Genomic DNA, 243,793 nt, shown 5'->3' with positions numbered 1-243,793 from the left:
TGAATCATCGATGTAAACAGAAGGCTTCAAATCGCGGAGATTAGCCCCGCCCACCGCGACCCGAGAGTAATTGAATTAAACGGGAGAAAATTTAAAATGATCATGAAAAAATACAAAGTACAAACGGACAAATAGTGGCTCGGGTGTATTTTAATGCTCTTCAGTCTGAGAAGCTGCAGTGTTTTCTCCTTCTCAAGCCCGCGGTGCAGCTGTGTGTGTTTGTTCGGGAGAAGAACATAATGATTGACAGTTGGTGTTGCTCTTTTTCTACGGGTTTTAGAGAAACTTGAAATTGCAAGATGATTTGCATGTACGTAATTTGGAAAGCTGATTTACATACTTGTACATATTAAATTGCAACATTATTGACGCACAGGTAGAGAAGAAGCGGAGTGACTTTTTTAGCCAATCAGAATGCAGAACACAATGCACGATGCAAATCCGTGAAGTAGCGAAACCGTGAAAAGTAAACCGCGTTATAGCAAGGGATCACTGTACTGAGTACCTGGTTCAGGTATGTCCAGCCATTTAGAGCATGCCCGAGCAGGGAATGTTGGAAAACATGCAGGAATGTGGCCCTTGAGGCCAGGAGTTGCCCTGGACTCTAGTCCCTGGACTACAGTATGGACTATAGACATCGTACAACAGCAACACCTGTACCTCAAAAGTGCGTGTAACTTACATTATCCTTACAAATACTTCACGATACCTTTACCACACGCAGGACAAGCGTATGTTTCTGTTTCATGACATCCATGAGAGAGTAAAGGAAACTGCAAAACACACCTGCACTCTCCTTAAGATGTGGTCGCACCTGTCAACAGGGCTGAACAACTCCAAAATCTGGAATCACCTGTACTGGTCAACACCCCTGCATGGTTCATGCGACTAAGGCATTGACTTCATTCAAGAGGATTTAACACATGTTTGACTAGAAGGACACTGATGTATACACAGAACAGCCTTCAGCTGAGGAAAGCTTAGCCCCTTCAAGCCGTATGGGTGTTGCTGATGCTCAACATTCTTCACATCCTTCAACAGATTCTTGTTTGCTTGAATTATGGCTGTTCCAGGACATTCAACCTGTACTCGCTGTAAAAACTGAAATGTTGTCTTTCTGGTTCAGAGGTTACCATCCCCACCTCACTCACCACCCTCTGGAGGACGGAATCAGTGCGGTCTACATGGAGCCTTTATTTTGCTTCATTGTTTGTTGACTTGAATGTTGTCTTGCAGCTTTCAAGAAATGAGCTGCATCCAGTGATGCACATCAGTGTAACGCTAACTATATTTTAATCTTGCAAACAGTTTATTGGGAAAAGGTTCGATCCTCGAGTAGAACTATCATGACTAAGAAAGACAAAAAGTGAAGCAGACGGCCGACAACCGGAAGAGATCACTCTTCAGGTTGTCACGGGAACAGACACAACTTTTCCTCTATATTTACACTATATTTGTGTTTTGTTATGAGTGGGGTGTTATCTTTCTGACAAATAAAGATAGATAGAGAAGCAATCTCGCGCAAAGCCAGAAGATGGCGCCCATGAACAGTACAGGTTGGCATGTAAAATATAAAAGAAAACGGGGATTGTTAAGTTTTTCTGTACCCGTGGTCCTTTTTAGATCTACAACCAGTAACTAAAAAATATGTAATAGTACCCGAAAACAGGTAAATCTGTCAGATGACATCGGGTGTCATGGTTTAAATATCTGTTTTTGGAAGTAAGAGTCAGGTTGTCGTGGCCGAGTGGTTAAGGCGATGGACTAGAAATCCATTGGGGTCTCCCCGCGCAGGTTCGAATCCTGCCGACAACGAAATATTTTTATGATCAATTATTTTCTTTTTCTCTTAACGTTGATAAATCATAATAAAGCTGTTATTGTGAAAACTACGAAGATTATGAGCTTTCTTTCTGCGACAAATAAATTGATGCTAAGGGACTTTTCTAGTAGATTTTTATTTCAGTTGCTGGAGCTATTGTTTTATATGTAAATTAACCTGCCAAATAAAGCAGATGTAAATTTGTCTTACAATCTTAAATTCTGCTTTTGTTACTCATAAAGTGTGAATTTTATGACTAATTTCAGTACAGAAAAATAGACTGTGTGTCTGCACAGGCGTGTGTGTCTGCACAGGCGTGTGTGTCTGCACAGGCGTGTGTGTCTGCACAGGCGTGTGTGTCTGCACAGGCGTGTGTGTCTGCACAGGCGTGTGTGTCTGGACAGAACCCCACCGATCTCGTCAGTATAATCCTCTCAGAATCTCGTCCCCTCCTGCTGGTTTTGGCTCCACTCCAGTGCACTGGAGGCCAGGGAGGAGCAAGAAGGAAACTTGTGTGAACGTCTGAGTAATCTGAGTATAAACTCTCATCTGAAACCCAAGAATGCAGTGATTTCTGGTCATGATAAAGACAAGGTCACAGGCACAAGACGAATTTTTTATTTTCTTTACCAGGGATTACTTCATGATCTCTTGAAACCAAAAACATAAGAGTGTGGAAGTTGTGAAAAATAAAATGAAACCTGAACGTTTAGAAGAAATCCATCCTGTATCACATAATAGTAAAAAACTGAGATGAGATGGGGAAATATTCACATTAGAATTGTCTGAAGCAATTTCTGTGGGTGGATATTAGTTACAAATTGCAAACTTTGTTTGGTTTGATTTACTGTCATGCTTAATAAATGGCTTTTTACTTGCTGTTACAGACATTACTCATTCATCCTTTAGGTTACAAGCCATTAAGTTACAATTGACGGTCAGTTTGTGTTTTCCAGAACAAGTAGGATAATGGTAAAAACTAACATGCCGCTTTACCACTTACCTTGAAAGTCCAAAGTGCTTTACAGTCACATTATTTTGGGTTATTTACTGCAGGCTCAGTTCTTTTTCTTCAAAGTTCAGCTGAAAGGTGTTGAGATGTTTCGATTTTTCCTTCTAATGTGTGGTGCGGTCCAAGAGAGGTCTTTAGGGTTTCCCCGAGCCTCTTAGATCTACCTCCAAAGTACAGACTGATGTCTTTGCGAGGATTGAGTTGGGACTGTGCATGGTTTCCCCTCTGTCAGTCACACCAGGTCCAGGTGGACAATTATCCACAGCTGTCTTGATTTGTGTTCATGGTCCTCTGTGTATTTAAGTCTCTGGTTGTCAGGTCTGCTGCTTTGTCACCTTTTGGTTTCTCTGTTTCTATCTGGTGTATTTTTGGTCCTACACCTCTGAGTCCTGGCAGAGTTAACGAGACCCGAATGATTGAGAATCTTCAGGCTTTTCTCTATGAATGCTCAATACATGGGGGAGGGGGGGCTTTTTCTGTTGTCGTTTGTTGTATCAGAAAAGCTCAAATTTCACTATTATTAGCAATATCAGATCTATCCAGTCGTACAATTTAGATCCAGATTCCAGCTCAGACGAGGAAAACAAAGACCATCATGGATCCGTTTGTCTGCAGGTGGATGTTCAGAATGGAGCAGGGAGGTTGTGGCCCCGCCCATCGCATTTTCCATGTGAACAAATGGGCTTTTATAAACTGCGTTGTTTTTTTTTTTTGTTTTTTTTAATCTGCTTAGAAGATTTGAATAAAGAAACACTCAGAAATGCAATTTTAAGTTTCATTTTCTTTATATATGTCCTCCATCAGAAAAAATGCCTCGAGAGAGAGGATGTTATAAAACAGCATTTTCATCAGAGTAGGTTTTTAATGATGGTATTTTAAGATTGTAAATATAATCTACACCAGTCTCTATAGTTGACAAATGTTTTTTGCCCACTCTAAGCCAGTTTACATCCCAAAAAAGATTTCTCTCTGAAAGGCTGATATTTTCCAACATGTGTCCGTGTTATTTGGGTTTATTTTGTGGTTTTACATTAGTGCTTGAATGAACAGATTGCAGAAGATGGAAGACCAGAGGAAGCATTGATTAGCCATGGCTAATGACCGAGTCTCCAAATATCTAGTTAATCCCCAATGTCTGATTTTTGGGGACACATATATGGACTCACTGTTTCTGACCGCATTAGTGAAACAAGATTTTTGTTATTTGGGTAAATCACTTGAATGGTTCAGTCCACAGTTCATGGCAGCTTTTTCCTGGACAAGAAATCAAAGCGGCGTGGATGAAACCGTCAGCTCACCAGTTTGAAAGACATTTTTACAGTGAACAGTTGTGGAAATGTGTGAAATGTACCAAAGACAAAGATGTTTTTGGTGTGTCTTCATAGTACTTGCTGCTTCTGTGGGAAATGACGTGTTGCTGAGCAGAGCTCACCCCCCCCCCCCCACCACCCACCCAGAGGACTCCTGTCAGGCTATTTTCCCCATAGCTCGTCTGCATTCTTTATGATGTGAAACTTCACACAAGTCCCCGCCTTTGTCTGTATCCTGCAGTCCCTGCATTGCCAGTTCAGTTCAGTCCCCACATTTGCATGTCATTCGATGAAAACACAGACTGATAGAGTGTCAAAACACGAAAACAGCTGCAGGGGGGGCTTTGCAAACAGGGATGATGCAATTAAAACCTGTTTTGTTTCGCAGAGATCCTGCTGCTCTGGTGATTTGTAGTCAGCTTGTCATGGACGTGTAAACGACTTCAGTCAGGACTCCATCGATCAGCCCCACCCAGATTCATGCTGTGCCGTCCTGACGCTCTGTGCTCAGATGCTTTCCAAAGAAAACATCATGGAAAACTGCATTAACTTCCATTAAAACATAATTAAACTTTCTACAGATTCATGATCCACCATTCAGTTGATTTAGAGTATGTGTTTATTTTGACATAAATTAGGCTTCCAGCTCATAAAACCCAAAAAATGTATTTCAGAAAATTAGAATACTGTGGAGAACTCCACATTTAGAATTTAGGATCATAATAAAGTATTTTCAAAATATTCAATACTTCAACAGTATGAGCGGCCAGGGGCGTGCACGGATTTTAGAGGGGCGGGTGCTCAAAGTCAGAAAAAGGCAGCAAAAACACTTTTTGTCTTTTAAACAATACAGACATTTAGTAAAATGTTGAAACAAACGATAAATACTCAACTGCTGCAGATGAAAGTGACACAATTGTCATTTTTTATGTGAACAAATTATTCTGACCATTGAGTTTCTTCACTTTATCACAGACTTGGAAGACATCAAAGCAATAAAACACTGGAGGCTGTTTCTGTTGATATAATGTGCTGCAGGCAGAATCAACATGAATCAAGTTTAACCCAGATAGTAATATTTTAAACATCTTTCATCCCCAAAATGCTGAATAATAATAATGATGCTATAATTGTGTTGCTGTGAGGATTCTGCAGTTTTTCCGTGTTTTTGGTCGTTCATCAGTCACTCCTGGTTCATGTCAATCATCCACAACTGTCTATATTTCTGTTAATTCTCTTCAGTGAGTAGAAGTCTCTGGTTTCCAGTTCTACACTGTCAGGTCATCTGCTTTTTCTGTTTTTTTTTTTTTGTTTCTTCACGGTTTTTGTCCTGTTTAAGTTTATTTATCAAATGTTTGTGTTTCTACCATCAAGCCCAGTTTCCTGCATTTTGGCTCCTGAGCCTTCAGTTCCTGACAGCTGGATCCAATGTGACTCTTTGGGATTCACAGATAAATTCTCTTCTTCATCATATCCTCCAAACACACAGGTTCCTGCTGTGATTGGAAAGATTTTAATACCCATGGTTGTGAAACTGAATGATACAGAACTGTAAGAAGGTGATTCTGATCAGAAAATATTAGATGAAACAGATACATTTAGTGTTAGATCCATAGTGAAGGTTGATTTATTTTGAAATTCCCCCTGCGTTTTATTTTGGACTCAGTGCCTAGCTTCCTGTCCCTGAACAAATAGCGCGTTTTTCTAAAATACGAACCACATTGAAGCTCGTTAAACCAGCCGCCAGCGGCTATAGATAGACCAGAACTCCCTGGTTCAAGTAGCTTCACTGTCACGTCCCTTCAGGTCTCCGTGGAGCAGCAGCTTCTCTCCCCGGCTTTCCTGGGCCTCTGAGTCCGGGCGGAGCCGCAAAGACAGAAGCAGCAGATCAGAATCCCCGGCTTACAAGAAAATGGATTTGAAAGAATACCTGAGGATTTTGTAGACACTTTTTTTTTTGCATATCTAACAGAAATGTATTTATGTTGATACAAAAAAAGGCAGGTGCTCCAGTCCCCCCGAGGGCCCTTCCGTCCTGCTGGAAGATGGAATCTGCATCTCCACCCAGATCCTCAGCTGAAGGAATCATGACGTTTCTAGAACATTCTGCTGGACTGTTGCAGTGATTTTTGGATTTAAGACAGCAGAGTTTACCAACAGCAGCTCTAAACATTTGACCCCACATCATGACGGACTGTAGAGATTTTATGCAGAAAATCAAGCAGCTTGGGTTCTGTTCCTCACCATTTTCCCCTTTGGACCTTGATTCCCAGAAAACAGGAGCCTGGATCACTGGTCACCAGTCCTGTCTGTTTTCTCTTTTGAGACGTTTCCTCCGTTGGTCCAGGCTCAGAAGTGTCTTGACCCGAGCAGCCCGACAGTTGTGGCCCGTCTCCTGAATGTGTCTGAATGCGATGGCTTTGGAAGCTGGTCCTCCGCCTCTTTCTGGACGTCTGCAGGTCCTTGAGTCTTCTGAGAATCCTCTCCGGTCGTCTGTTTTGCTGCTGCGTCTTCTCCGGACACATTCTGTGAACAGCCAGCCTCCCCGGCGGGGAACGTTTGTGGCTTACCCGGACTATGGAGGAGGTCCATGAGGGTCTTTTGGCTAATTATCTAAAGTCTTTCTCCTAAGAAATAACAGCAAAGAAAGGACATCAAAAATGACATTGACATTAAATAAATACATACAGGTGTGAAAGTGACATGTGATTCACTGCAAACATATCTTCAACTGTAAACATGTGTTCAAATGTTTTATTTATTTTTTTTAGGTAAAGAAATCATTTTGTAGATGATTTGTTGGCGAAACTCAGTTTAAAACATTCATGTCCCAAAGAATTTGGGAAGATTTCTCTATTGTTTAAATCCTGTTTTGTAGGTTTTATGAGCTGGAATCCCAATTTACGTAAAAAAAACAAAATAAAATACGGAAATACTTGAAATCGATCTATATTCCATGAAAATATAAAGAAAAGAAAATGTTTTGAGTGGAATTATGAAAATAAGTCCACTTTTTATGTTTTATGCAAATAGAAACTCCAGGTTTACTTTGAGTATAATTGGACTGCCAAAAGGACAACACCCCTATAGGGGGGGTAAAAATGTAAACTTCCTGCACGCAGGTCCAACACGTGACCCACTGAGGCAACAGATAGGCGCCCAGGACAGGAATCTGACACTTTGCTGTAGAGATGCACAACCGCTCATCCTACTCTTTACCATTCCAGCCGGCATACATGAACGTGCACGCTGCCTCCCCGAGGCCTTCAGTGGATCATTTACATGCCGATTGGTAATAAAAGTGTCTTCAGACAACCTGTGAGAAAGTGGCCATGAGATGAGGAGGAATAAAAAAAACATCCCTGCAACAACAAGCCACCCCTCTGGCAGGCATGCGGCCATTTCTCAGAGGACCCTCACGTCAGGACGCCTGATCCATGTAAAAGCCCTCGCATTGATTTCACAATCAACAAGCCGCACCTCGACCCGTTCTGCTGGGCAGAATCGCCCCGGTGGTTGGAAAATTGATGGTGTTGTTCACCCGGAAAAACAAATGCACTCAGGCCAGCAAACACATCCACATTTTCCAGGCGTGTTGGGGAGGGCTCAGCACCTTGAAAATTGCTCCATTAGCTCCAAGACTGATAGTGTCACGGAAAGTGCACGTACATGCAATCGTCTGGAGACGTGCAAGGCCGCCCATAAAGGAAGCGTGTGTCTATGGGAGAACAAAAAACAAAAACAAAAGTAGGGTCATTTAAAGATTCATCACCATCTGTTTGGGTGCCGGCATGCCGTTTTCCCCTCAGTGGGAGCCTTTGATTTAGCAACAAAAGTCTACACAATTGCACACTCCTTCCCCGCTGAGCACTGAGGCGTCGAGTCTGAGCTGTTTACACCAATCAAACCAGCCGGGCATTGCTCCTTATCGTCACAGCTAACAACAGCAACAAAAATTTACAAGAAAACTACAACATAGTTCCTGTGACGATAGCTGTGGATGCCTGAGCATCGTGCTGGACATCAACAGTGCTGGGGGCACCGAGACGGATCAGGGACCTGTTTGTGGCTGATATCACACAACCGGCAGAAAGGAAAAGTGAAGTGTGCGTGGACGCGGCCGTTGATTCTGCCTTCAGGTGCTTTCAAACACTAAGCAATGGGCTTTCAGTGCTTTTCGGCCGTGGAGAAACCCCACGAGCAGACAGGCGTCTCGTGTCTACTTAAGTTTGAAGGCATGTTAGACTCAGCAACAGTTAGACTTTGATTTATGGACACTTTTGCCCGTTCAGATCTAATATCTGGAGTTTTATTCCTTTAGAACAGTGTTTTTCAACCAGTGTGCCGTGGGAGATGGTCAGGTGTGCTGTGGGAAATTGCCCTCATTCACTGATCTAAAAACATTTCTCCTCTCCAGGATATCAGCTCTTTGTTCATCCAAACAGCCCTGATAAAACACTGAGTAGTTAGAATATGAAAGATCATAAAATACTTTTTTCTTTGTGTTTATGTGATTCTATTAAAGACATGTTGATAAGAATGACGGTAACGCGATTTAGCCGCAGCTACAGCTGTCTTAAAGTCCCGCCCCTTTAACTGTCTCCTCCAATCATTCTTGGAGGCTTAATCACACGTCATCAGTCTGACCAATCAGAAGTGGTTAAAGTCTTCACTTCCTTGTTCAGATTCTGCTCATAAAGTCTCTCAGTTCCAACATAAATACCAGCTAAAGCTCGTCTTTAGCGGTGTAGCTTTCCACGGAATCCGGTGTCAGACCGTGGAACAAGAGAAAAAAACAATGAAGCTCAGAGATGCCTGCTTGTTTGGGTTTGGCGGCTGTTCGCACTACATCTCCCATGATGCATTGTGTTAAAGTGACAGCGCACAATGAGTCTTCCTTGTTAAACGTCTTGAAACCACAACGAACACACATCAAACAGTTTTTCAATCTTTTGACTTAACTTTTATTACATATTTTAGAAAAAACAGCTGCAACTTCCAGCTTTTTCTGCCACAATTATCACAAAAATGCACGTGAGATTGTGGAGGGGCTGTAGATCAATACAGACTTTTTTTTTTGGATGCTGGTGTGCTGCGGGATTTTTGTCAAGGTTAAAGTGTGCCGTGGCTCAAAAAAGGTTGAAACCCTGCTTTAAAAGTTGTTAAATGCTGTTCACGCAGGAAAACAAGTTTAGCATCTGCAAACAAAATGAGCGCATCTGTAAAAGACGAATAAAAAATACAGATGGAGGAAAATATCGCACTTAAAAATAATAAAGTTAAATAATTTGGTGCTAGTAGAAGTATTGAGAGCTACAGAAAAGGCTCCTGTCGGTCCTTAACCCTTCAACTGCCTCCATCGTTGTGTTGTTATAGGGTTAAAATAGCAAAACACATGAGCAGGGGCGGAGCTACAGGGGACACAAGGGGGGAAACCCCCTTCAGCAAAAGCTTTGTCCCCCAATTTCTGAGCTAATATTAACATATTGACAAAGGTTAAGAAATGATAAATACTTTTTTAGGTACAATCTTGATCCCTCCAATTATCTGTTTCTAAAACTAAAACCATTTGAAATGCGTGTTTTGAATATTTAAAATCAAACTATTTTGAGTTTAGTATTTAAAAAAATGCCGGCCAAGAGAACAAAAAAAAAACAGTTTCTACATTATACTGAACTTTTACAAAAAACTTTTTTTATTGTGTACAATTCTAAATATTACTTTTTTATAAAGTGTTTTTACTTCAGACCACTTCATGATCTCTAAGATTGAAAAAAGCAACAACAAGTGGATAAATATTGCAAACCCCACAAACCAAAGTCAACTCCCCAAATCTGACATAGAACTGAAGTTAAAAACGGCAGGAAGAGCCTGAATAGTTGAACGAATGAATGAAGAATAGTTGCATGAAGTGTTGGAAAACGTTGCCGTCCACATTCGTGTTTCTCTGCATGGAATAAAGAATGAAAGGGTAAAGAAAGGGGAGTGAATCACTTGGCTCCACTGCATGTGGTTGCATGCAATATCATCAGAAACATGCTTATCAACTTCCTTGGAAGTCAGTTCTCCTCTGACGCGCCCTAGCAGGTTTCCCTTGAGGTCAACAAAGGGAGCTTGCTGCAGCACGTCTGAGCTGCATTCATCTACCATTCAGCCTCTAGAGACGCGCTTTCTTCATGCTTTGGGATTTATCAATACCAAATTACATGAATAACAACCAAACTTGTAAATGTACTTTTCAAATAAATGAGACATTTGATAAATAAAAAAGGTCAAATTTGGACCTTTAGTTTATAATCTTGCATTTGCCAGCCTCTCGGGGAAATGTGTCGATTCCCTGAAGCTGATTAGAGATCAGTCACCTATCATTTACTCCTTTTGAGGTTCTTTCTACCACAGCTGTGCCTGGTGTTCTGATTTAATGCTCACGTTATTAAGGTTATATAGAATGTAGAGTGTTCAAAGCAGTAAAAAAAATCCCTTCAAAGACCATTGGGAAGCTGTGAAGTTTGTACCAATCCATCAGGAATGAGGGGCATCGCAAGAATTCAGGAAACTGTAAGATAAGTCATTGAGGGAGGTGGAAGGGGAGAGGAAAATAAGCAAAGAAAAAGACGGGTCAGATGGAAGAATGACAGGAAAGGGATTGCCGTTGCCTTTGGTCCACAGCTTGCAATGGGTGAAAGTGGAAAAAGTTGAAGTTCAAGAGCAGGAGTGGACACTGAGCTTCAGAGTCAACAAGTAGAGCCTGGCGGGAACCAAAGGGGTTCTGGTTCTGAGGAGGAAGGAAACGTGTATCTAGGACTTCCCTGCTTTAAAGTTCACATGTCTGTTTGGGACATCTATTCTGCTGCAGGAGTTAAAAATGCAGAGAAACAGGCAGCACAGGATGTATTATCTGTCCGTTTAAAAAAAAAGGACGGATAATAAATTCTGTGTTGTTGCATTTATTATAAATTTGCTTTTAAAGAACCGATGAAGATCGTCTTTTGGTTGTTTTTAACATGGAGGACAAATACAGAGACTTAAAATTTGAGAATCAAATTGTTGTGAATCAGGAGCAGATTCAAAAATCCCGTTGGATTAAGGTTGTAAGTGTGACATAGTAGCTACAACAGCAAGCCACCAGCTCCCTGCTCTGCTCCATTCTGATGCATCCACTTGGAGACGACTAGATCTACACGACTACATCTTTGTTTTCCAGCTCCCAACTGCACAGCTGGATAGCTCCACTATTGCTCACCATTTCTGGTAGTGTTGGGTTGGGGGAGTGGGGGGCTGTAAGCTAGTGGGAGAGCGTATAAACGGATGGACGATGGAAAGGGGGCAGGTGCCTCCCGTGCCAACAGTCCTGCCCATAACTGACAGGTGAATTTCTGATGAACTTCTGCAGAAACTATGTCCTGGAAAATGAAACAGGTTTTTGGGTTTTGTCTAAAAAGGGCACTTTTATCATTTTGAAATGATCTCTGGGAATGCTTTAAAAAAAGATCAAAATGTGATTAGAGTGGGTCTTTAAGGCCAATTTCTGAATCTAAATTGTTCTTCTGTAAAGTATTGTCCTCTGCCCTTCCACCTATAAAGCGTTCAGCCTTCGTTCTGTTAGGTTTCACACTCGTTCACAGTGAACAGCCACGCCTGCTTTTTGTTTTTAATCCTGTTTTTTCAGAATATTTTCTTCAAAGTGTCTTTTGTCGAGTTGGACATCCTCATCTTTGTTTTCGTGTCGTCTCTACCCAAACTTTAATCATTCTAGATTTCCTGCCACTGCAGGGCTTTTGGCTCACTTTTGGTTCGTTCTAAAAATAATGTTGTCTTTAAATGAATCTTCCGGTCTGTGCTCGCGAGCCTGCGGCAGGGCTCCACAACTCAGGATCAGGAAGAAAAAATACCCACGGTCTGTCACAAAAAGACAAAACAAGGCCACATGCAAACATGTAGAGACATGTAGAAGCGGTGCTTAGGAGCGCAGCGTAGGGCTAAAAAGGAGCAACTATAAATACAGTCAATAAATACAAGTCTATGGAACAATAAAAAAACAAAGATTCTGTGGTGCGTACTTATCACCTGATTAACCATGCCCCAATGGGTTTAATGTAATGTAACCTGGTTTCTTTGTCTCCTGTTACAGTTGGATCGTCCTGTAAACTTAGACAGGAATGTCTCATCACATAACATAAGTCTAATTATTGTCCCTAACACTGTCAGAAAAGAACCAAAAACTAAAGTAAATCAAAAAGTTGGCCATTTTCAATAGTTGCCCACTTTGGGGGTAATGTAACCGGAAATAAGCTTTGACCTGTGAGGGGACGAAAACCCCCCAAAGAAGAAATCCAACTGAGCTAGTCATGTGTTTTTAACCCAACAACTATTCGTATCATATTGGATACACGCATTATGTCAATAAAATGATTTAAATTTTCCTTAACCTAAGATGCTGGAAACAGAGGCTTCAGATAAACATGAACTATAAGTTTCTAAGACATTTAGGTTGTGAGATTTTGGTTAAGAACCAACTGGGGACGTTTTTATTTAAAAAAAAAACCTCATCATATAGGGGGCCTCTAAATACCCATATGACTTGTTTGTGCTCTGTAGTTCATCATCATTCCACTAGGGGCAGTAGAAGGGCTTTTCCTGCTCATTTCAAAATGGCTGCTTCTTTGAAATCAAATCAAATCAAACTTTATTTATTTAAAAAAAGCGCTTCTCATACATTGCGCAACTCGAAGCACTTTAACGTTTGGAACAAAAAAAACACACAAAAACACTTTGGCGGGAAAAGTTTACTTTATGGAGGAAATAACTCATCTATTGTTATTGCATTTATTTTAATGAGTTGCTGCTGTATTGAAAGCATGCAACATTTTTGATAGTTAATTATTAATAACACAGTTGCACCATGTTAGAAATGTGTGGATCACATTTGAGACAGTAGGTAAATAATTTCTTTAACATAAATTTGAAAGTCTGCCTGCTGTTCGGGTGGAGATTTCTGCCTGAAAACCTGCTTTTTTCCAGCATGTAGAAACCAAGATTCCTATGAACTTTCTCTGAGAGTGCATTAGTGTGACAAAGGCAGAAGATACTCGATTGTCAACCGGGAGGAGCAGCATGATGAAAGACACCATGATTTGTGTTTGAGGCGTGGGAGAGGCTCCAGCAACCACCAACATTTTAGTACCTCGACTGTTTGCCAAGTTTTTTATGCTACAGTTTGGCAGTCAGGTGGCCTTAATTTGCATGTAAGCCATTGTGACCGAATACAACGTTTCTAATAACTGACCATAAAAGCATGGAGCAATGTGTCCATGCTTATGATAGGTTGCCGTGGACAACCTTAAGCTCGCTCAGGTTTGGAGCGCCCGCTTAAGTCAAACCGGTCTGCACTGTCAACAATAACTAAAGTCCCATATCAGTGTCAGCAGATAGTGACAGTAGAGGAAAAGCAGGCTGGTACCGGATCAATGGAAGGTGTGTCTTGAATAAATAAATAAAAACAGCCAAGTTGCAGCTCTGATGGATCCATTTTCTGCAGACAAGCCTACGCTTCCTATCATGCAAAACACACTCACCCATGGTAAACCGCGACACACCCACGCATTCCTTGCAAACCCCACATGTGCCTTTAATTTGAAAATGTGCAAAGTTTAAAACTAAAAAGAAGAGCTTGCTGGTGAAAGATTTGTAGGTTTGTGACAAAACAGCAAAGGTCGGAGAGCGACCGGGGAGGAACAACAGGGGCACACGCTTTTCACATTTCCATTACCATTTCCACGGCCGGGCCGCCCCCCCCCCCCCCCCCCCCCCCCCCCGCCCTATGCCATGACCCAGAGCTCCAACAACAGGAGTGAGCTGGGGCAGGGGCACTCATGGGGCAACTAGGGGGCAGAAACGTTCAAACTTAGAGTGACACGTTATAGTTCTGTGGAGGGTTTGGGGGTGAAACATGCTTTTGTTTTGGGAAAGAGGGATTGATGGCAGTCACATGGAAACGCAAGGAAGGAACGCGCGCGCGCACCCACCCAGCAATACTGTACTGTCAATAAGGCTGGGGCTGTGCGGTTTCCATAGCAACGTGGCCCCTCCCTCCCGCCTGCAGGGGAGGTGTTTTGAAAAGTTCACAGCGTGTTTTTTTTCACCGTGTGTGTGGAGCCAAAAGAGGACGACGTTCCACGCCCGCCGTCAGTCAGTCCTGCCGCGGGAACAGCCGCTCCACCAGGCGAGAGACATGGAGGAAGACGCGTCCCACGCCGAGTCCGGCAGCTCCACGGGCAGCACCCACGCCCTCCCGCAGCAGCAGCAGCAGCAGCGGCAGCAGCAGCCCGAAAACCTGGAGATCATCTCCGCGAGCCTCAGCCCGTCCTCCGCCCCATCCTCCCCGTCCGCCACCAGCACCCTGACCCGCCTGGGCTTGAAGAGCCCCACGGGCGCGCCGCCGGCCTCACCTGGCGGCCAGGTGAGCGCCATCACCGTGGTGGCGCTGCTCGACAAGCTGAAGACCATGCTGGAGTCGGTGCAGGACAACCAGCAGCGGATGGAGCAGCGGCAGGCCGAGCTGGAGAGCGCCGTGCGCGGCGTGCAGGGTGACGTGACGCGCCTGTCCAAGGCGCACCTAGCCACCTCCAACAGCGTCAGCAAGCTGCTGGAGCGCTCCCGCAAGATGAGCGGGGGGCTGAAGGAGGTCAAGGAGCGCCTGGACAGACAGGCCGTCCAGGTGAAGAAGCTGGAGGCCAACCACAGCCACCTGCTGAAGAGGAACCACTTCAAAGTCATCATCTCCCAGGTGAGGAAGGAAGGACACCTGTCCTGTGCGGCTCACTTCTGCCATGTCTATAGACTCCAAAAAGTTTAAATAGTATTAAAAAAACTGAGTTTTTGCATGAGTGCATGACTCATTTCCATTCGTATTTGCCTGCAGAAGTGGATCTTTAAGGGAGAACACAGACTTTTTACCCCTGATTCTACTGTTTCTACTTTTTACCCCTGAAGTGGAATTTCAGATGTTCAGCTCCTTCAGAATAAAAGGGGGAGGGAGGCAGAGAGATAGAGTTGAAGGGTGTGTCAGGGAATTGCTACAGAGGATAATAGGGTGTGTGTGTGTGTGTGTGTGTGTGTGCGCGGAGGGGGGGGGGGGGGGGGGGGTACTGACTCTTACCAGATCCGTTTACACCCCACAGTTATAATTCAGTCAGACAGAAGAAGGCTTTCGGGTGGATTTCCTCACTACTGTCTCACTCCTGGGAGAGTAAATAATAAAAATAGGGGGAAGAGGCCCCTCCTCCCATGAACCCTCATCTTTTCTGATAAAATTATGTCCAAACTTGCAGTATTCCTCAATTTTGTGTCTAATAAAAGACACGTTTATGTATTGAAGTCTTTCTAAGTGACGTAGATTTTTCTTTTTTATAGTTGTCCTCTTGTTCATGTGTGCTGCAAGCCGTCTGTGGGTGTGTCTTGTGTGCCCAGGTATGGGAAGGGGGTGGGACTGTTGACATAAGCCAAGTGACTTCTTACCTTATCTGGTTTTCCAGGTCTTGAAGGTGTTGTTGTTTGAATTCGGCCGGTGCCAACACTTTTAGCCTGAACGAGCTGGTTCAGTGTGTGGGCGGGGGGACGCCACATTTGTTAAATTATTTTAATCACCTTAGTGCTCCCAGAAAGAAGCTACATGATAATTCTAATAAACTAAAGCATTAACTCCAAGGCAGGATTTCAGAATAAAAGACTAAAGTTCATCTGGTTTGATCCTGAAGCATTGGCAAACAGGTGGAGTAAGGGTAGGTATGGGTGTGGATTGGTGCATGAAGGGAGGTGGATGGAGTTACAGACTTAGTAAATGAGAGCTGCTGTGCCTGAGGGAGGGGGGTAATAAAAGAACCAAGTGTAGCCCTCTCTTCTGCGCCTCTATTGACTCTTTCCTGTGTCCATTATTTTCTGCCTGAGTGGAGCCCTCTTTGCCGTTTTTGCTACTTTTGCTGCAGTTTTAGCTCCTCTTGCTGTTTTCGTCTGGCAAACAAACTCCAGCAACAGGTGGCCCATCTCCGGCTGAGCCACCTGTTGCGGTTCCCTGTAAACTCTCATGAAAGCACGCGCTCATGCTGACCTGGGATAACTCCCATTAGGTGTGCAGCCATAAAGCAAAACCCTTTAGCCATCAGCCAGAGGGGCCCTTTTTTTCCCCTGTCCCCGCACAACCAAATTGATCTAAAACAGCCATTTTCCTGTATTTGACAACTGAGGTGGAAAACCCAAAAGGGCCCTGCGAGTGTCCGCGCTGCTCCAGGCTCTGGCCATGTTCGGTCAGACTTGACGGCCACGTCTGCCGCTTGGCTGCACTTCTGTGCATAACAAGGACTAATGAGGGCTTAATTACTGCTGCTTTGGGCCTTGTTTGTTTGTTTTTTTGCGCTTTTCCTGTCTCCATTTGGCCCCTCTTTTCTTTTTGGGCCAGCGCACACTCCGAAACACACAGCCACGTAAAGATTCAACTGCAAAACAAACGATCGGGAGGTTTGCAGCAAAACCCCGAAAAAGCTTCTCATTTTTCCATCCACTATTAGTTATGCAGATGTATTCAAAAGCTCATAATCTGAGTTTAAGGAGCCGTGAGGATCTTATCGTTTATCTTATCTGCATCACGGCAGCGTTCCACCTGATGCACGGCCGTAATTTCATTTCCTGCCACTGAAGCAATTAGCTTTAGCATTCATCACAGGCTGCCATCCCCATTGCTTCGCAGCGGAATTTCACAACGAGCAAGTGAAAAGCGGAAAATTACCTTTCGAGAATGGAGAACTGTCAGATGTTTGACTCCTGATAGGAGTTGAGTTCTGTGTAATGTTGGTAGGGCAAAAAGGAGCACAAGTCTCACCCTATCAGGCTCTCACACTATCAAGGTACATACATATCACTTTGAGAAAACAGAAACACTCTGCAGTCTCTGCAGCCAAAGTAAACACTGACTGCAAACTTGTTTTTGTGCTTTGGTAGGAGCTTAGCTTCGGCTCAACCATTCGTTTCTACAGTCTATTTTGGAACTGCCACTCCATCTGTCAACGGACGTCCGCCTCATACTCACTGCAGAAGACTGCCGGCCTCACCACTTTCCAGTTTTCGTTGCTATCAGAGCTTTGGTGCAACTTCAGCTGACAATAGTTCCGACTTAACGTCAGCTTCAAAAAGTTGAGTCTCAAGCTCTGAATGTGAAGCAAACTTCCTCAATCTATTGATTGGTTAATGATGTTGGGGTTGAAAATCCAGCTCGAACTTGACCCTCTCTTCCTTATCCAACAACTGAGGGAGGCACAGGAAACATCAGTCATAGATGCTACAGTCTATGTTCTTTTTTTTAGATGCAGCGATTGTTGGATAGGAAGTTGTAAATTGCTCGCATACATTTAAACTTTAGCCTTGGTGGAGAAATAAGTTTTAAGACTCACTCTGATGTTGGCATCTGGCTCAGAACTGTACGGCTGGATAGCTGCAACATTGCTCACCGTTTTTGTTGCATTGCTAATGTTAGGTTGGGGATGTTAGGGGCTGCAAGCTACCTGGAGAGTGTTTAAAATGTTTTTTAAAAAGTTTTAGATACCATAACAAGTTCCAGCTCTTGGAGTGCTCTACATAATACTCATTCACGTCCCACCCTGATAATCTTTTGATCTGTTTCCATAGCGTTCCCAGTGGTCTTTTGAGTAAGATTGTTTCACTTTTAGCCCAAAGTTTCTGCAGAACAGCAGGAGTTCTTCAAATTTCACCTCTGAGTTGTGGGCGGGACTTTTGTCGCAGAGAAACCCCGCCCCCTTCCTCTCACTTTTGCTTAGGAACTTGCAGCCCGCCTAGCGTGTTTTCTACGTCACAAATAATCAGTTTTTCAATGGCCTTTTTCTATCTGCTCCTGATTCACAATGATTTAAACAAAGAATTATGCAAAAATGCTATTTTTAATCTTAATTTTCTTAATATATGTCCTCGATCATTTGAAAAATGCCACAATAACACAATTGTTACTGTCTTTAACTAATACAACTACTATGTTTGATCAAAAAGATCCCCTGACCCAAAACATCTGATCATAGCTAACTAGAAAACTGGAGGGAAATGGAAGGTAACTGATCTTCACTGTAGGATCAGATCCATGCAGGTTAAGGCAAGCTTAGGTTTGAGCAGAGGTTTGCTGCTTTTCTTCTTCAGATGATCTATTACACCAGCATGTAGCCAAAAGCAATGCTAGCTATCTCAGAGAGTTCAAACATGCAGGTGTACGTGTCAAGAGCTTATAACCCCGGGCAGGAAGCTGGTAATGCGGACGATGAAGGAGGCTTTTGCAGTTCTCTTCATGCTCTGTAAACATGCATATATGTCGAAATACTTCAGAAAAGCCATTTTTTTTCCTGTTTGTTGCGGTTTTTTGGTTTTAATATGGGATTTTTAGATTTACAATGAGTGTTGACGAATGTCCATAGTGACTGCTTGGCCTGAAATCTGAGTTTTCCAAATCAAGTCTGGTGTTTGTTTGTGCTTTGAGTTTCTTCCTGTGTTCACATTCTCTTTTTCCTTTGGGGTTTGCCTGTCATGGGCTTCCCTGGCCTTCCGGGGCTGCATGTTTAAAGAAATTAAAATAAAGATAGAAAACTACAAGATGAGGATGGGGATTATTTCTAAAAAGTAATGCCACACATTTGTTGGGCTGATAATAAAAACAACCCAAGAGTGACTTAGGCTATGAGATTACCCTGGATTATTACCAAGACTGCAGCATTACCTGGTGCTTTTCCCTTTTGTGTTCAGGTTGAACATGTCTGCTCAGTGGTTTCGGCCCAAGAGGCAAAGGCAAGTTTGTAGCTGCACATTCCTCCGTCTAATTGCTAGTTTAGGAAAAAGCATCAGTAATGTTGGAGAGTGAGGAACCAAGACTCCACTCATTTAGGACTAAATATTTCACCACAACCTGACAAGTGTGTTCATATTAACATTATAATTATACTTTTTCTTTATACTTTTCAGCTTTCGGTGGGGTTTGGGAATGGAGAGTTTTCTTTCACTGTACCATTCTGTATCATTTTTTTGGGGGGGGGGTTCAAGGTAATCGGAATGATCCATCAAAGCTGTGTTTGTACCTGCAGGATATCCCCAGATAAAGTGCATTTCTTTGTCTGGGAACTGCTAGTAACAGATATTAAAGTTTCGTGAGACCATTAGGGTGTGCCCTATATTTGAATAACTAGACAGCACTGCCTGTTGTGTCAGAGCTCATGGGTCTGTCAGTATGTCTGTAGACCTTTCAAAATTATGAAATCCTTTCCCTAACAGTCTCTCACATTCGTTTTAGTTAGTGGAGAAACAGTTTTCATTGTTTTTCCTCAATAGCTCTTAAGGAAACGGGACTCTGAGTCATGTTGTAAGATAAGATGATGATTTCCTTGCTCTGCCGTGGAGGCGTATGCCCTCCAGCCTGAATGTGGGGTAAACATTGTCCCTACTGTAAACAGACTTATCAGAAATGCTCGTGGTATCTCTGCACAAGCCTTATCAAACAATAGCTCCCTGAATGGGATTGTGCTGCAGCTGTAGAGAGGGGATCTGGGGACATTTGGACAGAGGGTAATGAGCTCAAGCATCATCTAAACCAAGGTTGTACCAGAGACGTTTCTTAGCCATTGTGGCGTGCATCAAAAGTAGAATGTTATACTAAATTCGAATTGGGCTCAAAAAAGCACGGTCTAGCCACTGCTTCTAATGAAAAGTCCATGTAAACGCGCGCAGAGGCACGTTTTGAGCAACTGAGTCCAAAACTCTTGTGTTCACGCATCGCTACGCAAGTTTTTAGTTCATTTTCAGACTCTACGTACAAAACACGTGTCAATTGAACACGTGGTGAAAGTTAACTTTGACCAATTATAGATTCGGATTGGGTAGTGACAAATAGAGGATGTCCTTTTCAAAGCACGGTAGTGGGAACCGTTTGAAAATTGATTATGGGAGTGCAATTTAATGATTGACACCATGCTTTTACATATCGTAATAGAGCTGTAAAAGAAAAAGCCTGGAGCAAGAGTTGTGAAATTTGCACCGCTTTGGCATTTCGGCACCAAGCCTCTTCCAACTGTGAGTACATGCTCTAGTATCGGGTTGTGACAGACCTGTGTGAACACCAAATGCTAAAGGTGCATTCAGAGACCCGTTTAGTGCCTTCTTGAACGTGTCACATACGCCAGGCGTGTACGTAGCTTTGTCTGTCATTTAGAGAAAATGACAGGCAATATTTCAGCAGGGCCAGGTGTTTGGTTGGGTATCATGTCACTAGGCAATTAATTAGAGCATATGACTCACAAGGTGTAGCCTATCATCATCTGAAGTGTCTGACCTGCTGCCCTGCAAGGAGCTTCCTTAAGCTGTCCAAACCGATCATTAATGTCAGCAGGAACGGTGGTGGCCTCTCTAGATTACAGCTGTTGCCACTCAACCAGCTTGTCAGTATGACATCGCTCCTCAATTGGTCATTGTACTGTGTGACTGCGTAAGCCCACAGAGCCAGTAAACAGCCAGTGCTTTCCTTTTGGTGTGGCAAAAATGGAAGGGGTGGGAGACCAAAAGAAGTTTGCAGTGCAACGTTCTGCAGGCACCAGACCACGAGGCATGATGTCACACAGGAATGTTGACGCGTTAGTCGAAGCCCAAATCCAACATGTAGAGCTTTTCCAATGCTGTATCATAGTTTTTGCTATCACTGCACTATTTCCTTTCCATCCTTTCCTCTTTCCTTCCTGTGCACACAGATGGCTCATGTACTGTAGTTGGGGTGGAGAGGGGTGTGGTGCCATACAGCAAGTTTGGTGCAAGTAAACTATGGAACCAAATAAAGCCAAAACATGCAAACAGGAAAAAAAAAAAGGACGCAATCTATTGTTTTTGAAGTGGACGTGGTGCCACTTCAAACACTGTTTTGTAAAGAAATAATCATCAACAAATTTAGCATTTTTTCAATACTGCAAGTAGTCAGTTTAAAGAAATTTTAACAATAGATGAATAATTCTTACCATAAACTTCAGAAAATTAGCTAAACTTTTTCCCGCCAAAAGTGTTTTTGAAGTTTCACGGAATCAGTCATTTCAAAATAAGCAGGAAAAGTTCTTCTACTACCCCTAGTGGAATGATGATGAACTACAGGGCAGAAAACATGGACCAAGTCATAAACAATGGCTTTTTAAGAAATGTTTTACTTATGCCAATTAGTTAGGGGTCTCAGAAATCCATGTATCAAATATGGTACAAATGGTTATTTAGGGTTAGGACAGCAAATCTGCCAAATGTGTGCCCATAGTGGCGTTTGCATTACTCCCTTATATAGTTGGGATTTTATTGAACCAATTCTGCTTATGAAAACCCATATTTACTGTCTTTATTAAAGCAAAACACAGATGGAATCAATGGTTATTACAGATTTGTGACCATGAAAATGTGGAAAAAATTGTACTTATTTTGTAAGTTGCTCCTAAAACCTTTTCAATCATCTATAGAACCCTGTTTTCCGTTTATGGCCTCCTTCACTACCTTTAATGATGTGCAGGTTTTTTTACAGCACTAAGATAAACACTCCTTGCTCCATTTCATCCTCATCGCCTTACAAGCATGGTTTGGCGTCATGGAAACTTTATCATAAAAAGCTAAAAATGATCACATTTATTGATTTGATGATTCCCTTAAAAGCTGCAACATGGTACAACTGGAACAGGCTGCAAACAAGACAAACAGGTTCAAAGGGCCACTGTATCTGTCCGCTTCCACCAGCCAAACAGGTAGGATTAAGGAAACCTCAATTCATTTTCTGAAGAACCAACTGAAACGATTGTTAGCGGAAACACAAACACGGCTTCTGGGCTTTGCAGAAAACTCCCGTGTTGGCGTGAAAGAAGACACGATCTTTGTTTGTAGTATTTTATAGCTAAAAGCACCATTAGGGGACTAGCCAATAGTGGCTGCTAAACAGTGACACAATCATGCTAATGTCATCTAAAGTACAGTTGCAGTAATTTAATCTTGAGTACACTATATCTTACTGTAAATTCCTCTTAGGGTGGAACATGATGCTAAAGGTTATTTCTTTGCTCTAAATGCACACTGCAGATGAGGTCAACTGGGACACCAACATCAGGCAAAAGTCTGCACACACCCACCCATTCAAAGTGGAACAAAGCTAAGCTAACAAAAGCATTGGAAGCGGTTTAGCCTTGCACGTAGAGTCATTATCCGAGTAACACGAGCTGATCTTAGCTCTTTTACACTTTAGCCGTTTGTGTGCCGTGCTGTGATCCGTTTGAACCCAACAAAAGGCTTAAGAGAACCGGCTTACATAAGCTCTAGCTTACTAACACCTTGCAGGGTTTGCAATTAGAGGAGACTTTTTCCAGGCTTCTGCTCAATGAGATTTTGACCGGCGTTACATAAGTAAGTTAGTTTTGACGTACGTGCCCTTTGTCGTACAGTAAATTCGCTGTCAGAGTAAATTATTTTAGCCTTCCCGGCCTTCCCACAGTGTATTTGCTTTTGTCTCGTTCTTTGAAACGGTTTCTCTCTTTAAACAACAGTGAGTGTTCGGCGTGGCGGTCTACAGTGTTGCCTCGCAGAAACGCACACGTACTGTATCACATTCTTAGTGGGTAATGAGTCTTTGCTTGAGGGGTTTGTTAATTAACAAGGTTCCCAAGAGAACAGTGCCACATAGAGAGGCACATGCAAACACACTCACACACACAGACACACATTTGCTTTGATCTTGCATGCTAAGTCTGAACAGGGCTAAACAGGGGACATCAGAAACTATTGTGTTCATAAACTCACACAAGGCGCATTGAAAATTTGATTACATAAAAAAGTTTCCAGTAAAAAAAACTGCATTAAAGACCCTCTCTGATCATATTTTGATAATTATTGTCGCTTTTTGGAGAAAATATAAAAAAACTGTCGTTTTTTTTCTTTTAGTTTCTGCAGAGCGGCAGAAGTTCATTAGAAATTCACCTAAGGGGCAGGACCATTGGGGCAGCGCTACCCCACCACCACTTCCCATTATCCATTTGTGTACTCTCTCTCCCGCTACAGCCTGTCACACCCCCAGCCTAACCTTAGTGGTGTATCAAAAAATTGCAAGCAATATTGGAGTAATCCAACTTTACAGTTTTGAGGCAAAAGCCAGCTCTGATTGTTTTTATTTAACCTTTATTTCACCAGGAAGTCCCATTCAGAGAAGATCTTTTTATAAAAAGGGAGACCTGGGCCGAAAAGCATGATCACAGTAAAAATATACGGTCAAAACAATAAATTACAACTAAAATACAGTTCAAATGAACACTGTAACAATAATAAGTTAAATCACGTTCACTCAGACTCAGGTCAAGAGTGTGCATATTTCTTCCAAAAGTTAAAAAAGCTTTGCTTTAAAGCAGGGGTGTCAAACTTGGTTGCTCAGGGGGCCAAAATCCAGAACATGCTGGATAACAGGTCAAACATGATAAACTTTTGTTGAACATGATAAAATCTAACTTTTTTCAAAAACACAAATATTAATAAAAATAGACAGATAAAAATATTTAAGAATAAGTCAACTTCCATGCATCTGGTCTAGTGGACGTGTCAAATGGAGCAGGCGGAGCAAGGGGTTTGTAATGCACCCATGGTATTGTCTATGTCACAAATGGAATCTCTTTCAAACTGCATATGTTTCGTCTGCTATTGATTCACAATGATTTAAAGAAAGAAATACTCAGAAATGTTAAATTTCCTAATATTTAAAAAACACCAAAAACACATTTTTTTTAATCAAAATGGGTATTAAAGTTCCATCATGCAAATAAGTACTCATACTGCTCTCATTTAAAGCAGGTTTCGCTCCAAATTTCACGCACTGTTACAACTTTTTGACCTGCATTAACTAATAAAAGAGCATTATCATAACAAGCATTCTGCAGTCAGTCTGGATGACTCTCCTGCGTTCTCCTGAGTTTGTGTTCGCCTTGCCGCCTCCCACACATACTTCACACTCGGCACACGGTGTGCAAAACCGGTTTGAACAAACTCAGTGGGTGTGCAACGTGCCCAGACTGGAGCAGGCGGGTCCGGCTAAAATCTAAACCAACTGAGCATGCTCTGTCTGTAACATCTGAGACAACTCAAACTGGGATTAAAAAAGGAGTTTTTAGAGATCTCTGTTAATCCTACATTAGGGAATTGTACTAATTACAAGAAAGCAGAAAGGTTTAAGGTACAGAAGGTTGTCAAATTTTGAATTTTATGTTTTCAAGATTATGTTTATCTGACCAGGACTGATCAAGTTTCAGTTTTTGTCCTCTCAGTTGTTTAAAAACTATCCGATTGTCCATATTACTTTCGGCTCCATATGAAATATCAAAGTAAATTTGACGTTCCTGTCAGAAGATAGCACTAATTTTTGCAGATAGGTAAGGTTTTAGGTAATGGTTATTTAAAAATGGTGTAATTAGATATTGTTTATATCATGGTTTACACCCAAAAATGTATCAACGTTGGATAGAATATGCTCTATCTTAGTTGTAAAACTTATTTCTATGCTTGAAGTGCTTTTAAATAAAAGTTTAAGTGAAACAAAAGAGGAAACGGCAGAAAAACAACAGTTACCGGCGAGTTCTTCCTTATCGTAAGATGCCTTTGTGTGTTTTGACAATGTAATAAAGAAAATGTAGCAAAGAACCTCAATAAAGAAACTTGCATTTACCTTTCTAACTCAAATAAGCTGCATTTATTATTTATTTTCTATCTCCTTGTTCTCACCGTTGATGTTGTGCCCATAGCAAAACACAGACAGATTTATTCCTTTTACCTGGCAGATACCAGACATGCTTTGAACGTTTAACCACAGCTGCATGTTTGGGTTTAGGAGAGAAGATATCAGGTGTCTGAAAGCTGTTTTGCAAACCTTTTACCTCATATGACCAACAACCAGCCATAAACAATCTGGATTATCTTGTTTGTGTGATCACTCATCGTTTATTTCCAATATTTAATTATTTCCTTAGAATGAGAGACTCCTTTTATAGTCCCTCAGCAACTCAAGTCATCTTTTTGCTTTATGGCATCTCAATAGCTGCCATGCATTCCTGAAATTGTCATATTTTGATGCATGTCAACTTTGTGTGCAAATGCAAATAAGTACTGAAGTTTGGCAAGAACAAAGTTGTTTTGTAGGAGTCTAAAGCTTCCGATGTTTTCACCATAAAGCCCTACTTCGATCATCTTTTGAGCTATTTTCAAAGTGTTCCCAGTGGTCTTTTAACTATGATTATGCTGCTTTTAGCCAAAATTTAAAAAAAAGTGTCTTTTTGGTAGGACATGGTTTTTCGAGAGCGGCGGAAGTTCATTAGAAATTTGCTTCGTACACACCGTCCATGTGTCCCGCGTTATGTACCTACAGTTGACAGAAGCTTGGTGTAGATTTGGTGAAGCGGTGCAAATCTATTGAATCTTTCTCCAGGCTTTTTCTTTCACAGCTTTGTTCCGATATATGAGAGACTGTGTATAATAATTCCAGCTGTGCTCAAGCCGCAATTATTTATTTGACCAGTCGGTACTAGTGATGTATGAGTGAAGACCCCTTAATTTGCAGAAGCGCCAACCATTTGTAATTAAAAGAAATCTTCACAAATCAAATCAAAATGTATTTATAAAAAGCGCTCCAATGCCTTGCGCAACTTGAAGCGCTTTACATTTAAAATCATACAATATTACAATTAAAACCCAACCCACCCTTCCCACTCCCCTCCATTAACACATATGTCCCATGACAACCACACACAACGAATACCTATACAAGTAACTTCTAAAAGGAACTTACGGCTTTGCTCTGCTCTGAGGAAACACTATTTGGGAATCTATTCATACCAGGAGCAGCTGGGCCGTAGGAACATCGCCACAGTGCCCACCCAGGCCGGGACAGCAACGGAGTTTAACTTCACTGCCGTGAGGCTACAATGTTAAACTCCAGCCGCCCCAGCAAGGGCAACAACCTCCGACTGAGCCAGCAAGTCCTGGTACAAAGATCCCCACTCAAAAGAATATATCTCACACTTGCTACCATAAATCAACTCAAAAGCTCAGATTTCAGACATGTAGCTGTGCATATCCACCACTAGATCTGCATCTAGTTGTAAAAATCTGTTAGTTGGAAAAATAATTGGAACATTGGAGTTGGGAGCTCTAAGCCCTGAATCACCAATTAAGAAACCTTTTAGGTCATTCCTGCATGTATGTAGTTGCATTTTATGGACAGAGTTGAATGGCCATGGGTGTGGATAAACAAGGTTCTGGAACTTAATGAAACCCTTCCTGTTGGAGTCATTGCTCTCCACCGGACTCTATTAATGCTGCCCAATACTTAATTACATATAGATTCAACAGGTGGGTGGGAGAAACAAACCCACCGGAACGATTGACTCCTGCAACGAAACAGCAAAATTCCTCAAATGGCCTAAGAAGAAACTCTGACAGGCATGCAGGGACTGGTTTCTTTGGTCCTCCCAACAGGCAGATCAAGCCTGAATGCCAGAGTCTGTTAACCCTTTCAGCCCTGAGACTACATACTGGTGGTTTTAAAACGTCTTTGACCATGTTGATGAGGACAACTGTGTTTTTTATTGCAGTTTATACAAATACATTTGGGAGAAATGTAAAAATCAAGGTACTTTGGAGACATTTTCTTTTTCCAAACCAGAATAATAAATGATGTGGTCCCAAATTTTAGTTATGCAACAGTTTATATTGTTTCTTATTTCACTAAAACACCTCCAGTCTTATTACTACCTCATTGTGATACACTTTCCTATTTTTCTGTTTTTAATAGGATGACAATGAGATCCCAACCAGTGTGGTGGTCAAGGATTCCCCCAGGACCCCGCTGCCAAGCCTGTACGATACAGAGTCCATTCAACCCGCCCCATCTGTAGCAGGCTCTGTGGATCCCCTCCGCACCCAAGATGAGGCTCTGCAGACCATTAGCCTGTCCTCAGATGAAGACCTTTCAGTAATCCATCGGGAAGATGATGAGATGCTGGAGGGCGACGCTATGGGGGTTGCTCCCATCCAGTTTGAAAGAAGGGCTGACAGGTTCAAGCGCAACAGTCTGAAGAAGGTCGATAGTCTCAAGAAGGCCTTCACCCGTGAAAGCCTTGAGAAGAAGATGGCCAAGATCTCTACCAAGATTGTACCACCAGAGAAGCGGGAGAAAATCAAGAAGAGCTTAACCCCTAACCATCCGAAGAGCCCAACCTCGAAGAGCTCGTCCTTTAAGGTGGCTCCCATGACGTTCACAGTGAAGAAAGTCCGAGCTGGGGAGGCCACCACGCCAGAAAATGTCTCGCCTGAGAAGGATGCTCACGTCGAAATTCCTGTTCTCGGAGGCCTAGATGGTGAGAACTCCCTGGCAAAGGTTCAGACCCTGGAGGATGCTGCAGGGCAGATTCAGGAGGCACTCAGCCCCACCGCAAAAGAGAGTGTGAAAGTAGAGGTGTCAATCAATGGAAAAGCACCGAGCGTGGAGTGTGAGCTGAACGGCGAGCGTGTGGCCGGCCTGGCGGTTCCAGAACAGATGGAAGATGATGAAGATGAAGAGGAGGAAGAGAAGGATGTGGAGAAACAAGAAAGTGGAGATGAAACTACCCCGAACAAGACAACAGAGAATGAGACAACCGCAAACGAGACAACCGCCAATGAGATAGGCGTCAATGACACAACCGTCGCTCCGGTTGCCACTGGGGCAGTTGCTGTGGAGCAAGTGTCTTAACTGTAATTTCCTTAAAACATCTATTCTGCTTTGGTTCTGTAATTACAGAAGGCCCAGTAGGTCTTAATTGCCTACACCGACACTCTTGAGAGCTTTTCCTTTGCTTCAGATGGAAACATACTCCAGACTTTCACTGATATTCCCTCCCTGAACATTTGCCGCCACGTTTTCTTTGATTACCAGCAAAAACCTTGCCAGGAATTATACCAGCAACTAGAAATGACTCCGCGTCTCTTCAAGAAAACAAAAAAAGCAGATCTAGCGTATTTCCCTAAATGTTTTCGTTAGGCCCTCAAAGAAGAATACCCACAGTTCAGCTGGTAGGTCCACATCTCCAAGGCACTGGTCCAACCATCCTGCTCCTGCTGTGTGTGTCTGCATCTGCTCGCCTCTCTGTGCTACATTGACATGCAACCTTTTTGTTCTTTTTCTTTTAGTGGAAAACGGTAAATCTCTGTCAACAGGAGTGCAACCGATAACCTGTCTTAGCACTGGGTTGCCAGGTTGTTCAAGACTTGGAATGAGTTTGTTTTGTTTTATTTCAGTGAGCAGGCGTGGGGTGCTTTTTTAAATAGTGGATTGAGAAAGTTGACTGCCTTTTCTTCAATTTCTTGTTTTTATGCTAAATATATTAAGTATTGTGAAGTTTGGGTACAGGCTTGCTTTTCTGTCTTTCCCAGTGACACCATTTATTCTGCTTGGCACATTATCATATAATTGCTTTCCAATCGTAAAATGACTGTGTAGAATGTCTGAATAGAAAAGAAATGTGTTGTTGTTGACAATCTTCAATCAGTAACGTAAATGAAGTAAATCAAATCACAAATATAGAACAAAGTTTGATCATGATTTAAGATCATGGCACCTTTTCAGCCATATTTGTCTTTTGTCAAATTTCCTTTCATGCTTGGGTGCAAGAATTATTGTTACTCTGCTACTCCCTAAGGATGTAAATATAGTAACTTTGCTCTGATATTTTAAATGGATGCAAATGCCTTCTTTAAAGATTAGATCTGTGAATTGTTTCACTACAGTTTCTTCATAGCAAACATTTGATTTGTAGAAGAAAAATCTATGAATTTCAAGTTTAAATGTTCACTCTGTTTCATATTCTTGGACTTAAAAGGAATAAAAGTACAATTTTACTAAGTAGAAATATTACTGAGCCCCCCCCCCCTTGCTGTAGTGCATGCTTAAATGCAGACTTGCTCGTACACTGCCATTATCTGGTTTGCGTGATTGCACACCTATGTCTTTGGTGATGAATAAAAGTCAAACACATCTGATTTTTGTTTTTCTTTGATGAATTCCTTCCATCCAATACAGTTTACACAAAATATACAGGATGTTTGAAATGATTAGCAAACAGTCACCTGAAGTTACACCATTAAAAGCACTATTCCCCCCCCCACTTTTGCTCCATCACAAAACTGTATTTTTTTTTAAATGTTGGCAACAACAGATACAAATTGTCTCAAGTACAAATTTTATACTATATTTAAAAAAAAAATATCTTTGAATTTGCATTGCTGTGAATGAAAACAAGTAAAATGATTTGGTTTGCAGATCAGAAGCAGTGAACCCAGTTCAGACACACACATGCTCTGTTCATGTTTGTCCCGCAGTTGGACTGGATCCGATCCACCACGGGTGTTCTGCTCTACTGCAAAAGGAAAGAATTGTAATGAGAATTGAAGGAAAAGATGTTAATGTTAGCTAATGATAAGGCGTGTACCTTTTACACGTGAGATGATGAAGTTGGGAGAGTCTCATGCATCTGTCAGTGGAAAATGAGACATTTTTAAGAAACACGGAAGCCAATAGCTGAAAAACGTTGTTGGGAAATTGTACTCAGCTTAGAAATCCTCCATCTGTGTTCAATTTAGTGCAGTTTTAAAGTTGCGATTTGTTTTCCAGATTGTTATGAGATAGAAAATAGAAATATTTATACACATATTTGAACATTTAAAATATAGACCCCCCCATCTCATTTACCATAAATAAAACACAGAGCAGCTCTTGTACTTTGTGCTCGAACACACATTTGTTCAACTTTTCCTTGACAATAGCATTTAGTGGGGTTTACAGCTATTGCATTGGGTGTTTTTGTACAAGAATTACAATGTTTAAAATGTATTTTTATTTCTGTCAATACATTCTGGTTAAAACTGTTATGGGGAGAACTGGTGTAAAAATGGACAAGAATATAGCAAATAGGGAATAAATCATTTTGCTAAATTTTTTTTTTTTACATTAACTGTTTACAACATTAACAAAGTAAGTAAAAATGCAATAATTACTTAAATAGGTTAATCAACTCAAATTATTTTTTTTAATGAAAAAGTATTTGAACTTTAACTTTAAAACTTTATAGATGTTTTTTCTTTTTTGTCTGAATATTTTCAAATAAATACATGCATAAAGATACTTTTAATACTTTTCTGTGACCTGTAATTCTTCTATCAGCAGCGTCTCATAATTGGGATTGAGCACTGGGCTTCATTGTTCAATAATTTAGTCTGTTCTTTTCTATATAATGTTTAAATTGGCTTTAGTTCTGTCTATAAATGTATATTTAACATCCTGTAAAAATTAGATTTTCATATTTCCAATTTCTTCATAAAATTGTGATTATATGATAATCTCCCTATCAACATGTAACTTGTGCCTTGTCCAGAAGGATTATTGTTATAAACCCCATCCTTATTTTTACCTTTTGCCGTTCATTTAGCCCCCCCCCCCCTACCCGTGAACCAAAGACATTTTCCCATCAGCAGATTTCCTGCCACTTGAGTGTTTGAAAATGTTCTAGTTCTGGACACATAATTCCACCCTGTGAGCATTTCTTTATCAGACTTGTAGTTTTACTTCTATAAATAAAACTTTTATGAGACTAAACATTGTCTTCTGTCATCAGTCTGTTGCTGCTGGTACATAGATCTCGTGTTTCAAAGAGATACTTTTTCCTTTTTTTGATTTTGAAAACCGTTTGTGATGCCACTCCCTCCTATACTACCAAAGAAAAGCTAAAATTAAACTGGTTCCTCCGTACGCCATTCCAGTTTACACCTAACAGGGAATTATCCCTTTGAAAGGAGTGGCCAGGATGTTCAACTATCAATAGCTTCTTGTCACTTTTGTCTTTTATATTTCTACTTTCTGAGATTTTCCTCTGTGTTTTAAACAGTAATTTTTTTTTAATGAATGTGGTATTTGTTGTTAAATTTGTCAATAAAGCCAGTTTTACCAAACTAAAACATTCTGTAAATGTAAATTTACCAAAAACATCCACTCTGGTTTGGTTCTGTAATTACAGAAGTCCCAGTCCGATCATCTTTTGATCTATTCTGTAACCCTTGTGCTATCCTATGGGGTCCAGATGACCCCACCCTTACATTGACGTGTTCTCCCCACCATAACAAAGGTGGATAAAGGTGGAAAGATTTCATGTAATCCATGGACACCAGTGAAGATCACAAATCATTGAAGAAAAAAGGTTCAGCGCATGTCTAGTGGGTCTAGATGACCCAACTCCCAACGTTAAAGTGCCTAGGATAGTACAAGGGTTAAGGATATGACTTTGTTGTTTTAGTCTAAATTAAAACAAAACAAAAAAACTGTAGTTTTCTGTGACATAGTTGCTGCAGAGCGACAGAAGTTCATTAGAAATTTGCGTCTGCCTTGTCATGGCGCAAGCCTGTCCTCATTTCCCATCATCCATTGGTTCTCACTCTCTCCTGCTACCTTACAGCCCCTCATAACCCCAACCTAACATTATTGGTGCAACAAAAATTGTGAGCAACATTGGATCTATCAAGCCACACAGTTTTAAGCCACATGCCATATGGGAGGAATAAAACAAAGACGTTAATGGATCTGTTTGCCATCGGAATGGTGCTGTTCAGGAGGTTTGCTGCCTGCTGACTGTAGACATCACTGCAACAGGCTTTTACCAACAGCATTTTTTGGTCTGCTCCTGATTCACAGTTTCACCTGTTTTCAATGAATAATGCGAGAAAAAAATTAATAAAAATAAAATAAATAAAAGCTTAATTTCCTTTATATATGTCCTTCACATTGTGAGAAAAATGCCACTGGAACATGATTAAGACACCAGAAACACAATTTTTAATGGAGAGGGTCTTTAGTGTCAAATTTTAAATTAAATATAGTTAAATTGGAATAGGAAATAAAACTGGATTTGGTTAATGAGAATTTTACTGGTACTTGTTCGGCAATATTTACCAGGACAGCGTCTGTTTTAAAATGAATCTATATTGAAATCATACCCAAATTTTAACACGGAACACAAAAAATCAGTTTTTCCATGCCAATCTTTTGGTAGTTTATCTCTTTTTTTAAACATTATTTTAAAAATAGACTTTATCCTACAGAATACTTTGCATTTTACACACACTATATCACCCAGCCATTCAGTAAACTCAACCACGGCGCTGAAGTTGGCTTTCTATTCAGAACCTTTATCTGATTTGTGAACATTACAAATAGGATGATTTTCTGTAGTTGATAGATTTAAAATGATATACAGTATATATATTTTTTGGGCTCCATTGTTGTGGGGTTAGTGGTATTAGGCAGACGACACGGATTCACAAGACAGGAGGCAACAGAAGTTTCAAACAACAAATATTTATTTTCTCCTGGTTTGACAAGTCCAGGGGCCTGTTGCACAAAAGTAGGATAATACCATTAAATTGGATGCATTAGTAATCGCAAGGAATTGTGGGATTCCATTTTCTTTGTCTATCTGGGCAGATTGGGGTCTAAGTGTGAGTTTTTGTCCATGGGTTTTATTGTCTAGCTGTTTTATTCTGTTTTAACTAGTGATTTAAACTGATATGTTTTATTTCTTTTCTGCACCATGAGTTAGAGTGTGGGAGAGGATGATGACCAAACCCCTTGTGCGGTAAACTGTTCATGTAACTTAAAACAGAATTCGCGTTACTTGAGCGCCTGTCTTGTCATGTGGGACATTACTGCGTACTTAATGTCTTTGATGTGAAAATTAAAAGACCCATTGGTTGAAACTTTGGAAAACCTTATCATTGTCAGATGTATAATTAAAATTAAAGCAAAAAATTAAGTAATATCAACATAAATTGTGTTAGGTAGTCATACAAAATTTAAGTTGAATAAACTTAATTTAATGAGGTGTGACCAATTGAAGTGATTCAATTAAGTTGGATCAACTTTTATCCTTTGAGAGTGAGCAACAATATTAATTTAAAGTTGGGTCCAACTGCAGTATTTAGATTGAATCAACTTAAATTTATTAGTTTGAGCCTAAGTACATTAAGTAGGACCAATATGATTCATTTTTGTTCAAGTAACGCTGTCTAATCATGTGGAAATCATTTCCATAAGTTTTTTATGTTCATTCAAAGTGAACGTTTTTAAGTGTGGTTTACCTGCTTTGTTTTATCCTTATTCAATAAAGGAACATAATGTTACACATTGTGTTTTCATATTTTAATGGAATGTGTATTATTTTGTATGACAGAGTATTAGGGCCCCACTGAGGAAAAAGGAAAAAGTCATAAATTTATGAGGCTGGTTCTTTCTGCAGAAAAGCAACATATTCTTTTTACAGTTTTGATAGTTATGAAAATGTGATACTTCATATTCTGGCACATCAGCATGTCTTCGTTTATGAAACCATACTGAGGTAAAATTTCACGAAATGCCCCACATCTGTCATTTTAACAACTTTCCTCCTTTAAAACAACTGGTTACAATATTATGACTTGTCTTTTTTTCCCCTCTGTGGCCCTAATATTCTATCATTTTACATATAGCCTTATAGTCTATGGGAAACTGTAAATTATCTAATGATAGCAACATCATGTAAAACTCATTATTTATCCAAAATGATTGAAATTAATGATCACAAACGTTTAAATAATGACAGTGGGTCTAGTTATATGTGATAACAATGTATAGTGAGCAGTGAAATAACTATTGGTTTCCATTTGTGGCGACTGCTGACTGACGTTAGAGATGGAATTTAGCCTGGTCTGGAGCAGGCTAGCTCCACAGAATAAATCTCCATGGTAACTTATACCATAACATATCCTCCTGCCCCCTATCCAGCTTTAGTGCAACCGGATTGGGGATCAATTGAGCCAGTATCACCAAGATATCCTGGCTTAATCCCTTATCCTACTTTTGTGCAACAGGCCCTTGGTCTTAGTGTAAAAAATGCAGTGGAATGTTCCTTTAAGGTGTGAATAAGAAGCCAACTTCAGCGTCGTAACAAAACCTTGGGGTTTGAACCATTATCAACATGATCACAGTTGAGCATGCGCATTGAAACCCGTCACAAGAGATTCTTAACTTCAGAAAATTTAGGGATGTTCGTGTTTAGTGGAAGGGTGATGAAGTATCGACTCCCACAAGCGACGTAAACATAAACAAAGCATAAGCTTCTTATTCATCCTACATTTTAAGTTATGACCAATGAACAAATTCAAAGATGACGACGGCAATTGGTTAAGCAAGGTAGCGGCGCCCCGTTAAGATGGCGGGACGGTGCCATAATATTACCTTTGTAAATTCAGTTTCATCATTTGACTTTATTGTTGTTATCTAAAAATGTATTTAAATATAATTTAATGGGCAATAAATATGAAAGAAACGTTAGAAAAGCTCCAATAATATATATGTTTGCTTAAACGGTAAAAAATCAAACTTGAAATGACGTTAAACAGACCGTCACGTCGTCTTGGTTGCGGTCTTTGTCTCCCCCTGTAGGATTCACCAACTACCTAAAAAAAATAGAAAATGTGCAACAACGTTTATTATTATTATATTTATTTACATCTAACATTGAAATGTTTCGAAAACCGCCTCACAGTTTGCCAACACAAGTAAGATTTATCTGTATGGGTTAAATTGTTCATCCGCGAAGGTTTAGATGTAACTCGTCACGGTGGCCGAGAGGTTAAGGCGTTGGACTCGAAATCCAATGGGGTTTCCCCGCACAGGTTCGAATCCTGTTCGTGACGTTCTTTTCTTTAACATTTTCATAAGTATCAACAGCACTAGATAAAAAGATTTGGTTTCTTTGGAATTTTGATAACCCGTGCGTTCGTCTTCCTGGGACACAAAAGCACACAGACTTGATTGATCGGTAACTCTAAATTGCCCTTTTGAACAAAATTTCTCTGTCTACGCGTGCCTCTGCTCTCGATTGGTGAAATGTCCAAGTGGGAAGGGTAGGCTTATTCCTCCAGTGTTACCCTGCTCAAGTCACAAAGCAGGGAGAGAAGATTGGTGCACGGATATTCCAGCGTTTTTATTGGTATGAATTAGTATATTCTTGCTGTTCTGATGAGTATTTGATAAGTGAAAAGTCAGCCATTTAATTATTATTATCAAAGCTGAAAGCCTTGCGAACTAAACCAATATACACAAAAATTCATACAAATATTAAGTTTGTTCAGTATTCGCAATGCATCCGTACCAACCCTTGCTAAGGTTCTATAATCTCGCGGTCCTTGGGAACAACAGCACTGTGGAGCAAACCAACCTATTTATGCCGTAAAATAATCGTAATCACACACCTTTCTCGCTGCTATAAATGCCGAACACTTAAATAACGGTTTGAAGTGACTTTACTAGTTTTAATTTGTCTTTCTTGCGCAAGAGCACGAAGTAAACACTTTTAACCCACCCCCCTACAGAGTAATGGTAGCGGCCACACTCAATAAAAGCGACCGGCAGTTCACTATCAGTTAGCAAACGCTATAGCTAAGTACTACGTCAAAGAAGGAACTAGCATGATTTTTCTCCTTTCCCCTTACTGTCGGGAATCATAACATCTAAGCCAAAATTCACATTGCCGTCAAAGTGTTACACTGTATGTGTAGAAACAACGGTGATTGCGGAGAACGCTTATATTTACATACGGTTTGTTGAATAGGGCTCAGTTAGCATTTGGCTAACAGGCTAATTGGTCTAGGGGGGCATGCGCTAGCCTAGTAGCGTCCCACATTGGAGTAGGAGACAGACAGCGCTAAAGTGACAAGAAGGCGAAGCGAATCCGCCCTTATTCGTTTGGTTTATTGATTTATTTTTCTTTAGAATAATGGCGGCCCCTACTAACGAGGCCTTGTTTTTGCTAAAGGATGTGAAACCCGGGTCGAAAAATTTGAATATCGTGTTCATCGTTTTGGAGATAGGTAAGTCGACGCAGATTATTGTGAGGCTAAATCAGCCTCCCCCCCGCCCCCCGGGTGTAACGTCAGTGTTTGTCCATATGTGGACGCTGTTGGCTGCTTCTCACGCCAACAACTCTTAACCAATCCCACTAACGGTTCGGTGTGTTTTCATTAGGGCGCGTGACGAAAACGAAAGACGGCCACGAAGTCCGCTCGTGCAAAGTGGCGGACAAGAGTGGCAGCATAGCAATCTCAGTTTGGGACGAACTCGGTAGTCTAATTCAACCAGGAGACATCATCAAGCTCACCAGAGGGTAGGACATCCTTGTCTTTGTTGTCACGTAACACAACTGTTGTGGTGTCGACGTAGCAGTGCTGATATACAATATCTCTGTTAGTTATGCATCTATATGGAAAGGCTGCTTGACTCTGTACACTGGAAGAGGAGGAGACCTCCAGAAGATTGGAGAGTGAGTAGCAATTCATGTTTTTACATGTTCATGCACAACATGATCCTGTTTCTAAGTGTTTACCTTCATATAACGTATAATCTGTGTCCTCAGATTTTGTATGGTGTATTCAGAAGTGCCCAACTTTAGCGAACCAAATCCAGAGGTCCTAGCCCAAGCAAACCAGCAGAACAAGTCTGTAAGTAGTCTGATGGGAATCCATGTTTAGATTTGGTTTATTCCAGCTAAAATACATATATACATATATAGATATACATACACATTTATTGGTAAATTAGCCAATCAGGACGCAGCAGGACACACTGTGCTGTAACAACACAACAAAAACGGTTAATTGTGATGTAGCATGGGAACACTAATTCAATCTTTGAAGTCGAATACTTCTCCATGGAATCCACATCTACGTGGTCAAACGGTATGACGGGTAACCAAAGGAGGAATTAGAATTCCACTGCTGTCTTAGAAATAGGAGATCAACTGATGGTTGTTCAAATATTATTTGTTTGTTCTTTCCTAAGTAATTGATAATTATTTGTCCTCGTAGGGTAAGCCGGACCAGAACCAGCGAGGAAACTCTCCCCCGAATCAGAACTCAGGTACACCTGCTCCACCAGGTCAGTATTTTTATATTTAGAATATAGGATTAATGTGATGTAAACATTTAAGCGATGTAACAATGTTTTGAATAAAGAAATTGAAAAGCATTTTGAGCTAAATTCACTTTTTTTATGTCATCAGAAAAATGTCACAAGAGCATTTAGTTTAAAAACTCAAAAAACACCGTTTTCATCAGGGTGGGTCTTTAAGATTAGCATTCGGGTCAAACAGAACATTAGAAATGCTTCGTAAACATCGACACACTACTGTCTGAACCATTCATTCTTGCAGACGTTTCTGCCTGCATCACGTTCTTATTTTGGATCTGATGATGGTTTGTCCTCACCTGTCAACTTTCAGGTAACGGTGCCTTGCCACCATTTGCCAACAACCCCCCACCCGGCACACCACGCGACTCCACGTTTGGGGTCATCGGACGACCCAACGGCCGGTCACCTGGCAACGGCGCGCCTCCCGTTAACGCCGCCGGACCGCCGCCGGCCACAAAGTCCTCAGTTACCATTAGCAACGGCAGGGACCCACGCCGCGCCAAAAGATGAAAGCGGGAGGGTGTGACAGGGTGGGGCTCCAGGATCTCTGCTCCAGTTTGGCTGGCTCTTGACCACAGCCTGGATCAACATGGATGATCAACTTTTACATTGTTATTGTTGTTTTTTTACTCAAAACTGTGGTCAGACGTGTCATTAGTCCTTTGGAGTGCAAGTACACTTCTCGAGAAGCCAAACCCGACACCCCCACCCCCTTTCTGTTAAACTTCACGCCCTACTTGAACACTCGATGCACTTTCTTCTCTTAATTTATGCTGAAACGTGGCGACCCGTTAGTTTCTCCTTTTTAGTTTTCATTTTGAAGTGGTAAATGCCTTAAGTGGAGTTTTTGAGATCCAACGCCCCAGGAGGAGATGTGAGGCGTCTTCCTGCTCTTAACCAAACTGTTCAAAGATGTTGGTTGTTTTTAATCATTTCATTTTAACCAATTTGGTCGTCTCAGATCAGCTCTTAATGTCAGAGATTGTCATGTTTGTTCCACTGCCTTGTACAGAAAGTTGTCGATAAGTTTTCTGTTAAAACCTGATCTAAAGACTTTTCTGAGCTAGAATCATCACATTTACTGTTAAACTCAACCAAATTAAAGTTCAACTACAGAAGGTCAGAAGCAGCTGGAAGTTGCTGTTACTTTTTTTTTTTAAACTCTTCGGCTCCATCTAGTGTCCGGAAAATGAAATTCTTTTGCTTTTCTGGAAAGTGTACAGAGAAACCATTGCATATCGAACGTCTCACCGTGTCAGTAAAAGAATGAAAGCATTTTTTTTCCTATTGTTTAGGCCTGAAACAGTATCAAGAAGTGCTTAAAGTGGAAGCAACACATTGCATACAACGTCAAAACCCATGTTTCTTCACATCCTTTGTTGCACCAAGCACCATCCTAGACGTACAGACAGCTTAGAGTTGCCCCATTTTTACTGTTGATTCACAGAATGTTTTCCTGCAGAGCATAAAGGAACAGAAAGAAGGATTTTCATTAAAAACATCAAGAGCCAAAGTGTTTATAACTTTCTAAAAAAAAGGTAGTTTTCAAAGAAAATCTCAAGCTACTATAAGAACACTTTAACATTCTCACTGGTTTTACAACAGTCCCCTTACCTAAAAAAAAAAAAAACACAAATGAATTTATCTCAATTTAATTCATTTTATTTCAGTTCTTTTGTTACATCATACAAAACGAGGATCACCAGTGAACATTACACTTTTTTCAATCCAGCCCAGCTTTCATAACAGTTTTCCTTTCCACAGTACAGGTTTATTGTTACTATTACATTTTAAATAAGTACTTATGATTTTAATTGTATTGATGTGAAGAAAAAAACCAATTTCTTTGACAAGAGTTTGAGGAAGTGAATTGGAGGCGTATTTTACTCGTAACAACTAATTGCTGCTTTGACTTTCTGAAAAATGTTCAATATCCAGCAGACGTATGTGTTTGCAGATGTATGTACAGCATATAGAGAGCTGCCTTTGTCTTTTCACCAACTTCGTGTGTGTGTGTGTCCGCCAACGACCGTATAAGAGACCTGGACAGAGCCAGTGTGATGTCATCCATAGAAAACGCCTTACTTCCTGTTCCAGCGGCATGAAGCAACATCTGTTGCCACTTTTTGCCATGCAGATGCTTCCATGTTGGAACCAGAAATCGTCCATAAGCAGCGATTGGTCCGAGTCTGTCTGAATCAACGTTTCTATGACAACCACTCTGATTGGCCAGTTTATACCACGAAAGACTTGAACTACAGAAAAAAAATATTAAAAATAAGATGATTAACAAGCATATAAAGGCATCAGAGTAAGAATAGTTATTCTGACACAGAATCACTTGAGTAACAGCTGTTTATTTCTCTATAGAAATTTGTGGGGTTTCGGCTTTTCGGGACCAGCAGGTACTTCTCATGGGAACGTGGAGGGTTGACTCAGTCCAGCTCTCATATACAGTCAATGGTCTCTGTGGCCTTTGAACTATTTTTCTGTTCTTTTACAATGTACAGGTCGAACATGGCAGTAGGTCACTTTTTATCAACAATAACTGACAAATGCATCCACCCTCTGGTGTTTCCATTTTAAGCAACATCAATCCATCTAGAATTCTGGATGAATTGGGGCGTCCTGACAGCAGTCAGTCTTGTCAGAAGGTGGATTGGCACGACCCCAGAGCTCAGCTCCGACCTTGGATTGTGAATTTAAGGTCTTTCCCTGGTTGTTTTGGACTTTCATGATTTTAAGTCCGCTTGTACACCAATACCACGGATCAGGTGCAGTTTGAACGTAGAAGAGGAGACATGTCATCTCCCTTCACGGACCAATAATGTCTCATAGTTTAGAAAACTTTGACCTAATTAAAGCAACAAAAATGAAAACAGGATTTTAATATCACTGCTGATTTTAGACAGAAACTTGTTTTCTGGTAGACGGTTTCTCCTTCCAATATTTCCCTGAGGCCTATTTCCAAAACATGTTTACATACTTTAGTTTATTGCTGAGAAATGAAGCCCAAGCCTTGTGACATTGTGAGTTGAAACACATGAGAAGTGTGGCGGGAAGTGTGATGCACTCATGTGCCAACAGACATGTCATGAGCTGGGGACTTCCTTCTGACAGCAGCGGTGGATCAGATGGGCTGATGATCAGATGCCGGTAATGCGTTTGTGGCCAGCGCAGATTTAGTCTGCCCCCCCTCCCAACATAGTTGATTTTAACAACTCTCTGGAGTGATTTATCCTCCACATTTTCCAAAAAATAAAAAAAAATAACCCTATACTTTAATGTAAAGAGTATGAAACGAAAGCCGAAGGGTTACAAAGTCAAAAAGAAACAACAAAAATATTATTTTTCTCCATTTTTTTTCAAGTTTCTCGTTTTTTATTATTTGAATAATTAATAGAACTACTTATTGCTTTCTCTTTTGGTTTTGTGGAATAACCCAGTCAGAACAGTTTTCTAATACCCAAACACAAGTTTTACCAAAATACTGTTCAATGAACATAGAAATGTATAATATATTCAGTAAAAATGCTGTTATATTCTTTTTTTCTGGTCAACATTGTTAGAAAAAAGTGTCAGTGTAATGTATTCAAATTGGAAATAGACCCCTCCCTTTTGAAAGTCTTGGTCACTGAGGAAAGCCAGAAGAAGGGAAGTCTGTTTGCGTCTCGTCACCTTCTGAGACACAAGGTTTTTGCGGTGGAGGAGACACAACGATGACTGGTAAGAGCTTAAGCACTTCTATTACAGAAGACGGGAGCTTTTATTGTAAAATATTGATTTACATGTTTGTTTTTTCCCACCCTCACAGATTTTAACGTGTCTTCTCTCTCAAAGTTTGAGATGGACGACTTCAGCTCCATTTACGAAGAACTCAACTTCACCTACAACTACACAGAGTTCATCTTGGACCCGGACACTCAGCCCTGCGACACTTTCACCTTTCCCGACGCCGTGATGATCACTGTGTGCGTTTTCTACGTTCTCATCTTTCTGCTGGCGATTCCCGGAAACATGGTGGTGGGGGTGGTCATCAGCATGAACAGGCGGACGATGACTCCCTCTGATTTCTACCTCTTAAACCTGGCAGTCGCCGACATCCTGTTGGCCCTCACGCTGCCATTCTGGGCCGCCTCCGTCACCGTGGGCTGGGTGTTTGGTGACGCCCTGTGCAAAATCGTCACCGTCCTGCAGGAGCTGAGCTTTTACTCCAGCATCCTCTTCCTGACGTGCATCTGCGTGGACCGGTACATGGTCATCGTGCGAGCACTTGAGGCCCGCAGGGCCAACCGTCTGATGGCCAGCTGGGGTGTTTGCGCCGCCGTCTGGGCCCTCGGGGCTCTTCTGTCTCTGCCGGGGCTGTTCAGCTCGTCGTTCTCCTCTAAGAACTTCACTCTGTACGTCTGTGCCGAGCAGTACGATCCCAGGAGTGCAGACGAATGGCGGCTGAGCACCAGAATCCTCCGCCACACTTTGGGTTTCCTCCTCCCGCTGGCCATCATGGTGCCCTGTTACGGAATAACCATCCAGCGCCTCCTCCACATCCGCGGGGGGTTCCAGCGTCAGCGGGCAATGAGAGTGATCGTGTTCGTGGTCGGCGCCTTCCTGCTCTGCTGGATGCCGTACCACGTCACGGTGATGACAGACACATTTTTCAGGGCAAAGATCGTTCCCTACAAGTGCCCGGAGAGGATGGCGGTGGACCAGGCCATGTTTGGCACGCAGAGCCTGGGGCTGCTTCACAGCTGCATAAACCCGGTGTTGTATGCGTTTGTGGGCAAGAAATTCAGACGGCGGCTGGGGCAGGTGGTGAGGAAGATGGGCCTGAAGGAGAGAGGATCAGCCAGCAGAAGCAGCAGGTCTTCTCTGTCATCAGAAATCACATCCACAGTCATGTAAACGTTCACTCCGTTGCCTTAAAGAAACTTTTCTGAGCTTCAGAGGAACTTTATTTGTTGTCCAATAATTCTGCGATTTTTCTAATTGCGCTCTAGTGTTTTTGGATTCCTTTGGCTCTGGTTTCCATCCAGAAATGTTGCAGTGACCTGAGCAAACATCTCATAGGTCTGTTTAAAAAAGGCCCACTCTGATCATCATATTTTAAATGACGCTGGTTTTAGACAAAACCCCTCCCACCCTGCATGGCTCTAGTGGACGCAGCAGAATGGAGCAGAGCAGGGCTCCAGTTGTGTTTCCTATGTAACAAAATGCGATCTTGTCAAACAGCTGCTCCTGATTCACAACGATTTGAATAAAGAAATCCTCGGAAAGGCAATTTTAAGCTCAACTTTCTATAAATATGTCATCTATTGTGAGAAGAAATGCTGCAAAGACATGTTAAAAACCCCAAAACACTATTTTCCTCGGAGTGAGTCTTTACATTCTGTAATATTGTTGCTCTTTTCCTGGTTCTTGTAAAATATTTTAAGCAATGTCTCAACATTTTTGTAAATATTTTTTTCTTTTATTTTTTGCCTGATAGCAGATTGTTGTGTATTTGTCTTCTAAACTATTTTTACAGTTTCAGTAATTCAATGTTTAATAAAATGTAAAAAATGTTTCTCATTTTGTGATTACCAAACTTCTCACAGTCACTTGATTTAAAAGAAATATTTTTGTTTTGTGTTTGTCCTTCAGATTAATAGAGGAAACAAAATAGAGAAGTTGTACTGACTTAAAGACTCAAATTTCATAAATTTCAGGTCAAAAGGCGATGTTTCCCTTTTTTTTTGGTTTTTTTTAGAGGAAGACAGATCTGTTTAGAAATCCTAAACAAGTTCAGGCTGTCTCATTATTTTGCAATTTTTTTAATTTTTTAATCTATCTCACAAAGAGAAATAACACAAACACTGTTGTAGTAATTTTCTGTAACACAATACATTTTTTTCTGGCAAAAAAAGATTATTTTTAAAATAATTTTTCAATTAGGCTGACTAAAGATGAATTTTGATCTAAGAATGTGAGTTTAAAAAAACAATGATTTTTGTACCACAAGCAAAGTCCAGAAATGCAATACTTTATTCTAAAGCTCATTACTATCTTCTTCCACTTTTGGCTTCTCCCATCAGGGGTCGCCACAGCGAACAAGTCGCATGGTAAACTTGGCAATGTTTTACGCCGGATGCCCTTCCTGACGCAACCTTCTCAAACCGGGCTCGGAAGCGGCACAGAGGTAGAGAAGGGAACAGGGAGCAGCCCGGAGTCGAACCCTGGTTTCACTGACAGAAGGCGCCGCAAACCAGCACGAGCTAAACCGGCTCCCTCCAAAGCTCATTACTATCATTTGACTAATTTGCAGTTCTTCTCCCCTATTTCAGATATGGCACCAGTGATTACCATCAATGAATTTAATTTACTTACAATCTGATTTAGAGGCGTCTACCAACAAAGGGATCCTTTAAATAAGTATTTATTAACACGTATCTAATTTTATCAAATAATCATCAATTAACTGTGAAATCATACCTGCTTAAGGTTTACATCCAAACCAAAAATCTCTGTTTATTTCATGTTTAGCGTGCTCAGTAAACACTCAGGTAACTCTGTTCCCATCAGTGTCACATCAGTATGTGAGCAGGTGGGACAAAGACTAACTGCATGATTGTTTTTGCATGTTTGCTGTGTTTTTCAAACCCTTTGCATGCTGCATGTGGACACGCCCCTTAATTGGATGCACCTGCTCATAATTGAGAGACCATATAGGAGCGGAGCGGAGAAGACGCCTGCTCAAGGAAGTTGCAGACTCTGGGAAAAGGTTCCCATCCGGCCAGGAGGGCGCACGCCCCAGGGGCGCACTCCGGGAACCACTGGGCCTGTACGCACAGGGGCCGCATTTGGACCGCCAGTCCACTCATCAGAGGCACCGATGAAGTGAGGAGGAGCAATTGGACCGCTGGGACTGCCAGTTCTGCCATGCAGTCAAGGGCAGGGACCCTGCCTGTGTTGTAAATAGCCTGAGGCGACTTAGCAGACTGGTTGAAGCACACAAGAAGGCTGGGTGCAGCCTGGATGTTGGAGTGCCTTTGGTGCTGCCGCAGGAGTCCCAGCGTGTCGAAAGGCCAGCCAGAAGTTTTTTTTAACCATATCTCAGTGGCCAGCCAGGTTTAATGATCAATAAATTGTTGTTGTGGCCAAAATTCCCGGTTCCTCTTTGGTGGCGTTTGTGTTGTCACCCAGATCATCCCTCTAACCTGCAATAATTCAATTGAATATTTTCCAGTCCATCTCCTAACGTCTTACAGCCTTTAGCCATTTACTACCACCCCCATCACAAGTACAACAGTCTGAGCAGGACTTATTTTCTCAAAGCTAAATGAACTACGGTCTCATCTCTACTTCCTCTTTTTTGTCTTTCTTTACTAAACAGAGAACCTTCCATCTTGACTGTTCTAACATGTTTGTTTGCAACAACAACAACAAAAAGTGGTGGTCGAGGCAGAGGCCCATTCAAGGAGTTTGGCACTGCCGCTGCTATTTAACCCTCATGTTCTGGTTTTTAACGTTGGTCAACACTTGTTGGGGCCCCTCTTCTGGTCTGGGGCCCCAGCCATTAGCCTACATTACCTGAGTGGTGATTAGCAACACATTTCATAGCTGGAACAACATTTGGTTCAAGATCCACTTCAATGAAAATCATATTGTTGGTGTTTTTAATGATGGGGGACAAATATTAAGATAATTAACTCAAAATTGTGTGTCTTTATGTAAGTTGTTGTGAATCAGAAGCAGATGAAGGTTTGAAAGCAGTTGTATTTGCGATATAGAAAATGAGCTGGGCTCCCTGCTCTGCTCCATTCTGATCATCTTTGTTTTCCTGGAATCTGATCAAAACTGTACGGCTGGATAGCTATAATATTGCTCCCCACACTCAAAAAAAGGAAATTACCAGCCAATTAAGTTAACGAAAAAGTAACTTGTCATTTCAACCAGAAAATTTTATGTTTGTAAATCTTACGTGAATGAATCATGTCGATTGTACATAAAAATAATCCATTTAAAAGTTACTAATTTCAATCATGTTGATCCAACATGATACCATTAAATTGGATGCATTAGTAATCGCAAGGAATTGTGGGATACCATTTTCTTTGTCTATCTGGGCAGATTGGGGTCTAAGTGTGAGTTTTTGTCCATGGGTTTTATTGTCTAGCTGTTTTACTCTGTTTTAACTAGTGATTTAAACTGTTATGTTTATTTTTTTTTGCACCATGAGTTAAAGTTTGGTAGAGGATGAAGACCAACCCCCTTGTGTGGCAAACTGTTAATGTTCCAATACTTAACACAGAGTTCGCGGTAATTGAGCTCCTGTCTTGTGATGTGGGACTTTGCTGGGTAATTCATGTCTTTGATGTGAAAATTAAAAGACCCATTGGTTGTAACTTTGGAACAACATATCAATTACAGATGAATAAATAAAATTATAGAAATAAATAGAAATTCAAGTTAAATAAACTTAATTTACTTAGGTGTGACCAATTGAAGTGATTCAATTAAATTGGATCAACTTTTTTCTTTTTAGAGTGAGCAACAATATCAATTTAAAGTTGGGTGCAACTGCTCTATTTAAATTGAATCAACTTAAATTTATTAATTTGAACCTAAATACATTAAGTTGACCCAACCTAAATTCATTAAGTTGAGCCAACCTAAATAAATTAAGTAGGACCAACATGATTCATTTTTGTTCAAGTAACGCAATCTAATCATGTGGATATCCTTTCCATAATTTTTTTATGTTCATTCAAAGTGAACGTTTTTTGAGTGCATTTTTGATAATGTTCGGTCAGTTGTGTGAGCGGCTGCCTCTGCAGAAACTATGTCCTAGTAAACGATACAGTTTTTTTTTATTTAGACCAGAAATGGCAGAATCATGAGTGAAAGACCACTGGGAACTCTTTGAAAACAGATCAAAAGACGAACAGAGTTAGTTCTTCAATAAGTGCCGTCTCATACTAGCATGAAAGTGGAATTCTTCCCACACAAGAATTTTGCATTTCAGGTAGGTAAAAAGCAGGCTAATGTTTTGGGGCATGCACAAGACAACTTTCTTAGAAAGTATGAAGGATTCTCTTAATTTTGTTCTGGAAGATGTACAACTCCTGCACATGAATTAGGATCACCAACTGTTAAAACCTGTACCATGTTGGTTCATGCAAAAAAAATAAAAAATCAGAAACTTTATGACTTCTGAATAAACCAAACATAAAAGTCATTCCAAATATCAACCACTTATTTTTCTTTTGGGGGATATTTTGCTGCTTACTCAGAAAACGGCTAAACTGGCGCTGGCCTCTACATGACTTGCAAACTGAATATCTGTCTTGTACCCGCAGCCCCTTCCTCTGTGCCAAGTGTTGCACCATGATCTACTGACCTCAGTTTGGCTAAAAATGACACGAGGGGCGGGAGTCGTGTCGTGAGCGGGCAGACAGACCGCACAGCTGTCATTGTGAGGCTAGCAAGGCTGCAACTGTCACTTCTCCCAGCAGACTCACCAGCAGACGTAAGGCGGGTGCTGATCATGATTGGAGCACTTTAACGCATGGGACAAGGAATCGGGAGTGGGGGGTTAACGTTCAATTTTACCAGATTGGATTTGACGCTAACTGGAAGTCAAGGAAGGCGCAGATCAAGAGACAGGAGCCTTGCATCGAAATAACAAACCGATTGTAGGTGTGAAGAGTTTGTCCTGTGGAGTTGTTGCCCTCGTACAAAGGAATACAGGTGGACATCAGGAAAAAGGAGCCGAAGAAGCAGGGCCGTCACTTCCAAGAGACAAGTCAAGTGAGCTACTGTTCATGCAAAATGAGCTGGTGGGTCTTACCCTAAAAATACTGGTGTGCAGGAGAGTGGTAGCTACTTCATTAGAAAACTGAAGTCGCAAACAAAGGTTTTAGAGGTTTGATTATTTCCAGAAATACTTTATAATTTTCCACAAAAACATTTGACTTTTTTTTTACTGATGGTAAAGAATTCTACCCAACTTGTCTGGGGATTGTATGTGAGAGTGTTGCCTCAAAAGGACACGTTTGGCCAATAGAAGATCCACCTGGGAAGCTAGTTTAACCATGAGAAAAGCTGACTTCCAAATGTCCCTAAAAAAGGGAGCAGAGGAAGCAGCTGCCCCCTCAAGTCCCATCATACCCCCTAAAAGGTCCAAAGCGAACCCTGACCAGGTTGTACCAGAGCCTCCTGGTCCTGGACGTCCTTCGCCCACTCCCCCTGTTTTCGTCCGTAAAATGAGGAACTCTGCGGTGGGGACAGGGTGTGACATCCGTCTGAAGGTGACTGTGGCTGGAGACCCTCAGCCGTCCCTGTACTGGTACCACAACGATGCTCTTCTCAACATGGAGAACCAGGAGTATGGAGGGCTCTGGATTAGGGATTGCAAACCCAGTGATGCGGGTCTCTACACCTGCATCGCCAACAATCACCTGGGAGAGGCTCGGACTAGTGCTGTGTTGGCTGTTCTGGACCTTGGTGAAGGTAATATCTGCACATCCAACAGCTCGCCAGGGTTTACCACCAACAATTTAATACACGCCAAAAAACAAAGGTAAATAGCTATACAGTTCAAGACAGCGGACACGTTGCTGCATACTTTCAGGTTAGATAGAAATTTGGTCTTTATATGGATATCCAAAATTCCAAATCTTTCAATCTTTAGGATAAGTTTGTTACTGGTCGTCACTCACAGACACAGAAGGACACTTAGGAGCTGGGACTGATGATGTCACTTCAATGAAAAGCACTTGTAGGATCACCTTTAATTCCTTTTCATTATTAATTCTATTTAAGGATTATAGTTCAGCAACAGGATTTATCTATAAAGATTTTTATTATTCCATCACAGTGTTTGCACGCCTTTGTGCCACACTGTATATATGTGCAAAGAAGTTGCTTAATTAGCAAACTAAGCGTTAATAAACCTGTTTGTAAAATTTTTGAGAAGAATCACCTTTCAAAATTACTTCAGCCTGTACTTCAACCCTACTTTGAGTACCTTATAACTTGTATGACTTCAAGCAACAATTTCAAGAAACTTCAAAATCTTGTGACTTTACCTACAAATACTCCAGCTGTGATAAAATCTAGTCATTAAAAGATTTCTATAAAACTCCCAAAATAACAAAGATTGTCTAGATTCAGCTTGAAGGCAAGAACCAAACATTTGGTTGGTCCGAACCTTTTCATTTTCTGCAGTATAAGCCTAAACTGTGAATACACTGATTGTTATTTAACACTATTCAGAGCACTTTCTGCTCTACTTTGTACTTTGCATCTTATAAGTGGATAATTTTGTGGTTTGTTGTGTGTGCGTGTCAAACTAGTAGAGAAAGTGCCAAACAAATGAAGTTTTATTTGATTCGATTAATAGAAGAGGAGTAAACATAGTTCAAGTTTTTAATCATAGTGAGCATCTACAAACAAGTTTCTAAGAGTAAGTGTCAGACCTGTTTAAACTCTCCCTTATGCAGGCAAAATTACTAGAAAGGTTGTTTTTTTTTCAGATGAGCAGAGCTTTTAATTAAGGTCTGATTTTCACAAGGCCACGCAGGATTAAAACATGTTTTGAATTCCTGATCTAGCCGAGGTTTTTCAGCTTGGCTGTGTCTATCCATCAATGCTCAAAAGCCAATCCCCTAAAGAATGAGAAATAAATCCTACATTTTTTTATATGTTGGCCAAATGCTGTTAGCTACTTTGAATAACATCCAGTGACTGTTTAGTCGACGTGCATTTTGTATTGTGGCTCATCATTGTGCGTTTATACTGTATGTCCACATAACTGGTCATTTTTAAACTTCCTGTTTTGTTTTTTTCTTAATGCACACTCATTAGTTTTGAAACATGGAGGTCATACCATTAGATTTGCTCATGTGGGAGCTAAAATCTCTAAATCTCCTGTGCATAATTTACACATTTTGGCAATGTCAAACTATTAAATATATTTGTTGAAGGTGCATAAATGCAGGAACTTTCAACTTCTATCATTATTCTGATATCTCCTTATAACTACATGTTAGCTACATGTTTTTAGAGAAATCCCATATTAAGAAACTCGATATGATCTGTCAATTATCTGATTAATTTTACAGATCTGCTAATGTAGGGAACCTCCCAACTTCCTGTTACTTTCAAAACCTCGACATGTGTATTCTTTGTGAACATGGTGTTGGGAATGGTTCTAGCATTACCCGGTATATTAAAGGAAGAAACATTTCTGAAAAATATACAACACTTAGGTGCTTTTATCTGTTTGAACTCCATCTAGTCTTTCATTTATTACATTTAATTTGCACAAATGTAGATTTAAAACCAGGACTAATTTTGGACAAATGTCAATATAAACTTAGTGGTATTAGTTTTTAGTGAAATATCTATAGTTCACGTGTTATTCGGATTTATCATTATCAGATACCTGTGTTATTGGATGACCTGCACCTGATATTTCTGTCAAAAATACTTGAAAAGTCCTGAAATGCAAGAAACCATGAAAATCAATTCTTTGATTGTAAATAGACAGTACTTGTACTTCAGCTTAACCAAAACAGAAAGGTTTTGGTATGGTTCCAAGGAGATGTGTGTGTTTTAGATGTACTTTCCTCTTGGAAAAAGTCCCCAAATGTAGTCTGTGAATCCTGCTGTACCCTCTTTCCTAGTTTGCTCAAACCTAAAGCACCAGAAAAGCCGGCCGACACATTATGGTGGACTGCAGAATGAAGACTGTTTTACATGAAGCCCCATGATCAAATTCTACAACATCTGAAATAGCGACTCGTCGCATTTCGGGCAGGCACACTCGACAAAGTTACAGGTTACTCCCCTAGGGCGAGTCAGTCAATTAACTCACCTGCTCAGCCTCCTATTTAAGTCAGGTGCACAATTGTTCATTCTCTCTTACCTTCAGCGCTCATTTTTCGCTCCTCCCTCCCCCCCGGCTTCCACCTGTGGGCTCCGTTACGGGGTTTGTTACCCGAAAGTTTAAGGAAAAAGAATTATCTCAAGGAATTGAACGGAGCCTTATGCCAAAACAAAGTTGTGAAATCCAACCTAAAGATGTTGTGAAATAAATATTATTCTGCAAGGGTTGTCTGACTGAAATGAATATTGTTGTAGTGTTTCTAGCTTTCTGTATGGATCCAATTTGGACAACTTTCCTTGTTACTTGGTGCTTTAGAAAACTAAAACAGATGGAAGGATAAAGAATTTCAAGTAATGCAGAACATTTTTCGAATTTAAAAAAGCCAAGTTTATTCCAAATTCAAATACTTTCATGTGATTGGATAATTTCTTTAACATGTAAAAACACACACGAATGAATCAACATTGATTCCAAATTGGAGTAAACTGCTGAGTTTTGTTTTAAGTTCGTATTTTTCGTACAACTAGAACTAGAACAAAAAAAAACAAATTAATTCCACCTTAATTAATCCCAGTCCAAGCAAGGTTGGGTGTGATTTAAAATGCGATAAGGTGTAAGACTGTGTTTGTAAACTTGCTATTAACAAAGTTGGGAGTTAGCGTAGTTACAGCAGGCCTGATGTTTGTATCAGCTATTTTTTTAGAAGTTTGAGTATTGCGTCAGCTAACTTGGCTGACATGTAGTCCATGTTGACCTTTTTTTACATGTTACTAACATAGACTAAAACAACCGGACGATTCAAGATGTGACGGCACACATGGAAAACGCATTACTCCCAGCTCTCGCGAAATGAGGCAAAGTCCCTCAACATTGCTTCAAGAGACGGGCGTTTCCATGTTGAAACCATTCGACAGTGATTGGTCCGACATGCTAACACGGCTAACGTGCAGCGTTGCCGGACTGCGTTTTTGTACGTGTTACTAACAAGATTAGGAGTTAGCATAGCCACAGCAATGTTTGTTTTAGGAATATCTGTCTGTTTTTTTTTTTTTTTTTTGAGTGCTGTAAACAAGGTTGGGAATTGCAGGGATCATGAATACGCTAACACAGCTAACGCTTCGGCTTCTAACGTGTAGCGTGTCACATCAGAGTCTGACTGACTGACAGACTTAACTGTGACTCTTTTGCTTAATGTGGTTTATAGTTCAATGCACCTTAAATATGACATCAGTTCTAAAATAGACCGTTCATTGACAGTGCAGCTTATAGTGGTCATAGATTAGGTCCAAATTTTATTTTCGTAGAAATCTGTTCTAAGAATGCATAAGGTGATAGGGGACAGAAATGACCTCTAAGAGGTGACTGACGTAGTGAGTCGTTCTGCTTTGACTTTTTGCTGTTGGAGAGGAAAGGGAAAAGACAAGATATCACTTTCCACAAATACATACAGGTGTGATATTGTGAATTCTGCTTTAAGAAGCAACCTATAGGCTTTAATACATCAACAGAAAACACGTTACTGGTGCTGGAAGGGACATTTTTTTCTTTTGATGCCTCATTTCCCCTTTGATTTGGTGCAGTTCTCTGCTGGGTTGCCATGCGTCTACTTCAGCTGTCCCATCACTCAATGAACTTCTTCTCCCTCTCTCCGTTCATCTCTCTTTCTCGGCCGCCCCTCGTCCTCGATCTCTCCGTAGTTATTTATACAGTGGAATGTGCCTGGCGTTAGATTTTTGTGATGTTAGCAGACCAGCATTTCTCTTGTTACACAGCAAGACATCACTGCTAATTTTAGCCAAGCCCTCCATGACTTACCAGTCTCGTTCTGTTTGTCAGAGAATCAAACAGGTTTGAATCATCCGGGTACACGGGTAGGAAATGTGGGATACGTCTGCCTTCCCTGTGATACGTTTTAATCTTTTAGGGTTGACCAATTGTTCATGGTTTTCAGTTATTGCATGTACAGATACGCAAAAACAATCAATTTATTAACAGAAATCCATCGTATGTCTGAGTTAAATTATGATTTGATTTATTAATTTCTTTTTTTTTTTACTTGTTCTGATGGCCTTTTGTGTTGGACAGTTTTTGCTGTCAAAATAGGGGGTTATGGGCACACAAGGTCCATATTTGTATAAACCCCTAGTGGATTTTAGGCTAAAAGTTATTTATAGTAATCAGATTTGCATAAATTTATTTTTTGGACGGGATGGAAAAGAGAAGAGAGAGGTAAAGAGTGGAGTATTAAAGACCCAGTGCGATGACAACTGTGTTTTTTGTGTTTTTAACTTGTTCTAGTGGCATTTTTCTGATAATGGTGGACATAGATAAAGAATATTAAGCTTAAAACTGCATTTCTGAGTATTTTTCAATTCAAAACATTGTGAATCAGGAGTAGACGCAAAAAATGCAGCTTGAAAACAAGCATTACTTGTGGCACAGAAAATACGGTGGGTGAACCACAAGCTCCCTGCTCCGAGCTCTCAGCAATGGGGAGGGAAAATTGGGGCGGGGTTGCCAATGGTCCCTTCCACTACTCAGAGGTGAATTTTTGATGAACTCCTGCCGCTCCCCAGAAACTGTGTCTTAGAAAGCGACTAGGACAGGCATGATTTTGGCTAATAACGACAAAGTTATAATTAAATAATTGAAAATAGATCAAAAGACGATCGTAGTGGGACTTTAGGGACGGTGACGAGGTTCCAAAAAAAGTAAAAGAAAAAAAAGGAAGAAAAGGCGGAGGGGTCAAGAAGTAGGAGGAGGGAAATTGAAGATTAACCCTTGTGCTATCCTAGGCACTTTAACATTGGGAGTTGGGTCATCTAGACCCCAATAGACAGTGCTCTGAACCTTTTTTCTTCAATGATTTGTGATCTTCACTTGTGTCCATGGATTACAGGAAATCTTTCCACCTTTATCCACCTTTGTCATGGTAGGGAGAACACGTCAATGTAAGGGGGGGGTCATCTAAGATAGCACAAGGGTTACAAAAGGAAAGGGGTAGAGTCAATCATTATTATTTTCAGATGTAGATGTTTATCTGAAGGGTTTGGCCCGTCCACAGACACATTCTTGAGCAGATTAAAAACGTACCTTTTGGCTTCAAAAACCTTCAGATTTGACATTTTCTTGCAGGTGAGAATAGTTCCAATATCTCTCTTGTTAAGAGGAACCCCAAAAATAAGAATCAAGTGACGATAAAACACAGTTATGGCACTATAGACCGACATGGGTGTTTTTACAGTTATCATATGGAATGAGCTTGCAAAACACAAAACAGTGTTCCCTCATTCAATACTTTAAAATAACTCTCAATAGGTTATATCCTCAAAGTAGTAATCCTTAATTCCTATAATTATTATATATTTTAAGGCAGTAAAACCTCTCACATTTTATACACTTTTCTCAGACAGACATGAACATTTTTCACATTTTTCTCTGTTGTTTAAACTCTCATCGTTGATAGAAAATAAGTCCAGTATTGTAGAACAGTGGTCCCCAACCCTTTTAACCCTTGTGCTATCCTAGGCACTTTGAAATTGGGAGTTGGGTCATCTAGACCCACTAGACAGTGCGCTGAACTTTTTTCTACAATGATTTGTGATCTTCACTGGTGTCCATGGATTACATGAAATCTTTCCATCTTTATCCACCTTTGTCATGGTAGGGAGAACACGTCGATGGTCATTTTGACCCAATAGGATAGCACAAGGGTTAACGCCGCGGACCAGTATGACGTCATTTTACAACATTTTACGGACCAGTCTTTAAGATGTGGCGGACGATTATTGTAGCAACGCTGCGATGAAGGAGGAAGAGATATGTGTCAAGACGAACTCTGGGCTTTTATTTTGACAAGCATGTCATCGTACATTGCACAGGTGTCATCATCCTCTCTCCATCCCACACTCAAGGTGTAAAAAAGAAGTCTTCCACTTTCGGCTTCTCCCATCAGGGGTCGCCACAGCGAACAAGTCGCATGGTAAATTTGGCAATGTTTTACGCCGGATGCCCTTCCTGACGCAACCTTCTCTAACCGGGCTTGGAACCGGCAGAGGTAGAGAAGGGAACAGGGAGCAGCCTGGAGTCGAACCCGGGTTTCACGGACGGAAGGCGCCGCAAACCAGCACGAGCTAAACTGGCTCCCAAGGTGTAAAAAAAGAAGTACTGTCTATTAAATGTAGATTTCATTGTCTTTGGAAGTGGAAGGCTCCTCTTCTGTCTCCTGGCTGGGCCTTTTCCCCTTGGCAAAAAAAAACTTTCCAAAGACGTTTGTTTTTTTATTCATTTTAGCGGTAATCTATCAGGTGACCGAGAAGAGCACCTTGGCCTGCGTCAAGAGTCACATAGACTGATGTAACAGAGAATCAGGCAATTTTTTAAAATAAAACATCTTTACTTCCACTTTCGGCTTCTCCCATCAGGGGTCGCCACAGCGAACGAGTCGCATGGAAAATTTGGCAATGTTTTACGCCGGATGCCCTTCCTGACGCAACCTTCTCAAACATCTTTAAGTTTCCAAAATATATAAAATGGAAGGAATGTGAGTTATTTATTATTTCTGTGCGGCCCGGTACCAAATAACCTACGGACCGGTACCGGTCCGCGGCCTGGGGGTTGGGGACCGCTGTTGTAGCATGAAAAAGAAAAGATCTGATTGTATCGAAGATTTATTAAATTTGACAAGCTGAACACATTCTGTACTGGAGAACGGATTGGTAGACAGTCAATCAGGATGCAATACACAATGCGCTGTGAAAAAGGAAAGCATGCAAACTGTGCAAAATTAATCCACAAATCGGCGAGACTGCTAAAGGTAAAGTACAATATAGCAAGGGAACACTTCACACTAATATCTTATATCAATTACTGTTGACGATCGAAGTCCTTGTCAACCCAAATTGAATGTATACATGTCAGAATCAAATGGAAGTTTGATTTTTAATACATGTCTAAAGCTTGTTTAGTAATGATTTAAAGAGTCTTTGGAACTTTAGACAGAACCAGAGTGTGACAGTGGCTCCTGTCCAGCGTACTTGGAGAGCTTCCCCGACATGTTGCTTTTCTCCTGGAACATGCCTGTGAGTGAACAGGTGCAACTAGAGCTACACCACGGAAACCCCCTACATGACTATGATGCTTCCAATGAATGAATCAACACGCAGAATCTGATATTTTATTTTCCACTGGACAATATATTCTAGTAGCTTTTTACACCACTTCAGAGAGCAGGAAGACCTCAACTAAAAATGGCAGAAAAAAAAAGATTAAGCTAATGGTAATTGTTTGAATAATCTATCTACACTGTGACAGTGACATCACTGAAGGATAGCCACAGATTCATGGTGTGTAAAACTATGCCTACAACAAATGTGATTTGTGGGACAGGGGCGCCCAGTACCAAGGTTAAGTCAATGTACAGAGATGCGATCAGAGAGTGTCAGGGGCAGTGGTCTCTGGCAGCCGTGTGTTTGAGGCGTTGTGTTGCAGCGCTCAACCAGAGACCCTGATTGGTCAACGTTTGACCTGTTTAACTCCTAACGTGTGTCCAATGGCCACACATCTTGTACATAGAATCCAAAAATGGTCGTAGAAACCTGCGTAGCAATGCATAAATTTGAGAGTTTTGAACACAGACGCCTGCAACGCATGTTTACATGAGCTTATACCATGGTCCAGGTGAATACTCGATTCTGCTGGGTGTGCGTTAAAAAGAGATATACCACAGGATAACCGCACGGTGAAAAAAGAAGTTCCGGTCACTTAGCTAAAATGTTTTGTATCACTGCGCTGGCTTCTTTAAAACAACCTTTTGCTTCATCGTTTGGACAAAAACAAGCAGTAAGACGTGAACTTTCTCTCTGAACTGATGCTTTATTCAACCCATCGGAAAGATCAGCATATATATATATCGCTTTATATCGCCGAATCTTGACTGCAGCGGTGGTGCGGCGCGACGCTGACTTTTTACGTGGTGTGGTATGCTAGTCCGCTTTTTGTGAGAAAAGCGATCCAAATCGGAAAAAAATCCCCAAGAATTAAGGACTAAAAACTTGTTACTATTTAGTGACCATGGTATAAGCAGGTTAATGGCCTTCGAACTGTGCATTATCACATTTTAACGCACTTCGCCACGGACAGTTCAGGCTTCCACGTGGTGCGTTAAAAAGTGATAATGCACACTTCGTCAGCCATTAACCCTGACTTATATGTAGACATTTCATTGGAAGTGCTCACTTGAGTACATGTTGCCGAGGGCGGGAAGAATGTTGCTTTTGACTGCCAAATAACTTTTGATATTCACAAATATTAATACTGAATAGTTGCAGGACAACCAATGGCAATTCTTCTAAAACACTGAGGCATTTAAAAAAACAAATACAACCAAAGTTGTGACAAAAATCCAGTGCTTTAGCCTCACATCTCCATTTAACTTGTATGTTCAACTTCAAAATCTCTCTGAATGTAATTAGCACCCGCTAAAAACTCAAACAACAAAAAATAATTAAAATGATGCCACAGTGCAGCAGCAGAGAGGAAAGCTGTTCCAGCTAAATGCATTTTTCATTTGACCATTTTAAAAAATTCCTTCCATTTATCCTCTTTTGGTTATTTTTTTTTTTTTTTGCGGATAGTCAACATTAATTATGTCTATGATGTGAAAAATACAAAGCTTCTTGCCAATGCCTCACACATAAATGTAGAAAGCCCATCGATCTGAGAAAAGCAGCTGAATATTAGTTGCCAAGGCAACCAAAAGGCATTCTTCATGACCTGAGATGGGAAATCAACAAATCATCCTCATGATTGCAACATTTGGCTTACATTTAATGCTTGCAATTACAAAAAAAAGCATTTTTTTATAGTGATAAGCTGAAAATGCAAGCTAAATGTGAAAAAGGTTTTTAATTCTCAGCACCAGTTTTCTGATGTCAGTCGGACATTATTGTTATTTGTAGCACAATGATGTATTTAAATGTTTGGAAAGTACAAAATATGATACAAAAAACAACAAAAAAAGAGGCAACAGCTATGGACAACAATGAATTAGCTTCATATTTTTTCCTGAACCCAGCAGTGCTTGTGGTCAACACTCGAAGACACATTTGCTGCTAACAGTCTTCTGCCAGCGCAGAGGAGTGAGGAGCACCTTTATTTTTTTCATTTTTGCGGCATCCCCCCCCCCCCCCCCCCCACCCCCGTCTCTCGCTTTCCTGGCAACGCCACATCTGCTCATTACACCAGTTGAGGAACAAGACGCAGACACATGAGGAGGAAGGGAAAAATGAAAAATGTAAACCGGCACAGTAGAAGGCTGATCTCAGGAGGGCTGGATCACTCCCACCGGGTTCTCTGCCTCTCTGCATGCACTGCCTGTGGGCTGGAGCTCCGCGGGGGAAGATGCTTGCACTGTCGCTGGCCGTTGTGTGGACAGGGGGGTCTCCTTTATAGTGGGTAACATGCGTTCCATCTGCAGAAGGTCTTCTCTCTGGATTCCTTTTTTCTCTTTATTCCCACAGACGAGTAGCTGAGGCTCTAACTTGCTATGCCATGGACACAAGTGCCTTTTTTTCTGTTTTTCTTCTCTTTTGAGAGACCTTTGTTTTAGGTGAGTTAAAGCAGATGAGAATTGCTTTGGATTCAAATTGCTGATGACTTCACAGAGCCTTTCTCTTGTTCCGGTGCATAGTAGTGGCGCGGATCCCCTGATGGATCTCAGGGAATACCCTGCTGCTGAACGTAAAACAAGACAGAAAAAAAACAAAAAACAACTCAGCGAGCATATCAGAAAAGGCGTCAAATTATGTGCAGAAAAGATATTCACTTATATTAAATATTATCTCTAATTCTTGTTTTTTTCCATAAACGTCATTTAACATCTGCAGCCATCTATTGACAGAAACATCACATGACTGCCCAACAAGTGGCCATGTTTTCTCAGCTGGTGGAAGCTATAGATGCTGGAGCCTTCATTAAAACCCCTCAACCTCATATGCAGATGTTACTTTCAACTTTTTCTGTTTGCAGTTCAGTTTGAAATCTTTGGCGCTGGGAAAGACCCAAAGCAAAGGCAGTCATGATCTGGTGTTTTCTCAGAAACTCCTTATGACAAAGAGATGTTACTATCTGATAGTTATCTGGAGATAAACAGCTTGTTCAGAGCATTAGCAGTTCAATGGATGGTACAAATGTAACAGCTGAAATGTAAAGGATTAAAAAACATGGTTTAGATTACTCTAAGCTAAAAAATAATAAAAACCTTTATTAAATTCATAAAAAGTGGCTGGATGGCTCAGTTGGCTGCCTGGTGGATTGGAAACCAGGCCTCATTCAGTGTGGCAGAGCCTTCATGCTTTCTAACTGTGTAGAAATCAAATCTGGGTTTCCCTGTGCCGGTCCCCAGCCCGGAAAAAATACAGGAAAACTCTGCCAAACCACCTGTGTGAGTCAGGGAAAGCTGATTCACTGTGGGGTATGCTGAAAGGAGAACAACATTAAATTCTTACAAAAATAAAGTGTTATGGTGCAACATTAAACACATTTCTGCTTGTGTGATCAAACAAAGAGCAGAAGTTCTTAGATTATGGAACTTTTCCTGAAGAGAGACACAGAGCTCAAAATTGATCTCTTGTGTAAAGACGTGTTTAATATGTTGTCGTCTGTTAACTTACAATCATTATTTTTTGAGAATTTAAAATGAAAGATAGTTAATGTTAAAGAAACATTAATTGATCATTATAAAAAAGGCTGGAACATGAAACTGCTGCAAAAAACAAAAATTACAAACTTATTTGCAAATGTTTTTTTATTTTATTTTTTATTTATTATTACTTTTTTGTGCAAATTAAGGACAATTTCTCTACTGAGCCATATGTTAGGTACAATCAAAAAAGAGGACAAATATCCTCAACTCAGAGCAGGAGTGCTCCCCCTGCAGGTGGAAGTGAGGCGCTTTAAAGGCGTTCCAGAGGAGGAATGACTGAGAGGCCAGTGAGCAGCAAGTGGTTAACTTAATTTGAATTTTTGATCCTGGAGAACCCAGGGGATAAACTTTGGCCACTGTTTTTTTTATAAGACTTTTATTATTTATTTTATTGTTTTTATTTTTAGACATTATTTTATGCTGCTGTTAATTGCTGATACCAAAAATGAATAAAAAAATTAAAATGAAAAAAGACAAGTTAACTTTAAACCCCCCAAAATGCTGCTGTTTCTGGGCTCTTAAAAATTCTGGAGTATTTTTAGTAAATTGATTAGAGCACAGCGCCTGCTCGATGGTGATATAGTTAGCGCTTTCACCTCACAGCAAGAAGGCACCGGTTCAAATCCCAGCTGGGTGCTTTTCTTTGTGGAGTTGTCTCCTTATGCATGAATGGATGTACTCCGGGCAGTCTAGCGTCCTCCTACAGTCCAAAACCATGCATCACAGGTTAAATGGTGACTTTAAATGGCCTCTAGGTGTGAATGTGAGTGTATGGCGTGACTTGGCCAGGGCGGACCCCGCCTTTGCCCAACAGTAGCTGGGTTGACTCCCGCCCCTTGACCCTGAAATGGGTTCGGAAGATGGGTGATCAGAGTACATCTTGCTTTAAAAATCGCTTTACAAATTGTTTCATAGCTGTTAAATTATTCTGTTCTGTCGTTTTTGTGTTTTTTTTTTCTTTTTAAAGTAAAATGAGAAGTTCAAGTTTATACTTTTTGAATAAATCCCTAAAACATGAGCTTTTCTCACATTTTGAGAGATATTGTATACATTGTGGAAGTCACAGATTAGTGGAACCAAATTTTTTATCTTGTTTTAGCATCATCTTTAAAATATTTATCTACTTATAACTTTAAATTGTTTCAATTCCAGCTGCAGCCTCTGTGGGCAAACAATTATGTGCACTAGTGGAGGTTTTGAGGTGCTGTGGTGAGAAAAAGGACAGTGAGAGCAACAAATAACCTGAGCTTTTATAACATTTTACACAGTCCAGGTGAGCGCAGTACATCTCTGCTGTGACTCCAGTTACCAAGTGGCAGAATTCAAAGTATGAGTGAAAGAGAAACTTTATTGTCTTGTCAGCCGTTTTTAAAGTAAGCCGCTTTTGTTGTTGTTGTCGTGTTACTGTGGGAGAACAATAATTGGTCTTTTTTAGGATTCCACCCACACGGAGGCAAACGCCTCATAAGAGCCGCTTGGATGGCGGTGACTCAGTAGCTGTAGCTTTCTATTTTGAGTCCTGCTGATGATCGAGTTTTCCCTCTGTCTTTGAAGCCAGAGCTATTTCAGAATGGCACAAAGGAGAAAACTGAGATTATTCCTCCAAACAGCCTCAAATTCATGTTCTTTTTTTTTTTTTTGAGTCGGTAACCCTTTTCTCTATGACCAGTTAAATGTGAAACCTTTTTAGGTTTGAACTCCTCTCACATAAAAACAAACATTTTAAAACACATCATTCTCTTTTTTTCACTCATCTGGGATCTGTCTTTTTAATGTTTTTCTAAATGTTCAACACTTATTAAATTCATAGTCCTACAATCAAATGATTTATTCATGTCTTCCTTCTCTTTCACATTGTTTTCAGATTCTGAATCCACAGATGATGAAGGCGGAGACCAGCTGGACACCAAAGGAGACAGTGGGGATGTTGAAGGCCAGACTGCCCCTACAAGTAACAGCTGTGCTTCCAACTTCTGCTTTTCCCTTGGTTGAAAATCTGATCTGGATTTCAAAGAGAAAACATTAAACACAATCGGAGTTGCTCATGCTTTAGTCCCAAGGGCCTTTACAGCTGAAAACAGGCTGTCTACAGGTGAAAAATGGGCAAATCTGTAAGGATGGCCCCCATGAAATTTTAAAATCATATTTTGGGCATCCTATGGGCACTGACCTGTCACTTGCATTACCTGTGCTTGCAGCATTTGTGCACAGTCAGGAAGGAGCGAGTGCATGCACCTCACTAATGACTAGAGTGTGCCCCGAGTGCACCGTACGGCAGCATCACTTGTACATCACAAGTACTACATCCATTTATTACATGGACAAAAATTGTACGTTCCATCTTCATGACATCCCTTGAGGTGGCCATATGAGGCTCAAGGGGACTGTAAGACACACCTGCGCTCCTCCTGTCTATGACCTCCATGGGCCCAGACAACCCAAAAACTATGGGTCAACCCCCATATGGGTGCAATGCCACCAAGGCATTACCTTCACCCCGATGTGATTTCACCGCAGTTTGCACTAATTTGGAACACTTGAAAAATCTATTGTGATGATTTTAAATGCTAAAAAATATTTACCATCCAGCAATTATTGTTATGATCTGGCACCTTATAAAATGGTGCCAGAAGAAACATGGTATATTGAAGTGTCCACAAAAAACAGACTTTTTTGTTTGTTACTCAGGTTTTGTCTACGAACTTGTTAAGTATAGGTAATATTTTAGCTTAACTGCTAAATAAAAGTTTTTGTTGGCGTCAAACTTTACAAAAATGAAAATATTTATCTGATACCTTTCAGGGTTTACACATAACGTATATAAAGATTTGTGTTTAATGCAAATATAATTGCAAACAGGGTCAGTTTGAACTCGCTTTAGTCCATTCTTTTAATGCAAAAGAATAGAGACATCCTAAAATATATCTTTGATGTGTGATTTTTTGATGTATGATTTAAAATAATAAATATTTTCTTTTATGTGAGAAACAGTGATGGAAAGATGTGCAGAGGACACTGACAAACCACATGGAAATGAGTATTACTCCACCAGGCAAGGAGAAAAATTCATATTTAAATAAGTTTTTTTTTTTAAAATCATAAAAAATGGTTTTGTGTCTAAATACCCATTGATTCAGTCTTCTGGCTGTGTTTCAGGAACCAATCTGAGGTTTCAGGAATATCTACCCCCCAAGTCCTTCCCCCACCGTCCCCAAGACTGGGCAAGCGCATTACAACCTCTCCGATGCCAAGTCGCTCCGGTTCAACAACTCCTGTCAGTTCGCGCAAGAAAATCATCCTGTCAACTGAATACCAAGATACAGTGCCAGGGGAGTTTGAAGAAAAAGTTAAGCAGCCTAAAGCTGTTCCTCAATCCAACGCCCCCGACACCCGACCACAAACTCCGCAAAGTGAATACTCCCGGAAAGACTTTCCTCTCAGACCTTCTCCAAAGCTCTCAAGAGCAAGCTCCAAGGTTTTTGAGAAGGTCCGTGGCTTAGAGGAGAGAAGGCGAAGTCTTGATCTTCCAGAAGGTTCTGTTTCTGGAAGGTCCTGGGCAGGGTTCAATCTTGCTGGGTCAGTTGATTCAGATGATGGTGGAAGCCGATTGGGCATTTCCCGGGAGAGTTCCAGGGAAGATCTTAGGGAGGCTCTGAAAGAAGATGCTGCTGAGCGGAGATCAATGTTTCGGCAGAGAGCAGCCTCACTGGAGGACAAACCTCGCTACACCCAAAAAGTACAGGACATTGAAAACAAGTTCACAGAAGAGCTCCAGCGAATCAAAAAGCTTGTTGGAAAACCCCATCTGAAAAAATCTTTCTCTACTGAACAACTCACCCTAAAGAGCAAGCAGCGACAACCTTTAAGGAAAATTGAGCCCATTCCTCCACAAGTGCTGCATAAGCTTCAAGAGAGGGAACGTATGCAGTGGGCAAAGGAGAAGAAAGAAAAGGTGATAGCCGAGCAACCGATGCAACAAACACCACAACAAACGTATCAATCCCAGTTCCAAAATACCACAAATAATGGTTCGATATTGAGTAGGCATCCAGATTCAGCAAGACTCCCAGAGTCAATGCAGTTGTCTGATTTACCGGGACAACGGTTAGTGAGAGAATTACACCGAGTCAGCCCAGTCACAGAAATCAGTCAGCGATCGCCTTCGCCAGCACTTCACCAGCAACAAAGGGAGGGGTCACCCATTAGAAATATTACGGAGATGACACTGCGCAAGGTCGAACGAAGGCCACCAAGTCCGCTTGTTCAAAGGGTAACACGAATGCAAGATCCACATCTTATTCAAGAACCGGTGGTCCAATCCGCACAAAAGACTGACACTTCAGGGAGAAAGACACCAGTAGAGGTGGCATTAAGAAAAATTGAAAACAGACCAGAGAGTCCTCTGGTCCAAAAAAGGACTTTCACTTTGCAGGATCCTCTTCCTCAGCAACCTCCAAAAGCCCAGAGGGCATCATTGGTTACCCCAACAGATGACAAAATGGAACTTGAGCGAATCAAACCTGATTCTAAAGTAAAGGTCCCAACGATTGTTGTTGAAGAGGAAAAAATGGAAGTGGATGTCCCCGTGAAGACAACTGAGCCCGAGCAGAAAACCACAGTCAAAGAGGGACAACATCTAAAGACAAAAGGAAAGACCCGACGGACCCGACCCATGTCCCCAGAGCTAGGTTTGTTTTAACTCTTGACAAAGGAGCTTTAGCTACAGGCTACTGTAACTTTCAACTTTTTACTGAAATAACATAATTGCAGCGGATTCTGAGGTGGAGAAAAGCAGCTTTGCTCTGATGCGTAACACTTTACAACAGAGTTGTGGCATTGAGTCACATGACTTGAGTCAGGCTCAAATCATGAATTTTTCGACTTTAGACTTGACTTGGAGTTTAACAGCAGTAATTCATGACTTAACTCAGACTTTAACCTTAATAATTTATGAGTTGACTTGGATTTTAGCCTTCTGACATCAGCCACAAACGTAACCGCACATCACTGGTCTGTAGTGAGGGTATTTAGTATCTGGACTTTCCCTTGGTTCTCTTGTCATGTAAACTGGGTTTTTTTCATAAAAAATCATTTTGAGTATTTGAAGTGGGGATGAATGAGCTCAGAGGCAATACGCCTAATATTCTTGCAAAAGTTCGTAAAATAAATACGACACATGGTCTGTGTAAATAATACTACTCTGACTTGAAACATTCGACTGTAGACTGGTTGGTCTTGACTTGGGACTTGCTTGTTTTGAATTAGGACTTGACTCAGGACTTGAGACCTACTTGGGACGTGCAAAACAAGGATTTGGTCCCACTTCTGCTTTACAGTACTGAAGTGTTTCTGCTGATTCTGTTGCAGAGAAAAGTAGTTTTGCACCACTTTGCCACACTTTACGTTAGTAATGTGTTGCATATTGGTGCAAAACTGAAAACACTTTTCTCCGCATCAGAATCAACAGATTCATGTTGATGGCGTGAACTGTCAAAGACTTATCATATGTCAAACAGGATATGTTGTTTATGTGTCAAAGGATTAAATTGGTTGTAAACATTAACAATCAAAGGGACAATAGCTTTCTAATTATGTTCTGTTAAAAATGTGTAGATTCCTCAGATGACTCCTATGTGTCGGCCGAAGAAGACCCAATGGAGGCGCCTGTGTTTGAGTTTCCTCTGCAGGACACTATAGCAGCTGCTGGTGTAGATGTCTTACTAAAAACTATCATCGCTGGAACCCCCATACCAACTGGTACCGTATTTTTGTTTTTTATTTAACTGCATGATACTAAGTCACTCATTTCATGTGGGCAGATACGAAATGTATATTTATTTTCTTTGTATTTTTACTCTTGAAGTTACATGGACTAAGGACAACGTTGATGTCTCAGGCTTCGCAAATTTTTTAGTAAAGGTGGAGGGCGAACGACACAGCCTACTCATCAAATCTGCAAAAACAAGTGACGGTGGAAAATACTGTGTAACTGCAGTCAATCAGGTGGGCAAAGCATCCTGCTTTGGGACAGTGGTAATTGAAGCAGGTAAGCTACTGTTTGGACACACTTGATAAAAGATTTTATTCATTTTCATGGTTACCAAATGTTTGTTTTGCCATTGGTAAAAACGGAATGAGGAATAATTCCTGCTAAAACATGGAGCAGCTTGGGCTAAACCACCTGAGTAGCCAAATGTTAGCAGGTGTGCTCGGAGACTGGGTTCAAAGTTGGGTCATACCCATTGACTGTATTAGAGACCTGGATTGAGTGAGTGTGACATCACCCAAAGAAAATGGTTTGCTTCTGGTTTCAACAAAATGAAGTAAATTCAGTCGCCATTTCTTCGCAATGTGGATGGCGCCATGTTGGAGCCAGATGACGTCAGTAAACACTGATTGGTTCAAGGCGGTCTGAAAATTAGGATTAGCCAGGCCATGCTAAAACAGGTGAGTCTGGCAAAGACATTGACTGAGTAATAGCTGTCTATTTCTCAATAAAAAACCTATGAGATTTTAGAATTTTGGTAATTCCTATTTGAAAAACAAAAGTGGGAGGGGTCACTCAGCTCAGTACTTTATTACAGTCAATGGTGATCCCAAAAAAAAAAAAAAGAAATTCAATGCTTTTGTGCGTAGAATTGAGTTTGTGAATGTGTGTGCGCGGGAGAATGCGACTTGTCATTGTAAAGCCCTTTGAGCCTTAATCAAGTTAGAAAAGTTCTGTATATCGCTAAATATACGCTATTTTACCATTTGGTATTAGGAATTACATTGAAACCATTATACGGTTCCATGACTGTTGGTGGTGCTTCCTCAGAGTTGATGACATTGTCAAAAAAGGCTTCTACTATAACCCAAGAATCACCTTTTTGAAATTCGGGGCCTAAACTGAATTACAGCATGTTTGAGTCTTGTGCCTGTTACGAGAAAATAAGTTAACTGCAAAATGTAATGATGTGAGAACTGAGTCAATTAATATGAGAATGAAAATACCAAAATGTTTTGACACGGTAGCAAATGCACTGTTCAAACTTCACTTGTCTAATCACTAAATTAATGTCAGTAAGTGCTGCTGCCAGTCTGACTAACACAATTTCCCAGGAGGTGATTAAAATGGGCTAAAAATGGCAAAATATACCATTGTAGTCTACATTAGACAAATACCAACATGCTTTACTTTACACACTCCTTCACTTGTTAAAGAACAGTCACTTGCAGGCTTCGGTGCTGACAACTGTCCTATTCATTCATTCATTCATTCATTCATTCATTCATTCATTCATTCATTCATTCATTCATTCATTCATTCATTCATTCATGCAGCTGACACTACCTTACCACAGTGGGTTACCAGAAATACTTGATTTGGAAATGGTTTATTTAAAGCAATGAAAACAAAGATAAAACTAAACAAGACAAATAACAGAATTGATTGGTAAATGCATACACATATGCATACATTCACATACAAATGTAAATAATTCAATTATAATTACTCTTAATCCTAAATAGACCTATTAGGTCTTCTGCCTACAGATCATGATACATTTAAGCCGTTAAATATTAGGTGTGGAAATAGCTGAAGACTTTCATCAATTCAAAGATGGCCTGTTTTTTCAAGGCATCTTTTTGCTGACTTGCATTCCTGTCCTGATGGTCATTTTTGAAACTCCTACTGATTCATTTTACCTCTATGGGGACAAATAATAAAAACATTAACCCCCTTAAAAAAAAGTGATGTAGCATTGCATAACGGGTGACTGACACACACCTTCGAACACAGTTGCTGGGGTTTTGCTTTGACACTGTTTCTCTCCAGCTCTGTTATCGTTGTTTTCCTACGCATGAAGTGTGTGCCACATATACTAGTTGAATAACCTCACTGATAGTTGCCATAGCAACTAAGAGGTGAAGCTGAACCTATAAATTGCCCACTGAGTCTTGCTGGCTCCACTCACTACAAATGCACTATTGTTTGGATTTCACATTTTGCGAGTCAGATTGTAATTATAGAGAGGGAGATGAGTGTATCTAAACTCTTTGAACTCCTGTGTTTAGTGTAGGGAGGTGGATTGAAAAGCAGCAATTAGAAGTCTTCCTGCAAGTAAACAGAAAAATAAGACAGAAAACATAACAGAATCTGTTGTCTACAGGGTCTGTGCCGGAGCCAAAGGGAACCCTGGGCGTACCAAGAGATATTAGCAGCCCTATTACATCAGATGAAGAGTATCTCAGTCCCTTAGAGGAGGCTATGGATTTTGGAGTCCAAGAGCCAAGGCGAACCATTGACTCACGGTTCAGACAACCCCCTGCATTCATGGTGAGGCTACAGAGAAGAACTGAGTGGATCGTATGCACGGTCTGGTTTGATTAAGATAAGTTTTGATCAAAGTTAACATTCATCATAGACTGGAGTGTATCATGATTCGGCATTAAAGCAGTTCTAGTGTTTAGGATCAAATAATTATTCAAACAGCCTATTGCATCTCCTCACTGGGCACGTGTGGCGCGTTCAAGAATGCGCTGAGCGTGGGTTTTTGAACACGCCTGTGGTAAATAGTGTTCACAATGGTCTGTGGCCACCCAAAAGTAGCGCATGTACCCACCGTTGGAAGAGGCTTGTTGCAGTGAGCCAAAGCTCGCTCCAGCCTTTTCTTTAATGCAGCTCTGTTCCGACATACTGTATGAAAGATTTGATGTCATGCAATTGTAGCCAGGCAAAAACTGCAATTTTTAAATTTCTCTTCTATAATCAATTTTCAAACGGTTGGCACTTCCATGAATTACAAGGGACACCTTTCATATGTCCCAGCCAAATTCGAGTCCCTGATTGGTCAAAGTTTAAGTCATTTAAGTTTTTACTACTCAGTTGTTTGTACATAAAGCCCAAAACTGGACTTCAAAACTTTGAACATGTAAGCCCAAAACATGCACGGTAGTGCGTTTACCTTGACTTTTCATTGAAAGATGAAGATGAAGATGTGCATTTTTGAGCCCGCTGTGGACATAGAATAAGATGTCGAAACTGCTTTTCACTCTTCTTGAATTTGCAACAGGTGACAATGGCTGATCAATCCGTCACTGAGGGGCAGGAAGTGACCATGTCGGTTCGCATATGTGGACAGCCAAAACCCATGCTTTATTGGTACGTTACTTCAGCTTTAATATTTGGTTGCATAAGAAATGGGCTACTTTGTTTTGAAGACCCACTCTTATCATCTTTTAAACTATTCTAAAAGTGCTCTAAGGGGCCTTTTAATTATGATTATGCTGTTTTTAGCCAAAATAAATAAACTCATGATTTTCTAGGACATTTTCTGTAGATCAGCAGTTGTTCATTGGAAATTCCCCTTTGAGTTGTGGGCGGGACCAATGGTGAGGAGCATACCCCCCCCCCCAGAGCAGGGAGCTTCTGGCCCTCCTGGCATATTTTTATACATCACAAATAAGTTCTTTTTCAACCAGAAGTGTATTGTCTGCTCCTGATTCACAACAATTCTAAAAAAAAAAAAAAATCTGTACTCGAAATGCAATTTTAAGCTTAATTAATTCCTTAATTTATCCTATAATTATGTCCTCCATCATCAAGAACATATTAAAAACACCAAAAAACACAATTTTTTCAGAGAGGGTCTTTAAGATCTTGTGGTGACTGGAATACCAAAATGCCTTCATTAAGACTGTGGAGTGACTGAAAAACAGAGAAAAAGTCGGTTTAAAATTAAGCCAAAAAATGTTCCTACCCCTGAAAAATTTGGACTCAAAGTTAATTATTTTCATAATGAAAGTTATTTTTGATTGGGAATGAAACAGGCGTTGTCCGTAATCAGATGACATAAATCGGTGTACATCGTCAAAAAGGTGGCATGTCCAAAATTAGCCAAAGGTTGGAATATTGTTGAGTTTGCTGTACATACCAAATTCAGTGCAAAAACCATCAATTTCTTGAAATTCTACTTTAATGAAGACAGCTTGTAATTCAATAAATTGCAGCTATTTAATTTAGAAAAAGGCTCCATGTTTGTCGTTTGTTAAGTACAAATTTCCTTTCAGGCTGAGAGACAGAGTGACTGTGAAAACTGGCCCACGCCACACAGTGCGTGAAACAACAGATGGCACCTTTGAAATGGCAATAAAGTCGGCAGCCAGGTCAGACGCCGGAATTTACACCTGCAGGATTATTAACGAGTATGGGACAAAGCAGTGCGAAGCCAGACTGGAGGTCAAAGGTAAGGCTCGTTTTTGAAATCAAATTCGTAGTAAACATCCAGCCTTGCCCAACGGAAAGGGGCAAAAAAATGTCATTAAACCCTTGTGCTATCCTAGGCACTTTAACATTGGGAGTGGGGTCATCTAGACCCACTAGACAGTGCTCTGAACCTTTTTTCTTCAATGATTTGTGATCTTCACTGGTGTCTATGGATTACATGAAATCCACCTTTGTCATGATAGGGAGAACACGTCAATGGAAGGGGGGGTCATCTAAGTTAGCACAAGAGTTAAATGTATTACTGTTGTCGGGAACTTTTGGTTCAGTTCCATTAAGCATTTACCCATGCTATACTCTGACATGTTTTACAATGACCAATGTTTAAATAGTTTAAAAAGCTAAGGGTGTTTGGGTGTACAAAACAGTCACTGGTTCTTGTGGTACGGTATAATGTTTTATTTTCCACCTTTTTTTTTAACCGGAACAAAAATGATCTAAAATAACTACCTACCCACAAGCACAATGTGTCAGTTATTTGTTTGCATGAAAATTCTGAATTTCTGCTTTTTTTTAATCTGATTTAAAAAACAAAAAAACAAACAAGGTGTGTTGAGAATGTCTGTCTCCAAAAGAACAAAAACAAATTTGAGGATTTTCTGTATCAGATGAATTTCAAAAATGACACCGACAGAGATAGTGTTATCGCGCTTATCTCAGGAGTTACGTTCTAAAAAATAACCTGTGATTGGGGAAATGATTAGTTGGATTACAGATGTTTTATGGCTGTAAAACTCCTCAATAAAAACTTTATACTCTTTTTTTCAGACAGACAAGAACATTTTCACACTTTAAACTCTCAAAGTTCAAACCTTTATAAAAAAACCTTCATTAAAAAAAGAAAATAGCAAAATTGCACTGAAACAAATCCACGAAGGTGAACTGCAACATGACAAGGAACCACTGTACACTTTCACTTATGTTTACAAGATGACTGTTTTCCGTTTGCTACTGTGTATTGTAACTGTATCGTGCATTGTTACAAAACATTTATATTTATTATTTTTTTACTTCAAGCTTATGTTTATCTTTTCTAACAATGTAATCATGTCATTTTTTGTTTAGCCCCACCCATTGAGCCAAGTCTAGCCATCATCCGGCCAGTGAGGGACATCACTGCCAAAGCTGGAGAGACCGTTTTGTTTGAGTGTCATGTTGTTGGACCAAAAGACACTGATGTGGATTGGCTGGCAGATGGAAAACTGATCCAGCCAGCACTGCTGAACTGCAAGATGCACTTTGATGGACGGAAGTGCAGGCTGTTGCTCAATTCTGTCCACGAGGATGACAGCGGCACATACATGTGCAAACTCAGCACAGCCAAGGGTGAAAAGAATCAAGAAAAATTTCTGTCAAACATAAGAATTTGTTAAATTCTATATTGGTGTTTTAGTCTTCAACAGAATTCTCAAATTTCCCTTTCAGAGGAACTGACATCATGTGGGAAACTCAAAGTCGTCCCCTCCTTAGAGCCTCTGTTTACTCGTAGGTTAGATATTTTGGAGGTGATGGAAGGGCGGAATGCTCGATTCGACTGCAAGATCAGTGGGACGCCACCTCCAAAAGTCACATGGAGCCATTTTGGTAGAAATATACTTTATAAAGCCTTTCTGATTCACATTACAGCCATTAGATATTTTGAATGATATTTAAATACATTCTTCTTTTTAAATTCAGACCAGTCACTCGTAGAAAGTGAAGATATTCATATTCTTCAAGAGGGTGGACGCCATTCTCTGGTCATTTCCCATGTGACCAGCCAGGATGAAGGGTTATACACTATCATAGCTCAAAACTGCCATGGCGAGGCAGAAAGTTCCTCTGAGTTGTACATACAGGAACCACGGCCTGCCATCTCTTCTCAGCTGTAAGTGTGTTCTTCAGTCACATACATTAAACAATACATACAGCCTAAATTGTCAATATCATTCAATGTTTCTTGGCAATGTCTCCCCATTCAATTCAGGGCTAAACTTGAAAAGATGCCGTCTATCCCAGAGGAGCCAGAGGTCCCTGAGAATGAGGTGGAGCGTTTCACCATGCCTGACTTCATCAAACCTCTCTATGATCTGGATGTGATTGAAGGAAAAGAGGCTGTGCTAAAATGCAAAGTGGCTGGTTTGCCATATCCAACTATCTCCTGGTTCCACAATGGGAGGAGGATTGAAAGCACAGACGACAGAAAGATGACACAGTGTAAGTCAGTTCAATAAATAAAAAAAAGCATTATGTCTGCGATTTCCGCTAAATCCTTACTGTCCCTGTTTCTCCTCTTGGTTCCAAAGTTCATGACGTCCACAGTCTGGTCATCCGTTCCGTTTGTCACGCTCACGGCGGTGTCTATAAGAGTGTGATCTCTAATAAAATAGGAAAAGCCACCTGCTACGCTCATCTCTATGTTACAGGTGACTTAAGAAATGATGTTTATTATAGTATGATTTTGTGCAATTATTAAGAATAAACAATGTCTAACTGAACAGAATGTATTGGATTGATCTGTTTGATTTTTTTGGATGAAAAAATACAAATTTTTCCCTCTACAGACATCCTTCCTGATCCTCCTGATGGCACTCCGGTGATAGAGTCCATCACTGGTAAAACCATCACGCTAAGTTGGAAGAAACCAAGAAGATTAGATCCTTCCATTGGTATGCAAGTGCATGGTGCATTTGTTGCATCCTTTAGAAGACAAACAGCATTTGTTGACATCATCAATCTATCTGATGGAACTTTCAGACAGAAATAAGACAAATAGACTTCCAACAGTTGTCAAAACACATCCCATCTTTGGTTCAGTCAGCTGGTACAAATCCTGTGTTACATTTTTAACCTTTCTAGCCTTCTTTGTCTTTCTGCTATTCTTCTGGTCTCTGATCTGTTGGATAATCCGTCGGCTTTCACACTGTAGTGAACGATACTAGGATTCACCTGCAAGTGAACCAAGACCCTCATTTCTAGAAGGACCATGGTTGATTTGCTTGTGAGCTTTCACACAACTCCAGTAACTTTGGTCTAGAACAAACATCCTTAGTATTATGCACTCCAAGTTAAGTAAAATAAACACAATTAGTTATGCCATCTATAATGCCAGAAACTATTATTTTCAGGAGGGTTGTTGTACAAGATGGTCATAAACATCTTGGACTTGAGACTTGGACTTTAGTCACACTTAGGCCGAAACGGAATTCTGCCTCTACGGCTACGACTTCTCCCTACCCCTACAATCGTATGGACAGTTATAGAAAATAGTGTCTTCAAATTCGGACATGACTCCCACTCGATGATGTCATCAATCGTCACCAGTCATCCACGTCAGCGCTTAGCTGCCAGCGCTCGGAGAATGCATAAAAACTGTTTTATAATTTAAAAAAGTCATGCTAAACTGAAAGTTATTACATACTGTCACATGAAAACTTCTGTCTTTCAGAGCACACTCACGTGAATAAATGTGTTTCTCCACCGTCGCACAGCGCGACGCAGATTACCCTTGCGATGGAGGGATACTAGGCCCTTCAAAAAAACTATTTCAGACACCCCCATCCGTCTTAACGCCCCTACATTTGGAAGAATAAGGGAGAAGCTGGAGGGGTAGGGGAAGAATTCGGATTTGGCCTTAGTCCCACATGCAGAGACTTAACTTGACCTGACTTGACATCTCAAAGACGATAAACTGACTAACCTTGATGTGGACCTGTGAACAATGTTCATATGGCTAATGTTAATTTTAACTCAATTATATTGCTTTCGGTCTGAAAATAAAAAGTCTCTTCACATTGCTTTCCCAGTGGGAATGCAGAAACACCAACTTCCTGTTACTGTGTTTCCAAAAAAATGTTAAAAAGTATTTTAATAACCACAACATTTTCAATTTGTCATTCTACAGTTTTTAAGAAATGCAACTTGACCTGAAATGACAGCTAAACACTTTAGACTTCACTTGAACTTAAAAGCAAAAACTTCAAACTTGACTTGCAGAAAAGGATTTGTGATCATCTTTGTCCTCAAGAGTTTTGACATGTTTGACGTGTTATTTTCTGTCAGATCCTAGTTCCCTGATGTACGCCATCCAACAACAAGCCCTAGGCTCCATCCAGTGGACAATCATAGCCTCTGGCTTGAAGGAAACCACCTTCACCATCACAACTCTCTCCAAGGGTGTGCGCTACACGTTCAGGGTCCTGACTATCACCTCAAAGGCATTCAGCAAACCCTCACCGGCCACTGACCCAGTCCAGCTCTTAGATCGAGGTGGTTCTCAGGCTTCATCGTACTCCTTTATCATTTAATGTGGGGGCCTTCGATAGATAACTTCCATTTTGCTGTTTTCTTTTTCCCATCTCAAGGTCCATACCTTCAGGAGGCTCCGGCGATTATTGACAAACCAGATGTAGTGTATGTGATCGAACACCAGTCGGTTACCATCTCCATAAATATCAATCATGTCAACGCCGCTGTTACTTGGAAGAGGTAAATATTAACTGCGGTCACTTTAAGCCTTAGTCACAAGTTGCAGATTTTTGGGTTGTCCAGACCCGTGAAGGATCGTAGAGAGGAGCGGCTGCATCTTAGGGGGTTTGCAGGTGTTTATTGCAGTTCCCCTTAAGGCTCCTGCTGCCACCGCAAGGGATATTGCAAGTTGCTTGCCCTTATGACCTAGGGGTGATGCTGTCCTATGGCGCCCTCATGCTATGTTCACACCAGACATGTGACATGCGTTTGCCACCAACAGTTGGAAGACAAATGGTGCGAAATGTTGAAGTGGTGCAAATCTGGTGAATCTTGCTCCAGACATTTTCTTTCACAGCTCTATTACGGTACATGAAAGACTTGGTGTCATTATTACAGCTGGGCACAAACTGCAATTATTCATGTCTCCTCCATGATAAATTTTGAAATGCCTCGCTCTTCTGTGAATTGAAAGGGATGCTGTCCATGTGTCCCTACCAAATCTGAGTCCCTGGACGCATGTGCGTTCAGTGGCCGTGCATTTTGTTGGTGATTTGTGGATTTAAAATAGAGAAAAACCCATATGACCCGCCTGCGCGTCACCCTTACGTGTTTCTTAAGTGTTCACTGCAACCTGTTGCTTGCAGCATGCCTGTGAAAAATGTGCAGGAACATTTTTGCTTAACGGGTGGTCGACGGCTTTGATAATTCGTTCGGGCCACCTGCATGCCCAAAACATATTTAACCATTTTTTGCCCATATCCATCCATAAGGACAGTTGTGACTACGGCTTTAAGTCTTTATAGAAACCTATATCTACTTTAACAATTTTGAATTTAACATTAAACATCTAGCTTTTTATAAAACACAAAACTAGCTTCTGCTATAAATACAGTGCATAGCAAAGCCTACAAACAGCTGTTTTAATCCAAGTGGTTATCTAAAACTCCAGAGCATCAAAGAAGTCTATTTTTACACCCTGACTTCAACATCCTGATGCTGCTTTAACATACGCCTGTCCTCAGGAAAGGAGTGACCCTGGCCAACAAGCCCAGCCTCTATGAGATGACAATGCCGGATGATGACCAGCACATGCTTAAGCTGCTGAAAGTGAAGAGTACTGACGTGGGCGAGATGACATTTGTGGCCTCCAACGAGTATGGAAGTGACAGCTGCACTTTCATTGTGGAGATGGCAGGTGATGTCCCAAAGAAAAAAGCAAAAGAAGCAATTAGTTATGTCCTGTCATCTGTAGATCATGTCACTCTCTATCTTTGCAACTTTCTTTATAGCTCCACCGACATTTGAAACCATCATGGAGGACTTGGATGTTTGCGCAGGGGAGACTCCTCGCTTTGCTGTGGTTGTGGAGGGAAAACCCATTCCTGACATCCTCTGGTTCAAGGTTTATATCAAAATCCAGACTGATTAAACTGTTATACTAATCACCAAAAACCCTTAAAAAAACTTATTTAGCAAATTGTGCTCTTTAATGTCTGCACAAGTAAACCTTTGTGTGAAGCATAACTACTAGTGTTTACTTTCAGGGTGATAACTTGCTCTCAGAGAGCAGTCACTACACATTTGTGTACGATGATAACGAATGTTCCCTGGTGGTTCTAAACGCACATCCCGAGGACTCTGGAGTCTACACGTGCACTGCTCGAAACTTGGCAGGATCAGTGTCATGTAAAGCAGAACTCACTGTTCATGAAGGTAAGAGCAAAGCACTGGTCCCACTGAAGTCTAGATCAGATGCAAGGCAACCCGGATTAAAAAAAGAAGCAACTTTCAAACAAAAACCTTTGTATAGATAAAAAATTGTCTCATTGGGCACAACTTTAGACATGGTTTACCAGTCAAAACGTCAGGGACACTTGTCCAAGCATCTCCACACTTGTGGCTGGTGATGTATATTTAATCCTTAATGGATCATCTCTGATGTCACACATGGATTTTAAACGGCCAAAATGCAACCTTTTGTGAAACAACATTTGTTGTACCAGCTTCAAAATGACAAACCACACTCTACCAGTACAGTTAGAGTGTGGTTAAGCCCACTCATGGGTCCACACACCTGCCAATCAAAGAAGAAAAGCACCCCTGTTGATGCACAAGTTTTGAACTCTTCAGAAATCAAAACAACTGAAAAATATATAAAACTCCACCCCCTTTCATCATTTTTGTCTATAGAATATTTGGCAATATACATTAGAGAGATCCTTTACAGTGTTCCCTTGTTTATCGTGGGGACGTGTTCCATAAATAAGCCATGGTTTAATCTGCAGATAAAAATTATAGATGTTTTAAGGCTCTAAAACGCTTCGGTGCACAATTTGTACTCAGACTCGGACAGACATGATCATGTTCACACTTTTCTCTCTCTTCTTTAAACTCTCAAAACTCAGACCTTTATAGAAAAACAAGTCCAGTATTATAGAATGAAAAAAAAAAAAAAACGACTGCAAAGAAGATTTATGTATGGAGTTAGTTCAGTCTCAATAATCATAAAAGCACACAAACGGTTTCACAAATACAAACGCTTTGGTACACAAATATATATTTATGAAAACATGTCATATAAATTCACAAATCCATATGATGTGTTTCACAAATACACACAAAATGTTTGACAAACATAATTTTGAGGTACATTCGTTACATAAACTCACAGATAATGTGAATTTACGAATCGCCTTTCATGTGTGAATCTCTCTGTAATTGTGAGAGAAATGCGTGTGGTGAATATTGAGACTCTTCTAACGTGCCAGGTCAACAAATGTCATCATTGGCCAATGAATCTGTCAATCAAATTCATCAGCCAACCAGGCGTCTTCGCTTTCAGCCAATTGTACGGAAAAGACAGGGTCAACAGCCAATCAGGATGTAGCAGCCAGTGCACCCACTTCTGTTCTATTTTGATGCTGTACACAATATCTTATCTGATCATACTAAACATTTTCAGATTACATTTTGTTTACGTGTAAAAGTAATATTTATTAATATTTTTTTTTTTCCCAAATATGCACAGAACTAAAAAAAAGGCTAATTTCTGTCATAATTTGTTCCTTTTTTTATAAACATACTTTCCTGTCAGGCCTTCAGAAAAAAAAGGTAGGTCAAGCTGTGTTAGTCAGACTTTCACTTTGACAAGACATGCTGCAGACTACTTCTTCTTTCTCAGTAGGGTTTAACAGTAATAGAAATCTATTGAAATCTCACTTTACTCTAAATTTACTCTAAGCTATTTTTCTTACTTGCATTTATTTTTAGGATTAAGTTATTCAGTCTTCTCTTTTGCCTTCCACTACAGCTAAACACAAAGAGGACTCAATGGAGGATGAAGAAAGTATTCTAAGAAAGATGCGAAGACTGACCGACTACTATGACATCCACAAGGAAATCGGAAGGTATTACGGTGACACGAGCCAACAAATAAAATAGAAGCTGTGTCTGTCTCACTTCACCAGATTCTCTCTGAACTCGCTCTCTTTTACCCCAGGGGAGCATTTTCTTACGTGAAGCGTGTGACCCATAAGGGGAGCAAGATGGAGTATGTTGCAAAGTTTATCTCCACCCGGGCCAAGAAGAAGACATCTTCTTTGAGAGAGATGAACCTACTCTCCAGACTGGATCATGAGAGAATCATTTACTTTCATGATGCCTTTGAGAAGAAGAACGCGGTCATCATCATTACAGAAAAGTATCCTCAGAATAAAAAGAAAATAAAGCCAGATTACAAAGCGAATCCAGAAAATAAACTCACCAGTTTTAGTCGAGCTCCCACAATTTGCTCTCAATTAGGAAGATACTAGAAAATAAAAAGTGTTGCAGTTCCCCAAATGACCACTGTGGGCTGGTTTCAAAAGAAAATAACTTTTCCATTAACTCACATGGAAAATTTTAATTCTACATAAAAAAAAATTACATTAAATTATTTGCTATAATAAATGAATGGATTAGGTTGTTCTTAAATAAGCTTTTTGGTTTCATTAATTTAAATTGAAATTAAGGATGTTTCTTAAGGGCAGGTGGGTGGTCCAGTCAGAACTGTTGCATGACCTCGTCCTACCCAGTTGCCCGTTTTCAGAATTTTGTTGAACTTTGATGTCACCCATAGGATTCTAAACAATGAAATGTAAGCGTAAGGTGGGATATTAAACTTTTTTTAATTTTTTTTTGCCAAACCCAGGATTTTCCTCCAAAACAGTGGGTTGGGTGGAAGTAATTAAAGCCACCTGCCAATCAAAAAAAGAAGAAGAGAAAAATAATTCCCCTGCTATGCGGAAATTAAAGCTCAAACTGATTTGAAATTTGAAAATACTTGTCACGAGTAAAACATAAATGAAAATAAAAAACATTAAAAAATGGAAGTTGCTCCACTTTGAAACCTGCCTCTAGTGTTCATTTGATGAACTGCAGCCTTTTGTACTGCTGGGTTGGCTTCAAACTCTAATACTAAATGTGAGGGCTTCTCTCCAGCCACACCACTGTGTTCTTTGGTGGCACCACTGATCCATGATCTGGAATTCGGATTTTTGCTAGAAGTTTCAAGGAAAAGAAAAGAAGAGAAAAAGATGTTAAATCTGATGAACAAGGGCTTTGTGGCACCAAAATATATCCAAACCTAATAACTAAAATTTTTTATACCAGTATTTGTTCAAATGTAAATAAATAGCTGAAAAAACATTTTTTCACAATGACACCTCTTTGACTTTTAATAAAGAAAACACTTGCTGGTTGAATGAAAGTAACTCAGTCAAATTTTCCGGGTAACTAAACAATTCTGGGCTTGACTGTACCTATGTGATGTTTTAATGGGTATGTGTTCATTTATAATTACCAGGAAATAACAGCTTACAAAAAGTTACATTTTTTTAGGACAAAAGCCTTAATTCATGTTTACAGATGTCATGAGGAGCTGCTTGATAGATTTACCAGGAAATCTGCCATTTTGGAGTCTGATGTAAGTTATCTGCTTCAGGGCAGCAACCTTGTAATTCTGGATAATTCTATTCAGGTTATTTCGTTTTAAGTTATCTGTGGACGATGGAACAATTTCTTTTTTATGTCACAGGTACGATCATGCATCAGACAGCTGCTTGAAGGCTTGGGTTACCTTCATCATCAGAACATCATACACCTGGACATAAAGGTAAACTGTCTGACATGATTTCATCGTCATCATTTTGCTAAAACGACCCTTTGCTTTCAAACTTAAAAATCCTTTTTTTCGCTTCCAGCCTGAAAACGTCCTGATGGCGGACCCTCATAGTGACCAGATTAGAATTTGTGATTTTGGCAATGCAGTGGAGATTAAACCTGACGAGGTCCAGTATTGCAAATACGGCACACCAGAATTTGTCGCACCAGAAATCGTCAATCAGTCCCCCATTTCAAAGGCAACAGACATATGGTAAAGAGTTTGGTAAATGTGACGCATTTGCCATAAACGTGTTTATTGGGCAGCTCATAAACAGTTTTTCTTTTCCCTTAGGCCTGTAGGAGTTATAGCCTACCTGTGGTGAGTCCTTCACAATATTTTCTATTATTTCATTCTTAGAGGTTTTTGTATATATGCGGTTGTTTTATGTTGTGTTCAGTCTGACAGGAATATCCCCCTTTGCTGGAGAGAACGATCGTAGTTCAGTACTGAATATTAGGAACTACAACGTGGCGTTTGAGGAGTCCATGTTTGCTGATCTTTGCCGAGAATCTAAAGGATTCATCATAAAGCTGCTGGTAGCAGACAGACTGTGAGTGGCACAAATAATGCCCTGCCTGGCTGGGATCATGTTTCATAACAAAAAGTCAGCGTCTTGTGCATCTGATAATAAGTGTTAGTGGGTTACTGACTCAGAATTCTTTCTGCCATATTGTGATTAATATAATTAAATACATTTGTTTTAAAAACATAAATCCCATTAATAGTCATGCATGTTGGCTCTTCTAACCAGATAGTTTAAAGTGAAAAAGTACATTAACAGTTCTAGTATTATTGTGTTGGTCTTCCTTACGAAGTGTTAATATGTCATTTTCTTTAAGGAGACCTGATTCTCAAGCATGTCTCAGACACCCCTGGTTTAAGGTAATAACTTTGAAAACAATAAAAATAAAGTGTTCTCTCGTTCATCGCAGGATAAAGGTTCCTGTAGGTGGAATTTGCAAAGTAAAACGTATGTTTTAGGGCAGTATGACCCCTTGCCACACATTTTATATACTTTTCTCAGACAGATATGAACATTTTCACATCTTTTTTAAAACTCTCAAATTTCAAACCTTATGTATAAAAATAACTCCAGCATTATAGCAAACAAACATCTGATTACAATTAAAGATTTATGAAGATTTGCCAAACTAAAGACATTCAGGAGCCACAGCATGGAGGAGATTGATTGACAAGGTCAACATCCAATCAGGTTGCAGAACAAAGTGTGCAGTTAAACCGCATTACAGCGAGGGAACACTGTATATAAAAATCTATTGGCATTTATCTTTACAGTGTGAATCATTTAGCTCATTACCGTTCTGAGAGAAATAATGGTCTCAAACCTTATTTTGAAATGTTCTGTTTGTTCTTAATACAGATGCTCAGCAAAGGGAAGGCCATTAGTACAGAGGCTTTAAAAAAGTTTGTGTCTCGGAGAAAATGGCAGGTGAGAAACTCTGTTTTTATCAAAATATGAAAACTTTAGTCATCTTTGAAGGGAAATGATTGATCCATGGTTTTTATACTGTGGTGTTTATGTATTTTTCAGCGATCAATAATCAGCTATAAATCCAAAATGGTCATGAGATCCATCCCAGAACTGTTGAATGACTCCTCCAGCCATGTCTCCATTGCAGTTCCAAGACACCTTAGAGAGAGTTCAGCTTTGCCGTCATCCTCATCCGACTCAGATGAAGACATTGATGAACTGCCTTTCATCCCTATGCCAGTTAACATGGAGTTCTCCAGATCGTGGATGTCTTTGAATGACATTCAAAGCAATGAGGGAGAAGCAGGGAAGCCAGATGGAACAAGTAAACGGTCAGAATCGTCCGTTCAAGCCCATGAGGTAATGGAGTGTGACTCTGAAGTACCGGGTACAAAAAGTGTTGACGTTTCCTGTAAAGATACGCTTTGGAAAAGACAATCGCAAGAGAACGATGATCGTTCTTCGAATCATGAAAGGCTTGCGGATTTGCCAGAAAAGCAATCTAGAAAACCTCTGAAAAGGGGTTCAAGTGTGGAGTCTGACAAGGCAGAAGGAGGACGGAGAAAGGGAGAGCTGAGACGCGGCGGTTCGGCTGACAGTGCGCTGCTGCTCCGGATTCCAGCTGAGGAGGGAATCGAGGAAGAAAACCGAGAGGACGGGCGGCGAGTACTGAAGAAAGCTGTTTCTATGGAATTACCCAGGAGGAGCACCAGTCCAGGAACTGCCAAGATGAGTCAGGAAGATTATGCTCTGAAACTCGAGCTGATGAGACAAAGACTGCTTCGTGGTGGCTCTGTTGATAACAAAATGAGTGGACTTAGAGGACCTCTGTTGGAAACACTAGGATTGGGAGATGAAAAACGGTCATCTCGCACCGCTCGTCTCGGTCCACCTCCACTAACTAGAGCTGCTTCCAGTGATTTTCCAAGAGATGACGTGCCCAAACCGAAGATTTTACGCAAAAGTACTTCTTTCAGTCAAGGAGACTCAGAGCCCATTCCTTCACATCGGCGGTCTGGAGCTCCTTTGGAGATTCCAGTGACTCAAGCAGAGGAGAGAAAGCTCAAAGAAGCCATTTCTATGTCAGCTTTAACAGAGCAAATCAAGCTTGACTCTCGTCCTGTAACGCCCAGAGAGCCTTCACCCAGACCGCCAACTCCAGAGTCTGTAGTGCGCGAAAGTCCAACAAAAACAGAGAGTGATGAATATCTAATGGAGAAAGAGATAAAGACGGATGAAACCATAAATGAGAAGATGGATGGACTGACCACAGAAAGTAATTTTGATGAGAGGTCTAGCACAAGTGGGTTTTCAGAGAGGGACATGAGTATTTCTGAGGAACCAATCAATGAATCAGAGTACGTGGGTCCAAGAATGCCTACGCCACCCTCTGTAGGTCAAAGCGTCGAACCCGTGGAGAAAATGGACGAAATGGAGGAAGGAGAAAAGAAGCAAGAAATTGAAGAAGGGATTGGAAAAGATGGAGCAGAAAGGAATAAAAGTGTTGATTCAAGTCATGAAGGAACTACAAAAGCTGCTGTAGAGGATTTAGAAAACAGAATGGACATGCCTGTAAAAACGGCTGAGATAAGTATAACCACAAGTTCAGTCTTTGTGAGGCCAACCCAAGAGTATGTTCACGGTCCGGGACATATTGCCTCAACCCATGTAACGCCTTCAATTCCTGCACGAGTTGTTCTTCCAGATGGAAGGATGTCAGCCTATGCTAGCATAATGCAGACCATCATGGTCCCAGCTCTTCCATCTGCTAATGAACAAACCTCAGGACCACCTGTTGCTCCATCCACCACATTATCCTCAGTGTCACCTGAGGCATCTGCACAGGTGAGCGTGTCCTCTCATCACCCAGTCGTCTTATCAACCACTGAGCACCCTGCAGTATACTCCAGAGTGGCGTCACCCGAAGTGCTGCTGAAAGAACCCACTCCACCAAAGACTTCAACGCAGTCGTCAAGCCAACAGGAGATCTCAGCGGGAGCTGGATTTCAGGACATTACATCTGAGGAAGTTTTTGAGGCCCGCTTCAAGAAACGTGAATCCTCCCTCTCTAGAAGCCTTAAATTTCTGTCACGTTCTAAAAACGATGATAAGAGTCAACCTGTTCCCCCCGACTCTGTAGAGACTCACGAAGAGATATACAGACCTGGCCCAGTTGGTGCACCGTTGGAATTTGCCCCAAGAAGACTCGAGGAGAAGTCCAAATCAGTCCAGGATCTTCGTGAGGCTCAAAAAGACCAAGGTTTCATGAGAAGGCTCTCAATGCGCTTAAAAAGAACCCCATCAACAGAGCGGAAGGACGACCTTTCAAAGGCAGATGATTCAGCTGCTTCCAGCCGCAGACTTTCTTGGACTCTTGGCAGAAGAGGGTCTCAGGAAAAGAAGGAAGGTGACATGATGCAAACAGATGACCAGGATCAAAAGGAACTCAAGAAACCAAGCGAGTCTCCTGTGTTGGCAATGCGCAGAAAGATTGAATCCACAGTGGCTGGGCTCTCTACAAGAATTCGCAGCTTCTCAGAAGAAAGGAGAACATCAGAGGAGAAGGAATCGAAGAGAACGCCCATTCTATCTATGCTTCGACGTTCTACGTCAGAGAGCAGAGCCATGAAGGTTCCGCTTGTTCCCCAGAACCAGCTGGCATCTCAGGCCCAAAACGGGGCTTCATCAGAATCTCTTGACTCCATGTCAAGCCTGAAATCGGAAACTTCAAAGGGTAAGAGGCTAAAGCTCTTCTTAAAGACGTTACATCAGAGCACAGGCCGGTTGGACATGTATCTGACGGTTGAGCTGGCTTTTATAGCTGGTTGAATTCTCCTTGTGTGTTCGTTTGTTGCAAAGGTCTGGAAGGTGAGCGCAGATCCCGCTGGGATCGATGGGGCCTGACAAGATCGAGGCGAGACAAGACAGTTTCCCAGCCTGACATCCCGACAGCCATCTACACCGACAGTAGCGCCGCACGCTCACATCAGTACTCCAGACTTGCTTCAGGTGGGTAGAAAAATGGATTCCTAAAGAAAACAGTTTGAAGCATCAGCATCAATTCATGCATTGTACTTAAGCATGTGCTTGTATATCTTACAAAGATGTTTTAGAGGTAAAATATATAGATGACACAAAAACAGAGCTAAGTCGCTGCTACACAAAATACCTACAAAAAACAAAATATCCAGATATCTCCAAAAAAGTCACTTTAAATATTAGTCAGTGCTCAAAGATCCACTCTGATAGTTTTTTGAGTTATTTCCACACTTCCAGTGGTCTTTTATACTGTGTATGCCTTTTTTTAAGCAAAAAAGGGCAGTTTGAACCAAATATTTAGTGACAGAAGAAAAGTTCATGTGTTTTAGGATGCAACCCTTGTGCTGTCCTATGGGGTCAAAACGACCATTGACGTGTTCTCCCTACCATGACAAAGGTGGATAAAGGTGGAAAGATTTCATGTAACCCATGGACACCAGTGAAGATCACAAATCATTGAAGAAAAAAGGTTCAGAGCACTGTCTAGTGGGTCTAGATGACCCAACTCCCAATGTTAAAGTGCCTAGGATAGCACAAGGGTTACAGAAAAAAATTCAGAGAACTACATGGGAATACTTCAAATGTCTGAAATTGCTCCAGTTTGAAAAATACAATTTATCAGTTTTTATATTTTCATGACAGTAAACATGTTCTATATCCACTACACTTATTACACTGTGGTTTCATAAACTTTACAGCACTGATTTTACCAAACAGATTTTTTTTTTGTAAACCTTTGTGCCGCATACTCATGTGGGATTTCCTGTCTTTGACCATCAGACTTTCCTCCAGTTTTCCATATCAAGCTGAGAGACCATGTCCTGCTGGAGGGCGATCCAGTGACACTCAGCTGCCTTCCAGCGGGAAGCCCCCACCCACACATCAGCTGGCAGAAAGGTGTGAACGGATCATTTAGAAGTACTATTTAGCTGCTAACTCTCTAAAGTAATGAAAGCATTTAGCAAGAAAAATTGACATAAATAGGTGAGACTTTATAATAGAGAACGCTTTATTATTGTTAATTAGTGCACTTTAATCATTATTTAAAATAAAATTAATAGCTTTTAAGCATTACTTTGTGTTTGTAAGTTTAAAATTGCAAAGGTTATTGGTGATGTTTATTACTTAATCTTACATAATATGTTCTAAGCAAAAAAAGTTCAACAATTTGATTTAAATCATAAAGGGCATGTATTACTAAGCATCATACAGGCATGTGAGTTAATGTTAGTATTCCCCTAATAATGTTTCATTACTGCTTAAACATGATTAGTGTAGTATTACTGCCTAATACTTCACAACAATGTGTTTAACATTTACTTTTTTAGTAGGGAAATACTTTTGCAACCATTTCTAGATGTGTTTTTAAAGATTACTTCCACATAACAGATTACCATTTGTATCCGCAAATAATCTCTCAGACAAAAAGCCGCTGGAAATTGATGCCAGGATGAACATGATCTCCTGCCCTGACGGCCGGCAGCTCCTCATGATCATGCAGACAACCAAAAAAGATGCAGGGGTTTATGAATGTGTTGCTACCAACCCTCTGGCGTCAGTGTCCAGCTCATGTACAATCTCTCTTGCTCGTAAGTACAGCAAGCGTGTATTCAAACAGCTGAAATACTTGTCCCCTTAACAGATTTATTTTTTTAGTGTTATCATTTATATTTTTTAACAGGTCTCCCCAATCGGCCCGGGACTCCCGAGATTCCGCAAAAGTATAACAACACAGCGTTGGTGTTGTGGAGGCCCTCTGACACAATGGCACCATGCACATATTCTCTGGAGAGGAAATCTGAGGGTCAGGGTCTTCTGTGATACACTTTTCATGCTTTTAATCAACAACTACAGATTGTTTAAACACATCTAACCAAACTTTGACTTTGAAAAGATGTCTGGACACGCAGACTGATCTGCATCTTAGTTACATCATAGTTTAAACTATTTTAGTCCTGCACCAAGAAACATTTTTAGGCAAAGCAAATTCCCAAAGGACACATTCTGGTAGAATTCCAGCAGTTGTTTTAGACATTCATCTACACATCAACTATATATAAATACCTGCTCCATCTCAAGTAGTGTCATGAGGGTTGCTGTATTCTATCCCAGCTATATAGAGGTCAAGGTAGGGTATACTCTGAACAGGTCACCTGAGAAACACATTTGTACACTGTAACTCCATCCATCCATCCATCCATCCATCCATCCATCCATCCATCCATCCATCCATCCATCCATCCATCCATCCATCCATCCATACATACATACCTGCTTTATCCCTTTTGTTGTAGAGTTTCTGGATCTTATCCCAACCACTGTGATAAATTAAGGTAGAGCACACCCTAGATTGGTCGTCAGTCCATCGCAGGGCAATCATTAATAGTGAAGGGGAGTATTAATACCCTGGTATCGAAATATAAATATCCGTACATCACTAATTTTGGTATCGACGACTCTATTAAAGTACTGATTATTAATTAATAAATAAGAAAATGAAAGTGCATGTGTCATTTCTTGATATTTTTTATTCTTAGGCGAGTTACTCCAGTGTTTTATGCCCCTAGCATTTTGAACTGCTCGTCACATGACCAGAGGAGCCGCAAGTCGTGTATGTTAGCCTTAGCAACAATAGAGCACGACATGAGTAGAACGTTTTCTTATTTTTTATTTTGCCCACTTACGTTGTTAGCTGCCAAGCTTTAGATGGTGTTTATTTTTAGGATAACAAAAATGTGCCTGAGAAACAAAATTCACCAAAAAGAAATTACCAGTAAATTGGTATCAAATATTTTTTGCTAAAGGTTATTGGTGTCATGCTGAATTTTAAAAGTGCAGTATCGCCCATCCTAAGAGGCAATTTAGCATCACCAAATGAACAAACAAATATGTTTTTGGACTGTATGTTATTATTTGTGTGTAATTTAGTTTAGTGATACGCTTCTACTAATCCTGGATCTACTGATGTCACCAGGTGATAACAACTGGCTGATTGTTGCCACTGGAGTTGCAGATTGTTATTACAATGTGGCTGACCTGCCAGCAGGGGGCTCCTTCAGGTTTAGGGTAGCTTGTGTCAACAAAGCTGGCCAAGGCCCTTACAGTAACCTGTCAGAGGTGGTGCATTTGGATTCTTTCGGTATGTACAAGCATAAAGAAAGATTGATATGTGTGATGTATTTTTGAAAAGTTGATTTGATGTGTCTTCTCAGAACCAGCTAGAACTAGCTCAGCTGTGGTGGTGAAGACTGTTCATGCTGGGACATCAGCTCCCCCAGTGGTGATGATGTCATCCATGACCGTCCCCCCCATGAAGCCCGCTCCACCTAAGTCCACTACAGTAACAAACATTCAGCCAGTCCCTCCATCAATGCCAGCTCCAGCAATATCTGTGTCTCAACCCACCTCGCCACTGACCATCAAACCTGCTGTGCAGGTAGCCGTCAGCCGACCGACCGTGACTCTGTCTGTTAGCACAATCTCTACCCAGCAAGCTCCTGTCCAGACACCCCCCAAAGCCAAGACCACGATTAGCATCAGCGTAAGCAAGCCTCATCTGAAACCTCCCCCTCTGGTGCCACCCAAACCCCAAAGTCCAATCCATGCATTCCCATCAGTTACCCACAGCCCCCCTTCCCCTGAACCCTCACCAGTTCCTGCCATTGGAAAACCCATTTCGTCTCTCCCAATGTACGTTCCCACCGGATCAGCTCATCTTACTGCGCCGCTTCCAGCTGTCTCCCCAACAACTCCAGCAACAACAGCCCCTGCAGTCACCCCAGTCACCACGCCCCCGCCTGTGGTGGTGGTGCAGAGCCTGACGCCCGTTATGCTGGGAGGAGACAGCCGCAGCCCCTCTTCGGGACGTGTCACTCCAACAGGACGGGTGACGCCCTCAGGACGTAGAACACCGCTGGGGAAGCCTGGGGAGGGGGCCCTGCGCCAGGGAGTTCCTCAGAAACCGTACACATTTATGGATGAGAAAGCAAGGTAAAGCTAAAGCTAACGAGGGAACATGGGAGTCTTTGCAAAAAAAATGTGCAACTTTTTTCCATAAACAGATGCAATTGGCTTTGTACACCGTCATAAAAAATCAATTATTTCTTCTTTCAGGGAAAAAAATCCCAAAAAATAAGAATCAAAGGTGCCACAGAAGATGTTATCAGAACTTAAAACTAATGTTACTCAAGAGGCTTGAAAGCAGGGGTGTCCAAATCCAGGCCCCCAGGGCCGGTGTCCTGCATGTGTTTAAACCAGCCTTCCTTTGAAGCTCCATACTGGCTAAACACACCTGATCCAGGTAATCAGCAGCAGGGAAGGCAGGGTTTCTGGGTAACCAGCGGCAGGCCGGCCCTCGAATCCTCGGTTTGGGCACCCCTGCTGTACAGTAGAGCATCCATCCATTTTCTAAACCTGCTAAATCCTTTCTGGGTTCACAAGGTTGCTGGAGCCTATCCCATCCATCAATGATGGGGTACACCAGTCCATCGCAGAACCACCCAGAGACATACAAGCACACACACTCACATTCACGTCAACCTTAAAGCAATGTTGTCCGAAAAAAAAGGAAGTTGTTATTTTAGGTTTAGAGGTCAGAGCTGTGGTTGTTGGGCCAATTTAAGTCCTTAGGCTTGGCAATTATTTCCTTGGACTGAAAAGCCAGTGGAATGACGTGTTACGTCATAGGAACAAATTCTACATTGTTATTGCAGAATATAATTTTATCTGTTACAACAATTTTTATGGCAAAATGCAAGTCATTATGTTTGTGTTTGTTTACAGCACGGAGGTTTCTTTTGCACCCAAATCACTTGGGTGGTGCTGACATTTTTGTTTTTGGGCACTCCCTCTCCTCATCAATGACGATGCTTTCCTTCTCACTCAGGGGGCGCTTTGGTGTGATTCGGGAATGTCGGGAAAACGCCACGGGCAACCTCTTTTTGGCAAAGATTGTTCCATATGAGGCAGACAGCAAGCAGGCGGTGCTTCAGGAATACGACATCCTAAAGTCACTTCATCACGACAGGATCATGGCTCTACATGAGGCGTATGTTACACCGCGCTACCTGGTGCTCATCTCTGAATACTGCAGTGGGAAGGAGCTTCTCTACAGTCTCACAGAAAGGTGACTCACTTTGGGGCTACATCATCTTTAAAATAATGAATGCAGTAAAAAAAGCGATTTTAACAAGCTGTTTTTTTTTGGGGGTCTCTCAGGTTCCGTTACTCGGAGGATGACGTGGTGACCTATATTGTGCAGGTTCTGCAGGGTCTGGACTATCTTCATACGCGCCGCATCCTGCACCTGGATATCAAACCAGAAAACATCATAGTCACCCACATGAACATCATCAAGATTATTGACTTTGGAAGCTCTCAGACATATAACCCTCTCTTCCTCAAGCAGTTTAACCCTCCCATTGGAACACTGGAGTACATGTGTAAGACCTACAGTGCACCACTCATTAGGATGCTCTGTGCAATCCTATTCTGCTGCAATGCACACATCTATTTTCAGCTGTTATCTTTATAAATGAAGGGTCACAGTTGTACCCACTTGTGACCGTTCTAATGTGTGTCCCCACACACACCTTTGTGACACAGGCTTGGAACCATCTACCGATGTAACATACCCTACTATATGCCTTAGGCACATGCACCCAACTGGGTGATTGACTTGACCAGGTGCTGTAGGTTTTTGGGTTGGTCCTTGGACGGTCGTAGACAAGCAATGGATACATCAAGTATTTATAAGGTTACTGGAAGTTGCACGCACTTGTGATGATGCTATCCTATGGATACCTTACACCAAGATGCAGATGCCCGTCGGACCCCTGTAGGATGCCCACACAAGCAAGGAGTGCACACTAATAACCTGAACAGCAGGCTCCTTACACAGTGTGCAGAATTTGTGGAGGTTTTGAAAAAAGGAAAAATGACCCTTACTTACCTTTGCAGGTCAGGTGTTCAAGGCCAGTTGGGACTAAGGCTTCTAATGTTTGCATATGAGTCTCAATTCAAAACCTTCAGAACAGAATTGTGATGCTTTGGACTAGGGTATTGAAGTAGACAGGAAGTGAGCATATGACTATTTTGCACGGGCGAATCTAAGCACACAAATAGAAGTTGTAAGATTACAAACTTGTCTGATTAATGTCCTTTGAAATAATTATAAAAAAATCAAATTCATATTTCTTTTGTTTGGTGTGCAGGAGTTATTTGCTGATCATTAAGGCCTCACATTTCACTTTATTCTTTTTTTTTTTTTTTTTAGCTCCGGAGATGTTAAAAGGAGATGTTGTGGGACCTCCAGCTGACATATGGAGTTTAGGGGTGGTGACTTTTATCATGTGAGTGGTTTCATACCTCCTTAAATGGAATTGTGGCATTAAAGTCAGGTTAAATGTTTTGTTATCATTTGTTGAATATGATGTGGGAATTTTGCTGCTCTCGTCAAACCATGAAATGCTTTGTGCGTGTTTTTGAAGGATCTCGACTTCCATCCTCCCTGTGTTCCAGGTTGAGCGGCAGGTTGCCTTTCATGGAAATCAATCCTCAGGAGACTGAAGCTAAAATCCTGGCAGCAAAGCTTGACCTCTCCAAACTCTACCAGAATGTGTCCCAAAGTGCCTCTCTGTTTTTGAAGAAAATTCTCTGTAGCTATCCTTGGTAAGCAACACTTTGAATTGCTTAGCTATTTGCCAGACATCCTTACATTTAAGTCTTTGGTCAAATATTACACTAAATGTCCTTCAGTCCCTTGTAAACTCCTCATTACACTCTATAAACACAGACAGACAAATATTTTCACACTTTTCTCTCTTGTTTAAACTCTCAAAGTTCAAACCTTCATAGAAAAGTTACCCCAGTTTTATAAAATTAAAATAAAGCTCAATGTATTCTGCACAGCAAACAGAGTTGAGAGGAGTTAATTGGTAGTGGTCTACTGCCAATCAGGATACAGAACACAATGCACTCTAAAAAAGAAAAAAAAATGGATCAGGACTGGCGCATGTGAAACCAGGATTGGTTTACTAGAGCGCAGTCCAGTGTGGGTCCCTATAGACCCTTACGCTACTGACTACCAGTAGTTATGTAGCCACAAGGGAGCCCAAGTCTGGGTCTCCCTGTGGCGGTCCCCAGCCCGCTTAAAATACAGGGTTGTGTCAGGAAGGGCATCCGTCGTAAACATTTTTCTGCCAAACCACCTGTGCGAATCGCTGAAGGGAAATGTCGGCAGATGAACAACATATGTATATATCTATCAATATTCATATTCTCTATTCTTAAACTCCTTATGTTTGGACATTGTTTTAATTGTATACTGGTCTGTTCCATACCTTTCCTCCATATATGGAAATACAAAATTGTCAAAAGTAAAAGTTATGATGAAACAACAATGATCTAATTCATGTCAGTCATTGCATAAGAGACTGAGGTGAAACTCAAAGTTCCTGTCCATGCGACCTGCAATAAAGTTACTTATTTTTCTTGCTAAGCTTTTCTTTGTGTTTTTGATTTGTTTGTTTTGTTCAAAAGGGCTCGACCGTCTATCAAAGACTGCTTCAATAACTCCTGGCTGCAGGATGCATACCTGATGCGCCTCCGTAGGCAGACCCTTACTTTTACGACAACTCTTCTCAAGGAATTCCTGGCCGAGCAGCAGCACAAGCGAGAGAAGGAGGCCACTAAGCATAAGGTCTTACTGCGATCCTACCAGAGCTCACCGCAAACCCTCACCAGCACCATCACGCCAACCGTGCCAACAGCGCCCTCCGCTCTAGTCACCCAGTAAAAATGGGCTTCCAATTCCCAACAGGCAGGACTTCCTGGGGGCAGCTCTCCTCAATTGGGCAAGACTGGTGGTCAGAGGGTGTTGTTGGTCTCATCAGATCAGAGACGTTGAAAATGTTCAGGGGAGCTTTACTCATGAAACGCTGGGAGTCATCAACCAAGACGACATGAATCGTCTTAGTGCGTCAAACAAGAGTCCAAAAAGGCTTTTGGACGTAAGGGAATGTAAGGGAATGTCGATGATAAGGCTGACCTTATTTTCTACCGTTGGGACTTCTTTCTGCACTGGATGATGCCGTCTTTGGCTTCATACCTCAAAATGCGTAACTTTTACAGAAGTTTTTACACAAGTTAGTTTTTTTCTCTGCAAATAAAAATACCTCTACAGTGACTGCAGGCAATTTTATGAGTACAGTGTAAAAACCTACCATGCAAAGACTAGAGTGGCTGTTAGAGATGATCCAGGTAAAGGGGTGTGATTATTTAATAGGAAGTACAATCAGTAGATAAATAATTTCAAAATAAACAGCACAACTTCATAACAGCACAGTCAAAGGAAAGTTGTTGAACGCCTGTTTAAAACTCAATCTGTAACCCGGTGATAAGACGGATGACCAGAATTTAACTGCCATTTTTAATGAAGATTCCCAAATTCATAGCAACCTAAAGAAGGAAACATTATGTTCATTGATTATTTATGATTGTGTGTAGCAACTTTATAGATCATTGGTTAAGATTGTAGCAGCTCCAGAAAGGAATTTTCAACCAGTATACTTTATGGGTCAAGGATACATCCCTTGCTTCTCTTCAAGGGCTACTTGATCAGAGGAGTTGTCCACAGCCGGTTCAGACTTTTGGTCAGATGCTCGTTCTTAAAACGTACATGAGAATGTTTCTTCCAACAGTAATGTGCACAAGGGCTCCCAGATTCTTCTGCAGCAAAATTTCTTTTTTTTTAAAAAAGGTCAAACGGCCAACAAGTTTCCCCTAAAACCAGCCATTGTCCTGATCATTTCTAAGTTTTTTAGCACTATTTGGGAGACAATGTCAGGGTTGCAGTCTGCAGGTGGCCCAGTGGTTAGCACTCATGCCTCACAACGAGAAGAAGGGACCTCTCTGTGCGGAGTTTGTATGTTCTCCCTGAGCAAGCATGGCACTCCGGCTTGCTACCACAGTCCAAAGAAAACATGCTATGAAATTTTTAATGAATTGACAAGTTTTTATGTAAATTCAAGAAGAACAAAGAAAGTTACAAACGTATTTAAATTAATGACAAACAAAACTGGTCATACCATCACTGTACTGGTTAAGAAAAAATAACTATAAAAAGCATACTTTCTTATTTTTTGTGCAAAAAAATTTCAAAATAAATGACCTCAAATCACCCATTTTTTTTAGACATAAGATAAAACATAAACTCCCAAATTAAATCAACGAGTTGATTTTTTTTCAATCAATTCTGATCACCTACAAAGGGCTTCAGTGCGTTTGGCGTTTTCCTTTAGATGACAAGTTCAGTTTTTTGAGAAGCAAGGAATTTTTCTTTTGTAAATATTGCAGTCATTTTGTTCACATAAAGCAAATTTTTGCATATTTTAAAGTAATTCATCAGATTGATCAAAAAAAGTCATTGGTAAGTCACTGATGCTTCTTTTTAAGAATGCAAATTATGAACAGTGTTTATGAAAGATCTAGTGCCGTTCAGAGATTGACAGTAATTCTTTGAAAATGTTGGACTTGTTGCATTTGATTGCTTTTGCTGGACAACACTGCCCTTTTTTGCAGCTCCTCGTCTTCTCGGCTTAGTCTATTTTCCTATGCAGAACAAACATCCTGATAACTCGCATAAGAATATAAGCATGGCAGTGCAGAGTTGCATTAAGTTCCCAACGTCTGTGCAATATATCCACTTCTTATTTTATCACCAATTAAATCAAAATAAATCAATCATTGCAGGATAAAGGGTTTCCTAACGTTTTGTATTAAACTCCAAAGTTGTTTAGAATATGCGCTGATGTGTGTGTGGCGCTGAAGGTTCTTTGAGATAACAGTAACGTGACTGCGTTGTGTGTGTATGCGTTTTTGAAAACTGTTTTATTTATGGGGCGACTGTAAATGTCACAGCTTCTGCTTTTTCGTTTCTGAGACTGGCATGGAAATGGCATGACAGCTGTTAAAGCTAGAAAAAATTAAAAAAGTGAAAACATGATGGTGTTTTTGTCGTTTTTGTTGGTTTTTATTAAAAGAGGAGTAGGTTCACACCGTGACAAAGCATCCTGCCCTGCCCACAGAGTCCGGCTGCTCTGCTCAGAGACATTTCACACGGGTGGAGCAGGCGACCGGTCCTGTTCGCGCTCCAAACCCTCCTCTGGAGAGCCACACCGTCTATGCATGACCCAAAGCCAGCGGAGTAGTGAACAGAATAAACTGTTTCTATGCACCATGATCGGATCAACAATCGGCATAACCCACCTATCTCCATCTAAAAGAAGTCTTGATCCGAATGAGTCTGATCGGGGCAGAGTACATGACGCATTTTTATTCCGATCAGGCATTTATTCCGATTACTTTTGTCTTCATGTAACCTCAGCTACTGTTATCCCTTTTCTTTTGCAGGGAAGATTTCTGTGAATAGATGGGTGGGGTTTTGTTTGGTGTTGTTTCTTCACCCTAAAGCCCTTTTGCTGCGCCTCAAGTTATTGTTTATCTCTCATTTTTCTTGTAAATATATTAGTTCCGTTTTATAGAGCCAGTCTTTAGGTGTTATTGTTGTGGAATTGTGGTTGTTTTTTTATGTCACGTTCCTCCTGATCTCCACCTAGACATAAAAAAGGGCATAAAATCCTGATTATACGGATAAACACAAACCCGCTCACGCCAAAAGCCATTTAGAAACATGGTGACGGATGTGAACAATGATTTACTGCAGATACATTCAAATTTCTGCCACGGCACTGTAGGCACATCATCATCGCCCCAGTCGCTGCACAGTGTGACACCGGCCGGAGACGTCAACCGAGACGTGAATTTTAGCCCCATACTGCAATCCTGTCCTTTATCCTGAATCTCTTTCAAGCGACTATAGGATACAATAATGTAGCAACTCTGTCCATAACAATGTCTTTTTAACACTGAAGATAATGAAAACTTGACCGAACTTCACTACATTTATTCTACGCTAATCCAAACATGCCATTCATTTTTTAAATTAAAAGCTGGCATTTTTCAAGGCCAACTGGGTTAGAAAGTAAAAAAAAAAAAAAAACGCTTTAGTAATATTGCCATCGCTGTCCCTTTTTTAAGCGGCTGAGAAAATGCATCTTAAGGACAACACTAATCCAAAAAAATGTTCAAAACCCAAGCACTGAATTGTCATCAGAAGCCTGGTCTTCTGTCTGGCCAGCAGAGTTTGGAAGTTTGAACACAGAATTTTAGCATTATTGCCATTGTCAGAAGACAGAACTCTGTCTGTCTCCCCCTCTGGTTACCAGCAGGAGCGATATCCAGAGTTCTAACAGCATTTCCTGGTTGCTGCACACCTGACTCTCATGCATTCATCAACCACAGCATACTTAAGCTCTGCACTGAGCCTCACTCAGTGAGAAGTGTTATTTGTGCCACTCTGCCTGCATTAAGGAGTGCTATCTGGTCCTCTGACCCTGTTTACCTGCCCTGACTCTCGTCTGGATTTTGACCATCCTGTCTCTTCTCTGATGAACTTATGCCTGTTATCGACTCCTGGCTGCCTCACTCTGATTCAGCTTTGTGGACTTTAGCTGAGCTAATGAACCTGCTGCAGTTGGATCCAGCCATCTGCCTGTTCTTGTGACAGCCATCATGTTGGCTTTTTAGGGGGAGAGATGACTTTTAAAGGACAGTGTGCATTCTGCAATGACTGCCAGTCTTTTCAAACAAAAAAAGACTCATTTTTAATCAAAGAACCTGTGTTCTTAAAGGCTAAATAAGAGTGAAAGCTCAAGCCTTGTCTGCAGTATTGTCATTTCTGCTTCTTTTGTGTTATAGTTCCAGCTCTACCTGTTCTTCCTCAACTTCATTTACTGAGATTTATATTATATTTGGAATTAGCTGCAACAAGGTTGTAAGATCTTTTTTAACCCTATCTTACACCGTGCAGACTCAATAGATTGTTTTAAAAGTCAATTTAGTAGAGGAGTATAAGATACAATCACAAACAAATCTTTGCAGGAACATAATGGTAATTTACATATCTGTTGCCTGGAATGAAAAATAATGCAACACATTTTACAGAAAAAGATTACTTTACGTGTTGTGACCAAAAAAAAAGATGCAAAAGCAAAATGGGATATTTAACAACTGATGAATTCGTGTAAGTCTAGTTACTCTAAACTCATCGTGTTAGTTCTTCTAGATAATGAAGAGGTTTCGGTTCTCGATGAGGACGAACTCCACGATGTGGTTCTGGTACACCATATTTACTGCCACGTTTCCTGCATCCAGGCTCGGCCACATTAGAGTTGGGCCGAAAACAATAGAGATGCCCTGAGTGGACATCAAGTTTTTCTTGGAATGAACAAGAACCCTGCAAAAACCGGGAGATAAAAATTAGGTCCATGTTAATGAAATAAAACAGCAACATTAACTGTAAAGTATCTTTTTAACGTTAGGGTTTCTGGTTGCAATAATTATACCTCTGCAGATGAGCGAAGAGCAGTTTCATGATTGCATAGTTTGGTGGAGGCAACTGCTGGACCAACTTTCTCACAGCATCAACTTTTTCTTGGTGATCTTTGATTTCTGATCATGAAAACATTTGGTTATTTGAATGTTTTTTCAATGCTGACTAGCTAAAACATTAATTAGACCTGAAAATATCTGCACTTTACCACCAAAAAACAAAGCAAATCAAGACCTTGTCAAGAATACTCACTGATGGCCTCCACAAATGGGTGGAAGAAACTAAAGGGGAACAACGGTTCTGGCAGCTCTCGAAAAAACAACTTCAGAGCTCCAGTGACCACATGGATGTCCTCCCACTGCTGGTGGTCCAGATCAAAATCTTCCTCTTGTTACAAAAAAAGAAAGAAAAGTCGCCAGGTTACTAGAAATGAAAAAGTCACTCATGCATATGAACGGAGACTGACGGCAGTTTTTCTTTTGTTTGTACAGTAATAGTCAGAATGAAACTGTAGACCAGAGGTCACCAACGCAGTCCAAGCCCCAGCAAGGCACGCTGTAAAAATATCAAAGGTCTCAATGGAATTCAATATAACTTTCAAAAGTTTCATTTGTGTTTGGAACAAATAAGGGAAAAACGGATCACTAGCAACGGTTCTGCGCACACGCATGTTCCAAGGATTACCCCTCCCCGTTCTACCTGTGCACTTCGCGTGTGCGTCATTTAAATAAACTGTCCAATTCGGGCGTCAAATTCACGCTTGTAACAAGCATCAATTTTTCTGCTTATACAAAAGTGTGTAAACGTGCCCCCGCCGCGTGTGGGAGGAGCTACTGTTAAACGCTTTACTCGACCCAATCATGGATGACGAGGATAATGAAAGATCAGATTTATTTAGCCGCTGCTCCTCAGTAACCAGTGGGAGGGGCTTATAGCAGCAGGGGACACTGTGACAGAATGTACAGTAGCAAATTATGACATGCCCTGATTCCATGACTTTTTTAAAATATTATTTTGTGTAAATTTGCAATGTCTCATTACATTGCAAACCTTTTTCTTGAGGCCTGTGAAAAAAATCCCAGAAAGCAACCAAAGCTTAATCCTAATCATATGATGGGGTTCACTTAAGTGAGCTAATTTGCAGCAACTAGAGCTGGAATCACTAGAAAATAAGTAGACGCTTCACGTTGTTTAATGACCGTTGTGGCACAGGAAAGCAACTGTATGGAACAAGATGAACTTTAAAATAAGAACATTTTAAGAGTGAAACAACTGTGAGTCAAAATATGTTGTTCAGTAGTAAAGTAAACCTAGTAACTTCTATCATTTGTGGGAACAAATGTAATGTCAAAATAGAACACATTTTGCACTCAACCGACCTTGATCAACGACAAAGCGAAGTTTCTGAATTGTAGCCAGATTTCCACTGACCCTGTAGATCCCGTCAGTCTCCAGACCTAAAAGATCAAAAACACACTTGGTGTTTAGTATTAACCAAGCATGATATTCAAACAGCAGAAACGATTCGCGCGTAGGGGCGTCGACTATAAATGTTAAGTCGATGTACTGACGTAATCTAAGGTCCTGTTGCAGGCTCGCCGCAGCGAGGTGCATCGACCAATCAGGGATTCAGCTTTGGGCATCTGGCGTTTTCAGTAACTCGATCGAAGGATAGAAAACTAAATCCAATGAGGCTGCTCGATGCGAGGATTTTAGTTCTGACATTCCATCCATTTGCCGGAGGCTGTCAGGGTTACTGCTGGGCAAAGGCGGGATACACCCTGGTCAGGTCACCAGCGATCAAGCACCCAGGGTCCGGCCGGACCGTTTGCCACCTCCCTGACATTTTTACAGACTAGCGACCTGTCCTGACTGTACCCCACCTTCGCCCAACAGTAACTGGGACAGCCTCCAGCAACTCAACTTGGCGAGCAAGCCCCGCTCGCTCGTTAGATTGCACAGTGGTGCAGTGGTCAGCACCTCACCTCGCAGTGAGAAGGCCCTGATTCGAATTCCAGGTGGGACCTTTGCATGTTCTCATGTATGCTTGGGTTTTCTCTGAGCACTCCGGCTTCCTCCCACAGTCAGAAAACATGTTTGGTGACTCTAAAGTGCCCCAAGGAGTGCATATGTGTGTCTCGTGACAGACTGCCAGCCTGTGTGGGGTGTACCGTGCCTTAACCTACAGTAGACACGGACAGGCTCCTGTGACCCAGACGGATATACTGGGTTAAAAAAAATGGATTGATGAATGATTGGTATTTATGGGCTTAAGAAATGGTTGAGCCTCACAAATATTTACTTCACCAAACCTGGCCCTCTTTGTAAAAAGTTTGGACAGAGGAAGTTTGATGAAGTGCCCTAAATGGAGAATTTACTCAATGATCATTGAGTAGATGGCCACTAGCAGTGATAGGTTAGAAAATGGAGAAGTGGCTACCAATGAAGGGCAACAAGATTTAATGCAAACCAAGATATTTATGGGCACCAATTCATAATCAATGGGACAGCAGGTAGACTGAACTCAACCTTGATGATTGAAACTGTAGAGGACGATTTGTAATATGTCATATGTCCCATATGAGTCACGTAGAAACCTATTACCTCGTTTTTCAATGGCATCCAAACAGGTCTGGATGAACTTTGGCACCGTGGTTCCTTCACGCTCACAGAGGGTCAACAAATGGCATCCGAACACTTGATCTGGAAAATATTGGAACGGGAATGTCATTTAGCTCTGTTCATCCGTCCGGTTTTTCACGCCTTTCCAGAGTTGGGTTGCATTTTAAGAAAAGATTTCCAGTTTTAGTATCTCTACAGAAATGTCCTCCAGTTCTACAACATGGTCTGAGGTGCTGCTTGGGTCCACTGCATGGTGGGACTTGTCCAGAACACCAGGTGACAGAGCCTCTCACCCTGAAGCATCTCTGAGGGAGATGCTTCAGGGTGAGTCAGCCACTGTTACCTGACATGTTATCCTTCTATTCATGATTCAAAGCTCATGACCATAGATGAGGGTTAAAAAATAGATGAACTAGCTTCTTCTTCACCTCTGTGAATTGTTACAGTGACCTTGATCTAGGCAGCCTTTTGGGACAAAGAACGTCGGATTAATGAGATAGAAAATTCACTTGGTTTTTTAATTGAAATTACTTTAGATGTCACCTTTTTAAAAAGTTATCAGCAGTAAAAAAATGAATCCAATTTTAAAATTGCCCATTCACTGTTGAAAAAAGCAATTAAAATGTTTTTGTTTAAATGTTTTTTGTTAGAAAAGTAGAATAAGTGAGATCTAATAATTAACATCTGAAGGTTAAGTCTAAAAAAAGAGTTTATCAACCTTGGGGGAAAACAACACATACAGTAAATGTGGTTATTGAAGAGTTCAAAAGCAACAACCTTTGATTAAGCCTTTCTCTTGTAATGTCTTCATTGATGGACGTCTGGTCATAAATTTTTTCAGCCTGTTCTTCACTCCATTCTTGTCAGTGCTGTCTGAGGCACTGTGCTTCAGCTTTGTGCTGCCGAACATGTCTATGAAAAGGTTAAAAGGATGGTTATTAAGATGCTTTTAAATTTGCAAAATTATTCACTGACTTGTAAATAATTGTAATGAGTTTGTGTTTATATTGTAGTTGTGAACTATAATGGCTAAATAGCTTTCAAATCCCAAGAGCCAACATTTTATTCACAAAATAAAATACTAAAATGGTAAATACTAAACAAAGTTTACGCTCTTTTTTACTGAATGAGTTCATTGTACATTTACTAGAGTGTACCAAATGACTGAGATACATTACACAGTTGTAGTACTCCAAAACAGCCTCATGTTTCATGAAAATGAAACTATGTGTGACATCAGCTGTACTTACTAATGGAGCGCCTGTGGGATGGGTTTCTTTGCTTGGTGTTGGGGGAGGCAGAACCATAACTAGATGAGGACCTAAATCTGGGGAGGTGTTCTGTGCTGTTTGATCGCTGCTGCAAACCCTTCTCTTCTTTAGTCTGAACAGAATCAGGTTTTAACAACAGCAGACTAATTATGACGTGAGATGTTCATGTTACATTTTCAGTGTTGCGTGAGAATTCTTACAGAAGAGTTGATATTCTTCCTGATGGCGTTGAACCATTTCAATGCAGTTAAGTAGCAGTCATTCTGGACAAGGTATTCACTTCCTGTGCATGTTGTAACCTAGGATAAACAAAGTTCCTGAGAAAATCTTTTTTTGAGCTAAGTCTAGTCAGAAACTAGAATAATCAACAAAAACAAACAATAACACAAACTGAATGAAGAAAACCAGCTTTTACTCAAGACAAATAAATCTTTTGAAAACGGCAAAAGATTTAAAAAGTAAAAAAATAAATGATCTACGTTTATCAAGGTTTACTCCAGGGTTTCCCAACCTTGGTCCTTGGGGAACACTATCCTGATTTTTTTCAATCCTACTCTACTCAAACACAATGCCTGATGATGCTTTTGCATGATAAATCGGCTGATAAATGAACTAAATCAAGTCTGGTTAAGAAGAGCAACGTGGGAAACCTGACATTGCATTGCTCAAACGTGATCCTCGGAATAAGGAGTCATGTATTTTTTACCTGGAAGACATTTTTCCTCCTTGATTTCTGGCTGGTCCACTCAATAACTGCCCCACATAGTTGAATCGTCTCTGATTTACCACTTGGTGTCTGAACAGAGAAAAAGGTTTTTGTTAGATTAAGACTAGTTTTCTCATCCATGGATATTTTTCTATGTGATCAGTTCTGTCATTGTCATTAAAAACTGAACAGGATTTCCATACCAAACCAGTCTCTTGCTTATTTTTATAAAACAGTAGTTGATCTGGTGTCAGCACGGTCCACATCAAACTCCAGCTCTTCTTTTGTTTCTTACCCTCAACTGAGAGTTTAGCCACATTCAGATCTTCACTTTTCAGTTGCATCTGGAATCAAAGAACAAAAAGATGTAGTCTGACTTATAGGCAGCAAAAGCTGAAATTGAATAGAGCAGGGATGGCCGATACATCGGTGGTACTATCGGTATCGGCTGATAGCTGATATTTGCATTATTTGAGTTTATTGGTATCATTCATTAAAAAAACTAAATAAATACATTATAAATGCAGATGTTGTTCTGACTGTTTCAGATACTTTTTTTTAATTGTGTACTTGTTCCTAATAGATCCCTGGACCTGGGTGACTTATGTTTACAGTTATGTCTAATAGTCATAGGTAATAGTCAGTAAATAGTGTGACTGTTTTCAGAGATATTTTCAAAGTTTTAAAGTGATACTTGTTCTTATGAGATCGCTTGCTGTACATTAAAAGGGTCAAGTATATGATGATTTTTCATCATAGGAAAAGTTTAGCATTTCTAGTAAAGAAACAAAGGAAATCTAAACTGTTATCCTAGATACTTAAATATTGGTGTCGGCAAATATCTCATATCGGCCACAGTTGCGAGGGAAATATTGTATATCGGTATAGGTCCCAGAATAAACTCTTCACTTTGTCTATTAAATGCTAAAAGAGTAACCACCATTTACCCAGTTTGTGATCACAACAGATACAGCAAATATCTCTAAGTGAAATAGAACTTGTCATAAGCTGCAGGAGGGTTAGCCTAAAGTAGCCGTTTTAGCGTTTAGTGTTGTCTGAACATGCTTCTGTTTGTTGGTTAAAGAGATTCTGTGGCTGGCACTAAAAAAAAACCACAACACAGTTTTCCAGACTAGTTCCTGCAATGCTAAAGAAATCTGTTAGTGGTTCACATACTGTTTTTAGGGTAGGGTCGAACTCCTGCAGAACCATGGACTTAGACTGACTCAGTCGGACTTCAGAGCTCTGGGCAGTCTTCATTCGCATCTGTACAGCTTTCTCTGGCTCTGTGCTGGTGTTGGAAGGCTGAATGAGTAAAGCTTTTTTGCCAACACTCTCAAGGTTTAATGCTCTATAAAGAAAAATAGAAAGAGTGTTGGGATGACAGATTCCCAACAAGTTTACTGCAGACACTCAAATGAAAGCAAATAGGAGCTAAATCAACCTTCATCGTTTAACTTGTCTAAAGCAGGCCTGGGGTGCAAATATTTGCACCTTAGACATGTAGGGTCCTTGGTAGGGGGGGTGCTTGGACATCACTGCAAGCAAGCAGCAGATGTCCTCCTGGCGCCCTACCCGCCAATTTTAACCGCACCTTAGACATTTAGGGCCCCTTGGTGTGGAGGGTGAGGGGACATCACTGTGAGTAATCAGGAGATGTCCCCTTAGTGCCCTACTCGCCAATTTTAACTGCACCCCCATTAGTACACACACCCCTCCCCCTTCAATATATACATTCAAACATAAACACACACACATGCACACAAACACCCTCTCAAACACCCATACACGCACACACATTTTACAAGGAAGGTGGGACCTGGGTCCATCTGTCCCCTACCCCTTCCCTGGTGGGGGGTGCGGGCCCCTTGGCGATGGCGGCCGTGTCCCTTGGGTGCCGGCTCCCTGGGCCCGGCGGTGCTCTCTCCGCACGGTGGGGGGGTTCATATTACACCTGAGCCGGGGGTGTTCGTGTCCCTGGGGGGTGGGTCCTGGTCCTTGCCCCTGGGCGCTGGGCCCCGCCAAACTTTCAACATGGCCGAGCCTGGTCGGGCCATATTTATAACATCCCTTGTGGGCCGCCCTTTTTTCCCCGGGGTTCCCCCCTCCTGGGCGGGGGCGGCGGGCCCCTGCCTTGCTCCTACCTGGACCAACCGTGGGCCGGGTGGGTGGCTGCCTGGAGTGCGGAGCGGGTCTCCCTTGGGGGGTCCTGGCTCGTACCTGGGGTCGGGGCGGGGGGATGCCCGGAACTCCTGGGTGGTGGTGGGGTGCTCGTCTGGGGCTGTGGGCGTCCCTCTCCGGTGGGGCCCTGCGTTGGGCTCTTCCGGCGCGGCGGGGGGCTGCTTTCCTGGCTGGGCTGGGGCGGCGCTCTCTTTCCCTCTGCGCCTCCCTGCTCTCTGGCTCTGGGGGCCTCGCGGCGGTCCGGCTGGCCCTGGCCTGGGTGGCGGTCTTGGTCGCCCGGGGGGCGGTTGTTCCCTGCCTGTTCCCGTGTGGCGTTGGGGGAATTCCGGCTGCCGCTGCTGCTGCGGCGGGGGTATGGGTGTGGGGGTGGCTGGGCGCTCCTCCTCCTTCTTTTCACATTCCACCATCCATTTTAGAAGAACATAAACACTCACCTGAGCACAGGTGTTAGCTCACCTTTGCACTAATAGTTTGCATGATTGAATGAATGAAAGATTTCACACTAGTTGGTTTAAAGGCATAGGTATGCGTTCGTGAACACTATCTGTTTTGTGTGCATGTTGACATGTGGACATTTTTGCGGCTAGCAGGTGTGTTGATAATATTTGAGTGTGTGTGAACAGGCCCCGCCCTTTTTGTACTACATTTGAACCGTACCGTAACGATAAACAACCAGTAAACCTGTCTGCTCTATGCTGCTTCATGGTCTTACCCCCCTTCCCCTCCTATTATCACCCTCCTACCCCCCCCTCTCTCTAACGTCCCTCTCTCTTCTTCCCCTCTTTCCTTTTCCGTCCGGTCCAACACCAAAGATTTTCAAACATGATTGAAATTAATAAATTTTGGCCTCAATTACAAAAGGGGTTTATTCAGACATACCTTTGGTTTGTCTGAAGATGAATAACCCCTCTTGTTAAAATAAAATATGTCCAACACAAGAGGCCCTCAGCTCTCATCTGTTTGCCTAGCTGTTGGACAGGACAAGTTAAAAAAAAAAAATAAAATAAAATAAAGCAGGCCTGGGGTCAGAAGACTACAGGTACAAAAGACATGTTTTAGGGTTAGGGTCAAGTTTGCTGGATGCATAACATCAAACAGATGTTACCACATTTCAGTTTTTAAATTATAATGATCACAGTTTTTTCAAAGAAATCTCACTTGTTGCAATCTTTTAATGTTTCTTTTTTCTGCTTTAATATTCAGCAGAAGGAAAAACAAATTAAAAAAAATGATAAGCATGGACAAATAAAAGACATCAATACTACTTGGCATTTTTTTCATGACAAGCATCAATAGTTCATTAGTAAGGCAGGTTTTGTCTTAAAACTGTGATGCTGGTTTTTGTACTGTTTCACAAAGACCCTAGTCTACTGTACTTTTCCCAAACACTCCTGTTGACGAAGACTCTGGGGTTTCTACGCCTTCTTCTAAACTCAAATAAGGCTTTATTAGCTGTCACTCTAGGTGTCTATGATAACCACCAACTTTTGTGGATTCTGTAGAATGCTTCATGTAATAACTGTGTTGAAGAGGGTGCTATGATGTTCAAGCTTCAACTTTCTCACAAAGTCGTTTTTTTTCTTGTAAGGATTTTCTGAGAAGGAATGCCTTCTCCTATTCCACCTTCTTACTCTTCTGTCGTCTTGTCCTCTTAGTGTCCCGCTTTTCCTTATCTAAACGTTTCCTCTTAACACACTTCTGAACCACCAGTAGACCACTAAGTCTATTGATCTGTTTTTCCTTAATCCAGATGACACACCAAGTACCTTCCTACAAAAGAGGCCCTACGTCAATGCATACATTGTCACACAAACTTCATTATACACTTGTATAGAAAAACTATTGAAGTGGTGGAATTGACCTATGAGCCTTTCAACTTCACTCCCACTTGACCCAGAACTCTCACTTCATACAGAACCAAAAATGCCCTTTCTTAAAATCCCTGACGATGTCCTTGTAGCAGCTGGATCCCTCTCCACCCTCGTCATCCTGAGCGCAGGCTTCGACATCCTCTTCCACACAATCGTACTGCACAGTGTTGACATTGTAAATGCTTTTGAGGCCCAAGGCCTCAGATCAGGAAGAACCTGTCTATAGCTTGCAGCTACACAGTTTTGTCCAATCTCTGTTTTTGTGGTTTGTCTTTGATTCAGACCCTTGTATCCCTGAATATCAAATGGTGCCGTGCAGACTTTTAGGAATGGGGCTGGTTTGGGTGTATTTAACCAAGCCACTGATTGTGTCTCTCTGAAGAGATAAACAAAAATCCACCAGTCAATCCGCATGAAGACACTCGCCCAGCTCAACAAACTTACACACTACCCTTCCATGCCTGGCCATAAAAACCAGAGGGGGGGACTTGTGTCGTGATTTATTAACTCCTTGAAATATAAGAATTGATAGAAACGATCCCCACATTGGGTGCCAAGTTTGTGGGGGTTTACCATGTATTACATTTTGAGAGGGTTTTTTTTTAAGCAGACAGTGACGATGCCTGCCGAATGATCAGCAGTAACATGTTCCACAGCTTCAGTGCACAGGTTGAAAAGAACCGTTCCCCTCTGAGCTTTCTCTTGGACTGTGGTACCTCCAGGAGAACCTGATCAGCTCACCTCAGGCACTGCAGTTGGGGTGCAGGGAGAGAGAAGCTCAGAGAGGAAAGATTATTAATAAACAAACAAACAAACAAACAGAAAGGATCTAAAAAGGAACCATAAAATTCACTGGCAGCCAGCAGAAGGTAGCCAGGTTGGGAGTAATCTGGTCTCTCTTTTGCGCTCCAATCAGAACAAGAGCTCCTGTATTCTTGACCAGACACCAGAATTAGAGGGAAAATAAAACAATATTTAGGATTATCAATACAATATATTCTAGTGTGGAAGGCCAGATTCAAAGGTTTAACATATGCTCCCTGGGCCGAGTTTGCCCAACAACATGGCTGCTCTCACCACAGTCTTCTACACCTTTCATTTCGTTCTTGTTGACATTCTTTGGTCACACATTAAACCCAAGACTCTTTGTACCGGGGCAAGATGGATGTCACTGTATAAAAGACCTTCTAAATAAATGAGCATGATTATACAGGACAAAAACCAGCCTGGTTGTAAAATGTTTGGGATGCTGTAAAGCTTGTGCTAAAGGACGATGGTCAGGTATAAGCATAGGCTGCAGTATTATACCAAAAGAAAACAAAACAAAATTCATTTCCTTTGTCGTTTTTGTTTTCCTGGACCCTGCTAGACATCACTGGTCGAAAGAGAAGAAATAGGAGGGATTTAAAAACAGACGGAAATAAAAAAAATGTATTTACTTAATTTGCCTTAGCACAGCCATTTTACTGTGGTTGTGGGTATCATGGACTCTGGTCCATGGTACCACTGGTGCTTTAGATAGCATTTATAATCAGTCTACTAAAAGCACAGAAGGGCCAATTTACCAAAATGTACTCTGAAAAACAGGAAGCAGCACTTTTGTGTATCTTAAAAATATTGCACTTTGTTGAAAAACAAACACCATTTTGTATTTTACATAAAAAAACACCAAAAAACATACAATGAGGGCACAAATGACAAGCCTTTATTTTAGATGACACTGTGTTTTCACCTGTGTTGTAAGTGGAAAAATAAACAAGCGAAATAAAACATTTTTATTTACTCATCTGCTTTACAAGAGTTCATCAATGCTGTACAACGTTTGTCAAATAATGCCACAGGCACTGAATTGTTTGGTCTCAAAACCTTCCGTTGCAACTGAAAGACCCCAGTTTGCATCCAGATCTGAACATGAAATGGGCAGATCTGTCTATGGCTCTTAAAATAGTGTTTCGCTGAATTCTGGTGCTTTTACACAAATGTTTTTTGTCACTCGCAGTTGCACATGCTTGCTTCAAAGCTTGTGCTCTCTGGTCTTTCTATTTGTACTTATATTGAGTTCTAAACAACCCAGCTAAAATTTGCAGGCAATAGGACGTCACAGCTTCCTGTGAAACTGGACGGTGACAAGAACTATGACATAGAAGCTGAAATCTTTGGTACGTTTATAGAGGTTACATGTCATAAGATAAAATATAGTTTAAAATATGTCTTTATATCTTTGTAATGCTGACGTTATGCTTCACCTGTGTATATTTATACATAAAACGACTATGCAAAATAAGGAAATTCTAATGCTTCCCATTTTATTAATTTCTGCTTTTATGTTCCAAACAGACTTATAAAGTCTGCACATGAGGCAAAAACCATTGTGTTCTTACCTTATTCCTGCCATCTCTGCATGTGCCCTGCGTTAGATTAAACCCAGCAGATCTGAACAACTAAGGTCTGACTGTTAGAGGAAGTTATGAGATGTCACGTGTTTTCTGCAAACCAGCCATCTGTCACACCACTGAAACCTGCTCGTTTCCTGAGTAGGAAAAAGAAGAAGTCCTCTCAATGCACTCACTACACGTTTTGTCCTAACTGATTTTGTCAACACCAACTAACTTGTTGCGTATTTCAATCATTTTAAAACTCTGAGTCAGTAGAATTACACTTCTGAGACAGACTTTTCTGTGAAACAAGTATAGACAAGAATGCTGAAGACGTTTTGAACATGCTGGAATTGACAACCAGACATGTTTAGTGTGCTGACACACACCCACATAAACTTATCTAAATGCAAAAAAACGTCTGCTGCTGAACTTTAGTCAAAAGTCCCAAAAACTAATGAAGTACAGACACCAGCAGTATATGTCAGCATGAGTGCACCTTTAAATCATTTAGATACATTTTAATCTTTGGGATATTGTTCAAAATATACAGGAAGGATCAATACAATGAGGTATATTTGATCACCCTATAATTTTTGTAAGTTCTCCCTTATCCCTTGTGCTAGATGACCCCCCCCCCCCCCCCCCTTACATTGACGTGTTCTCCCTACCATGACAAAGGTGGATAAAGGTGGAAAGATTTCATGTAATCCATGGACACCAATGAAGATCACAAATCATTGAAGAAAAAAGGTTCAGAGCACTGTCTAGTGGGTCTAGATGACCCAACTCCCAATGTTAAAGTGCCTAGGATAGCACAAGGGTTAAAGAAATCATGGAGGTCAGACATTTTCATCTCATGTGCATGTCCACTGTGAGAGACACCATCTAAAACAAATCTAGAAATCACATTGCATGATTTTTTGAATTATTTATTTGTATGCTACAGCTGCAAATACGTATTTGAACATCTATCAGCAAGAATTCCGACCCTCAAAGACCTGTTAGTCCGCCTTAAATAGTCCACCTCCACTCATTATCCTAAACACCTGTTTGAGGTGGTTAGCTGCATAAAGACACCTGTCCACCCAAAACAAACAGTAAGTCTCCAACCACTATCATGGCCAAGACCAAAGAGCTGTCCATAGACACCAGAGACCAAATGCCATACCTCCACAAGACTGGAAAGGGCTACGGAGTAAAAGCCAAGCAGCTTGATGAAAAAAGATCCATTGTTGGAGAAATTGATAGAAAATGGAAGAAGCTAAATGTGACTGCAGACTGGGACTCCATGCAAGATCTCAGCATGAGGGGTCTCAATGATCCTAAGAAAAGTCCGGACTCACCCCAGAACTACATGGGTGGAGCTGGTCAATGACCTGAAAAGAGCTGGTGCCGCCGTTTCCATGGTTACTATTGGTAATCCACTAAGACGTCCTGCTTTGAAATCATGCATGGCACGGAAGGTCCCCCTGCTTAAACCAGCACATTTCCAGGCGCGTCTTAAGTTTGTCAATGACCATTTGGATGATCCAGAGGATCATGGGAAAAAGTCATGCAGTCAGATGACACCAAAATAGAACTTTTTGGTCTTAATTCCAACCGCTGTGTTTGGAGGAGGAAAAATTATAAGTACCATCCCAAGAACACCATCCCTACTATGAAGCATGGGGGTGGTAGCATCATGCTATGGGGGTGCTTTTCTGCACATGGGACAGGACGGCGGCACTGTAAGAAGGGAGGGATGAGTGGGGTCATGTATTGCCAGATTTTGGGGAAAAACCTTCTTCCCTCAGTTAAAGCATTGAAGACGGGTCATAGTAGTAGATTTAGGGGGTGTCATCTGGAATAGTTTTTAAAGTTAGAAGACGTTTCACCTCTTATCCAAAAGGCTTTGTCAATTCTGAATTAGCTGGTAAAAGAGCTGGTATATTTTGTTCTATTTGGTGTCTACTACTATGATGGAATCAACCTGGATGAATGAGTCTTCATCGACATATTGAAGACGGGTCGTGGTTGGGTCTTCCAACATGACAATGACCCCGAAGCACATAGCCAGGAGAACCAAGGAGTGGCTCTATAAGAAGCAAATCAAGGTTCTGGAGTTACCTAGCCAGTCTCCAGACCTCAACCCAATAGAAGATCTTTGGAGGGAACTCAAACTCGCTGTTTCTCAGCGACAGCCCAGAAACCTGAGTGATCTAGAGGAGATCTGTGTGGAGGAGTGGGCCAAAATCCCTCCTGCAGTGTGTGCACATTTGACCTGTGGAATCAAAAACAAAGGCTGCGGCACCAAATGTTAACAATGTGTTTCTCGTGTGTTCAAATACTTATTTGCAGCAGTGGAATATGAATAAGTTATTGAAAATATCTGTGCACATAACATGAAAATGTCAGACCCCTTCTTGATTTCTTGCAAAACTTGAAATACATTTGCCTTACTGTTTTTAGAGAGCATTGTAAAAACACATCCTATTCCTGAAGGAATAAAAAACTCTGTAAATGTGTAATTCTTTACATAGCTGCATGTGCTGACAACACAAGCACACTAAAATGATCATTTCAAATTAATTTAAAAAGTATATGACGAAGCTCCTGTTTGAGACAAACATGTGGTTGTCTTCCACTCAGGGAGACGTGTCCATCTCATTTACTGTCTCCTGACAGCAGTGAGGACACAACGCTAAAACCTTCCCATATATGTTGACTGAACTCCTATAGGATGTGTTGCTAAAAGCTGCTCAACATGAGATCCAAAAACTCAGGAAAAATCCTTGATATTCCTGGAAAAGACCACAGTGAGCGTATAGACAATGTATATGAAGAGCCCAGGTGTTCAGGATGAAATATTTGGTTTTCAGGTTTAAAGAGATAACCAGTAACGCAACACAACCCCAAGGGAATAGAACCAGTCTGCATCTGTCTTTTTGGTGTAAAAATAAAACAAATATTTAATTCTGCAAAGCTGTGACCTTCTGCTGTCTTCCTTTTTACGCCGAGTTGGCACAATACCTTTTCTAGCATGAAAAACATTTTTGTTGTTTTTTATCCATGCACTATTATACAGCAACATCAGCATTCCTTTTACAGAACTGTCTGGGCTCAAAGCAAAAACAGAAATCTCTTTCTAAGAGATTGTGTCTCTCATAAAGGCTCCTGAAAGGCTAAAGCTGACCCTGGAGGTTTGCTGAAGGGCACTAAGGTGTTACAGTTAATCTAATGCACACATGTATCTATTGGCACTCTATTTTTAACTCGTTCTACTGTTGGTGTTCATATTTTGAGTATATTTTACAGCGTTGCCTGTGAGGTGATGCAGGGCCGCAGACATCGCCCGTAGACGATGCCCTACATCCAGCTCACTTGTATGTAATTCATATTTATAACCTTTGTGCTATCTTAGATGACCCCCCCCCTTACATTGACGTGTTATTCCTACCATGACAAAGGTGCATAAAGGTGGAAAGATTTAATGTAATCCATGGACACCAGTGAAGATCACAAATCATTGAAGAAAAAAGGTTCAGAGCTCTGTCTAGTGGGTCCAGATGACCCAACTCCCAACGTTAATGTGCCTAGGATAGCAAAAGGGTTAAAGAAAGAAAATGTTCACAGAAAATAAAGAGCGCTCTGTCTCCCGTGAACTTATTTTGCTAACTCTGATCCCATTTCAGTACATCACTGCACAAGATGGAGCTATGCCTATAGATGGCCGCCAGGTGTTGCTGTTCATTGTCACACTGGAACTTTCAAGCTTTGCACGATTTTCATCAGGTTTTTTTTTTTTTTACCTACGCCAGGATTTAGTTTCAATAATCCAGAGCTCCATCAGGTTCAGTTGATTGTTTCTTAGCCTGTTTTCAGCAGCTTACAAGAAAAATATTTCTCTCTACCTCTGTGTTGAGTCTTTTTTTTTTAAGTTTGTGATTTGTTGTGATCGATGTCATCTTTTACTTTTTGTACGGCTAAGTGCCTGTTCACAAGTCCATTTCTTGACTTTGGGCCCCTCTACAATCACAGTTCCTGTCAAAAAAAATTTTCTTCAGAAACTCTTCTTGCTCATCTTTGCTCATGGTACAGTTTTCTTTTGTGCTGCAGTGCAATGCTTGTGGTGTCTGTGAGGGATGTTAATGGGATTCAGAATGAGATGTTCATTTAGAGCAGGGGTCAGCAACGTTTATGCTAATTCCAAATTTTCTCCCTGTAAGAACTGTCATTACCAACTATAATGCAAACTCTAATACAAAGAAGTACAAAACATTTCCAATATATCTAAAATTTTATGTTAAGTTGTAATTTAAATCGCCCATTCATTAAAGGCTGACAGCATATATATTAGTGGGCGGAGTCCCAGTAACAGCGCTGCGGGATTGGAGCCTTTCCTTATGGGGCCTTGGAGGAAAAAAAGCTCATTGTGAGAAGAGATTGTCACTCAAACCGGATTTTTTTTTTTTTCAAATCCGAAAAAAACAGAAGATCGATGATGTGTGTATTGTTGTCTTTTCCAACTGTGACACGTGTGCCCCAGGTTGCCGACCCCTGATTTAAAGGCTTTTACAACAGCACCAAATGTGTTGACACAGACCTGTAGCAAACACAAAGTGGTACACATTTAAAACTGGTTGTATATTTTTTATTGACACTTCCTGTGAAAATTAAGCTTCAGAATTAAGGTAAATTCCAGACGTTTATTCAGAATAAATAAGGAATTGAATCTGAATTCTCTTTTGTCCAACTACAACTAATAGTCAACTAAAAGCCAGTTCCCACTGGTCCAGCTGCGGTGTGTCTCCGTTGCGTTGCGTAGATATGTTTATAGTTTTCTTTGGAAGAAAGAGCAAATAATGCCTAGATTAAAAATATACTTTTTAGTTTGGTGATGAAATATGCAGTTGGATATGCAAACTAGTCTCTGTTCATCAATGTAGTTGCTTAATAAATGCATGGCTTCTCTCCACATCTGCACTGCATAGGTCTAGGTTTTATAGCAGTCCAGCATCAGGGATGAGTAGGACACTTTTTTCCAAGTCTTTCCTGATTTCTGGGAAGCTCCCGAGTACATCCTGAAGATTGTTCCAGGACAGCGAGAAACACTGGCAGTCAGTCAGTGCCCTGACGGTGGCCAGATGTTTGCCTTTGGTGAGCACACATGTCTCTGCAGAAGGAAGCAGAAGGCTGTTGGTTAATGAGTGAGCAGACTCTAATGACAGAGATGAGCTTTGACAAGTAATCCCAAATTAATACCCAGACATCAGTCAGTTATTAGGCGAAGCCTGCTTAACTCCGGTTGTTTTGTGCCAAAAAGACGGACTAAAGACTAAGAAATAAACACATGGCGTTTATTTAAAAAGAACAGTTTTAATTAATCATTTTTGGTCACTAAAGGTATAATAACAGTGTTATCATTTAAATGTAAATGAAGGATTATTTTGCTGGACACGAGAATATCATCTTTTGAGTCTTAAAATGTATTTTTTTCCTTCTCTTTTCTGTTATCACAAAAATAAATCTGTTGTTGATCTGCTGAACATACATTCTCTTTTGCATACTTGTTTCTACAAATATCTTTCTGTTTTTAGCACTTCTTCTGCATTCAGCCATGAAAGCCCAAGAAGAAATAGCGATGCCAAACTACAGTGAGAAGTTGATCTAAAATATCTGGTGGTTCTTTTTCTAAGGCTGAATCTAATCCCCTTCATACAAGTCTATTCTTTTCTTTAAAAAAAACACAATAAGCAACTGTCAACTATTCATTTAGCCAATCTACTGTTACGATGAATAAAAAGAAAGATAAACAGAGAAATATTCATGCAACAAGAAGTACCTACTGCTTTGTTTGACCCTCCTGCCCCACATTAATAGTGTGAACAGCTCAGATTGACCCAAACCACTCTGATGTGTGGGGCTTAATCACATCTAAATATAACACACCAGAGGTTTTGCAATGCAGGTTCAGTTTGAACGTCAAACCTCATTTAATATGTTTTACGTGTTTCTGAGCTGACTAAAAGCACAATTTCACAAATGTTATAACAGACATGAGCTCTATCTCCATTTACTCCTGAAGAGCAGTGCGTTCCTTCCATATGGCATTTAGTGGAGTCAACCATGAACTCCTGCTGCTCTAGAAGGGAGTCCAAGGCGTCTGTCCACTTTGACATGGTCAAAATGAGGTTTAGTAATGAATCTAAAGTCTTAATCAGAATGACATCAAGTCAAAGACTGAAGGTTTTTGGAACTTAAAAGTTGTAACAGTTGGGCTGTGGATCGACAAACTCCAAGAAACCTGAATGACGCGTTGCAAAGTGAAGTAAAGAAAGAGCCAAAAGTCTAAATTCCTCCATGTGAGAGACTAATGGTTACACTGTAAACCCGAACAGTCCAATGAGCTCAAAAGTTTTATAATCATAGAACTCAAAAGTAGCAACCAAGTCAAGTCAGCTTAAATCCCATAAGCCGATTTACCTTTGACTTGTTATATCTTTGTTTGGACTAAAACATTTTGAGTAAATGAAACCTTGGTATCAAAACTTAAGCACAGAGACTTGATTATGTCATAAAGAAATGCCCTACATATTGAGGTACTTCTTCACGTCTCATGACACAGTGGGTGGTGCTCCTGACTCAGAACAGGAAAACGCTGGATCAAACCCCGGCTCGGGAACCTGTGACAGCACCCTATTCTGTGTGGAGTTTACATGCATTAGAGCTCTGGCTCACTCTCACCATATGTCTGGCAGGCCTGTGACCCAGAGAGGTATGAGGAAGAGGTAATAGTTTAAGTGTTAAATGACAACTCAATTTTTCCGATTAACTTGTAATTTTTAAGTAATATAACTCAAAAATGATTATGTAATCAGTTTCCTCATAAATTTTGAGTTGACTGATCTTGTTCGGGTTTACAGCGTATGAGATGCAGGTAAAAGCTGCTCAAAGTACAGTAGACTGATTGAACAGTACTGCATTATACTGAGGCTTACTTAGTACTGTTTGTCTTTGCATTATCTGTCATTTATGAAAACAGCGCCTTGGTCCAAATGGATATTTTGAGTCTTAAGGGAGTCTTTCAGCAGAGTTTAGGGAAGTAGAACTGTCAGACTTTGAAGCGCTGAGGTAGTGAGCCTATTTCAGCCGACGCTGTGGTGCAATTAAATTAAAACATTGCTTTGCAAAAGCATTGCCCTTTGGGACACCTGCTAAAAGCTACTTGGGCTGCTTCTAAACGCTGGTCATCCCACCAGACTATAAGTGAAAAGCTTAATGTTAGTTCTAGGCACTGTGCAGGGACATGGACTTAAGAAAAAAACGTTTTCAAAGAAAATCTGAAAATGTTGAACATGACATGAGGATTTCTCTGAATCCCTTTACTGATAAAGACCAAAATAAAAACACTGTTCTATAGTGGCACTGTTATTTGTTTATTCATTGCTACTTTGAGAGTTAAATTAAAGTAAATTAGAGAGCTGCAGTACTGGCAGACATTGGACAGAATAAAGTATCTGAATCCAACCCACCTCCAAAATAATCTCCATCACACAGCTCCCGCTCATAGGAATCAGTCTCCAGGAGAACTTGACCGTGATCGATGAAAAACATGCGATCACCTGGGACGTGCTGTCGAACGATGACATCTCCTTCCTGGAAAACCTCATACTCCAGTTTCAGAAGCATGGAGTTAATAAAGTTTTCCTCTCTATTCTGAAACATAGGCACTTTCCTTAACAGTCGGCTGCACATTACCATCAGGATTTGCTGAAAAACAAAGAGGAATAAAAGTCACTTTCGAAAAGTTTTGAATAAATATAAATACATTTCTGTTGGGTTTCCATAAACCCCCCAAAAATATTGAGATTGTTCAAATATCTCTATTTCTAAATATCTCTTAACGATCTGTATCTACACACTTTTGATATTGATGTGTAGACAGAAGCGGTTTTAGGCACAGGCAAGTCGGGCGGTGGTCCGGGCGGAAAATGAACAGGGGCGGCGCCGGCAGCTCAGCCCTTGTAAAAAAAGTATATTCACCACTATTGCTTTACTTCTGTCACAGAGTTTGTACCAGCCTGAAACCTGGCGGCGCCCCGCCCCGCAGCTGCGCTCCCTCCTGTCTTTGAGAAGTGGACGCAAATGTGTGTGAGAAGGAGAAGGGAGGGGGCGCGGGGTGAAGGGCGCCGGCTGAGAGGTGAGCATAGAGCGCGAAACGCATGCGCAAAACCTGGCCGGATCATCTTCAAGGGGGTGATGGTCGCGGGCCGCGCTTCAGCGCTCAATGAAAAAATAAAAACTGCACCGCCATGTAGCGAATTGGCGCCCCTGGGTGCAGCTGCAGGCGCTCCTGCTGGAAATGTGTGACGAAAAAGGGGCTACGGGGAATCAGTTCAACTGTGGGTCGCCTCCAAATGAACTGGCCAGGTGAGGGACAAGGGTGGGGGGGTGGAATCCACTTTATAAAACTTTTTTACAAGTCAGTCATACGGTGACATTCTATAACCTAAATTTTAATAAAGGGATAAATGCCAAAAACATCTGAAATATGGAGAAAAAAAGGTCAAAGCTGGTGCCCAATTTAGAAAGAAAAGAAAAGAAGAAGAGGAGAAAAGAGACGAAGAAAAGGGTTTGTCCTCTCAGTTGCATGTTTTCTAAATTCTAATGCCACCTGCCCTGCAGCAACAACGTTGTTGATGAAAACTTTATTTTGGTTGATGAGTAAACTGAAGTAGGCCCAAATGTTGCAAATAACATCATTTTTAAGATTTCCTTCTTTAACTTTTGCTCTGCCTTAACTTGTAACATTAGTTATGATTCGTGTCTCTGTCTGCTCTGCTGTAAAGTTTTTGTTGTATTTTGCTGTTGTTGTAAACTTAGTTCATAAATTTTAAATGAGCTGTGATGCTGGCATGCTGCTGCTGCTGCTGCTGAAGCTGCTGCTGCTGCCATAACATGCTAATGGAGCAAATAACTGCAGAATGGCCGTTACTTATTTGATTAATAATCATTTGTGGAAGCCTAAACGTTTTCACAATGTTTTTTTTTACCAGTTAACTGATGATTTAGGGGTCAAACTTGAGCCTGCATGAATGAAGTTTATTTTTTTATTTATTTACAAATGTTGGGGTATATTATTAGTCAATAGAATTTGCATAAATCTGTTGTTAGTTTTAAAGATGAATATTTACCATTTACTACAACTCTATGGTGACAATACAGTAATTTAATAGGTCACAACAAAAAATGTGCCAATCAAAGGATTGAGGACAGCAAACATGAGCTATTTTTTCTTTTCTGAAGTAGAGATGAAAATTTAAATTTCCAATTCATAAATGTTTTTTATAAGGCCTATATTGCAGATGAGGAACTGACGGAGCAATGCGCGGCACTAGACCACATCCTGCATTTTGAAGGGAACTGTGATTTGGACAGTAGAGAGCTTGTTCAGGAAATAAAGAACTTGCCTAACTTACCATCAACGACTCTAAGTCTCTTTGAGTTTATCACTTTCATATCTGATAACTATCTATCAGAAATCTATCCCAACTTTTGGACTGCTCTCAGGATTGCACTCACCTTGCCAGTCACTGTGGCTCAAGCAGAGAGGAGCTTTTCAAAACTCAAGTTGATCAAGTCATACCTGAGGTCACCAATGTCTCAGGAGCGACTCACTAACCTGCTGTTGTTAGGATCAATCGTTCATAGGGGAGCAGATTTCATATGATGACGTTATTGACGAGTTTGCATCAAGGAAGGTTAGATTTTAGTTAGTGTTTTCTGTTCTTAGTGCAATGGTGCTGCTGTTATATTTATTTGTGTGATAAAAGATTTGTGCTTTATAATATGTATTTTATATTATGTATTCAATATTGTGTTTGATTACATATGTTTCTTAATTTCAATGACAATAAAATATGTCAGTTGACATGGACAAAGTGACTCAATGGGGGGAGGGGGGGGGGGCGCCAGGGGAGGGTCTCGCCCGGGGAGTAATTCAGGGTAGAACCGCCACTGTGTGTAGAAATAGCGACTCGTCGCATTTTCGGGCAGACACTCTGCAGAATTACAGGTTACTCCACTAGGGCGGGTCAGTCAATTAACTCACCTGCTCAGCGTCCTATTTAAGTCAGGTGTACAATTGTTCGTTGTCTTTTACCTTCAGCGCTCATTCTTTGCCCCTCCCTCCTCCCCGGCTTTCACCTGTGGGCTCCGTTACGGGGGTTTTGTTACCCGAAAGTGTAAGGAAAAAAGAATTATCTCAAGGAATTGAACGGAGCCTTATGCCAAAACGAAGTCGTGCATCAAGTCGTGAATGCCAACCTAAAGATGTTGTGAAAACCTAAAGATGTTGTGAAATAAATATTCTTCTGCAAGAGTTGTCTGACTGAAACATTAAACCGCCTCATCTTATGTGCTCCAGTAAAACAACTCCATTAACCGCTGCTGTTTTCTAATATTTCTGAACAAATCTTTAAAGCCATACTACTGTAAAATGTAGTGTCTTGGCACAGCTTTGGAACTGAAAGCAATAATGTCCCAGATAAAGTACTTGTTAACTTCTTAGTTAAGGGGAATCATTTAAGCCCGGTATTTCAAAACTTCGGACCAGGATTAAAGTGATCCAGATTACCAAATTCCCTGTTTCGACTCCACGGATCAAAGATTTTGGCATTTCAAAACTTTTCTGGATCTGATCAAATTTGATCAAATTTGATAAAATTTGATCAGATGAGGATTTCCAGATCTGCTCCACCAACAGGAATAGAGTTGAGAACACGGGAAAAGGTGAAGCTTTCCTCAGACACAAGAAAGAGTCTTCAAACCTTTCGCAACCAGATAAGATATCTTAAGAGATAAGAGCTATCTTGCTCTAGGATAACAATTTTTGACCTCAGACATCAGAAGTTGGGGACACTGTTGTCATAAAGGGATGGACATGGTCAGCAACAATACTCAGGTAGGCGTGGTGTTGGAACCATGCTCAATTGGTACTAAGGGGGCCAAAGTGTGCCAAGAAAATATCCCCCACACCATGACACCACCAGCAGCATCCTGAACTGTAGATACAAGGCAGGATGGATCCATGCTTTCATGTTGTTGACACCAAATTCTGACCCTACCGTCCGAATGCGGCAGCAGAAATGGAGACTCGTCAAACCAGAGACGTTTTTTCAATCTTCTATTGTCCAGTGTTGCTCATATATTGATCCATTTGCTTAATTATTTTGGTTGAAACTCAACCAAAAGTGTACGCTCATGGGCAGGGTCAAACAGCAGAGCAGACCCACCAAGAATGGAAACTGAACAGTACTGGAAAAGTATATGGGAGAAAGAGACATCACATAACAGTAATGCCCAGTGGCTGGTCTCTCTGAGAAAAGAACATAGCAACCTCCCTGAATCCAGTAACTCTTACAGAGACATCCAAGAAAGAGTCTCAGGTATGAAGAACTGGACAGCACCAGATCCTGACGTGATACATGCCTACTGCACTACATGAGCGCCTGGCAGCACAAATGAACCAGCTGCTAACAGAGGGGCCACACACCGAATGACTAATGGAAGATCCCTCAGAGGGTGCAGTACCATCAAACTACCGGTCAATAACCTGCCTCCATACAACATATAAGCTCATGTCAGGCATCATTGCAAATTTCCAATATACAGTGATAGAATTCCAGAGGCAAATGGCAACCTGAGACAGGCAACAAGGAAATCTGCAACAGCCAAATACCTTCAACAAGTAAAGCAAGTCCTGATAATCCAGCTCAATGGCAAGAACAAGATAGCTACTAGGACACTATATCTACTCCAGAGTATTTTTTCAGATGCCAAGAAATTCAAAAAAAGAAGAACAAAATCACATACAGGTCGCACTGGAGTATAAGTCACACGTCTGGGAGAAATTTATAGGTAAAATTAGGGACCAATAACTGACATTTCATCTTGAAAGACAAATCACATTAACGGGTAACAGACTGAATATCTGCAAGCTTCACTACCGTAACCATATTTAGCTTCATGAAACATAGGAGGAATTGGATAACTGTATAGAAAATTTGTGAAATATAGGAAAAATTACTCAGCCATAGCATAAAGAGCATGCTCACACATCAACTAAACTCTTGTCATTTTAAATCTCTAAATCCACTCAATTCTTCATCAACTGTGTCTAAATACTCTTGGGGTTGCTAGTGGAAAATTCATACTTATTTAATATAAAAATTACATAAAAAGTCCCACCTAAGTAAAGGTCACACCATCAATGAAACTATGCAAACAAATGTTCGTTCATTCATCTTCTTAACCGTTTATTCCCTTTCGGGGTCACGGGGTTGCCGGAGCCTATCCCGGCCACTTGGGCGTAGGCAAGGGATGCCCTGGACTGGTCGCCAGTCTGTGGCAGGGTAGAATATCCTCAATCACACATCCATTCACTCTCACACTCACACCTATGGACAATTTAGAGTTGCCAATCAACCTATGTAGCATGTTTTTGGACGGTGGGAGGAAGCCGGAGATCCCGGAGAAAACCCACGCATGCACAGGGAGAACATGCAAACTCCACACAGAAAGGTCCCCCATTGATGTTCTGTTTTTCATGTCCCCCAGCCGGGACTTGAACTGGGGGCCTTCTTGCTGTGAGGCAAGAGCGCTAACCACTGCGCCACCGTGCAGCCTAAAACACATGTGATTTATATAAATACCAGGACTAAATGATCCGTCAATCTTTCAGTCAATTAAATACTTTGATAAATGAAGACAAAGGCCTGTCATTAGCAGTTGCACCTTTAAATGGATTTAATTCAGTGTAGTTTTATTTGCAGTAATCAAAGAGAAACTGGCAGAGTATGAGTGCTTTGAGGTAAAACCCGTTGATCTTTATCAGATGCTGATCCCTGCTACCTGATCCAACCTCTGCCTCTCCAACACAAACCATTTTCAAAGATCAAATTTTACCAGCCAGAGTCACAATGTTGCGGTTGAATTTTGGTTGCGGCAATTATCATGGAAAAGTTTTAGCATTCTGTGCAACAGAAAAAGGTTTACCTCTTTGAGTGATGAGGACACTGTGTCCATCACATCCTTCTCATCAAACCACTTCCCTCCGTAACGAGCCTGGTAATAGTTGCTGATGCGAAGCTGCAGCTCTGGTGGCAGCTTCATGAAGGTCATGTAGTGCTCCAAGCGGCTCATCTGCGGAAAGTAACACATCTTTCAAACCCTCCACAAATGCACGACGGCTGAAGTACACACTGGAATGTACAGCTAAGGAGTAATCTAAATGTGACGTTCACAACAGACCTTGCTTTTGTATTCCTTAGCTGCTGGGTCAAGGTTGGCAATCATTGCTGTGGCGTTGGCCACCAGAACCGTGTACATCATGCAGCCGGACACCATGCTGACCATGACAATCCACATCTCTACATAATCTGGAGAGCAAAACAAATCAGCAGCTTTGTGATTAAAAAAAAAGGCACAGGTTGTGCAACAGAGACGTTCAAGCTCACTTGTTGGAGCATCCATTGAGCCGTAAGAGAGAGCAATCATTTGGGAGAGGGCTCGGAAAACTCCCCAGGAGTATTTTACAATGACTGTTGAATTCTGGAAGAAAAATGATTCTCGGTAAACTGCAATTCCAAAAAACTGCAAGTCCTGAACCAAACAAATTACCAATTTTCCAAAGAAGCACAAAAAAACATATTTATTTATCGTAAGGAAACAACTGTGGTTTGGCGAAATCTTACTTTGAAAGGCAGATATTTGGTCTTATTCCTGCCAAAACTGAGAAATGATATGCGCAACAAGATACTTTATCTAAAACCCCATCAGTCGTACTCTCATCATTTACAGTTTGAGTTTTACCATCAGGTTCTCTTTGCGGACCCAGCAGTCAGCAGGAAACTCCTCCAGCATGGGCACAAAGTACTGGATGCAGCCGTTCCAGTGACACAGCAGGAAAATCATCATGAAGAGGGACAAGATGCGGAAGAACAGGCGGACCACCTCCAGGTTTGCATTGGACACCTGTTAGAGGACATTCAACACTTTTTGTAAACCTACAAACAATCTAAATGGCAGCATATTCTGTTTGTGTTCTGTGTTCCTTTGTGTTTTTTTCTTATTTCCCAGATTTTGTGGATTCTAATTGTTTTGGGAACTCGATGACTGCACTTTCCTAAAGCTAACCAGGTCTTCTGGAGCTTTTGAGGCCTGAAGCTGGTACATCCACCTGCATGAGCGGATGGCCTTCTCTCCACTAGCAGGCAGAACCAATACCTTACAGTACATCCCCATTTGATTAAACAGAGAAGCGTTAATACCCACTCCCTATGATCACACAATCAGTGGCTGCTTACTGTCCCATCACAGAATTTGGGGGAAAAAGCTTTTAAACATGGAGCCTGAAATAACTCAGAAATTAAATTGGGGACATACTGAACCACCATCAGTAAATGTTTTTAAGGTACGGCAACAAAGAATTCCACCAAATACTGTAATTGTTTCTTTTGATCACCGATATCACTAGTTTTATGATTCACTGTTTTATATTTCAGTATTTTAGCTTTTTGCAAATGTTATGTTTTAATGTTTATATTATCCTTATGTTTCAGTGTCTGTGATTTGTAAGCGGACTGTGGGTGCCTCTTTGCCAGGACTCTCTTGCAAAAGAGGTTTATAATGTCAATGGTTACTGTCAGGGTAAATAAGGGTTAAAAAAAAATTGCTGTGTCATAGTTGAATTGAGTGAAAAATGGAGGCAGTAATGCTGCTTCAGATGAACCAGACAGCAAAACAATTCTGTTTCTGCAAAATGCAAACACATGCAAGGCTCGGTTTGCTGAGCTGATGAGCTGAGAGAGTTGGAACGTTTACAGTTTTAATTTTGTTTATTACAAACCTGCCATTTTATTTCTGATTAAAGTTATTGATAAATTTACACAATTGCACGTGAGTCAGAAACAGGAGCATCCAGATGATTTGGTAGGCTGCAGTCAAGCCAACTGTTAAGTCAGATTATCTAAAGTTCTTTGTTTACAGTCTTAAATAATTCATGGATTCGCTCACACAGGAGACGGGCAAACATCTCAGACCACAGTTCCCAACGCAAATATTCAGACAAGTATTTGTTCTTTGTTATTAGAGTGGCAGGACTACTAGCAATGAACCGACAGACGGACACTATATGTCGGAGCCGATACCTGTTCAAAACAAACACTGTTAAATGTAGAGAATTCTGGAGCCACAAGACCAGCTTAAGTGTGAATGTGATCATAACAAACATGAGAGGCAAGCAGGAGAAACGCGGCAGAAATAAACACACCTCTTTTCTGTGGTTTTTCCTTGGAACCACGCATCTGTTCAGTGTAATATACTGGTTAGCATCTTGTTAGCTAACGCTAACAGCAACCAATACAACTACCGTACAAATCAGCAAAATGCAAAGATAGAAGCTTTGCATCGCACATAAAACTATGTATTTAAAGGTGGGCGACCTAAATAAAAAAAAGCACAATTGATGATAGAGGAAAGAAAAGAAGTAAGCCTTGCATTCATCCAAAAGACTGTGTTGTTGACAACAATTAAAATGCTGGTGCTTATTAAGCTAAATATCAGCTTAAAGTGTTTTATTTTTTTATTTAAGTGTCGTCTCAAGACCAAGATCTAAGTTTAGCATCATAACAAAAGCGATTGTGCAAAAGTTGCCCGACCCCTACACTGGCAGAAGTATTTCTGGAGGCCAATTTGAATATTAGGCTAAGCAGAACACACACGGCAGAACGGCCGTTAATTGAGCAACTGTGTGAGCAGATGTGGTGCTCAGATAAAAAAGAAGTTACAGTTTGTCAAGATCCTAAAGAAACAAGTATAGCAGAGTTGTTTCTTGTGTACGAAATGTGTGTATGTATATATATATATATATATATATATATATATATATATATATATATAGGTGAAATTTCCTATCAAACGTAAATTTGTCACACAAGCCCAGCAAGATTTTTTTATTTGAGATATTCCCCTTGTGAAATGTTTAAACTCACTTTCTCCACTTCATTGAAGAACCGGACCAGTCGAGACACTCGAGCCAGCCGGATCAAGCTGAGGATCCGCACAAACATCAGGATTCTCATCATCTTGTTGGTCTTGGACGGGCTGTCCTCATTTTGATAATGCAAGTCCTGAGAACGAAACCACATATGATTTTTACGTATCCGTCACATTTTTACGCCTGAAAAACATATCAAAGGAAGTAATTGCTCTGTTCATAAAATTAAAGTGTTTTTTTTGTTTGCTTGCTTCCATTTTTACCGCAAACAACAGAATGTATCCGATGGGAAAAGCTGCTATGACGTCTGGGATGAACCACGTCCTTAGGTAATTGACTCGTATTTGCTTGATGTCCAGAATAGCTTCCTGACGAAGAAAAAAAGTTGGTAGATACATATGCAAGAAAAAGCCCCACAGATGCACGATATTACACTTGATCTGAGCCAGTGACTCAGGCCATCAGCATTCAAGGCGATGACCTTCAGCCTTCATATAAGCACATCGCCTTAGCAATCTGTTAGAGGAAAAAGAAGCATGCGGTTTTTTCCAATGATGCGCACGCGATCTACATTACAGAAGGTTGTGAACTGATAACAGATTAGTCTGGATAATACTTAATTGGAAATGTCATATACAAATTTGACAGAAACATTTAAATCTCAGTTATAAAATGAAACAGCAGGTGCTGATGTTGTCCGTGTCCCAGACGGAGCTCAGTGGGTGGTTAATCTAACCTTTCGTGTATTGAGTAGATTACAGACGCAGCATAGACAGATTTTACGAGCTGGTCCAAGCAGGGATTATCATCTCCTAAATTGTGCCTAAAAATAGGCATTGCCGCTCTCACCTCTGCGTCCTCTGTTATGATACCCATTCGAAAGTTCAGGACCACATCGATGAGAAACAGAGTGTCTGAGAACACGTTAAAACTTTCCCACGCAAGTCCACTGCTGCCGTCAAGAAATGCGATCTCCATCGGAATACCGATCAGGTTCAGAAAGGTGATGGCCATCATGCCCATGATGTAGTAACTCCTGCAAGAGGAAGATCAGGAGGTCAGCGGGAAAGAGCTCTGACGACTCCCCCCCAAGTGTTGTTCAACCATGCATGATCTCAGTGGATGGTCTGCATTCATCTGCCACACAGGAAGCTCACTGACCATCTACATCAGCATGTGGGACAGCGGATTGATGCCACCCAAACGCTGATAATGTAACTGCGCATCGTCTCAGCCAGGCTTCAATTGCCCGGCTCAAGCGACTCTGCTCTCTGATCCCAGCTGTTTCATCACCGCTCTGTTTTCAACCCATATGCTCACCTTACAGACCCATCGGTTGTTACCCAAACACCTGAGGAAACTCATATTGGCTCCCTCCCCTGCTGCCTCTGAAATTAATCCTCAGTTATATCGTTAATATCCATTCAAAAAAATGAAAGTGTCACAACTGAGACGGATTTCTAACCATCAACTTTTCTGTCCCACTTTATACGTAACAGCGATATTCTCCTATTTGTGTTCCCTTGGGGATTTCTGGGGTTTGCAGTCGCTTAAGTGTTGCATAATGCCTCGAAGCATTATGTCAACTCAGTTTATTCAACTCGTATCAGACAAACTCAACAAAATACACTTAAATGTCTAAACAAGGGAGTACAAGAAAGACCAGCAGGGTAGACCTCTTCTTTGGCTCTTCATTTGCATTAGTAAAGGAGAAATAAACTATCACTCCATCATTCCAAGCAGAGTTCCTAACAGATGTGGAAGAACATTAGAGAGAGGCAATGTTTTTTTTTAAAGATACTTCTAAGAAAACTGGTGTTACCAACTATAAATAACTTAATTTCAATGACAATCTTCCAAGAACTGACAGAAATGATGGAAAGTTGCTGAACTCCATGAGAATCCACGCATGAAAAAACAATTGGAAACACGGTGAGTGTGATGAACGAGGCTGGCCTGAATCTATCAGAGGAAGCAAATACCTCATGGGGCTGAAAGGGTGAATGACAAAGACTCCGCTCTCCAGCTGACGGACACACTCCTTTTCCACGGCCACCTCGCTGCCGTACACGTACAGCGACTGCCTGTTCAGCTGGGGCAGAAGCAGGACTCTCCATCCACATGTGCCTCTGTTGCATCCTTCTCTGGGACCTTTCAGCTTTTCCATGGTGAAACTCCTCTCATCAGCTGAACGAAGAGGCCATCCTCCCCTGTGATGCTTCTGCTGATCCTCCTTCTCTTCGGGACGAGTGACGTCTAACTCAGCCTACATGCACTCCCGCTGCTGATTTCATTTTGCCTCAATCCTCCCAGCCATGGGACTGAAATGGAGCTGCGTGGAGCGAGCCTGCCTTCCTGCTTGATCGCACCCTCCCTCACTCTATTCCTGCCCCCACCCCACCCCATCCCGTCCCTGCACTCATTGCTTTTTCCAGCTCATCAACTATTCAGTATCTGGGTCTCATCGCTGCATGAATCAAGTCGTGTCAAGAGGCCAAAGTCCAGTTCTCATCATACTTTGGACATGGGTGGGGGTATGTGCACACGAGGGGGGGCACATTTATACTGTTGTGCGAGTCAGTCATCTGGCCAAGGGTACAGGGACCTCTCCAGTCTGTAGCAGGGATGTAATTAAAGCCGAGCTGTTTGTTACCTCAGGTATTGTTCCAGGCTTGAGCCAAAGACCTGGATGTTTGTTCGCACATTTCAAAGAACAGAAAGAAAAACACAACAGAGAGAAGAGATGAAATGAAATGTCAGAAAAGCACATGACTCGTTCTTGGTAGGTTTATTGCATGTAGGTAAGATTTATTGCATTTATGATCAATGAAATGATAAATAAACATCATATTATGATGAATTTATAGGTATTTTACTGCATAAAGACATGGTTAATCTTGTTATTAATCTCTGGCACAATAGATGCATCATAAACACCTTTTTTTTGCACATTTAAAAGAAAAGTCTTAAAAGAAAATCATGCTGAGATTAAAAAACAAATCCTGACATTTTTTGGAAGGACTGAAAAACTGTTCCAGGTGCACACTGGCTGCACAACAGAGTGCATCCGAAAATAGAATGAACCCCTCAGAGCTACGGATAGGGTGTTTTAAAAAAGACTTATTGGACGTCAGACTGCTTGTAGATTTTTCCCTCTGTGTCCTGTAAATCCTAAGCTTTAAATCCATCCGTCTACATTTTTCAAATATTGTATAATCTTGTTTTGGTAAGCAGAGTTACCCAAGTTTTGAGCTGCGCGGACTGATCAAAGCACGGCTGATACGTTTAAAACAGGACGAAAAAATTAGAAAAGTAGATACGCTTTAAGCTGTGAGGCTATAACGATTTGAAAGTTAACAATTTACACACTAACTTTAAAGTTATTAGATAAATAAAATGACTGCTAAATCTACAAGGGGGGGGGGGGGGTATTTGTCAGTGTTTCTGCAAGTTGTCCCACTTAGAAAAATCCTAGAAACACTTCAACTGTGAGAGACAGAATGGTAAACAAAATAACCAATGTAACTTTTTGAATTTTAAAGAATTTATTTGTATAATGGAGCAGAATTTATTTACTGATACTTGTAATGTAACCCTGGTTGTCAAAGACAAAGGTCAAAGGTTTCCTGTTTTTCTTCCAAAAGGTTTACAATCACTGCTGTTTTGGTCTATTCTTCCATGCAGATCTTCTCAAGAGCTGTGATGCTTTTAGGGGCTGTTGCTGGACAATACAGACTTTAAAATTCCTCAACAGATTTTCAATTGAGGTCCAGAAATTGGCTAAAAGAGTCCAGAGCCTTGAAATGCTTTCATCCACTCCTTGGTTGCCCAGGCGATGTATTTGGGATCTTTGTCATGTCAATACTTTTTTTTTTCGTACTGTCCAGCAAATGAACACTCAGATTGATTATGATGAAAATGTTTTACTTTTACAATCATGGTTGCTTGTCATTCTGGGTTAATATTGGTAATAGATGTGAACTTAATTGAGTTTTAGCCGCTCAGACAGGATGCGGGGGGGGATAATAAATCAAGGTCATGGGTTGAGTGTCATACGTAACTCACATTACGTGCATCGATGCTCATGCTCACTTGTACACGCACCATCACGCGGCACCCAAACAACTCTTTATGAGTCTTAAGTGTATCTACTAATTCACAGTATCTATAGAAGACTTCCTGCCACACATCAGTCCGACCAGCCCCTCCTCATGCACACAGACATGATTACGGACGCATGGGATTACACGTCCAACTAAAAATAAAATACAGCATCCACCAGAAGGAATGAACATCTAAATTGAATGACTGTGTGTTTCCTGATATGTAGGTAGCCCCCCAACGCAAAGGGAGCAGAGAGCGCACAGAGCAGGGCCCCAACCATGCAGGGACCTGCCCCTCCCCCTAGATGTTCGAGGCCCAGACGAGAGAGCCGTGACGCAGGGGGCTGACACCAAGTTTCGGCAGGGGACCCCGACAGGGCACAGAGGGAAAGGACAGGGCTTCAGTTGCTGTAAGCAACGATGGAAAATGTTACGGGTAGCCTGGTGCCCCGGGCCACACCCCAAGAACGCATCCTGGTGGGAGACAGGGTCCAATGTGACTACAATCCTCCCGGTGTATACATGTGTGTTCATATGCTAAGGGGGTGCAGTTAAAATTGGTGGGGTGGGGCAAAACGGGCGGCATCTGATCACCCAAACACTCCTTCCAAAGGGCCCTGCATATGAGAAATGTGCGTCATGGTGACCGTTCTGTGGTAAATGTGCTAAATAGAGGTCCATTTAAAATTGGTGTTAGATTTTTGTTTCATTGTAAAATACCTGTATTGCATGTAACTTGGCAGTTACATATTTATTGGTCAGCAAATATATCCACCTAAAACACCCATTTTCAGCCTCCTAACCTTTTGTGTTGTGATAAAAGTAGACATGTATTTTTTTTACTTTGTTTTTCTTCTGTAAAGGCCTAACAGAAAATAGTAGTGTACTAAAAGAAGAAACCCATAATTTCTTTCTTTTTTCTTTTTTTAACAAAAAATGCTGGAAGCCTTTTTCAGAAAGGAAAATAAAGTAGCAGGTGGTGAGGATAGACTCGACACCACTTCTGCTCCGGGTCAGATACGTGAATAACAGAGTGAACTCAAAGCAGACTTTATGAAAAGAAAGTTTCATTTCATTTCACCTAAATACAGCTTAGGAGTTTCCATAAACACAGAGGAGTGTAGAACCCCTATTTGGAGATGCAAATCCATCATAAACCGATGAGGAAATGTTATAAAAAGCTTACTTGCTGATTTATCTGGTGCACAGCTGGCCTTCAAAGTAGACTACATGAGTCAGTGCCTCTGCTTACGTTCTGCCTTGTTTTGCTGACGCAATGTAAAAGGTGGAAATGCTCATACAGTTGCAGAGAGACCTCATATATTTCATGGTGAAACGTCCCAGGTCACTCTTGTAACCGGGTGGTCCGTGCACAAACAGCAATATGTCTTACATAACTGTACTGAACAAAGCAGTGGTGGAGAAACAAAAATCGGTCAGGGTTTGTGGCTGAGATCTTTATCTCATAGGCATTTGTACTTTAAAAAAACTCATTAAATAAAAATAATGTGTGCATGTTCTCTTGCCTCATAGCAAGAAAGTCCAGGTTCAAATCCCAGCTGGGTTCTGTCTGTGTGGAGTTTGCATGTTTTCCTCTTTCTCTGAGGATTCTGGTTTCCTCACACAGTCCAAAAAACATGCTTCATGGTGACTCTAAATGTGTGATTGTGTTTCCCTGTGACTGACAGTCGCTGGGATGAGCCTGAAAGGGATTTAGAGTACCTAGCTGCAGACAAGATGGTGGATGGAGCCCCACTCCATGCTGGAAGCGGAAGTTGATGTTCGCCAAAGCAGAAGTTGTACGTCTTCAAGTGTATTTTGTCTGGAGATGAGCAAATGGAGCTTCAAGAATAAAGCAACAATTTAAAGGGATTTCTATTTTTGTAACTAGAATAAGAATGACTTCTTTTAGTTTATAGTTTGTACTCATGTTCCTCTGAACTGTATGATGTGTCGTAGCGAAGCAAATAAATAGAAAGTTTTTTTTCCTCTTTCAGGAAATATATGTACTTTTTTTTTTATTGAACTTTTCAAAGACAAAATACAAACTCCAGCAGAGGATGAACACATTACGAAATACACACTCACTAGGGGGGGTAAATAATACTCTCAGATGTCATCAACATATAGTGTTAGAACACTTAGAAACAATAAAATAAAAAATATCAGGAGACAAATGACAGCACAGGACAGAAACTAAAATAACAGCCACAAGGAAATTGGTTTAGATATTTTTTTTAACACCTACGGAGGATTGTAATCTTTTCATTGAGGAATAATACAATTTTGTTAATAAAACCTGGGAAGGAGGGCTTGGAACCTCTCCACTTGCAACAGTGGATATGGTATTTTCCTGTTGATATTAATGATGTTTGAAAAAGAATAATCTATATTTTCCATAAACAGAAGGACATCAGAAATACCAAAAGGGGGAATGTTCAGTTTTAAATTAATCCAATTCCTTATGTGAGACCAGTTGAAAAATTGCATTAAAAAAAACACAAATGTTCCACAGCGTTTCTTCATTTGAGTTACAAAAAGTGCAAGATTCATCATCAAATTTAAATCTGCTTTGAAGAAAATCAGAGACAGGATAATATTTATTAATTATTTTGAAATGAGTTTCTTTAATTTTTCAGGAAACATTTGTTCTGTCCTCATTTCCGGCTTCCGGCATTTTTTTCAAACTACATTTCCCAGTGTTCATGGTTGCAACTTGCAGTCCTGTGAGCCAATGGAAGGCGGGATAACCGAACATGTGGTTTAAAGTCGCCGCATGGTCGTTTCGTTTTGAAGGTGAAGTGCTTACCGCTCCGTATTTTCGCCTCTTCTCCACGTAAGTCGCCTTTCTAAGGTCCGGCACTCTGCTCTTTTCATTGAATTGATTTAACGGAAAGAGTTGCAGCTTCAGCAAAACTCAAACACTACCGGGTTGGTTCATTCTGGGAAGTGTTCGTACCGATGGCTAATGTTTGCTAACTTAGACAGTCGTTGCGCAACAGTTCTGGAGGAAGTTATCCAACGTGCGGGCGGCGCACTTCATCGGCTTTCTGTCTTTTCTTTCCGTCTTTTTTCTCCGGTGAGACCTAAATGGCTCAATAATACCGGACTTATCCGGTAAATCGGTTGCTGCTGATTGTCGCACATGAACATAAGAGAGGAAGCGGCAGAGCTCCACTGATGTCTCACGTAACATATGGATGTAACTGAGGTTAGATGCTCTCATCATCAGTCAAATCGATCAAATGGTTATTGGTTATTTATGATGATGATTATTTATTTGTTAAAATCATCCTTTAGTTGGATGATTGACATGCGGTAAATAAGTAATGCAATGGCTTTAAAGGTGACCTTGAGTGCATCTATTTTAAAGGAAGTGGCACTGACTTCTTTTTTTTTTCCTTGATGCGCGTTTCTCTTTTTTCAGACTTTAAACAACATGAACTGAAATGTTTACAAATTGCAGAAAAAATATATAAATATATCTACATACATGACATACAATATGTGAGAAAGGGACATATGAATAATGTTGCAGTACTGATTGATGTCATTCAAATAATACTGGAATCAAGTTTTGGAGTTGGACCCTTTTGGCTTCATGAACATGGAATTTTGCTAATAATAAAAACACTCGTGTAATAAAGACGCCATCGTTCTCTTCTTTGTTATTAAGGTAACACACTTGACGCACGTTTCTGTCCATTCATGCATTTGTCAAGTTGTCGGTTTGCTTCCAGGAAATTTCTTTCAAATTCAGTTAACGTGAACTTCTGGAACTTCCTTAAATAAAGGACCCCCAAGTTCTCCCACATGGTTTGAAGAATCTGAGTGCTGTGTAAAGTCATGTTTGGGTGAGGAACTTCCCAACGACTCAAAGTCTTCAGGCAGTGCTCCGGCTTCGTGCTGCATTTGGGCAGAAGTAAAGTCTTCAGGGTGAATGGAGGTCACTCTAGTCTAACTAGATGTTTTGTCAGTAAAAGGAGGCCCTTCTTCAACCAGAAGATACTTTTAGCCTGTAGCTTTATCGTCACACATTTAAATGCACTTTGACATCAACAGCACGTATTGATGGACCCTTCGGCTTTAAGGAAATCAAAAGCGGCGTCGAGGAACTGACTAGAACAGCGTGTTCTCCCCCCAGGCTGATCCCTAACAAGCTGCTTGTCTACAAAACCACCTTCAACTTCAATTGTTGTTGTGATGGTGCTTCAGGTGTTTTACATTGACTGTATATGAGAACTGGACTGAGTGACTCCTCCCCCCGATGTTCCAAACAGGAAGTACCTGCTGGCTCCAGGAAGCCAAAATCCCATAGACGTCTATAGAGAAATAAAAAGCTGTTATTCCATTGGTCAGAATAACCATTCTTGATCGGATACTTTATTTAAAAACATGTTATTGATAATCCTTATTTTTTCCATGGTATTTTTTCTTTATCACATGTTATTCAAGTTATAAACTGGCCAATCAGATTCCTCAATTAAAAATGGGGTGTGCGTACTGTTTGGACTGCTTATTTGAAGCAGCTTTATTTAATGCGTTAACATGTTCTTGTATCAGTTTTTCTCTAGATGGGGGACATAAAGAAAATTAAGTTAAAGACTGTATTTCTGAGGTTTTCTTTTTTTGAAATCGTTGAGGATCAGGAGCAGACGAAAAAATGTTGTCGGAAAAAGCTGGTAGTTGTTTCGTAGAAACTACAGTTGGCGAGCTCCCTGCTCTGCTCTATTCTGATCTTCCACATGCAGACAAATAGCTCCATGAACGTCTTTGTTTTCCTCGTCTGAGCTGGAATCTGGGTCAGAACTGGACGGCTATGATATTGCTCACCATATTTCTTGAACCGGTAATGTTAGCGGGAGAGATTTTAAACAAAGGGATGATAGGGAAATAAGGGGAATGCTTTTTTCCGTGCCAATTTAAAGGGGATTCTCTAATGAACTCTTGCCGCTCTGCAGAAACTATGTCCTAGAAAACAACCCAGGTTTTTTTGATTTGGCTAAAAACTGCATCAATTTATTTCAACAAAGTTCATAGTGTCTCCAAGTTTAAACTGTGTTCTTAAATTATTTTTTTTATCAGACGCAGTTTGTTTTTGTCAAACGTACCTTACAAGTTTTGGCGGAATACCTTCCGCCTTCGTCAAAGTCTGACAGGTGACTCCGCCTCAAACATCTGTTTTTAAAAGACGTCACATCACCACCTGATGGTCGACTCTGGCGAAGGCGGAAGGTATCCCGCCAAAACATGTAAGGTACGTTTGACAAAAACAAACCGTGTCTGATAAAAAATTAAAAACTGCATCATGAAAATGGAAAGATCACAGGGAACCCTTTACAATAGATCGAAAAATGGTCGTAGTGTGACTTGAAGACATTTGGCAAAAAAAAAAAATAAGGCCACTGAATTGACTTCCTTTATGTAAGACGTTTAGGTAGAAGCAGCATTTGTCTGCACGGGAAAACTGGTGGGGTGCATTACTAAAACCCAAGGCATTTCACAAAAACATCCGCATGAAGACGGACCTCCAGGTCCGGTTGGTCTTGACCTGAAACTTTCCCTTCCTTCAGTGTTTCAGCCTGAAGATGTCGTCCCTGTCTGCTGCCAGTGTGGAGCCTCCTGCCCTTGAGAGCACAGAGAAGAAGCCCCTGAAACCATGCTGTGCCTGTCCTGAGACCAAGAAGGTCAGAGATGCTTGGTAAGGACGGAACACGAGACCCTTGTCATCTGCAGGCTGGAAACGGACAGTTTTGACACTTTTTCTACTTGCAGCATCATTGAAAAGGGAGAGGAAAACTGTGGCCACCTCATCGAGGCACATAAGGAATGCATGAGGTCTCTGGGGTTTAAGGTGTAACTGCTGGTGTTTTTGTGTGGTAAGTGTTTGTTCTGTAGGCCACGAAGCTGTACAGAAACAGATAGTTGGGTTCACTTCACTGCTGAACATCAACTCTTTGGCCTGTCTTGCAGAGTGCGGCGTTGAGTGGAAGAAGACCTGGATATTCCTTTTTCACCCTCTTATTTATACCTCCACTGCAAGGGAAATGTGATTCCAAGCACTTGGCCTGATTTGAGAACTCTTTTTAAGTCTGTGTTTTTTTCTGTGTGAATATTTAAAAGGTGGTCTGAAAATAAAGAGAACTCCTATGCAATAAGAGCTCCGTGTATTTGTTGTCATTGGTTAAAAATGAATAAACGAAACCTTCAGATTTGGATTGTTGTTCCTGGTGGAAATGGTTGCTGGTTGCAGTTGCTGTCCCTGGTATGTACTGGTGCCTAAAAATAACTCCTGACCCTACAAAGTGGATACTTGGCATATCTTCATTCTTTCACCTCAGTGTGTCCTGCCGTGTGCACACGCCGTTTCACGCCGCTGAGGGAACGCACAAGTGCACCCATACGGCAGTAAGTCAGTAGAAGCCTGCACGATATGAGGACAACTTGGGATTTGAGGTGTTAATGATCAATATTGCGATGACCATATAACTTGCGATACACAGACAAATGGCGAAACAACAACAAAACATCATTTCCATTTCAATGTAACAGTTTGAAGAGTCAACATTACACTCCAAATGACCCTCGTCTACAAAGAAGGCGAGCATCCAACATGAAAGGGCTCCATCTGCATAAAGAGATTCAAATTATACCAGAACGGTTTAATTTGCATACAATTCTCCTGATTCCACTGTAACTACCCACTCGTTTCAGCTGCAAATCTCAGGGGAATGCCTTTGTGAAAAATAACTTTGGCATACATGAAGAACTGTGTCTTTTTTGGGGGGGGGGGGGGGGGGGGGTTTCACATACTCTCGCTGCTTCTTAAAATCCAGTATTTTCATATTTTCCAAATGTGTCTAATTCCAAGATTTAAAGCTGCCTATTTGTAAAAAAGTCAACGTTTAGGTCATTGAAATTTCAAATTGTTTGATGCTGTCAGGGAGCCACTGCTTTTAAAAGCAGCCCCAACATGTAAACCTTTGTGTAATAATTATGTACAAATCAGTATTGTCTTAGTTCTATAATAAAGGCTGTTCAGCATTAGAAATGCACATAAAACCCACTGCAGGTTCATGTTTCCACATCACAAAATGGGAAACCGGCCTTTTGGTTATTCCAAAAGTTAGAACAAAAACATACGGCGAGGCCTCATTCAGTTTTTACGGACCCCGCCTGTGGAACAGCCTCCCAGAGAGCCTCAGAGACTGTTCATGTTTTTAAAGGAAGGCTTTAGACCTACCTTTTTAATTTAGCTTTTAGTTGAATTTTAGGAATTTATATATGATATTTGAATTATTTTCTCTTTTTACTAGTTTTATATACGAATGCATATACATTTATTTATATTTATTTATTTTTAATTTTTTTGTCACCATTTCATATGTCTATTAAGGTTTATGTAATTATTTGTTTCTTGTTCATGTTTTAAATATATTTTAATTTGATTCCTTTTACATTTTAATTTGTAACTCCGATGTTTTCCTCAGAGGGATCCTCCACATCGGCGACTGACCCTTCTCAGTGAACGGGGTCGCTGCAATGGGATCTCCCGGGTCTGACTCTTTTGATCGGATCTGGGGGGGTTCTGTGGTAGTTTTCTCCGTGAACTTGGGTGGGGGGTCACTGATGTGGACATGTCCCCAAAATACGGTTTCCCCACTTCAGGACGAAGCCAGGTCTCTACATTCCATCATTTATCACTTTTCTATCATGGTGTTTGTTTGTTTGTCTGTGTATATGTTGGGGGGGTGGGGGGGGGGTGTCGGCACTGTTTGTCTTGTCATCTTGTTTTTAAATTGTATCGTCTTTTATGCACAGCACTTTGAGTGACGTGTTGTTGTAAAAGTGCTATATAAATAAAGGTTGATTTGATTTGATTTGACAACGCGCCCCACCAGGTAACAGATAGTCCGCTTTTTGTGAATAAAGCGTTCCAAACCGTAAAAATAACAAGAATGAAGGACTAAAAACTGGTTGAATAATTATTTATTTTATTAGTGACCATGGTATAAGCGGGTTAATGTCTGACGAAGTGTGCATTATCAGCATTAATGCTGATAATGCACACTTCTTCAGACATTAATCCTTACTTAAAACGCTCCTGTCTCTCATCACCCTGAGCATCTTAAAAATGAAGACAAAAAATGTGAGCGTCAGGTTCATCCTCAACGCTGATGAGACATTTGTGCTCAACAATCATTACATGTTTTGCATGACGGTGATAGAAGAGGCAGAGATGTGTCCAGTGTTTGGTCACATGTCTCTCTCTCTCCTCCTGAGACATTTCAACGCTTAACCTTTGCAGCTCGCTCGGGATTCTCCTCATTTCTTGTCTGTATTTTATCTGGTCTCTTCTAAAAACAGGCTGAAAGCAGCTGGAGGATTCTGCTGGACGTGTCCCAGCAATGGTAAGGTGTGTGTGTGTTGGGGGGGGGGCGTGTTTCCAGTCAGATATGAGCGCCTGTCCCGTGCTGCTGTCCTGTTTATTTCAGTGGAGCTGCTCTGCTGGGAGCGGATCAGAGAACGTTTGGACCGAACTCTGAACTTGGACTTTTGTAAGCCTTTGGTCTTGACACCCCCCCACCCCACCATCACCCCACCCCCTCCTTCCCATTTCCTGTCCCGCTCTCACTGTTATGTTAAGTAGCAGGCCTGCTTTCTGTCCGTCGCTCTCTCCTCCTTGAGTTTCAATTCCAAACATGGTTATGCTTCTGTGCCTCTATCAGTGCCCCCCCCCACCCCCCCTTATCCCCTGTCCTCCAGCTGCTGGCTCGTCAGTGCCTGCCAGAGGGTGAGAGGAACAGGAAAGCAGGGAGCCCGACAAGGAGAGGAGACGCAGGATGAGAGGAGGAGCTGACAGAAACCCATTCCAGCTGCGTTTCTGCCCCGACCCAAGCCAGAACTTTTTGGACGTTGCAGACATTTTTATTGTATTGGAAGGGAACAAACGTCTGCTGCTTCGGTTCAGCAGACAGCAAACAGGAATCGGTTCATTCAACTTTTAAACATGAACACAGGCAACTTAACGCTCTTGGACTCCTTGATCTTTTCTCCGTTCTGTGATGGCTGGAGCAACAACACAGAGGGGGCCTTGTACCAGCTGGGCAACACCGTCCTCTTCCTGGGGTACATGGGAGGCAGCGGGGCCTTCGGGTGCCTCTTCATCTTCGGCCTCATGTGCCCGGCCTTCCTCTGCCTCACCATGTGGGGCTGGATGACGATGTGCGGCATAGACGTCTTCACCTGGCACCTGCTCCACCTGACCGCCTGCCTGCTGCAGGTCTGCCACCTCCTCTACCGGATGCACCAGGAGGGCATTCACAGCGAGGAGCTGTCTTCCCTCTACCAGGCGGTCTACCTGCCGCTGGGCGTACCTGTTCAGGTGTTCAAGGAGATTGCAAAGGCTTTTGAGTACAAAGTGGTGGAGCTGAAGGCAGGAGAGACCTATGCCCTGGAGGGCAAAACGCCAGTTGATCAGCTCTCCTTTCTGCTGTCAGGGAGGTGAGTAACGTGTGTGTGTGTGCGTGTGTGTGCGTGCGTGTGTGCGTGCGTGCTTGCACTTGTAACATAGTGGAAACTCGATTGTCGTCATGTAGAAAAAATAGATGTGAAACATTTTGACTTCTATTAAAGGTAGCTTTTTGACTCCTTTTCGCAGTGTAACACCACTCTTCTCTGCAGCCTCAATCTCCACGGTGTTCAGTTCCATGGCATAAATCAGCTTTAGGGTCACATTTAGGAGCTGAATGGAGAAGTTTAGCTGCTCATCTAGCTCACCTTTGGCTCTGGTGTTAGTGTGAAGCCATTCCAGAGTTTTCAGGTCCCAAGTTTTGAACTTTGGTTTTCACTCTGTTGTTTCCTGCTGAGTTGTTGATAGAAAAATGTGTTTTTTCAGCGTTATAGTGGTGGATGTGGATATCTACTGCCATCGTGCACTTCTACATGATCATACATCCCTTCAATATTAAGAAACCTTCAATTCTGATGGGTCAATTCAGTTCATCTTCAGTTCAAGGGCTGTTAGATAACCCAAACATGAAAAACAACCAACCAAGGCAGTGTATTTTGGACAGATCCTTCTAATGTGAACAAATTCAAACTCCAGTTTAATGAGGTGTTCTCACCAGTGGTACAGGAGGACCCAAAGGAGCAGAGGAAGGGAGACTTGAAAAGACTTCAACTAGAATTTCAGAATGGTGGGTAAAGATTGCTTCAAATCAAAGAACTAAACTCTGAGAAATTGTCCTCTTATAAATGAAAGAAATGAAACAGAATTAAAATGTCTCATAAAAAAGACGAGCAGGAGGCAGAAATTAAAACGGACCGACCAGGAAAAGCTCTGAAAAGGACGATCTAAAAAAAAAGCCTTCTTACAGTAACAACCAATCAGCTCCGTCATCCCATCAAACCAGCAACCACGCTTCAACACAAGTCATTCATTGTGTCTACATCGGTGAAACCCCAAAAGCCTGAACTCAGGAAGATGCAAAGTCCATTTGAAGAAATGACAGAAGCTGGCTGCAAATGTCTGCAACAATATTCTGTGTTTTGTCAACCGTCCCCCCAGCTAACAACCGGAAACATGACTTAGCAGTAAAACAAAGATGCTAAATCTGTCCCCATGGGCCTGACCTGAGGACCTCTGTGTCCTCTCATGAGCAGATCACAGAGCTTTGTTTAGTCTTTGCGTATTTTTCCTCCTCACTATGTCTACGTTTGTTTGTATTCATAAGCTGTTGTACAGTTTTTGCACTGCTTATCTCTGTGCTTGACCCTTTTAAGGTCAGCTGCTACATATTTGAGGCTGCTTCTGCTTGACATCGTCGGCTTGATAAAAGCGCGAAGCCTGAAACGCCACGTTAAACCCTGTCTCGCTGGTTTGAACGGTGTGCGGGAAAACGGTTTCGTTTGGTGGAACGTCATTCCTACATATTTACGTTCAGTCAAGACGTACATTGTAGCATACACCGAATGGATTTAAACTGCATCCATAGCTAAATGTTGTTGTTGGCACGTATTAGCCTAACCCTAACCCTTCTTTCGGCTCTGTTCCGCCCCCCCCAAAAAAAGCACAGATTTTTAAAAAATTGTGAGCGAACAAGCGCTTCATAATAATCATCCATCCATCCATCCATCCATCTTCCTCCGCTTATCCGGGACCGGGTCGCGGGGGCAGCAGACTGAGCAGAGATGCCCAGACTTCCCTCACCCCAGCCACTTCCTCCAGCTCCTCTGGGGGGACCCCGAGACGTTCCCTGGCCAGCCGAGAGACGTAGTCTCTCCAGCGTGTCCTGGGTCTTCCCCGGGGCCTCCGCCCAGTGGGACATGCCCGGAACACCTCTCCAGGGAGGCGTCCAGGAGGCATCCGGACTAGATGCCCGAGCCACCTCAACTGGCTCCTTTCGATGTGGAGGAGAAGCGGTTCTACTCCGAGCTCTCCGCGGGTGACCGAGCTTCTCACCCTATCTCTAAGGGAGCGCCCAGCCACCCTGCGGAGGAAGCTCATTTCAGCCGCTTGTATTCGGGACCTCGTTCTTTCGGTCATGACCCATAGCTCATGACCATAGGTGAGTACTGGAACGTAGATCGACCGGTAAATTGAGAGCTTTGCTTTTCGGCTCAGCTCTCTCTTCACCACGACGGACCGATAGAGCGACCGCATAACTACGGACGCCGCTCCGATCCGCCTGTCAATCTCACGCTCCGATCTTCCCTCACTCATGAACAAGACCCCAAGGTATTTAAACTCCTCCACCTGGGGCAAGGACACTCCACCCACCGAGAGATGGCAAACTACCTTTCTCCGGTCAAGGACCATGGCCTCAGATTTAGCGGTGATGACCCTAAATCTGAGGCCGACTATATCTAGACGGTATCTCTCAACCTCTCGCACCAGCTCAGGCTCCTTCCCTCCCAGAGAGGTGACATTCCATGTCCCAAAAGCCAGGTTCCATGATCGGGGTTTGGGCCGCCGAGGCACCCGCCCTCGACTGCCACCCAAACCACATTGCACCGGCCCCTTTTGAGGTCTCCTACGGGTGGTGGGCCCATGGGAGAGTGGTCCCACGTCGCTCCTTCGGGCTGTGCCCGACCGGGGCCCGTGGGAAGAGCCCCGGCCACCAGGCGCTCGCCTGCGAGCCCCGACCCTGGGCCTGGCTCCAGAGTGGGGCCCCGGTGACGCCAATCCGGGCGACGTAATCGGGTCCTTGTTGTTTCTTTTCATCAGGGGTTTCTGAACCGCTCTTTGTCTGGCTCGTCACCCAGGACCTGTCTGCCATGGGAGACCCTACCAGGGGCTTAAGCCCCAGACAGCTTAGCTCCTGGGATCACCCGAGCTCTCAAACTCCCCCACCACGTTAAGGTGGCGGTTCATGGGGGAGTCATAATAATCATAACAATAATAAAATCACGTTTAGAAGATCACCTCGCTCTATGCTGCAGCTGTGTTTGTTTACAACGAAACTCAATATTTCTTCTTCTGTCCTAATTTCCAAATGATTTATTCCGACCGAAAGTGTGTGGCGTATGTAAACATTTGTTACGTAAGGGTTAATGGCCGACGAAGTGTGCGTTATTACTTTTTAACGCACGCCGTGGAAGCCTGAACCGGTTGCTTCCGCGAAGTGCGTTAAAAAGTGATAATGCACATGTAATGTTTTTGGAGCTTTCTCCCTGTCCCCTCCAAACTTTGGTTTGGGACAAAGTTGCAACTCAAACACAACTTAGAAAATTGTTTTCGACAAAATGCTGTTGAGCACTGCTACAGTGGGAAAAAACAGTTACACAGGCAACGTGGCACAAAGACACTGCCTCTAATCCAATTCTGACTCCGCTGCTCAAAGTCCAGGAAAAATGCGTGACTAGAGATGAACTTCATTCAGCACATGTCACACAAAAACGACAAAGTTTGGCTCTGTAAGAGAGAAGATTTGAGCCAAATTAAAGACGATATTAAGGATTAAAGGAGGGCTTAAAAAAGAAGAAGATCCAGATTAAAACACAGAGTTAAAGGACAAAAACACAAAGAAGATGAAGACAAATAAAACAAAGAGAAAGACAGCAAAAGCAGAATGTTTCTGTTTGGAATAGAACAGACCTTGAAATCAAACAGTTTCCTCACACTGAGAAAAATGCAACTATTTGCTTTTTTACTGACAAAGACTGTACCTGACTGGATCATCAATATGCACTCTCAGTGCTCACCTCAGTTTTATTTCAGGCCCCCTCCAAATATTAGAATTTCATTTATTTTTTTGTATTTTAACATCATCTAGATTTAAAGATTTAATTCAATTTTCTTCAGCAGACAGTTAGCATTTCTTTGTTTCCAATAAATTCACCGTATTAACAAATTTAGCAGTCATACACATTCCCTCACCATGATACCACCACCTCCATGCTACACTGTGGAGATGGATTGAAAAACAACAAAATGAAAGACATGAAAAAAACTGTATCACATGTTCTTTCTACAAACAATTAAAATACAACATTAGAAATAGATAAAGATTAAGTTTTAGCAATAAACGCTTAATCAAAAAAGAAATCCAGAATCCAAACTACATTGCAAACTCAGAGGGAATTAAGGAAAAAAGAGCAATCTTCCTCTCAATGGAAGAACATTGATTTCAGCTGGAACTGCTCCTCCTTCCTGCTGGAATAAAACAATTCAGCGCAGAAGAGGCATGATGGGCAAAACACCTTTAAACTCTGTTTTGTTGCTGCTGCAATTTGAATAACCAAGCTCAGCAATATGTAACGTAGAAATAAAGCCTGTGTTCTAGAATGGTAAAGGCTGTAGAGCTCTCTCTCACCTTTGGTCTCTGTCAGCTTTCTGGTTGGTTTGAACTCTTCTACTCAGTTTCTATGGTGAAATGAGGAGAAGCTGGGACTGAACACACCTCAGTCCAACAGAGCGTTAGTGAGTCCCTGACATGTGATCTTCTAGATGAGGTTTTTCTAGTTTTCGTGAGATATTTGAACGTCAGATGATTGAGACAAACCAGACTGTGAAAGGAGTCATCCCAACTTTGATCTTTGTACTTTCTATAAAAGTCGTCTTTGAAGCAGGGATCTCATGGTAATGTTTTTTAACAGAAGAAAGTGTGGTCATTTGTCATGCTTTCGTGGTTGTCATTGTTTTTGTTTCTCTTTTCCACATTTGCAGGATCAGCGTGTCCCTGGAGGGACAGTTCCTACACTACATCCACCGTCACCAGTTTCTGGACTCTCCTGAGTGGGAGTCTCTCAGACCAAACGAGGAAGGAAAGTTCCAGGTAAAGGGCCAGGATGTGTGCACTAAAAAAAGGACATGTTCCTACAGTTATGTTTTTTAACAAATCAAAAAGCAACCAGAAAGCCAAAGCTTTCTGGGAAGTTTTTTCAGGAGTTTGGGTAAAATATTTGGTTTCATCTTCTTTTCATTTAGTCCTGCTTGATGAGTGACATGGTAGGTCCTGCTGCATTTTTTCAGGAATAAATGACAGAATAAAACGAAAAAGTTGGGATTTGATCCTTATAATTTATGCTTTACATGTTAATAAAATAAGATTCCTATGATATTGGAACTAAAGTGAAAACGTTTTTTCTAAAAAAAAATGGTATAAAATAAAAATGATTAGCAGGTTTTTAAATGTATACATTATTCTTCATCTTGATTCAGGTTGTTTGAAAAACAATATAAAATGGAAAATGGCAAATAGATATTAAACGATAATTCATAGTTACTAAACTGTAAAACCCTTTAGTGTTGATGGGATCTGGTGTGAAAGTTGCTCAGACTTTTTCGTAGCCATTTTTGGTAAAACGTTTGCCAAAATCTTTGAAGGATAGGTTATTCTGTAAATGCATCTTTCTGTCATTTTATTTTCAAATTGCTGATCTAGTTTAGTTTTTGTTGCTGAAGTCAATTCAACAAAAATACATTTTATTAGGCTCAAAACATGTTACACCAACCACCACCAGGGGCGGAGCTTCTTTAGCCATTCAAAATAGCACCGCAGCTGTAAGGATTGCTGTTTTTTTTTAAAAAGAGTAATACTAATAAAAGAGTGTGTAATATCATTTTAATGGCTGTCCACTCCGCTGCTCCAATTTGCCATCCTTCTGAATGTTCCAGCTCCACCACTGACCACCATTATTGCATACATGTAAATGTTTTTCAGTTGAAATTTAATCCCATTTATTTTAAAAGCAAAGCTTCTCTTTTCTCTTGATTTCGGTTAAGGTAACAATTTCTCTTTCATTACTCAAGAACATCAGCTCTTCTCAAGTACCTTGTGTTTCATCCATTAGATCTTTAGAAATTGTAAATGTTCTTTGTGTAATGCCTCAAGAATGCGTTGGGAGTGGGGTCATCTGGACCCCACAAGATAGTACAAGGGTTAATTTGACATCATATGTGTTGTGATGCGTCCAAAAAAAGAGTGAAAAGACCCCTTTTTTGTTTCTGGCGTTGGACTGGTAAGGCCAGAATGTACCCTTATTCTTACTCTGTGTGTGTATGTATGTGTGTGTGTGTTCTACCTGCTCTGGAATAGTGTGTACAGCTCAGACATCGACACATCCCTGTTTTAAGGATACCTGGAGGTAACTGCAAATAAAACTTCACCTATAAATCAGTTGCTTTTCTTTGTGTTTGCTTCAAGCTACAAGGTTAAACTGTTTGGCGGCAAAGTTTCTGACCTTCTGATTTAACCTAAATTCACAAACATAAAAAAAAACAAATCTCTAAATGTATTCTATTTTTGCCAGGTGACCTTGTTGGCAGAGGAAGACTCCCGTTATGTTTCTTGGCGGCGCCGTCGGCTTTACGCGCTGATATCAAAGGAGCGTTACATTGCCCGCCTCTTCTCTGTCATGCTGGGAAGTGACATTGCAGAAAAGCTGTACAACTTGAACAACAAGCTGTACATCAAGAGCGGCGTGCTGCTGGACATCCGCCTGCCGAGCCTCTACCATGTGCTGGCTCCTGCCTCTCAGGGCAGCGAGGGCGGCAGCGGCAGTGACAGCGGCATCTCCAAGGAGCATCCAGCTGACCAACAGAGCCCTGACTCAGTACCAACTCACCAGATGTCACATCCGTCCCAATATCAGTATCATCCACAAGGTCCAAGAATGTCATCCTCAGACGTTCCTTTGACGCCAGAGAATGACCATCGTGGACTCCCCTGGGCTTCAGACCCGGACCTGCTTTCTGGTGAGGACTCCACCAGCCTGGTTTTGGAGGACTTTGCTGATGTACCTGGCTCTTTGATGGACTATGGCAGTGAGAGGGATTATTTGAGGTAGAGGGGCAGGGTACTGGAGCTAACACACTGGTCACCACCTAAACTCATGTAAGTACTTCAGCAGAAGAGAATGAGCTGCATGGAACACCTGCTGTGCACACGTTACTAACCTGCTTGTTAACGGGCCTATACCATGCTACTCTTAAGCTTTTTATAGTACACAATATCCATGTAAATGATATATACCTTTGGCACGCAAAATAAGGATTATTTTAATTAAAAGTGAGTTGTTTTTTTTACTACCCAGAAGTAAGACAACTCGATTTCTGAGGCAACGACTTTCTCTCCTTGTGGTACCGCCCATTTCATGACGTCAACCTAGACTCTGCCTCTGCAGCGTGTCTGTGTTTCGCTCACAAAAATCAAAACAACATCCAAATTTTGCAAAGATGGTTGTGCAGATTGTGCATAGAAAATGAAAGCGTTTGTACAGATCACCACTAGCGCCACAGAGAGAGTGGGTGTGTCTGTGTTAGCCTGGGGGGGGGGAGCTGGCAGCAGAGACTCTTCCTGGAAGTTCTCATTGCTCTCTGTCAGCTCGTGGGAACGTTTTCGTGGATTGGGAGGGACTGGTATGAAGGTAAAAATGTGTCAGGATGGGCAAGCTTGTAGATTTGATGTACTGGTAAAATAGAATGAGAATTTGTAAACCAAAATACTGCAGCTGTGTGTAAAGATCTTCTGCTGTAAAGAACAAATGTCCACACGTAAAATAAATGTCAAGTCAAAGAAGGGGATGGGTCACACAAGTGAGATTTAAATGTGGACACAAAACCATTTCTACAAATGTGTAGATTTATGTTTCGACAAACAAAATCACAACTGATAAATTATCATTTGTATGCGTACAACCTCAAATCGGCTGCTGCGTATGCACGACTGCATTCTCATTCTATTTTACTAGTTCTCACATCAAATCTACAAGCTCGTCCATTTTGACACATTTTTACCCCCATAGAGCTGGTGCTCAGAGAGCAGGTTTTTAGAGGACTACTCAGATATCTGTGAACGAATCAAAATACCATTTTGGGGTTTCTATTCGTGAGGAATGAACATTATAGTACACTTAAAAGCTCAAAAAGTTGACTTTGCATGGTATAGGTCCTTTAATTATCCAGCAACAAACTATATTCCAGCACAACACTTTTTTCCCCTTTTATTTTGCTTGTTTATTTATTGGTACAATCTATAGACTTTCATAAAAAGAACACCCAAAAACCTAGAAGACAAAAGGCTTTCGACCAAGTTGTTTACAGGTTAACATGCTTAAACAATGAAATGCATCTTTATTAGTAATGACCTAAAATTTTAAATTAAAGCATAAAAAACCCTCACGACCAGCTGGCATGACAAAAAGGGAAAAACTTAGCTAACTTATTTCTTTTTTATAACTTTCAGTATTTAATTCTTTCTCAGTCAGAAATGCAGAAACAATTGTTTGTTGTGATCAGTGAGCATGCTATTGCATTTTTAATGCTGATAAATAGACAATACACAGAATCGGAGCCTGAATCAGTTCCATTTTTTAAAAGCAATCTAAGGTATTTGAGGATTTAAATCCGTATAAACAAAAAGGGACTTTATAAAGTGTCTTTGGATGTGAATTACTGAAACCCACACCACAGGCATTCTCACATGACCTGCACTTAGGTGCTTCCTCCTGTTGAACATGCCTTTGCAGCCATTATCAGGGCAGAGCCATGCAGGGTTTATCTTATCTTCCCTGCTGATGACCTTTTTGACACACCACAGTCCCATTAGGGTTTTGTTATCACTTAGAGGCCTGTAGCCTTCATGTTGCTGAAGGCAGGACCTCAGGGTTGAAGGATCGTATCCTCTATGGCAGTTTTTTTCAACCTTTTTTGAGCCACGGCACACTTTAACCTTGACAAAAATCCCGCGGCACACCAGCATCCAAAAATTTTAAAAAAGGAGAAACTCATAGTCTGTATTGATCTACAGCCCCTCCACAATTTCACATGCTTTTTTGTGATTATTGTGGCAGAAAAAGCTGGAAGCTGCAGCTGTTTTTACTAAAAGATGTAATAAAAGTTAACTTAAAAGATTGTTCTTTCAAGACGTTTAACAACGAAGACTTATTGTGCGCTGAGACGCTGTTACTTTGCCACAATGCATCATGGGAGATGTAGTGATGGCAGACAGACTCTCTTCTCTGATCTTCATTGTTTTGTTCACTTGTTCCACGGTCTGACCCCGGATTCTGTGGAAAGCTACACCGCTAAAGACGAACTTTAGCTGGTATTTTTGTTGGAACTGAGAGACTTTATGAGCAGAATCTGAACAAGGAAGTGAAGACTTTAACCACTTCTGATTGGTCAGACTGATGACGTGTGATTAAGCCTTCAAGAATGATTGGTGGAGACAGTTAAAGGGGCGGGACTTTTCCGAAAACAGAGCTAGAGCTGCAGCTAAATCGCGGTACCGCCATTCTTATCAAAGTGTCTTTAATAGAATCAAATAAACACAAAGAAAAAAGTATTTTATGATCTTTCATATTCCTAACTACTCAGTGTTTTATCAGGGTCTGTTTGGATGAACAAAGAGCTGATATCCTGGAGATGGGAAATGTTTTTAGATCAGTGAATGAGGGCAATTTCCCACGGCACACCTGACCATCTCCCACGGCACACTAGTGTGCAGCGGCACACTGGTTGAAAAACACTGCTGTATGGGTTGTGATGAGGGTCCTTGTCTGAAAGTCTGAGGCTATAATTCTCTTTTTTGCCACTATTACAAACAAAAAAGGGCGATCTGAGGGTGTTTGACGACCTAAAGCCTTATTTTGAAGCCTTTGGAGACAAAAAGTTTTAGAATCTAACACAACATGTCTGTCTATGACACACATATACCAACTTCTACCACGGTCCAGGTGAATACTCGATTCTGATTGGCCACTTAGCACACTTTCCAGAAGCAACCTCCGCAAAGTGTGCTAATATCTGATAATGTTCACTTTGGCGGCCATTATCCCTTACATATTTGCATTCTATTTTGTCATCACTCAGTAAGTTATTAAAATAATGTAATGAGAACAACTGCTGTGTTTTTCATCAGTCAATAAACAATATTCCATTACAACGATATTGCAATATAAAAGCAGCTGAATAACTGAGGATGATCACTTTTAGATTATATTTACATTATTTCTTCTAATCCTTTTCAGTGTTGCACCTGTGTAAACTGCTCCCTCCCACTCTAAAAGCTGTTCCTTTTCATTTGACATTTCAGTCATCTGTTTCCTGATTGGCTGACAGCCTCGTAAAGTTCATTTGTCAGTAACGTAGATCTTCTCTGGACAAATGAGGGTGGAGTAAGGAAAGAGAACATCCCATAAGCCTTCCTGCACAGCTCACCACAGGTTGATAAAGAGAAGAACAGTTTAAAAAAATAAATTAATACAATAAAATAAAAAGAGAATAAAAGTACCACAAATATATGACAGAGTTTTAGGGCCATTTTACAAAGAAAACCTTTTTTTTAATTACAACTATAAAGTCGTAAATTTACCAGAAAAAAGTCATAACTGTTAAATTATGAGAATAAAGTCGTAAATTTACGACTTTAACCCTTGTGCTATCTTAGATGACCCCCCCCCCTTACATTGATGTGTTCCCCCTACCATGACAAAGGTAGATAAAGGTGGAAAGATTTCATGTAATCCATGGACACCAGTGAAGATCACAAATCATTGAAGAAAAAAGGTTCAGAGCACTGTCTAGTGGGTCCAGATGACCCAACTCCCAACGTTAACGTGCCTGGGATAGCAGTAGGATAGGGTAAAGTATTTAAAATATTTTTTTGGTGGCCCTAAAACTCCCAGTCTGGAGCTGAGGATGAAGGATCTGCTGGACTGAACACCGCAAACAGAAATAGTCACATGTTGATGAGCAAGATTAGCCATCGTGTGTCATGTGACCAAGAGATGGAGTCAACACTGTTGCACTGCTGTACCTATGTATATAATGACGGTTCCCAGGGAAAATAGGAAACGGTACTTTGGTCTGGGCAAGGACAGCAAGCAATTAACCCCTGTGACATTTCTGGCCCGCGTCAGTACAGATGCTGTGTCCTTAATAATAATAATAATAATTATAATAATAATTTCCTTTGTGGCCACTGCTCATAACTTGATCCCTGTCATACCCAAACCTGGCTATGCAAGCAGGCTATTCAGTACTGCTCTCTCACAAGGATCTCTTTTGAGTGGTCAGTCTCAGCTGGATTCATATTGTTTTTATCCAAAATTACCGTATATTACTATCATACAACGATTCTTTCAGTGTTAACAGCATTGAAGCTCGGTACCCATGAGCAAGCACACTGTCACATCTGTTGCTGTCGTGGACAATTTTTTTTTTTCAGGGGACATGAAGCTAATGTGTGTGTGTATGCATGTGTATGCGTGTGTGTGTGTGTATGTGTGAGTGTGTGTGTGTGTGTGTTTGTAATGCCACTGCAGCAATGTTGTTCAGCCACGCAGCAGCTGTGTTCTTATCTCACGAGGATTACAGCTCGTAAATTTAGGGGATGTTCAAAAAGTTCAGCTCCCCACCATTAATCCCGTGTGTGTCCACCCTTCAGCCGTTTCTCCTCTTGTGCGACTCTGCCTCCCCAGCCCCAGCAGCAGCTCCCGTCCAATCACGGGAGGGGGATCTCATTTCACGACAGGGCAGTGTGGTTGGTGCTGGGTTTGGGTTGCAGGACAGCTGTAGGGCAGCAGGTCTAATCTGTCGCTCAGCTTCAGCTCTCATGATCCACAACAAATCTTTTATGCTCCAAAGTGCAGCTTGCATTCAATTTAGATTGTTGGTGTAAAACTCCGTCATGAGAAGCAAAAACCAGCTGGGCTCACCTCCTACCTCTGCTTCCACTGGACTGCTGGAAGTGGCATAAATGCCGTATCAGGGAGCCTACATGAAGTAGCTGTTTTTGTTCTTGTGGTCTGTTTTTGAACTGTTTTTTTTGACAAACTTGTGCAATTTTTTTATCTCTTCAAGCACACACACTTGTGGTTTGGAGAGTTGACAACCCCCCACCCCCACCCTCAGCGGCTCAACACTGGAGGGTTGGCACAGCTCCCAGGTTTAATGTGACCATTTTATTCCCAAATAGATGTGAGATATTCTGCAACCCGTATTCTAGAATAAACTAGTAAATATTTATATTTATATTTAGAGTGTATGCCGGTGGGAGCAGGCTGAACAGTGTGGTGGCAGTTAGCCTTTAGTACAGTTGACATGTTCTCGCCGTAAATGTACGTGTTTTCTACAGCCCCCTCTGACTTTATGTCATAAAAAATGTTTTTTTCATAAATCAACAGCTGACCCTGAAAATAATGGTGAGATATTGTTCTGGTAGTCTGTTCAGGGTGTCCCTGGCCATCCAAAGGTGAACTGGGACAGGTGATCCCTGTAACTACATCTTGTTACATTGTAATTTTATAGACCTATAGGGTTTCTGATGTCTCATCCTTTACAAAGGAGAATTAGACAACAATATTCATCCATCCATTAAGGTTCTTGATTCTGCTCCTAAATCTTGAAACCTTAAAATCTGCTCAAAAATAACAATAAATGTATTATTTTTAGGATGATGAATAAGAACTAAAAGCATAAATCATTCTTGTTAAAAGTCAAGTCAGTGCCCGCTACTTTGTTTTAGTCTGTGGTGTTGTAGTTTTTTGCTTAGGCAAAATGGAAGAATGTAGTAATTTATAATCCCGTCACTGCGCCCGTCCAGTTGTCTTACAGTCATACATTTCCTGATTGCAAGTCTTAATATAAGAATCTAATCTACAGATATAAGGATAATTTTTAGGGAAATATGCTGTAACTCTAACCTGACTCTGACTCTGTTATAGTGTTGGACTAATGAACAAATATCCGTTAGCTTGCTGCCTCTGTTAATTGTAGAAAACTAATGCAAAAATACTATAAATGATCAAATTCCTTCCCTACTCGCTACAGACTGCACTATATGTCGCGTTTGCCATTTTGCAGTGCTGTCCAAATCTACCATTCCAAGATCCAGTGCCCTAGAAATTGACAATGTCTGGCTCCAAGATGGCAGCATCCATATCTAAGATGAGTGCATGTTATGGCCCAGAAACGAATTGGTGTTTATTTTGTAAACCTGTGCGCTAGTGGGAGAGAGCGTAAACAAAGGGATGATGGGAAGTGAGCACAGGCTTACTCCATGCCATCAGTCCAGCCCACAACTCAAAGGGGAATGTAATGAACTCTGTCGAAACTTTGTCCTAGAAAACAAAAGTTTTTTTGATTTGATCTAGAAACAGCACGCTATGACCCCTGGAAACTACCCACCTATGGCCAGGATTTCTTTTTAGTCGGCGATAAGGACATGTTGTCCTTGTTCCTAAACCTGCATGCTACTTCCACCATGCACAGACACACCTTCACATAATCACAACAATCACTAACTACTAGATGAATAAATCTGTGGCAGTGAAGCCACGGTTCTGCCCATTCTTTTCTCTGCCAGTCCTGTTCTATTTGTCAGGGTTAGGCAGTACCTGCTATGTTCTGCCTCTTCAGTATTCCAAAACATTGAGAAAAAGGAAATTTGTAATAAAATGTCCATTGTAGTGTAGTGTGCATGTCTTTGGTGAATGCATCCCATGCAATTACTTTCAGCTGGATCGTGATTCTCTGTTGTGGCACATAGTGTCACCAGTGACTGTGAACGGGACTCAAAGTGAATTTTCCCTTTTGCTGCTTTGTCCTAACTCATTTTGGTGTCGCCCCCTGCAGGATCTGAGGTTAAAGATAACCTCCCTTCTCGGTTGAAAAGAGGAAGAGCACCGCTGGCCCCCACAGACACCCCCAAACTGTGAAAGCAGCCTTCTTCTGGAAACACCTGGTTGTCTATTGTTCTAACAAAAGTATGAATCTTTCATTTGTGACGCTGTTTTTTCCAAAAATGCTTTTAAGCCCCAAAGCAGCTCCTTGTTTTCCTCTGAGAACACTAAAATCTTTTCGTCCATCATTTATGGTACTTGCTTTATGCATGGGAAATGCTGTTTTTTTATTTTATTCACCGTGCCCTAAACCGGTTTTTCATTTACTGTTTGTCTAAATGTCACGACCAAGTGTGTCATTTCCAAAACATTGTTGGATGAAGAACAGAAAAGCATCAACCATACTGGGAGGTGAAAAAGGTCATCTGCAGATTGCAGCCTAACATGAAATAACATGAAAATAGTGTTCCGACCAGCAACTTTTGAAACGTTTCTTTTTCTGATGCAGATTTAAGTTTGAACATGTGTTTTGTGTTAGATGTCTCACTCTGCACGCTGCGGTGATTTGTCACATTTCAGATTTGGGTGTTTTTGTAACTTTAGTGTATGATTTGCTTTAGTCACAAATGTGTCTGAATTAAGAAGACAACAGCAATTTCCTTTGTAAGAAATATTTCTTCTGCATCTAAAGGGAAACTTGGTGCCTACAGACCACGTATTTTTATTTTATTTGTAGCTTTGATAATGGAGGATGTCAAACACAACTGAACACTGTGAATTTTTCTCTGCTGATGCCAACAAAGACACAAAATGGGATGTGTGTTTGAAGAGGGTTTTCTATTGGGGCCAAGATTTCTCCATAAAGCTCTTTGTTTGCTGTGATGATCTAGTTTAGATTTAGACTGTTTCAGTTTTCACAAACCTACAATAGTAGCAACCAAAAGATTTTATTGTATCAAGATGTAAAGGTTTAAAAGCTCTCTACACCTGTTTTCCTTTTTTTAAGTTTTCAACACAATTAAAGCTGGTTTCTCCATTTTTTATGGAAAATATCTATTGATTGAAATGGCCACATCACTGCCGGTGCAACACTTTATCCACACAATCTCCACACATTGATAAAAAAAATGCTATTTATTGGTGCAGCTGAAAAGATAGGTTGAATTTGTGTGTCTGCTTTGTGTGAGGCCGAAGATGCAACAATTTTCAGATTTTTGCCTGACAAATGCAGCACAAATGCTCAGCATTTTCAGGCATCCTTTACAGAATAAATTCACCAATTGTTACCTTTATATCTGACAATCTGAACCTTTTTTTAAATACATTTTTTTCAGTGTCTTTGGGTACAATTTCTTTCTAGAAGGTGTCACACACCTGAACAAAGTCATGTGACCATGGAGCGTTTCGACGAACATTAAAGTTGTTCACACACACCGGCTTCTTGTTCCTGAAAGACAGACACACACAAGTTGCTGCTGAAACATACACCATATCTTTTACTTTCTAATCTCAATATTTTTACTAAACATTGTTTACAGGTCAAAATCCAACCTTGAGCTGATTCTGAGTTCAACTTTATAACATTTGCTTATCCTTAATAAGATTTTTGGAAAAAGATGAGTCTATTTAAGTCACATTTGTTTGTTGAAAAAACCTAAAATGCATTGCAGAACAAAATACCATGCAAAGATGTTATGATTGCAACTTTAACCAATAGTGTCCGTGAGGCTTGTATTATTTTGAAACTCTTTCTCTCTTAAGGTTTCCAGTCTGCTCTGTTTATGCAGCACAGCAAACCAAGAGCCTCACATTTGCTGTTGGCTGTTTGTCTAAACGGCTAGACCACTTTTTTTTCCCACTATAACCAACTAATCATGGGGGAGCCAGTTTAGCTCATGCTGGTTTGCGGCGCCTTCCATCCGTGAAACCAGGGTTCGACTCCAGGCTGCTCCCTGTTCCCTTCTCTACCTCTGCCGGTTCCAAGCCCGGCTTGAGAAGGTTGCGTCAGGAAGGGCATCCGGCGTAAAACATTGCCAAATTTACCATGCGACTTGTTCGCTGTGGCGACCCCTGATGGGAGAAGCCGAAAGTGGAAGAAGAAGATAACCAACTAATCATATTAGTCAAATATATTTACCAAGCAGCGTGAGAATTTGCCCTGTCCTCTTTTTTATACTACTTGTTAAGTTCAACACAGCCATTTCACTGGACAGATTTAGGGTTTGGTGACATTTTCTGAAATAGATCAGTCATCTTGACCTCCTTGGTCTCATTTTATGGTACGGCCTAATGCGGTGAAGAAAACAAAATGGGCCAAATCTGAACATAAGCCTTCATTTCATTGCTCAGTTGCTTTTGAGGACATATAGCAAAGAAGTTTTGAGTAGAGAAATGGTAGAAAGAGATTTAGCTTCTATCAGATTAGAAGATAAATGCCTGAAGCTCTAAACCAGGGATTCTCAAATAGCGGCCCACGGGCCGCCATTGGCCCCCTGGGAAGATTTTTTGTGGCTTTCAATAAAAGAGAGCCAGAGTAGGTTCCTTTAAAGGAAAAAACGTTGTGTTGGCGAGGAGAAAAGGCGCTTTGGACAATTGCTTACTTTGTCGTACCTCATGGATAAAGTCATGTGCCCGATTTGCAAGACAGAAGCTAGCTACGTTGTGGCTTTGGAAATGGCCCGGCATAGCAAGCCCTTAAGTGACGGGGACTTTGTAAAAAGAATGTTGGCTGAAAGTGGCTGACATTGTTTGTCCAGAACAAGTTTGAAGAAATAAGTCTGTCAAATGATACAAGTAGAAGATCTGGACAGCAACCTCTGGGAAAACATCTGGAGAGCCTGGTTAGTTGTACAAATGACACCTGGTCATTAAAGTTATTGAAACAACTTTTGCTTATCCATTTTTTTCACCAAAATTGGCCCCCAGTCTAATGTTGAGTTCTTAATTTGGCCCTCCGCTACAAAAACCTTGAGAACCCCTGCTCTAAACATATCAAGGTGGAGAATCCGCACAGGACAGAACAGGTTTGTGTCCGTTTCTTTGACTGGTTCCTTCAGAGACGGATGTTCTTTGGTTCCCCTATCTGTGGATGCTTATTGCTTTTTGAATGTTTCTTTGACACATACCTGAAACGTGGGACTTCTGAGACACACACAGACTTCACGTGGACGTCTCCTTGTCTGTAGAGGCGAACTCCAGTGTTTTTGATCTTAATGGAGTCCAGCTCACACAGAGCAGCGGGGTGAGCCACCACTGACCTGTACACTGTGGTGTCGGTCTGACTACACAAAGAGAAACAAAACACAACACACACGATCACAACTGAGGACAAAACCGTTTCCCAGACAGACTTTTCAGCTGAAGGGGTCTTAAGGAAAAAAATGAGACAAAATCGTGTGGAAGGAAAGAAAACGAACACACTTAAAAACACAATTACTCACACAAGTTTTTAATAGATGTTACATGCTTTATATTCCTTTTGCCATTTGTAATTGTGTTAGTTTTGCAACTTTTTCTCTTTATTATAGGTTGGATGTTTCTGTGTTGTAAAGCATAACTCTTACGGTTCGTTTCCACTGGTCCGAGTGCGGTGCGTCTCTGTTGCGTTAACACAAAAAGAACGTTCATTACTCGATCACAATGTTAACGTCGCCTCCGTCATGTCTGCGGTCCACGTCCGTCCCTCTGCACTTCAGCCTAAGCTTTAAGCAGGAGTTCTATTTCCAGTACGTTGATGCGTCAACAGGAAATAGGTCTGAGTTTCAAAATAAAAACTTTTGTTGTACCTTCAAAATAAAATGTTATGAGACTTAGGCTGCGTCCGAATTTCCCCCCTACTCCCTAACTACTGAAAAGCGATACAGTGGGGGACTACCGGTATGTTGTGCCCTGGATTTTAAAATTAATTAGGGCACCATGCTCACTACTTTTTTTAAAGTGGCGAACATGACATCATCGATTTCACAAAGTGAAAATCCAATTGATATGAGTGTTTTTATGATGACTATTTATGAATCCTCTTCGTTCTAAAGATGAAAGCATTTTTTGGTTTATTTAAAAAAACCACATTTAAATAAATTAGATTGTGGTCTAAAGGAGCCGGTTTAGCTCGTGCTGGTTTGCGGCGCCTTCCGTCCGTGAAACCAGGGTTCGACTCCGGGCTGCTCCCTGTTCCCTTCTCTACCTCAGCCGGTTCCAAGCCCGGTTTGAGAAGGTTGCGTCAGGAAGGGCATCCGGCGTAAAACATTGCCAAGTTTACCATGCGACTTGTTCGCTGTGGCGACCCCTGATGGGTGAAGCCGAAAGAGGACGAGATTGTGGTCTAAAATTGCCAATCAAGCGAGCATTGATGCACACTGGTTTTTTGCAGAGACTTCTGTGAAATTTCTACGGCCCTGGACTTTGGAATTGTAGATTCAGACAGCACTACTATATGACAAACGCGCTATATGGTGAGTAGTGGGTAGTGAAGGAATTTGGACATAGGCTTTTGATCGTTTCAGTGTTGGATAAGCGAAGAAGGATGAACTACTTGACACGGGGGAGACAGGACAAACCACTCCTCTGGGATCCAGATGGGACGGGTGATGGACCGGAGACGCGACTGGGTCAATGTAAATTTACTGACGGTCTTGAGACGGACTTCTCAAGCGATGGAGACGCATCGCAGACCGACCATTGGTCATTCAGGATTAGACCTTTAATTCACTTCTCGTTGTCATTTAGATAAAGACCTGCTCAGAAGGGACTTTTCTGTTCTATGCTAGTTTGTAAAGTTTTCCTAGAGTTTTTTTTGACAAGATGAAGTCATTCGTCTGGACAAAATAAATAAAAAGATGCACATATTTGGGGAAACAAAAGATGCCTTTTTGGTCTCCCAGTGGCCTACAGGAAACCTGTGCAGAGACATTTCTGCTGCCACAGCATCCTGCCACAGCGTGCTGCACCTGCTGAAGCTCCTCCACTCTCAAAATAGCAGACTTTTTATATGGTAAATATGCATGCAAAGAGTTTTTATAGTGCGCATCAGAATTAGTGAGCAAATGCCACTTTTCCTCGTAAATGAACCTCAAAATCTCTTCTTTTTTTTTCAGAATCCGTTTTTCTTTACTGCGAAGTCGGTTCTAAGGGCAGCGATGCAGGGATCCCAGTTTAGTTCAGTCTGTTTTGTTAGTTTATATAAGTAAATTACATTGACTTTGAAATATTTACAATGGCTAAACAGAAATCTTCAGGTAGCCAAAACCACTGAAGATTCTAAATTAAGGAAAAAGAAGAGTCCTTTTTTGTCTACACGTGTGTTTTTTAAACGTCTCTGTGTTTAAAACATTGAATGTAAGCAACTGTGGCCAGACTGGGCTTTTAAAGTGAATCTGCCTTAAATCTGCCTTTTGTAAAAATGCAGCTCCAGTTCACAGCAACAGCTTACAGTGAGATTCAGGAATTGTGGTGCTGTGACAGCAGCTCATTAAAATCCATTGCTCATGCGATACCTACAGTCTGAGCTGGAGCTGAGTTCCCAGCTTCCCTGTCATTAGTGTCACTTCCACCTCTGCACTTTTGTCCAGGACTGAAACCTCCAGTTTCACTAGGATATGATGAGCTGAGGAAAGAAGCAGCCATGAGCAGGATCATGATGACAGAGGCGTCATTACAAGCCTTTACAAAGTGTGAGTAGAAGTCGAAGGGATTCAATACTGCTTGAGGAATAAAACAGTGAAACGAGATAATGAACCAGAATGAGTTATGAGGCAAAATCTTACTTATATCCTTTCTGAGGGTAAGCTGAGGCTCATTCAAAGTAAGGAAATACTTAGTTTTTCAATTAAACTCATGGATGATATTGTGTTTTTTTCATCACTGACACTGATTAAGGACAATTTCTTGAGAGCTTGGGAGCTGGGCTGTAAACTTGGAGCTATAAAGAGACAGATAGGCAGGCAGAATCAAACACAGGCTGAGCTGGACTCAGTTAGAGGACCATCTGGCACAGAGTGGTTGGAAGAACTGGGCTTTATACTAAATGGCTCCAGCTGAGAAGGGGGCGGAGCAGAAGAGACACACAGGAACAGAGGCAGGGGTCCCAACGCTTCACATATTAAGATGTTTTTGATTGCAATAGCTTTTCATTTCAGGAAATAGGAACTCTCACCGCAAAACGGAGCCGAGGACGTCGTCAGCAGGAATATCTTCTGCTCTCTGGGGATGGGTGACACGTTTATCCCACTGTTCTCTGATAAACCTGAAAAACATACAAAGACATAAAGTATATGTACACAAACAGGCGACACCTTATTCAGCAGCAGTTTAGATGGTGGGGAGCTGCTACGTACGTGGAAGACCTTCTTTCTTAGACCTACTGCTGAGCTACAGACCTGTTGCCATGTTACAGACGTGCTACCGTGTGACAGACATGTTGCTGTGTAGCAGACCTTTTGCCGTGTGACAGACCTGCTGTCATCACTTAGATTCATCAGAGGAGGGCATGCTTTTGTTCTTTTCTGCGAGACAATGCTGATAAAATTCCTCATGATTACAACCACAGGACATAAAGATAAGAGCACTTACTGCTAATCGTTGATGGGAAAAGCCACATTACAGGTACTTTAACTTTGAAATTGTATAAATATAATTCCGTGCAACAGTTTCAGTTAAAATACTTACCATTACCATTACCATCGGAGGCTCACTCTGATCCTAAATTACTCTTAGCTTTTAGGGATTTCCCTTGTTCAAAGGTTAACACCTTAACGCCTGTTATTACCCTTCTTTTATTTTGAAAGACTGCATGCAGGTATTGTTCAGCACATAAAGTGATTCTTTGTAAAGCTGGTATCTCACATTTAGTCCATTATTACCTCAATCCTAAAATGGCTCAGGCTGAGTTGACATTGCCAGAGATGTTAACCTTGTGGAGTAAAACACATTTTGGTTTTATTTCTGTTGTCTACTTATCTGAGCAGTTTGTTTTGATCTAGTTATGCCTTTACCTATTGAGATTTATTGTTTTTTTGGGTGGGGGTTGTTGACAGCATTTAGTTTAATAAAAGGTGCAGGTCCGCTCCGATGTCTTTACCTATGCGTGGACACGCCCCCTGGAAAACCTCACAGGTCACACAGTTTCCCTTCAAGAAGTCTTCATATGTGGAACACGGGATCCCAACAAGAGGACAGGAGGCGTTCAGCGCGCTCATGTAGACGTGCAACGCCCTCATATGGTCACAGATCACATAACCGTACACTGCAAAGTACACAAGAACTGACAGCAGACAAAAGAACTAAGAGAGCCAAATGTGAAGCTGCTCTGAGCTGCTTAGACCTGCTTAGAGGGCAATGCTATGGAAGCACGTGTGTCCCATATTTCAAAATAAAAGTCAATACGCGAAATGCTTTTTCATTTTCACTATAAAGATGCGTTTGGTGACTCAAAAATAAAAAACGAAAAATCAATCCGCCAAACCGCTTTCACTTTTACTTTTTCTTCTTCAACCTGTCATATCTAATTTGACAATTAAAATGGATTAACAGAAAAACGTTTTCATTTTCACTATGTAACTGCATCAATTGACTTAAAAATATAAAAATAAATCCCCCAAAATGCTTTTCGTTTTCCTACTTCAACACCGCTCATTCTGTGACGTCATTCAAGCGACAATGCAAGGAGGGGATGCATTTTAGTTTTCACATCCACCCCGCTAAAACTGTCACATAATTCATTTCCAGGGGGGAGGCTGGGCGATGACGTCAGTGTTAAATCTTTTTTCTTCTGTCACTAGACATAAGAAGACGGTGAGAGGAGGCTTCGGAGCTCAAAAAGGGTGGGCCAGCTGCTCCACACGAGCGAAGCGTGTCCCTGATCAGAGCAGCCGGGCTCATAGCTTCGTGTTTGCAAGCGGGGGAGGGGGCTTTGTTACGGTGACGCTCCGGAGGAGGCGTCGGAACGCAGTCCGTCCGGCCACTCTGCGTGAGCGAGCTGCAGGGCTCAGGAGAATTGGTTCTCCGAGCACCGGGACGGTGTGTGAGCTAACGGAGGCGGCCTTTGAATGTAGAAATACCGCTCCGTGCAGTCCTGAGAAACGCTGTAAACAATCATGTGAATTTGTGTTAACAGTCGTGTCCAGACATGACGTATTCCCACAGATTAATGTGCAGCAAAGATGCCCATTGCTGCATTGACCGCATGGATTTGAAGTATGTCCAAAGCTAAATGTTGTTAGCACGTATCAACCTAGTCCTAATCCTTTATATTAAAAATTATGCATGAACAGGCACCTGATAAAAAAATCATAGCAATAATCAAAGAACATTTAGAAGATCATCTCCTGTTTTTCCAGCTGGTTTTGCTGTTCGAGGACATCTGAGCTTTCTAGCTTCTGACCAACTTTCCCAACCTCTTGGTCTATTGTTGCTTTGTCCCTCCTTTGACGGCACCAGACGTACTGATAGAAGAAGAATAAGAGTGAGCACTGACGTCATCGCCCAGCGTCCCCCCTGGAACTGCTGACAGGTAATCCTTTATGCAACAGTTTTTGTGCGGTGGATGTGAAAACCAAAATGCAATCCCCTCCTTGCATTGTCGCTTGAATGACGTCACAGAATGAGCAGTGTTGAGGAAGAAAAAGAAGAAGCCATTGCGTGGACTGATTTTTCATTTTCTTTTTGAGTCAACAAATGCAGCTTTATAGTGAAAATGAAAAAGCCTTTCCGGTCTTGACTTTTATTTTGAAATATGAGACACATGTGCGTCCACAGCATGCAGCAGTGACGTGCAGTCAGGAGAGGCAGGTGAGGCTGTGCCATTTTTGGGTGTTTTTTCTTTTCAAAATCGCTGAATTTCCGCATTTGCCGTTCAGATACTAAAAAGTGACGTGTGATGAGGCACCAGCCCGCTGAGCCTCACCTTGGATTGCGCAATACCTATGCAGTCAGACGGTACTGCTGTCTCTGTGTGTCGGTTCAATCACTTGTACTATATGAGCTGAGTTTACATAATTTAGCAGATGTATATGATGTACAGTGTTTGTTTTTATAAATAACTGTATGTGAGGGACGTGTTTCTTGTGCTGAGCGCTAAACGCCGGCAAAAAAGCCGCTAAGTGAGGCCAGACATTCTCGTGCCTCAAGTTAGGGGGCGCCGGTGAGCCCTGAGATTATGACGCTAAAAAACAATAGAATAAGTGATAGCAAGCGGCAAGACATTTTCTTCAGAAGGAGCGGCGTATGGACTTTACAAGTAAAGGTAAGATGATAATAACATTTGTGCTTTTTTCTATGCTGCAGTTTGTATATGAAAAAAAAACCCATGTTGAAATGATATTTTAAACAAAACACGTTAACTTTTGTCAATCAAATGGTGAATAAGTTACTCAGTATGGTTCATATGTTTGTAAATCTGACTGATGACGTCAGTGCCTCACCAGCCATTAACCTCACCGCACGTCACTGGCATGCAGTCTTAAAAATGCTGCATGCATCAGACGAAGCTGCCAGAGTTCTCAGAACTTACTTGATGGAAATCTGGAGCGAGCGCACCCAGCCTGGTCCTTCCCTCCGTTCAGGTAGAAGTCAACGTGACCGACTGGAATGGAGATGCCAAAGTCTGAAACAAGAGAGCAGCGGTCAGCACCAAGGTTATTATAGTTAACGAAAACGAACGAAAAAACTAAAACTAGAATTGAAAAAACATTTTCGTTAACTGAAATAAAAATAAAAACGAGAGTTTTAAAAAAACGAAAACTAACTAAAACTGTTTGTTGTGTGTATAAAACGAACTGAAACTAAATAATATTAACCCCAAAAAATACTTTGTTTTCGTCTTTGTTAATACATAAGTCTTTTGGGTTGAAATAAAATCTATTTACTTCACGCTGCTAGTTTTACTGTGTATTTGACCCCTACGGCATCACGTTGTCTGTGACGTCACATGATGTCTGTCAGACACTGCCGGCTAGCGTGGTCATAGACATTTACATGAGCGTGATGGCTGCATTAAAAGTTGGGAGAAAGCGGGAGAGTCCTATTTGGGACTTTTTTGAATATAACAGCGTATAGAAACTAAAGTAAGTGCCTTGTAGTCGAAGCAGGAGACAACATTTGTGGAACACTCCTCAAAGGGAAAAACCCTACGAATCTAAAAGTACATTTAAAAAGCGCACACAAAAACGCAAATCAACACTACCTACAAGCTAGCCTCTCGCCCGCCCTCCCCCGAAAAAGAAGCAAGAGCAGATAACGTAATGCTGTTATCGGCTGTAGTATTTTAATTTAAGGATGGTTGTCCTTGTGTCCTCTGAATAATAAGTGTTTCAAAATGGATCTTTGATTGCGTTTTTATCATACAATACTTATTCTGGTGATTTTGAATCATGCACCTGACAAATATCCTAATTTACAAAAAAAAAAAAATGAAAAAACTAAAACTAACACTAAAACTAATAAAAACTAAACTAAAACGAAGCAATTTCAAAAAATAAAAACTAATAAAAACTAGTAAAGCTGCCTCTAAAAACTAATTAAAACTAAATAAATTTAAAAACAAAAATTCAAAACGAAATAAAAACTAAAACTAATAAAAAATCCGAAACTATTATAACCTTGGTCTGCACCCACTACTCCACACAGGTGAACAGGTGATTAAAGTGCAGAAATACAGCTAAAACTACAAACCAAATCATTTCTTCAGTAAAGTTACCCCCCTAAAAGTTTACCTATTGGTTCTTGCTTCATCTTGCCCAAACTAACATTAATATTGCCGCTTCATCTGTTTCAAGAAAAGTACACAGTGAAATTGGTGAGGGTCTGAACGCATGAGTCAAAGTAGCCTCACAGTCAGTGTCAGTGTGAATGGCCTCAACAAATTGAGCATCCGAGGGATCCAGTCTGTCATAGGTGTCCGCTCCTTTGAACAGGGGGCCTGCAGGGTCGAGACCTGGGGGCCAATCAGGAGAACGCAGAGTTAAAGAACTCAAAAAGTCAACAATCAAATGAACATCTTTTATAGTTCTCCTCCTGACTGCAGCAACGAGGATGTTTGAAAAGTACAAGTAAACTAGAGTTTAAGAAATATATATTCTCAATTTTTAAAATGCTAATTTACTTATAAAATGTTCCTACTCACCATGTGTTCAGTAGTACTGCTGCATGGAGGTTTTTTATTCTATTTGAAGACAACTGGTGAGTAAAACGTTTTAGCTTTTTGGACACAGACTTTTGTTTTAATTTCTTTTTTTAAGTTTCCTGTTCAGCAGCTCCTTGATCCCTGAACTAAGGTGAGGCTCCTTCATTTTCTCTTTCATCATTCCAACAAGCAGCTCTAGAAACTGCATGAGATCACATTGTCATGGTCATTTCTGAGTTGGATGTGGTTTGTGTGATTGTATCAGTAACAAACCCTAAGGGTTGTGTAACTGCGTTATTTATATATTTGACAGAATCTGGTAATAAACTGATTCAAAAACAGTTTCATTGTGAGGATTAAAGTATGAGCAGAAGACAGATGCTTTCCGCAGTAAACATCTAATGTCTCTGAATTTCGACATTTATACATGAAAGTAGGTTTTACTCGATCTCTTTTCATTTTCCCTCCTCTAATTTGGTCACTCATTCAAACTGAGACATTTCTGGAACAGTCAGTGTTTTCTTGTTATGCAAAATTCTCTGGTAAGCATCGCAAATCGACGTTTAACCCTTGTTCTATCCTAGGCACTTTAACATTGGGAGTTGGGTCATCTAGACCCACTAGACAGTGCTCTGAACCTTTTTTCTTCAATGATTTGTGATCTTCACTGGTGTCCATGGATTACATGAAATCTTTCCACCTTTATCCACCTTTGTCATGGTAGGGGGGACACGTCAATGTAAGGGGGGGGGGGGGTCATAGGAAAGCACAAGAGTTAAAAAGTGACCCATTTCTACTAAAAAAAACAACAACACAGACTGAACGTCTAAAGGCCCGTACACACCGGGACGAATATTCGCCAGCCGTTATTCACCAGCGTTTTTCGCCACGTTTTTGTGTTCACACCCAGGCGATTTTCGCTGACGATGAGCCGAGCGAACATGCAATTTCATTCCCTGACATTAGATGGCGCTTAATGTAAACAGAAAATCTCCTGTACACAAGGTGGCGCTGCGCAACTTTATGCTTCTTAAAGTTGCTTTTTCCTCAGAATTATAGAGCAAGTATTTACGCGCTTGTCAGAATCAAACAAAGAAAACATGAATATTGGTTCGGGGATATTTTAGAATGTCCGTCATTATTTCTTCGCGGCTGTGTAGATGCAACTCGGCGTCTTCGCTGGTATGTGTGCTCAGCAAGGCAGTTTTGTGTTTGAGCGCCCCCAAGTTGTGTTTTACTGGAACTTCAGAAGCTCCAGACACGTGTGCAAAAGCGCCATTCTCATTGGTCGAATAGATTTCGACGCGATGCGTCAAAAAAAAAAAAACGAACCCGAGGCGTTTTTTTTTTTGACGCTTTGACGCGTGGCGTTTTTTCGCGTCGGTGTGCACACTCTCATTGGTGCCCTTTGTTTAGTCACGAGGCCTTAAACGTCGGCGAAAATCGCCGGCGAAATTCGTCTCGGTGTGTACGGGCCTTAAGACTCTCAAGTGCTGTTGGTCCCCGTTTACTTCACATTCTGCTGCAATCTTCCTCAATGCCAAATAGAACCACATGATCTGCAACAGGCCAGCTTGGGTGGAGTCACTCTGTAAGTGACAGCTGAGTGACAGAAGAACCAGACAACTGGAGAACAGCAGTGTGGTGGTTCACTGTTCACAGGTTTTTTCCGTGCCTCAGTCAGGGCTTCTCAAAAGCCTGTTTTAATTCAAACTCAAACTTTTTTCATCTACAATCACACAGTCCCTCACAAGATTCCCCCCTCCACCCATCTAGTTTCCTAACCCTGAACAGAAATGAAAGAACTGCAGCTTGAAAAAACAGTCTGGCTTGGTTCTGCTCTGCAGAAAGGATATATTGGGGATCCATTTATTTCAAGGCCCAGGGCGACCACGGGGGTCATCGCCACAGCGCCAGCCCAACACCGCAGCTCAGGGCGCACTCTATGGCTATTAGACCACAGAGCGGGACCCCAGCCGGCATGATGAGAACAAGCACCACAGCAACAGCGCCCCCTAGAGGCCAAGCCAGGAGTGCCAAGTACAATGGATCCCCAAAAGGAAACACTGGAGTATGAAACAATATCAGAATCAGAGGTACTTTATTGATCCCACACATGGGAGATGTGTGTGTTACTGTAGAAGTAAACATAAGAGAAAATAGAATAATATAAAAACAATAATAAAAAACATACAAAATATATAGTAGAAATGTAAACAAATAAGGGGGTATAGTTTAAAGACTATTTACAAACGGGTAACAATGTGCAAAATGTGCAAAAGTCATCTGTTACACTGTGAGTTATTGTAAAGTTGAATTGTGTTATCAGAATATAAATAATAACAATGATAAAAACAATTACAATAAATTAAAAAATAAGAGATAACAATAATGGTAACTAAAAAAGTAAAATAAATAAATAAAAAAAGGCATTAGAAACTCCTAAAAATATCATGAATGTAAGTAAAAGGGTAGTATATAAAAAAACAATATTAGTCCTTACATAAGTAAAAAAGTTATTGAGTAGGGAAAATAGATGAATCAATTAATAGATGAGTAAAAGAATTAAGATATTACACAAGTCATGTAAAAGCCCTGAGGTTCTCCGGCAGACTGTTCCACAGTCGAGGACCGTAATGGTTGAACGAAGCCTCACCGTGTGTTTTGGTCCTCACCTTAGGAACAACTAAAAGTCCAGCACTGGAAGATCTGGCGAGGGTTCATATCTTAAAAGTAAATCACTTAAATAAAAAGGCCCAAGAGCATTAAAACATTTATAAACCATTAAAAGAATATTAAAATCAATCCTGAAATGCACAGGGAGCCAATGCAGCCATTTTAAAACCTGGTGTAATGTGTTCAGAACTACAGATTTCTGTAATAGTTGTGAATTTGAAAGAGACTTTTTGGGTAAACCAGAGAGCAGAGCATTACAATAATCTAAGTGACTAAAAATAAAAGAATTAGCACCTCTGTGCTGCAAGAGAGAGGAACGGGCGGACTCTGGCAATGTTTTTGAGATGATAAAATCCTGTCTTAACGACACTTTTAATGTGGGGGATAATATTTAGCTCAGTCAAAAAGTAAAGCCAGGTTTCTCACACAGTGAGAAGGTGTAAAATTCTGAAGATATTTTAAAATCACCTCTCTCTTGTCTTCAGAAGAAATGACTGAAAATTTAGTTTTGTTCTCGTTAAGTTGTGAGAAGTTTTCTGCCATCCACGATTTTATGTAAAAAATACAATTTAAAAGAGCGTTAATACATTCAAGGTCATCAGGAGACACGGCGATGTAAAGCTGTGTATCATCAGCATAGCTGTGAAAGTCAACACCTGAAGACATCCCCAAGAGGCAACATACACAAGTTAAAAAGTGTAGGACCTAAAACTGACCCTTGTGGAACCCCACAACTTGTTTCCTGGATTCTTGAAGAGCATGTACCCATACTTACATAAAAGTGTTGATCTGTAAGATGAGAATAAAACCACTTCAGGACGTTTCCAGAGAGGCCCACCAGACTCCTCAGTCTGTTTCATAAAATCTGGTCAACCTTTTTGAGCCACGGCACACTTGACCATCACCCACAGCACACTATTGTGCCGCGGCGAACTGCTTGAAAAACACTGATCTACTGTATTAAAGGCGGCACTAAGATCCAGCAGCACCAGAACAGAGAGTTTCTGCGAGTCAGAATTATCTCTGAGAGCATTTAAAATGTTTAATACGTCTCAGTTCACACTCATACCCCCCCCCCCCCCCCCCCCCCCCCCCCCCCCGAAGCTGCTGTCTGATGTGTCGGGGCAGCGATATGTCGTCTTGAATCACGAACCTGTTCCTCTTCACAGAACCACAGGGCCTCTTGTCAGAGTGCAGCTGAGCTCAGAAGCTTGTTCTCATCACCCCTTGGAGAAAACTAACAGCTCTGACGGAGCATTCTGCATCTACATTAGGGGGGTTGCAACTCAAGTAAGGTAAAGGCCTTGTTCTACCTGACAGACTGTGAAGTGGCGTTTCACTCACCTGTGATTCTTCCTAACTTCCCTTCAAAGAGGGTCCCCACAAAACCAGCGACATGTGCTCCCAGACTGACCCCGATGAGGTGGAAGGACTGTAGCTTGCATCCATGATTCTGTTGGACAGGGAGATCAAACAAAGCTGAGTGCTGTTTACCTTTCTTGTCCTTTTCATTTGATCTGTTTTTTTTTTAATTAAACCTCCTTAAAGAGTTTTGTTACATTAAACAGATTTTCACAGCAATGTCCAGAAACGATCGATCATCTTAAAGTCTGGGATCTACTGCTGCTTTATGAAGAAAACTAAGAAAACTTTTTTCCTGGTTTCTGGACAGATATCTGGTTTCCTTCTCTACCTTTCTGTATAACTGAGTTGGATCTTTTGGTCTGTCAACCCAGAGCTGCATATTTTTAGAAAGTCACCTGTAACTCACCTGTCTTTGTTATGTTCTCTTTTTTCCATTTTGTAAGTATTGATGTTGTCTTATCCTGTGCCACAGCAGTCCTGGACTACAAGGACCAGATTGTTTTTGCAGTCATTCTTTCTAACTACACCTGTACGTGGAAATCTTGCCCCGCCCCAAAAACTCACCAAAACTTGCATATACCTAGTACCTGGTAAAAATGAATTTTAGGCATGTGGCCAGAATCGCTTAAGGGCTTTAAAAAAATATTTCATAATCCACGAAAACATGTGTCAGGGATAGCCAAATGGAATTTTATAAATGGTTATGGGATGGCCACGGGCACTGCGACTTGGCAACCGTTTCACGGCAAGATGTGAAATTTCGCAATTTTCCCATATATATATATATATATATATATATATATATATATATATATATATATATATATATATACCACCAGTTAAGTCTAAAACTCCAACTGAAGTTTCATTGACCTTTGACCTCAGGATGAAGGCCACTATCTTGAATTGTCCAAAACAGCATCATCTTCAGAATCAGGTACAAATTGAAACTTCCCTTAGGTATTTTGATCTGTCACCTTTATACTCCTTGAGCATCATTAGGAAGCTACTTGGGGGGGGGGGGGGGATGTTGGAAATAAAGTATGAACATTTCGAATGTAGATTTGAAAATGTAATGCAGCTGAACAAAACAATATAACATACAATGTTAACATATCAGGACTGTGGGAGTGGTTAACAAAAAAAACTCAGTTGCCATGGAAATTCAAAAGTTTGCTTTTGCAGATTTTTCTAAAAAGTCTAAGACCTGTTTGTCACCCCTAGGCAACCAAAAAAAAAAAAAGTTGCTATGGAGATAAAACCAACAAAAGCGCTGTGTTTTCTTAAATGAATTTGTCTCATGAAGCTTGGATTAGGATGGCAAGGATGGAAAGGAGAGTGAGGTTCGTGTAGCAGCTGCTCAGCCTTTGGAGCAGCAAGGAGGCGAGCCCTGCTCCTGCTAGTCCTTAAGATAAAAATGGATCTATTACTAGAATGCTGCTCACCTGAAGCTGGTTGATGAGGACAGAGATCTGCAGAGCCACTTCCTTGTAACTCTCCACTACCAGGTTGTAAGCAAAGGATGCCCCGTAGATCCAGTCTACCACCAGAACATTCACATCCTGAGCCACAAGAAAAGCCTTAGCCAGCTCCTTCACCCACAGCGGTTTGCTCCCCAGGGCTCTTTGAGGGGGAGGGAAATGATAGACTTTAAGGCTTTGAAAACAGAGATCAGACAGTGTTCAAATGTGTGCGAGGGCCAGGTGTACCTGAAAGGAGAGGCTTTGTTTAAATTCAGAAAGAAACCTTTCAACTTGATAAATCATTTCAATACAATATCATTTAGTTCATTTAATGAAGCACCACTTTATGAGGTCAGATCAGGATCATCTTTAAGTGAATAAAAAACCAGATTGTACATTTGATGAAAGGAATTGTAAAATTTGACATGGACATTTTCACACTTTTCTCTCTTGTTTAAATTTTTACAGTTCAAACCTTCACAGATTCAGAGTCAGTCCCTCACCTGTACCCATGGATGATGACTTTAGAGGGACGGGAGGCGTTGAAGTGGGACGTCTTTGTTGTGAATGACTCCTGGTGAAACCTTTGTGGGCAGTCCACATTTTCCCGGGTCATCAGCAGATACCTGACCTGCAGTTTGGTTTGACGCTGGCGGTACTCCTGCCATGTGGTGTTCCTGAGGTCAGCGCACAGACCGTCGTCCTGCTTCTCCTCCGAACCTGACGATGCACAAGCATGTTGCGTCTGTCCGTGTTGGGTTACTGAGTTAACTGTAGAGACCTCTTCACATGATGGCTGTTCAATGCATCATGGCTAACAAAGCCCACAAGATTAAATAGTCAGCAATTCAAAGCGAAAGGTCAATATTTCTCTGGGAAAATCTCATTTACGGAGTACAATCAGGGTGAGTTCAGGGACTCTTTGTGGTGTATCAAAATTTGACACACTGTGAAAATATTGTCTTATCCGTTTCTCCATGTTGTTGTTTTGTTTATTTGTGCTTTAAGTCCTATGAACAGGCACAGAGAGTGCTGCCAGCAATAATTGGTCATTACTGTGTGTGTCCACGTTAATAAATGAGGTCAAAGTCAGCTGTGCTACCAAACGCCAAACCCCTGCCAACCTCAGCTTCTCAGATCTTCTTTAGAAAAAGCAAGTGAAGCCCTCTACTGGTGATTAAGGATTTCAAATAACCGTTTTTCCACTTGCAAATTTCAATTCCAGATTTATTTTCTTGAAAAGATTTTGTCTCTTGTCACATTCATATTTTAATTTAAAGCACTGATTAATTTCAAACATGAATTGTGTGAAATATAACACATAAATCACACAGATGTATTAAACTCAATACAGAAATAATGAAATGCATTGATTCAAAACAGAGACAAATTAACATAAACGTGAGAAGAAATGAACAGTTTAATTACTCAGAATTATAAATAGAGATTGTGCAACGATGCACACATTGGGCCCCAGTAGATTAATTGAATATAGAGATTATTAACTAAAGCCAAGTAGAGTTTAATGTATTGCTAAAAAAGAAGTGGAGAGCAGCAAACTTGTATCATCACACCCCCACTGGGGTATTTCAGTTTATATTTTTGCATAGTCAGAATCCGTTTAAAGATCCAGATCAAGTGCAGATTTGTATCAAGGAACAAAATAGTAAGAAAGACATAATAGAAACTCAAAAAGCACTATCTGCTTTGTTCTACTGATAGTTTTTTTACAGCCTATATTTAGATGCACTTTGTCTTTGAGTCAATTTCCGAAGAAAATGGTAAAATAAAGTAGTTTTGATAAATATGTTCTGTCATTTGTCATTTTTGTTCAAGGAAGTAAAGGGAGGGGTCAGAGGTAGGAACTCTGTCTCCCCCTCTGGTAAGTGGCGGGAACTGTCTCCAGAGTTAAAAATCACACTACAGCCCCCAGCAACCCCAGTGCACACTTCCTGGATGCCGCACACCTGACTCTCATTCATTCATCACCACAGCATACTTAAGCTCTGCACTGAGTGAAGAGCAGTGTGAAATATTGTTTGTGCCACTCAAATACAGAGTGTTGTAGATGGACTTGAGCTTCTGTTTCCTTACCCTGTATCTGACAGTTTGCCTGCCCTGACTCGTGCCTGGATCCTGCCTACCCCAGTTACCTCTCTTAGCCTCTCATTCCTGCCTGACCCTGATTCAGCTTTGTGGACTTTCAGCTGAGCTAATAAACCTGCTGCACTTGGATCCAGCCGTCTGTCTGTTATTGTAACAGGAGTGAGAAAATGTCTATTAAAATTCTAAATAAAATTTGGTATGAAAAAATCCTAGATTTTATTGATATCGCCCAGCTGTACCATGAGGGAATCTGGGTATGTTCCCTTCATTTTCCCTTTTTAATTCAGTCATTCATTTTCTATTCCGTTTTTCCCTTTCGGGGTCACGGGGCTGCTGGAGCCTATCCTGGCCACTTGTGGGCGAAGGCAGGGGACACCCTGGACAGGTTGCCAGTCTGTCGCAGGGTAGAATGGCCACAATCACACACCCATTCACTCTCACACAGGGACAATTTATATTAACCAATTAACCTATGAAGCATGTTTTTGGATGGTGGGAGGAAGCTGGAGACCTCGGAGAGAACCCCCTTTTAATTATGTTGTTTAAAATCACCCAAACTCATCCAGTAGATTATTGAAGTACATTTTTTACAGTGCCGTGTTATTTCAGTTAGTTTTTATTAATGTCTTGTATCTTTGTTCAGTTTCTAAAGTCGTTTGTTTTAAGATTTTTTTTAGAGGTTATTAATTTTACAAGCATTTTGTAGTCCAGTAGTTAAATATTTGTCACATATCCCTAGTCCATGTATTCTATATTATTTGTAACTATGTTATCAATAAGAGTAGCACTTTGAGTAGTGATTCTGCTGGGTCTTGTCTTGGTTGGACAGAAACTCATACCATACATTCTGCTGATAAAGTCGTCAGCTGCTTTATGCTTGCTGGGGTTTATCAGATCAATAATAAATCTCCACAGATGTATAATATTTTGTTATTTTGAGAACTAAACATCTTTTCCATCCATTGACTGAACACTTCTAAGCTTGACCCTGGTGACCTTTATACACAGCTTATACTGACATTTTTCCCTGAATCGTTTTATACTTTAATTGTCAAACATTCCAGTATTCCATCAACTGCAACTGACAATTCATCAATTACTGTAAACTTAGCATTTTGTTTTTCACATACATTGCAACTCTTTTAAGGTCAGGTTACTCACTATTCTTATCTAAGTTGTGGTTGCAGGTGACAGAAAGTCTTGTTAGAAGCCATTGATTGCAAAGTTTGTCTTCTCGCCTTGTAAGACCAATATCTTCACTCAACTCTTGTTCAGACTGCAGTGGGTAAAAACTTCTCCAGATCCTCCAGGCTAAATAGAACAATAGTCACAATTCATAGGTTTGTTAAAATGATTCAATAAGTAAAGCGTGATTTGAATTTGCCTTTTTTTTTGTCCAGCTTTAATTCGTTTTCAACCACTACATTATTTTTCAGTTTTTTTTATTTGTATGAATTATTTAACCCTTGTGCTATCTTAGATGACCCCCCCCCCTTCCATTGAGGTGTTCTCCCTACCATGACAAAGGTGGATAAAGGTGGAAAGATTTCATGTAATCCATGGACACCAGTGAAGATCACAAATCATTGAAGAAAAAAGGTTCAGAGCACTGTCTAGTGGGTCTAGATGACCCAACTCCCAATGTCAAAGTGCCTAGGATAGAACAAGGGTTACATTCTTCTGGGAAGTTCTCTTTTTTGGGACTTTTCACATTTGGGCATTCACATAATAATTTGTTTCAATTTTACAATGAGATTGGATTATTTTAGATGGATTCAATGGTTAACTAGACTGGTAAGAGACAAGAGCTAACTTGCTTTCTCAGCAGGTTTGATTGGGTAAACTTGAGGGCTGAAGGGACGTTTATCCAGAATTACTTTTCTCCTGATGTTATGAGACAAAAGATCATTAAACATGCATACTCATGATAACCTTCATCTTTCAAATTGAAAGACTATTTGTCAAGTCAGTATGCTGCTGTTTTCAGGAAAACCAGCTGAATCTCATGCTGTGAAAGCCTTTAACCAACCCCTTCACACATCTGTGAACTGTCCTTGTTTTTCCTGATATTGTCCTTTACCAGAACTCCAGCCTCTTCTGAAACTCAAACCAGCTTCCAATCCTGAAAACTGACACCAAACAATGAGCCGTTTGTGTCGTCTGACCTGCTGTCAGGTGTCAAAGAGGATTTACTCAAAGAATATTCACACTCTTTGCCTCAGCTAACCAACAATTCTATCTTCTTTCATTGCAACCTTATTCTTAGGAACCAGAATCTGAGCAGGATACAGGCCTTTTCTCAACATGAAACACTTTTAATCATCTAGAAAATGTTTCCCTCTTATTCCGATTAATTATGCCAGATGACAATCTATTCTGAGCTCTGATTACAAATTCTTAATGTAACTTGCAAAATGTAAATACAAAATGTATGTTTTTCCTTTGAACAGTCACATTTGTTTTAGTTCTTCTCCTTGTTTTAGTGTAGGGAAAGGGAATGAAATCATTGAAATCATGAAATCATCATCTGCATCTTAAAGATCTGGGACCACACCGACTGTTCTAATGTCAGCCAGTTCTTACTTCATTTCACCCATTCTGCATCACCTGTTGGTATTTAAGCCTTGTTTATTCAAGCTGGATTTTTGTGTGTCATCAAATTTATGAGATCTACCTGTAACGGTTTCAGTCTCTTTGTGTTTGGTTCCTTGATTTCCTGTTTTATTTTATAGTATTTCCTGTTTTGTTGTTGTTTCGAGTTTTACCCTTCCCCATCAATCCTGAGTGTTTCCACCTGTGTCTTGTTGCTTTGTATGTATTTAAGTCTTGTCTTTCGCTTCCTCCTGTGCTTGCCCATATTGTGTTGTTCCCTGGTTTAGAGTTTAGTGTGTTTCTAGCCTCTAGCCTCTAGCCTCTAGCCTCTAGCCTCTAGCCTCTAGCCTCTAGCCTCTAGCCTCTAGCCTCTAGCCTCTAGCCTCTAGCCTCTAGCCTCTAGCCTCTAGCCTCTAGCCTCTAGCCTCCAGCCTGCAGCCTCTAGCCTGCCGTATGCAGTGGTTTTGGTTTTGTGTCTTTAGTTATATTAAAGCCCTGGTTTCCCTGCAAATCTCCTGCCTCCTCATCCTCACTGCGCCTGGGTACTCTCCCTTCCATTCCGTAACACTACCAAATGCTTTTTCTCACTTAAACTTAGTTTATAAACCAGTAAACGGTTAATGGTGGAATGCAGTTCAAAGAGGTGGTGTCATTTACTGCGCCTTTTTAGTCGGTGCTTTGTTTAGTGCCTTTGTGGTTCATTGGGTTTCTAAAGGGGGTGGAGCATCAGATCACATGTCGACAACATGGTTTTTTTGTTTGTATCTCACTTTTTATTTTGCTGAACGATTTTCGTTTCACTGTTTTAAATGTATTCAGCCCTGTCTCACTAGTGTGTGTTTGCTTTCGCTGAATGTGTCAGCCTCCAAGAATGTAGTCCCGTGTACTGTAATAAAGAAAGTTTCAAGGTTTTTCACGATTTTCTTTTTCTCTCTTTTCTGTTGTGTATAATTCTACCAGCTACCACCAAGTTTCTGTTTTTCTCCGAATCGAACTTGAGCTTCTTTGGTTGTTTTCTAAGCAATTTAACTAGTTGTTTAAAAGCATTTTAACACCTATTTAAATTGTTTTCTTTAAAAAAAATATTCAATAATACTGCACCACAGAGATATGGACACTACCCAGCTCAGTTGGGATGTGGTCCCCGGCTCATGGTCTTGGGGATCCCTCTTCCTGCGAGGAGAGAAGGCCGTCCGACCCGGAAAGCCAGCACCCAAGGGCCCTGCCCCCCGTTGATCTGTTCAGAGGCCCCTCCTTCCTTGTGTAAGGTATGCGTTGTTTGTGTGTGTGCGTTGGAGTGTATATTGTTGAGGCTTAAGGGATGTATTTAATAAAGGGTGCAGTTCTAATTGGTGGATAGGGCACTGAGAAGACATCTTCTGATTGCTCACAGTGATGTCCAAGCACCCCCTCTACCAAGGGTAGAAAACCGATACAACTCCTGGGAAAGATTGGTTTCACCAACTTTTGAAAGAAGTTTACAATGACTGTCCGACCCAACCAGGAAACAGGGAACCCTTGCAAATGTTTTGAAATATTTTAGAAACGCCAATGGATGAAGCCACTTTGAGAAGCAAGGAAGAAGATTTTTAAATCCCGTTCCTACGATTCAACTTCAAGACAATATCACCTGGATGCATGATAGTATTTAAGGACAGTTTCCATGAATCCACTTGACTTGTTAACATTTGCTGCCCTCAGGATTTGACGTCATGAAGCCAAAGTGGTGCAGAGAACCATTGTTTACCCACTCAGCTTGAAATACCAGTTCAGCGTGTGGCTCCATGAAGAAGAGACACACTTTATGGCTCACCTAAAACTGGTGCTGGAGGCAGAAGGTAAGGAGTTTTAAAAAGAGGAACAGTTAATTGAAAAAGTATGTTAAACAAACACTTTTGAATGTTTCACTTGACTGAACAAAAGGGAGTCATAGTGTGTGACTTATCACAATCAAAAAGTGTGATATGACCAGCAAAAATCCTGCCAGATTTGCTCCAAAGTTGTCCCCTGAGGATCTTTGCAGTCATGGGGCAGCTAACACTCACTGGTCTGACTGGAGCTCAGTCCCGGATTGAATGTTTGATTGAGTCGCCACCAGACATTTGAACAAGTGCAGAAAAAACAAACTTTGGATTGGACACGTGTTTCATTAGCAGACCACTTACCCACCACCTGTGAAACTGTGTAGACCAACAGTACGGTGCAAAAGATGAATGTACGGTCCCAAGGCATTTCTGGAGAAGAAAGTGGAGAAAAAAGCAGCCAAGGAGGTTTAGCTGGTTCTTAACTGTTCTCAGCTGCTCTGTTTAGCCCCCAAGTAGGTGGATGGAGGAAATCCCAGCTCTGTGCAACTCCGAAGCACAACCTCAGCTTTGAAGAGAGAAACGATGTGAAGCAAGGCTGCACTGGTCCAAACCATTCCCAGAGTGTACCGAAATAAGGCTGAGAAGCCCCCTTTAAGCCTCACCCAATCCACAACAAACCTTTCCCTGTCTTTTCCCTTGTACTCATCACATTCAGAGATTCCCCCCCAGATGGGCTTTCACACCGAGCCAACAAGTGTTTGGATGTCTTTGCCTGGTGGTGAATCCATGACCTCATTCAGGCTGAATGGCTGTTTGTTGTTTAGTTGGACTCTGGCCTGGCTGCCCACTCTGTGTGTGTGTGTGTGTGTGTGTGTGTGTGCACATTTGTGTATGGTTTGTGTTTGTGCTTTAAAGGAGTAGAAGGTGACTGTTAAAAAGAAAATCAATGAAATAGGCTGACAAGTTGCTTTTTTTATCTAACCAGCATGCTAACATGTAAGCATTATAATTATTTTTGTGGTTTTTTTATATTCAATCCAAACTACCCCCCCCCCCCCCCTCAGGTAAATCTGCAGGAATGTTCTGAACCTCATACCCCAGAGAAAGCCCCACAGCTTAAGTAATGCTGGGTAGAGCACACAGAGTAATCCTCCCAGCTGAGGTTTAGAGTATTTCTATCAGTGACTGGTTCTGTTGGATGAAGGTGGCTAGGAGAATACTTTTGCAGCTCTTGGTGGGAAAATCCGAAGAATTCTGTAGTTGCTCTCGAACACATTCACAGGAATATGTTGTGAGGAAGAGCAGTAATTTAAATTTGAGCAGCATTTTTTTATTCAATTCAATTTTATCTATATGGCACAATATTACAATAACAGTCGACTCGATGGGCTTCATAACGGTAATTGTATAGGAAACATACAATCATAAATATTTTATAGTGTCATACATTTCAATAGGTAAATTGTAAACTAAACCAGCTAAAGAGACTAAACTAACCCTCAGAGCCAGAGTTCAGGGTTAAAGTCAGGGCAGTTTAAACGGGCCTTCTGGAATAACCCCCTGGAGTGACTGAAAGAGAAAAAAATCAAAACATGACCAAAACCAAGAACACAACTGAAACCAAACTAAAGGCCAGAATCCTTACATTGTTTGCACGTTTAGAGGAAATGTGAGCTGTTTGGAAATGACGACCAATAAACCTACTCTTGGTTTAGCAAATGTTTACTTTGATGTTGTCCTTGTTTGACTCCCTACCATAGAGCTAACTTCACTCTCCTTCCATGTACTCTCACTTGACAACTGCTGTGACTGTTTCCCTGGATTTACGCTGGTCTGTCTGCAGTGCATCTCCTTTGCATTGGGTGGGGAGTCGACTCACAACCTTCAGTTAGTTTACATTGTCTCTGTTGTGTCTCCGGTCCGTTCCCCCTACCCACCACTGGCTCCCAGAGGAGTGGTTAGTCCTGACACCTCTGTGTTCAGTTGTTTGTCCCGCTTTCTCTGCTCATCCAGAACTTTGGTAGTCATAAATGATGCAGATGGACCAATTGAAATCAGCCTTAACTCTACAACTATTTAGAAAAAAATCTATTAAGGTACATTTGTAGTGTGTTATTGAAATGACAATGACTCTTAGGAATAGGAGTTTTTTTAATGAAAAAAATCATGAAATACGTACATATCTTACAAACACATGAATTAATTGAATAGTTTAGTGGAATTAATCCAAAAAACTAACAAGTGGATCAACATTTATAACCACTTTTGGGAAAGATTTAATATCGACAATCTAGCCCAGGGACAAAGGAAACATAGAAAAACCAATGAAAAACAAAATTTTTACAAATATAATACATTTTCTATCATTTAATTTTTCAAAGTTCCTCTTAGTATCAAGTTATATTGGCAAAAATCACAAATGTTTTTTTTTTGTTTTTCTGCAAGGTACACAGATTCTTCAATAATTGCAGAATCACCCACATTTGAACATTTTACAAAGACTTTATAGGAATCTACAGGGTCTTGACAATTTAGACTTGGAGGATTTGTAAAATATACATTTACATAAATTATTTTCAAATGACAAATCGTTCACACGCACTGCATTGTGGTCTATACTCACCAATCTAGAAAGCATCGATGCACACCACCGGTTTTAGGCAAAGACTTCTGGAAAATTTCCAGGGTACTTGATTTTGGAATTGTAGATGTGGACATTCAGACAAAACGCCCTAAGCAGGGCACTAAGTAATGAGGAGTGTGGTAATTTGGACACAGCAATTGTTTAGTCTCAATGATGCCTGAAAAGTAAAGACAACGCATGGCATGAAGATGGCAGAACTCCACCAGACCATAAGGGGTTGATGGAGTCTTCTTTTAACAACGACAAACTCTCTAATGCTACAGACAAAGCGGGCCCTTCACCTGTGTTCAAGAGTGAGCTATACGCAGGTTCTTGACTGTGCATTCAGCTCATGGTGTTCACACAGGGAAAACAGGGAGGGGCTTCTTCTTTTTCCTTTTACTTGTGTTTACCATCTGCCGTCTACAGTTGGAAGCAGTGACGTGCAGTCAGATGAGGCAAGTGAGGCTCGGTCTCACCTGTTATTGTGATAAAATAGAAACATGTACATTAAGAAAATATTATTGTCAGTTGAGTCGACAGGTTTTGCACATTTTCTAAGGTTAACATCGCTAAATTTGAGTGTTGCGCGATCACATAGGGAGTGGAAACTCCAGAGCTTCGTCGCACGTTTGACTGTATGGTCCAGTTTTACCAGACGTGCCGTCAGAGCGCTGCCGGTGACACGAGCCTTGCCAGCAGGGGGCAGACCTGAGCTGACAGCTGCTTTGTAGCTACACTGGTGGAGTAGAAACAGAACAGACTAAGGAAGTCTTTCTTCATTGACAGGAAGAGAATCATTACACTAAAGGAAAATAAGGAAGACTTTTCCAACAGATCATAGAGCTTTTTGTAGAGAAGGATCGGCGCATGGACCCAAAAAGTAAGGCCAAACATGGTTTTCAATTTTTTGTTTTTTAAAAATAACACGGGAGTAAGTGGAAAAAAATGTAAGTATTTGAAAACTACATTTTAGGCCTAACAGAATGATTTTTATGATCAGTTTCACCGAAAACATTTGATAACATTAAAGCTCCAGAACCTGAAGTTGGAAAAATACCAGAAGTAGTTACTGAGCATTTAAAATGAAATGTTTGCTGAACACATCTGTTCTTTAATTTGTTCTTTATTCTACTTTAATTTGTTTACAGTACATATAAATAATTTTATACACAAGAAGAGTGTTCTAAAAGAAATAATCTCCATAGGACAAATATCTTCTTGTGTGTACCTTCTATGCTGTTACCTGCTGTTGAATGAACGGTGAAATATTCAGTTCTTGCAATTGTAAATCCCACTCCAGAGGAGTCGGTGCCTCACCTGCCATCAACCTCACCGCACGTCACTGGTTGCAAGAGGCTTGTTGTGAAATATTGAAGCGGTGAAAGTCTTTCTCCAGGCTTTTTTTCTCTTTCACAGCTTTATTTCCATAAATGAAAAACTTGGTCATAGAATTCCCGCAGCAACCCACAATTATTCATTTCTCCTTCATGATCAATTTTCAAAAGTCTGGCAAGCCCATAAATACAAAAGGACGCCATCCATACATCAATGTAACTAATCACTGCCAAATCCAAGCCTCTGGTTGGTCAAGGATGGGCCAGATTTAACCTGCAATGCGTGTTCAATGGCCACTTGTTTTGCACAGAGAGCCCGAAAATGGTTGTAGAAACTAGCACCCTTGTGCTATCTTGTGGGGTCCAGGTGACCCCACAAGATAGCACAAGGGTTAAGGTTATGTGAAGGCCAGAGTTTTGAACACGGAAGCACAAAACGTGCGTTTACATAGACTATCCATTGGTGGTGGCCGCTTGAACACATGTTGCTGAGGGAGGTGTGAAGGTAGCGAAAAATATAAAGGTCAGAACAAACAAAGTCTAAACCAAAGCAAAACCTTTAACTGTTTCCTACAGCTATTTTATACAAAAAAGATAAAATAGAACATTTTCACAAAGACCGCAGCTGGAAGCAGAAATCTGGTTATGAGTCAGGCAGATCTTCAGGTTTTTAAGGTTTAGTCCACTTAACTACGATTAAGAGAACTCCAGGAATTTGTAATGGTAGTTGATGCTCAAGTCTTGGATTAGTTTTTTTTCCTTTTTGTTAAAAAAAAATAGTAATTTTTAGAAAAATAAGAAAAACCTGGTTTCAGGGATTATCCTGCCCTTCTGTAGGTAAGTGTGTTATCCTGCAGAGACCTGCTGTCCTGAACAGAACGAGGAAGCAGATCCAACGCTAAGCTGAGGATTCCTCTTTAGAATATTACATCTAAGGTTTTATCTCACATTTTTGAACTGTGAGGATCTTTTCTTTGTTCACATACTTAAATATAAGAATCAATAAACCAGACCAAAGTGACAAATAAAGTTTCCATACCTTTTATTAGCATTCAAAACAGTCCAAGTCAGTGTAATATGAACCCGCTCTATAGAGCTCTTTGAAAGCCGTCCCCATTGGGATCCCCAATCTGACATCAACTTACTAAAACCAGTTACGCATGGAGTCAAATCTACCGAATCGACAGGTTTCGTTGCTTCTTTTTGTCAGTGACTTGACCCTAATTGGACTGGAGAGTTTCTCTCTGTTGGGGCAACTGTGAGGCAAGCCAGTCGAGAGTGCGTCTGCGCGCCTCTTCCCAGCTGTATTTGGGGAAATAACCCAGATCCCTTTTGGCTTTCTGGTAGGAAAAGGTGAACGTCGTGTTCAGCAGCGTGAGGAGCTGCCGATTCATCGGCGGAACAATGCGTATGAACGGCCGCAGCAGCATGCACAGCGCCTCCAGAAAGAAGATGACTATGTAGAAGATGCGCAGAGGCATCTGGAGCTTGTCTTGGACGCTGAAGCCCAAAGGAGACATCATGCAATAGTTAAAGTCAGCATAGCTTAAATGGGGCGTGTCATCGGTGATGAAGTAAAACTTTCCTCCAACTGTGTCTCTTTTCTGGGGTTCTTTTAAGCTTCGCGCTGCCTGCAGGTGAGCAAAGGCCACGTTTCCCACATAGACGGGGTTGACCAGGGCCTCTCGTGCAGAAAGACGATTCAGGACGTTCCCCTTTCGAATCCCGTCAGTCATGTGACCAAGCAGGAAGCGACAGCCTTCTCCGAAGATGTACGCGGGCCTCAGGGAGCATGTGGCCAGTCGGCCTCCGTTTTGGAGCAGCTGACCGTTGGCCTGCAGGGTTCTGTCTTCGGCCTCCTTTTTGGTCTTGCTGTAGCTTAACGTGAGACGGCTGTCATAAACTGTGTCCTCAGTGCCGTTGACCATGGGGTCTCCTCTGGGGTTTGGTCCCACCACCTCAATAGTGCTGGTGTAAATGAAAGACATGACGTTCTCGTGGAGGCACGCCTCCAGAAGCAGCTGCGTTCCTGCAGAACAGGGACAGACAGAAGTTAGACCTTCAGGATCTTGTTTAACCCTGAAAACAAGACAACTATCACATGATAGGCTAAAAAGAGGCGTTGTTTGTTTGTCTGCTTTTAACATTTTAAATGAATAAGTCTATACCGTTTTTGGAGCATGCTTCATGTTTATCATTAACTTAGGAAAAAAAAGTGCATGCTCTGACCCTCTTCTTAAATTTTCCCAAACAATTCAAAGTTTTTATTAAAATTAATCTCAGCCAATTTACCAATAAGGGGACACGGAAGAGACGTTGAAAATTCCTCAAGAGTTTGCATCGTAAAAGAAGAAAGAAACAATATTCACGTAGTGTTTTTTAAACTAACTGAAGCAAAGGTCTGAGCATGAACTCGGTCAGTTGTAACTGCATAAATAATGAAATCCTTACTACAAGATACTGTTATTTTATTTGGGCTCGGTTAATAAATTACTCTGCACAAACCAACAACGGCTGATGGTGTCCAAATCCACGAGCACATGAACATTTAAGACACTCATAATAAAACACTTTTGTTACTTTTTCAACCCAATTCTCTGGTTATACATGTTGGGGTATATTAAGTTATATTTTGGAGCACCACTCACTTTTGGGTTACAGTGGTTTCAATTGAACTAAATGTATGTGTTTTTTTCCTGAGTTTTCTTTTTTTCTTTTCTTTTTTTCCAGAGTTAAATAACCTAGCATAACGTTGGTCCCTATATAAAAAAAAAAATCCCAATTGGGTTATTTTTAGTGTGCAGGTCACAGCATTTGTTTTTTTAAATTTACAATAAAAGCATGAGAAAAAGGATCAAACTGTGATTTTCCTCTTTTGGTGCTAGCGTTGAGTTCAGCCACAGATTCATGTCTCAGTCACAAAGCCTCATCTGGAAAACCTGCTGTTCATAAAAAAGAAAGTGAGAGTGCAGCCAATAAAAGAGGTGATCATCAGTGCTGCTTCTGCACACCAACCTAGATTAGGACATTATGTTTAATTCCCCACCATTGTCCCCGACTGTTGTTCACACTTCAGCTAAACCAAAGCAGAAGGCGAAAACGTTTCGGTGGACCAATTATCCCAACAAGATCTGCCGGTTCTGGTGCCAGGCCTGTCCAAACAATTGGGTTAAAACACAACAGCAGGGGGGGTTTCCAGAAAGCAGGTCATGCTAGCTCCCACGGTAAGTTTGAAGCTAAAGTAGTGTACAACTACCGCTTTCTGTTCCAGAAATGGAGGTATGTTTCAGGGTAGGTCAAGTTGCCATAGCAACTCATGCTCTGAACATAACCTGGTCTGGAGCAGGTTTAGTTGAAGGTTAGTTTGTTTTCAGAGAGGGGAAGCAGCATGGCATGTCCATTTGAAGATGATTTAGTGGATGAAAAAGCTCAGATAATACTTTTCTATATAATCAATTTTATATATTATAATAATAATTTTTCCACCATGATAAGACCACATATGGATGTTGGAAAAATAAACTTTTTACTTTGATCTAACTTAATTATTTCCTTAAGTTAAGATAAATCATTTTTTAGTTAAGTCAGCTTAAAAATGACACGTAGTTATCAGACAGTTATTTTACTTTCATTTAAATTAATTCAACTAAGTAGGTGTAACTTTGGTGCTGCTGTTTGATTGGCACCGCGAGGAATTGTGGGATATCATTCCCTTTGCCTGTCTGGACGGATTTGGGTTTAAGTGTGGGTTTTTGACCAAATGTGTTTAGTTGTTAAGCTGTTTTACTGTGTTATTTTTTATTGTGCTAGTTATTTGTCCTGTGATGTTTAATTCTTTCTGCACCATGAGTGAGAGGGAGGGAGATGATGTTGAGTTTATGTACCACCCCTACGGAGGAATATCATAGTGTCAAATAGAGGTAAGATTGGGCCTAAAAAAATCCAGCCTGTCCTGACACAGGCCCGCGGGCATTAAAGCTGAACACGGCCAGAACCCGACTAATTAACTTGATTTGCAGGCCTGAGCTGGAAGCAAACTTGAAATTTCAATTTATCCCATAGTAACATTTCTTAAGGTTAAAATAATCTACATATTTTAATGATCATGATAAATGCATTTGCACAACAAAATAACGCTGGAACACAGAATAAGAGGCCAGACAAAGAGAGTGAAAGAGAGATCTTGATGCACACTCGCTTCATTACGCGGAGAAATACTGCAGCTGTGGCGGTGCGTGTTTGCCTTTTCAGTTCCCCCGTCTTAAGTTTATCCTTGACTTCTTGCTGCTCCATATCAGGGATACCTAAACAAAATAGATGCGGGCTTGCGGAGGGAAGATGACATTCACCACACGTGCACAGCGCGTGCCCTGGCTCTGCGTCTGCGCTTGTTTAGTAGTAGTTCTACAGCAATGAATGAGCTTACAGCGCCTTCTCTGTTTTAGCCAAATTGTTTATTTATATCAAGTATTCCTTAGTTTAGTATCCACGCATCGTTTTAGACTACATTTTTATAAACATAGTGTAACGACCCAGAGTTTGGACAGAGCGGCGCCCCCCTCTTTCTGCCAGTTGCTGGACCGCAGTGTATGTCAATCAACGGTGGGCTGGTGACTGGTGGGAGGGGGCGGGGTCTACCTGTGTGTGTGTGTGTGTGTGTGTGTGTGTGCGTTCGGTGAACGTTCTCCCTCTGAGTAAGAAGCTGGCTGTGCCTTTCGGTTCGTGCGGTAACCGTTCTGACATACAGGATTAATAAAGAGCTGTTTGACAACCGCCCGCCTAAGGAACTTCTTTGCAGCCATTACAATATATTTATTAAAAAAGTCAGCGAGAGAGAAGCCCGGCCCGACCCGACCCGGACGTAATGATTGTCATTTAGTGATCTTAAGCCCGAGTCAGAATCCGACCCGAATTTAGGGTCGGATTCTGACTCGGGCTCGGGCTTAAGATCCTACCTCTAGTGTCAAATTCAGAGAAATGGTATGTTATCATTTTTCATGCCATATTCTTTCATTCATTTTATTGTTTTAAAAATTAGAATATCTACAGGCTCAAACTTAGACAAATGAAAGTTCAAGAAGTACAATAAATAAAGATGGAAAAACATTTAATTGAATTGGAGTAATATTACATTTAGTTAGATAAATAGGTACATTTGAGTTGTAAAAAAATATTGAGTTGGATAGACGTAAGAAAATAGGTTGAATAAATTTAACCCAATTACTTGTTACCAATGGAAGTAATTCATTTAAGTTGGATAATTTATATATATATATGCGTCAAAATGAAAATAGAATAGAAAAATAGAAATTCGTGCGTTTACTTTGTCCGTTTTTTTTCTTCAAGCAGAAACTTTTTTTTGTCTGATGATGCAGCCGTGTTACTTTTTTGATGGACGTATAATCTTCATACGCCGTCATTAAAACCTCAGACTCCGTCTCACTGAAGTATAGCGCTCTCTTTTTTTCTCCACGCGTTTCCATGGTGACTCCGGAAATCGGCGATCCATTGAGAATGTCTTTATGTACCTGCCGTGCACGTGCATTAACCCAGGGTTACCAAGTGGAGCGTAATTACGCCAACTCATATCCGGTCTTTTGGAACCGACATACCCAGAGTAAGCAAGTTCAGGCGGATTTCAGCCAGAGTTCAGGCTTAAAGTCAGGGTAGTTTCAACATGCTACTCCTAACTTTGGGAGTGGGGTCATCTGGACCCCACAAGATAGCACAAGGGCGAAGTAGTCTGATACTCTTCACTCTGGAACAGCAGCTTGCTTCAGGATTTCTTGAGTAACTAACATAAACGAAAACTCTTTTGAATCTTTTAAAATTATTTTTTATACATATTGTTTTTTGTCATAATATTGGTATATTATTATTATTACTAGGGCTTCAGGATATGAAGAAAACTCGCGATATTATATGTTATATATTCAATATGTTCTATTAAAGGAAGCGAAAATCTTACATAAAAGGGCTCCATCCGATTGGTCAAATGCATAAATGGATTTATTTTATTCTTTAAATACTTCAAGCTGCCATAAGATTGTTTTAGCACATTTAAAGTAACCATTTATTGCTAGTTTTTGCAGTCTTTTGCGATATGCGTATTACACAGCTTGATTTCGCGATAACGATAAATTGGCGATATGTTGTGGGGCCTAATTATTACTATAACACTGTTTAGATATATGTGTCTTTACTTTATGTTTGTGTGAAGCGGCGTGCTGTGAAGACAGGAAGTGGCCTCGCAGCTGCACCTTTCACGTTGACTCCGTAGATCTCGCTGTACTCCACCGACTCCAGCACATCAATCATGGAGGCGGTGTGGAAGACGTTTGTTGCACCTCGACAGGCTTTCCTCACAAAGTCCGAGTCTCTGATGTCTCCTTCAAAGGCGCTGAGTTTCGTCCCGCCCCTGCAGTCTGACACAGGGAATCATGGGAAAAGTTCACAATTTGATCACAAACGAGGAAGCAGATGTGCCGCTGTGGCGTTGGCAAAAGTGTTTTTCCTCATTTCAATCATTTATGGGGATTATGTCATATTAAGAAACAGTTAATGTGCCACAAGAACAGGTCAAAATCCTGGACGTATATACGTGAAATGGATCACATTCCTTTGTAATTAAAGATGTCAGCTGGCTCGTGCACGGCTCTTCTTCATGTGAGTCTTCCTCAAATCAAAACATTTCTGGCAACGATGAGAAAAGTCCTTTCATGCAAAAGTTGGAAGCGCAGCGTTTTGTTGCTCCTAATCTGAACCCGTTGAGGATTAACGATGTGTTCAGGAGACGGCATGCTGCCTTCAGGGTGAGTGCGCTTTCATCGTGCATGCTGGCCGTGCCGATAACCCAGACGCTCTCATGCCTCTTTAGCCAGGAAATTTGCCATCCAGGAATTCCAAGCTGAGAGTTCAGACTGAGAGCTGTGGATCCATAACTCATCCTCAGAAGGCTGGTTGTCTTTCCGGTGAATTTCTAAAGCAGTCGTTGATCATCTGAAGATGATTCAAAGCTGCTTTTGTTTGCTCTGCCTTTATTTTGCTACCAGAAGAGGATTTTTATGGCAGTTTGTGTGATATTTCCCCTATTGTTTGTTCTGTAACAAACTGCTATTTTTAGTCACATTTTATAGATAATTCAGACTTATTTTGTTTGTTAATTCCCTGTCAAAACAATAGAGAACTCTCTATGAAAAAAGAATTGGAGCCACAAAAAACCTGCAAACTGTGACTAAAGCTGTTTGCGGCTTGTTGACTTTGTGATGCAGCAGGTTGAATGAGTGAGTGTTGGTGTGAATGAATGAAAGTTACCCTCCAGACTCTGCAGAACTTGCTGTGGGACGTGTTTGTCCAGCAGTCGGATCTCGGCCGTCTCCTCTTCCTCCAGCAGCAGCCTCACCAGCCTCTTTCCCAGGAATCCACAGGCGCCCGTCACCACGCACACATCACCTCTCAGAGACATCGCTCGCACTTTCGATCAAAGCAAAGCAAGGAAGACTTTCTTTTTTGCCTTGGAAGGAACGGAGACAGGAGGAGTGAAATGAGGTCTTGTTATCTGTCGGTGGGAGAGCAGCAGCACCTTCTGGCCTCTCAGCCTCAGCTGCTCTGCTTTTTGTAAGCTCCAGAAAAGTAACTAGAAAAAACAAAAACGTATTATTTGCTCCAAGGCGGTGTGGGAAAAAAGGGGATGGGCTCTGCTACTTCAGGATGGAATGCGATGCTTTCTGCTTAAAAAAACAAAAAAAACAAAAACGCTGGCACTGGAGAGACTTATTAAAAGTACTCCCTATCAAGAGCAGAGGAGTTGTATAAATGCTCTGTGCAGAAGATGAGATTAAATACTCCAACTTTGTACCAATGTAGCATGAAGCCTTACTCAACAAGCATGGCTGTGGAAAGTTTTTCTCTACATTTTTAGAGCATTTTGACATGGTTTTATGGTTGTCAATTCATCGTTCCAATTTCCATTTTTTTGTGAAACCTCCGAGGACGGAGCGGTCCTAAAGCGCTTTTCCCTCTGTCACCTTTTCCTCTCAGCAATATTTAACCTCGAAGGCCTCCGCTGTTCCGAATCTCTCCTGCGGAAAAGGTCAGCTGGATTGGCTCGGGCTGACGCTCGGCCTCGCAGCAGGAGGATTCCTGCAGCACAAAGCTGCTGAAACTCACACGGACGCCTCCGAAAGCGGTTTCCTTCTTTAGGAGGATGTTTCGGAGAAAAGCGCTGCCTCCTTTCCACCCTCCCAATTTTTATGGCTTTGTTTGGAACATCAGAGCAGAATAATTTAGAGATCCTTGAAGAGGAAACCTGAGCGGATTAAAGGCGGGCTCCTCTGCAGGCCTTGTTCCTCCGACTGCTGTGAGGGGGAACAAGGCCACACAAGCCAAACCAAATAAAAGTCCACTTCTCAAGGTAACATCTGTCAGAAAGATGGTCAGCTGTGTTTGCTCTCGTGTGGAGACTGATGAGTCACTTTTCTCAGAACGTTTGACTTTTTATGAACCTGATTTAGAATTTTTCTGTTTGAAAATAAACTGAAGCAATGAGCCTTTTCTTCTTTCTTTCATCAGAAATGGACATTCCGCCTTTGGGACGTCCATTAAACTGGATTGAACAGATAAAGTTAGTCAAACGTCTGTTCTAAGCCTCCGACACAAGGATCCTGACTACCAGCACGGCTCTGGTCTCCGCCTGTAGTGCTGCGTGTATCAGGACCATCTGCAGTTGAAGGACGCAGTTTCAAGGCTGCTTTAGCACTAAGAGTCAAAGATAAAAACAAACCTTTCCAGACCTGTGGTTGTAGGGACCATCAAACGTTACAAGTCACATACGAGGAAACAACACACAAAATAATAATAAACCACCCAGGTCACTTTCTGTTCCCTGAATTTGAGTTTTCACCTTCAGTCAAACACAAAACTAACCGTTTCAGATTTTCATTGATCCCAGCTGTGGTCACCCTGCTGAACAAGAACTGGTTAGTTCTTTTTGCAGAAGAAAATCTTTGTGGAGCAGTTGTCCTTCAGATAGAAATGACCAAATCGGCGTTCTTCTTACTTGTTTTAAGGAACACAATTCTATTTAATGTAATTTTATTTGTATGGGGCATCTAAAAAATTTACAACTTGCCCAAAATCGAGCTGCCAGGGTGGCTCTTGGTTGCTCTCCATGTGAATGAGATGCACACCACTTTGGGTTGGTTGAGGGTAAAAGACAAAGTACAACTCAGTCTTCTATGCTCAATGCAGAACGCCATTTTAAAAATATTTAGTAAATAAAGTCATACACAGTGGGTACTGTCATCAACATCAATCTCGTAGGGTCAGCTCAGGTAATGCAGGAAAACAGCTGAACTTTAGGAGATCATAAATAAACAATCCATCATTTAGAAAAAAATCAGCACAATGTTTTTTACCTATTTCTTCAGACTAAAAGCGTTAAATATATTGATGCTTTACATTTAATATTATTTATTGTTTGAATTATTTCTTTCAGCATGAAATGGTTCAGTTGGTCGAAATGTTTCTAGTTTAAATAGGGACTGACAGATTTTTTTTTATTTCAGGCACTTTAGGCTTCTTTTCTGTTTTAGACTCTAACAGGGTTTCTGTGGCTAAATAAAGGTAATATTTGTTGAAAGTGGATTTATATTGATTTTGTGAATGTTAGAAGATACAATTTCAGGTATACTTATAGATACTAACCTAATATATTGTCACGGCGCGGGTGTGTGTGTGTGTGTGTTGGGGGGGGGGGGGGCATCCTCCCCTGGACCGTCTCCAGATGTGTGGGGCAGGGCTGTGAGGTTGATGTTTTTTTAAAAATATGGCGTGTTTTTAATACCCTTTTACTCCAGCAGAGGCTCCTCCCACTGGCAGTGAACCCCCTCCTGATAACCTGAATAACTAATTTAAGAGGAGGGGGGACACTGACATGTCCGTGAGCAAAGAGCCTTCAGGGCCAAACGAGAGGATCAGATTCATTTATTTCTGTGGTTTGAACTTCTGAATAACATTAACTATTTTCTGTGTTCACATGATGATTTACATTTAGAGGTTTACAGTGAGCCTCCAATCATCTGTAACATTTCATATGAAGCCACATTTATTGTTGACAAAAGTTTTTTTCTTTGTTTTCCAGACAGACTTTTTCTTTATGTTATTTCAAATCAGATATTCAGAGTAAATTTGGTAAAAGTGTATTTAGACATATTTCCATTCTGTGTCAAGAAACAAAAAATCATCCCATTGCAATAGAGTTTTTATTTTATTTTCGTTATTTTTAAATGGTTCATTTGCATTCAATGTTATTTCAAAGAATGTCAGGCTGACTGGTTGGTCCTGGTGTTTTACAGAAAGTTTGCCCCCCCCCCCCGTGTTATGATGTAAAAGCAGCCGCTGCAGGAACAACACTCCAGCTGTTCAGAGGACGTTCTTTGAGGGGAACTAAACACTCAATCAACCTTTTGGGCTGTTCACCTGTATAAATGGGGCTTTAAAAGTGCTGACTGTTGGTCCTTGCCAAATGTTTGACAATTTAATCTAAATTTATCTAATTCCTGAAATTACAGTCTAAAAGTGAGAATTGTGTTTTTTTTCTCCACATTCAATACTCTTTATCAATAGAGTTTAAGGTGAACATTTTAGCTTAATATGTTAGCTTGTATTAGATATGATACTAGCGTCATTCTACATTCAGACACTGGTCCCCTTTGGTCCTCCCCTGGCCCCGCCCCCGTTTTTGTTGTTGTTGCATTTTTCAGATCTGGGCTGAGAGTGGAGTCAGCCTCCAACTGTTCTGTTGTGTTACCATAAAAGAGCATGTGAGGTCACTTGAAAATCTCCAATGGCTCCTTTTCTTGTTTCATAAATAATAAGAAACTAAGACTAAATGACACCTTTTTTGTTTTTCTTCTTGCTGCAGCTGTTCTGCAGTAGCCAGAGGATTCTTGACCACCTGACTAGGCAGGGATGTGACAGCAGACTGTTTCCTGTTTTTGCTGTAAGAGTTGCCCTTCCTCTTTCAACTTTTGAATGTGTTTCAGACTGAAACTGCAGGAAAACGTAACTACGGTTCTGTGAATCCTGGATGAAGTTCCCGGCCCGTGGGGTTCCTAATGTTCCCGCTATAAGACTTTTGGACCGCGCTCCCGGTACCATGTGACTTAATAGCCTGTCATGGGTCACCGGGAGGTCACAGGTGACGTTGTCACTAAATTCTCGATCTACACGTGCAAAAGAGAGATCCTTCAATGCTTGACGCACCGCCTCTGGCGGTCAGGAGGGAGGAAATAGAACAAATGAGTTCTTCAGGTTTCAGGAATCACTTTAAGACCTGCTTGAGTTTCTTTTCATAATCACAGCCAGATACTCCAAGGCAGGAATTTGTGTTGATTTGTGTTTAATTCCTGGTGGTTTTGTTGAATCCTGTTGTAGTTTGTGGCAAACATCTGACAACAGAGAGTCAGGATTTTCTCACCCTCAGGGTTCTGATTCTGCGCTGCAAGCCGTGATTTAGGGCTCTGGTTCTGCTGCACTCCATCGCAGATGAGTCAACATGCGAGGGGCTTTGTGAGCTGGAGCTTGAAGGCCTTATTAACAAAAGCACAGGAAGTTCCAGTTTACGCTGTGAAAAGAAATGTTGCCTTTGTTGCTGCACAGCGGAGTAAATCTCGTGACTCGGCGCCATAAAAGCTTCACTCTCAGAGGCACAACCAGCCGGCGTTTAGCTGCTTCACACGTTCAGCCGTCACGACCAGCCTGGAAATGCTCTTTATTTCACTTAGAAGCACAAACTGCATAGATGGCAGATTTTACAAAGGTGCACAGCAAAATCAGCCACCTCCATTTAACTCCCAAAGTGTCAATTTTAACACTTTTTTTCATGATTCTCACCAGCCCAGATTTAAAACTACACTTAAAAGTGTTACTATTTTAATTCTGCATTAGTGTTACATTCTCAGTGTTGTTGTTGACACTTTGACAGTTTTCTTTCTGTGCATTTTTACCTTTGAAAACTATTTTAATCCTATGTTCAGTTTACTTTTGTAAGTGGTCAAAAACAAAATGTAAAAGGTTTTGTCATGTTGCAAATATATTTCTGTCAATATGTACATGCAAACAACCGACGATCAGCAGTTGAGGCGTGGCTTTCTTTGATCACGCAGAAGCGAAGGAGCGTCTTTGCTCACCGATCCACAGCTGCAGCCGTCTGAGCAAACCTCAAGTGTCACAGTATGTTCAAATGTGAAGGAAATATTTTGACGTTTCAGAAAGCTTTTTCAACTTTTTATTATTTGTAACAAATAATCCAAGCACCACAACATTTTGGGCACAAGGTAACCTTGACCACAAGTACAACAAAGACAGAGGTACAGTGTAAAATGTTGTCATCTTTACTGTAAGTCGAATGGATTGTGACTGACAAGACTGTGTGCTGTTATGAAACCACTTCCATTACTAACTAAAACTAAAAAGTTCTGCCACAAGCTTGCCTACCAGGAAGTGGATCTTTGTGTTCATCAAAAGGATCTTTTGTGCATTAACACCAACCCTTGGAAAATGGGGGTGGGGCCATACACTTTTAATAACGGAAAGGGTCACATCAGTTCTACTTTGAAGATATGACACTGGGGAATTCGCCATCCCGAATGGATTAGAAATGCTAAAGCAGGCCAAGGGCTGAGATGTGTCAGTCCTTTTTTTCCTGAACAGTTTTTTAAATATGCCGGACATCCGAGTCCACCCCCTCGGTTCAAGAGTTTGGGTCTGAGCACACGCAGTTCCTCACACTGTTCAGAGTTTTATGTCCGGATCTGTCAATGTGATCCTGAAAACGTCTCTGTCTAAAGCGCTGCTCACACTTTTTTGGCATGTGAGCTACTTTTGCATCGACAATGTCTTCAAGATCTACCTGTGTGCGTGTATATATATATATTTATATATATATATATATATGTGTATAAAGATGTATCTATATATCTATAGATAGATAGACATATTTAAACACTATTAGTAAGTAGTATTTTACTATTTACTAACATTTACTATTAGTAAATGTTTATGAGTTACATGTTTATTTGTACGTTGTTGTTTATATACTGATGATTAAAAACTACACAGTAAGATTACACAAAGATACTTTTGTATTAACAGATGAGGCGTTTTATTACAAAGACAGAACGTACAAAGCGCGTGCCACGGAAAAAAACGCTTCCTTAACGAACTCGTATTTATCGGGCCAGAACTGCAGAGACGACAGCAGGAGGACACAGGCTTCAATAAACACTCTGGTTGTCAGACAGAAAGCGACTTTCTGATGACAGACAGAATTTGCGCTCAGTGAATTTAAACACGCATGTGCAGTGACATATGTTTCAGAGGATGTCCGATTGGCCGTTCTACATGTCAATCATGTCCCGTACGTCTCAATGAGGATTTTGATTGGCTGGTGGATTTTTTAGAAGTACTTTTTTTTTTTTTGGTTATTTATGTTTGCTGACCTGCGATCTACCCTCGTCTTCTTGAATATCGACCGGTCGATCGCGATCGACGTAATGAGCAGCCCTGGTCTAAAGTGACTCACTGCTGCATCACGTTCTGCATTCAGCTGAACACTTCTTCTCGTTTCTGATAGTATTTCTAAATATTTCATCATTTGTCTTTATTTTTTAGATAGTTAAAAGCAAGTTCCCTTACTTTTGAATGAGAGCGAGACTGGAGAACCTTTTTCCAGAGTTGTGTTTCGTGAGCTTACGTACCTTTGGCTGAAAATGCTGCTCTGTCTTCTTCACTAACTGACGGGTAAAAAAAAATCTCTTAGAAGCTTTATAAGACTACAATTTTTTAATACACAAACCTCAAAAAGTTGTGTGTGCTGGATTATTTGCAACAATGATGCTCCTCCTGCATAATCTATTGTTTTCAGGGTTTTTTTCAGGCTTCATAGGTTTATTGGTTACTCTAAATTGTAGGTGTGGACGGGTTTATGATTTGTGGCCCTGCGACAGACTGGCTACCTGTCCAGGATTGCCCCCGCCTTCGTCCACGAGTGGGCGGGATAGGCTGCGGGAGCCCCGTGACCCCGAAAGGGACAAAACGGGCTTAGAAGATGAATGAATCATTTTAGTGCTTTTAAATTTCCCTTTCCTGCGCTTCTTTTAAAGTCCCCCTCCAATCATCTTTTGATCTATCGTAAAGGCGTTCCCAGCGGTCCTTTAATTATGATTAGTTATTTTTAGCCTAAATCCGAAAAAGCCTGCGTCGTTTTCACGGACAGCAGCTGCAGAGCGGCAGGACTGTTGGTGTGGAGTAAGCCTGTGCCCACTTCCCATCATCTACACTGCTGCTGGCTTCCTGTCCGTCACCACCCCAAGCTAGCATTAGCGGTGACCAACACCGGAGCTATCCAACCCAACAGTTTAGATCCAGATTCCAGCTCAGACGAGGAAAAACAAAGACGTACATGGATCTGTTTGTCTGCAGGTAGAGGCATCAGAATGGAGCAGGGAGCTGGTGGCTCGCTAAGGGTAGTTTGTACGTAACAACAACACAGCGTTTTTCGTCTGATTTACCACGACTTGAATCAGGAAATACTCACACACACAGTTCTGATCTTAAATTTCTTTATGTGTGTCCTCTACTATGAGAACAATGCTCTGGAACCTGTTGAAAACACTACAAAGATGATGTTCCTTGGAGAGGGAAGCACAGATGGTGAGACATGATGGGATGGTCAGTGAAGAGAAGCCCGATGAGGTGAGCTGGAGCAGCAGCTCAGACCAGGAGCAGAAAACTGCATGAGGACAAAGCTCAATAAGGTCGTGCAAAAAGAGTTTGCTGCACTTGCGTTTGCAACCCACACACTTCCTGTTTTGTCCTTTTTCGATGTTCAAACGGAAACCCCACCACCGCTGCCTGTGGCGATCAGATCTTCGCTGTGGGTAGGGGGCAGTCTTGGATCTGGGCCTCGTCCACCGACCCCTCCGGCAGGTGAACCGTCATTGTGCAGGCACGGATCCCGCCGAGGGGCTCCAGCACGTTGAACACCCGGTCCCACGCGTTCTCCTCTGGATCGTATCGCTGCACAATATCAACCATGCACCTGCTGTTCCAGGAATACCCTCCCACCACATATATCTGCCCGTTGAACACCGTCACGCCCACGTCGCTTTGGCCCCGGGGCATGGGCGCCACCACCGTCCACTGGTCTGTGTCCGGGCTGTAGTACTCGCAGCCCAGGACGTCGTCGTAGTCGCTGGATCCCCTGAAGTGATTGCCTCCCATGACGTAGAGCCTGTCCCCCACAGTGCACATGCAGTGCAGCCCCCGCAGCTCCACCATGTCAGCCCGCTGGCTCCACGTGTCTGCCACCGGGTCGTAACACCACAGCTCCTTTTGGAAGGTGTCACGCGTGATCCCACCTGTGTTCCCAGAAAACAGAGGAAACATCAACACCCCCCTATGGTTTGATGAAAGTACAACTGCTGTGAAATGAAATGTAAAAGTTAAAGGGATTGTTACAATCAAAGGTTGTACATAAGGTCAATAATCTTCAGATGGATGAAGATTCAATGTTTCCCTTTTTTTCTGTTACAGCACAAAATACCCACGTTTAAAAAGGACAAATGAAGCTGACGTTCGTCCTTCTGTTCATAGAATTACAATAAGTGAGAGATGAATGATCCACTGTTGCTGCTGTTTGCAGATGTGAAGAGCGCACTTTCCGTCACAAAGTTTTGGTCCCTCATCGTTGTTCTTCACAGCTTCTCCTTTCGCTGAGATGTAAAGCAACCATGAACTGTTCGCTTCCTGTTTCTCATCAGTGATTAATGAATGAAATAAAAGATCTGCAAAGTGACATTATGAAGAATGCCAGCAACACTGCATTTTGTAACAATTCCAGTGAAATGCATTGCTAAAGTTGATGATAACAGAATGTGAATGTCATGAATCTGCATTAAAATGTTCTTTCTCACTCAACCGATGAGTTGACGAGAAATGAAGCCACAACTGGGTCAGTCAGCTCGTCCTCAGCCGCAGCATCAGGGGGGGGCTTTAGCTGCACAGTCGGAAAGTACAAGCTGCAGTTTTTTTAAATGTTCTGCTCTCACTTCATGACCTGGGGTTTCTTCTAAAGCTACAGCAGGGCAGAAGGCCTTCAGAGCCGTCATTTTTACTGCTTTGCATTAACTTACTGCTGATTTACCTTCGGGATTGTTCGGCCTTGATGGTAGTTCTTTTCTACCTGCGTGCCCCATACAGGTTTGGCCATTTTCAAGGGCAATTGGTACTAAGGCTTGACTTTTTATGGGCTCTTTTTTAGTTAAAACAAGGTGTGAGTTTTTGTGTACTTGTGTGTGTCCTTAAAGGGAAATTAATGTCAGATGTAAAGATCTTTATGCAGTAAGAACCCCAGAAAAACATACGCTAGAGTAAAACTGCAGAAAAAAAAACTGGGTAAAACAGTGTAACCCTTGTGCTATCCTAGGCACTTTAACATTGGGAGTTGGGTCATCTAGACCCACATGAACCTTTTTTCTTCAATGATTTGTGAACCTCACTGGTGTCCATGGATTACATGAAATCCTCTCCACCTTTATCCACCTTTGTTACGGTACGGGTAACACGTCAGTGTAAGGGTGGGGTCGTGGGATAGCACAGTGTTTTTCAACCAGTGTGCCGCGGCACACTAGTGTGCCGTGGGAGATGGTCAAGTGTGCCGTGGAGAAATTGCCCTCATTAATCATTAACTGATCTAAAAACATTTCCCATCTCCAGGATATCAGCTCTTTGTTCATCCAAACAGGCCCTGATAAAACACTGAGTAGTTAGGAATATAAAAGATCTTAAAATTACTTTTTTTTTGTGTTTATTTAATTCTATTAAAGAAATTTTGATAAGAATGACGCTACCGCGATTTCCCTGCAGCTATGACAGTTTGCGGAAAAGTTCCGTCCCTTTAACTGTCTCCACCAATCATTCTTGAAGGCTTAATCACATGTCATCAGTCTGACCAATCAGAAGTGCTTAAAGTCTTCACTTCCTTGTTCTTAATTCTGCTGATAAAGTCGCTCAGTTCTAACAAAAATACCAGCTAAAGCTCTTCTTTAGCGGTTTAGCTTTCCACAGAGTCCGGTGTCAGACCGTGAAACAAGTGGACAATACAATGAAGCTCAGAGACGCGAGTCTTTCTGCAAGTTTTCGGCAGTTTTCACACTACATCTCCCATGATGCATTGGCTTAAAGGTGTCACAGCGCAGTGTCCCAGCGCACAATGAGTTGTCCTTGCGAAACGCCTTGAAACCACAACAAACAAACAGTTTCTAAATTTTCTAATTTAACTTTCATTTCATCTCTTAGAAAAAACAGCCGCAACTTCCTGCTTTTCCGGCCACAATTATCACAAAAATGCACGTGAGATTGCGGGGGGGCTGTCGATCAATACAGACCATGAATCTCTGTTTTTTTTTTTTTTTTTTTTGGATGCTGGTGTGCCGCGGGATTTTTGTCAAGGTTAAAGTGTGCCGTGGCTCAAAAAAGGTTGAAAAACACTGGGATAGCACAAGGGTTAAAGTTTGACCTCATCATGGCAAACCTAATCTGAGTCGGAGCTGGTTATATGTTAGTGTAACCAAATAAAAGGTGTGTATCTGAGGTTTCCAGTATTTTGCTTGTGATTTTCTGCATCTTCTGTTTTTTTTTCATCGTGGTTTGTTTGTGGAGAACGAGCTGTTGTGCGGCGCAGGTGTTTGGTTCCCTTTAGACAGCAAAGCCGCACACTGCGATGGTTGCAGTATCGATGAAAAAAAGCTCAGACAGTTCTCAGGACAAGTTCATTATGTGCTCATGTAAACAAACCTCACAAGCACAGAAACAGACAAAGTCCTATTAGATCATCGGCGCCAAAGCAACAGAGGAGGAAGAAGTGACTGCGTTAACCACAGCTTTTCAGCACGGCGGTTTGAAGACCTCGTTTCTAGTAGATTTCTTCCTGTCCAAGGTTGCTCAGCAACCAAGGTTAAAGTAGTTTATGAGAGAAAAACAGCACATAGAGAGAAGTAGGTTAGGGCTGCAAGTTTAGTCTATAGATTATCTTGGTTTGAATTGCAACAGAAGTTGTCAGCAAGTCCAGTCTAAACAGAGATGTGTTTCCAAAATCGTTTAAAAACAAACGATTTTGTCTTCATACATATTTCATTTCCACTTGATGATCTGGAAGAAATCCAAGAATCTGGAAAACGTCACTGAATTTCTGTGTAAGTCTCTGGTGGAAGTTTGGATGAAGATGATCTGGATCCACTTTAGGTCAGAGAATCGGATCTTTCCAAATGGACTCAAATGAACCAATATTGACAATGAATTGTATCAGGAACCACTAAATATAATCAAATCGATGTTAAAACTACTTGTTACACCTTTAGTTCTTTTTATCTTTCTGCGGCCTGTCTTCTAAACGTGTGACTTCAGTATCAAGTTAGCATCAGCGTGTGGTTTAACAGCTGTGAAAAACTTTAGCTAGGAAGTGTGGTAAGACAGCTGGGAGCTCTGTGTCGACATGACGAGCCTCTAGCCTGTGAATTGTTGGAGCTCACATGCCTTCATCGCCAGCTCTGCTGAAAGACGAGCTTTTCTCTCGATGCTTTTTACTTTAGTTGTGTTAGTCAGCCACAAAGAGAACGGTTCCGTCCCCAAACTCTTTAAATGCTCAAAGTGACTCATCCGTCTCACAGATGATTTAAATCAAAAGCTGATCTTCTGTGGTTTAGGCACAAGAGCCTCATGCTGTGACGCATTAAACAAGCAGCATTGAAGCTTAATGGGCTTTGTGACAAACCGTTTTACATTTCACCGAAAACTGGGTTTTGAATTATTTTGTCTGGGGGAGCTGTCACCTTTGATGAACCAAAAAACAGTCTTTAAGGTCAGAAGTGAGCCCAACATTGCACTGAAGCATGAATATAACACAAATTTGAAGCGTAAACCAGTAGCTGAGCAGAGCTCAAACAATTGTTCAGGTTCCACTAGGCTCAGGTCTGATCAGGTACCCTACAGGTTCTCCTGGACCCTGTCAGTGTTTTTCCAGATCAGCCAAGTCCATCCGAGCTATGCAGCAAATTTCTGAAGTAAAAATTCAAGGCCAGAATCTGGAGTTTATTTCCATCTCTGCTTTGTACTGAGGGATACAAACTGTCCCAGAAATATTTAATGTTTAATCACTGGATGATGGGGGAGCACAATGATTAAATATTTAGGCAACTTGGTCCATTTGTTCCTGAAACAAAGTTTTCCTATTTTATGTAATCTGTATCAGATTAAGACTAGCAAATCAAAAAGAAAGGCTCAAAACTGAAAAATATTTGTTATTTTTTTCATTCAGAGTTGCAACTATGAATTAATCATGATGTCAATGTTGTTGACATAAAAAGGAAATGTTCTAAAAAGGGAAATTTGCTCATTCTGATTTATTTTGAGTGTGAAGCATTGCTCCATCATCCGAGATCAGGGGGGTGCAACTCCAGCCCTCAAAGGCTGGTCTGTTCTCCACATCTCAATGCCCGACTCCCACCTGGTTATCTGGATCAGGTATCAGGTGAGTCCGCTGAAATGGAAGGTGTCAGACTAGGTGCCCACCCCTGGCCCCATGCTCAGTGAGCCCCAGCATGGACACTGACCCGCGCCCACTAGACTCTGAACTGTCAAAGCAAAGCCTCAGGTGGGACAAGATGGCTGATCAGAGTTTGCTCTGGCCACCTCAATAATGTCCCAAAAATGGGCAATTGCCCCCCCCCCCCCCCCACCTGTCTGTCCAAAAACCGGCCTGTGTAATGTAAGCCTGTAATTATTTTGGTGTAAAGATATATATATTTTTTTTACATGGGAGCCAACAGGAAGTGTCTACCTTGTCCTGTCTGCCTCCAGTGGTTTTTTGGAGGAACTGCAACATTTGGTTCTTCGTGGTTTGGGATGGATCTCTATTGTGGTTAGATTTACTGGAGCACACACATTGCACGTGTGCAATGCATTTTATCCTTAAAGAAAAATCCAACTCATAGGAGTCATCTTAATGACCTTTTGTTTTTTATCCAGTGCTGTGAAAGTCAATGAACAGCTGTTTCCAGACCCACAGGGGAATGAAACACACATTTGACTGTAATTATTTGGTTTTCACTGTAAACTTTGGAACTAAATAATGTTTTTCACCGATAAACAAACAAACATATTTACTGGAGTTTTTCTTTGAAACGTGAGAGGATTTTAAAATCCAGACGACATGCATCAGTGTCTCACCTGAGATGTACATGAGGTCCCCGTGAACGGTGCCAGCATGTCCATAGTGAGGCTCTGCCATGTTGGACACAAAGCTCCACTCATTCTTCTTCAGATTGTAGCACTCTACTGTGTCTGGTAGGAACCACACAGAGATTCAGTTTTCCAGGAACAAGGAATCTATTTATGAGGAAAGACACCGCTCCGATAATTTGTGCTGCAGCTCACCAATCTCCCCGGAGGCGTTCCTTCCTCCCACCGCAAACAGTTTCCCCTTCAGGGCGCTGAGGTGGAAGAAGGTCCGTTTGTCATTGAGGGACGCAATCTGAAGCCACTTGTTGAAACGCGGGTCGTAGCGGTAAGCACTGTCTATGGCCGTCTTACCCTTCGTGTCATAGGTACTCTGACCTGGGGACATAGATAGTTAGATTGTTTACACTTAGAGCTTCAGTTCTACCAATTTATTTCCAAAATGACCTAATAATATAAGTTTCTATTCATGTACTTGTGGGGTAAAATGTCATCAAGACCACACAGCAGGTCATTTCCCTTCATCTATGGACCTTTAGCTTTAGGGAGCGTGTTCAAGTGTCACAAACATACATCACATTTCAGTGCCAACTTTGCTTTAACTCTAAAAACTCTGACCTCCAACAATGAAGAGGAAGCCTCCCAGCAGGGCCACCCCATGCTGGTACCGTGGCACATCCATGGGCTTCAGGGCTCTCCAGTGGCCGGTGTTCTCGTCGTACAGCCTCAGCTCCCGGCTCACCACCAGCTGCTGCCGCATGACTCCGCCCAGGGCCAGAATGTGCGTGGCGTCCGATCGAATCTGCGTCCTCTCGGTTTGCAGTGCGGGCTGCATGTACGGCATCATCTGGTAGTTGCTGGCCTCCAGCAGGAGGTTAACACAGGCCGTATCCGACCGCATCATGGACTCGCTTTCGTCTTCGTCGTCCTGCGAGATCTGGATCAGCTCGCCGGGACTCATGAGTGGGAAACGAATGTGGCGCATCAGGGCGTAAACTGACTTCCTGCGCTTGGGGGGGTCATGCTCCAGCCATCCTTTGGCGATGTGGAAGAGCTCCAGCTCAGAGAAACCCCTCAGTGAGTTGCTGGCCAGAGCGTTGGCCATGCTGGTCTCAGAGAGCTGCAGGTAGCGGTCGGACTGCGCCAGCGCTGTGAGGTTCTCGCTCACAAACTTGCCTACATGGAAACACGTTCTCATTATTTCAGATCAAGAAATAGACAAAGTGGTCAAAGACGTACAAATGCTGGTTACCTTACTGTTATTTAAGGTTATTTACCAAAAACGACCACATTTAGATTAAAAAAAATGCTTTTAACAAATATTTTCAAAGAAAAATGCTCAAACTCTGATCAAAGATGCTGAGATCTCTTCCATCACTCACCAATATTTTGCTGAACATCTTCCAAAAGCAAGTCGTCAGCGATGCGTTCAACTTCCACACAGTTATCAATCGTGATCTACGTCAGAAAAAAGGACACAAGTTCCATTTGTTTACTTCTAGCCATCTGTTCTTCATCAAATTCTGTCTTTCATCAATTAAGCCTGGAGAAGTGACAAAGAGGAGATGCATGAGGCTCACCTCACTGCTCAGAAGCTGGTTGCAGAAGCTGAGAACAGGCATGACCTGCAGGAAGTTTGCTGCTTCCAGCGTGTCCTGCAGGTTGCCCATGTCCAGGACCACTTTGGAGGTGTAGATGAACTCGATGATGTTCTTTAGGCCTGTCTTAGTGATCCCATGCAGTTTGATCTCTCTCATCTCCTGTTCCCTCATGCCTCCTGGGTGAGTGAGTGAGAAGGGGCAAAAACAAGATGAAGGTGGTCATTTGCATCGTTCCGGAGGATTTGTCCGCAGCGGGACTGATGTGACTCTGTACAGTCAGCAAAAAGCAGAGACACGTCTGATGCTGCAAAGACGGGACGCTTCAGTGTCACCATTGTGCAATTTCAGAGCTTCCCTCCTAGGCTTGATGTAAGTGTCTCCTTTGAAGCTGAAACTGAAAATCAATTCATTACAGAAGTGAAAGAGGTCACCACGCATGTTTTGCTGCTCCCTTGAAATGTGTCAATCCTTTTTAGCTTTGTTTGACGTACTGGCTGTCCTCATGAGCCTCTAGAGGTATTTTCTGAAAAATCCGCATTTTCTGGGCTCCTTTAAAAGTACTTTCAGGGTTTTGAATACTTTTGAACTAAAAAAAGTCAAATTGTTCCTTCTTTTTCTTATCTCTTTCTGCTTTTGTTTTATGCCTCATCTATCAGTGCTGGAAAGGACAATGTTGAATTGACAAGTGATGGAAAGTTTTTTTATTTTCTGCACAAAAAAGTTCTTGTGACATTGCACATTCCTTATAAAAAGGGAGCTTGTCATTGTCATTTATAACACTGAACTCTTCACATCCTGCAAACAAGTTTCAACCTGTGAACTGGGTAAAACAATAAAAAAAAAAAAATCCATGGAAAATAACTGAATTTGCACCAGAACAGATTTTTATAAGCAACAACCACAAATGTCTGTACTCGTCATCATGGAAGATGGAGATTTGCCGGGAACCTTTTTTTCATGTTTCTGCCAACCTGTCTCTTTTTTGTTGTGGTTAGAAAATGTTTTACCCTGAGTGGTAATTGTAGTATGCAAATTAAAAAAAAAAATTAGATTTACCAGAAACACATCGACTTCCTTCAATCTGTTGTTTTTGTTCAGAGATATGTTGATGGTCCTCAGAGGAACCCTCAGACAGATCTTACAGATGAGTTGAATCCCACCCGTCACATTCTGTGAAACTTTTCTCCTGATGAAAGCTCACTTAAGCTTAACTTGCAGCCTCTATTTCTCAGTAGACAGAATTGAACGGCATCGTCTACCCTCTTAAGCTTTGCTTTAAAAACGGTAACATTGCTGGATTCTGCTGCCGGTGGACGGACGGTAGGTTTCCCACCTGAAACGGTGGGAAACAGCCACACACCTGTGAACATGGCCTTGAAGTAGTCGCTGCATGAAGCCATGATGACTCTGTGCACCGGGAAGGCTTCTGTGCTGTCTCCAGGAACCAGAACCACATCACACAGAGTCTCGTCGCCCCGGAAGACATCAAAGCCCTGCGCAGAAAACGGAGGATACGGTTGGATGTGATGCTTTTTAAATACGATCCTATATTGGAAAGAGAACCTTAAAAGCATCAAAACCAAAGACATCGTTTGAATTGCTTTGCACAGATCTGTTAGAGCGTTACAGCGAAGCGCCGCACGTCACAGACGTGGATTTGAGCTTTGGTTGTGTCTGAATTCCCACCCTAACACCTAACTATTAAAAAACTTTATAGTGCTGGATTTTAAAAGTAATTCGGACACTATGCTCACTACTTTTTGTTTTTTAAACAATAGAGACAATGTCATCAATTTGACAAAGTTAAAATCTGATTGATGTGAGCATTTTCAGACCATTGTTTATAGATCCACTGTCATCTAAAGGTTTTTTTTTTTATAAATACATTTTTTGGCAAAAAAAAATTTCAGATGCAATGCATTGTGGTCTATATTTGCCAATCTAGTGAGCATCGACGCACACTGCTTTTTCGCAGAGACTTCTGGGAAATTTCTAGGGCACTGGACTTTGGAATTGTAGATTCAGACAGCTCTAGAAAATGGCGAACGCCCTAAATAGTGCAGTATGTAGTGAGTAGTGAGGGAATTCGGACACAACCAATGTCTGTGTCTGACATTGCCGTCAGCGTTAGATTACCAAACAAGCCGTAGAAATCTTTCAGGAGCTGCTGCCATTACAGAAGAATCTAGAGGAATCCACCAATCAACACAGCCATCAACACCACACACACACACATGCACTGTGCCAACACCCAGTTCTAGAAACTCTTAAAACATAAACTGTTTTGTCTTCTGGGTTGTCTTTTTCCTGTAGATCAGACATGTTGTCTGTGGCAGTATTGGAAAATGATCCCTGCAGGAACATAAATATTGAACTAGTTTTGACTTCTGGCTCAAAGGTTGAAGGGAACAGAGGAACCAGATGGAAGAAAAAGTCCAGCATGAGAGGTACCTGCAGCACAGCTGCTCCGTGTTCGCTGCTGCTGAACACCTTGGAGAGGGGCCGAGGGGGCAGCTTGGGTTTGGTGGCTTTGTCGGGCCGCTTAGGGGGCTTTTCTGCCGATGGTGGGACAGGAGGAGCTGGAAGAGGTGCTGGAGGCGGAGCTGGAGGCTGAGAAGGAGCTGGTGGGGACCTTTCATCTGAACCCAGATGAAAATGAATAAAGAAGGAAGTGATCAAGTAATAGCAGTTTTATTGAAGATTAAACCAGGGAACCTCGTGGCATTTTGAGAAATGAAGCCACAAGATGTTCCCAGAGTAGAAATCTAAAGTATTCGGATGACAAATCGGTAGAACTTGCTGTAAACGTTAAAAGAAAATCTCTTTGGATGAAGGACAGCGAAAAGTAAAGAGTGGAATGCCGATTTCGTGCACTTTCACATGTACACAAGTGTTAGATAAACAGCTACCTTGTGGAGCTGGAGGAGGAGGTCTTTCTGGCTGAGCTGGAGGTCTCTGAGCATCCCTGGACCGATGCCTGCTGCCCAGGCGGGACAGCCTTTGGCTCAGTCGGTTCGAGCCGCTCTCTAATCTGAAGACAGATGGTGCGGATCAAATTTATCTGGAAACATCCTCTTTATGGTTTTGTGAGGCTAATCTGCCCTGATTGTATCTGCCCTCACGCAATCAACCATAACTAAAATTAAAATAAAAAATATCCACTTCTGCTGCTCAGAGAGACACTGTTGGAATATTGAAAATCTCAGGACTCTGCAACCTGACAGCAGGCAGTTTGCAGGCCAGCTCTGCTTTGGGTGTATTGCAACATGTGCTGTTGTTTGGAAAGTCGAGGACCTTTCCCGTGCGGTTTCCTTTTCCTCTGGTCATTACTCATCCTCTCACTTTAACTTCTCCAATTTGACGGATGCGTCAGTGCAGCTCTCTGAACCTCCCTTATCCGTTTTATGGGCGGGGCTGTGCAGACCATTGAACGCATCAGTGACTCGCCCTTCTCAGTGAACGGGGTCATCTCCCAGGTCTGCCTCTTATGCTCAGATCCTGGGGGGGCCTGTGGTAGTGTATTCTGTGAACTTGCGGGGGGAGTCACTAATGTGGACATGTCCCCAAAATATCGTTTCCCCATTAAAGTAAAGGCCAGATTTCTACATTGCATCATTGTATGCTTTACGATGGTGTGTGTGTCTGTGTGTGTGTGGTGTGTGTGGGGGGGGGGGGGGTATGGGTATTATACAAAACTTTTTTTTTAAAAAATTTGAGTACTACGGGAATAGTGCTATACAAATGATGTTTGATTGGATTTGATTTGATTTGCAGGAGCGCTCAGCTTCTGTTTTAGGACACCCTCGCAGGAACTTTAAAAGAAAATATGAACAACTCTGTCATTGTCAAAACCTTCTCTAAACTGCCCCTTACCCCAAAGCGCGATTAACCTTTTAACCCTTGTGCTATCTTAGATGACCCCCCCCTTACAGTGACGTGTTCTCCCTACCATGACAAAGGTGGATAAAGGTGGAAAGATTTCATGTAATCCATGGACACCAGTGAAGATCACAAATCATTGAAGAAAAAAGGTTCAGAGCACTGTCTAGTGGGTCTAGATGACCCAACTCCCAATGTTAAAGTGCCTAGGATAGCACAAGGGTTAAATCTAAAATGACTCAGATGGAGCACTCCAAGTGCTGGAGTAACTAACTCTTGCAGCTTCCAAATGCTGCTGCATACAGAGCAGATGCTGAGGTGAAAAATGCCTCACCCCATTTCATTGGCTTCTGGAGGCGGGGGGTTGCTGTTGCGCCGCTCAGACTTCCTGCAGGGAGAGAGGGAGGAGCTTTAGGGCTGGAAAACAGACTGATGGAAGCAGGACGGTGAGGGTGAGTGCAGCAGATTCTTGCCTCCAAAAAGATTCCATAATAGGTCAGAAAACCAGCGCTGCCCCCCAGGCCAACAAGCCCACTTTCTCCACGGAGCTAGCGGTGTTTGGCAAAAACGCTCTGGACAATACCACAGATCTTCCAATTGTGTCCTGTCTCTGACAAATGTCAGGTGTTCCTTACTTTAGGCGCCGATAGAGACCGTTAGCCGTTACTGGCGTCTGTGATGGAATAAACGCCAGGCTTCCTAAAGGCAGTTATATGGTATGCACATCCATCTTTGCAAAAGTACATTTGATTATTTTGGTGGGAGAAATGCAGATACGCTACCAGGGCCGGCTCTAGGTTAAGGTCATGAAATGGACGGCACCCACACGATGTGGAAGGCGGAGTCTCAGCGATCAAGTAGCCTCGCTTGAGAGTCAGAAAAGAGTTCAGGAAAATACTATAATATAGTGTGCCAAAGGTAACATATGATCATGGATATACCTTACTCTGAAAGGCTTGTGCAGGACTTCATCTTAAAGGGTCTACAGCATTTGGTTACATTTTCCCTGTTTGTTGTTCAAAAAAAGGCTCATGTTCTCTACAGACTGCTGATCTGCAGACTTCCAGGAGTGCGGCGCTACATTACCCGGCCCAGTACACCTTCCTCTGAAGCTTTGCAGCCTTTTTTATGCCGTCATGGTGTTTCTTTAACTTTGTTTGTAAGCTACAAGAATCCTATTCCTATGTTTGACACACCAGCAGCGTTGTGCAATTTACCTTTTAACTGTAACACATTCCAGAATACCTGTGAGTTTGATTTAACAGTAATCTATTACTGTCTCAGAATTGGAATGTGTTACATGAGTCCTGTACTACTTTTAAGTTACTCTTGTTATAACACCTGCAGGCGTAGAACCTAGAATCAAGCAGAACATTTTAGATAAGCAGCAATAGGCTTTAATAAAGATAGAAAATAATAAAACTTGTTTTAGTAAAGTGCAATAAGCACAATAGGAAGCAGTTTGGGCCATAAAATAAAACTATAGACTATCTAAAAGAGGAAAAATTAGACACTGACTGGAGAATCTGAGGCCCAAGTTTGTCTGAAAGACGAGCAAAAAAGGTTTTGTAACTGGTTAGCCTGTAGAAAACCCACACATATCTGAGGAGAGCATGCAAAGTCCACACAGAAGGGGCCCAGCTGGGAATTGAACCTTCTCTCTGTGAGGTGAGGGCGCCAACCTCTGTGGCGCTGTGCAGACGTGTGCTCAGTGACGACACGGGACAAGTCTCTCATCTCAGGAGTCTTGAGATTGGGTTTAGGTCTTTCATCTCAGTGAGTGACTGGTGAAAAGTTTCAAGACAGATATTTTTAGGTCCGGTTGCCATGACAACCTGAAGGCAACGGCACGTGGATGGATGAGAACCTTTATTGACAACAAATGGAAACAGATAAGACATTTTTTTTGCTCCTTTTTTATTGTTGATGACACTTTCAATAAAAACTTTTCTCTTGCCATAGAGACGTTACTAAACATGTAATGAGTCATTGGAATACCTCACTCTACTTTGGTGGAACGGAAAGGTAATCCATTACTTTTGTAATGAGTTGCCCATCATAAGATATTTAATATTACTGAATTAGTTTTTTTAGTCTTTGCTGCATATTTACCAAGATTCCTACTCTATTCACACTGATCAGTTGATCAGTCTGTCAGTATCACGGCGTTCATTTAAGCAAATGTTGTTGTTTGTTTGGTGGTTATTTTTTAGAACTGCTATGATCTTTGAAGCAGCTGATGCAGAAACAGAAAAAGCCTCTCAGGATTTCCTGTAGTTTAGGGTCTTTAACTCCAAAACAACAAACATGAACAGAAGAGGAACCTTCAGGGTTTTTGTTTCAAAGTTTTGGTTGACGTTTTTAAATCATTTGAAACGTTTTCATGAACCTTTTTCAGTTTGAAATGGGAAACTTTAACCCAAGTTACATAAACAGAGGAGCAAAATCTGTGGATGGTTGGAACATTATCTAATACTTCAAACTATTTTAATGATTTTTCTTTTTAGTTAAAGCAGTCCTTTGAAAGCTATCTTGGCGAATATAGACCACAATGCATTGCGTCACAACAATTCTTACCAAGAAAAAGTATTCAAGCTTTCTTCCAAAGTTATTTTACTTACTTTGACTTTTTTTAAGGTTTATTCAGTTCTTTAATGCACTTTATAATATTCCTGCTGTACCTCCACAGCAAATCCTCTAATTTGAACATTTATCTTTAAAAACATATTTGTATTTCTCTTCACTGAAGCGGTAAACATGTGGGCATGTCCCTCTCTTAGGAACGAAAAAATAAAACGGAAAATTCCACCTGTAGGATGAGGAGGTGACCTGCAGACCGCATGAGTAGAAATAGTTTGATCACATTTGGAAGGAAAGGATTGCTGCTTTTTAACGCTTAAAGAAGAACTTCCTGTTTGCATTTCATTGTTGTGACAGAAGCTCAACTAACAAGATGTTGTGCCAATCCACAAAATAGAGCAGAGACAAAAGCAAAAGTGGTATACGCACAGGCCTGACAGGCTGTGACTGCAGTTGCATCGCATGGAGTCTAAGACCTCTCAAATAAATACATTTCCAAAAGCCGGGCTGACCTACCTAGAGGACAGCTTCCTCAGCAAACTGGAGGCGATGCCTCCCTCCAGCCTGTTCGTTTCCACCAGCAGATCTCAGAGAAGACCTCGCAGGAGAAAAACTGTCTGCTGCAGCACCCCACGCTCGCACCGCTGCTGGGAGGTTTGGAGCTTGTGAGGAAACATCATCACCTCTTTAGACTAACCGAGACCTCAGTCACTTCCTGTGTCACTTCTGCTTCTCAGGCTTTCCGCATCTTGATGTTGTTCGCTGAGCTCGCTCACACTCTGTCCCGGGGAAAGAACTTGACTGAAAACCTTAAAACCAACTGTTTCAAATGGAGACTCTTTCATGATAACGGCCTGATGTTTTTTCTAAATTTGTCATCACAAATCTTTGGAACAAGAAAACTTGACCTTGATAGTTCTTTATTTATGCAGTTATAAAATGCAGCATTGCATTAAAAACATCATGGTAAATATTTCCATTCATTCCACTTCAAAACCCCTGTTTTGATCACTGCCTAAATGTCCCATCAGCCCCCACCTTCACCACATCAAGCTGACCTGAGCTCAAACTGCATGCCAGCACCCCCCACCCCCAAACACACCCACACGGCCATGTCTGGAGAGAGTTTGCCTCGCTGAAACAACCTTTCTTCATCATCTGGCTCTTTTCAAGTCTCATCACTGTCAATACAACTTCAAACTGCAAAAATGGATGGTGGCTGTTCCTGTGTCTTCCGCCTCGCTGCTGCCCCCTGCTGGCAGGTTAGAGCTTTGAGACCTGAATGAGGTTCCTGTTGATTTCACCGACGTTCCTGCAGCCTGCAGCACAAAACACACCAGTGTTCATGAGCAGAACATGTCAGCGTTGTAATCCTGACACGGAAGGGAGATACAGACTCACCCGATAAAGTCATGGAGAGACGGAACTCGTCGTTTAAGATCTGGAGCACCTCCCTCACTCCTTCCTCCCCCTGACAAGATCAGGAAACACAAAACTGGGCGTGAAATGCAACACTTCGGTCATGGCATGTGGTGGGATGTCCTGAAGCCAGATTTAGAAAAGGAATTCCCCTCATCTCATTATTTCATGTGCTTCTCACCAAAAAGGTTTTCTGTTTGGTTTGGTATTTCTTTGCACCATTTAGTTTAGTACCACTCTACCTTATATGCAAGTCCCCACACCACTGGGCGTCCGATGAAAACACACCTGGCCCCTAAGGCCAGCGCTTTGAGCACGTCACTTCCTGTCCTGATCCCTCCGTCCACGTAGACCTCGATCCGGCCTTGCACCGCGTCCACAATCTCTGACAGAGCATCTATCTGTGAAGAGGGGGAGGGGATGGCAATGAGAACCGGAATGTGCCGTCTGCAAAGAGCCAGTTCTCATCCGACACTAGGAGATTGGAAAAGCTTCAATTTGGGGCGAAAAACATCAGCGATGAATGGGACTTGACTGCAAAACACTGCAAAACTAAAAGTCGTCACACATCAGTCGCGTGTCCCAACTGACTCTTCAGGAGGAACTCCAGGCTGAAGGATGGAAAAAGAGACTGTGAAGAACCTGCATTTGGTTAGAAACAAGACGAGCAGGAGGACTCAGACACCGTCGTCCCAGAGCACTTTAGAGGAGCTTGTTATCCTACTTCAGAAATCTAAAACAGAACATTGCAGTGCGTGAAGGACGTGTGATGTTCCACTCTGATTATCACACATCTGAAGCTGACAGGAACACATCGATTCCTTCATCAAGTGAGCAGAAGCATCATGTCAGGACGCACCGAGGCGGGGCCTCCGTCCAGCTGCCTCCCTCCGTGGTTGGACACGATGACGCCCTGAACGCCGTGCTCCACAGCCAGCTCAGCGTCCTCCTTGGTCAGGATGCCCTTGATGATGACAGGGAGGCGGGTGATGGACTGCAGCCAGGAGACGTCCTTCCAGCTGATGGAAGGGTCCAAGGTGTTGGCCGGTATCCCATACTCCTCTGGGGCACCGGTTTCCTGCTGTGCATGAAGAATAAAACTTTCATTGGGCTCCCAATGCAAACATGGGTTTCCAGTTTTTGTTTATTTTTTGTGATGCAGAATAACCAGACTGGAGTCTCCAGACGTGAACAGAACGATGTGTGACACCACTGGGAACAGCTGTGCCCAAAGGTGCATCATTACCTGGAACATGCCTTCAAAGTTCTTGACCTTGAGGTGAGGCGGCAGCTTGAACTGATTGCGGATGTCGTTGCGGCGCTTCCCCGTGTACGGGACGTCGACCGTCAGCACCAGGGCCTTGTAGCCGAGCGACTCTACCCGCTGAACGATCAGCTCTGACAGCTTCCTGTCCCGGTACACATAGAGCTGGAACCAACGGTAACCGCCGGGCGCCGCCGCTGCGATCTCCTCCACAGAGCAGGTGGAGTACGTGCTGGTGATGTAGCAGGTGTTGACGCTCTCTGCGGCTGTGTGGAGAGGGAAAGCTGGATGTTATTCTCATCAACTCATCAAGTGAGACGTGAAAGTCTCAACCTGATGAGGAGCATGTCCTTCACAGAGAGCGTCAGCCCCCCCATTTGATCAAACAGTAAAGAGAGGACAAACGGACGAATGCAGCTTCAGTCAGCAGTGAATCCATGATGTGTGATTGTCGGTGACGCTGCAGCTCAGGCAGGACAGTGAAACCTTTATAGTCTCTTTAGTCTTAAATGTAACGGGCTGCTCAAAAATCTAAAAAAAAAAATCTTCTGGCTTGCACTGAGCTCTGCAACGCTTTATGCTGCCACCTAGTGTTCATGATGAATATTGATTAGTAGAAGTCCTATGAAAGATGAGGAGTCAAGAACTTCGATTGAGAAAAAAAGCATAGATTAGCACTAAAGAATCCCTTTTGCTCTTAAAAAGGAATGAAGCTGCTACTTTTATGAACTCGTTAGAAAAGATCCCAGAAAATGTCAACGACTGATCCAAACAAAGAGTAAAAAGCAACTAAGAGTGAACAAGGTGTGGAAATGATGACATAGACGTTTGCACAGCATTGACTGTATATGAGAACTGGATTGAGTGACACCCCCCCCCCCCCCCCCCCCGGTGTTCCAAACAGGAAGTACCTGCAGTTTCCAGGAAGCCAAATTCCCATATATTGTTACACGCTGCCTTAACCCTTGTGCTATCCTAGGCACTTTAACATTGGGAGTTGGGTCATCTAGACCCACTAGACAGTGCTCTGAACCTTTTTTCTTCAATGATTTGTGATCTTCACTGGTGTCCATGGATTACATGAAATCTTTCCACCTTTATCCACCGTTGTCATGGTAGGGAGAACACGTCAATGTAAGGGGGGGGGGGGGGGGGTCATCTAAGATAGCACAAGGATTATTAAAGTAGGTGGAGCCTCGTGGCCCCCACATCCAATGTTTGATTAACAGATTCTCCCAAGCCCACTTGCAAGTGGCGGGGGTGTGGCCTTCCAACGAGCTCAGTCCTGATTAGTGAGCGTGGTTTCCATAGAAATGCTGACTTAGAGCAATCACTGCTTACTGATGACGTCTGGCTCCAGTGTATCACAAAAATGGCGACTGAATTGACTTCATTTCCTTGGAGGAAACTATTTTCTCCGGGTGACGTCACCCTCACTCGCCCAAGTTCTCACGCTGTCAATGGTGCATGTACAGAACCAATCCCACGCCACCATAAAGCCTGTGGGTCACTCTAACGCTGCACACACACACACACAGTCCTCACCCCGGGCTGTGGCTACCTCCCCCTCATGCCAGGCCAGGCAGTGAAATGCTGTGGGTGCAACTCCGACAGGAAAGCTGATCTCCATCCCCTGCACCGTGGTGCGAGTGTCGCTCACCGACACGTCCCGCAGGATACGAGGCCGCAGACGAATCCTGAGGAGGAGATCCACACGGCGACAAAAACACCACATCGTGGAACACGGTCAACATTATTACACAACTGCATCACACTGCTGTATAGACTTTGTGTTACGGGGAAGCTTTGAGGTGAGAGTGTGTGAGGTGAAGGCTCATCAACTCTTCATCAAGTTTTTACTTGAAGCAATAAAGTTCCAGAAGAACATCAGGATTGAGAAGGAAGAAGTTCACTGAACAAGCAGAGAACCTCCAGCTCCACCCGTTCTGCTTCCCCTGCAGCTCTGAAGGGAACCTCAATGAAACACTGACCGCACCTCCAGGAGTCTTCCTCCTTTCTGTGAGGCTGCTCAGTTTTCACTTTGAAGTGACGGGGATGGCCGAGCTGCTACCCAATGAACTGACCTGGCTGTAGCTACTTATCTATCTATTTTGTCTAATTTTAATTTTACCAAGTCGTGCAGGTTGTAGATATTCCTCTGTTGGTTTATAATGTTTGTATTCCTTAATCCTGTAAAAATACTGCTCACTTTACTTTTGCTTGAATGTCACTTTTGATGTTTTTGGATGTCTGTTTTTTGCTGCCGCAGACAAAAAGAATTTCCCCATAGTGGGATTAATAAAGTCTATTTTATCTAATCTAATCTAATTTAATCTAATCTAATCTAATCTAATCTAATCTAATCTAATGTATTGCGTCCCTAAAGTGGTCTGAAACCAGGAAATTTAGAAGTTGGCTTTCTTGCTAAAATGTGAAGAAAGAGGAAAACATGGCAGCAACAGGTCATTGAAGCAGGAAATCGTTCTGACTCACAGAGACCGTTCAAAGCCAGAACCAAAATGAGGCCAGGCTCGGTCCGTTTGGGGGGTTGAAGCCCTGAAACCCAATGGGGGGTGGGGGGGCGCCTTTCAGCAGTGAACGGGATGCCGGTGGACAGATAAAAACACTGAGTGGAGGCTTCCCAGTGAACATGTCTGCTGTCACATGTAAATTGCAAAGCTGTGGCACAAACAGAAGAGCTGCATGGAACCACAGATATAAAAATATCAAGTTTCCCCCTCAGAACTCTGTGGGAGGATTTAAGTCTTCACCTTGGAAAAAGTCAAAGAAACAGAGACACTCGACTGGTACACTAAGAAACGGTCACTGATGTTTTCTTGTAGACTTCATTATCTGGATCAGCTCAAGCTTCGGTTTTAGACTCACTCCAATGAAAATTCTGTTTTTATCATGTTATTGTAGTATTTTTCTCATGATGGGGGGAACAGGTAGAAAAGAATTAAAGCTTAAAGCTGCATTTCTGAGTATTTCTTCATTCAAATTGTGGTGAATCTGGAGCGTTTTTAAAAAAAAATGCTGTTTGAAAAAGCTCTCAGTTGTGACACAACAGCTGAAATGTTGTCTCCCTGCTCTGCTCCATTCTGATGCTTCTACTGGCAGACAAATAGATCCACCAACGTCTTTGTTTTCCCATCTGAGCTGGAATCTGGATCAGATACATGGATCGCTCTGATATTGCTCGCTGTTTTTGCTGTGACTCAACTTCAAGACAACACTACCTGGATGAATGAGAGCCGTCACTCACTCGCCATTTTTGTTGCATCACTAATGTTAGCTTGGGGTTGCGAGGGGTTGGAAGCTAGCGGGAGAGAGTGTAAAGAGAGGGATGATGGGATATCAGCAGAGGCTTACTTCCACGCCAACTCTTGCTGCTCTGCAGAATCTACCTCCTGCTGTAGAAAACGGCACAGGTTTTGTGGATATTGCCTAAAAACAGTACATTCATAATTAATTAAAAGAGCACTGGAAAGGCTTTTCCAGGTGATCAAAAAAAGAAAGAAGTAGAGACCATTGACAGACTGAAGGGCAAAGAAAAAGCTGAAGGTGATGCAGTTAAAATCCAGACTCTACAAAATGTTATTTTTATGAATTTTTGTCCATTTTTTTTAAATGTCACAGACAACTAAACCTTTAACCACTGATTACTGCAGGATTATCCATCTCACTATCACGTATTTTTTCATGCTAAATTTGAATTTACTTAGCTTAAAGGTGTAAAAAAGGTACAGAGCTGCTTTAGGTAAGGTGGGTTTAAAATTGAGATTCTCTCAGGTGTCATCATATTTTTAGAAGTGGAAAAGCTAAACATGCAGAGAAACTTTGCGTGGAACAACCTTGACATGAGGAGACCAGAGAGGAATGCACAAAAAGACACAAGAAAAAGATAAAAAAAAGAAATTACTTCAATATCAAAAGCTGTTCCTCTGTCTCACCACAGGGGGGCAGGAGGGAGCAGGAGCCATGGATAAAACCAATGAGTTATATCACTAGAGAAGACATCACCTGATTCCTCATGGGAGGAGAGCACCGCCATCTTGGTGAGGTTAAGTTACTGCTGCAGTGCATGCATGTGAACTCATTTTTTGCAAAATGCCACTTCATTGTGCAAGTTTCAACTGCCAAAATCAAAGTCCACAAAGGAGGAAGGCAGAAAATTTCACAGGTAAGACCTATATTTTTTTTTCTTTTACTGCTGGAGGGGCTTTATTAATAGAACACATGTTGACATGCATGATGCTGCAGGGCTATTATCAACATGCTGCATGATGTACGGATAATTTGCTGTCGACATAAATGTCGACATAAATGTAAAATTTCAAACTAGCAATAGCAAATAGCAAATAGTACCAACTAGCAATACAGTCTGGATATGTTCAAAAGATTTTGGGGAAACAGTTTTTGATAAGACTGGCCAAACTGTTCGCTTGAAACCGACACCAAACCATCTATGTTAAACAAACTGATCACTCACATGAATCAGTGGGGTAAATCAATTGTTTTTCTTTTGTTTTTTGTTTCTTTAAAGCGGAAAATCTTTTTTGACTTTTGGACTTATTGTTGACTTATTATTATCATTTAATATTATTATTGACTTATTATTTATATATTGTTATTATTTATTATTATTATTGACGTTTTGTTGGGCTTTTCTAAATAATTTAAATTACATGTCAAAGAGGTCTAAAACTTTGAAATGTTTAAAAATTATTTAAAAAAATTCTTTTTTATTTATTTATTTATAAGAAGTCCTGCAACTATGCATTTTTCATTAAAGTTTGAGCTTATAAGGCTGACTGTTTCTCTTAATTAACAGCAACAAATGATATATATATATATATATATCATATATATATATATATGATATATATATATATATGATATATATATATATATAATATATATATATATAAATTATATACATATATTATATATTTATTTATATGTATAAGTATATGGAAATATGAATATATATAAATCATATAAAAGCTACTTAGATGCCACCAAAGGCTATAGAAATCATTGTCATGTGGGCGTCGTCGACCTCACCAAGATGGCGTCGCGCTCCGCCACCGTCGGCCAGGCTTCTAAAGCGGGCGTGTCTCCTCTAGCGATGTAACTCATTGGATAAAACCCAGCAGTCTGTCAGTCATTAATTGTCAACACAAGGGGGGAGCTGAAAGATCCAAAACTCCTGTGCAGAGTCCACGATGGGACAATGTCCTTACATGAACTGAAGCCCCAGCTGACAAAAACATCAGTGATGAGGTCAAAGTCAATCATGATGGCGTTAAAGAAAAAGGCTTTTTCCTTTTTGGTTTCATAATGTGATCAGAAAACAAAAGTGCTGAAACACGACGAGTCGTTTCAAACTTCAGTTTCATTGCTATTTGAATACAAATAATGTTTGATTTGGTTTCTATTCAAGCACATTTCTTGACATTTTTGGGGGGGACAAATAAAACATTTTGTTAGTTTTCATTGCAAGGCGTCACCGTTTTATTAATGAAATGAGATTTTTTTTATATCGCTTCATAATTTAACACGTAATATTTAGTACTGGACAAAACAACAAAACACACAAACCTGACACACGCAAACAGACACACACACACACACATTAAAGATTAACAGAACTGTTTTCATGAACTATGGTCAACAAGAGCAGCAACAAAAGATACAAACACGGCTTTAAAAACATTAAAAGCAACAGGACTCATAAAAATGATGATTAAAAAACAGAAACAAAGAGTCAAACTAAAACAGGAAAACACCAAAGGAATGGAAACTCGGCGGTCCTGTTGTTTTTGTTGACCTCGCTGATAACGGTAACAGGCTCAGTTTGTGTTGTGTCCTCATCAGCGGTGACCCTGCGGCGCCGTGGACCGACGCCCCCTCTTGTCCTACCTCTTGAAGGCCAGAAGGTTGTCGTCTCGGGTGCAGCAGTCGTCGGCTCCGGCTGCGTAGTAATCCCAGGTGGCCTTGGAAAGGTGCTCCTTTGCATACTCCTCAAAGTCCGTGAGACACACCATCGCCATCTCTGTGCAGTGACCCCCCTCCCTGTGTGAGACAAGAGGTGTCTGATTGAACGTCCAACACACGTCTGCGACACCCCCCCTACAGACTGAAGCTGAAACGTCCCCACTTCAACTCACTTTGTTCCCTCCAAATTTCAGGTCAGTTAATCAGTGACTCTTCAGCGGGGCGGCCTCACTTTATGGCCCAAAGGAGAAGAGCTGCTGTAGTTTTTCAGTGGGGGGGGGGGCTCAGCTTTGCCTTTGTCCTGATCCCAATCAAACTTTCATCCAGCCTCCATGGAAACCACTGTCCCCATACGTGACCTGTGCGTCACCCCTGCTTTTGTTGTGTTTGCGTCACTGTAAATGTGCTGATGGTGACCCCCACCAAAATGAATTCAGAGGCGTCCGGTAACCTGTTTCACGCGCTTTGATCACACATGAGCGTATCCATACATTTACCACGGCACAACAGAAAAAAATCCATATGCAGCCTGACCTTAAAGGACAGGTTAGCATGTAGGTGAGCAGGATTCTGTTTTTAAAACAGGTTCAGACCAAACTGACATCTAACTGTTTATATCTGTCGGGTAGAAAAGGTCATTTGATGAGTTTCTGCTACGTAAATAAGCTCAAATATATTAACATTTAGGTGGAAACTACAGGAGACTGTAAAGACAACAGCTGCTGTTTTTGACAGAAAACCTGCAGGATTTCAGAGGGGCTTAAAGTTGGAAAAAGGCAGCAAAAAGACTTTTACTTAATAATTAATAATTAAGTAAAATAAAAAAAATACAAATAGGTAAATACTCGGCTACTATAGGTGAATGTGATACAATTATAATTTGTTCTTAGGAAATAATTGTCAGCGTTTCCTTTCTCCAACCAAAAAGTTGAGGAAAACAGAAAAAGGGGAAAGATTTAAAGTATGACAAATGGACAGAGGCAATAATCTGATTAAATGATCTCAAGAACCTTACATTGTAATGTACGTTTAAATGAGTTTTATTAATGCAAAGATGTTACGCTCAGTTGTAAACGGGCCACGAAAAAGGTATAGTGTTAGCACAATTAAATATATGTGGCTTGAGAAACAAGATTCATGAAATCATAAATGGGAATATTCATGTCTCAGCCTAATCTGAAACGACAGATGAAAACTCAATGTTGACGGGTACAGATTATACAGAGGAGATAGGAATCCAAATGGGGGGGGGGGGGGGGGGGGGGGGCATTTTATGTAAAGGAGAATGTTGTTGCTACCCTGAACTAAGACTTAATGTGCAGAGATATCGAAGTGTTATGGTCACAAATGAATCTTCCATTTAGTAAACCAACACCGGTCGGTTGCTGCTGTTACAGAAAACCTATAGCTCCAGTGCAGAAAACGTACAGAAAATATGGGAAAATGCTGTCAAATAAATGTGGGGAGATGTTTCTTCTTGGAGACTTTAATATAGATAAAAAGATAATTGCATTTAATCTTGAACAGGTCATGACACAACCAACTAATATTGCTGTAGATAATTCATTAACTCATATAGACCACATTTACACAAACGGTCCTGATTTATGCTCTCAGGCAGTTTCTCTTTGGAGGAGGATGTTCTGATTGGACCGCCATTACAAAGCAAACCAACATGCCTAAATCCAGTAGAAGGGTTATGTATCACAGATCGCATACAAATGTTTAATCCCAATCTATTTCTTGATGATATCAAAACGTTAACCAATGACCAAGGTCAGAATAACAGCAGCTTTTTCTATGCTATAAGTTTTTCTCATGTGAAAATCACTGTTTACGTTTGAATCCACGTTACATTCGACTTTTTTTCTATTAAAGCCCCTAAAAAATGAAAGGCGTTGCATCGCCGGATTTGACCTGCATATTTCAGCCAATCAGATCGACCAGACAGGTTACCGCCCCCAAGTGACAAACACACCCCCTGGACACTGCGAGCAAACCCAGCGAGCGCAGCAGCAAGCTGATGGGGTTCCAATTAAACAAATAAATAAACACGAGTTGATCATTTGATCTCAGACTTGGAAGACATGAAATCAATAAAACACTAGAGGCTGTAGATGTTAGCAGAATGTGCTACAGGTTTATACCTGTACGTGAATACAGTTTAATGCAGAAGGTAATATTCTAAACACAGACTTTCCTCCTCAGAATGAATTATTATTCATATTTAATGAAATCCTACTGCTGCTGTGTGTCAGAAGTCAGAGATCTGTCTCTGGTCACTAGCAGGAACCGATCACAGAGTTCCAATCACACCTAACTGTCATTCACTCATCAACCATAGTCTACTTGAGCTCTGCGCTGAGCCTCACTCAGTGCGAAGTATTATTTGTGTCACGCTGCTGCCTTCCTTACAGAGGGTTGTTTTTGGACCTGATCTTCTGTCTCCTGACCCGGTTTCTGACTCTGTTTGCCTGCCGCCTGCCCCGACTCTCCCCTGGATCCTGACCACCCCATCTCTCCTCTGATGCTCTCATGCTTGTCATTGACTCCCACCTGCCTGACCCTGATTCAGCTTTGTAGACTTTAAGCTAATGAACCTGCTGGAGTTGCATCCAGCCGTCTGCCTGTTCTTGTGAGATGAGGACTCTGGAGGTGGGTTTAGTTTTTCTGCGATGTTTTTGGTCGTGTTCTGTCGTTCATCAGTCACTCCTGGCTCATCTTCAGTGAGTAGAAGTCTCTGGTTTTCAGTTCTACACCGTCATGTCATCTGCTTGTTCTGGTTTTATGTTTCTCTGTGATTTTTGGACTTTTGGCTCTGACCAAACTGTAAACCGTCATTAAAGGCGGCGCTGATGCTGTTTTCAATGTAACTCCAACATTAAGAGTTAAAATTCGATTTAACATCAATTGAAACTTGGGTCACTCTAACACAAAAGTGTTGAGGTTTTACTATTTTACTTAATATCGAGCGTTCAGACAAACTAATAAAGAACATCAAAAATAAATCCTATCAGTAGCGACAAGGAATTATAAACAAAATAAACTTTAAGCCTTTTTTACTCAATACTTTGATGATTTTCTTGGGCCTGAAAGTTGGTCGACACCAAACCACCAAATTTAATCAACTACTTAAGAATATTCCAAGACTTTTCTTTTTTTCAGTTTGCGTGCACAGTAAGGCAGCTATTGATTTGGTCGTTTTTTCCTCTTTTTTTTTTTTAATTCTGGAAGCAGCAGACCCAGAATGTGGAAAGAACCAGCAAACGTTTTTTTTCTTTTCTTCAGATCTTCTAGAACTTTAACAGATTTTTCTCGTAGCGCTTATGTGTAAACACAGAGGAAATGTTCATTTACTTATTTTTTACTGTGTTTCCTAAAGTTCTTGTAATGTTTTCACCTTGTTCAGAATGAGTGACATATTACTGTGTCTTTGATCTTTCTGCAAATTGCAGGAGGCAGGAGACATCCGCAGGACAATGTTGAAGCCTCACAGGCAGTTTACTCACCGATCAAAACTGTTCATTCTCTTTCTGCTGAACGTCTTCTCCTCCTCCTCCTGTCCTGACCTGCAAAATGACCTACAGCCATAACAGAAAGGAAGATCCTTAAATGTCTCCTCCCTGTAAGTGCAATGAAGGGTTGCAGTGGACGAATAGAACTCTTTACAAACTCATTTATACCTCCGATGTCAAAGAAAGCGTGTTCTCTGTTCTCAGGTTAATTCTCCAGAACATCAGCTGCTGGCACAGCTGAAGTGATGTTTTGATTTTTACTTGGAACTGAAGTTGGTTTATTTCAAAGAATGAAAAGAAAAAAGGGAAATTGTTTATATATACATATAAAAAAATGATAAATGTGAATATCTCACTAGCTTTGCTCAGCTGAACTGTTCCTGCTCAAATTGATAAATGGTAATTGTGAATCATCAGTCTTAGATTTAAAAATATGGATGGATGGATGGATGGATGGATGGATGGATGGATGGATGCCCTTCTCACCCTTCACAGGTGGTTTCTCTGGACCTGTACTTGAGTGCTTCAGTGAAAATCCTCGCATCAAGCGGCCTCTTTGCATTTATTTTTCTACTGAGTTGCTGGAAACATCCCGTGCCCAAAGCTGAGTCCCTGACTGGTTGACACGGCGCGTCAACCTCGCTGGGCCCGACGCCCAAATTGCGCTGTAGGGTCTCAGATCGCGTCTGTACATTGACTTAACATTGAGACACGACGCGCAAATTGCGTCCAGTGTGACTGCAGCTTGAGCCTGGGGGCGGAGCTGAGGGCGGAGCTGGCAGCGCAGACGCTTCCTGGAGGCGGTTCCTCACTCACCTACGTCAGCTCGGGAGGATTTGGAAGGGACTGGTGCTCAGAGAGCAGGTTTTTACTCAGAAAATGCATGAATAGATCAAAATACCGCTTCGGGGTTGTTTTTGTGAGAAATGAATATTATAAAACATTTTAAAGCCCTTTTAAAAAATGCTGTAAAGAGACAGCAGGTGTCTCCAACACAAACGACATTCCACAAAGGCATTTTAAAAAAAAATCCTTTTCTATTTCTCTTTGACAGAGCCCCAGTTAAACAAAATCAACTGCTGGGGAAATAAAACCCAAAATGTGATGTCCATGCACGCGGACACAGGTCTTAAGAGGCTGAAACAAAGACTACCAAATTCACACACTAAAAATAAATGTTAACACTGACACGAGGTTAATGACAGATACTCGTCATCATATCAATGCTACAACAATTTTTAAAGAAAATCCTTCAGAACTTTTAATGGAGATATGAATTACATCTGATCACAAATGTTCAATAGTTCTGAATCTATTGACTAATCTAATTGACTACAGTCAATTATCACCCATTTCCACTAAGTAACAGTTAAGTATTTTTACTGGTTGACGTGTTTAACCTATTCTTACTTGACTGATGAAGACACTTCACAGAAGTGCTCTGTTTGAGCGTTAAATGACAAAAGAAGGTTCATAAAAGAAAATTAGGAAAAAATCTTTTATTAAAAGTGTTCATTTTTAAATGTGTTACTATAAATATGTATATAAATATCTACTTTTGTCAGCTGCAGCACATTCTGATGGAGAGCTTTCTCCTGCAGCTCTTAACACCGGAGGGCAGCGCAGGATTGCAGGAAAATCCTCGCTGAAGGTTTTCATTCAGTCATTTCAAGGCAAACAGCTGGGAGGAAAGACTGTCTGCAGAAAACGTTCAAATATAATGAGATGATCCTGTTTTTTCATTTATATATAAGGCTTTTAAAAAGGTTCTTTAAATGTGAAATTTGCCCTTTAATATTTCCTAAACGTTATGTATTTTTGACGGCCTCGTTGTTTGTTTTACCAGCAGACGGCACATGGCAGGATTTATTATGGCTGGCATGGATGTCATCTGTTATCTTTGCTGGCAGGTTTATTTTTGCTTTGACATTCATGTCATCCATGGGCTGAATGTGAGCCTGTGTGCTGCGCGGCCTGTGAAAGCTGTCAGTCATGTAGAGCAGCTGAATGGCTGCTCAGAGCACATTGTTCAGCAACAATTCTGGAAAATCTCACCGTTGGAGAGTTAAAAAAAAAAAAAAAAAACGATTGCATATTATGAGGTGACGGTGATTCCATATTTTCCTGATATGATTCTAATCCAAATAGTTTGGACTATTTACAGCTCACGTCTCATTGAACTAAGAGGGCCTAACGCCATGTTTGCTTGAATAATGGAGCCGATTAGCCCAGTTAGTCACCTGCGGCGTTTTAAAGCGGGACACCTGTTGTGGTCACACACTGCAAACAACAACCGGTTATAAAATGGATCCAATCTGCGGCTTACCTCGATCTGAGTTGTTTAGCAGGCCGGCCTACAGCGTGTGTCCGCTCACTCCTCATGTGACAGGGGTCATGTCAAAGGCCAGTCCGGCCCCCACCCCTCCTGACAGCCTGATGCCCCACCCACTTTGGGTAAAGCCCTCGTCAGCACTCTTGGACTTTTGTGTCACACAACACAGAAAGCCTTATTGGGTCAAACATCTGTACCTCCAGGTGCTTTTCTTTTCTGTCCTGGAATCAAACCTCGCTCTTTTCATCTGTTGTCTCCTCATCTCTTTGTGTTCTTCATTTCTTTCCTGCTTCCTTCGTTGTTCCCTCAACGCTTTGTTGGCAACAATGTAGTTTTTGCACTTTGGAAATGATCTTGTAAATAATCCGTTTTCACAAAACAGTTTAGAAAAAAAAGGATCTGAAAAGGTTTGCTAGTGGGAGATAAAAGGTTTCGGCGGCCGTGGAAACGTCACATTCAGTGTGGACTTCGGCGGGCCTTCTGCATATCCTCACATATAAAAAACAGATGTCCTGAGCTTTGATATCATGAGCTTGTTATGATTGGGTCCTAACCCACAAGTGATGGATCGATGGCAGGATGTGGGAGAAACTGCCATGAATGCCGCAGTGTCTCCGTGAAACTGAATGCCTCAATAAGTTGTTCAAGCATTTAAAATCAGCGGTGGGGAGCAGCAACGTTAAATTAGATTCTCTCATTTTTATTACATTATGGGCCTAAAACTGAATTTTCTCCTTGCAAATGAAATATGTGTGGTAACAAAATCTGCCGTCCTGAGAGTTGTTGGTCTTCCTTTGACTGTTGGACCCCCATGGGGGGGGTGCGGGTGTCATGTGCAAAGAGAGGAGGTGCAAATTGTGTTAATCCACAGCTGGCTATGATGCACAGCACCACGCAGCGAGATGTGGCTCCGGGGCCGCGGCATTGGAGGCGCTGGGCGTTCAGCTGAGTGGAAAACCTCTTCCACATGCTGGCGGAGGCTTTGCCCCGGGGCTGCGGCCCGCCGCGCCACGCCACATGTGTGTTGAATTGTTGAGGTGTTATCATGCCCTGGTGAGACTCTGAGCTCCTCCACCTCTGTCTCTGGCAGCGTTATTATCAGACTAAATACGATTGAATCCATTAAAAGCCCCTCGTTTGACTGAGCGGGGAGTTCCTCACCGGCTCATTTCGATTTTAAACAAACAACTAAAGAGAAAAGACGCAAAAACCAACAAAACAACACAAAAACGGCAAGTAAAAGGGCAGACGGCAAAAAGGAGTTGGGTGTTAAATAAATGCAAATTAGGGAGCTTGAAAAAAAAAGAAAACTTGCAGAGCTATAAACCTTTTTCAACAAGGACATTTCTTTAAAAATGCTGCAGTAACATATTCAAAGCAGACAAAAATTTGTTTTTTATAACAATTATTAGGTTAAAAATATTACAATTAAAAATAGATTAAATAATTACAGGTCATGATCAGCTGTTAATCACACAAAAAATTAATTGATTTGATTTGAAATGGTTTATTTCAAACAATCAAATAAGAATAATACACACAAACATTACAATCATCAGTTATACATTCATACAACGACGAATAAAACTTAGGATAATTAGACATATTAATAAATATTGCTTGAAAGGGAGTGGAAGGAAGCGAACTTATATAATCCCTCCCCTGTTCTACCGTAACTATTTTATTCCATGATTTATCAATATCTGGTTCATAACTTTTATCAGACAGAATTAAGAATCCTGAAATATCAAAAAAGCACATGACAAAGATGAATTACTTAAACGATTTTAGAGATCAACATGGCAAATGCAGATCAGTTATCCAAAATATATGCAGATTATGTTACTTATAAAAGTCATTTTAACGACTAAAAAATAATACGATATCAGTAAAATAGACATAACACTGTTTCAAAAATCTTCATAGCAATAATTGATCAAGTATCAAAAATTAAAATATGTGCTTAATTATATTAGGAAAAATCATGAATCAATTTTTGGAGCAAATGAAGTAAGGTTGGTATTTTCTTCTTCTGCTGATAAACAGCCGTTCTTCTGGGTGTATCCCTTGTGCTATCCTAGGCTCTTTAACGTTGGGAGTTGGGTCATCTAGACCCACTAGACAGAGCTCTGAACCTTTTTTCTTCAATGATTTGTGATCTTCACTGGTGTCCATGGATTACATGAAATCTTTCCACCTCTATCCACCTTTGTCATGGTAGGGAGAACACGCCAAAGTAAATGTGGGGTCATCTAAGATAGCACAAGGGTTAAACAGAGTTTATAGTTCTCTTCGATGTTATGTCTGCAGACATTAGAGTCAGGTCCATATCCTTCTTCAGCTGATATCAGTGGTGCTCAAAGTTGAGATCAACTTGTCTGCAGGTCAGAACTTTGCTGAAAATCAGGGTCACTTCAGTCTTTTGGAGAAAGTGATGAATCCAGGCGACATATTTCTTGAAATTATTTGGCTCCTTGATTTATTACTGCATGTTGGCTCAGACGTCCGTGATCAAACACTTCTCCAAATCCTTCATGGTGCTCACAACCAGAACCTAGGACCGGTCCAATGGACCGAGTGGTTTGACATAAATCCTGCAGCCTTTAACCCAAGTGTTCTCAATCTGCTCCTGCTTCCTGAGAAGCCTGGCATGTTTGGCCATTTCAGCATTCCTTCTGGTCAGATGGTCGTTCAGATAAACAGCAGATCCCTTCAGATTCCTTTTTTGATTCATCAGAGCTAGCTTGTGTTTTAGATTAACAAACCTGATGAGGATCGCTGGTTTATCCGTCTCCTTTCTCCTGGGGAGGGGGTAGCAGGTCTCCATGGTATTTAGATCCAGGGAAATCCCTTTGGACGTGAGAAATGATTCCACTTGATATTCCAAAGACTCTCCATCGCTCCCCGTTTCAGAAGAACTGCTAGCAATGCTGGCGTTATTAGCATTAGCAATGCTAAGAATGCTTATAAATGCTGACATGTTGGGAAAGAGTCAAATTTTCCGACAGAGATTCACTGAAGAGAAATAGAGGGATGTTGATTTGGATGCTGGTTTTGGTCAGAAGCATATTGCTCAGTCAGTTAGCTAGCTTTTCAGGTTAACATTTAAAACACAAAGGGCTTCACACATTCACAGTGCAGAAAAATACAAAAAAGCAACATCACATTCAATTAGAAAATAAAAATCCTGAAGGAGAAAAATATGAGAAAGAGATGTGATGAACCCAAACCCTGATTTTTGTTCCCATCAGTGTGAATGCTGCATTAGAACATTATGAACAGAATCCAAACACCGAGGAGACTGATTTAGAACATACCATTACCTTTCATTTAAATCTAAATGATCACTTTAGCCTGAAAACAATAGCAAAAAGTTTAAAAAAAATTAATTTTCATAGTAGACTATCATTATTTTAGTGTAAACTTGTGTGTGCCGTTAAGCTTGTCCTTCGCAATTATTTTTTGCAAAGCCCCCCCAGGTAAAAGAAAATGCCCCCCCTTCGTTACTGTGTCATATTTCTCCATGGTGACTCTGGAGGAGTTTGTTGGCACCAATTTAAAAAGTTTTATACACCTGCACAGACTTTGACAAGGAGGTCGCAACTGCACCACCTGCTGGCGTGGATGTACAAAAAGCAAAGCCTGTTCCCCTGGGTCATGTGCAGCCCCCCTGGCATCGCACTATTTGAGAAGGACTGCGTTAAGCAGTGATCACCATGGTAAGGACGTTTTGGTGTGAAGTCTGTGGGGTTTTTTTGAACTCACCAACAAAAGCAAAGCCCTCTTTCCTTCCTGGTTGAGCTTCGGCAGAGCGCGTCTTGGTAGTTTTGTGTGGACAGCTGAAGCGTCTCCAGCAAAGCTGTAAGCGTCATGTAATGGATGAGTGATGGATGTCCTGAGCATTTGATGTCTGGGAGAAAGCTGAAGGCCATTTCAGACTTCTCTGATTCAAGCCATACCTCCAGGCATCCCAGAGGCTCACATCCATAAAAATTTCTTGTTCTTTTTTGACGGTTTTCTTCTCCGAATGAAGGAATTTAGCATCAGGATTTAGGGTCTGTTTTCCCTCTGACTGTTTTCTTGTGGTCCTTCATTTGTCTTTGTTCAGATTGTTTAGAGTCACGACTGTCCAAATATTCTAAAAAGAAAGCAGTGTCTCTAAGAGCAAATGCTTCTAACACAAATGTCAAAGCGCACGTCTGCAAAAAAGTGGTTAGTTGGAGCGGACAGCAGATGGAAAACGGAGCGACTTGTTCAAAACCACTGGGAGCGTTTTCTTGATGAGAAGAGACGTTGACCTCATTTGACTGCAGCTTTGCTCCTGGTGCTGTACTTTGACAAGCTTCCCCGCTCCGTCTTCACGTGTTTGACTTCACTAACTGTGTTTCTGACTGACTTTTGTCTGTCTTACTCGTGTAAGTCAAACCTCCTGGCAGTTCATCATGTGCACTTCATCGAGGCAGATCTGCAGCTTAAATGAGCAAACAGAGCCGTCACACTTTCAATTCAATAAGTCACTTTTTTTCATTTAGAAAAACTTCTAATAAATGTGAAGAAAAATATATTTTTTTAAATCAAACTTTTGATAAATGTTGTTTTTACTGTTGTGATTTAATTAAGTTTACTTCAGTCAATATGTTTTTTTTCCGTCATTTTAGTGAAATGACTTATTCAGATGTTTGGTTGTTGATTTTCCATAACTCAGAGTGTTGCTATGGCTTTGTGTGTTTCTGTTTAGTCTGTTTCAATTATTTTTATGTTTCATTGATCTCTTAAAAAGTATACAAAGATCTCCAAACTGCCAAGTGGTACCACAACCGAGGCTCTGTATAGCTGACAGCAAACACGACGTTAAAGGGAACTTTGATAAAACCAAGTGTGCTTTTAGCTGTCTTGGATGAGCTGGCAATGAAAAGCAGGAGAAGGAAATGGAGCGTTTGGAAGCTATTGATGAGAACGAATCCAAACACATTTGGCAGACGTCCAAAGCAAAGACCAAAGTGACTGTTCAGATCTCATCATTGTGGCATTTTAACAGTGTTAGGCACAAACACTGGTGCTAATGTATGACCACCAGTGTCTTGCCAAAGGACCCTTCAGCAGATGGGCGGGGAGGCTGGGAACTGAACCTGCAAATCTTTTGCTCATAGGTCAACCTTTCTACCTCTGCACCATGGCCGTCCCCATCAGTCACAACGGCCCTTGAGTGTGGATCCGGGCTGCCTGTGGGTGAAAAATGGGCAAATCTGTACGGGGCACGTAGGTGACCCGCAGGGAAATTCAAGATCATATACAACCCAGTGAGCCCGTAAGGCGGAAATGTTCATGCACGTTTCTTTCTACCGGCATGCTTCAGGGGGCGGGGGGTTAATGAACACTTCAGACACACATAGGGGTAAGATGACAGGTTTTGAATAAGCTGGACCCAAAAGAAGACAAGAATTAGGGCAGAAGTAGTGCAGTTTATTGAAGGTAGAAATGTGGATGGCTGATCCGGTGAAGAGACAACTGGCAGATGGGCAATAGGTCCAGAGTTGTTCTTCCTGGGGGAGGTTGATGGCAGTGAAGGTAAGAATCCAGAAGGGTTTGACGGGGCTTGGCTTGGCTGGATAAGACTTAAAGCTGATTTAAACTTGGCTTAATAGGGTTTGGCTTGATGTGGCTTAGTTCAGCTTAGCTTGGCTTCAACCAGGCAACAGCAGAGGTCGGTGTATTCTTCCATAGAGAAGCAGACAAAGGCTGGACGGCGTGATGGACTGATAAGGGTTGATTAGATCCAGAACAGGTGCGACTGACCCGATCCTCAGGCAGGTGTGCGAGGGCGACCCCGACACTTGACAACCGAATACTGCACAGTGTGCAGGGAGCCTGTTTGTGCTGTTTACCCCTAGCTGTTAGAAATGAGAAATTTAGACAGAGCGTAGTCTGTGTTGTCATCCTACAGGCACTATATACCCTCACGTACCCTGCACACTCCATGTTAGAGTGTGGCATAAGGACACCATACGACAGCATGAGCCTTACTTCACAAGTGTACATTACCTACATTATCCATACGACTGCTTCACAATGTACTTACCACCCGCACGACAATTCATGGCGTCCCTTAAGGTGGTCGCACGAACCACTAGGGACCAGCAAGACACACCTGTGCTCCCTTTAAGATGCTCCTCTCTGCGACCCTCTACAGACCCGGTCAGGCCAAAAACCTGCAGCATCCATACAGGTCGACCTCCCCTACAGGTGCATGTGACTTAGGCCTTTGTCTTTGCAGTCAGCTGCAGGGTCTGACTGAGTCTCCCTCTCTTCATCTCTTTGACCACATGAAGGTCTATTCCGGGTTCTAACACTGAAAATGTGTCAAAAAAAACGCTGTGAGTAGAGATTTTGAGCAAAATGACATGACAAAACAGAGATAGACATGAGGTGGATGAACAGGTCAATTTAAAACCCGAGGTTTTTTCAGGAGTTCTGTAGGGTGAAAGCTTTTATGTAGCCCCACTGTTCTGCATCCAGGCTGCGATATTTCTGCCTGAAGTAGAATATAGAAATTCATTTCTGTTCCAGCTTTAATGCGTTTCTGAATACCATTCATGTTACTGTTCTGGCACTTTTGCCTCAGCTGCAGCCATTGAGGACGATCAGCTCCAACTGAGTCCACATCAACGACTTCCAATCGGATCCAAATCCACGAGGTAGAATCACGGCTGACCTTCTTTCTGCCTGTGAAAATCTTAAAGTAGAATTTAGCACAAAACATCAAACAATCCAAACAAAACTGGAACATAACATGGCTTATTTTGTAAAAGCCTCAGCTTAGTAAAAGTTATCATGGTACAAATGTGGTCAAAAGAATGTCAGCAAACCTTCAGTAATTGCTGTTTCTTTAAGTAAAGAGCCGGACTCCAGCAGGATAGACTGATGGATGACAGCTGCAGATAAAGGAAATCATCACTGTTTCCAAAAGCCCAATCAATCTGAGTAGAGGTTCGAAACGCTTCTTTAGTTCAAAGAGCTGACCAGGGGGTAAGTATTCAGATGGAGGCAGAAAGGAGGGCTATGAAGACCACTCTATGTGTCAATCTGAACCCAATCACAGATGAGGAAGCTGAATGTGAGGCTTTTGCATCAATGAAGGAGTGTTCAGCCCCAAAGTAACTACTTACAATCAAATGTGGTCTGCCAGAAGGAAGTAAGAATTTGTCATGCATTACAGCCTGAATGCTAAAATCTCATTTTCCCACTCTGATGAAAACTGAACAAATTGTCGGCCGTTCTGGAAACCAGCTGCCATTTAAGGACTATTCATGTGCATGCATATGTTTTTGTGTTTTCTACGCATCTGTGTGTATGAATCAGATAAAATAGGCTCTCTGTATTTCTCCCCTCTGGCAATCACTAAAGGTTGCCAATCACCTCCTCTTCTAATTCCTAAAAGATGAGCACTTGCATGCTGAGGCTTGGGCCGCCTCGCCACAGGCTTTGGCACAACCTCTGAGGCCCGCTGGGCTGCTCTTCACCCAGAACGTGGGACTGGGGTTATGGACACAAGAAGGCATGCTCACCAAATGAGAAGTGGCGCCACATTAACGTTACACATTTTCAGCTCCGTTCAACAAAGCATTAAATCCAAAAAATATAAGGCGTATCGGGTGGCAGATGGAAACCATGAATGCTTTTCCTTGATTTTGGGTGTGTGTGTGAGTGTGTGTGTGTGTGTGTGTGTGTGTGCACATGTGCAGTCTTTGGAGGACAATGTGAAAATCTGTCTCGTTTCTGGAGGTAATAAAAAAGAATAGAATTTACAAAATAACAACAGAAAGGCGTAATTACTTCCTGCAAGAGTTTTACTTTAAACCTGGAACACGGAGAACGTTCAGGATAAACAGGTGCAACTCTCATTACTGAGATCAGACTGGCTTTATTAATTGTGATAATTGTGCTTAACACAAGGAAAACATTCATTGTAGTCCTACTCCAGTCATCTTTTGATCTATTGTCAAAGTTTTCCCAGTGGTCTTTTAATTATTATTATTATTATTATTATTATTATTATTATTATTATTATTATTATGCTTCTTTAAGCCAAAATCCTAAAACCTGTGTCTTTTCTAAGACATAGTTTCTGCAGAACAGCAGGAGTTCATCAGAAATTCACCTCTGAGTTGTGGGCGGGACGCTTGGCGCAGAGTAAGCCTGTACTCATTTCCTGTCATCCCTTTGTTTAAACACTCTCTCTAACTTACAGCCCCTCACATTGCCAACCTAACATCATTAGCGTTGCGCTTAAAACTGATGAACATCGTAGCGATCCAGCCGTACAGTTTTGACTCAGATTCCATTGCAGATGAGGAAAACAAAGACGTTCATGGATCTGTAAGTGGATGTATCAGAATGGAGAGGAGCAGGGAGCTTGTGGCCTCCCCAGCTCATTTTCTACATAACAAATACCATTTTTTTTTCAAACTCCATTTTTCCATCTGCCCCTGATTCTCCACGATTCGATTAAAGAAATACTCAAAAAAGTAACATCAGACCTGTGTTTCTATGTCCTCCATCGTGAGCAAAAACAGGATTTTCATTGGAAGACTTGACTGCAGCTACAGTGCCAGTAATTTTTTCGCAATTCATCACGGAGAAAGACAGATAAAAGGGAGAAAAGCCTTCTTCTTCAAGAGCAGAAGCCTTAGAGTCCAGTCAATGAGATAGAAACAGAAACGTTCTTCTGCTTAGAGCAAACCCTGATATCATAAACTGATCTGAGTTGGGGTCAGAGGTGAGAACGGGCCAGTGATGACAGATTAATGAGCTCGTCAGGGCAGATGGAGGCCCCTCTCCTTCAGCGCTGAGTTCTTTACCTGCATCGTGATGGCGGCTTTCCACCTGCCAGCTGCAGTAATGCGCCCCCACCTGGCCACCTGGTGTCCTCACTGACAGGTGAGGTCAGCCATCCTGCAGAGAGCAAGGCTCTGCACTCGGCATCAGGTTTAACAAGCTGTCACCAGGCTTTAGGGAACAGAGAAATGATTGAGAGCCTAAATGTGTTACTGACGTACTGTACGCCCAAGCACACTCACACGTTTGCATGTGTGTGTGTGTGTGTGTGTGTGTCAAAGCACCGCAACACAAAACCTGTTTCCACTTAAAAGCAGAAGCCCCCACAACAAAGGCCCCAGCTGAGGGAGTCATAACGAGGAGAATATCATTTTTCTTTGGCCTCTGTGATCTGCTTTTCTTACATTTCACTTTCAAAGCTCGGCTCGCTGGCAGAGCTTCTCCACATCTCTGATGGAAGGAAGAAAAGCTGGGAAAGATGGAAGGAAGAAAAGCTGCCACCATCCTCTCCTCACACCCCCACCCCAACGCTAAAATGGACAGAAGTAAAGAGAAAGATTCACTCGTTACTGTTGATGAAACCGTCCGGTTGGATGTGGTTCCTCAGAACCAACTTGCCTTCGCTAAAGGGATCCACTTCGCTTCTGAGGTTTTCCTGACAAGGCCCCCCATGGATTATCTTATGCTCTCATTCCAGCATTAATTCAACAAATCTAGATTTCTTTCTCTATGAGGCGCTTTTCTCTGCTTCTTCAAAGACCCTCCCCTTCATGTCCAGGCTTTTCTCCTATTGGTTATTAATTCACTTACAACTTCATCCTGTCCGGCTGCATCAAGCTGTTTAGGAGCAGAACACGTCAGTGCCCTCACACCTCAGAAAAACAAGGTTATTTTGTTTCCTGCAGGGACCCCCCCCCCCCCCACACACACACACACACACTTTAAACCTTTTCTGTGTAATTGCAGAGTGGAACCAAAGTTCAACAATGGTTCCTGCAGTGTGTGCTTTTCTGATCAAATAAAATACTTGTTGAAAAAGCCTACTGGATGTGTGTCACCTGCACCTGCGTCCCTCACCTGTCCCCTATGGTCGTGAAAATACGGTAACTGTAATATTTCTACGTCATTATCTTTCACTACTCAAGCTTTGTCATTTTTTTAGTCGTTATTTTTGCCAGAAACAATCCAAATGTTTCAACAGCAACCTCTAAGGCAGCTTAAAGCGGAACAAAATACATTTACATGCAGATTCATTTTAATGTGGACACTTTAGGCGAGCTAGGCTAACGTGAAGCCATACGGATTACCTGGCCCTGAGTCTACATTATTATTCTTAATCTTGCTTTCTCTGGCAGCTGCTGTGCTGCTTCTGCAGTCAGAATGATGTATTCATGCGATTGTAAATCAGCCAAAGTGGCACGCCCCCCATGTGGTCTGCAAGCCGCCTGGTCACTCCTTGACCATTTGGTCACTGAGACAATTGATGGCTCTGTAAAAAGCTGGAAACGATCAAACCTGACAAACAATAATAGCATGACAAAGGAATCGCTGAGACATTTATTCTCCCTTTACCACACATGCATCACAACGTAATGTCAACCATGTCTGTTCGTCCTCAACTGATCCTCATCTCTTTGACCAGCCTTGTGGTTTAAGGGTGAAGTCATCTGTCTAAAAATGTGTTCATTTTTTCCTTCTCTTGTTCAAAACTTTCGTTTAATTCCTTCCTATTACTTGACCCTCTTCAGAATTGGATGCTTCACTCACCTGTCGCGTCAGTCTGAAGCACCTTTACCCAAACACTACAGTTGTATGATCCACAAGTCAGTCAGGTTGCATCTCATATGTTGAGCACATGTTGATGTATGAACCGTGGTGACAGTGGGGGAAAGAGGGGGGGTAATTATTTATTATTATTGAATGGGCTGGTAGTTACAGGCGGAAGGAAGCACGCATTTATTGTTGAACGTCCTCCAAGAAGACAAGTACTCATGTCCTCTGCCTCTTCCTTTTCCCATCCCTTTGTGTCTCTGAAGTACCATGTCAATGCAAATATATATACACATATATATATATATATATATATATATATACATATATATATATATATATGTATATATGCTTGGGAATCTTCTTGTGGAATGTTAAACAAGCTATAAATTACCATTGTTTTATATTTGCTTCATGACGTTTAGATCTGATCCAGTTTTTAACTTTCTTTTCAGTCGATTTCTATAACATGACAGTTAAAAAACACACAATGTCACAAACATATAGCTCCAACATTTTCTGCTGTTTGCATTGTAACTCATGCACATTACTGCTAGGCTCTGTTGAAAGAGTTTTGATGTCAAGTTGAAGCTTTGAAAGCGATTGAAACCATGTGTTCCTGTTGCAGTAATGGGTCAGCTGTGCCACACATATGTGTACCAAAGAGACTAAAGCTGGATGGATGCTGCCTGGGTGCCAGTTGTGCTCTGAGTTACTGCACTGGGTTCTGGGGGCTTTGGGGGTAAGTATTGATGCTTTTTTATTTTTTTATGACAGATGTAGTCATCATGACCCTTCAGGTTTTACTGCAACAGCCCCATGGGGTTAAAAATGATCACCGAGTAATGTCTCTTTCCCTGAGAGGAAATGTTTGGAAGTTAAACTGTCCTCTTGGCCATTACAATAATTTATATGTGCGACAAGGATCTGGTGATATGGAAGGTAGCAGTCGAAATGAGACGTTAATACCTCTTTCTTCATCGCAATTGCAGTGCAGAAACACAAGTCTGATAAAAAGTTTGTTTTCCACAGCTACATCTTTGGAGAGATAGATCCAGTTTGATTTGAGAAACTGATCTGTACAAACTGTGTTTGACACAATGCCATGCTAAAGTGTTTTCTCTTTTTTCTTTCTAACTTCTCCTGGAAGTTTGTAATCATTACTGTCAGGTGTAAATAGTCTAAAAGGGGCGGGGCCTGTCCACACTCAACCTTAAATGTTGCAAACATATCTTTTGGCTCTAAAAATCTGCACACACAAACGGGTCAACCTGCACACAATACAACTACTATACAAACCATCACACGTAAAGCATTTCATTCAGCCAAGAAAGAGCCAGTCCCAGGGGCAGGTTCAGGCCCCCGCCCCCAAACTCTGCCACTGTGAGAATCTGGTCAGGCACCGACAGGACCAAGGCAGCCAGCGATGGCCTCAGCGGAAACCCCAACTCTCCAAACCTCCAAAGTCCTGTACCAATAGTGTACCGCCCGCCTCTCACCGCCTCTGTGTTTAGCTTTACCTGGAAGTCCTACCTTGTCTCCACCACCTTCGACCACCCACCATTCCATGGTAAACCAACCCAGGCTCCCAATCATCTGTCATCACAGCTTCAACCAGACCAGCAGCTCACCCGCTGTATCACCTGCCCAAGCCATGCGAATTGCAGCCCAGAACCCGCCACCACTACTGGGACTCAATAAACCGTTTTCAACTTACTGTCCTGCTTCTGGGTCCAGCAACTATCAAACATAACAAAAAGATGCATCTGATTTTACAAAAGAACAGTAAACCAAAGGTCACTTACTAATTTTCCCTTTTTATAATTCTATTTATACTGAGTTTCACATGATCTAATGTTATTTACCAGTATTTTCTTTGCTTGGAATGAGGCATAAAAACCAAATAGGTCAAAGAAAATTGGCCAACAGACTTGAATGTGTAGTAGAACAGGATGTGGGATCTGATTTGAGATGTTACAGCTTTAGGAGCGACTTTGAGTTATTTCCCAGTGATTTTTTCTTTTTCGCATTTTCTTGATCTCCTTTTGATGTGTTTATAGCAAAGCTCACAAAAGTGTCAAAGCTACAACCCAGCCAAAAAAAAAGTCCCCTATCTTCACGCTTCGATGGTTCTGAAGTAGAGCTTTTTGTGCTCTTTGGTTCTCACTCAGAAGGCAAGCATTGCAAACACAAACCTTGCATACATGTGTGCAGCAGGATGAGAGTCACAGCACTTTGCAACGTGTGGAACATGGATTTGACGTAGATGCCTGCCCCACATGTCAGGAAGGTGGGTTTTACATGTGTATTTGTGGGTAAATAAGTTTGAATGAGAGTTGTGAAAAAATAGGAGACAAGTGTTTTGTACATTAGCCTCTAAGAAGCAACAGAAGTGCTTCAAAACTTCAAAAATTGGTACAATAGGGGGACAAAGTGTTGTTCTGTTAATCCAGCCAACTGCAAATAAAAAAAGGCATGCCTTCTATAGAGCACAAACGTACTAAAAATGACCACAACCAAACCGTTTCTATGAATTGTGCACAGAAACAAAAACATGACAGAGGTTTTTTATCGGGACATACACTTAAATTCAGTGTAAAATTTAAAGTTCAAACAAAGGTTCCTGTCTGGAACCATCATCCAGTGGTCATTTGAAGAACTGCAGTATTTGGTATTTCTGTTTTTTCTTTTTAAGTTTTTAAACAGTTATCTAGAAATCAGAATTTGACCGTCCCGTGTAAAACAGAATTAAAGTTGAAAGAAGCACCTGCATGCAAGCACATGGATGTCCTTAACCCTTGTGCTATCCTAGGCACTTTAACATTGGAAGTTGGGTCATCTAGACCCACTAGACAGTGCTCTGAACCTTTTTTCTTCAATGATTTGTGATCTTCACTGGTGTCCATGGATTACATGAAATCTTTCCACCTTTATCCACCTTTGTCATGGTAGGAATAACATGTCAATGTAAGGGTGGGGTCATCTAAGATAGCACAAGGGTTACATTAACTGATTTCAGTTGATCTGATGTATTCTGGTAGTTTTTTTCCCCCCAGACATTTGGAGAATAGAAGCTGAATTCTCCATTTTCAATGTCGGTCCACCTTCACTGTTAAAGCGGACAACCACAACACTTTGGGTTGGAGTAATCAAGGCTGAAACATGCACCTCACACCGTGAACTCATAGAGACCTCCAGATGAAGGAGACTGGCCTAAAGGACACGGGAAAGTCCACCTTTTCAGGCTCATCAGTGAAAACGAAAGCTGCAACCTTCATCTTAAAGCACAGGAAAGAAGGAAAGAATAATTGTGGATTATTTGCTGCCATCTTTGGGATGGTGGCTTGATGCAGGCATTGTTCCATTTTCCACCGATTAGCTTGAGAAATTTGGTAGTTTAACCCTTGTGCTATCTTAGATGACCCCACCCTTACATTGACGTGTTATTCCTACCATGACAAAGGTGGATAAAGGTGGAAAGATTTCATGTAATCCATGGACACCAGTGAAGATCACAAATCATTGAAGAAAAAAGGTTCAGAGCACTGTCTAGTGGGTCTAGATGACCCAACTCCCAACGTTAAAGTGCCTAGGATAGCACAAGGGTTACATTTTATTGGCAGAAAAGTTGTGAGCCATGTTACCTGACCTCCACTGCTCAGGTCGTGTGGGATGAACCTGAGCCCTGCAGCAGATGGATGGCTGCTCTGGGATTTGGAGCAAAATCCCTCAAAAAAACATGACAGCAAAAGAAAGCTGTGATTTCAACTAAAACTTGCTGATTAATAAATAAGAAGTTGTTCTTAAATATTTTACCTGGATAAATACAGGTGTACTAAATCCTCATTCATTGAGATTTTGCTCATTGTGATTTTTGGCCCTTTTCTAGACAACAAGTTCATTTCTTCGTCCTATTGCTCAATACAAACATTGACATTCTGGCACAAAACATCCATCTCTTTAGCAACAAAGTAAGATACACTAAAAGTATTTTTCAGTGAGATTTGGAATGTGGTGTTGCATGAAACAGTGTGAAGTCCTCTCTTTTCATTACCGCCAACGTGGTGATCCAAAAACAAGCCTCTTCGCTCCTCCTTTACGCACACATGTGTTGCAAGTCTGGTTTCACTTTATGAAAAATGAAGAAACTGCAAAAATGAAAGAAGGAGAAAAAAAAATCATGCCTTGTAAATCCATTACTGGTTGGGACAGAAACCCAACGTCAATAGGAGTGTTTTTGTGTGATCCTCAATCCTGCTCACTCACTGAGGCTTAGTCTTATAACAAACACCACAACAAATTGCTTTACATTTTAGTAAACGGAAGGGACTAAACGTAAGATCTTCTCTGACCCAGTTCTTCAGATGACACTAACAAACCACATCGTTAACCTGGGCTGAGGCAATACTGTTCCAATACTACGTCGACAGTTCCTGCGACTCAAGCTCTTTAAGTTTCTATTGGCCTTCATTGGAGCACAATCAAAGTCCACTGATGTTCCTAAATGGAAGAATGTGTTCCTGATGCACAGATGTGTCAAATAAAGCCTTGCACATGCACCCCCCATATGGATGTCCTTATCATTTTTAGTCCTCAGGCTGGAGATGCATTAGAATCAGTGTGTGTTGTTTTCATTAGTGAAAGCTGCCCCCCTTCCCCGTTGTACACTGTACCATATTTGTGTCTCATTACACTAAAGGGGTCATGGGTCGTTATCCTGTTACAGTTTTCCCGTGATTCTTTCTTTTTGTGTCTGAAGTATTACTGTGTGTCTCGTGGCATCTGTTATTGAAAAAATATGGATGCACAATTTCTCCAACTGGATGAAAACATACTTTTATTTGGGAACTTATATTGTCCTGGGCTTTGGGGAAATTCAAAACTGCGATTTGCATAAGGTCGGCGTAAACAATCGGCAGTTATACATTCATAAAAAGACTCACTTAACTCAAAGTCAAGTGAACATTCTTTTAAAGAAGGGATCTTTTTTTTTTTTTTACAAAAACATATGGTAACACCAGACAAATCGTCACACAAGCGAGCGTGCCAACAGTAAACGTTGAAATGAAATAATGGAAATAAAGGACAACTATTTTGTTGGCAGTCTAACAGACAGCTGACATGACATTTTGACCCATCAATCAACCTCAAAGAAACATGTCATCCATATTTAGGTTTTTGTAATAAGCACCAAACGTTTGAATCGATACTGACATTTATAATGCACACTAAAATGAGGCACAACTGTGGTGAGTGTGCAAGTGCAGACCGTTGACTATAAGATTGAATATGATGAGAAGTGGACTGTCTGACCCCTCCCCCCTCACGTTCCACATAGGAAGTACCTGCTGGTTCCAAGAATCCAAAATCAATAGACTTCTATTGAAAGGGAAACAGTTATTTCTCAGTCATTCTTTTGGTCAGAAGAACCATTCTTACTCTGATAACTTTTTTAACATCTTCTTGTTAATCCCCTTTTTTTTCATGATGTTTTATATTGATAAACTGGCCAATTAGATGCCTCAGTAAAAGTCCAAAATGTCAGATTTAAAGATTCTCCTAAGCTGACTTTCAAGTGGTAGGGGTGTGGAGTGATTGGCAGACATGCTGTCCATAGAAATGTTGACTCACGGACCAATCACTGCTCACCGATGATTTCTGCTTCCAACATGCCGACGAACAAATCATGGAAACATAGTGACTGAATTTACTTCATTATGTTGGAACTGGAACCAAGGCCTACTCTATGGATGAAGTCACAGTCAATCTGTCCAGTTCTCTTATACAATCAATGGCATCAAGAAAAAATGGCGGTTGACTTCATCTGGTTGGAGCTGGAAGTAAAACATTTTCTATGGGTGACTTCAGTCCAGTTCTTTATTTACAGTCAACAGTGCGGCAGGTCACTGGTATCTTCAGGTGGGCATCCTCTCAACGATCAACGTAAGCTTTGTTGAATCAGGTCCCCCAACACGAGAAAGGCCCAATTTTCTGTTCCAAAGTCTGACCCCACCTCCGTCTGCTCACACACCCTCCAGCCCCATAAACCAAAGCTGTCAATCAAGTGGTGACAAGCTATCCGAAGATTTGATTTTATTTTGGATTGGAATCCTTTGAGACTTCAGAGGTTGTCTTTATTTCAATTATTGAGTTACACATTATTTCAAGAATTTACTTGGTGAGCTAAAAAACACAGAAAGGACGCTCCATAACAGGTCAATCATCTTTGAACTTTTATAGGATGTGTACATTTCACTCATAGAATCTGATCTAGCTCCTTTTTTAAATGACAGGAATACAATTGCAAAGAAGAGTTGATTAGTCTGATCTTTAACAGGATCCCAACAGTGGACACAGAAATATGGGCATTCTCTGCAGCAGACACATTCAATCTTGTTTACTGCATCCCTTCTGCAGCATCAATTTGGCTTTTCCTTTTTTTTTGCTGATAAATCAAGCTGAATATTAATTCAAATGTGTTGGGAGAGACAGCCTGCATCTCCGGCTGAATGCTAAATAACTTCCAATCACACATGCTCGAGGTCTGACGTGCTGACAGCAGTTGTAATGCATGGGAACATGTTTAACACATTCATAGTGGAGCGCATAAGTCGATGTGTGCTGTCAGTGTACACATCACTTCATCGCATCTGCACTGCTGGAAAAAATGAAATGCTTTGTGGTTGAATAGAAATATTTTTACAGTCCAAGTGGAACTGATTTGGAGAATAGAAATTTACTCACAAATGAATGAGAAAGTTTCAGGCTTAAATAATTCATTCTTTTTTGATGGGGGTGGGGTTGAGCACAGTAGTGAATCCTGTTCAGCAGCTTTCACACAGTGATGCACACGAATCCCCTGTAGGGATACCCTGGATCCCCTCATTCATATCCCAGCAGAACTTCCCTTTCCATCTGGCTTCTTAAACACACAGGATCTCCACCTTTCTGTTTTCCATTGCCATTTCTCTCATTTTCTCTGTCAAAGTCCCTAGACTCAAAGTTTTTACCCTAAATGTCACAAATCTTGCTCCAGACTTTTTCTTTTACAGTTCTATTCCGCTATCTCAAAGACTTTGTGTCATACAATTCTGGACAGGCACAAACCACAATTATTAATTGCTCCTTTATGATCGATTTTTAAATAGCTGGTACTTCTGCTTTCACTGCGAGAGTTGAAGCAGAGACTTTCTCTGGGATGATTTTATGAACGCAAACATGGAAACATGATTACCATGCAGAACTCTTTAATATAATAAACCCGATCTCTCCACATTCTCCTTGTCTACCCAGCAATGTATGTGAGACATACACAGAGAAAGCTCCATGTAGGGATCAGACCATAACTTTAGCTGGTAGCTCCTCCCACAGCAGTGTCAACTATCCCTGGCTGTGGCCCGGGGAGCGCTCAACGCTGCGGAATGCCTGAACGCTACGGAATGTTAACCCCGCCCACATAATGCTGTGGTATGGTCACCCCGCCCACGCTGAGCCCATCTTCTTCGCATTTTACAAGTTTCCATGTGCAATCTTAGGGAGTTAATCAAATTATGGCTCAGTAGCGGTACTTTTTGCTTGGTCTCACTGACCCAGAGGAAGAACTGTACGTGTGGCCGACTTTTATCCTTGGACGCACTTAAAATATGTGCGGGCAATGGAGCAATGTGCACCTTGGCTGCATGCTTTACGAGTGGCCAACGTCAATTTCCATCAGTTTTTGTGTTTGATCGCACGTAAAAAATGCAATTTACTGCCTTTAGGATAAGTACAATCGTGCTTTAAGGTTGATGGTTTTTTTTGCTCCCTTTTCTATACGGCTACAGGCGAAAAAAAAGGCAGACCGAACAAAGCTGCTGACTGTGACGTTAGTTGTCTCTTGGAAATAAAGTTTAACTATACCTGTCATTAATTGATCAATGGTTATATGTAAAATTATATCACGATATAAAATAAATAATTTATCACAAGCAGGTTCCACCAAGATATTGTGTCATAACTGTTGTGTATTTCAGCTCAGTGCATAGTCTCAGGTCAGTTAAACGTGGAAAGTAAAACCCCTGACCCCACGCTAGACATGCATGCGTGGGTTTTCTCCGGGCCTTCCTCCCACCGTCCAAAAACATGCTTTATAGGTAAATTGGTCATTCTAAAGTGTCCATAGGTGTGAATGTGAGAATCAGAAGTATTTTAATGATCCCACACGTGGGAAATTTGTGCGTTACCATAGCAGAAAACATAAGAGAAAATAGAATATAAAAAAAAAAAAATGTAATATAGCAGAAATGTAACAAAGAGTGTATGGCTGTGTGATTGTAGTCCTGCAAAAGACTGGCGACCTGTCCAGGATGTCTCCTGTCTTCACCAGCAAGTGGCAGAGATTAGGCTCCAACAGCCCATGAACCCAAAGGGATAAAACAGAATAGAAGATGAATGAATGTAATGCTACAGTTAGATGGCATTACATTACAATATACATACATAAAAATATAGACATTAAAACATTTTTAAAAAAACGGCAGACACTGCGATTTACTGTTCCTCAAAACACACATACACCTTACAGGCAAAATAAAGGACTGTATTTTGCACCATTTTGCTGCCTGAATGGTGTCATGCAGTAAAGCGTCTTCTTCCTGCATAGAAAAAAAAAAGGTTAATTAATAAAGTAGATACTGGGGATGCACAGACGGTGAGTTCAGAGGGATCCACACATTCCTTCCTGTCCCACTGCTGGCCTTCATGTCACCTTCCCCTACAAAGAGAATAGAATGACACTAAAAAATCATCCTGAACATCCCACCTCTTAAACTTTTATAATAATTACAATATTTCTATGAAGGCTCTCATTCATCCAGGCTGATTCCATCATAGTAGTTGGTTGAAAGGTCGTCATCTGGACTTGGTTTTTAAAGTTGAAGACGTTTCACCTCTTATCCAAAAGGCTTTGTCAATTCAGAATTGAACAGGTTATATGACAGACAGAGCCCGGTCCATTAAGCGTCTCTGCCTGGTGCGTTCACGGAGCTCCAGTACATAGAACTCCAACAGCCACACAGCCTAACGTAGTCCGCTATTATATTTTCATGAGAGAGAAAAACCGCCAAACCGACCCTAAAACCGACCAAATTATGCATACCCGCCCAAAGCCACTTTTACTCGCAAATTTAGAACCAAAACCGCCCAATCTGGCAACACTGGTCCTAAAGATGTTTCCTAGAAACAGCAATGAAAAGCCAAATGGGAATTTTTATTTCTTTTTGGATCATTTGTGTCTTCTTCAAAAGTTTTATTTCATAGTAAATCTATTCCTTTGTTCTGGTTAAAGAAGTGAAATGAAGAATGGGTATTTGACCCACGGTCATTTCCTCCAATGGTGTATTAACCACTGAAGGGAGATGTACTTGCAGCAGGTCTCTCTGAGGACAACATTGGTACGTGTAAGCACACACACAGACACAAAGTTAAAGCCATTAAGGCCGGATGATGCAGCAGGAAACATCACATTCATACTTCGAAGCTTAGTGATCCTTTTTTTTTGTATATATTTCGTTAAAGGTTCTCATTCAGTCTTGGATTGTGAGTCATTTTGTAAAGGTTTCTGACTCCAGAATTATTTCTTGACTGATTACGTCCAGATTGTTTTCAGAAATAGTCCTCTTGTTATTCTGGTCACAGAAAAGCTGAGGGGTCATCATTTCTTTGGGGAGACTCCTCGGCCCACCGTCCGCTGAGAAAATCTGCTTTCAGAGTAAAGCTGAGCAATAAACAGGAAAAAGTGCTGTTGGTTCTACAATTCTAACTCTATTTTTTCGAATGCTTATGTTATTTGTTGAAGGTATGGATGTATCCTGAACAAGCTCCCTTCTTTTCTGTTGTTTCAAAGTCCTTCAGGAAATCTGCGTGACCCTTTCTGCTTCATGTCCGTGCCGTTTTTTCTGGATTTGGACATAGTCTGACTCCAGCTGCAGAAGATGGAAGGTTGTTTTACACGAAGATGCTCCCGTCTGCTGTTTTTGCAGTTGTTTTTGCTTAACCAGTTCTAAACTCGTGTAGACTGAGGGACTGAGCTGCACTGCCCTGCAGCACTCACAACACGAGGGATCGATTCCCTGCATCAACAGCAGACAGGCTTCCAGATATTTTCTACATCTTATGTTTTTAAAAGGTTCATGATTAGCTGCTTTATTGTTTCCCCCTGTTTTTCTTGTAAAAATTATTCATAATTCTGTCTCTTTTATATAGAGATTAGAAATACATGTTTTTGGTAATTCAAACAAAATTAACTGCTTTGATAAAAAACAATGCTACTGTAAAAAGATGCATGCATGTGCTGCATTTCATGCAGACAGGGTTCTTTAATGAAGTCCAGATCTCTCCACCCCCTGTGGGTTGCAAACACTGCTTTACATAAAATACTTTGTCCTGAATGTTTATTGTGTTTGCTGAGGCTTCCCCCGTGAGGAAGCCTGTGTGGAGTGACGCCACAACCTGTGAGCCATCAGTGGTTTGAGGCGTCAAACACATTGTCTCTTCCATCAGTTTTGTTCATCTTTGAGTGTTTTTTTTGCAATTGAATTTGAGTTTCAGTGCATTATGGAATCGGCTGGAGTTTGTGCACGTGATGTTTTCTGAGTTCTTGCTAGCATCATCACGTCTCCTTCTGGCTGAGCTCTGAGCATCCTTCCTTCCATCCACTTGGGAGGTGGACGCCCTGTGGGCTCTGGACAGCGGGGAGATCCTGTCTTTCAGCATCAGGAACCAAAGTCCTGAAAACACACACAAACCCATTTCTGAGGCCTCTCACTCAGCAGCCCCCTCGCTCCCTCCCATCATGCCTTGCTTGGCTGTATTATGACAGGTGGAGTGTCAGTCACCCCAGCTGGACTTCCTAACCAACATCCACATTCAGATTTGTATGTGGTCGTTTTGTACACATCCTTACAAAAAGGGGAGCAAGGTGACATCAGAAGATCAGTAAGAATAACTGAAAAAAAAAGAATTGGAGAAAGAAGTTTGACACCTGATTTAGAAGAGGTTGAAAGAAGTAGAGGACGAGAATTTGAGATAAAAGTGGTGAAGAGAATGAGCAATGAAGGGGGAGAAAAACTCCCCTGATGACGAGGAGACAGTGAGTCTTCAGTCATCCACTGAGCAGCCTTCGTCTAATGTCAGACTGAAGAGTTTGATTTTTGTTTAAAAAAACTGAACAATTAACCAATTTTTCTTGTTTTACTGATAAAAACTGTGAAATGCAACAGAAACGTGTTTCTTCATTCATGTAGGAGGCATTCATGTTCATGTCCTGGGGGGTTCAGTTTCAGCAGCTGCTGTCTGCCTGCAGCACCAATGCTGCATTGTTACTTTGGAGCTATGAAAGAGTGAGCTGGTAGCAGAATGTTTTCCACCAGTTACTAATTTTTTAGTCAGGGGGGAGGTTAGCATAGTCCCTGCGCCAGAAAATTCCAGATTTGAATTTCCAATCAGATTTCCTATGAAGAATGTTCTGATGAGGAGCCAGAAGAGACGAGAACGAAACAGATTTGTCTAAAATCTGCTTAACTTTCAAAGATTAAATTTTCTATCTCTGTCTTGCTAACTTGGAATAACTGCAGTTTTTTAAAAAAAAAATTAACATTTGCATATGTAGACTATATTGTCTGAACAAAGGTTTTCAAATCCTAACAACACATTACCTGTTCAACCCTTGTGTGGCCTGGGGACCCTGACTTGTTTGCACAAACAGAATGTGTGACTGAATGAAATGCTTTACATCTGTATTGGTTTGTATGCAGACGTATGTGCGTGTGAACTGTAGTTGTATTGTGTGCACATTGACATGATTGTGTGTGTAAGGATATTTAGAGCCAACAGGTATGTTTGAAACATTTGAGTGTGTGTAGACAGGCCCCGCCCCTTTTAGGGTAACATTTACACCTGACAGTTATGATGATAAACTTCCAGTAACTTGTTGCTTTATGATTCTACACCCCGCCCCTTTCCCATTTCTTTTGTGCCCCCAACCCAAAACATCCTCTCTAACATCACTCTCTCTGCTTTACCGTCTGGTCCAATAAAAAAAGGATGCAAATGTGATCAATATGAATAAAGTTTAGCTAAATTACAGAAGGGGTTTATACAAATATACACCTTGTGTGTCAGAAGATTCATAAGCCCTGTTGTAACAGTAAAATATGTCCAACACAAGAGGGCTTCAGCTCTCATCTGTCTGCTCAGCAGCTGGACGGGACAAGAAAAAGGTCATAATTATGCTAATAAACACAAACCAACTCGCGCGATAAGTCATTCAAAAACATGGATTCACAGCAGATGAATTTAAATTTCTGCCACGACAGTAGCCCTCATCATTATCAATCAAAGTCTTCTTCAGGCCGTGGAGCGGCGAGCTCCTTACACGTGGGGGGGGCTACGGATGAAGCCATATTGGGAAATGGTGGTTGGTGATTTTACAGAGGAGCTGTGGATCCAACAGTTCCACAGGACATGCCCAACTTTGGATGAGCTGTGAGGTGCTGCGGGACCTCAGTTCCCAAGACAGCCAGTTCTTACCAAGAAGGCCATTGCCATCACTGTCTGACTCATTTAATTTGAAAAAAGTTTTTTCTTTGCAGTTTTGTCAAGTATGTGGCTTTTTGACGTCAATGCTTTTTTTCATGAATGTGTTTTTTTGAAATTGTAATGTCCCCATTCATTTCATTGATTTATCATCAAATTATTATCATAACCAATTTTTCAACCAGTGTCCTGTGATTCATTACTGTACTGTGAGAGATGGTCAATTGTATTATGAGAAATTATTCAATTTCACCCAAATGGTCTCTTAAACATTTACCATTGGCAGGATATCACCTCTCTGTTCATCCAATCAGGCTCAAGTTTCACACTGATGATAAATCACAAAATACTTTTTCTTTGTAATTGTTTGATTCTTCTAATAATGCCTATGTATTGTTAACTTAGACTACAAATATTATTTTAGATTTTTGGTTGATGATGTGCCTTGTCATTTTTCATCAACGAAAACCCTGAACCTTGGCTCAATTAAGGTTGAAAAACACAGGTCTACGACAACAGGTTTGCTGGCATTTTGACTCAGGAGGTCTTGAAGAGGATAGCAGTAGAACTACCGGTAATGCTTTTTGAATTCCATGTTCCAAACCCGTTGAATCACTGTGAATGGTGTCACAGAGCTCCTGGAGCCTATCTCAGCTACTGTTGGGCAAAGGCAGGGTGGACAA

At 41.4% G+C, this 243,793-nt stretch overlaps 11 protein-coding genes and 2 non-coding genes across 26 annotated transcripts; 7 read left to right on the top strand and 6 right to left on the bottom strand.

Annotated features, from left to right (window-relative positions):
- Positions 1 to 1,733: 1,733 nt before the first annotated feature.
- trnas-aga lies at positions 1,734 to 1,815 on the top strand. Its single transcript has one exon. It is a non-coding gene; the product is annotated as a tRNA-Ser (tRNA).
- Positions 1,816 to 14,289: 12,474 nt separating this feature from the next.
- On the top strand, positions 14,290 to 30,851 carry cavin2 (caveolae associated protein 2). The gene is made up of 2 exons (XM_004081412.4): positions 14,290 to 14,930; positions 27,015 to 30,851. The coding sequence occupies exons 1-2, from the start codon at positions 14,376 to 14,378 to the stop codon at positions 27,951 to 27,953; spliced, it is 1,494 nt and encodes a 497-aa protein (XP_004081460.1). The 5' UTR covers positions 14,290 to 14,375; the 3' UTR covers positions 27,954 to 30,851.
- Positions 30,852 to 34,896: 4,045 nt separating this feature from the next.
- trnas-cga lies at positions 34,897 to 34,978 on the top strand. Its single transcript has one exon. It is a non-coding gene; the product is annotated as a tRNA-Ser (tRNA).
- Positions 34,979 to 35,696: 718 nt separating this feature from the next.
- On the top strand, positions 35,697 to 38,525 carry LOC101170629 (SOSS complex subunit B2). The gene is made up of 6 exons (XM_004081410.4): positions 35,697 to 36,154; positions 36,309 to 36,447; positions 36,532 to 36,603; positions 36,697 to 36,781; positions 37,148 to 37,217; positions 37,561 to 38,525. Exons 1-6 carry the CDS (start codon positions 36,061 to 36,063, stop codon positions 37,758 to 37,760), a joined length of 660 nt encoding a protein of 219 aa, XP_004081458.1. The 5' UTR covers positions 35,697 to 36,060; the 3' UTR covers positions 37,761 to 38,525.
- A 2,318-nt stretch (positions 38,526 to 40,843) lies between these two features.
- Positions 40,844 to 93,275, top strand: LOC101174306 (striated muscle preferentially expressed protein kinase). Of its 2 annotated transcripts, XM_023950761.1 has the most exons (43): positions 40,844 to 40,976; positions 41,065 to 42,138; positions 47,469 to 47,738; positions 60,687 to 60,773; positions 61,814 to 61,874; positions 61,979 to 63,510; positions 64,436 to 64,579; positions 64,686 to 64,868; positions 66,976 to 67,142; positions 67,879 to 67,967; positions 68,876 to 69,051; positions 70,155 to 70,415; positions 70,515 to 70,673; positions 70,767 to 70,956; positions 71,056 to 71,285; positions 71,375 to 71,494; positions 71,633 to 71,737; positions 73,131 to 73,337; positions 73,433 to 73,556; positions 74,561 to 74,733; positions 74,828 to 74,940; positions 75,083 to 75,251; positions 76,849 to 76,945; positions 77,038 to 77,238; positions 78,444 to 78,501; positions 78,613 to 78,690; positions 78,779 to 78,951; positions 79,033 to 79,059; positions 79,139 to 79,291; positions 79,581 to 79,623; positions 80,123 to 80,191; positions 80,294 to 82,967; positions 83,093 to 83,242; positions 84,053 to 84,169; positions 84,694 to 84,861; positions 84,954 to 85,076; positions 86,247 to 86,411; positions 86,485 to 87,262; positions 88,158 to 88,397; positions 88,490 to 88,713; positions 89,547 to 89,622; positions 89,792 to 89,941; positions 90,812 to 93,275. In XM_023950761.1, the coding sequence occupies exons 1-43, from the start codon at positions 40,970 to 40,972 to the stop codon at positions 91,065 to 91,067; spliced, it is 11,661 nt and encodes a 3,886-aa protein (XP_023806529.1). In that variant the 5' UTR covers positions 40,844 to 40,969; the 3' UTR covers positions 91,068 to 93,275. The 2 variants fall into 2 exon arrangements, with proteins under 2 accessions (XP_023806529.1, XP_023806528.1); XM_023950760.1 differs by lacking the exons at positions 40,844 to 40,976; positions 41,065 to 42,138; positions 47,469 to 47,738 and adding an exon at positions 57,370 to 57,727.
- An 11-nt stretch (positions 93,276 to 93,286) lies between these two features.
- Positions 93,287 to 106,876, bottom strand: LOC101174058 (rho GTPase-activating protein 15). The gene is made up of 12 exons (XM_004081505.4): positions 106,756 to 106,876; positions 101,499 to 101,673; positions 100,526 to 100,666; positions 100,323 to 100,412; positions 99,817 to 99,915; positions 99,596 to 99,728; positions 99,123 to 99,257; positions 98,328 to 98,426; positions 97,103 to 97,180; positions 95,976 to 96,110; positions 95,737 to 95,842; positions 93,287 to 95,627 (listed from the first exon to the last, which is right to left on the bottom strand). The coding sequence occupies exons 1-12, from the start codon at positions 106,767 to 106,769 to the stop codon at positions 95,453 to 95,455; spliced, it is 1,380 nt and encodes a 459-aa protein (XP_004081553.1). The 5' UTR covers positions 106,770 to 106,876; the 3' UTR covers positions 93,287 to 95,452.
- Positions 106,877 to 111,360: 4,484 nt separating this feature from the next.
- LOC101173821 (potassium/sodium hyperpolarization-activated cyclic nucleotide-gated channel 1) lies at positions 111,361 to 125,126 on the bottom strand. The gene is made up of 10 exons (XM_023950759.1): positions 124,771 to 125,126; positions 123,638 to 123,824; positions 123,052 to 123,156; positions 122,784 to 122,921; positions 120,604 to 120,765; positions 120,249 to 120,342; positions 120,043 to 120,170; positions 119,788 to 119,934; positions 114,264 to 114,501; positions 111,361 to 111,904 (listed from the first exon to the last, which is right to left on the bottom strand). The coding sequence occupies exons 1-10, from the start codon at positions 124,953 to 124,955 to the stop codon at positions 111,732 to 111,734; spliced, it is 1,557 nt and encodes a 518-aa protein (XP_023806527.1). The 5' UTR covers positions 124,956 to 125,126; the 3' UTR covers positions 111,361 to 111,731.
- A 4,473-nt stretch (positions 125,127 to 129,599) lies between these two features.
- Positions 129,600 to 133,051, top strand: LOC101170379 (cytochrome c oxidase copper chaperone). Of its 2 annotated transcripts, none has more exons than XM_023950758.1 (4): positions 129,600 to 129,727; positions 132,465 to 132,592; positions 132,667 to 132,770; positions 132,865 to 133,051. In XM_023950758.1, exons 2-3 carry the CDS (start codon positions 132,480 to 132,482, stop codon positions 132,749 to 132,751), a joined length of 198 nt encoding a protein of 65 aa, XP_023806526.1. In that variant the 5' UTR covers positions 129,600 to 129,727; positions 132,465 to 132,479; the 3' UTR covers positions 132,752 to 132,770; positions 132,865 to 133,051. The 2 variants fall into 2 exon arrangements, with proteins under 2 accessions (XP_023806526.1, XP_004081457.2); XM_004081409.4 differs by having other exon boundaries at positions 129,682 to 130,102.
- A 2,606-nt stretch (positions 133,052 to 135,657) lies between these two features.
- Positions 135,658 to 151,002, top strand: popdc2 (popeye domain containing 2). 2 transcript variants are annotated; one of them, XM_011489211.3, is made up of 4 exons: positions 135,658 to 136,395; positions 141,062 to 141,170; positions 142,648 to 143,092; positions 149,975 to 151,002. In XM_011489211.3, the coding sequence occupies exons 1-4, from the start codon at positions 135,902 to 135,904 to the stop codon at positions 150,055 to 150,057; spliced, it is 1,131 nt and encodes a 376-aa protein (XP_011487513.1). In that variant the 5' UTR covers positions 135,658 to 135,901; the 3' UTR covers positions 150,058 to 151,002. The 2 variants fall into 2 exon arrangements, with proteins under 2 accessions (XP_011487513.1, XP_004081456.1); XM_004081408.4 differs by having other exon boundaries at positions 135,659 to 136,395; positions 142,648 to 143,231.
- A 74-nt stretch (positions 151,003 to 151,076) lies between these two features.
- pla1a (phospholipase A1 member A) lies at positions 151,077 to 173,894 on the bottom strand. Of its 5 annotated transcripts, none has more exons than XM_020713297.2 (11): positions 173,445 to 173,892; positions 167,085 to 167,301; positions 166,564 to 166,774; positions 165,098 to 165,206; positions 160,787 to 160,888; positions 159,467 to 159,559; positions 157,037 to 157,219; positions 156,113 to 156,202; positions 155,458 to 155,563; positions 153,087 to 153,242; positions 151,077 to 151,408 (listed from the first exon to the last, which is right to left on the bottom strand). In XM_020713297.2, the coding sequence occupies exons 1-11, from the start codon at positions 173,509 to 173,511 to the stop codon at positions 151,318 to 151,320; spliced, it is 1,425 nt and encodes a 474-aa protein (XP_020568956.1). In that variant the 5' UTR covers positions 173,512 to 173,892; the 3' UTR covers positions 151,077 to 151,317. The 5 variants fall into 5 exon arrangements, with proteins under 5 accessions (XP_020568956.1, XP_020568957.1, XP_004081455.1 ...); XM_020713298.2 differs by having other exon boundaries at positions 157,037 to 157,201; positions 173,445 to 173,891; XM_004081407.4 differs by having other exon boundaries at positions 166,564 to 166,741; positions 173,445 to 173,890.
- Positions 173,895 to 178,072: 4,178 nt separating this feature from the next.
- On the bottom strand, positions 178,073 to 184,678 carry 3bhsd (3beta-hydroxysteroid dehydrogenase). Its single transcript, NM_001137565.1, is given in 3 exon segments — positions 178,073 to 179,073; positions 183,305 to 183,469; positions 184,359 to 184,678. Coding segments are annotated over 3 exon segments (1,125 nt in total). The 5' UTR covers positions 184,510 to 184,678; the 3' UTR covers positions 178,073 to 178,264.
- A 6,976-nt stretch (positions 184,679 to 191,654) lies between these two features.
- On the bottom strand, positions 191,655 to 206,088 carry LOC101173589 (kelch-like protein 9). The gene is made up of 11 exons (XM_011489208.3): positions 205,919 to 206,088; positions 203,157 to 203,210; positions 201,853 to 201,974; positions 201,395 to 201,582; positions 200,304 to 200,436; positions 198,923 to 199,119; positions 198,725 to 198,800; positions 197,961 to 198,518; positions 197,541 to 197,720; positions 197,334 to 197,447; positions 191,655 to 192,466 (listed from the first exon to the last, which is right to left on the bottom strand). Exons 2-11 carry the CDS (start codon positions 203,159 to 203,161, stop codon positions 191,970 to 191,972), a joined length of 2,070 nt encoding a protein of 689 aa, XP_011487510.1. The 5' UTR covers positions 203,162 to 203,210; positions 205,919 to 206,088; the 3' UTR covers positions 191,655 to 191,969.
- A 217-nt stretch (positions 206,089 to 206,305) lies between these two features.
- On the bottom strand, positions 206,306 to 220,019 carry hao2 (hydroxyacid oxidase 2). Of its 7 annotated transcripts, none has more exons than XM_023950659.1 (10): positions 219,927 to 220,019; positions 217,595 to 217,666; positions 214,011 to 214,163; positions 211,458 to 211,532; positions 209,631 to 209,782; positions 208,068 to 208,351; positions 207,681 to 207,899; positions 207,064 to 207,222; positions 206,804 to 206,873; positions 206,306 to 206,721 (listed from the first exon to the last, which is right to left on the bottom strand). In XM_023950659.1, the coding sequence occupies exons 1-10, from the start codon at positions 219,980 to 219,982 to the stop codon at positions 206,666 to 206,668; spliced, it is 1,296 nt and encodes a 431-aa protein (XP_023806427.1). In that variant the 5' UTR covers positions 219,983 to 220,019; the 3' UTR covers positions 206,306 to 206,665. The 7 variants fall into 7 exon arrangements, with proteins under 7 accessions (XP_023806427.1, XP_023806426.1, XP_023806429.1 ...); XM_023950658.1 differs by having other exon boundaries at positions 207,681 to 207,902; positions 219,927 to 220,012; XM_023950661.1 differs by lacking the exon at positions 211,458 to 211,532 and having other exon boundaries at positions 207,681 to 207,902; positions 219,927 to 220,007.
- Positions 220,020 to 243,793: the final 23,774 nt, after the last annotated feature.

This window comes from Oryzias latipes, chromosome 21 (assembly GCF_002234675.1).
Source record: "Oryzias latipes chromosome 21, ASM223467v1".
Taxonomy (NCBI): domain Eukaryota; kingdom Metazoa; phylum Chordata; class Actinopteri; order Beloniformes; family Adrianichthyidae; genus Oryzias; species Oryzias latipes.
This window is presented reverse-complemented; position numbering and strand designations above follow the sequence as displayed.

Excerpts from the sequence above, each read along its gene's own strand:
- cavin2 (XM_004081412.4), top strand. The coding sequence starts at position 14,376 with ATGGAGGAAGACGCGTCCCACGCCGAGTCCGGCAGCTCCACGGGCAGC. Across the intron at positions 14,931-27,014 it reads TCAAAGTCATCATCTCCCAG|GATGACAATGAGATCCCAAC; the intron begins GTGAGGAAGGAA and ends TGTTTTTAATAG.
- LOC101170629 (XM_004081410.4), top strand. The coding sequence starts at position 36,061 with ATGGCGGCCCCTACTAACGAGGCCTTGTTTTTGCTAAAGGATGTGAAA. Across the intron at positions 36,448-36,531 it reads ATCATCAAGCTCACCAGAGG|TTATGCATCTATATGGAAAG; the intron begins GTAGGACATCCT and ends TATCTCTGTTAG. Across the intron at positions 36,604-36,696 it reads GACCTCCAGAAGATTGGAGA|ATTTTGTATGGTGTATTCAG; the intron begins GTGAGTAGCAAT and ends CTGTGTCCTCAG.
- LOC101174306 (XM_023950761.1), top strand. Across the intron at positions 60,774-61,813 it reads AGGCCAGACTGCCCCTACAA|TGATGGAAAGATGTGCAGAG; the intron begins GTAACAGCTGTG and ends TGTGAGAAACAG. Across the intron at positions 63,511-64,435 it reads ACCCATGTCCCCAGAGCTAG|ATTCCTCAGATGACTCCTAT; the intron begins GTTTGTTTTAAC and ends AAAAATGTGTAG.
- LOC101174058 (XM_004081505.4), bottom strand. Across the intron at positions 99,916-100,322 it reads GGAGGAAAAATGTCTTCCAG|GTTACAACATGCACAGGAAG; the intron begins GTAAAAAATACA and ends TGTTTATCCTAG. Across the intron at positions 97,181-98,327 it reads GGATGCCATTGAAAAACGAG|GTCTGGAGACTGACGGGATC; the intron begins GTAATAGGTTTC and ends TTGATCTTTTAG.
- LOC101173821 (XM_023950759.1), bottom strand. The coding sequence starts at position 124,955 with ATGGAAAAGCTGAAAGGTCCCAGAGAAGGATGCAACAGAGGCACATGT. Across the intron at positions 123,825-124,770 it reads CACCCTTTCAGCCCCATGAG|GAGTTACTACATCATGGGCA; the intron begins GTATTTGCTTCC and ends TTCCTCTTGCAG. Across the intron at positions 120,343-120,603 it reads TCCGCAAAGAGAACCTGATG|AATTCAACAGTCATTGTAAA; the intron begins GTAAAACTCAAA and ends TTTTTCTTCCAG.
- LOC101170379 (XM_004081409.4), top strand. Across the intron at positions 132,593-132,666 it reads AAGAAGGTCAGAGATGCTTG|CATCATTGAAAAGGGAGAGG; the intron begins GTAAGGACGGAA and ends TTCTACTTGCAG.
- popdc2 (XM_004081408.4), top strand. The coding sequence starts at position 135,902 with ATGAACACAGGCAACTTAACGCTCTTGGACTCCTTGATCTTTTCTCCG. Across the intron at positions 136,396-141,061 it reads TCCTTTCTGCTGTCAGGGAG|GATCAGCGTGTCCCTGGAGG; the intron begins GTGAGTAACGTG and ends CCACATTTGCAG. Across the intron at positions 141,171-142,647 it reads ACGAGGAAGGAAAGTTCCAG|GTGACCTTGTTGGCAGAGGA; the intron begins GTAAAGGGCCAG and ends TATTTTTGCCAG.
- pla1a (XM_020713297.2), bottom strand. The coding sequence starts at position 173,511 with ATGCCTTGGGACCGTACATTCATCTTTTGCACCGTACTGTTGGTCTAC. Across the intron at positions 166,775-167,084 it reads GTCATCATCCATGGGTACAG|CCTTAAAGTCTATCATTTCC; the intron begins GTGAGGGACTGA and ends CTGTTTTCAAAG. Across the intron at positions 156,203-157,036 it reads GGGGGCGTGTCCACGCATAG|GTTTATCAGAGAACAGTGGG; the intron begins GTAAAGACATCG and ends TATGTTTTTCAG.
- LOC101173589 (XM_011489208.3), bottom strand. Across the intron at positions 201,583-201,852 it reads TCCTCCTCCAGCTCCACAAG|ATGAAAGGTCCCCACCAGCT; the intron begins GTAGCTGTTTAT and ends ATCTGGGTTCAG. Across the intron at positions 197,448-197,540 it reads GAACGCCTCCGGGGAGATTG|ACACAGTAGAGTGCTACAAT; the intron begins GTGAGCTGCAGC and ends GGTTCCTACCAG.
- hao2 (XM_023950658.1), bottom strand. The coding sequence starts at position 219,982 with ATGAGGAGTGAGCGGACACACGCTGTAGGCCGGCCTGCTAAACAACTC. Across the intron at positions 209,783-211,457 it reads CAGCAAGAGTTGGCGTGGAA|GATTCGTCTGCGGCCTCGTA; the intron begins GTAAGCCTCTGC and ends TCTCCTCCTCAG. Across the intron at positions 207,223-207,680 it reads TGGACGGAGGCCCCGCCTCG|ATAGATGCTCTGTCAGAGAT; the intron begins GTGCGTCCTGAC and ends CCCTCTTCACAG.